At 46.7% G+C, this 282,431-nt stretch overlaps 8 protein-coding genes across 17 annotated transcripts; 6 read left to right on the top strand and 2 right to left on the bottom strand.

Moving 5' to 3' along the window:
- The first annotated feature begins 10,383 nt into the window (after window positions 1-10,383).
- Window positions 10,384-23,855, top strand: ARF1 (ADP ribosylation factor 1). Its single transcript, XM_063417289.1, has 5 exons — window positions 10,384-10,541; window positions 19,706-19,885; window positions 20,521-20,631; window positions 21,189-21,313; window positions 22,241-23,855. Exons 2-5 carry the CDS (start codon window positions 19,738-19,740, stop codon window positions 22,400-22,402), a joined length of 546 nt encoding a protein of 181 aa, XP_063273359.1. The 5' UTR covers window positions 10,384-10,541; window positions 19,706-19,737; the 3' UTR covers window positions 22,403-23,855.
- Window positions 22,739-29,337, bottom strand: C1H1orf35 (chromosome 1 C1orf35 homolog). Of its 3 annotated transcripts, none has more exons than XM_063417255.1 (9): window positions 29,271-29,337; window positions 28,259-28,392; window positions 28,023-28,176; window positions 27,887-27,932; window positions 27,718-27,800; window positions 27,557-27,629; window positions 27,178-27,257; window positions 26,753-26,911; window positions 22,739-26,599 (listed from the first exon to the last, which is right to left on the bottom strand). In XM_063417255.1, exons 2-9 carry the CDS (start codon window positions 28,350-28,352, stop codon window positions 26,356-26,358), a joined length of 933 nt encoding a protein of 310 aa, XP_063273325.1. In that variant the 5' UTR covers window positions 28,353-28,392; window positions 29,271-29,337; the 3' UTR covers window positions 22,739-26,355. The 3 variants fall into 3 exon arrangements, with proteins under 3 accessions (XP_063273325.1, XP_063273318.1, XP_063273333.1); XM_063417248.1 differs by lacking the exon at window positions 29,271-29,337 and adding an exon at window positions 29,008-29,262; XM_063417263.1 differs by lacking the exon at window positions 29,271-29,337 and having other exon boundaries at window positions 28,259-28,415.
- A 78-nt stretch (window positions 29,338-29,415) lies between these two features.
- Window positions 29,416-31,671, bottom strand: MRPL55 (mitochondrial ribosomal protein L55). 2 transcript variants are annotated; one of them, XM_063417300.1, is made up of 4 exons: window positions 31,533-31,671; window positions 30,703-30,772; window positions 30,432-30,615; window positions 29,416-29,610 (listed from the first exon to the last, which is right to left on the bottom strand). In XM_063417300.1, exons 1-4 carry the CDS (start codon window positions 31,669-31,671, stop codon window positions 29,467-29,469), a joined length of 537 nt encoding a protein of 178 aa, XP_063273370.1. In that variant the 3' UTR covers window positions 29,416-29,466. The 2 variants fall into 2 exon arrangements, with proteins under 2 accessions (XP_063273370.1, XP_063273378.1); XM_063417308.1 differs by having other exon boundaries at window positions 31,481-31,543.
- On the top strand, window positions 31,552-41,775 carry GUK1 (guanylate kinase 1). The gene is made up of 8 exons (XM_063417278.1): window positions 31,552-31,682; window positions 36,804-36,917; window positions 37,639-37,680; window positions 38,433-38,529; window positions 39,400-39,538; window positions 40,711-40,795; window positions 41,103-41,188; window positions 41,598-41,775. The coding sequence occupies exons 1-8, from the start codon at window positions 31,640-31,642 to the stop codon at window positions 41,631-41,633; spliced, it is 642 nt and encodes a 213-aa protein (XP_063273348.1). The 5' UTR covers window positions 31,552-31,639; the 3' UTR covers window positions 41,634-41,775.
- Window positions 41,776-50,254: 8,479 nt separating this feature from the next.
- On the top strand, window positions 50,255-80,487 carry GJC2 (gap junction protein gamma 2). 4 transcript variants are annotated; one of them, XM_063417217.1, is made up of 2 exons: window positions 50,255-50,518; window positions 76,798-80,487. In XM_063417217.1, exon 2 carries the CDS (start codon window positions 76,818-76,820, stop codon window positions 78,063-78,065), a length of 1,248 nt encoding a protein of 415 aa, XP_063273287.1. In that variant the 5' UTR covers window positions 50,255-50,518; window positions 76,798-76,817; the 3' UTR covers window positions 78,066-80,487. The 4 variants fall into 4 exon arrangements, with proteins under 4 accessions (XP_063273287.1, XP_063273296.1, XP_063273306.1 ...); XM_063417226.1 differs by lacking the exon at window positions 50,255-50,518 and adding an exon at window positions 54,386-55,329; XM_063417236.1 differs by lacking the exon at window positions 50,255-50,518 and adding an exon at window positions 63,642-63,764.
- Window positions 80,488-87,809: 7,322 nt separating this feature from the next.
- IBA57 (iron-sulfur cluster assembly factor IBA57) lies at window positions 87,810-92,302 on the top strand. Its single transcript, XM_063417193.1, has 3 exons — window positions 87,810-88,149; window positions 88,972-89,315; window positions 90,283-92,302. Exons 1-3 carry the CDS (start codon window positions 87,899-87,901, stop codon window positions 90,666-90,668), a joined length of 981 nt encoding a protein of 326 aa, XP_063273263.1. The 5' UTR covers window positions 87,810-87,898; the 3' UTR covers window positions 90,669-92,302.
- A 2,625-nt stretch (window positions 92,303-94,927) lies between these two features.
- On the top strand, window positions 94,928-120,268 carry LOC134560798 (meiosis-specific coiled-coil domain-containing protein MEIOC-like). 4 transcript variants are annotated; one of them, XM_063417158.1, is made up of 9 exons: window positions 94,928-95,162; window positions 99,603-99,713; window positions 103,183-103,305; window positions 104,167-104,333; window positions 106,095-106,196; window positions 106,744-108,526; window positions 110,952-111,092; window positions 111,679-111,859; window positions 113,391-120,268. In XM_063417158.1, the coding sequence occupies exons 4-9, from the start codon at window positions 104,188-104,190 to the stop codon at window positions 113,642-113,644; spliced, it is 2,607 nt and encodes an 868-aa protein (XP_063273228.1). In that variant the 5' UTR covers window positions 94,928-95,162; window positions 99,603-99,713; window positions 103,183-103,305; window positions 104,167-104,187; the 3' UTR covers window positions 113,645-120,268. The 4 variants fall into 4 exon arrangements, with proteins under 4 accessions (XP_063273228.1, XP_063273253.1, XP_063273244.1 ...); XM_063417183.1 differs by lacking the exon at window positions 94,928-95,162 and adding an exon at window positions 95,173-95,277; XM_063417174.1 differs by lacking the exon at window positions 94,928-95,162 and adding an exon at window positions 95,174-95,436.
- A 17,420-nt stretch (window positions 120,269-137,688) lies between these two features.
- Window positions 137,689-276,668, top strand: OBSCN (obscurin, cytoskeletal calmodulin and titin-interacting RhoGEF). The gene is given in 90 exon segments (XM_063392377.1): window positions 137,689-138,418; window positions 138,527-138,814; window positions 144,280-144,549; window positions 147,074-147,334; window positions 149,893-150,195; window positions 151,766-152,032; window positions 152,855-153,127; window positions 157,052-157,324; window positions 160,289-160,564; window positions 161,411-161,716; window positions 162,344-162,619; window positions 166,528-166,803; window positions 167,189-167,464; window positions 167,848-168,123; window positions 169,226-169,501; window positions 169,887-170,162; window positions 171,057-171,332; window positions 172,203-172,478; window positions 173,139-173,405; window positions 173,863-174,132; window positions 174,427-174,690; window positions 176,064-176,330; window positions 176,645-176,757; window positions 177,732-177,885; window positions 179,477-179,581; window positions 180,249-180,515; window positions 181,086-181,355; window positions 182,176-182,442; window positions 183,869-184,135; window positions 185,173-185,439; window positions 186,289-186,558; window positions 187,178-187,444; window positions 188,770-189,036; window positions 190,643-190,954; window positions 191,909-192,193; window positions 194,585-194,851; window positions 195,699-195,965; window positions 196,600-196,842; window positions 197,368-197,634; window positions 197,979-198,242; window positions 199,176-199,442; window positions 200,500-200,766; window positions 201,994-202,257; window positions 204,232-204,495; window positions 207,515-207,778; window positions 208,065-208,328; window positions 208,630-208,893; window positions 209,329-209,592; window positions 210,645-210,908; window positions 212,282-212,548; window positions 213,374-213,637; window positions 214,291-214,557; window positions 215,594-215,860; window positions 216,533-216,799; window positions 218,041-218,307; window positions 219,957-220,229; window positions 224,304-224,573; window positions 235,579-235,851; window positions 237,079-237,351; window positions 239,592-240,730; window positions 240,866-240,914; window positions 241,863-242,089; window positions 242,092-242,157; window positions 243,230-244,523; window positions 245,076-245,354; window positions 246,131-246,209; window positions 246,565-246,683; window positions 247,589-247,786; window positions 248,185-248,217; window positions 248,306-248,404; window positions 248,876-249,094; window positions 249,856-249,922; window positions 250,028-250,047; window positions 250,350-250,478; window positions 251,216-251,355; window positions 252,066-252,266; window positions 252,610-252,692; window positions 253,076-253,249; window positions 254,209-254,368; window positions 254,773-254,889; window positions 256,049-256,213; window positions 257,297-257,455; window positions 258,484-258,661; window positions 259,150-259,263; window positions 259,664-259,831; window positions 260,646-260,748; window positions 261,301-261,430; window positions 262,324-262,636; window positions 268,903-268,945; window positions 272,331-276,668. Coding segments are annotated over 90 exon segments (23,736 nt in total). The 3' UTR covers window positions 273,790-276,668.
- The last annotated feature ends 5,763 nt before the right edge of the window (window positions 276,669-282,431 follow it).

Below are 282,431 nucleotides of genomic sequence, written 5' to 3'. Positions count from 1 at the left end.
TCCACACAGCTGAATTCAGCGCCAGCCCCGCCGTGAATGGGCCATCACAGCCAAAGCATCGCACGTTTATTCTTTTTGATGCACTCAAACACCGCCCTTTCCCCCTCCGGGAGGAAATACAGAGACTTTCCAATGGCACAAACCCTCCCCTGTGAGGCTGTAACTCATGGAAAGCAAAAAGAGCAGAAAAAGGTCACATTTGATGGTGTTTCTCCCTGGAGAAGAGTGGTCAAAACATTCCAAACTGCCTTTTTTTTTTCTTCTTTTTTTTTCTTTTTTTTTCTTTTTTTTTCTTTTTTCTTTTTTTTTTCCCCTGCCCATTTGCTTTACTTTTCCCCTCTTTCCCCCCCTGATATTTCCATGGTTTCCTACTTGATCTCAAGGCAGCTGGGACCAGAATGTGCCTTCTGGCATTTCAAAGAGCTGCCAGTCATTATTATTCGGCCCCAAATTTAAATTTTATCCAGAGTTTTGCTTTTGCTTTTGTTTCAGTTAAGAGGAAAGGAAAGAAGGAAAGAAGGAAAGAAGGAAAGAAGGAAAGAAGGAAAGAAGGAAAGAAGGAAAGAAGGAAAGAAGGAAAGAAGGAAAGAAGGAAAGAAGGAAAAAAGGAAAAAAGGAAAAAAGGAAAAAAGGAAAGGAAAAAAAACCACAAAAAAACCCCAAGCAACCAAAAAAATGCAAAAAAAGAAATGAAACCACAAAAAGCTTCTCAGAGAACAGCAAGTCCTGCTCTTGTCCTGCTGGAATGCAAAGAGCGGGACTTAAAAAAAGTTTTTAGGACTTAAAAAAAAATTGTGATTTCCTTAAATTGAGAGGAGCAGCCAAAAACATCCCAGCACAGCCTTCAGTTCTCTGCAAACGGGGTTTGAACTGCTGGGAGCTCAGAGCTGGATTTGGGATCTTTTTGGGCTACCAGCAGAAAAATCAGGATGACGGTTCCTGCTTTAGGAGATGTTCTGGAAGGCTCTGTAATCCAGGACCTCCTGGAGCAGCTGCTGGAGGGATTTCAAGCCAAGGAAACTCTCTGCTGTAGTTTGTTCCTTGGAAAATGAGGATTTGGGCCCAGACTCCTCCCGGGAGGTGTCGAACTGGAGTCGGTGTGAGCTGGAGCTGGAGCCAGAGGGGTGGAGGAGCCTCCAGGGTGACTCAGACACGGAGTTCAGGGCTCAACAGCTGCTCCTGGGATGGCCAGAGAGGGCTCTCAATCACCAGAAGGACAAAGGCTGTTCCAGTCCTGGCTTCTTTATCTCTGCTGAGGTCAGGATGAAAGACACAGGAAACGTAGAGTGGAGTACAGACCTGCTTGTTTACCATACCTTACCTATTTACAGGATTTACAGGTGTCAGCTTCAATTGCAAGCTAGATAAATGAGGTAAAATGGCCAATTTCTAACTCTTTCTAAGGCTATTTAAGAGAAAATTACCCAATAACGAGGTGACACCTATATTATTTATGTTTTTGACCCAATAATGACCATCCAAGGCCTGCAATACAAACCTTCTTCACCCAATTACAGAAAACCACACAAACCACAAAGAAGAAGGAAGAAGAAGGTGAAGAAGAAGGGCAAAGACAACATCCAAAATCCTCCATCTTAACTCACGTGTATCATCATACACTAAAACCCCAAATCCTAAGTTTCTAGGACCCCAACAAAAGGCCTTTCAGGGAACTAGAGGTGGGGATTGAGCATTTTAGGGCTACAGAAATTCAGGTGGCACATCCCAAACCCACACCTTCCCCTCTGCTGAGGCCACCAAACCAGGGGGAAAACATCCCCAGAAGAAAACCTGTCCCCAGCTGAGCTTCACCTCCACGCAGCAGCCAAGGCCCCATCCCACAGCCACGTCCCCACCACCCTCACACCATGCCCAAGGGCCAAGCCCAGGATCCACAGGATCCACCTGGAAATTGTGTTTGCTTTACCTGCTTCTAATGACAGGTTTCACTCCTCCAGAAATCCGTGGCTTCAGGTCCTGGCTGCCAGTGGATTACAGAATTCACAGAGTCACAGAATCACCAGGAAGAGACCTCCAAGGTCATCGAGTCCAATCCAGCCCCAACACCTCAACTAATCCACGGCACTAGTGCCACATCCAGTCTTTGTTTAAACACACCCAGGGATGGTGACTCCACCACCTCCCCAGGCAGGGCCATTCCAGTCCTTTATTTCTCTTTCTGTAAAAGGCTTTTCCCTAATATCTAACCTATATTTCCTCTGGTGCAGCTTTGGACTGAGTCCTCTCCTTCTGTCAGTGCTGCCTGGAGAAAGAGCCCAACCCCACCTGAGCACAGGCACCTTTCAGGGAGCTGTGAGAGTGATGAGGTCACCCCTGAGTCTCCTTTTCTCCAGGTTAAAACCCCCAGTTCCCTAGGGAGAGCTGCTCTCCCATTCAGGGTCTCAAATCTCCATTTATTCCCCATTTTCCCATGCCTGCCTCTCACACACTGATGGGAAGAGGGGTTGGTCCCCTCCAGCCTCTCCATCCCACTTCACCAGCACCTGACCCCGTGGTGAGCTCACATCCACCCCCACAGAATAAAACAGGGAACCAGCCTCTGTTTTGGCTGCAGAGAGAAGTTTATTGTCACATCCACTTCAATTAGTGAGCAGCACGTGCTCCTCAGAGCCTGGATCAGGGCAAGGTGGAGCTGTTTTGGCAGCTCTGGAATCAGTGATAGCATTTCTGGTGTGTGCCCAGCTCCCACCAGGGTGAGGTCATCATTAAAAACCTGATTCATTATATTGCCTTTGTAGCTGCATCATGGGCACAGGCTGAAATGTTAATTGCAATCTATTGCTCGAGGATAAATCCCAGCTGTTTCCTTAGAGATGAGTGTGGCACAAGCCCTGAAAATATAAAGAAAATGAGTGTTTTTCCAAGGGATGGCAGAAACCCAGGGGATGGATTTTAGTTTTTATCCTGCTTCCCTGAGGTGGGAGAAAAAAGACACCCCAGGATCTCGACCACAAGGTTTTCCCTTGTCCTTGCTGAGGATCAAGTCCTTGCCCTCTGCCCTGTGGTTTTGGGCAAGGAGAAGTCCTGGCAGGTGATTCCTGAGCTACAGAGACCTCCCAAGGTCCTCATTTGTGATGTTTGTAGGAGTCACATGGAGCTATTGATAAATGTCACGGCCAGCCCACGGCAGATCCCTCCCAGGGCTGCTCAGAGCCAGTCCTTGAGGGCTTTTTCCTCCTGGGAATTCTGATGGATCTCTCTGAACTTTCAACACTGGCAGATTCCACCCTCACCTGCAGTAAATGGGAGGGTGCCCAGGCACTAGTGCACCATGCAAGCCACGAGCCTGGGTTATTTCACACCTGAATTTGCCTTTGACTTCAGCAGATTTACCTTTGGTCCGACAAAAACCTCCTGGTCCAGCCCAGGAGCAAAATCTGCTGAGCTCCAAGCAGGTGCTGGAGGCTGCTGAGTGAGCCCACCACGCCCCTGCCACCCAGGCAGGTCCTTTGCCCAGGGAAAGAAGGGAAAAATGTCCTCAGCTCCGTGTTTGTGGGAAGGAGCAGGAACTTCAGAACAGAGAGAGGGATCTCTGCTCCTGGGGGCAGCTCTGAGACCCCTCAGATCTCACCTGAGCTCTGCATAAGGGCAAGGAGTCAGCCCAGGCCCCTCTCATCCCTCTGGACATTCTGTTTCTTCTCCTGGCACAGAGATCTGTAAAAGGAGGATGGAGATGCCCCAGCCCTGGGAACGCTCAGGATCATGTTGGGCAGGGCTCTGAGCAGCCTGGTCTGGTTGAAGGAGCCCCTGCCCACTGCAGAACTGGACTAAATGTTCTTTAAATGTCCCTTCCAACCCAAACCATTCCATTTTTCTACAATTCACAGGGGATGAACTTGTCAGGGGGCTGCTCACAGAGATACAAAACGAGATTAAATGACCCTGTCCTGCTGTAAGTTAGACACCCACCACTTTTTGACCTCCTGTCTGCACCACACCTTTCTCCTACCCCCAAACCCTTCTCGATGCCCCTTCCACCAATTCCCTCAGCCTCCCCAGCTCCTTCAGCCCTGCAAACCAACCCTTGATGCTGCCATCCCTCCCTCCTGCAGCGTGTGCATCCTCGGGCTCCCCGCGAAGCGACGCCGCCTCGACAAAGCCCTTCAAGGTGACATTTTCCCAGCCTGCAAACAGAAGCTGGACCCCAGTCACTGCCCTCTGAGTGTTTTGTTTCGTTCCTCTCTCCATCAGGCAGGTGTCCAGCGGGGGCTGTGACCTGACATTGATGTTATAATCAGGCTGGTCCCCATCTCTCCCCTCCCTGGCGGAACAATCGCCGTCATTCTCGCCGCCGGTCAGAGTTCACCCGGGGCCTGGCATGGCTGTGACAGTGATTGGCAGGTCCCAGGGTGGCCAACGTCTCCTCCTTGTCAGGTTTGGGCTTATCAATTAGTGGCTGCACAGCTTAATGAGGTTTTGATGATGGAGGGCAGGCGAGATTTCGTTCCCACCCAGGCAATCACTTTGCTCCCCCTTCTGTGATATTTTCTTCCAGAGCTCCCCAGCCAAGCGACTTCATAGGGAAAGGAGGAGCCTTTCTCATTTTTTTTTTACCAGGAATCCTGGCTGGAAAAGCATCCTGAGTGACAGGACACAACATTAAGAGTTTCTGAGGCGGCAGCTTTGCTTTGGGGTTTCAGAGCGCTCTGCTGATGGAGGGGAAATATTTCAGCTGAGCTTTAAAAATCCAGGTTTTCTGTCAGCGGTCATTAAAAGCAGGAGGATTCATGCCACGAGAAATCCCACACAGCAGCTTGATGGCCTGGTGGTGGTCAGAGAGCTTTCCCTGAGGGAGCTCTGTGAAACTGCACACAGCTCTCCAAGTGGGATGTTTGAATGCTCCCACCTTTTGTTCAAATGCTCCCACATCTTTACACTCAGAGAGATTCTCCCCTCTGGAAAACAGCTCCAGCAGTGTGTGATGGGCTGGGGGTAGGACCAGACCAGGGAATTTACTCTGGAATTGCTGCACTGCCCATCCCAGAGACCAGGCAAACTCAGCACACCCTACAGGATCATAAATCGAGCAACCCACTGCCTCCAGCCCACAGCCACCAGATGGGAGAGGCTGTGGGACGTTCTGGTGGGTCCCCAGCTGAGGGCATTTCTAAACCCCACAGCAGCTCCAGGGTTCCAGCAAACATCCTTGTGCACCAGCTTTGGGGATCCCAGGATATCCCTAAGGACCTGATCCCATCAAATCCTTCCAGGTAATCCCATGGCCCTGCCATGATGACCTTGAGGAGTGGCTGGTGTCCTTTGGGGATGCCCAAAGACAGGGGACAGTGGTGGCTGTCCATCCCCCCACCCCACGTGGACCTGAGCCCCACGGATCAGGATACCTGAGGGAGCTGCACTGCCACGTTACCTCCAACATTAAAACACTAAAAACCCAAAACTGGAGAAGGTGGAGGGAGACACCAACCATTTATGGCACCAAACATCAGCCGTGATCTGCACAACTCCCCAGCCCTGGGCTCAAACACGGACACTGCTCCTCACTCTGGTACCTTCAGTTTTCCCTTCCCTGTATCCCAGCCCCTGAGCTCACACCAGGCTCACTCAGCTCTCTGCACACAGCAGCCACACAAAACAAATCCTTCTCCTGCTGCACACCAAGGACAGCTGGCACAAGTTCTCAGGCCCCAGAGCACAACCAGCGGTGGCTGCAGGAGAAAACAAGAAGGATGGGACTGCATCACCTGCAGCTGGCATTGGACAATCCAACCCCAAAGTGCCAATGGACCCAAACTGATCCAAGGGGGAGGCCTGGGCAGCGTTTGTCCATTTGGGGCCCATTTTGGGCCCCCCTTGGGTGCAGCCCTGGCCAGGCTCTTGTGCTGCCCAAGGTGTGTCCTTCAAGGGCTTTGAATAAATCTCTTCTTTATTCTCCAGCTCTGCCCAGTCTCTGCTCCAGCTCAGCCTTCCCAAGGCACCAACTCCTGAAACACAAGCTTGGAACGTTCAAGACCTGCTGCAATTCACCTCAGCATCTCCCCACAGTGGTGAATTCAGCTCATCATCCCCTTTGAGCTGAGGTCTGGCTGTCCAAAAAGCAAATGGGTGCTCAGGGCTGTGTTTCTACAGCTGCAGATGCCCCAAACGCTGCCAGCTGTGGTTCTGGCTGATGGTGACCCCTCTGCATCTGAAGTGCTCCTTGACCACTGATGTTCAAATTACAGCAGAGGCTGAACAGGTCACAGGGTGTTTTTCAGGCAGAACATCCAGCCAGAGTACATTTTCCAACCTAAATACTGAGTAAATGAAGAGCTTGGGGTTAAAATGATGTGGGAGACAGGGCCAATCCGTGCCTGTCCTCCCAGGGTGATCCCACCAGCTGAGTGTGGTCATTTCCCTGGTGATGGAGCCTGCTGGAGGTGATGTCTGGAGCAGGATGGGGGAATCCCTCCTCTCCATCTCCACTGACACCTGAGGGTGGGGAGGCCCTGGAAGAGACTTCCCACAGAAGCTGTGGCTGCCCCTGGATCCCTGGAAGTGTCCAAGGCCAGGTTGGACAGGGCTTGGAGCAGCCTGGGATGGTGTAAGGTGTCCCTGCAGGGGTGGGGCAGGGGGTGGAACGGGGAATACTTGAAATCCCTTCAAACCCAACCCATTCTGTGATTCTATAACAGCACAAAAATCAACTTTTCCTGCCCCAGCCACCCTCCTTGGGTACCAAAAGGCATCACCAAGGCTGCCCAAACAGGGCATTCCCCCAAACCGAGGTGTCAGCAATCAGGTCAAACATCTCCTCACTGCCAGGTACCCTGCATGCCACTGAGTCATGAAGTGCAGCTGCTTCCAAATGAAGGAGGGAAAAAAAAAAGAGGTGGAGAGAGCTGAGGCAATTTTTCCACCATCCCTGGGGAGTCGGTGTTGGGATGGCAGAGCTGATCTGCTCCCTTTCTCTCCAGCTCTCAGTGCCACAGCTAAAGGGCTCTCAAAGGTGCTCCAGCTGAGTGGATCCTTCTGCCACCTAAATCAGCTCTGAGAGGAGAAACCACAGCAAAATTTGCAGCTCTGGCTGCAAATATTCTGATTTTTCTGCTTCTCCAGGCAGCTGTGTAGAGTTTTTCTTGCTTTTCTCCTCTTTCCACCTTCCTTTTTCTTCCAGGATGGAGAAATATGAGCAGCAACATTAGATCTGTCATCTTTTCAACAGCCCAAGCCCATCTAGAGGTGACCCCGGGGACCACAAATCCCAGGAATCATCGTTATTTTTGGTAGGCAACATAGCAAATCGCTGGAGGGGTGGAGGGTGGTGTAATTTCTCAGCTCCTGTGAGTAATTGCAATTCTCACCTCAAGGTGAGAGACTCAGAGGTGAGAAATCCTCACCCTGACAGCAACCAGGAGCTCCAGGGCAGCAGAGAACGGAGCAGGGATGAGCCCTGGTGTCCTTCAGCCCCTTCCACCATTTTAGGATGGGTGTCCACCCCAAAACACCCCAAAATTACATTTCCATCACCACCAGCAGGGATTTAACTGTTGGACATCGCTGCCACCTGCTCAGGGCTCTCCACCACCCCATTATACCAAACATTCTCATCAAGACTCTTCTCAATAAAGACAATTTGCTGTCACACGGGAGGGAAAAGATTATTTTGGGGGACCCTGAAGCAAGACCAAATCCAGCCTGTGGTATTTTTCCCTGGGGGCAGATGCAGAGGGAAAAGCACGGCTTGAGAAGCGCTTTATGGTTCTGGGTGATATTTTTATAACCTCAGAAATCGCCTTGCACAAACACTTTTTTTTTTTTTTTTTTTTTTTTTTTTTTTTCCTGAAAGGGCAGCGAGAACAGGGTGTAGTTCAGCTGCAGATTTGTCATCAGAGGCTCCCAGTGGGGAGGAAAACTCTCCAGCTCCAAAGGGGCCATCCAGGAAAAGCAAAAGGGGTTTTCTGGAACCCTGGGAGCGCCCAGAAAATGAGCAGAGCTGCCCTGAGGGATCCCTTTCTGTTTTGTCCTTCTCCCACTTGGGTTTTTATAAGGATGGAGAAAGCAAGGGAATGCTGCTCCCTCAGCTGAAAAAGAAACTGAAGCCTCTTTTTCTTCCTTCCACGAATGCCGTGAGTCATGGGGCAAAGGGTTCCAGCTGCAGCACAGCAGCCTCGGGAGTGAATCAGATGGACCTCGAGCTCGGCGTCCACCCGGGTCTCCACAGGGTGATAATGATGAAATCAGCCCTCACCGTGATGTGTCACAGAGCATAATAATGAAATAACCTCCTCTGACTGGCTCTGCACCGCTGCCACCTGGATTTTCACCCCCATGGGGGGCTGGGGTTGAGCATCTGCTCCCCTGAGGGAGTTAAAATGAGGAGCTGTTCTGGGTTAAAAATAAAGGAAAAAAAATAGAGAGAGAGAGAGAGAGAGGGAGAGAAAGGTTATTTTTAACTCAGAGCAGCCCTGATCTGGTTCACCGCCTGGGCAGGGAGACAGGGCTGTGACACAAGGGCTGCTCAGCTCAGCTGCGGCCAGGAGGGGATTTGGGGAGAATTTCATTAATTTTGGTTTTGCTGTTGGACTGGAAGCAGCTTCCTCCTATCACGCACACACAGAGCCTCCCAGCTCAGCTCCTGCCCCAGGGCTCACCCGAAATATCCAGCAAGGACACAGGGAAATACTGCCCAGAAGCCCTGGGCAAGTGCAAAGTCTCCTTATTCTCCTTAAATCTCACTTGGTGTTTTTGGTTCAGCTCGGTGTCTCTTGAAGCTCCTGGAGGCTGCTGTGTCCCAAACAGGTCACAAAGGCAGGGCTGAAGGGACAGGGACATCTGTGATCCCAGTGGTAGCTGTCCATGCCTGGGCATCGAGGAGGGCAACAATCTGTCCCCTGGAACAGTTTTCCTCTCCTAAAACCCCCCATTTCAGCCAGGTCATCTTCCACAGCACAGAAAAACAGGATTAATTTGATTTCTCAGCGTGTTTGTGCCATCACTTTCTTAGCCCATCAGTGCTGCTGCTGCTGAGTGACCGGCTGGAGAGATTTAATGCAATTTAGGCGCTTTCTTAAGCAAAATAATAATGCTAATTTATACCTGCTCTGCAAGGGGGTGGTGCCTGCCTGGAAGAAGCACAGGGCTGATCTTGCCTTCTGCCCAGGCTCCCTCCTGGCACTGCTCAGCCCCGTTGCTGCCATCTCTCTTGCGTGTGACCCAATTTTTTTAGGAAAAGAAGCTTTTGGGCTCACGCCCATCTGCCTGTCTGCCTTCTCTGAGTAATGCTGGGTGATTTCAGCTCCTTTTGACAGGGGATGGAGGTCTTCGAGGTATTCATTGCCTATGAGCATCAGGGGGAAATCTGGAAATAAGCAGTTTTGGTGGCTTCCTGCTGTGTTTCAAAACTTCTCGTCCTGTCTTTAACAAAGGAAGTGTTTAGTATTTAGCCTGGGACAGCACATGACCTCGATTTATCTCAAAGTTAACCCAAAACAGAAAGGAGATAAGCCCAAGTTTATTGCCCACAGTTGTTTCTACACTGGCCTCTTGAGCTTTGGAACCATGTGAATGATTCTCTTTCCACGTGGAGATACTGCTGTGCTGACCTGTTCCCTCTGTCCTGCGTAAGGTAAAACGAGTTAACGCTAGTTTAAATAATGAAAAAAATAATTGCTTATGTAAAAAAAAAAAAAAAGGATTTTTTCCTTGTATGGGGAAACTGAGGCACGGAGAGGCTGGAGCAGCAGCCAGGGTGTGAGAGCTCAGAGCGGATCGCTGGCTGCTTTGGGAATGGTGCAGGAAAAGGGGGAATGGTGCAGGAAGAGGGGAAGGATTGGTAGAGAGACGAAGGAACGGTGCAGGGAAAGAGGAATGATGCAGGAAAAGAGGAATGGTGTAGAGTAAGGGGAATGATGCAGGGAAAGAGGGAACGATGAAGGAAACGGGGGAAACAGCGCAGGGAAGAGGGGAGGATTGGTGCAAAGAAGAGGAGGGAATGGTGCAGGGAATGATGCGGGCAAAGGGGGAGCGATGCAGGGAAGGGGAGGGCACGGTGCAGTGAAAAGGGGAGCTGTGCAGGAAGGGCAGGCACGGTGCCCCAGAGCTCCATTCCCATTCTATCCCATTCTATTCCCATTCTATTCCCATTCCATCCCATCCCATTCCATTCCCGCAATCCCGAGGGATCGCGGCCCCGCGCGCGCGGCGCTGACGAGTGGGCGGGGCCAACCCCACAGGCCACGCCCCCGAGCCCTCCCACGCCCCACACCCTCTCCCTCCAGGCCACGCCCCCGTCCTCATCCAGCTGTCACTCACACTGTGGCCACGCCCACTGCGTCTCTACGCCACGCCCCCGCGCGTCCCGGCCCTGCGGCAGCCGGGCATGGCCACGCCCCCCAGGCGCAGGCCACGCCCCCCGCTCCCTCCTCGCTTCCCCGTGGTGCCTCGCGCGGGGCGGGCACTGACGTGGCCGCATCGCGCCGCCATCTTGTGCTCCAGGGCGGATCGCGGCCGGGGCGAGCGGGCTCCGAGCGGGACCCTCCGAACGCAGCCAGACCCACGGCCCGCGCCTCCCGACGACGCCGGTGGGTTTGCCGACACCTTCTTCTCCCTTCCTTTCGAGCCTTTTTTCCCCACCCGGCCCGCCGCGCCGCGCGCCCGCCCGCATCCCGCGGCCTTGGCGCTAAGGGGAGGCGGCGGCGGGCGCTGAGGAAGCGGGGCCGGGCTGTTCTTTCCCTCCTCTTTCTTTCTCATTCCTTTTAATTCCTTCTCGCTCCATCTTATCCTTACTCATTCCTTTTCCCCCGCAGAACCAGAGGCCTCCGGGAGCGGCGCTGCCCCATCCTTCGTCTGTGGGGCGGACTGGCGGGGGGGGGCGGTCGGGCCTTTCTCTTCCCTGCTGTGGATGGGATGGGGTGGGATAGGCAGCGGTGGGAAAGGGGAATCGCTCCAGCTCGCCAGCAGCTGCACAAGGCCCCTCTCCGCTCCCTCTAGCGATGGGATTAGACGGGATGGGTTTGTCCTCCCTTCCCCAAACTCGCTCATTCCGGCCTCTGCCCCGCCCGTGGACGGCTCCGAGGAAGGAGAGGCATTTCCTCCTTCTCCTCTCCCCCCGAAAACCCTCGTCTGGTGGGGGAAGCGAGGCCAGGATGAGCCTCGTGGGGCAGAGGTTGTTTCTCCGTAAGCCCTTGGCTGCTGAGTTGGTATTTTTCGCTGGGCTGAGGAGTTGAGCTTTATCCAGGAGCAAACAACTCTTGTTTGCCGTCCATCGCCTTGGGTTTGGTGGCGTGGGAGATCAGCTTTCCTTGGAGGAGCGGCTCCCGGTGGGAGGATATTATATTCTGTCTGAAAATACTCCATCCTGTCTCTGTGAGAGGTGAACGTGATACCCCGGGGCTGATAAACCTCGGGGTGATGAAGTGATAGCCCTGCTCTGCCTCAGCAGACCAAAACTCTGCCGGGGCAGAAAACTGCCCCAAATGTTGTCGTGTTTGACATTGACCTTGTGGCTTTGCCGCTCTGCTCCTGCCAAAGCAAATTCCACAGGTTGATTAGAGTCGTGACCAGAGGTCTGGTGTTGAAATTGTAGCTTTGTCAATAAATAAAATTCCAGGTATTTGTTTAATACTTGGAGCTTTGTCTTGCGAGGCTCGCAGCACCCCTTTGCAGGGTATTCCATTAACCTTATTTTCCAGGCGGAGAAACCGAGGCAAAGTGGATTTTTCCAAGGTCATTCAGCAATATCTTTATTGCTATTTTTGCTGCTGATTTGGAGCACTTCTGGAGGAATAAAAAAAAAAAAAAAAAAAGGAAGTGTGGCTGAAGTGGAGGATTGCTATTTTGCTTTTATTCATGGAGTTTATAATGGAATAAAACAGGAGTACAATCTTATGGATAAAGGGATTCTCTGAAAGGGAGGTTTTTGGGGTTGGTTTGATGCCACTGATCTCCCTGCTACAAATATTGTAGCAGTGCTGGAGAGCCCTGTTGGGCTGCTTTCCCTCCGGGAATAATTGCATTGGGTGAAAGGGCGAGGAAACTCACCTCGATTGAACCTCCACCACTCAAAACTCCACGGCTTTGCCAAGTTTGTTGGTGCTTCCCGTGGTGGAGCATCAGGAATTAAAATTAAATTAAAGCAGAGCTGGAGCCCTCCCCTCAGAGCAGCTTCGCGTTTGTGATGTAAATCCTGTGAAAAGTCAAACCCCTCCGGTGTAAATGGTCTGAGGAGCTCGGATGGGTTTCTCCGACCATTTCCTAGGTTGTGAAATAGCTGGAATGTGGAAGGGCCTGGCAGGAGCTGTGCACCGAGCTCCCTGTGAGCGTTAGTCATGCTGACCAAGTGGGGGGAGGACCAGGCACAGCTTTTCAAGGCAAACCAAGCGTGTGTGGGAGTAGGGGCTGGATTCTGCTCCTGGGAATTCACCAAAGTGCGCTGTGCTCCCCCTGCTTCGAGCATTTATACAGATAATTATCAGCTAAGCCGTTGATAACATGAGTTGGTGGAAGAGGGAAAAGCTCAAAACCCAGGGTTCCAGCTGAAATGGCAGTGGTGGAGTTTAAAGAACCACCTTTACACATCCCAGAGGCTTTTATTGCTAAAACAACCTTTCTTTCAAAGGTGGCTTTCAAGCAGGAATTCTTACGGATTTCAACAGCCTTCCCAAGCATCCAGCTTGTTTTACAGTGGGTAAATTTGGTGAACATGAGCTAACTTTATCTGAAAAGGAACAGTTCTGCTTCTTTTTTTAGGAATCTCTTGGAAGTTCTGCTCCTGGAATGCTCCAGAGCTTGTGTTAGAGCTGGTCCCATCCTCAGCCATTTTCCCTTTCTTTAACTGATGAGTGAAGAAGTTCAGAATCAGCTTCCTACTACAGCAGCTGTTTTTTCTGTGTAATTCAGCATTTTTTTCTTTCTGCTTGCGAGTATCCGATTTTATTCCTTATTTTTAACACACGCAAACGTCTGAGGGGCTGTGGTGGAGCTTCTGCTGATGTTTCAGTTCTGGTAAAACTCGTGTCTAACACAGCTCTTGTTCACCACTGCTCTGGTACCTCACAACTCCGAGGCTCTGCCTTGACATTTCCCCCAAACCAAAAGCCAATTTCACTGCTGGATGGAGCTGTCGTGTGAGTTGTTGTCATTTCTACCAGGAGTGTAAATGTTGACTTAGTGCCCAGTTCCTGGGAATGAATAACAGGATATTTGGCTTAAAATTGAAGATTTTGAACTCGGGAACAATTCAGCCTCAAAACCAAAAAAACACCTCAGCTGTGCACCGCTTATCTGGAAAGAAATTCTTTGTACCCACCAGTTCCCACACCAGTGTACCCAGTGCTGAACTGGTGAGCAGAAAAGCAGAGGCCATTCTTGGGGTTCACAGCTGCATTATTGCCAGCACAGGATTTCCTGAGCAGGGAGGGCCTGGATGCAGCTCCCTCGGTGCTTTTCACCCATCTATGCTTTAAACAAGATATTTTTCAGACCAGATACTTATTTCTCCTTATTTCTCCTCAGGGTTGGTTTGTGTGCTCTCCAGTTATGGTAGTGTATAAATCTTTGAAATAGTTGGAGGTTTTGTTGTGAAACAGCAGCAGTTTTGCTTTCCCTGCTTGAAGGTGAAAATGAGGGAGTAATTCTGATTTGGGATTTGAGTATCAAGTCAAGCAACCCACTGTCTTTGATACTGACTCTTTTTATTCTGACCATTATTTTAGGAGTGAGCTGTTCTCATAGGCATGACCCCAAAGGAAATTTTTCCCTCTTTTGTCCTTGTTTTGATCTTGTAAGTGAAACTATTTTCTGTTTTCTGCCGCTTCAAGCCCAGTGCTCTCAAGAGACCATTCCAGCCTGTGGGAAATGTCCTGTCTGGGTAAGGTGTGCAGACAGTGGGGTGTTCAAACCTCCTGGGGTTTAACAAAGTGATTTAACAGGGAGATTTCCTTTCACCTGGCATCTCCCCTGTGCTTGGCTTGTCCTCCAGCTGCCTTGGACATGCACAGGGCTTTTGGACCCTTTTGAGTTGAGCCCTGCAAGCCTTTGGTGGCCAAATCCAGCAGTTCCTATTGCCATCAACATTCCTAGATGCCAGCACAGTTATATACCTTAAACTTTGATTTCAGTGCTACTACCCTCAAAAAAACATGTTCTGATCCTTCCCTCCCAAGCTTGGCAGAAGCACTGAGTGGTTGCAGTGGTCAGTGTAGATCTCCACACAGTTAACACTCCTGGTTCTAATGGCTAAAATGATAAAGGAATTAAGAGTTAATATTAATGAAGAGCTCTGGAAGATGTTGTTGCCATGGCCTTTTCACAGAGCTGTTGTGCAGGACAATGAATCACCTGGTGAACAAAGGGCCTGGCCTGCTTCTGGGCTGCTCCTACATTTCACATGTAATCCATGCCAATCCTGATATTGATATGCTCCAAAGGAACTCAAATCAAAATGACCTGAGCTGAATTTCAGTGTTAAAGCTCCAAAGTTGAAGGATTTGGGTTGATAAATTGTCATCTCTCAGGTTAGCAGATGTGGAAGGCCAGTAAACAGTTTCTAAAAATAGTTGAATGAACTGCCCTGGAATAGTGTATTGGGCCACCCTGGCTATATATAAAGAGGTGTTTCCAAAATTTGCTGTAACAGAACACTTTAATCTGTAAAGAAATTATTTCAAGTTCAAGAGAACACATCAGTACTGTTCCCTGCTGAGTGGGGGTGTGAAACACTGGGGCTGTGGATTAATGCTGAATTTTAGCAGTGTTCTATTCTTGTTGGATCTCTTTCTCTTCTCACACTCTCCTTTAAATCACACTCTGTATTGTTAAGAACAAACTGTCGGGTTAGATTTGCACTTTCAATTATTTGCCAGTTGTTCTTGCATGTTACACCAGTAACAGCTGTTGGAGCTGCATGGGTTTTTTAAAAAATGCTTTCTCACCTCTTATTTGCACATTGGTTTGGTGATCTCTTGTGTGAATATTTGCTTATCTTGATAATTTAATTTAAAACATTTTAGAATGCTATAAATGAGAAAGAATGGTCCAGGCCAACTAGTGATAACTGGCTGAATTTCAAATCAATATTTCTAGTAAATAGCAAATTGATCCACTTTTGTTCCCCTGAGACTGATAGAACCAGTATGTGAATACCAGGTTATGAATTATGGATTTGGGGGTTTTCTAATTGCTTTAGACATGGAGTTAAAGCTTAGGCCAATGTCAGGCAGATTTTCCTTTAAATGGAGATGGAATTTCGGTAGTGAATCCATTGCCTTTGTAAACAGGCCACTTTTACTTGCCAAACAAATGGAACCAGGTGCAGGAAGCAGCTTTTTGGTAAACCTGCAGCTCTTGGGGGTTTTACCTGTGCTTTAATGTTTTGTCTGATTGTGGCTTTTAAAACAGGATAGGAACATCCCAGGGACACAACAAATGCCCTCTGTACCTCCATCCCAGGCTGCTGTGCAGGGGAGGGACAGAGGCTTGAACTTTCCTTGACTGATCTTATCACAGAGCCATAAAATCCTCGAATGGTTTGGGTTGGAAGGGGCCTTAAAGCTCCTCTGGTTCCAACTCCCTGCCATATTCATGGCTGCTGGGATTTTCAGATTGCCAAAATGACAGGCCCAGCAAGCTTGATTGTAACACTTGTAAAGTTTGGAGCTTATTTTTTTACTCTGGGAGCCTTATATGGTAAATGCTGATCCACAGAAGTGAAATAAATGTATTTCTGTATTGCAGTATAGTTTGACTAAACGTGCATTACGGCATCCTCAGCCTTGGCCTCTCATTTTGTCCCTGGTATGTTTAAAGAAATGGTGAAAACCTAAATTAAACACAGTTCCTGTCTCAGGGAAGTTTAATCTCTTCAAAAAGAACTTTTCCAGAGGTGTAAAACTGAGGTTCTGTGGGAATTTCGAAGTGTGTTGTGCTCTCTGCTCACCCTTCTGGGGCTGCTAACCAGGCTCACCCAAGGAGTTTGGAGGCCAAGCAGCAGATTGGGCTGCTCATGACAAGCAGCCAGAATGAAATGACGTTCAAATGCATTAATGTGCGTTTGAATATAAAATGCTGCAGGATGATTAAGTGTTCAGTGCTCTTTGGCCTTGAGATATTCCTCAGAGCTCTTATTCCAACCACCTACAATTAATAAAAGCAGATTCTGCTCTTCCTCGTGGGCCGTATCACTGTAACAACCACCGGGCTCTGCCATTGCACACACTCATTCATTTTTAACTCCTCACTCCGAGCCTCTCTGCAAAAGGCTGCCTGTTCTCCTAATGGCTTATCTGAATGTATCCCTTACTAGAAACCAGGCAGCTGAAAATGCTTTTGTTTCATGAAACGAAACTGCAGCTTCCCCCTGGAACAGCGCTGCTGTTTCCCAATGGCTCATTGCGCCTCGGCCGGACCTGCCTGACGGGTTCTCAGCGCTGCCCAGGTGGAGTGCAGCGAGTTAAAAAAGTGCTCCAGGGCTCCCATGGGCAGGACAGACAGACAGACACCTTCGTGCTGGGCTGATCTGGCTCTGGTCAGGGGTGCCGAGCCGCCCATTCCAGGAGCTGGAGTTGCGCTGAGGGAAAATACACACTGAGCTCTGTGAAAATAGTCTGTGCTGTTTATTCAAATCGTTCCCTTTCATACTCAAATCTTCCCACTTAGCCTGATGGATCCCTCTTTTGAAGGTGTGCTCAAGCACTACAAGCAGCTCACAAGCCGTAGTCTTTTATGTTTTCAGGAATTTTATCCAACCTGTGCTCCTAAAACGATTGGAGTAGCAATTACTGACAACATTTAGGTGGAGGGGAGGGAGGAAGTTAAACTTCAGATATTGGTGAGTCAGGATATACATTTCAAGGGGTGAAATAACAGGGGTTATTGAAAAATAACCCCTGTTAAATACCTGAAAAATAACAGGGGTTTTTGCTTAACTTAATATACGAGGAAATGGAAGCCTTTTCAAACTGTGCCCGCTCTGGTGGTGCAGGAATGGGCCGGGCTGGGGATTGCAGCTCAGTCCCGTGACCCCTCAGCTGAGCTGTATTAACACAGCCGGGGCTGGGGAGCAGCTCGGGCCCATGGGGCAGTGCAGGGAGAGGAGTGTGGAGCACAAACCATGAGATCCTTCCCTGTGGGGAGAGGTGGATGTGAGGAACTCCCGGTCAGGGATTGTCCCACCCACGGGGAGCACAGGGACCCTGCCCCAGCCCCATCCAACAAAACCCCGATGAGAACCAAAACAGTTTGTGGGAGCTCTGCAGATGGATTTCTCCTTTTTTTTTTTTCCTTTTAGACAGCAAGGATTCAGCTACTTTTTAGTCAACTTGTAAACACACTTTTCTTGCAGGAGTGGGCTGTAAAGTATACTGTGCTGCCATTATAAAAATAAATGTGACTTTTAGTAATGCCACCTACCCTGAAGTACCAAATAAAGTTACAGAATCGGTTCGGATAGGAGGGATGTGGAAGAGAACAAGAGGGAAATGGAAAGCAAGTGCTTAAATGGATCTTAACCTCTTCACAGAAAGTAAAAATAGGGAGGATGGGTGCTATAAAAGCAGCTTCAATGGTGAAGGGCAGGCTTGACCTGGAAATAGCTGCCAGGAAAACAAGGATCTAACGGGATTCAGTGCTGTCAGTGCCAAGTACAAGCAACTTGTTCAGCAGCCTGCGACTCCCCTGTGTGTGGAAAGATGCCGTGGATGTAAATGATAGGATTTTGCTCTTTTACCTAATGACTGTGATCAGTCCAAGCATTTGATAACCTATTACGCTTTGAAATGTGTGCAAACCAAAGAAAGGCAGTCTTTGTGCAGGCTTCTGAGGTTCTCCTGCTTCAAAAGTTCTTGCAGTGCCTTTGATGAAAGGTCACGGTTCAGCCGTGGCTGCTGCTTTCCAGATGAAGCAGGAGATAGAGGTGGCATGAGCAGGCAGACAAAGGAGAGCTTTACAGCCTCCCTGCCCTCCGGCCCGGTGAGAGCCCTGCTGTGGGCAGGGATGGGAGATTTCTTGCTGTGGAGAAATGGGGACTGCAGCAAAACTGTGTTCTCTGCTTCCTAATTAACCTTCCTGTTTATACAGCCTTCATATATTCCAGTGGCAGGGAATATCCATGGTCATGCTGCAGAAACACAAAAGGAAATGGTGGGATAATAGAACTTTTAAACCTGGCCTTTGGTTTTAATCCCAGGCTGCCCAGTCTGGTTTGTAGGGGAGTTCAGTTTTAAAGCTTTAGCCACATGAAATGAATGAATCTTTGACTCGAGTTGCTTCAGCAAGTTGGTGTTTGGGGATTGACATCCTCCAGGAGCACTGGAGCGGACTCTGAACTTCCCTGTGAGCTGCAGGGCTCAGACACGTGACGTGGTTAATGTTACCGAGTTTAACTTTTGGGTTAGAAATTGTACCCAGCAAAGCTTCCTGAAAGGACAGGACTGCTCAGCCCTTTCCCGGTGCAGAGTGAGGAAGGAAGGCTTCAGACATGACTGGGACATCACTGAACAGAGTGGGAAAGGGTTTATGTGTTGTGGTGTGCTTTTCAATCCAAATCTTGCTTTAATGTTCTTAATTAGATATTCTGTGAAGTCTCTTTCTAGGGAGAGTTTTGCTTCAAGTGCAATCATTGTGAAATACAGAATATTTCCAGAGATGACTCAAACTTCATGTTGTGCTTTAAATTTGATTTGGCTTACAGGAAACTCATGCTTTGAATGTATTGGCTGTTTGTGCATCTCGTCTGAAACTTGAATTTTCAGTTGGCCTCTATCTCTTTTAAACTGACATCTGAGATCTTTTAGAGCCAGCAGCAGGCAGGGTGTGAATTGTCCCTGTCACCCTGTAAGGTGCCTGTGAAGCCTCCAGGCTGCTTCTCCTGCCTTGTATGAGCAGAGCAAGAGTTCTCCCAGGGGTTCAAACCCTGCTGTAAACTGCAGGAGAGAGTTTGGAAAGGGGGGAGGTTGGGATGGGTCAGGTCCCAAGGGCACAGGGAAGTGTCTGAGGCTGCAGTGCAGGAGCAGCTTCTGCAGGTCCTAAACAGGAAGCTCCTGCTGACATTGAGTTAATCACTTTAATCACCCAGGCAGGAGTGTTGGCTGTGAAGGAAGTGCTCATCTCTGAACCGGCTCGTTTAATGTGGCTGTTAATTCTCCGTAGTTAAGTTTGATTAAATGTGGATTTGTTTCCTACAGAAGGTCTCCCTCCTCTGCTAATGAAAGCAACTGCTCTGTGTTTATGTGCTGTTCACTGCCCATTTCCTCGGGGATGGAGAGGAAGGAAACTGTTCTGAGTAGGAGAAAATCCAAGCTGTGTTCAGAGTTTCCTTCCCAAAAGAAGGACCAGCTATTGCTGTGCTAAGCAAAAACTTGTTATCTGCAGGGCAGTTGGGAAGAGTTAGTTTAATGGTGAAACTTCTGCAGATATATGATCCTGTAACAATGGGGAGCAAATACCTGAAGTGGTCAGCTGTGTGAATTTTACAAGCTAAAGTTCAAGAACAGCAATTAATGCTAAAATCTTTGAAAGAATATTTGCAGCATTTCAAGCACTTAAAGCTAAGTCATTTAATGAGCACTGAGTTTTGGTACATCTGTTCATTTTCGTGTTGCTTCAGTGGGGGGAAATGTTCAGTGGTGGCTGGGGTGTCTATAAATAATTCACATTATCTCCTACTTTGGTTTTTTTGTGGTTTTTGTGTCGTGCTCAGAACACAACTGTCAGTAACTCCTGAGTGATACTCTCATCTTTTTTCCTTCAGACTTCACTGGCCAGTGAGAACATATCTCAACCATGGGAAATATTTTTGCTAACCTCTTCAAAGGCCTTTTTGGCAAAAAAGAAATGCGTATTCTAATGGTTGGCCTGGATGCTGCAGGAAAGACAACTATTTTGTACAAACTTAAACTTGGTGAAATAGTAACTACTATTCCTACTATAGGTAAGAGTTTTCTGTTTCTCTAACTGATGGCTTGGAGGTTTGGGTCTCAGCTGATTGAAGTGACTTGTCTGTCAGAACAAACGCTTGCTAAAGCCGTGGTGTGAAGGTGGCACAGCCAAATGTTCTGCCATGGGAGGAGATTGGGACTCTTTTCTCACTCCATCCCTCTCATCAGTCTCTTGTGGGATGAGCCTTTGTGGGCCACAGAAATTCAGTTTGTCTCCCAGGCTGCTGTGGCATCACCTCAATCACACTGAGTAGCAGAGGGTTCACGTTCTTTATTTTTTTTTTTAATTGGAAGGTTTTGAGGTTTGCAGTTCTTAAAACCCAGGGGAGGTTGGGTGTGGGGGTTTTTTTTGTTGGATTTTTTTTTGGTTGGTTTTTTGGGGTTTTTTTTTTAGTTTGTTTTTGTAGCTTTTCAGGTAGCAATTAGATTTGTTCTTTGGGGTGATGATGGGAGCAGGACAACCCCTGTTTGTCTGCTTCAAGAGCTTCAGCACAGGATTCTGCTGCTTTAAAGTAATCCCAACTTTAAGTGAATTTTTTTAATGACAGTCTGAGTGTGCCTTGCTAAATACAGGAGGCCAGGTACGTTTAAGTGAGATTTGAGCCACAATCTCTTTTGGTTTTTTTAGGTTTCAATGTGGAAACAGTAGAATACAAGAACATCAGCTTCACAGTGTGGGACGTGGGCGGTCAGGACAAGATCAGACCACTGTGGCGCCACTACTTCCAGAACACACAAGGTGAGTGTGTTCTCCACACCTCACTCCCAGCTCTCCAGAGGGTTTGTTGACTGTCTTCACTCAGTTAATTCTGCGAGTTTCTTGGAGGGGAGTGGAAATGTTTATTCTTGTAAAAGGGTGTGTTTGTGTGCTGCTCTGGCTCTTCTCTGAAGCCACTGCAGGTTCAAAGAGGGATGGGAGGAATTCCAGAAACCAGTCTTCCTTGTCCTTCTGACTCACAGCAAGTTCAGGAGTTTGTTTTTCTTCTGTCAGCATCACAGCTCTGCCCTCACTTCAAAGCAGAGTCTTCCCTGCAAGCTCTGCAGCCCCATGAACTGAGAGTTTGTCACTTCTGTCACTGCTGGGCCTTTTTCATGTGCCTTTTTCTTTGAGTCCCAGCACAGCATTTCAGGAGCTGCTGCTCCCTGGAAAATGCCAAGTGGTTATGAAGAAAGAGTACCCAAGCTGGGAAAACAAATGCAAACCAACACTGGTTTTCACCATCTTTAAGCAAGAACAGACTTTCTCTCAGATGTGAGACTTCAAGTTTATGTTTATTCTTGTTTGCTTATTTCTAGGTCTGATTTTTGTGGTTGACAGCAATGACAGAGAACGCGTGAACGAGGCCAGAGAAGAGCTTATGAGAATGTTGGCAGAAGATGAGCTCAGAGATGCTGTTTTATTAGTGTTTGCTAACAAACAGGTATGCCCAAGAAAGGTGTCTGTCAGAACCCTTGAGAACTCCCAACGTCCTTGCGAGTGCCAGATCTTGACCTTGATTTTCATATTTTCAGTGTAGTGATAAATAAACTCAGAGTAAATGGCCGTTCAAGGGAAATGTTGAGGGGAGAAAACCATGGATTAAATTCTCATCTAAAAGGAGCATCCTTCTAAACAGTCTTGGCTAAGAGATTTTCAGTTTAGTCACAACCAGTTTGATTTTTAAGGTTGACATGGCTCAGTTACAGCCCAAACTTCCTCCAGAGAGGAATGCTGGAATGCCAGAACCTCCCTGAATTCCTCACCCAGGGTGTTTGAGGGCTGTGCTGGTGTTGCTGGGAGCACTGGAGTTTTCATGTGCTGGTGTTGAGCTGGGCTCTCCCAGCCTCAGAGTGAGCTGAGTTCTTCCTTTCATTGCTTGTGAAGCAGCTTAACCCCAAATGTCAAGGGCCTGAGGTGTGACCAGGGAATGGAAAGAGGGCACAGCCTCAGCTGGGAAGGGTGAGGGTGCCCAGGGCATGTCCAGGAGCAGGAAAGGCGGGCTCTGAAGAAGCTCTGCTCAGCAGAGTAGTACTGGGTGATCAGAGCTGATCTTAAATCATAACTGCAGTCACAGAAAGGATATTCCTGAGTGGAAACAGACTGGGAATTGGGAGCAGTATCAGCACTGGGGGAGTGACTGCATCCAGGCATCAGCTGTCTCACTTCCCTATGAAATACTCTATAAAGTTGCTTTAGATTGGGTTGTTAAACCTTTGAGGCTTTTGTCAGTGTTGGGGAGATAGTTTAAATATCAAAGTAATCCACTGGGGTTTTCTGAAAGAGAAGTTCTGAGACCTCTTAACTTTCTGTGATGCCTTTAGAGCTGGTGATGGAAAGGGTGGGGAATGACTGTTGTTGCTTCCCCCAGGACCTGCCGAACGCCATGAATGCAGCAGAAATCACAGACAAACTTGGACTGCATTCTCTTCGTCACAGGAACTGGTACATCCAGGCAACCTGTGCCACTAGCGGAGACGGTCTCTATGAAGGACTGGACTGGTTGTCCAATCAGCTCCGAAACCAGAAATGAAACCATAAACCTTCCTCTTCCCTCTTTTTCCACCCCTCCCTCTTATTTCCTCCTCTTCGCCCTTCGCTTTACTCTAATGTGGCAAACTGTGCTACTTTGTGGTATTGAGTGCCGGAAGCTGTTTTCATTTCTTTTTTGTCACAGTATATATTGCATCATGCTGTAAATGTGGCAAATACAAGCCTGAAAACAGTTAGGTTTCTTATTTAATGTAAATAGTTTTTGTTTCCAATGAGGCAGTTTCTGGTACTCCTATGCAATATTACTCAGCTTTTTTATTGTAAAGAATCAAGTCACTGTTTAGTACCTGGAAGGGAATTAAGTGGGTTAATAACGTAAGGGTTGCCAGTGGTCCTTGTGCAGTAGAGCTGGATTCGATCTTGGTTGGGTTGTGAGATCTGTGAGATCCATTTTGGTGGTTGGTTTTTAACCTGAATTCTGTATTTTTTTAAATAGACAAGGAAAAGTAAAAACACTTAAAAAAACCACAAACGTTTGACATCGCTTCTGCTGCTCCAGCTCAAACGTGGTGACTCTTGATTCTTTTGAAAGGGTGAAGCAATGACTGACACCCAATTAGCTTCATCTGCTTAACGAACAGATCACAAGTGGTAGATCTCTGGCTCTTTCTGTAGCTCGTAGTCTGTGCTCATCTTCGTTCACAACCGTTCCAAGATTTGCTGGGCCTGGTTTAGATGAGCTTTGCAGACTCATGCTAAACATCTGACTTTTGGTTCAGGTGAGATTTCTTGTTTCCATTGAACTCAAATCATTTCCAGCAGTCGACATTTTTAGCCTGTCATATTTGTCAAGAAGTGTTTTGTACTTTTCTTGTGCGTAAACCACTCCAGAAGGCAAAACCTTTCCACAGGAAGCACAGCCTGTCCTAGTCCTAAGCTCTATAGGCAGAAAGTACTGTACTTAACGTAAGAATTGCCATGAAAAACACCAAACATCTATGTATAGTGTCTAGGGAAAAAAAAACAAACAAACAAAAAAGCATGAGAGTTTGGAGAGTCATTCCACTCTGCAAGTATTCAATCCCATTTTGGAACAATCCCATATCTGTATATGTGTGAAAACCCTTGGCATCCCTCATACTGCAAGGTTCAGATTTGCCATCAGAAAAATAAAAAAAAGACCTCTTTACTTTTCTTTTGTATTTTGATAAACACTGAAGAAGCTGGAGCTGTTAAACTTTAACTCGAGGAACTATCAGAACTGGTTTATTTAGTGTTGTGGAAACCTTTATTGCTTTCAATACACGACTAGTAATCAACTGTTTTGTATACTTGTTTTCAGTTTTCATTTCGACAAACAAGCACTGTAATTAAAGCTATTAGAATAAAATCTCTTAACTATTTCATGTTTTTTATGCCTTGCTGTTCATTTGATCATCTTGGCAGAATCATAATTAAATACTTGTTGAATAAAAAGTTTCATGAAACTTGCACTGTGTTGGTTTGTATCGTCTTTGTGCAGGGGATATCTCCCGTATTTTCCAAGGAATGTATCAATGATGTGGCAGGGTTTTGCCACATCATGATTTGCATGAAAATTTGATGATATCTCCTGTATTTTCCAAGGAATGCATCATTCCTGATTGAAACCCTGCAGGTGCAATGAGAGTGATGCTTGTAGGTTCTGCTGGAGCCACTTTGTTGCCTCTGGGGCAACAGCACAGCTTGAGCTTCGTGGGCAGCCCCATCCCTTCCCCAACAGGTTGCTCCTCCTGCTGATCCCAGTTAATTACAGGATCTGTCAATTAGCAGTTTTGTGGGGCAAAAATGGGAATTGTGCCTTCCTGAGTGCTTTGTTTTGCATTTTTCCTTTCTGCAGTCCCCTCTGGATCTGGGACAGAGCTCCTCCTCTGGATGATCTCCTGCCTTCCCTGTCAGCTGCAGCCTCTCCCCGTGCTCCTGCTCCTGGCTATTTCCCTGGCTGGAGCTGCAGCAATTCCTCATTCCCCAGGCTGGAACGCTGCAGGATGGAAGGTCTGTCCTGCAGGTTAGAGAGCAAATTCCCTGTGGGGAACTGGGACTCTGGGTGGGTAACAGGGGCTGCAGTGAAGGGTAAACAACACTGGGCAAACTGGGATCACAAACCTGCAAGTCAAATCCACCTTGGAATTTCAACCTCTGTATCAGGATCTTTGCATCCTTAATAGGGCAGGACAGCTCTTTATTCCTGTTCTGGGAGGGAATGGGAGGGCCAGCTGCGTTAGGATGCTGCTCCTGTGCATACAGAATCTGCTGTGGAAAACAGGGAATGTGGTGATGTTATCAGAGCTGGGGGAGCTGTGCTCTGCCCTCTGCTCTGGGCAGCACAGCCTGTGCTCTGTTCCAGGCTCTCAAGCCCAGTACAAAGGATCCTGCCCAGTGCCCCAGGAACTTTGCAGCAGCTGGACATGGATGGGGCTGGGCTCCTTTACCCTCCTCAGTTTTGGCTTCCCGTGTTTCTCAAACTGATTTCCTCAGATCTTGGTTTTGAGAGTGAAACAGAAAGGAGGGAGAGCAGGAGAAAGCCCGGGAGAGCTGAACTGAGCTGGGCCAGCAGTGCCCAGGCCCCTGCCACGGTGCTGGGCAGATGAATACCTCTGCCTTGGCTGAGGAGCTGTGGGTGCAGATCATCCTGCCCCAGCATCCATCCCAAGGCTTGGGAGGTGAAGATGGGAGGTGGGAGCTCAGGGAGGGAGCAGGACACCAGGATTTGTGGTCATTTTTCTCTTCTTGCTGTGCTGTTTCCACTCTCCCACAGCTCCATTTTCAGCCTGCTGCCCAGCTCCCATTAGGGACACTCCTGCTCTGGGATGTTCCCAGCAGGCTCCAGCCACAATTTGGACCCCAAAATCCCGTGAAGGTGACCCCGAGCTCAGCCTGGTGAGCACCAGCAGGGCGTGCAGGGGGATCCCTGGATGGCTCTGGAGCTGCCCTCGTGCCGGAGGCTGTCACCCCAAAAATCGCGTTGGGGTGGGGATCACCGAGGGCTGTGCCAGCCCTGCAGCATCTCCCACTGCTCGGGCCGAGCACCTCGGGACAGAAGGGCTTTGTCAGCTCCTGAGCACGGCCCCACTGGGCTTTTGTCCACCCAGGCACACAAACCCTGCCTGTCTTCAGTGATTGCATCATTAATTACACAAATGAGGCCCTTGTGCTTGGCACGGCCGCGCCGCAGCCGGCGATGCTCCGGAGCTGCTCGGGACACCCCCTTTCCATTTGGATCAATATTTCCATTTATTGGTGTAACATTCCCCTTTGAGTATGCCAACAACATAAATAATCACGTGCTGAGGGTTTAAATCCTGGGGGGAATGGAGTTTGCTGCTCCCTGGGGTGGTGCATGTGGCCAGGGCAAAAACCTATGGAAAACACCTGGTCCAATCCCTTTCTCCCCATAATCTGAGTAATTATTTAGGTGTCCAAGGCCAGGCTGGACAGGGCTTGGAGCAGCCTGGCCCAGGGAAAGGTGTCCCTGACAATTGGAACTAGATGAGCTTTAAACTCCCATCCATGTAACTGATGAACGTAGGGTGATTTTAAAGAAAGAAACTCTTCAGCCACTGCACTCGAGGGCAGGGAAAGAAGACAAAACCCCGTAATAATAACAATCATCTCTTCCAAAGTCTCTATACATGAACACGAGGTATCCACAGCATTTTCAGCACCACAGCTGGAACCACCCCAGCACCAGCCCCCACCCACAGCATCCTCCGTGCTCAGTCCTGCCTGGATGGATTTTGGGGAGTGAGGAGAAGGGTGCCAGGCCCTGCTGCCCCCCACACCCGCCGGCGCTGCCCCTGGGCGGGCAGGGAAGGGACTGCCGGCACCGCGGCCTTAATGCCCTTTGCCAGACTCCGCCCCGGCACCCGCGGGGCTGCGGCGTTCTGAATTCAATCACCTTAAAAAATAGAAATCTCTGCAAGATCTCCCTGAAACAACCCCACGCTCCCTCTCTCAGTCCTCCGAGTCGGTGTCGTGGCGCTGCCGGACGCCGCGGGCCGGCGGGGAGCGGGACCGGCTCCTCTTCCTGCCCTTCCTCCGCGGGGACGGGTGGCGGCCGCGGCCGTCCCTGCTGCGGCTGCGGCGGCGGGCGGGGCTCCGGGAGCGGCCGCTGCTGGCAGAGGAGTCGGAGCCGCGCCGCCGGCGGCTGCCGTGCCGCGGAGCCTCCGGGGGCTGCTGCGCCTTCCTGCCCTGGGGCCTGCGGGGACAGCGGGACAGTGACAAGGTGATTCTGGGGATGAAAAAGGGGTTTGGAAAGCCAGGAGAAGCCAACGGGGCATCCCGGTGCCAGCCATGACCACGGGGCTCTCCTGGATCCTTCCTCCCGTTTGGCCCATCCCAACCCGGCTACCTCTTATCCCGATCTGGAGAAGAGTCAGAGGACGATGGGGCTGCATCCTTCTTGGAATGCTTGTCCTTGTCCTTCTTCTTCTCCTTCTTATGTTTCTTCCTTTTCTTGTTCTTTTTCTCCTTCTTTTTCTCCTTTTTGGATTTTTTGCTGCTCTCAGGTCTGCAGGGAAGAGATCAAGCAATAAGAATCCCTGCACCGTGCACCCCCTCTGGCTCCCAACACTCATCCCCATCCCTTTTCTCAGGCACATCCCACCACAGCCCTCCTTTGCCAAAGAGAAGCCCACAGAAGCTTTTGGGGGTGATTCAGAGAGATGCAAAACAAGCCCAGTGCCAAACAGAGCCATGGAAACATTTTGTAAAATACTTCCCACAAAAGCCAGGGCATTTCTGGTGGTTTCCCACCAAAGTGGGAAAAATCCTCACCGTTTCTCCTCCACCTTCTCCTCCTTTTCCTGCTTTTTCTTGGAGACAGATGTCTCAGGGCTGCTGGAGACTTTATGGTGCTAGAGTTGGAGAGAGGGAAAAATGCAGAGTGAACCCATAGCTTGCAATTAAAAGACAAAGGGTATTTTTCCCTTTAAAAGTTAAACTTTGAAAAATTAGAATACCCTTAAGAGCTGCTTCTGAATTAAAGCCCCACATATGAACTCCATGCCACCAGGACGCAGGAAACTCCTGCAGGTCTCTGTGCTACAATACCCAGGCGGGTTTTTAAATAAAATATTCCAAGTGTGGGGCGCTGCTTTGTGCCTTTTTCCATCCATTTTTGACCCTTCCCAGGACAATGTGACTGGCACCGTACCGTGAAGACCGAGAGCCCCATCTTGGCTGCCTCTTTGTCCTCCTTGGACAGCATCACCCGGCCAGCGCTGCCACTGCGGAGAGACCACGCAGAAAAGCATAAAAACACTAAAATGGAACAAATCATTCTGGAATTGGTACGGGACCCTTCCCTCTCCTTACCTGGAGCTGCCCAAGCCCACCACCCGATCCACGTCCTTCTCGTCCCGCTCGGCGCCCTCCCTCTTGCACACCTCAGCCAGGTCCTGTGGGGAGGGGGGACAGTGTCCTGTGTGTGACCCCAAAATCTGAGCCACGGGGACACCGAGGGGACATGTGGTGCCCCTGTTACCTCTTTGCTGAGGCCCGTGGGCTGCCTCTTTAAGGTCTTGTAGCCCCTATAAAAACAAGAAGAGGCAGTATGTATGGGGACACACAGCTCCTGCTTTGTGGGGTTTTTGTGGGGTTTTTGTGGGGTGTGGACTCACAGTGCTGCCATCATGGCCTCCTGCTCGGCCAGGCGGACTGCAGCCAGCTCTTCCTCCCGGGATAACTGGGGAGCCGTGTCCTTCTTGCCCTTGGCATACCAGGTCAGGTCCTTGCCCTTCTGCCACCGCCCCACCGGTGCCATCAGGGAGTTCCCTGTGGGGAACAGCGACCCCCCCTCAGCATCACCGCACCCCAAAACCACAGCACAGGGGACTGGAGCAGGATCAGCCCTTACCCAGGTAATTCTCACGCTGTTTGTCCGTCTTGACATCCTCCCAGCTGAACTGGTCCTGGCCCCCCCGGACCCCGCCACGGGAGGAGCCGAACATTGCGCCACACCCGCAGCAGATCCGGGGGGATTCTGGTGACCTGCACGGAGATCAGCCCTGGGTTTGCCCGCTTCAGATCCTCCCTGCAGCTCTGGGGGCGCTCCTGAGGGTGCAGGGAAGCAAAACTGGCCCCCCAGAGGTCAGTGGAGTAACCAAAGGCCTTTGTGGGGGTGTTACAGGCTGGGAGGGGCGATTATAACCCGGAGGTGGGAGGGAGGCACGGCTTGGGGAGGGTCCCAGCATGGGGGGAGGCTGCTGGGCGAGGAGGGGGCTTAGGGCAGCCCCGAGGGGGTTTATGGCCTTGGGGAGTTCAGAGCCTCAGGCAGGGCTTAGGGCAGCAGTGGGGCAGTCACAGGGTCCAGGAAGGGGTTGCAGAGCAAGGGGAATTCAGTGGGGGGGGAGTTCAGGACTAGAAGTGGGAAGGGACTGAGAGGAGACTGCGGGGTTGATAGAGGGGTTTAATGCCCGCATGGGGGTTCTGGGTTTCAAGGGGGAGGGTTCATGGCCTGGGGTTTCAGGGTCTAGGAGGCCCTGGATGGGATGAGAGCTGGAAGAAGCGATCATGGCCTGGCGGGCTGGTGGGGAGGCATTACACGGCCTGCAGGGGAGGTTATACAGCCGAGAAGAGGCTGCATGGCCCGGGCTGGGACATTACCTGAGGGAAAGTTTCAGGGTCTGGGAAGGGGGTCAGGGCCGGAGGAAGCTGCAGGACCCGGACGCTGCAGGGCCTGAGGAGGGAATGTGCCCGTCCCGAAGGCGCGTGAAAGCAGCTCGGGGCGGCTCCCTGCACCCCGGGCCCCGCCAGGTTGGGGAGTGCGAGGACCGGGCGGGCTCGACCCGGGGGATCACACCCGGAGCCCCCAAATCCCGAAATCCCAAATCCCGAATCCCAAACCCGCCCCCGCGCCCCTCACGCACCTCCGGCCGCCGAGCGCGCGCCCGCCCCGCCGCTACCACCGCGGGCACCGCCGGAGGGGGGAGAGACGGGCGGTACCACCGCGCCGCCCAGAGCGGGGGGAGCCCCGCGGAGCGCACCGCCCGCACACGGCTTTACTCATCTATATAGAGATATATTTATTTATTTATAGATTTATACATTTCTGGTTTCAGCGCTTCACTTCTTCCAGAACTTCTTGTAGGTGTCCAGGTCGATGCCCTCGAAGGTTTCCTCCTGCTTGGCCTTAGGCTTGCTGGGGAAGTGCCGGCGCAGACGAGCCTTGCGCTCGGCCTCGGGCAGAGTGCTGCTGTCCAAGGGCATCTGGGGACACGGGGGACACGGGGATGAGACCGTGGGGACAGGGTGACACCCCTGGGACACGGCATGAGACCCCTGGGACATGGTGTGAGACCACCCAGGGACAGGCATGAGCTCCCAAGACATGGCGTGAGACCCCTGGGACATGGTGTGAGACCACCAAGGGACAGGCATGGGCTCCCAGGATGTGGTGTGAGACCCTTGGGACATGGTGTGAAATCCTAGGGACATGGTGTGAGTTCCCAGCAAGCAGGGTGAGATCCCAAGGACACAGTGTGAGCTCCCAGCAAGCAGGGTGAGATCCCAGGGACAGTGTGAGCTCCCAGCAAGCAGGGTGAGATCCCAGGGACAGGGTATGAAATCCCTGGGACACGGTGTGAGCCCCCCAGCACGCAGGGTGAGATCCCAGGGACACGGTGTGAGCTCCCAGCACACAGGGTGAGATCCCAGGGACACGATATGAAATCTCCGGGACACAGTGTGAGCTCCCAGCACGCATCACCACAGCCTGGGGCAGGGTATGAGACCCCAGGGGACACGGCATGAGCCCTTGGGATATGGTGTGAGATCCCAGGGACACGGTGTGAGCCCCCCAGCACACAGAGTGAGATCCCAGAGACATGGTATGAAATCTCCGGGACACAGTGTGAGCTCCCAGCACACAGGGTGAGACCTCAGGGAGACGGTATGAAATCTCTGGGACACAATGTGAGCTCCCAGCACACATCACCACAGCCCAGGGCAGGGTGTGAGACCCCAGGTGACACAGCGAGAGCCCTTGGGACAGCACACGAGATTCCCTGGGCCTCTCGCTGTCCCCGTACCATGAGGATCCTCTTGGGCTCGCTGTAGTGCAGGCGCACGGTGGAGCCGTCGGTGTTGACCAGCAGCACGGGGTAGAGGCGCCCGTAGAGCTGCCGGTGCAGGTGCGAGATGGCGGCGCGGTTGGAGTTGCTGCGGGCACAGGCCACGAGCGGCGGCCGGGACGTGGCCTGGAGGCGCAGGGCGCTGTGGGGAGAAGGGAGGGAGAGGGGCAATGTCACCGTGGGGTGACACGAACTCCGCCAGGCTGGGTCACAGGGACACCGCGCTCACCTCAGTGCCTGCATCGCCGCCATCTCAGCCCGGCTGGCAGACGGGGCAGATGACGCAGCCTGGGCACACCCTGAGGACAAGGAAAGGTGCTGGTGTGGCTGTGGGGTGACCCCGCCGTGTCCCCATCACTGTGAAGCTTCCACAGCCCCTCAGCAGCACGGGGCAGCCCCATGACAGCTCCTGACACGGTTTGGCTCCATAATGACCCCCCGCCCCGGCAATGGTTCAGCCCCACTAATGTTTTTTTCCCCCCATCCTCACAATGGTTCAGCCCCAGTAATTTTTTTCCCCCCATTCTCACAATGGTTCAGCCCCACTAATGGTTTTTTCCCCCATTCTCACAATGGTTCAGCCCCACTAATGGTTTTTTCCCCCATTCTCACAATGGTTCAGCCCCACTAATGGTTTTCCCTCCATTCCCGCAATGGTTCAGCCCAACCACGTCTCCCCCTGCCCAGGCATGGGTCAGTGCCATGACAGCTCCCCCCCTCTCCCCGTCATGGTTCAGCCCACCCCGCCCCACCATGGTTCAGTCCCATAATGCCTCCCCCCACACGCACTTTGGTTCAGCCCTCCCACCTCTCTCCAGCCATGGTTCAACCCCACTATGGCTCCCGCCACCATCGTGGTTAGGCCCAACACCGCTCCCCCTCCGCCCCGCCGTGCTTCAGGCCATGTCGCCCCCTCCGTTCTCCCCCAACTCCCCCCCGGTCACGGCCCTGTCGGTGCTGCCCCCCCCCCATCATGGTTCATCCCCAGGCGCCCCAGCCGCGCTCACCCCCCCGCCCGTCCCTCCTCGTGGTCCGTCCCGCCGCCCCGCGCGCACTCACGTGACCGCGCGCTCCTCAGGGCCCCGCCCCGCGGTGACGTCACGGCGCGGCGGCGGCGGCGGGCGCGCGCGGGGGCTGCCGGGACCGCCCCCCCCCCCCATCCCCTCATGATCCTCGGGCGGATGCGCGGGGCGGGCATCGCCCGGGCGGGTGAGCGGGGATGGGGCCGGGGCTCGCACCCTCACCGGGACCGCGGGCCACAGCCGGCCACGGGGTGCCGAGACCCTCGCAAGGGACAGAGGGGGTCCAGCCAGCCCGAGGAGCTCGCTCACTCACAGGGGTCCTCGGCTGAGTGGGCTCGGGGCGCTCAGCCCCTCACGGGGGGCCTGGAATGAGCGGTCCTGGCCGGCTCCGGGGCTCTGAGCCCCTCCCCTTGGCTGAGGGGGCCCAGCCTGCCCTAGAGTGCCGAGCTCCTCAGGGTTCCTCTGCCGAGGGGTCCCGGGGAGCTCAGCCCCTCTTGGGGCTCTGCATTGAGGAGTTCTGGCTGGCCGTGGGCTGCTCAGCCCCTCACGAAGGCCTTGGGCTGAGGATCCGGCAGGGCCCAGGATGCTCAGCTGGTCACTGGGTTCTGGTGTGAGGGCCCTCAGCCCCTGATGGGAGCCCCGAGCTGAGGGGTCATGGCTGGCCCCAGGCTGCTGAGTCCCTCACGGGGGTCCTGTCCCTCGGCCGGAGGGTCCCGGGACACAGGTACCGACCTGGGGGAGCTCATCCCCCACAGCACCCCCGGCTGAGAGTGGGCTGAGCTCCCCCCTTGCCCTCTGAGCCCTGCATGTCCTTGTTATTATCCATGTGGGGTGGCTGAGGGGGGTGGCACAGGTCACAGCCCCACAGGGCTGTCCCCGGGCAGGCTGTGTGCCCTTCCCACATCCACACCGGGTCCCCGTGGCTGAGCTGCTCCAGGGTGGCTCCAAGGTGTCCCTGGTTGGATCAGGCACACAGGGATGTGCTCGTGGGATCAGGTGGGGTTTGTGGGCACTGTGGGGTACGGTGTGGTAAGAGGGGTTAGGGATAAGCATCCCTCAGGTATCCTAAAACAAACACGTGTGGGGAAGTGGGTGGTGAAACCACAGCTGTGTGAGCTTCACCTCTGTAGAGGTTTTCCCAGATGGGTGAACTGGTTTCATCCTACTGGAGGGTTAAACTGGTCTGGCTTATGGTCTGGGAATAACTGGTTTGGACCTCCCTGACTTCTGCAGTGACCTTGAGCACGTGCTTTGTGTTCTGTCTGCAGCATCACTGCTCCCTGCAAGCCAGGAGTGCAGCCAGTGCAGAGGCTAATTAGTGCTTTTTAGGTAATTATTTCCAGGAAAGAGGTGGCTGAGTTCCAGCTCTATACTGCTGAGGGATGCTCAGCTCCTCACAGAGGTTGGGTAAAGTTGGGAGGCTGGAACCTCCCTGCTCCTGTGCTGCAGATAATTCTCTGTCTGTCACAGCAGGAGCTCTCTCTCTCTTTTTGGAACCTGTCCCAAACCTTAGAAAGGAGGGGGTGGCACCCCTGCTAAAAATAGGGAGTGGGATTATAATCCTAATCCAGGAGACCTTTCTCAAGGCTCCAGGGAAACTGCTTTAATCTTCTTTCCTTCTTCATAATGGGGCTTTGCCTTCCCTGTAAAGCCTCTCTGCTAATCAGTTTTAATTTGTTTAACTCTGGTGATGTCTGTCCTTTGCTTCCCTGCTGCCACCTATGAGGTAAAATCCAGGGTGAATTTAGCAGCACAAGCAGACCAGGAACCATTCCTTGTTTTAGGGACCACCTCGTCTTTTTGCAGCCCAGAGGGGTTTATGTGGCTGTTTGTCCTCAGTCCCAGGCGTGGGAGATAATTAATATTGTCAATTAATTGGGCTGCTCTCTTGCTGATCGACTTTGCAGTGGTTTTGGTGTATCGGGCTGGATCCCAACCCACTTTTAGGAAACTCTCTGTGCTGGGTATTCGCAGATTGGCTGCTCTGAAAATGCCAAAATCTGATAAAAGAGGGGAAAAAATTGAGCTTCTACCTAAAATAAATCCATCTTTGTGACATCCCTGCTGCAGCCAGCTGGGAAATGTCACCCATGCATTCCTGGAGCCAAACAGGAGAGAGAGGAGAGCCCCATATCCACCAGATGTGGGGTTTAGGGGTTTGTTTGTGCTTTACTTGTGGGTTTTGAGGGTGGTGGAGGGAGGAGCTGTTTGGCAGGGATGGGGGAGCAGGGAAGGAGGGCAGGGACATCGTGGGATTGCCTTGGGAAGTTCTGGATGCTCCATCCCTGGAAGGTCAGGCTGGACAGGGCTTGGAGCAGCCTGGGACACTGGGAGGTGTCCCTGCCATGGCAGGGGTGGAATGGGATGAGCTTTAAGGTTACGTCCAACCAAACCCTTCTGGAATTCCGTGACATTCCCAGTTTGCCATCATTCCCAGCCCCATAATCTGGGAGTGCAAGTGGCTTTTGTTCCCCCTGGGTTTCCAGCAAGAGAAGGGATTCACGAGGGAGGCAGGAGGAAACACCTGCAAGTCTTCAGGTTTATTTTTAGCTGTTTTGAAAGAAGTGAGATGTGATCACAACCCAGCTGGCTTTTCTCTTAGTTGTGAGTATTTTGGGGGGAAAAAAGGGAGTAAAGTGAAGGAGAGACTCCCCCTGTGGAAGAGGTTTGGATCTGTGAGCAGGAGAAGTTTTCTGGCCGCCTTTGTGCTTGTGGAGCCGAGGTGAAGCTGTGTGGATTTGGTGCAGAGGAAGAGGATCGTTCCTGCAGAGGGAAAGTGCCTGGAAGTGTTCCAGGCTGGGAGGAGCCTTGAGCAGCCTGCTCTGGTGGAAGTTATCCTTGCCCATGGCAGGGGTTTGGAATTGGATGGTCTGGAAGGTTCCTTCCCACACAAACCATTCCAGGATTCTCCTCAGACCAAACCCCTGTGCCCTGGGTGACTGCAGGGACAGGGACAGCTCTGCTGTTCTCCCCAGTCCCACACCAGCAGGGGCTGGCACCCCTCAGCCTTTCGGGAGTGTTGGATGCAGCTCTGCCAGCCAGGAGAGCAGGCACTGGAGGAGGAACCTCGAGGGGAGATTAAAGCTCAGCAGGATTGTTCTCATTGGCCATCTTCAAATTGCAGCTCATTAATTAAGGCTTTAGGAGGTCACAAATAGCCCAGCTCTGTCCCCAGGAGCCTGTGCTGCTGCCAGGGGCTGCACTGCTTTCCTTGGCTGGGAGGGAGCCCCAGGAAAAGGTAAGGATGTGTTGGAGCCTGCTCCCAGCCCATTCCTCTGCCCCCTCCCAGTTTGTCTGGAGCTGAACAAAACGATGGGAAATGATTTGGGCAGCTTCAAATCTCTGCTGGTGTTTGCTAAGGGGCAGCTGAAATGTTGAGGGAGAAGAGGGCAAAGCTCTTTTCCTTCAGGCTGGAATTTGGGATTTGTGCATCCAGCACAGTTCCTGTGGCACAGCTGGATCCCAGGAGGGAATTTAGAATGCCTGGAGATCCATGTGGGCATCCCAGTGTCACCTGTGGGGTTTTGGGGTGCTTGTGGAAGCTGGGTGTGGTGCAGGAGCTTTGTGTGGGGGCAGACGTGTGGTGAAGCACCTCGGGATGTCTGAAGGGCACGAGTTGGTGTGGAGAGTTTTCCAAGGAATGCTTAGGGCTGGAATGGAATCGTGGGAGAAAGATCTGTGAGGAACAGGAGAGAGGGAATGCTTTGGGTATCTCCTGAGGGTAGCCCTGTTCCCTTGCTGCAAGCACTGAGCAGCATTTCCCTGGTGCTTTCCTCTGGTATTGAACATTTAGGCAAAACCTGTGTTTTTTGCAAATTAAGAAAGTTTAAGGACCAAGGGTCTCCAAAGGATTTCCTAGAGTTTGCTCACCCTTCTGTTTTTGGGATGATGGAGCCTAATCCAATGTGGTGACCAGATTGGTCCTCCCAAAATTTCATCTGCTGGATCCCCGAGGCTGCAGCACTGAGGGCACCAAGCAGAAAAAGAGAAGGAATAAAGGAATTTCCTTATGGACGATCATGGCCCGTGGGTGTTTTCACCTCCCACGTTGCCGCTGCTGGCACCTCCTCAGCCTGTGCGCGTTAATACCGCGTCCCCTGGGATGAACCGCGGGCAGACGAGTGACATCCCCCGGGAGCAGAGGGAAAAGTTGTGTAATTCTGCGGCTGTCGTGCCGCCCGGGGGAGGAGGATTGAGGGCTCAGGAGGCGGCCCCGCACGCAGGCGGGGTCAGGGAGAGGCACCCGGCGGGATCAGCTCCGGTGAGACAGCATTCGGCTTAAGGCTCTTTGGAAAGTGATGTGTAAGGTCAGGGTGACATTGCTATGAGCTCATTGGAAATGGAAAGGCATTATCTGCCTCTTGGCCACACCCAGCCCAGGAGGCTGAAAAATGCTTTAAAGGGGATTTTACTGCCTGCTCAAAGCACCTGGTTTTAAACAGGAAGAACTCCTCTGATTTGTCCCACTCTCAGCATCGCTTTGGTTTGAAGCTGCTGATGGATGGGGGTCCCCAGTGGTACCCCCTGCACCTGCACACAGCATTTCTTCTTTTCCCCACGTGGATAATTAAACTTTCCTGTCTCCAGAGACACAGGAACATGAAACACATTTTCTTCTTTCTGGCTGAAGAAACGATGACACCAAGTTCTGTGTGGCCTCAGGCCGCCTTTTTTTTGACTGTACCATGAACTGATCTCTGGGATCTCTCTCTTTCTTGCCATGAAACACCTGCAGATGGAGTTGGTGCTTCAGGAAATGCGGGCATAAACCCCTGAGCGTGTTCATGGCAGTGATTGCACCCGAGTTCAGATGCTGTTGCAGGGGTTTGGGGCTTGGAGATGCAAAGTCTTATCTGCAAACTCTCCTTGAAGCTCCTCTCTCCCTGTGAGAGGGAAGGGGCTGGGACTGTACCTCTGTCCCATGATTCCAATGCCACCAGGCACAAATAGGATTTTGTTCCTTTTAGAGAGAGCTTTCCTTAGGATTTTGGCCCCAGTGAGAGCCAGCAGTGATGGAAAACAGCTGGCTTGGATCATCCCAGTTTCATGGCAGCTAAATCCCAGTTTCCTTCTCCTTTGGGTTACATCCTATGAGTTTAACCTCAGTCTCTTGAGAAGTGTTTCTGCACTCCCAGTACTTTTTATCAGCTCTAGGCTTGTGATTTTGCATCACTTCAGATTTCCCTGGAGGAATTTGTACCCAAGGGTGAAGGATTGGTGCTGTTTGAGGGGCTGAGCACTCCTGGGCATGCAGGGCTCTGTTCCCATGGGTGTTCCTAACCAGACACATTTTTCTGTCTCTCCCCAGTCATGCAGGGACCAAGGCCAGTGGTTCTGAGTGGCCCCTCAGGCGCAGGGAAAAGCACTTTGTTAAAGAAATTGTTCAAAGATTATGAGAACGTCTTCGGCTTCAGCGTCTCCCGTGAGTATCCGGGGTGGGCTGGAGCTCAGGAGTGCCAGCTCAGAGCCTGCCTCTGTTCATACCCCAGATAATGGTTTGTCATGGTCTGGCTGTGTCCCAGTCTGTCTGTGAGCTCTTGGGGATGTTTAAGTAGTTCACCTTTTACTCCTGATATTAAATCTAGGATTGGTGTGGAGTAGCACCTTTCCAGGTCTGGTGACTCCCCACACCTCTAAAGACAACTCAGAGAGAAGACAGGAACCTTCTGAGTGATTCTTGGCTCTGAAAGTAACAACCCCCCCCATTTCTGCTTCAAAAGCCATCTGACTTTTCCATGGAGCTTTGTAAGGTGTTTTTAGTCCATTACCAAAACGTGTTTTAATGTCCCAACACTTTGCATACTGCAAGTAAAATCTGTGCTTTGAGATCTGGATTCACTCCACCATGAAAGAACAAATACTGGCTGTTTAAAAATTTAATGCTGTGGGAGGAGAAAAAAACTTGCAGTTATCTATTCTGTGTGTGTGTGTGTCATCCTGTGCTCCTGATTCAACTGGATCTCTCATCTCACTCCAAACTAAACCTTATTTTTCCCAAATTGCCTCTTGATAGAGATTTTTTTCCTAGAGATCCATGTGCCACTTAGACCTTGGGATTTCTTTGATCCTGCAACACCCATGGGTGATGTACACAATTTAAAAGGCTGATTTTTCTTCTTCTTTCTCTTTTTTTTCCCCTGCAGACACCACAAGGCAGCCGAGGCCTGGAGAAGTGAATGGCAAAGGTGAGCCTGTTGCAGTCAGGTTTATCTCACTGGACTCTGCAAATAATTCAGGTTTTCAGAGCTGGGCTCTCATTTTAGGTACTGGCTCTGCACTTGGGCTTTGGGGGATTTGATTTTCCAAAGTTCCAGGTAGTTCTGGGGAGACATCTCCAATGGCCACTGCTTTGGGAAGTGCAGCTGCTTAATGAGATGGTTTGAGCTGCATTAATAGCTTGTGCCCAGCTGTTTTCTCACGTATTTGCATATTTAAGAAACAATCAAATGAGGTTTGTTCCTCATTTCCAATGGCAGTTTTCCCTCTGATGTGAAAGGAAGGAGTTTCAACAGAAGACAGAGAAATATTCCTTTTTAGTTAGTTTGGTTTTGATGTTCCCTTTTATCTTCTCTCTCTTATCTCATTCTGGTCCTTCATTAGAAATCCTTTCAAATGAAAAGCCTTACCACTCCTGCTGTAATGTGTCCCACACCTGTAGGCAAGGGGGGAGGAGTTCCCACTGCACCAGGAAGGGGAAGGGATGTGAAAAATGGGGTAAAGCAGCATTTTTGGCCACTCAGAAAACCCCAGAATGTTTTGAGCAGGTGTTTGGATAACAGGTGTGGAAGTAGGAAGGGAATCTCTGCAGTCTGCCAGCATTGTCTAAAGCAGATTTTAGGTGTCTTCTCCCCCAAAAACCCATGGGTGTCATTTTGACCATGAACTTTACCTTCAAACTGTTAATTTCTGTCCATTTTTCCCATTTTCCCTTCTGCAGATTATCACTTTGTGACCAGAGAGGAAATGCAAAAAGAAATTGATGCTGGTGAATTTATCGAGCACGCTGAGTTCTCCGGGAATATGTACGGGACAAGGTAGGTCAGGTGTCCCTGCCTGTGCCAGAGGGGCTGGAATCAGATGCTCTGGAAGACCCTTTCCAATCCAAACTGTTCTGGGATTCTAGAAAATAAATACAGAATCTCTCTAGGGCTGTTTGCTCTCCAAGCCCCCTGAGGATGATCCTCAGATGTGGGGTAAAATGGAGGAGTTGAGGTTCTCACCAACCCTTTCTGCTCCCTAAGTCTCATCAGTATATAATAATAAATCTCATCAGTGAATAATAATAAATCTCATCAGTGAATAATAATAAATGCTTGAAAAGCTTGAGGCAATTCCCCGTGTTGGGGAAGAGAAATTGTCTTTACAGCATATAAAAGCCACCACTTGGAAAATTAAGTGGAGAATTAAGTGACCCAGCTGGAGCATCCCTGTCCATGCAGCATCCTTCAGGAGAGCGTGTGGAGTCAGTGGCTCTCTGGAGAAGGGGAGTTCTCAGAGGTTTTGCTCTTTGGTGAAGGCTGTTCTGTGTTTGTCACAGAATCCCAGGATGGGTTGGCTTGGAAGGGACCTAAGAGATCATCGAGTTCCAACCCCCTGCCATGAGCAGGGAATTCCCCTCTGGGTGGGGAAGCTCTGCCAAGGCAGGAGTCTATGGACATCCCAGCCACCCTGTGGGATAGTCACAAACGATCCATTCCCACACCTTCCAGCATGGCTTTGCCAGCCTCTCTCAGGAGACAGCAGCTCCCTGCTCCCCCAGAGCAGCGACACTTGGAGAAACTCCTTATCAAGAGCAGAGCAGGCCCTGTCCCCTCCTGCCACTGTTTGGGCACAGGGGACCCCGCTGGAGGGGGACACCCCAAACCCCGGGTGCTCTGACCCTTCCCTGTGTGCTGTGCCCCCAGCAAAGGCGCCGTGCAGGCCGTGCAGGCACAGAACCAGATCTGTGTGCTCGACATCGACATCCAGGGCGTGAAGAACATCAAGAAGACCGAGCTGAAGCCCATCTACATCTCAGTGCAGCCGCCCTCCATCGAGATCCTGGTGAGTGCCCGTAGAGGGAATCAGCTCTGCAGCCGCGGGGCTCCTCAGGAAGGAGCACACTCCCAGGGGTGTCTCACGAGGATGGAGAGGGCCTTAGAGCACAGGCCCTGTGAGGAACGGCTGAGGGAGCTGGGAGTGTTCAGCCTGGAGAAAAAGAGACCTCATCACTCTCACAACTCCCTGAGAGGTGCCTGTGTCAGGTGGGGTTGGTCTCTTTCTCCAGGCAGTACTGACAGAAGGAGAGGATTCAGTCCTAAGCTGCACCAAGAGCAATATAGGTTGGATATTAGGGAAAAGTTTTTCACACAAATATTAATAAAGTACTAGAATGGTCTGCCCGAGGAAGTGGTGGAGTCACCATCCCTGGGTGTGTTTAAGGAAAGCCTGGATGTGGCACTAGTGCCATGGATTAGTTGAGGTGTTAGGGCTGGGTTGGACTTGATGATCTTGGAGGTCTCTTCCAGCCTGGTGGTTCTGTGTGTGTGATCTCTGCCCAGCCCAGCTTCTGGCTGTCAGGGATAAATCTTCCTGTGTTTTGTTTTTTCAGTCCTTCCTCAAACGCTTTCCACACCTTGGTTATGGACTCCATTGCAGCATAGCCAGTCTTTAAATGCATTAATTGTGCTTTGTGCTGTGCTGACATTTGCCTCCACAGTTAAAATTAAACACAGGGAGGCTGGTTCTGTGCAGCACATTAAATCCTATGCTCCTCTGGGCATGCCCTATGTGAGTGATTGCAGCGGGACTCTTGCAGAAATGGAATCACTGTCATGGTTCAGAGAGGGATGAGGACACATGAGGACAACTCCTGACTCTCCCCTCTTGCTCTCAGTACATCAGGCAGGCTCTGTTTCTCGTTGAGGTTGTGGAGGAGGAAGCCAGCAGCACCAGATGCCAGAGCCCAGCAGAGGGATCTCATTTCCAGCAGTACCTGGAAAAATAAATAAATGAGAGGGAGGTAAAAGAAACCTGGGACCCTGAACTCTAGGTAGGAGATGCCAAGCCCAGTTTGGCCACTGGTTTGCACTGGGCTGTGAGTGAGGCCCCTCACCCTTTGCAGGGTGTTCCCACGTGTCCGTGATCACAGACAGCACCGGCCTGAGGGTGGGGGTGGTTTCTGCCTGCAGCTTCCAGAGCATCAATTTCTTTCCTGTCTTTGTCCTTGGCTTTAGGAGAAACGACTACGGGACCGCAAGACCGAGACAGAGGAGAGTTTACAGAAGCGTTTGAGTGCAGCCCGCGTGGACCTGGAGCTCAGTGAGTGCCTGGGGCCGTGTGTGCAGGAGAGGGGGTGCCTGGCTGCTCTGGGAGCTGGGTTACAAGGGAACAGCTCCTTTGTGCTCTCTGCAGTGCTGGCAGGGCTTGCCACGAGCTGAGCTGGATCACTGCTGCATTTCCCTCTGCAGTTCCTTGGGGGTGGTTAGCAGAGCAGTTCATTAGTGGCAGCTGAAATAATAATAATAATACTAAAAAATAATATTAAAATGCCACAGGACTTCATGCATGAGAGCTGATGCAGGGAAGAAGAGTTCTCCTCTAACTCTGTCCTCATCTTCTTCCCCAGGTAAAGAGCCCGGGCTGTTCGACCTGGTCATCATTAATGATGATTTAGAAAAGGCCTATTCCGAATTGAAGGAGGTGCTGCTGGAGGTGAGTCCTGGGGGGTTTTTCTGCCCCATTCCTGGGTCAGGCAGGTGAGGGTGTGCTCAGAAATGTCTGTGCCACAGAAATGTCACCTCACCCCACGCTTGGTCTGCTTTGAGCTGCTGAGGGACAGAGTACAAGTGATGGTGGATCAGTGGCTTAAGAGTGGGAGATGAATCCAACACAGTCCTGAGTTGGGGCAAAAGAATCATCCCTGGGTAGCAGAGAGGGGAATTCCTGTTCCTGGAGCCTCCAAGCCAAACCTTGCCTTGTCCCTGAAGGTGAACTCAGGCCTGGCTCCTGTGATGTTGGGGAACTGGTCTGGGCTGTCGCTCCTGGTCTCCTAAGCTGTGCAACCTGGAGTTGTTTCCCAAGGAGTGGCAGATTCTCAGTCTCTCTCCTGATCTCCTTGCAGGAAATCAAGAAGACCCAGGAATCCAGGAAGTCCTGAGCTGACCCTGCTTGGGCGTTTCAATTTTGCACATCATTCCCGAAGCATGTCACACGGTTTTATTCCAGAAGACATTCCCTGTAGGCTGCTCCTACCCCCAACTTACTCTAGGATGTTTATATTAAAAGGAAAGAAAAGGAAACCTGCTCGTGCTCGTGTTTCTGTTGGCTGCATGCTCCCCCAGGTTTGTCCTGTGGATTCTTTGGGAGCTGCCAGAGGGCTGAGCCCTTCTGGAAGGCTGTGGAGGAGCTGTTGGGCTGATGTGCTTGAAGGCAGCAATAAATCCTTTTTCCTAGGGGGAATCCACTGCATCCAGGAACTGCTGCTTGTACAGGTCTCTGTTCTGAGACTTCATTTCCCAAGTTTTCTTCAGCCTTAGCATTGATGTCTTCATGAGACTTCCAGGCCCTCCAGCAGGACATACCCTGAGTGTCCTTGGGCTGGGTTCTCTGTAAAAACTGGGGACAAGCTGGGAGAGCTGGGAATGTTCCCCTGGAGAGGAGAAGGCTCCAGGGAGAGCTCAGAGCCCCTGGCAAGGCCTGAAGGGGCTCCAGGAGAGCTGCAGAGGGACTGGGGACAAGGGCTGGAGGGACAGGACACAGGGAATGGCTCCCACTGCCAGAGGGCAGGGCTGGGTGGGAGATTGGGAAGGGATTCCTGGCTGGGAGGGTGGGGAGGGGCTGGCACAGGGTGCCCAGAGAAGCTGTGGATCCCTGGAAGTGCCCAAGGCCAGGCTGGACAGGGCTTGGAGCAGCCTGGGACAGTGGGAAGAGTCCCTGCCATGGCAGAGGATTGGAACAGGATGGGCTTTAAGATCCCTTCCAACCCAAAGCCCTGTGGGATTCCATTCTGTGGAATGACCAAGCTCCCATCCTGCAGGTGGGGACTTGAGCTGCTTCCCCCCAAACCACACAGCCACGAGCAGCTGGGCCCTGCACTGCCAGCCTGGGATGTTTTCTCATCCAAACCACGTTTACCAGAGCAGGTTTGTACCTGAACACTCCTATTTTTGGGTTTCATCCTCAACACATCCCATCCCTCATCCTCTACACATCCCATCCCTCTGGTTTATCCAGCTGCTCTGCAGTACCTCGTGGTCCAGGTCATCTCCAAACCTTCATCCTCCACCTTATGGAGACAACAAGCAGAAACCCCCCCTTGGGCCACCCTTTTAGTACCTTGCATTCACAGCCACGATTTGATGATTATTTTGATAATTTACCTTTTTTGGGCTGGTTTGATACATCTTTCCCAGACTTCCTAAAAAATATCACTTCCCGTTGTCGTGGGTTTCCCCCTGCTTGGTTCTGGAATTGGCTGAACAAGCAGGAAGATCCCGTGTGGATCCGTGGTGTCAGCGCTGCGCCATCGAATGACGGGTGTGATTATTTTTCCTCCTGAACCGCGGGATTTTGTTCCAGTTTGAGGGACGCGTTTGCAGTGGGGAAAGGTCTCCTCTAGATGGCAGGAACGGCAGCGGGAAGGCGCTGGAGCCGCGGAAAAGCAGAGCAGGAGGTGCAGGACACGGCGCCCGCCTCAGCCCGCGGCTCTGCGGCCACCGCGTGGCACCTGCGGGGCTGTCACCACATGGAAGTGTCCCCCGGCTCCCTGCGGATCCCTCCTGCCAGCGGCCCCGGCTCAGCCCCGCGGCACAGGTGAGTGCGCCGGGAACGATGCTCCAGCCGCGTGGAAAACGCGACAAACAAATCCTTTGGATGGTTTGTGTCCCCTTTCCCCGGTGAAGGGGAGGGAGAGGGAGGTCCCGAATGTCCCGGCCTGGTGCGGTGCCCTGCTGGCGCTGCTGTGTGTGACGGAGCGGGCGGGGAGCGCCTGGAACGCGAGGTGACGGGATGGCCGTCGGGATGGCGATGGGAACAGAGTGAGCAGGAGTGAGTGGTGGAGCCAGGCTGGTCCCCAGGCTGTGGAGCACGTCCAGGAGTCACTTTGGGTGCTGTCAGCAGTGCCCCTCTCCAGGTTTGGTGTTTTGGCGGGGCCGTACCTTGCATCGAATCCCAAAGGTGTGTGGGTGAAGGCACTTGTTGAAGTTGAATTCCTGCACCCTCAGAAATGGGATGTCTGTGTTGCTAATCGTGTTTGCAGCCATAAATCCCTTCCTGCATCCATGGTTTGGTACTGGCTCATTGGGGTGTTCCATTCCCACATCCCTGGGGCAGGCAAGGGCCACGCTGAGCGTGGCAGGTGGCAAATGCTGGGTTCTCCACAGCTGCAAACATCTGCTCCCAGTGCTCCAGGGGGGGCTGGATTGAGGGATCAGACTGGGAAAGGGAGGATACAGAAGCCTTCCAGCCCAGGGGTTGTCTGTGATTGAAGATGCTCCTCCTGGAGGACCATTTTCCCACCTTGATCTTCCAGGCACGAAGGTGCTGTTCCCATCTTGGGGTACACCCAGGTAAAGGAACAGGCCTGCTCCTGGGTTGCTTCCAGAAATGTCAGAAATAGGGATTTTATGTAACTATATATTCACTGTTCTGTCAGACTGAGATAAATTTGGACAGACTTCAGCTTTTTTCAGCTGAGATGCTTTGGAAAATGTGGCAGCACCTACATCCCTGCAGGAGGAGGATGCTGGGGGAGGAAGAGGAGAGCAGGGGATGGCAAAAGCTGGGATAAAACCTGCCCTGGGAGCTCTCTTGTCTGAGGCTGAGGATATTTTGGTGCCAATGCCAAAAAAATAACAACCCCCTGTAGCACTTTTGCTTCAAAGCTGTTGCTTTGTAGTCATCGCATTGTTTTTTGCTGAATCCAGGCTGACACGCTGCTTTTGGGTCAGGAGCTGATTATTTTCCCCCCATTTTTCAATTTTCTTGCCTCCCCAAGCTCTTTGGCAACAGGAATACTCCTTCAAGGAGTGAACGTGGGGTTTGGACTCAGAGGTCACCTCTGCCTTGACCCAGCAGCACCCAGACCCTGCCTGGGAAGGAGGTTGAGCAGGGATGGAGGAGGGCAGGCAGCCCCCAAAGCCCAGATCATCCAAGAAAAGCTGGAGCCACACTCCAGGACACCTTGAAGCAGCCAACAATAGCCCAAAGCCCATTTGCCCCCGTCCTGAGGAGCCCACGGTCCAGAGACTCGTCCTTGCCGAGGTTTTCCTTGGCATCTCAGTGCCGTTGGAGGCAGCTCTGATTTTCAGGCTTCCTTCCATGCCACTGCAGAAAGGCACCGCGGGGCAGAGCCAGCCTGGGAAATAATTGGGCAGCCGGCGTAGAAAATGAGCAACGAGGGGAAGAAGGAGCAGGAATAACCCTGATTTTCCTGCTTGTCCGTCAGTGTCCGGCTCGCTCCGCGCGCTCCCCACGGCAGCGCCGGGACTGAGCATCCCAGGTATGGAAGTGGGAGGGGATGTGCTCGTGTTGGGGCACGGGGAGGGGGTGTCAGGGGTGTCCTGGGTGCTGCCAGAAGTTATCCTGTGAGGAAAAACTCCTGGGATCTTCTGGAGAGGCTGTTCAATGGGGCAGGTCACCAATTCCCACTTTTGTGGCAAAGACAGCTTTCCTGCTCTATCCATGATGGAAACATCTTCCAGGAAATCCTCCAGCAGCCTGCATGGCTGCAGACAGGAGAGCAGGGAATTGGGGGTCTCATTCTCATCCCTCCACAGTGGAGCCACCTGCCCTTGTTCCCCAATCCCCCAGGGTGCAAAATCCTCTGGCAGCTCCCAGCTGCTCCAAAATGGATAAAGAGCACTGGGAGCAGTGGGAGCAGGGGGAGGTGAGCTGGGGATGAATTTCCCCAGCCATGGGGATCCTGGCCTTTTCTCAGGGGGTTGCAGCTGGGCTGGGTGGTGTGATCCATGCCGGGGTGTCCTGATGTCCCTTGTGCTCTCCCACAGGACAGGGCGGTGACCACCACGCTCCAGCTGCTGCCACCTCACGCTGAGACTTGGACCAGCACCACCAACGCTGACCACAGGTAGGTCCCATTCTCCTGCACCAGCCAAAACCCTCCCTGGGATAACTGATCCAGGTGGGACTCAGATGGATCCGTGCCAGCATCCCTTGGCCACAGCAGTGCTCCTCCAGGGCTTTTCTCTGCCTGGTGGGAAGGAAGCTGAGTGGGAGGATGGAATTTTCTGCCGAGCGTCCCGCGGCTCTGGACGCTCCGGGTGCTCGTAGGAGTTCTGCCGTGCCCATCAGCTCCACGAGGCTCAGAGTGGCCCTGGCAGCTGGCTCAGGGGCTGGGCCGTGCCTGCCTTGCTGGGAGCTGTATTTGGGTCAGCCACATCGACTGGATATGCAACTGTGTCATCCCTGGAGAGCGCGGGACGCCGATCCATAACCGTGGCCGGCTCCGGCCGGGGCGGCACGCACGGCCCGGCACCCTCACCCTGCTCAGCCCTGCTCAGCCCTGCTCAGCCCTGCTCAGCCCTGCTCAGCCCTGCCCCAGCCTCCAAAACTCAGCAATCCACTGCAGGCTCCACTTTTTCCAGCAGCAGCAGCTGTGACTCTGCTTGTCCGGGCCATGACTCCAGCCCTGTGAATGACCAGAAGCCATCTGCAATTCCCATTGTGCCGTGGCAACTGGTACGGCCACCGCCACTACCGGATGCTCGTGGAATCGGGGGTGCATCCCCCTCCTGATTCATGATTCCTCTCTGTCTGGCCACAAACAGGAGGGAGAACAGGAACAGGATGTTTTTCTGGATTTTATTTTCCCCATCTCCGGAGATGCAAGGAGGGGATAAAAAAAAGGAGGCAGAAAAGGCAAAATTCTAGTATCCAGGTGGAGCTGGGAAAAAAAAAAATATATATATATATTTTCCTCAATTTCCACACAGAGGAGTTTATTTTATTGATTCTTATTCCCAGGGGAATAAGACCCCTGGGATCTGAGTCCAGTGGCTACAGGGAAGGTGCCCAAGTCATCAGCCCAGCATTAATTTGCAGATATTCCCTGAAGGATCAGGGGTTGCTGCTCCTGTTTGTGTCAAGTCTGGATGGAAAATAAAGTGTGTAGTGGGCACTGAACTTTAGGGATGGCCTGGCTCCCTAATGTGGAGGTGATGGGAAAAACTCAAAAAGCCAAGAGCAATGCTGCAGTCACCAGCAATGTGCTGCCCTGGATATGCTGGGTACAGGATGAGAGAATAGAGGAGATTTATTATTTTTTTTCTTAGTTGGAAGTGCAGGATGTGTGAGCTCCATCCCTTGCTTTGACCATGGTTGGAATCTTGTGATGCCTCCTGGATATGGGAGTGTAGATTAGAGGGAGAAAACAGCACCCCAGTTTGGGTGGAGAGAGGAAACTGGTGCCACAGCAGAGGGGTTTCTCTGTCCCTGGGGTGGGCTGAGGGCCTGTCAGGCTGTCCCCTGAGTGGGGAGGGGGATCTCACACCTCCCATCCCTTTGGGCTCCCTCCTGCTGCAGCCTGACCAGCCCAGCGAGCCCCACGGCCACCCCTGCCTTGGAGCTGGGAACATCCCTCTGCTCCCTCCTGCAAGGGCTGCCTGCCCCTGCCAGCGTCCCCAGCAGCAGCCTGCCTCCATCACAGCAGCCTTTCTATGTTTAATTTGCCTTTTCATATCATTTTTTTTAATACATAACATTTTATTCACCCCGTCTGCCTTCCCAAGCATGGATGCTGCTGCTCCTTGGGGTCGCCCCACTGCAGCTTCACCTCACAGTGTTGCTGTGGTGGCATCTCTGTATCTTTACCGTGGTGGGGTGGTTTTTTTGTTTGTTTTTTGGGTTTTTTGTTTGTTTGTTTTGGTTTCTGGTTTTTTGTTTGTTTGTTTTTTTCCCTGAAATCCAGCCTGATCCCCTTTGTCCCACTGCAGCCTCACCTCACAGCGTTGCTGTGGTGGCATCTCTGGGATCTTTACTGTGGTGGTTTTTTTTTTGTTTTATTTTGGGTTTTTTGTTTGTTTGGTTTTGTTTGTTTGTTTATTTTTTTGTTTTGTTTTTTGGGTTTTTTCCTGAAATCCAGCCTGATCCCCTTTGTCCCATGGGGAAGACTTTTCACTGGTGTTCCTGCAGCAGCTCCTGCTGTTTCAAAGGCAGGCAGGATCTTTTTCCCTTGTGCATTCCCCCTGCTGTGGCTGCTGCAGATGTGCTGCCTCTCTGGGCCTTGGGTGCTCTGAGAACATTTTGGCTCTGTTTTCTCACCGCTTTCCCATTTAAGGGTTGTATTTATTACTGAAATCTCCCTGCTGAGCCTCCCCTTGTGCATCCTCCAGCCCTGACCGTGCTCCCTGCATTTCCCACAGAAGCTGTGGCTGCCCCTGGATCCCTGGCAGTGCCCAAGGCCAGGCTGGATGGGGCTTGGAACACCCTGGGATAGTGGAAGGTGTCCCTGCCCTTCTGCAGGGGGTGCAGCTGGATGAGCTCTAAGGTCACTTCCAGACCATTCTGGGATTTCTCCAGCTCCTCAGTGTGCTCCTCCCCTGGAAGCAGCATCCAGATGCAAACTCCTGCAAGGATCCCAACAACCCCCCCGGGAGCATCCCTCTGTTCTACCAGTGAGCTGAGAACTCCCATTCTCAAGCCCATCCCCTTTGCACCCCAATTTATTTCACCCCAGCCCCCAGACTGCCCCCCTCTCCTGGAGGAACCTCACCCCAGTGCTGCTGTGGAGGCCAAACTGGGATCCAAACCAAAGCCTCTTCTTCAGTGGTGGCACCCAGCCCTGGAGGAGCTCCCTGAGGGGCAGGAGCCTCTCCCTGTGCCCCCACCCCCAGGAGCCGGGCTCAGGGGGGACAATGGTGCCATTGAGAGGGGACAGTGACACGCTGCCGTATTGTGCCTGGCAGAGAGATGCCCGGGGATGAATAATCACCTCCTCCTTGCCTTTGTTGCAGGGCTGTGCTGCTGCTGCTGCTGCTGCAGGGCTTCTCCCCACCCCGGGCTCCGGTTATGCGGTGAAGATCCGTGGCTCCACGGGCACCTTGTTTTTTCCTGGCTGGGAAAGGTACAGGATGGGGCTGTCTGGCAGGGAGGGGTTGTGGATTTGGGAGCAAAAATATTCCTCACCCCACGAGGCCGTGCTGCTGGTTTGTTGGTCTTTGTCATATATTGTGTATTTATTATATTTTATGTATTGCGTATATAAAGGCAAAATTATAATTTCTTCCTATGCCTGCAAAGTGGTTTGCATTAAATATTTGCATAAGGTACAGAAATCCAGCTCCACGTGGGGTCTGGACAATCCCTTCAAATTTGGATCCAGGATTTGGCTCAGAACTGTTTTATACAAGGCTGAATTAAAGTTTGCTCCGAGTCTGATACACAGCAGGGCTGAGATTTTTTTAGGAGCATAGTAAAGGTTGTTTTTGAGCTGTGTGATTACAAAAAGGATTTCCCTACACATTTTCTGGGGAGGGTAATTTCTTTTCCCAAAATTCCTTGAAATCCTTGGATTTAGGCTGAACTTTGGGCTTGGACTGCATCAAGGGTGGCAGCAGCTGCAGGAGCAAGTGCTGTGGTGGTGCCTCTCTTCTCCCTCCTCCTCCTCCTCCATCCCTGGAGCATCCTAGGATCTGATTTCCTCTGGAAAACTCCTTCTGGGAACACACAACCCCTGCACAGTCAGCCAGGCTGTTCCCAGCTTGTTCCTCCCCTGAAGCAGCTGGAGAGCAGAAACACACTTGAGAAATTAAATTAGAGGATGAAAACTTGGCTGCTCCATCCCAGCTGTTCTGAGGAGCAAGGACATCTCTTAAAACTTCCTTCAAACCAGGAAAAACAAGTTATTTTGAGGAGTTTCACATGGTGGGAGCTGCTCAAGGCATGCTGAGGGTCATGTATGTTTAAGAGATGAAGAGCCACCAGATTTCAAAGGTTTAGGGCCTTCTTCATGCCAAATTCGTTCAGTTTGGGGATTTTCTTTAATTGCAGCGAGTAAAACCTCACTGATTTGGACTCCTGAAAGCCAAATCTCCCCTCACAACACGGGGCCTTTAAGGAAAACATCAATTTTTGTGAGGTCAGCCATAAAATCATGCGAGTTGGCAATGGCAAGGAACAGATGAGGACGTGCCAAAGGTTGTGGCCTCTGCGTGGGGCAATTATTTAATCCCTGGTTGGGGGTTTGAGCCAGGGGCAACATCCCCCCCTCTCTGCAGCAGAGATGTAGAAAAATCCCCCTGGCAGAGAGCAGGAGGGGCTGGGGGAGGAGGAAAATGTCCCTCTGTCCCCTTGCAGCTGCTTCCCCTTCCAGCTGCTCTGCACAGAGCAGGGAGATGCTTCCAGCTGTTCCCCCTGCCCTGCAAAACGGGGTTGGGAAGGGAGGACAGGGATGAAGAGGGGCTGGGATAGGAGCCTCTGGTCAGTATAAAACATTAAAACACAAGATTTCAGCAACAGGCACTGCTTTGGGCATAAAAACTGGGGGGGAAATGAAGTTTTTTGGTGGTGCTGCAGCGTTTCGCTGTGGCTGTGAGGACAGGGAGAGTTTTTGGCCAACTTTCCACCAGGTCTGGAGCAGAAAGGAAAAGAAATCCCAAACAAGAAGGAAACAGTTCTTATCCTGCTGCAGCACCTCTGCTTCCCGCCTCCCCCTCCTGCTCCAAGGAGCTCTTCTTGCTATTTTTAGCCCTAAACCCTTCGACTATTTAAATAATTTGATTTTTTTTCCCATAAGCGCCACTCTCAGCTCCGGAGTTATTCACCTCACTCTCTTTTTCACGGCGATTTTTACGCGTGCAGAGAAGGAAACTCCAAAAAAAAACCCTCAAGGGAAGGCAAAGGGCTCCTTGCTGTGCCGGGGATTGTCCTGCTGGGGTTGCAGATTCGGAGCTTTCCCTTCCCCACGTCAGAGCGCGGCTTTGGCGGGGTGGGAGGGAGCACAGCGGCGCCGGGAGCGGCCGGACCGGGATCCAGGGATCCGCACTGGCCGGGATGGGACAGTGTCGACAAGGACTCAGCTTCTCCGTATGTTACTTTCGCGTTTGTTTTGGTTTTGTTCTCCCTCCTCCTCCTCCTCGTGCTGATGTTTTGCCGGTGGTTTTGAGCTCGGATCTGGCTCCCAGATTCCTTCCCTGCGCTGTAACCCCTGCTCTGCTCTCGCCCTGCTCTTCCCCGCTCCTCGTTTTCTGCTTTTTCCCAATGATTTGGGTGGGAAATGCGTTTGCTGGGACTGAGTGTTCATGCGGTGCCTTTCCTGACGGGGTAAGAGACACAACATCCCTATTTGGCATCGGCTTGTGCACACTTTGCTGGCATGAATCATCCCCTGGAATCCATCTCCAGGGCGTTTGGGATTAAACCAGTGGTGGTTTAGGTTTTTCCTCATGGAAAAAGGAAGGAATTTTTCCCTATGGAGGTGGGGAGGGCCTGGCACAGGGTGCCCAGAGCAGCTGTGGCTGCCCCTGGATCCCTGGAAGTGCCCAAGGCCAGGTTGGAGAGGGCTTGGAGCACCCTGGGACAGTGGAGGGTGTCCCTGCCATGGCAGGGCTGGGATGGGGAGATCCTTAAGGTCTCTTCCAACCCAAACCATTCTGGGATTCTGGGAAACCCCTCTGTGCTCTGGGACCTCCTGGCCAGTCCCTACCCCAAAGCTCCTCTCACCTCAGCCCACCTGAGCTGGGGGGAGGAACACCAATTCTGATTTTCCTGCTGATCCTGTGTGATATTCCCGAGGTTTCTGCAAATTTGGGGATCTGCATCCTCCTGGCTTTGGGATCATCAGCTCAGATCCCCCTGCTCCTGCATGGGCTGGGCTTTGAGGCCAGGCACAGCTGGAGAGCAGCACCCAAGGGGCTCATCCCAGCAGATGTGGATTTGCAGCTGGTGTCTCTAACCCATGAGAAGTTTATCTTCTCTGTAAGGTGCTTTTGGCTTGTTTTTAAAATAAGATCCAAGGCTGGGAGTACATTCTCATCTCCACATCCCAAACACCTTGCAAAGGCTGTGCTCCCTCCTGTGCAGCTGGGGAAACTGAGGCAGGGCACCACCACCAGTGGGAGCTGAACCTGCTCCTTGGTGAGCTCATCTTCTTGGCTAGCCTTCCTTGAGAGAAAACTCTCCTCTGCCTACCAAACACCCAGGATGCTCCTCTGGGATGGGATCTCCAGCTTGGATCCCTCATCCCCACCTCGGGGTCCTGAGATGAACCTCATGTGGAGATGCTGCTGCATTTCCACAGCTTTTAATTGTCCCATCCTTTAAAATCCTAAAGATCTTCCCCGTGGCTGATGGGTGACCCTCAGTTATGTCCCTTCTGCCTCCAGATCTCTGCAGATTGAGTTGCAACCGGTGTTTGTCCAAAGGATTTCCTGGAGAGGGGGGCTGGAAGGAGCTCCTAATTCTCCTTATTCCTGAGGTGGCTGGTGGGCATTCCTCTCTCCATCTCCTCCCACCCCAAAAAGCCCTTCCCATCTACCCCTAGCACAGGAGCTTGGCTTAATGAATTTATTTAAGCTCTGCCTGATGGCAGAGGGCTGTGTCCTCTCCTGGTGGGAGATGAGCAAACATTCCCATATCCCAAAGGGAAAAGAGCCCCATAAATCCTGGGAGGCCACAGGCACCTTCTTCCACCCAGATTTCCTTGGAATGCCACAGGAGGGCAACCTGCCCTGCGTGCAGAGCTTCCTTAGAAAGTCAGAGGGAGGAAATCCCAACTTAACCCAGCCCCAGACAATGGGAGCAGGAAAAGAGCCATGAGGCAGACGGGGAATCTGCACCTCGTGCTCCTCCTGCAAGCTGGGAGAGCCATTTCCGAGACAATCCTTGGGTTTTGTCCAAGATCAAAACACCAGCAGGGTTTTTTTTTATGTGTGTGTGTCATAAGGAAACCCCTCCTTCCCCAGCAATGTGAGTTGGTGTGCACCATATTCCTGAAGGATCCCAGTGCTGAGGAAAACTCTTTTCTCCTGTAATCTATGGCCTGGTTGGAGTTCTCCCACCCAGTGTCCATCCCAGCCTCCCAAGGGCAGTTTTAAGGCTGCACAGCTCCCTTTGACCCGCTCTGTCCCTTGGAGGTTGTGCTGCCCAGCCATGGAAATCCACGTGGTTTCTGCTCCTCCCTGCCAGGAGAAGGGAAAATAAAGGAGGTTTTGTGGGGTTTCTGCACCTCATTGTTGCAACCTGGGGCTGCAGCAGCAGAAAACAGGGAAAATGGATAGGAAAGGAGGAGCCCCAGCCTATTAATTAATTCAGGCACATGAGAATAAATGTATCTCCCTCCCTCTCCCATTTTTTGGTGCTGGGGGTTGTCCCACTGTTTCTCTGGCTGCATCCTCAGGAGGTGAGATCCCATGTCCCACCCTCAGGAGTCCTGAGCTGTCCCCAAGGAATGAAGTGACTTTTTAAGGACAAGCCAAGCCCTCTAGCAGGTCAGAATTGCTCCTCTAAGAGCTGCACCCTCTCTTCTGCAGTTTTTGCTCCTTCTCCATCCTCTGGGGAGGATGGCAACTTTTCCTGGTCACCAGTGGGTGTGGAGGTGTGGGAAATGCTGAGCAAGGTGGGGATCTGAGGGTGAGCTGTGCAATCACAGGGCAGCAGAGGCTGAAGGTCCCTCAGGAGGTCCAGATGCCACCAGCTCCCCATGGCAGTGTTTGCCAGGGAGACTTTTATTTGCCATCCAGCTGAAACTCTTCTGGCTGCATCTTGTCCTTCCGTGGTGTATTTTTGGGGTGTCTGTGAGGACCCCAAACTCTCAGGTCCCATCACCCTGATCATTAATGACACTCCCCAGCCTCATCCCAGCTCGTCATCCACGGGAGGTGCCACCACCAGCTGGCACCTGTCAGCACCAGGAGGTGACAGGGTGGCACCAGCTGCTCCACAGGAGGTGCTGAGGACACAAGACCCTTTTTTCTGAGGGGTTTACACCCAGCGTCCCCATTTCCCCAGAGATCAGGTCTGTTTTGGCAGAGCAGGGATTGAGGGAGCTCAGCACCTCCCAAGGCTGCCTTTGTGTTTGGCTTTGCTATTTCTGACCCTTTTTAACACCCTCTTAAACTGCCCGGAGCTGTGCAAGAGTCTGCTTGGTGTGAAGCACCTCTCAAACACAGGGCGGGTGCCCTGGTGGCACCACCGGTGGGATGGAAATGGCAAAATCACGGGAAAGCAGCCCAGAAATGGGGCTCATCCTCCGCTGGGGCTCGGCATCGCTTCCAGCCCAGCCCTGAGCATCCCTGGGGGCTTCCAGCCCTTCCCCGTGTCACCCTCTGGATGAGGGCAGGGTTAATCCACCCCACGACCCCAAATGCTGTTCCCTACCCCTTCCACCCTACAGAACACCCGCCGTGCATCCGGCAGCCTCAGCTTCGGAAACCTGAAGCCGCTTCAAACGCGAACCCGAGCCAAATTCCTCCAGGCACGTTTTTATCCTTTTTTTTTTTTTTTTTTTTTCCCTTTTGGTGTGTGTGTGGTTTGTAGTCTTTTTTTTTCTTTCTTTCTTTTTATTTTTTTCTTTTTCTCTTTTTTCCTTTTTTTTTCCTTTTTCTTTTTTTCTTTTTTCTTTTTTCTTTTTCTCTTTTTCTCTTTTTACCTTTTTTCTTTTTCCCTTTTTTCTTTTTTCTTTTCTCTTTTTCTCTTTTTCTCTTTTTTTCTTTTTTCTTTTTTCTTTTTTCCTTTTTTTCTTTATTTCTTTTTCTTTTTCTCTTTTTCTCTTTTTTCCTTTTTCTTTTCTCTTTTTCTTTTTCTTTCTCTTTATTTCTTTTTCTTTTTTCTTTTTCTTTTTTCTTTTTTCTCCTTTTTTTTCTTTTTTTATTTCTTTTACTTTTTTTTCTTTTACTTTTTTTTTCTTTTACTTTTTTTTCTTTTTTTTCCTTTTCTTTTTTTTTTTTTCCTGCCGCTGACAATAGCTTTGCTCAGGGCTCTGCCCAGCCCTTTCCCCTGCTCTGCCAGACAGAAACAGAGAACCAGGCTGGCTAAGAAATGAATGTCCTCCTTTCCCTTGCCGGGCAGGCGGCTCCGCTCGGAGCCGCGGGGAGGAGCCGCGATGTGTGCGATATCTGCGATGTGTGCGATGGTGTCGGTGTGACCCGGTGATGTCGCTGTGACCCGGTGATGTCGCTGTGACCCGGTGCCCTGTGCCAGCCCTGCCCGGTGCCCGGGGCTCGCTCCCTGCTCGCTCCGCTGCCATCGCTGCAGCACCCCGGGGCTCCGGGCAGGGCGAGCCAGCGCCGGCTCCGCGGTCCCAGTCAGAACAGATCAAGCTGATGATAAAAAAGCGGTGCTGGAGAAGAGGAGGGAGGGAGAGAGAAGAGATTGATGCCACGGGCATCGCGATCCCTCCTGTAGACACGACCTCGGCTGATAGCGTGGCTTCTCCTGGGAGTTGTGCTTGGATCCCCCAGGAGAGGAGAGCCCACCAGGGCCTGTGCTGACCTCAGAGACCACGGGCTGTGTCAGGGCTGCTTTGGGTGGGTGTTTAGGGTCATCCCAGATGCCACAGCCCCTTAGTTCTGTCTGGGCTCCGGGGAGATGCTCGGGAGGAGCCGCCCGCCGCTCCTGCATCCTCTTCTCCGAGGGCATCCAGAGCCAAGCTGCCTCTCCCGGGGCTTTGTTGCATGCTTGGCTGGCCTTGGCGGGAGGTGGTCGCTCTCGGGCTGGCAGAATCCCCGGACAAAGCCTTTTCCGTGCGGCGGGGCCGCGGGGAGACAGGGTGAGATCAGCCGTGGCTTCAGCGCCTGCCTGGATGGAGCCGGAGGTGTGCAGAGGATGGAGGAGGAGCGGGAGACATCCCTGCCATCCCTGCCCGGGGCACGGAGAGCTGCCCGGCATCCCGGTGAGAGGTGAGCAGCTCCAGGGCAGCACAGCCGTGCCGGGAATCCCCGGCGCCGGGAGATGGACCCGGGATTTGGGGAGATGGGAGGAGATTTCTGTGCCCTCTCCTTCATTCCCCACCTGGGGGATGACCTGGGGCTGGTCTTTCTATGGGTGGGAGCCACGGCAAAATGAGCAGGGCTGGGGGCTGCTCCAGGCCTGCCCCTGCTCGGCTCCTGGGGCTGCCGTAGGGTTTGGCCAAGGCTGTTTTCTGAAAACCAGGGAAAACTCTGGGGGCAAATGCAGGGTTTGAGCTCCTGTGCCCGTCCTCAAGGTCAGCGTGAGCTGTGGGGTCTCCTGAAGCTGCTGTGTTGTTACAGCACAGAGGGACACCCTGGAAAACAGGAGGAGAGGGATGTGGCCAGCTCAGAGGAGCAGCTTTCTGCAGGAAATTCTGTTTATAAGGGCAAACACATGCGAGGTTTCGTGCTCCACGTGTGGGCGTGGAGCTCCTTTATTCATTCCTCCATCAGCAGCGCTCTCCCGGAGATGCCGAGGTGGGAGGATGAGGAGGAAGCTCAGCTCTGGGCAGCTGCTTTCTCGCAAGCTTTCACCCTGCTGCTGTCCCTGCCTCCCGGATCTGGCGGCTGCAGAGCCTCCTGGCAGCCCCCGGCGCCTTTTTAGCCATTCCAGAGAATGTGAACGGTGCGAGCGAGGGCGGGCTCTGATTTATAGGGAGTGTTTTTATGGTGTTTATGTTGGCAGGCTGGAGTTTATGTTCGGTTTGAAAGGTTCGCTGAAGCCTTTTATCGCCGAAGCTGAAAAACAGCAGAGCGCTGATGAAAAGCCCTGTGCTAAATGGGGAGGGGTTGATTTAGGGCTGGGGCTGCAGAATGCCTGCTCCTGCTTGGCTCCGAGGGGCTGCTGCTGCTGCCTGCAGTCCCCGTGGGGGAAGAGAGACGATTTTATCCATCAGCAGGGTGGGATATTCCCATTCTGCCAGTGGAGGTCACATCTGGCACTGAGAGGGGCAGAGCGTGGTGCCTCGGGCTCCTGTCCCTGCTCACAGCCTGGCAGAACAGGATGATCAGCAGATGCAAGAGGCTTCAGCTTGGGAAAGAAAAAGGAAAAAACAAAACAAAACAGCTGCTTAAATGTGGGGTTTTTTATAACTCAGACCACACTCAGATGTGGGGCAACACCTTGTGGTGGTGTTGGAAACGCAGCTCATTTCCATCCCATCACTCCTCTCCCCGTGTCTTTGTAGGATCTCAGTGTCCCAGCTCGGGTTTTGGTGAAATCAGTGTCTTGGTGAGATCCCATCATCGTCTGTGGGGTTTGGAGTGACTGAACCTCACGAGCCCCTCACAAGAAACAACTTCTTGCTCCTTATTTGCCACTGGATTAACCCTCTCCCATTAGTCCTGCAGAATTAGTCTGAGAGTAAGAAACATTTTCAAGTGCCAGGAATGGATCGTCTTGGAGCATTGGGAAGGAATTTATCCATCTGCTGTGAGAAACCTGTTTTTAAATCAGCTCCTGTTCCCTCCAGTCCTGTCCACCTTCCCTTCTCCAGCATCACAGGTGCTGAGGAGAAGTGGGTGATCCACGGGGTGTGAGCAGCACCTTGGTGTGGGATGGGGAACCCTTAGGGGCAGTTTAAAATGTGGAATAGCAGGAAAGGCCTTGGTGTGGGATGGGGAACCCTTAGGGGCAGTTTAAAATGTGGAATAGCAGGAAAGGCCTTGGTGTGGGATGGGGAACCCTTAGGGGCAGTTTAAAATGTGGAATAGCAGAAAAGGCCTTGGTGTGGGATGGGGAACCCTTAGGGGCAGTTTAAAATGTGGAATAGCAGAAAAGGCCTTGGTGTGGGATGGGGAACCCTTAGGGGCAGTTTAAAATGTGGAATAGCAGGAAAGAGTTGCAGGGGGATAGCACATCCTGGGCAGGGTGTGCTTTGGGTCTCACCTGGGAGCACGTGGTGAAATCCAGAGGAGTGGAGAGAAGAGCTGGGAACTGGGATGAGTCCCAGTCCTTGGATTCCAGGCAGGCCACAGAATCCCAGAATGGTTTGGGTTGGAAGGGCCCTTGTTTTTCCTTCCACAGGGACACCTTCCACTGTCCCAGGTTGCTCCAAGCCCGGTCCAACCTGGCCTTGGACACTTCCAGGGGTGGAGCAGCCCCAGCTCCTCTGAGCACCCTGTGTCAGCTCCAAGGAGGGTTGAACACCCAACTTTAGACAATGAAACCCCACCCAAGTGCCTTAAAAGCAGACTGGGAGGATGCCACAGAGATTTTATCCTCTTGAGGAGGCCGTGGCACACGGTCCTGCCTCCACATCACCCCACAGTTGCTCCACACTCCTGCAACCCTTTTCCCAGAAACATCTACTGGGACTCCCCTGCCAGGCAAAAGGGCACTTTATTCCAGGCCAGTTGTTTAGAAAAGGTCCTGGCTGGCATGAGGCACCTCAGTGGATGTGTCCTGCTGGATGGATCCTCACAAGAAGGGAGGGAATGAAAGGCACAGCGTTACAAGCACATCTACGTGCCTCTGGTCAAGTCTCACAGACAAGAAAATTTAAGGAATTTGGTTCAAAGTGTTTCAGCGAAGCAGAGAACTTTCTATTTTGAGAGGTTTCTGATATCTCTCAGCCTGCACTGAACCACACAGATTGTAAAAGAGAAAAAAAAAAAAGACACAAAACCAACAAATCCCCCAGTTCTGCTACTGGCAGTAAAATTTTGGCTGACACATGTGAGCCTCTATTAACCCATGGCCCTGTGAACGTGCTGCTCAGGGACAAACCTTACAGTAGGAGAGCCCATCCTGCTGTTATTCCTTGTAATGGGAAGCTTCCAGAAAACCATCCAAAACAAATATTTGGAGGAAAGGCAGGGGCTGCCTGGAGGGAGCGCCTGGGGCAGGAATGCTCCTGCCACCGGGCAGGAGGTGACATCATCCAGATTCCTTCACTGAGGAATGCAGGATTTGGTCTTCCCTGCCAGTAATTGCTTTTCAAAAACAGACCTGCCCAGGGAAGCAGATTTCACCCAGCCCCTTCCACTGCACGACAGAGAGGCTGAATGTTCCCAAATTCTTGTCCCTAACTTAACGGGGACATTGTACGGACAGGCAGGGTCTGTCCCAAAATTGCTCATCTCTCAGACTGCAAGTGAAAGCACCCAAAATCCCAAACGTGGGGGCTGGACAGAAATCTGGGCAGGGGGAGCTGGTGGGGCAGCAGTGATTTCTTGGGGCTGGCCAGGATGGGGCAGGAGATGGGCTGGGGGTGTGCGTGGACCTCTGTGCTGGGCAGGCTCTGCTGAGAGCTGCAGGAGGAGCCCAGGGTGATCTCCAGGGTCACCTCTGTGGTGACCTCCGTGGTGACCCCATTTCTCAGTCCTGTGAAGCCCAGTGACCACGTCAGGTGTTTTTGAGTGTGGAATTTCAGTGGTGACTGGGAGTGTTGGCCTTGGTGGTCCTTGTAGATCCCTTCCAGGCTGGATGTTCTCTGTTCTGTCCATGGCTGGGACAGGTGCTGATGTGCAGAGTATTCTGACCAACCTGGCTTGATGCAGAGCAGGGATTGTCCCCCTGTGGGACACCTGGAATTCTGTGTCCATGTTTGGGCTCCTCACAACAAGAAAGACCTTGAGGATCTGGAGCACCAGGAGAGGCTGAGGGAGCTGGAAAGGGGCTCAGCCTGGAGAAAAGGAGGCTCAGGGGGACCTTGTGGCTCTGCACAGCTCCTGACAGGAGGGGACAGCCAGGGGGGTCGGGCTCTGCTCCAGGAACAGGGACAGGAGGAGAGGGAACAGCCTCAGGCTGGACCAGGTGAGATTGGATATTAGGGAAAATTTCTGCCCTTGAAGGCTGGTCAGGCACTGGAAGGGGGCTCAGGGCAGTGGTGGAGTCACCATCCCTGGAGGTGTTCAAACTCACATTGATGTGGCACCCGGGGCCAGGGTTTGAGGTGAACACTGCTGGGTTAATGGTTGGACTTGATGATCTTAGAGCTCATCTCCAGCCTTAATGACCCTTAATGATCACTCTGGCAGGGCTAATTCAGCAAGGCCGCCCCTCCATGAAGCTTTTGGCTTCTCCCTTGGGTTGAGCATCCCACATCCCACCTGCAGCCCCTTGAGCTGGCAGCTCTGGCTCCACAAACACCTCTGGAAGTGGATGTCATCGGCACTTCCAGCAGCAGCAGAGGGGTCAGTTCCTGTGGGATGGAGGCTGCTGCCGTCATTTCAATAGGTGGAACTAGGTGTAGTTCAGCTGCCCCCGTTATGAGTCCAGCAGGGTGATTTAGTGCCTGCAGAGCCCCGAAATATTTTGCTCTCAGAGCCTGACAGAGGATGGCTGACAGGAAACGAGCACGCCGCGCTCTGAGGCAGGGCAGGTTTTGCCTGTTCTCTCATTTTCCGCCAGGTTTTGGAAATTCTTGGCAATTAAATGGAGAGCAGAAGAGAAGGGCTCGGGCCAAAGGAGAAATCCCACTCGGTCAGCGGGATTTTTGGGAAGGGTGGGGTGAGGAGCTCTGAATGGGCAGCAGCAGGACAAGGGCTGGATCTGCTCTGCTGAGGCTGCCTGGATGTGGTGCCAGGCGTGCCAGGAGAAGGCCTGCTCACTTTTGGGGCCAGCAGCACAAGTAAAACAGTGGGGATGGACACAAAGAGGGGTCTGGGGCCATGGCAGGGCAGGGATGTGGAATTCTGTCACGGCAGAAGAGGCACATCCATGCAGGAGGTGATGATCCAGGTCCCACAGGGGACAGGGTGACAATGCCACGGCAGAAACCTTCTGTGGGACATCCTGGGCTTGGTTTGGATGCTGTCCCCGCCAGGGAAGTCCCTTCCCTCATCTTATCTCATCCACCCTCCACCCGAGGGCTGTGTCTGGTGCTGACAATCCAGGTTTGCAGGACTCTGACACTCAAGAGAAGACAAGAACAGGATTTCCCTTGTTCTCTCTGGGAGAGGGGGAAATCACAGAATCCTGTGGCGTGGGTTGGAAGGATGTTAGAGATCATCTGGGTCCCAAAAGGAGAATGCAGGCACCAATCCCATTACTTGGCACAAGCTGAGCAAGCACTCCACCACCAGAGCTGTGTGACACAGGGGTGGAACAGGGAGTAAAGGGGTTGAAACTGGGATCTCCTGCTCATTTCTCCCTGGAGTCACCCCAGAGGCAGCACAGAGCTGGCCAAGCAGCACTGACATGACCTCCAGAGGATTCAAGTGGAGACCCCAACTCTTTGAGCTCAGTGGGGACCAAAAAGCAGCCAGGAAAAAAGATGACAAGGATGCAGATCTGCTTTTAAATGACACAAGGAAGCTCAGAGGTTCTGTATTTATCACAGCTCAGTGAGGCAGGTGCCAGCAGCCAGGTGTGGGACTGCTCCTCTGGCTCCAGGCCCCCCAGCAGGACATGATTTGGGGGGGGTTGGTTCATGTTAAGTTGTTTCTTCAAGTTTCTCAGAAACACAGATGGTGGTGTGGTTTCTTAATTATTTCTGTCTGGAGGCTGAAGGGAGGATGACTTGGAGAGGAAGGGAGGGAAAGAACCAGACATGGAAAGAGTGAATTTTCTAGAAGAGCCTCCCACCACTTCATCTTCTTTCCTCAGCTTCTGGTAATGGCCAGAGTCAATGATTGCAGCTTTTCGCTCCAGAAAATTCTCAGGGGGTTTCCTGGAATATTGAAATATGGTGGGCTGGGTTCCCAGCCAGTGACCACCACAGCAAAGAGGATGGACCTCAGCTGAGCAGCAACAAACTGAGACGTGTCCCAAAAGCTGCCTGGAGGTCAGAGACTCTGGCTTGGCACTTTTAAGGTCTATTTATCACTAAGTGAAGCAGAATCAGGGGGTTTTGTGGTTTTTTTTTCTTAAATACCCTCTTTCCACAGCATTTTCTGTGCTGTTTGCCTCTTTAAGCTTAGCAGAGGGGGCCGAACTGGCCCTGGGCTGGCAGAAAGTGTGGAAGAAATGTGAGCACCAGACTGGGAGCCTGGGAAGGGGCTCACTGCTCTTCATGGAGGGATTTTGGCATTATTGTGAATTAAACCATGACTGCAACATCCTCTGTGTCCCATCCCCAGCCTCGCAGTGGAGCTTCAGGCATCCCTCCCTGGGAACCAGAAAAACACACCAGGAGCTCCCCTCTTCCCAGGGGTGTGGAGGGTTTGGTGTGAGCAGGGCAGGGCTCACCTGAGCTGCTCATTTCTCTAGGAAAACCTGCCCCCATGGGCTTGGTGCTCTCTCAGGAAGATCTCTGCACTCAGGACCAGCCTGAAAACAAAGACAGAACCCTCATCTCACTGCGCCCTTGTCTCAGCATCAGCCCCGAGCACGGGAGCGCTCCCGGCTCAGGCCCACAGCACGAGCTGCAGTTTCCCCTGTGTGACAGGCATGGAAGGGCTGTCCACCTCCTCCTCCTCCTCCTCCATCTTCCTGCCCTCCCCTTCCGCCCCAACGTGCTCATTCATGAAAAATTCCCAGTTGGATGGACGTGGGGAGAGGAATTGATGTTGGCGCGTTTCTTCCCACGCGTCGGCCAAGGGAGGTCGGAGGCTCAGAGGGATTTGATCTTTGTTTTCGCAGCTGGGTTCCATATTATCCTTTCTTCTCTGCAGCTTTTTATTGCTGCTCATTCCCTGCAGCAGCCTGTTGGGAAGCAGAGTGTGGAGCCCAACCTGCTGTGGCTGCCCGAGGGGCAGCGAGTGGGGCTGTCCCCACCAGGACAGGATGGGCAGCAATGGCCATAAACAAAACCACAACAAGTTCCACCTCAATGTGAGGAAAAACTTCTTCCCTTGGGGGGTGGCAGAGCTCTGGAACAGGGAGGGCGTGGAGTCTCCCTCTCTGGAGACATCCCAAACCCACCTGGACGAGTTCCTGTGTCACCTGCTCCAGGTGACCCTGCCTTGTCAGGGGGGTTGGACTGGGTGATCTCCAGAGGTCCTTTCCAACTACAACAGTCCTATGATTCTGTGATTTCCTGACCTGCACATCCCCATGTGTTCATTCAGGATTGAGGCTGGGAGGGATTCTGTGCTCCTGCAGTGGGGCCATGCAGCGGATCCTGTCTGGGAGGGAGGAAGGTGCCATCCCATAATGATCCCCGGAGGATCTGCAGCCCAGATCTCCTGGCTCCTTTTATCCTGGCACAGTGTGGGGTGAAGGCAACTTCAGGAACCAAAGCTGGGAGCATCTGCCTTGGCCTGGAGAATGAATGATGGGATCACGGCAAACCCTTGGGATCGTGGTCCCAACCTGGGCACTCCATGGCTTTGGGGAATGCCCTAGGCTTTGGTGAAGGTGGGGTATGGATTGGTGGGATGGTGCAGGGTTTGGTAGTGTTGGTGTAGGTTTTGGGGTGTTGGGCAGTTTTTCATGGTGCTGGTGCAGGTTTGGTGGTGCTGGTTTAGGGTTAGGGGTGCCACTGTAGGTTTGGTGGTGTGGTGTAGGTTTGGTGCTGGTGTAGGGTTTGGTGCTGCTGGTGTAGGTTTGGTGGTGTGGTGTGGGTTTGGAGGTGTCAGTGTAGGTTTTTGTGGCGCTGGTGTAGGGTTTGGTGCTGCTGGTGCAGTATTTGGTGCTGTGGTGTAGATTTTGGGGTGCCAGTGTAGGTTTTTGTGGTGCTAATGTAGGTTTGGTGCTGCTGCTGCAGGGTTTGGTGCTGCTGGTGCAGGGTTTGGTGCTGTGGTGTAGATTTGGGTGTGCCAGTGTAGGTTTTTGTGGTGCTGATGTAGATTTAGTGCTGCTGGTGCAGGGTTTGGTGCTGTGGTGTAGATTTGGGTGTGCCAGTGCAGGTTTTTGTGGTGCTGATGTAGGTTTTTGTGCTGCTGGTGCAGCGTTTGGTGCTGCTGGTGCAGCGTTTGGTGCTGTGTGAAGGCTTTGGCCAGCAGGCAGTGTGGGCTCATGCCCATTGTGGCAGAGGGTGCTGCTGGATGCCCAAAGCACTCCGGCACTGCAGACCTCAGGCTCAGCCTTTGCTCCAGCAGCAGCGTGGCCCAGGGCCAGCTGGCACTGGCTGCATCCCCACCTGCATGCCAGCCTGGGGACACCTTCCCTGTGCCACCACCCACTCCTGAGAGTAGAGAGGGACCCTGACCCAACCCCCAGTGCTGGGGACAGACAGACAGACAGACAGACAGACAGACACGCCGTGTCCCTCCTTGGCACGGGGCACCCGGAGCTGTCCAGAGGTGAGGCGGGAGCCGCTGACCTCTGCGGCGTCAGCGGGCGGGGGCCACCTATGTAAACACCTCCAGGAAGGTCCTGTCCCTGTCCCTGTCCCTGTCCCTGTCCCTGTCCCTGTCCCTGTCCCTGTCCCTGTCCCTGTCCCTGTCCCTGTCCCTGTCCCTGTCCCTGTCCCTGTCCCAGCCCCGCTGGCCTCTGGAGCAGAGCCTCACCGGAGCGGCACCGGCAGCGCTCGCCGATGCTCTGGAGCCCTGGGCAGGTACTGTGCTGCTCGCCCAGCCTGGGCTCCCTCCGGGCTTTTCTCTCTCATCCTCCCCTCTGCATGCAAACCTGGCCGTGTAATTTGGGTAATTACCCAAGGGGTTGTTAAATATTTGCTGGTGGTACTGGTGTGATGAGATGCCTCGGTGGGCAGAGTAGGAACCTGCCCTGGTCACGCTGGGAACCTGGCCAGAAGGGTAGGAAAGCACTTGTGGAAATAATGTTTCCTTTTCTTCCTCATTTTCTGTTTTGTCTGTTATCTAAGAACAGTTGGCAAGAGCACATCCAACCCATTTGCTGCCTTATTCTTCATGCTTGAGTCTCTGTCTTCCCTTTTAACTCTGTTTAACTCTGATTAGTAATGGGGAAATGGGCCACAAAGTCACATCCAAGTGTCTTGGGCTATTGCTTTGGCATTTTCCTTCTTGTCTTCATGGAATCCCAGAATGGTTTGGGTTGGAAGAGACCTTAAAGACCATCTCATTCCAACCCCCTCCCAGGGACACCTTCCAATACCCCAGGTTGCTCCAAGCCCCATCCAGCTTGGTCTGGAGCAGCTCCAGGGATGGATGGGGAGGGCAGAGCCTCTCTGGGCAACTTCTTGTTGTCTTCAATATAATTTTAAAGTTGGTGTTGAGTTTCTTTGCCATAAAGTTTTTGTTACCATAAAGAAAATCTGGTGTCCGGGTGTCCAGGGCTCAGCTCAGGAGGACATTTTGGTGATTTGGGGTGGCAAATCTGCAGCAGATTTATTTGGGGAGGGCACAGGGATGGGTTTATATGGTGGAAGGAAAGGTTTTGACAGCTGTTCCCAGCCCTTTTCCCCATTTACACAACACTTGGATCATGGAGCAGCCTCAGTGTTACAGCTCTGTCTGACCTGGCAAGTCAGAGGCTTCTCCAAAGCCAAAAGATTGGGAAATAGATAAAATTGATATCCCAGGAACGAGTGTTGGAATCTGCAGGAAGGTTTGGTATTTCAAATATTATGGTTTGGTAAGATTTTGTGTTATCTCACAAGTCCTGTTGCCTGAGCTCCTGCCAGCAGAACCCTTGTGGTGGGTGATGGGTTTGGGTCACCAGAGGGATGGAGAACCTCTCCTGTGGGGAAAGGCTGGGAGAATTGGGATTGTTCAGCCTGGACAAGAGAAGGCTTCAAGGTGACCTTGGAGCCCTTCCTTGTGGCTAAAGGGGCTCCAAGAGAGCTGGAGGGAGATTTTGGACAAGGGATGGAGGGACAGGATAAGGGGGAATGGCTTTATATTGATAGAGAGTAGCTTTAGATGGGATATTAGGAATAAATTTTTCCCTGTGATGGTGGGGAGGCCCCACCTGTGGCTGTGGCTGCCCCTGGATCCCTGGCAGTGCCCAAGGCCAGGCTGGACAGGGCTTGGAGCAGCCTGGGACAGTGGAAGGTGTCCCTGCCCATGGCAGGGGGTTGGAACAAGACGGGCTTTAAGATCCCTTCCATCCCAAACCCTGCTGGGATTCTGGGGTTCCATTCCTGGCAGAGCAGAGTGCAGAGTGTGGCCCAGCCCCCTGAGAAGGTGACACCCAAGCAGGAGCTTGAAGCTGCTCTCAAGCACAGCAGCTGCTCCAAAGGACCCCCAGATGGTTTTTAACCCCCTCAGAGGTGTTAAGGCTGTTTGGAGCAGCACAACACGAGCTCTGCCCCAAGGGTGATGTGGGACAGGGCAGTCCCCAGTGGTCCCAGGGTTTGGCCAGGGCAACATCCTGAGAACCAGGCAGAGCATGGACCTGATACAAAAACCTGGGCTGGGTCCTGTGGTTGCTGTTCCTGGACAAATTTATGGGGCACTTGCTCACTGCAAGCTCCTGGCCCTGTTGGAATTGAGAGGTTTCTTTAATGTCAACTTTGGTTGCTAAATTACAGATATTTTTGAATTTGTAAAAAATTAGAATCATAGAATTGTTGAAGATCATCACCAATCAACCCAGCACCATCATAACCACCCCAAACCGTGTCCCCAGGTGCCACATCCACACAGCTTTGAACACTTCCAGTGATGGGGACACCACCACTGCCCTGGCCAGTCTGTTCTAGTATTTTACAACTCTCTCTGTGAAGAATTTTCCCCTAATATCCAATCTAAACCTTCCCTGGTGCAACTTGAGGCCATTTATTCTTGTCCTGTCACTTGTTATCCAAGAGAAGGTAAAAACATTGAATAACTTTGGAGCATTTCTCATGGCTGGGTGTGAACAGGTCGGGCCATCTGCTGCGGTGGCTGTCCCTGTGTTTGACATGGATGAGGTGTGTGATGACAGAAATGACACCATCACCTTTTCCACTGGAACTCCTGGGAAAAAAAAAAAATAAAAGTCAAACTCTCAGGGTCAGCAGCCTGGCTGTGACATTGCAAAGCATTTTCCACACACAAAACCACCCCAAACCTGGGAGTGTTGCAGGTGTTTGCAAGAGGAGGTTGGTGAGGAAAGCTGGAGGAGGTGTTGAGCACGTCCTGCTTTCACAAAACCCTGGAATCATGGAATGGTTTGGGTTGGAAGGGACCTTAAAACCCATCCAGTGCCACCCCCTGCCATGGCAGGGACACCTTCCACTGTCCCAGGGTGTTCCAAGCCCTGATGTCCAGCCTGGCCTTGGACACTTCCAGGGATCCAGGGGCAGCCACAGCTGCCCTGGGAATTCCATCCCAGCCCCTCCCCACCCTCCCAGCCAGGAATCCCTTCCCAATCTCCCACCCAGCCCTGCCCTCTGGCAGTGGGAGCCATTCCCTGTGTCCTGTCCCTCCAGGCCTTGTCCCCAGTCCCTCTGCAGCTCTCCTGGAGCCCCTTCAGGCCCTGGCAGGGGCTCTGAGCTCTCCCTGGAGCCTTCTCCTCTCCAGGGAAACATTCCCAGCTCTCCCAGCTCTAGAGCAGAGGGGCTCCAGCCCTGGAGCATCTCTGGTGCCTCCTCTGGATCTCTGCAGCAGCTCCCTGCCTTTCTTGTGCTTTGCCTGTGGGTCCCAAGGACAGAACTGCTCCCCCTGCACTTTGGGGGTGCTGTCTTTATGCTCAGGCTGTCCTTAAGGCGTTGCTGCTCCCATCCCCTTCCCCCCTCCCTCACTGACACTGGGAATGTGGCTTTGGTGCAGCTGAAAATCGGGAAAATGTTCCTTTCCTGCACTTGGCACGCTCAGGGACCTCACCCAGCAGCTCTTGAACGCAGCTCAGAGGCCGTGCCTGAGCTTCCAACCTCTCCTGACCCCTGTTCCTGGGGCTCTTCCAAGCCCCCTCCTAACACTCCATCTCTGCCCATCCACAGGTGTTAGGAAAAAAAAACCTAAAAAACCCACACCTTTCTGAAGCAGCCAAAAATGTGTCCATTTCCCTTTTATTTTTCCAGCACTCCCCAACCTCTCCCATACACCCTGACCCTTTTCCTGTGCCCCCACCTGCATTAAGGCACTGCTGTGGGGTGAACTGTGGATGGAGGAACATCCACATGGACAACAGCGGGAGGAGGAGACGAGCCTGAACTTTTGCACAGCCCGGGGATGGATTTCCTCCGATTTTAATTGAATTGTTTTAATTTTTAAATTTTTTTTTTCGCACTCTTTTGTACAAGTTCAGGAAGGTCTAGAGCAAGTCAAGCCTGGCTGGGCTTCACAGGGCTGGCAACACCAAGTGGAAATTTTATTGCTTCCTGTTATGAGAGCTGAGGGAGCCACGGTGGGATTTCGGGAGAACACGGGCAGCTCCAGCTCCAGGGGTGACCCTGGCGGGTGGGGTTGGAGATGGCCTTTCATTCCCACTGCTCCTCCAGCCTCCCCAGGAAAGGGAAGCGAATAGAGGACGGAATAATGGCTCGATTTCACCTCTGGCTATCGAGGCAGATGTTTGCTTTGGAGCAGGAATAGATGCCGGGGGAAAAATGCTGTAAAAGGGCTTTGCTGAGCCACGTCCTGGGGCTCCACCTGAGGCGCTTCTTGCCACCTCTCAGTGCATCCCCTGTGTCATCTCACCACCTCAGCAGAAAGGTTCCCCTCAGAAAAATGAATGTGTTTTTTTTTTTTTCCTCAACACTGAAATTTATCTCAAGAATGCAGCGAAATTTTCAGCTGGGAAGGGCTGGAATAAATTGCTTCTGCTCTCCAGCGTGGGTTTAAACATTTCCTTTGGGCTTTTGTACTTTAGAATTTAAATCTTATAGTTATTTAACCATATCAGGTAAGTTTTTAGGTAATTTTCAAAGTGTAGTGCTTTTACCTTTCCGCAGTCATCAGCCAGCAATATCTGAAGGAAACTTTCCCCTGTTTTTCAGCAGAAATGTTATTTATTCTGCTAACAGCATTGGCTTTCAGCTCCAGGCACAAACCAATGCAAACTTCACAGAAATTCCACTTTCTGACCTATCTTTGTGCTAACTGAGGCATAACTGTGGTCCAAATGTCATGGCAGCTCAGAGCCAGAGTTTACATTTTCAGAGTGCATGAAGGAAAACATCCCTCACCTCGCTTTCAAACACTCTTACATTATTCAGCCAAAATCCCCACGGGCTCTGGAAAAATGTGTAAGACCAGATTTTCTCTGTTTCACCCTTGCAAAGAGCCAGAGACCAACCACATAATTCTTTTCCAGATCAAAACCTTCTTGGGTTCATCCAACAAGCAGAGCTGGGTGCAGCATAAAAATCGACCTGATGATGAATGAGTAGAGATTTTTGTCTTTGTGTCCTTCAAATGACACCTTTGCATTGGGGTTGTTGTCACCACTGCCCTGAAAAGTCCCCCCAGAGTTTTGTGATGAAGCAGATTTTATCAACAGACCCTGGCACAGCTTTTTCTGCTGCTTGTAAAATTTTTTTTAAGGGAGTTGAGGTTCTGGCTGAATTCTTGGGATGTGAGCCCTGATTAGTCCCAAACCTTGGAGAGCACCCAAAGCTCTGTGAAGGAGGGAAGAAGTTTGCACAACTGGGATGGTTTTGGTGTTAAGTCAGGGAGTGTGGTGGGACTGACAGGGAGCCTGGAGACCCTGGGCTGGCAGGGCTGGGTCCAGCAGGGGCCATCCCCACCTGCTCCCTCCTGCCCCTGCCTCCCAAATCCTGAACGGCTCCCTGGGACTGCCACGCTTGTCCTTGATCCTGCACTCCTGGAATTGTTTTTGGGCTTCTGTCTCATGAGGAAATGGGCTGGTTCTGCCCCAGGCATGGCCTCTCTGCCCATTAACCCAAGTTCTCTCCCAGTATGGCTCTTCCATCCCTGCTGGGAGGTGCTGGCCTGTCCCAAAGCACGCGGGAGATGTGGCCCAGACATGTCACCGAGGCAGTGACACAGCTTGGGTCCTTGGGGACACAACTTGGGTCCTGGTGCTGCTGAAGGCTCTGGAGACTCCAGGCATGAAGAAGGGGCTCCCATGGCCTCTTTCCCACCAGGAAATGCAAATGGAGATGTCCCAGTGGGGCACACATTGGACCTCTGGTCCAAGGAACCTGCTCCAGTGGGAGGTGTCCCCACCCACGGCAAGGGGGTGGAACTGGAGGACTTTAAAGGCCCCTTCCAATCCAAACCATTCTGGGATTCTCCACAGTGCTCCACTCACCTCGTCCTGTCAGCCAGGCACGTGCCACTAGAAATGTCAGATTTGCCCTCTGGCTTGAACCAAACTGGTTGAAAATGAGCCCGAATCCTCTTCCAAAACCCATGGATCCCCCACAGCTGTGTGCTCATGGGACAGCAGCTCTGAAAGCAGAGGAGGGGGTGGAGGAAAGGAGGACACACTGAGGGAGAGGTGTCAATCCCTGGAGCCCATCTGCAAGGGGATAAAACCTCAGCATGCCTCCCTTGTCACTGACTGACCACGCTGGAAGCCTCCAGATCCCTTTTTCCTCATAACTGCCACCAAATTACTGGCAAAAAAAGAATAATAACACAGTTCTGTGGGTTTTTAGTCTATGCAAAAGGGGAAAGAATATTTTCCAAGTCCAAATATTCCTTTTTAGCAGTGTTTTTGCCACGCTTTCCATCACAAATCCCTTTCAAAGTGGACAGCACCCACAGCCACCAAAGGTGAGGATGAGTCCTGCATCCCACATCCAAAAGTCAGGGAAAAAGGTGTAGTGAAGTTAATCCAAGAGAAAAAGGATAAGAACTAAAACTGCTGCTTCACATTTTGCTCTCACTTGTGGTGTTCAAACATTTTTGCTTCTCAGATGGGAAATTCCACCATCTCAAAAGCCCAAATCCAACAATAATCAGTAAGAGACATTTATCTCAACACAGTGGGCCTTGTTTTAAAAACAGGCTTATCTTTTGCACAAAGATGCATACCTTCATTGCACTGAGTTTAAACACTGAACAGCCAGAAGAGGAAAATTAGAGATGAAAATGACCTGTCAGCACAATCCTGCACAGAGCTCTGTAGGTTTGTGCTCAGAGTGGGTAATTATGGTCACCCCTCGCCCCTGACGTAGCACGGAGATGTTACACCAGGTCTCATTATCATTGGTGACACCACTTATTTATTTCAGCAGCACATTTTAAATAAATATGTATAGATCACTGCTCCAAAACACAAACAGTGCCTGGGGGAGAGGTGGCTTGGAGAGGTGACTCCCAGCAGCAGCCAGAATTATACAAAGCTCCATCACATCCTTTCCCCTCTGTCTCCTCTCTTTTATTCCCATTTCTCACAGCCAGGCACCGAGCTGAGGACACGGGATGCTGCAGGGGTGGGTTTTTCCCTGTGCACTCGTTTATGGCTCTGCCTCCTGCCTCCTTCCCTGGGTGATGGGGAGCCCCCAGCCCCTGCCTGTGCGATGGCTGGAGCAGGAGCAGATGCTGCCTGGCCTGCCTGAAGCACAGATGCCCCAAAAAACTTTGCCCAGGCGTGAGTGCTGAGTGTATAAATAACCCTCATGGTTAGAAAGCAAAGAGCCTGGAAAATCTGCCTGACCCACGGGACTGGGACCACGCTGAGCTGCCTTTTATCTCTGAGCTGCTGCAGAGCCTGGGAGTTGTTCTCAGCTGGTTATTTTTAAATAAGCAATAACACTTCCCTGCAGCTCTGTCCTGCAGCAGGGGCAGCAGGTGGGACTTTCCCCACAGGTCCTTGGTGGGAACGAGCTCTTGGACATCCCTCAGCTCTGCTGGATGTCACAGGGGGTGGCTTTCAGAAGGTGTGGCATGTGCTGGAGGGACCCTGCTTGCAGGGGATGCACCCAAAGAACGTTCAGTGGCCCCTGTGGAGTGACCACAAGGTGACCCAGTGCTGTCTCCAGAGCTGAAGGACCTCCAGGGGAAGGAGGTCACTGCCCCAGCGTGCTGGAGGCCAATCCCTGCCCCAGGAAAAGGCAGGGATAAGGTGGGCTCAGCCTGCTGCATGGTCACTCCCTCAGTGGGAAATCTCCAGGGAGGCTGGGCTGGGTTTGGAGATCTCCAGCCCTGGTGCTCTCCTCTGGAACCTCCCTGTGTCCTTTGGAAGAGCAAGCTGACAGTGTGCCATGAGCTGAAGGTGAAACATGAAGCCAGGGTTGTGGTAATTTAACTTTTCCAGAGGTTTATCCCCAAAAATGCCTCCCAAACCCTGGTTTTCCTGGTGTGGCATATTCCCACAAAGGTGTGTTCATCCCCACACCTCACTCAGGTGATGGGGCTTTTCCTGCCTATCTCAGGGGACTAATTCCAAACAGGGAATTAACTTATCAGTAATGATAAGTGAGTAATTAGTTTATAACAGAAAACCTCGAGGAACGTTACTGCAATAAAACAATAAAGCAGCACACATGCTGCTCCTTGCCAGAGCATCCAGGCAACAAGTTCCAACCAGCAGGAATTGCCCTTCCAGGTCCACTCAGGCTTTTTGGGAAACCAGGGCTCTGAATATCCTGCTTTGTCAGCACCAGGGATGAAAGCTCCTGATAAACCAAATGGTTTCCAACAGCCCCCTTCATCCCAGTGCAGATCTCCCCGTGCTTTCTCCCCTCAGAGATCCTTTCCACAACCTGGCTGCTGCTTCTGCCTACTTCTCTTCCTCGCTGGCCTTGGGGGGACTTTTTGCCTTGACTCTCCATTTCCACCTCAGCAGACACCCAAGCCCTGACACTGCTGGAATGGCAATGCCAAAGCTCCTCATGGATGGAGCAGGAGATCCTTGGACCATCAGGGTGGAAGTTTTCTTGAAAACCCCTTGCCTTGGGCTTCCTGTGCATCCCTATCCTGGCTATTCCTGCAGCTGCAGAGAAACCAGGAAAGTCTCTGTTGGTGCTCAAAACCCCTTTCCCATCCTTCATCTGCTCTCTGCTCCCTCCACCAGCTTGGAGAGAAGGGAACCACCTCCTTCAGGGACAGCTTTTCCTGGGAGTGCAGCAAAGCAGGAGCTTCAGGGCAGTTTTTTTCCCACTAGCGAGTTTTCCCTCCTTTTTTTAATTTTTTTTTTAATATATTTTTTCACCCCCAACAGCCAAGGAACTTTTGCCAGAATGTGTTTTCCACATGTTCCCCATTAGTCACGCTCTCAGTCCTCACAAATCTGTTACCAGTGCCACGAGCTGATGCTATTAATTTACTCCCAGCCGACGCAAGGGTTCTGCAGCCAAATTCCAGGCAGCGCTCCTAAAAAACCAGACCCGGCGGCTTGTTTGGATTTAAAACCAATGCCCTCCTCTCTTCTGGCGTGTCTGTGGAGCACCTTCCCAGCTTCTCCCGAGGCTCAGCGAGGGGCAGGAGGGTCGGCACGGGCGGTGGGACCGGCAGGGGCTGCCGGCAAAGGCGGGGTCTGGCAGCGCCTTAAATACTCCCCGCTGGAGCTGCGCTTCCCAAGCGCCGGAGCACGGCTGGACCGAGCCGGCGGGGCTTTATCTAGGGCAAGGCGGAGGGGTTGGAGGCACAGGAATGTCGGTGGAGGAGGGAAAGCCACCGCGACAAGCATCATGTCTCTGTAAGTAGATTTTTTTTCACCCTCACCCCGTTGTTTTCCCTGCAGTTCAGGCAGCGGAGCGAGAAGCGTGCAGAAAGGAAGGACATCCAGCTAGCACTGATTTTTATATATATATATATATTATTTTTTTTTCGTTCTTTGGCGTATTTTAGACTGAGTTCTTAAAGTTTTCCCAGCTCCTACAGCTGTGCCTGAGACTGTGTGGAGGGGTCAGCGGGTTTTGGGAAGTCACTGTGGTGAGGACGTGGAGCCAACATCTCGCTCCTGTCCTGGCTGCACACAGTTCTGACTGCTTTGGGAGCTGCTGGGGGTTTGAGCAGTCCAGCCCCTCCTCTGCAGCTGTTTGGGAGTGAAGTTTGTACCCCGTGTGTGTTCCATTCGCTGTGTGTCCCCTCTGGAGGTGACATGTGATGATGGATGCCTGAAGGAATGGATTTCAAAGGGATGGGGAATCCTTTCTTGGGGAGATAACTGAGCTGAATGAACCCCCTTATCGAATCCATCTACCTGCTGCAGATCCACCAGCAGCTGAGTCTCTGAAAAAGCAACATCCACCTGCACAGGGTTGGGTTTTTTTTACCCAGACTGCATAACTTTCATGCTGCATAGAGGAACTGGAATAGAGGAATCTGCAGCAGGTGGAAAGATGCAAAAATTCCATGTTCTGTGCTTTGATGGTTGGGATTGTGTGAGGAGAGGAGACACAGCCTTTTCCTAGTGCCATCTATTCACCAGCACTGTGAACAAGTCTTTCCTTGGAAGCTTGTTTTATCTATAATTGATTCCAAAACACCACAGCGCACTAAGCCCTCACCCAAGCAATTAAAAGCATTGAAACCCCACAGTTTAGTGTTTGTAGCCAGTGAGTCCTAAAACCCACTGCAAGTTTGACCAAACTGGTTTGTAGGGAGGGGTTTTTGCCTCGTTTCCTTCGGCTCCTGCTCTCAGATAGGATGCCAGGAGGACAGGTGGACACACAGGGCTGCAATTCCAAGGTGTGACCCCACGCAGCGGGGTCCCAGGGGCGCAGGAACAGCCCAGGGCTGTTTCCTGCAGATGTTCCTGCAGATCCAGATGTGCACAGGGGCAGTGGCAGGACCTGCAGCTCAGCGTGGCTGCTGGTAGCCAGGGATGGTCTTCTCAAAGCAACAACGCGTCACTTCTGGTGTTTTACAAATTCTTTCCTTTTCCTTGGCTCAGGACATTGGGGAGCACTTCACTGGGTTCTCCTTTCTAAAATGTGTCTCCTAGAGGGGACAGGGGATGCTTTGCTAACAGCTCTGACAAATACCAGTTCAAAACTTGAATATTTACTCCAAAAGCTGTCACAGCCTTGGTCAGACCCTCCCTGCTCCAGCAAATGTCTCCTGGGTGTGCATTGGAGCTTTGGGAATTGTGTCCATGAGTAACATTTGCAAAATGGTAAATTATCCTTGGTGTAGGCTTCAGAAACCCTTTAGGGGAGCACTGAATTTTGGATGAACTGCTCTACAGGACATTCAAAGTGCATTTTTAAGAACATTTTGGGGCTTGCAGCTAATTTGGGGTGCAGATGGGAGCTGGTGGGGGGCTGGACACCTGCACGGGGCCAGCCAAGGTGGGGCTGCATCCAACCCTGCCTCATCCAGACCCGGATGCTCCACAGACAGATGCACCATGCCCCACACCCAGCAGGGTCTTCCCTTCCCAGCTCCCCTCAGCTGGAGCTTGGCCGAGTGCCTGGATTAATTCTGCAAATCATTTAACACCACAATTTGCCCATATCTGAATGTGAGCACAACAGAGGAAGAGGTGAAGGCCCCTTAGGGTGTACCCACTGTAAGGAAGCAAAAAAAGGCACTCAAAGAGGGAACTTCCCTATTCCACCCCTGAATAAACCAAATTTCCTCTGTAAATGAAGAATATCTCAGTGAGCATCACTTTCCATGTCCTGCAGTCCTGAATTGTCCCACCTGCACAGTCGTACTGACCACAGCATCACTTTTGGGGCAGGAGAGGGGGATTCTGGTCCCAGTAGCTTTGAGGGTTGAGGGCAGAGAGGAGAATCTCCCCACCCCTCCTTCTGGTTTATGACCCAGCTGTTTCCCCCCTCCCTGCCTCAGTTTCCCCAGGAACAAGATCAGCACCACCCGCAGGGCGCTCTCGCAGGCTCGGGCCGGCGTGTGAAGGCTCGGGGCTCTGCGTTCGCAGGGGATTTGTTTGATCTGGAAATAGCAGGGTTAGGAAATAGCAGGGTTAGGAAATTCCACCCTCTCTCGAGAGCCCTCAAGGGGGGCAGTGCTGGGAAGCAGCGGGAGCAGAACGGTGTCCCAGGATGGGGGGCACGGAGAGGGGCAGGGCTCCCTTCCTGCCCCCGTGTGGGGCCAAACCCCACACCAAACACAACTCTGTGTCTCCAGAGGTGCAAAGCCAAGTTTGGGCCAGGCTCGGGTCTCGCCAAGCCAGGTTGGACGGGATTTGGGGCAACCTGGTCTAGTGGAAGGGGGCCCTGCCCAGGTGGGCAAGGTGATATTTAAGGTCCCTTCCAACCACCAAAAATTACAGGATTCTGGGATTTTGTGATAATTTTCCCCCCTGGATCTTCACTCCCTCTCAGCCATGATCTCCCAGTGTTGTTTTTTATCTTCTTTTCTACCACAAAAGAGTTGGGATTAAATGCTCAAGATGGTATTTCATGTTTGTACTTAGATGTTTATTAATTCTTATCTACATTACAGTCTTACAGACTATGATTTCTAGCTAACAAATTAAAAAATGGCTCCTATCTCTTTCTCTACAAGGCTTCTTGAGAATAAACTGTCCAATTAAGAAATAACACCTAAATTATTTTTACTTTTAACTCAATAACCAAACACCTGTGGTCCACAGTGTGGACTTTTTTATCTAATTACAAAATACCACTTAAACTTATGAAAAAGAATGTGAAAAAGAAGGACTAGCTTACACATTAAAACTTCTATCTCGCTTTAAATATATTACTATATTCTAAAACTTTAAACTCTAAGTTTTCCACTATGTGATATTACACACCTATCCAAACTACACACCTATAATTCCAGTTCTATCATTCAATTTTGGAAGCCTTTTCCACGGCCTCAGGTCAAATGCAGTGTTTGCCTGGGAGTCAGTGCCTGTCAGCACAGAAAGTCTAAAATTCTCAGTGCCCAGGGCTCCAACATCCCAGCATGTAGAGTTGGGGTTGATGTCCCTACTCCTTCCACACAGGAAAACAGCTCCTTTCTCTTCTCGTTTCTCTTCCTCCACTGTTCTTTTGGGTGCAGGTGCTTTCCCTACTGCTCTCATCTCTCAGTATCTGTGCGAGTCATGCAGTGAAATTCCCTCCTGTCTTCAGTGCTGCTTGAGGTCACCCAAGAAATTCAGGCTGCAAGTTAAGCTAAACACAAAATGCTTATTACAAGCTCTTCCTCCCCAGCTGTTCCAGGTCTCCTAATAAATGCATGGTTTTCTCTTGAAAGCTTCTCAAGGTTTATTTTTGAAACAGTCTGTATTTGATTAAAGTTTTGTTTTGTTTTGCTTTGTTTCAAGAGGAACTTAAAAGGGCCATCAGCCTGTAAACATAAATATTCCCATTCCTTTGCTGATTCTTTGCATTTTTCTGGGTTTGCTAATGAAAGACGTTTCAGCACGGCAAGTCTCTGTGATGTGGGAGCATCCACTGCTCCAGCCCTGACCACTCTTTAAGGGGAGAAATTTTCCCTAATATCCAACCTAAACCTCCCCTGGTGCCAATTGAGGCCATTCCCTCTCCTCCTGTCCCTGTTTGTGGGAGCACAGCCCGACCCCCCCGGCTGCCCCCTCCTGTCAGGAGCTGTGCAGAGCCACAAGGTCCCCCCTGAGCCTCCTTTTCTCCAGGCTGAGCCCCTTTCCAGCTCACTCAGCCTCCCCTGGGGCTCCAGCCCCTTCCCCAGCTCCGTTCCCTTCTCTGGACATGCTCCAGCCCCTCCATGTCCTTCTTGTCATGAGGAGCCCAAAACTGACCCCAGGACTGGAGGTCAGTGGGGGATCTGTAGCCTCTGCAGTGCCAGCACAGGGGACAATCACTGCTCTGCTCCTCCTGCTGTCACAAGATGTGACCTCACCGCCGTGTTCTTTATCTCCCCCTCTCCCCACAGGTTATAACTGAGTAGCCCTTATGACCAACATGAGCTGGAGCTTCCTCACCCGCCTGCTAGAAGAGATTCACAATCACTCCACCTTCGTGGGGAAGGTCTGGCTCACCGTGCTCATCGTCTTCCGCATCGTCCTCACGGCGGTGGGGGGCGAGTCCATCTACTCCGATGAGCAGAGCAAGTTCACCTGCAACACCAAGCAGCCGGGCTGCGACAACGTCTGCTACGACGCCTTCGCGCCGCTCTCACACGTCCGCTTCTGGGTCTTCCAGATCATCATGATCTCCACGCCCTCCGTCATGTACCTGGGCTACGCCATCCACAGGATCGCCCGCTCGGCCGAGGAGGAGAAGAAGTTCAAGGGCTTCAAGAAGAAGAAGCAGTTTGCCCTGAACTGGCAGGCCGTGCGCAACATGGAGGACGCCATGGAGGCCGACGAGGAGGAGCCCATGATCTCCGACGACGCGGCCGAGCACGAGAAGGCCAAGGCCAGGCCCAAGTGCAAGGAGCAGCAGAAGCACGATGGGAGGAGGCGCATCCAGCAGGAGGGGCTGATGAAGATCTACGTCTTCCAGCTCCTCACCCGGGCCTCCTTCGAGGTTTGCTTTTTGATAGGGCAGTATTTGCTCTACGGCTTCGAGGTGGAAGCTTATTACGTCTGCAACAGGGTCCCTTGTCCGCACACCGTGGACTGCTTTGTGTCCCGGCCCACGGAGAAGACCATCTTCCTCCTGGTGATGTACGTGGTGAGCTGCCTGTGCCTGCTGCTGAACATGTGCGAGATGTTCCACCTGGGATTCGGCACCATCCGCGACGCCATCCGCAACCGCAAGATCAACAGCTTCCGGCAGCCCCCCTACAACTACGCCTACCCCAAGAACATCTCCTGCCCTCCCGAGTACAACCTGGTCGTCAAATCCGAGAAGTCCACCAAGATCCCCAACAGCCTGATGGCCCACGAGCAGAACTTGGCCAACGTGGCTCAGGAGCAGCAGTGCACCAGCCCAGATGAGAACCTGCCGGCGGATCTGTCCACGCTGCACAAGCACCTGCGGGTGGCCCAGGAGCAGCTGGACATCGCCTTCCAGAGCTACAGCAGCACCCAGGCCAACACGCAGCCCTCTCGGACCAGCAGCCCCGCCTCGGGGGGCACCGTGGTGGAGCAGAACAGGGCCAACACCGCCCAGGAGAAACAAGGTGCTAAACCCAAGGCCTCCTTGGAGAAAGGCAGCTCCAGCAGCAAGGACGGGAAGACGTCTGTGTGGATATAACTCTGTCGGTGCACGAGCTGGGTTTTTTGTTTTGGTTTGTTTCTGGTTTTCGGTGTTATCTGTTTCGCAGGGCACGATTTTTGTGTGAAGTCAAGAGAGTAAAAAACAGGAGTTTCGGACCTGTTTAGTGCTGTCTTCCAGAGCGTTAACAAAAGACGTTTCTTCCCTGTCTCCAACGTGTTCTCCAGCTGGGAACCTGCGGTGAGTGACAGGAACCTCCAGTGAGTAACAGCAAACCCCCCACACCTCCCAGCCCCTGGGACACCACCGGAGCCCCCAGCAGAGACTGGACAATGTGCTGTGGTGGGAAGAGGAGCTGCTGGTGGCTCAGCAGGGAAGCAAGGCTGACAGGGATCAGCCACCCTCCTGCACGGCAAGGCTCGAGTGCTGCAGGCCAGGCAGTGTTTAATTACTAAATACCCTTAATCGAATTAATTTCCGACCCTTTGGTAAGAAAAGCACTGACATATTGCACAGACCTTGGTGGCAGGCTCACAGCTGATGGCCTGCCCAGGCTGGCAGATGCTGTCGAGGGCCTCGTTGGATGCTGTGAGCCAGAGCTGGCTCCCATGTCAGGTCTGGAGCAGGAACACAGTGACTGCCTCAGACACGGAGACCTAAAACCAGCACAGGGCTGAAGGTTTCATCTTGTCTTCCTCTGCATCAAAGCAAAAAGCAAATCTGCTCCAAACCCTCCGGAGCAGGAGCGAGCAGTGACTTTGCATCCTACCGGTGCCTGTGTAGCACTTGCTACAGATGTGATGGGAATTGTTGCAGTTACAGAGTCTTTAACAAACTGCTGCTTCACATCATCAGAAAGTGCCTTTATGCAACCAGGAAAACAAAAGTGTAAAGGGGTTAGGCTCCTTTACTCGCTGAATTTCAGACGGCCGGCATCAGCAAATTTGTTTTTCTGATTAATTGAGGAAAAGCACTGTTGGCAAATTTGTTTTTCTGATTAATCAAACCCTTATAAATAGCGGCAGGTGGCAGATCTATGCATAGTGTGTCTCTGGTGTGTGTGTGTGTGTCCATGTGTAGATACAGACACGTATGAATACGTGCGTGTGAACGTAGACATAGAGAGATCGGTGTAAATGTAATATCAACCCTCTGCTCCTTCCTCAGCCTTCCTCCTCCCCGAGAAAACCCAGCTGCTCCAGGAGTGGGGCTGATCTCATCCTGGGTTCCCACACCTGGGGGGGCTTTGCAGAAGGTCTGGCTTGAGTGGGGACAGGACCAGGGCAACAGCAGGAAGTTTTTCTTCAGTGTATGAGATTTTTTTTCAGCTGGGCTTGGCTTTAGGGTGGTTTCCATGCACTTACAGTACTTTGGGAGCGTGTTAAAATCAAGCTGCTGAGCTGCTGCTGTTCTTTGTCAGAGGATGGTTCCATCACCACCACAGGGAGCCCAGGTAGGCAGAGCCTTCAAGATCAAACCTAGTGCAAAAGAAGTAAAATCTCCCTGAACACTGCGCTGTCCCTGTGCCAGGCTGCTCCCTCAGGCTGTGCCAGGATTTCTTATCCATGGGGTATTCCTGACTTCTCACTGGACATCACTCTCCTGTCCTTGAGATCAGTCCCTAAAAGCCCTGAAGGTGCCTGTTCCCCAAGTGTCCAGCCCTTTGGCCATTCTTGGGAACAGGCAGAGAATCTGGATATGCCCCTCATCTCCTGGGAACTTTGGCTGAGCTGTGGGATGCGTTAGAGAACAGTCCTGGAGGCAAAAAAAAAAAAGCAGAATTAAAAGGAAAGCAGAGAAACACCCTACGAGGTATCCAGCAGCAAATGTTCAGCTTTGTGGCTTTGTGTAGCTGTCTGGGGATTGCTTCCAGGCTTGCTCCTGGTCCTGCTGAAGGCATTGGTAAAATGCCTGGAATGCTGTTTGCTCTTGCAGCTTGAGATCTTCCCCTCACAAATGGGATCCAGGAAGGGGATCAGCACAGCAGCAGTCAGCAGTGACATCCATCCACCCCCTTCTGCTGGGAATTCTGCAGGAAAGGCTCAGAAAGGCCACACCACGGTGCTGGGGAGACAAACATATCCGACTGCTCTGTTTGTCCTTGTCCCATGTGTGGGGATGTGCTCTCTGCTGGCTGGGGATGTGCTGGGCACAGCAGGAGAGGCTGGGTGCTCCCAGGGCTGCTGTCACCTGGAAAAATGCCTGCAGGGCCACAGCCCAAGCTGTCTGGGAGGACAGAGAGGTGATCCTGGCTGGAAATTCGTCCCCTCGTCGCTGCAGCTGTCCAGGACATGAGCTTGTCCTCTACATCAGTGTGACTTCTCTTTTATTCCCAGCCCTGTGTCCCATGGGAAACTGTGTGTGTTTAAAGTCGTGATCCCAAGGGAAGGATGGAAACTCTGAGGGTAACCATGGCTGGATGCTGCCTGGGTTCTTCTGATTCCTTTTCCATGAGCAACAACACCCCAGCCCAGATAAACCTGAGCTTCCCACACGATGATGGAAGGCACCGCCCCGTGCAGGCGTTGGGATTTTGGATTTCTCCTGCCCCTACCAGCGACGTCTCCCTCAGCACCATTCATGGCCTGAGCACTTCCTGGTGACTCAGATCTGCCCCTCAGCTCCTGCTGACCTGCAGATCCCCCCCCAGTGAGTCACCACACCAGGACAGGAATGTGACTCCCTTCCAATCCCTCCAGGAAAAATCTTGACAAACGTCTCACCATGGGGAAAGCAGGGGGCAGATTTTAAGCCAGAATCCCCCAGACCTGGTCACAGAGACCTGATTTACTCATTAAACCCAGTCGATACAGCAGGGCTGTACAGCAGCAATACCCCAGCAGTGTCCATGGGAGGGGATTCCAGGTTCAGAGCAGGAGGTGGGAAAAGCCCATGGATCTTCTTGCCAACTTGCCACCATCAAATGACTCCCTAAAGGGTGAAATGAATCCCCTCCCTGCAACCCCACGGAGACATGGAGAAGACTCATGCCTTTAACCTCTGCACATTTTGGCTGTTTGGAGACTGTTTCCACCCTCAAATCTGCTTTAAGCTGAACACCTCCAGTCTCATCGACCTTTCTCCAAGGGCTGCTTTTGTGGCGTGGTTTTCCCTGCTGTCTTTGGGCCAACATCAGCCACCTCACATCCTCCCAGCAGTGTGGCAGTGCTGGTCCTTGTGCCACCTTCCCTCCCTCCTCCTCTTCCTGCCCTCTGCTCCTCCCCAAAGCCCCATCTGGGGATTGCTCCCCTCTCCAGATGTGTGGCCGTACAGTCAGAACCTCCCTGCCCTCCTCCAAAGCCCCTCTTTTGCTGTCACACAGCCAGCCAAGGGGGCTCTGAGTGACCCCAGGGTGCTGCAGAGGGTTTGGAGCCTCCTCCCAGCCGGTGTCACCCTCACATCTCATACGCACACGCTGCTTTCCGCAGGGAGAGTCAATAGCTGCAATATTGACGAGTGTCAGGGCCAGGGCAGACTCCCGGGGGATCAATAACCCCCTCATCGGGCAGGGACACGGGGTAACCACCCCCAGCCCTGCTCATCCCTCAGGCCTGGAGTGTTTCCCTGCACAACCTCCCTTCCCAATGGGAGCTGGTCCTGCTTTCCCATGTTTTCCAAGCGTTTTGACAGGGACTGAAGCACAGGGGTGCATTGCCAGCAGGAATACTCTGGTGTCGGGGTGCTTGGGAGGGATGCAAAGTTGCCTGTGAGGTCCCAGCCAGCCTGGAGGACACTGCTGATCCTCTGAGCCTGGGGAGGAGGGATCCCAGTTCTCCCAGATCCCATCTGGGCCACACACAGGAGCCAGCACGGGTCAGACAGCCCTAGGAACAGAAAAGATTATTATTATTATTATTATTATTATTATTGCTATAGATACTGATTTGCTCACTTGCCCTCTTCCTCCTCCACTCTGTGAGCTACAAACCCTTTAAAATGTTGTTTTTATCCACTGAGTCACTGCCACAAAGGTGACCAAAAGCAAAGATGACTCTGCAGGAATGACTCCTTTCAGGCCAGGAGCAACAGTCCCTTCTTTCATCCTGTCAGCTGGGGCAGGAAAAGGATGGAGCAGCAAAATATTCACAGCCACAAGCAAAATCCCCACCACAATTTTTCCTAACTCAACCAGCAGCTCGAGGAAATTCATTTAGGGGGCGGAGCATCAGCCACGGGAGAAATGTCAATGGTATAATTAATGCTTTGCTTTCATTTTTTCTCCAGGCAGCAGTTTTGTCCACACACGAGACAGGTTTAGCTTTGTGGCTGAACTAATCACAAACGTTGACTCTCTCGCTAAACTTGGTCAGATAAAGTGCCCACACTTAGAGTTCTCTTCTTACTATTCAGGGCCAGGAATGTCCCACAAAAGCCAGATTACCTTCTTGCTTGCATTGCATTCCACTGGGAAATACTTGAACTTAACTCAAGGCCATAACCAGTCTGTGCTGTTACAAAGTATCTGGGATTGGTGGGGTTTTTTCTTTTTTCTTTTTTTTTTCTTTTTTTTTTGTGGGTTTTTTTGTTTTGTTGGTTTTTTTTGGGGGGGGGGGTTGTTTTTGTTTTTTTTTTAATGTACTAACTGTATTTGTACTAGAAATTTTTGGAGGATGAGGTTGAACCTGTAAGTATTTTTCAGTGTAAATGTTACATCTGGGCTGTAGTTAGAATAATAAACACTGGTCAAAAGGGAAAGGGACATCAGTCCAACTCAACTGTGGCTATTCCACATCCATTACTAATAATATGGAATAAAACTTACATTTTGTTATAGTATGTAAAGCGTGTGGTGCTTGCTTGAGAAGGGCTCTGAGAGACGAGAAGAAATCCTTCTCCATCTGTGATTTGCCTGTTTCGGCCACGCAGGAGCTCTATTTTCCCTGATATGGCTGCAAATCATCACAAAATAGCTTTGCCTTAAGAAGCGTTTGACCTTGGCGTTGTTTGGGATGCGTTGTCTCCCTGATGAATCACTGCCTCAGATCCCTCAGGCACAGAGCTCAAACCGCTGAGGGAGGCCTGGGCTTTCAAAGGCAAGAAAACTTTGGGAAATCTGGGAGAAAATGATGATTCAGGCTGAGCAAACGGTGGGAAAGCACTCTGTGAGAGAGCCTGGCTTTCCAGCCACCTCGGTCTCCGCTCCTCCCGTTAAATCACAGACGCTGCTCACTCACAACCCCCCTCCAAATGAACTCAGGAAAAGAATTCTGGACCCAAACATGCAATTTTTTTCTGTTTCTCTGGAAGCTGAGCTAAGCTGACAACTTCTGTGGCAAGGGCAGGACGTGGTCCCACCAAGAGACAGAGAATAGCCAAGGCCAGGCTGGAGGGGGCTGGGAGCAGCCTGGGCTGGTGGGAGGTGTCCCTGCCCTGGGGGTTGATCCTGACTCACAGAAGGAAAAATGGCAAAAGCAGCCCCCATCCAGCAGTTCCATTTTGGGAACAGGCAGAGCACTTTCAACCCCTCCCATTTCTTTGGAAAGCCAGACTAAAATTGCCAGTGACTTTTCAGTTCTCTCCAGAATCACAACACCCATCATTTTCACCCGCTGCTCCTCGCTGCAGAGGAAATTCCAGTCACAGCATCCCGCTGGCTCCTAATCCCTCCTCCCAGGAAATTAAATACTCAGGGGATGGTTTGGTCCCTTCTCCTCAGTCCCACCAGCAGGAATCACAGAGCCCTTAAGGTTGGCAAAGCCCTCTAATTTCATTGAGTCCAACCATTAACCCAGCACCACAGCCACTAATCCCTGTCCCCAGGGGCCACATCCACACGGTTTTCAAACATTTCCAGGGGTTGTGATCCCACCACTTCCCTGGCCAGCCTGTTCCAATGTCTGGCCACTCTTTCAGTGAAGAATTTTTCCCTAATATCCAATCTAAACCTCATCCAGTGCAACTTCAGGCCGTTTCCTGTCACTTGTTCCCTGGGAGAAAAGACTGACGCCCACCCTCCTTTCAGAACAGCTTTTTCATGCACAAACTCATTCTCTCCAAGCTCCAAACTTCCACTTTGCTCTGTTTCTGCGCCTGCCTGTTGTATTTGCAATTTCCCTCTCTCATCACTGATTTTGCATTGCCCAGGCCTGCCACAATCCACATTTTCCTCTCCAAGGTTGTGGGATGTTGTCCCAGAAGTGCTGCTGTGCCTTACCACAGCCCCGTGTCCCAGCTGCCTGTGGCTGACCTCCCAGGGCACAGCTCGGGGAATATTTCATGCACAGGGTTAGGGAGGAATAGCTGCAGCTCAAGTGGGTTTGTGGATGAGGGTTTGTGCTTAAAACCCCGAGAAAAAAGCTGGAGAAAGAGAGTTTATTCTGCCAGCATTAACCTGCAGGGCTCTGCAGAGGTTACCCCTGGTGAGGATGAGTTATTGACAAATAAATGCCAAAGATGAGCCCTCACAAGGGCGAGCCTCGGGCTGTCCAGGGTTTCAGGCAGTGGGAGAGCAGAGAGCAGAAGGCTGCTGGAGCAGGAGGCTGCTGGCAGCTTGTGCAACCACCCAGGGGCTGCTGAGGGACAGGGAGGGAATTTCTGTCCTTTGTCACCACCTGCTGAGCTGTGGGAAGGGATTTGAGCCACCCTGACACACCTCACTGGATGAGAGGTGTTCCACCGAGGAGGGAATTAGTGTCTTGTCACCCTGTGCCACCAGCTCTCCTTCCAAAATCACCCCTAGAAATGACAAAGCTGGCAAGGGATGATCCAGCAGTGGCAGTATCAGAACCCCAGAAGGGTTTGGGTTGGAGGAGACCATTAAGATCATTCCCACCCTCTGCCACAGGCAGGGACAGCCCCCACAAGAATTCCACACCTTCCACTAGAATTAATGTCATTGGAGCTCTGGGAATTGTGTCACCCCTCCCAGCAGGCTTCAGGTGCCCCATTTTCAGTGAAGACAGGCACACCCTCACTGAGGGCTGGCACAAACCCTCCCAGGGCTCTCGGCGCTGCAGGTCTCAGTCACACTATGGATTGTCTCAAACCATCTCCTGAGCTGATTAATGCACCAAACTGGCAGAGCTGCAGTTTCTGACACTGAAATACTTCGATATGACTTTACTGGCTGCATAGCTCCATGAGAAAAGAAATGAAAACCCAGAGGGAAGGGAAGGGAAGGGAAGGGAAGGGAAGGGAAGGGAAGGGAAGGGAAGGGAAGGGAAGGGAAGGGAAGGGAAGGGAAGGGAAGGGAAGGGAAGGGAAGGGAAGGGAAGGGAAGGGAAGGGAAGGGAAGGGAAGGGAAGGGAAGGGAAGGGAAGGGAAGGGAAGGGAAGGGAAGGGAAGGGAAGGGAAGGGAAGGGAAGGGAAGGGAAGGGAAGGGAAGGGAAGGGAAGGGAAGGGAAGGGAAGGGAAGGGAAGGGAAGGGAAGGGAAGGGAAGGGAAGGGAAGGGAAGGGAAGGGAAGGGAAGGGAAGGGAAGGGAAGGGAAGGGAAGGGAAGGGAAGGGAAGGGAAGGGAAGGGAAGGGAAGGGAAGGGAAGGGAAGGGAAGGGAAGGGAAGGGAAGGGAAGGGAAGGGAAGGGAAGGGAAGGGAAGGGAATAAAAGCAGTAGGAAGTGGTAAAAGAAAGAAAGGCTCGAACTGGCTGCCTGATTGTTTTCCATTTTCACTTTTATCTCCCTTGCTGCCCATTCAAATATCTCCGTGGGGTTTGATAAAACAGCTCTGGTGGTTGGCAGTGCTGAGAGCTGCAAAGGGCTGCCTGTGGGATGGCCACTGATGATCCCCACAGCTCGGTGGGTGAAGGAGGGATGTGGAACAGGCAAAAAAACCCCACAAAGTTGGACCCAGATGTGGGTCCATGGTGCCTGTAGACTCTGGAGTTCCAGCCCAGCTGTTCTTCAAAATACCTAATTTTCCCACCTTCTCCATGCCCTTCAAAAAGCAAATCCAGCTCCTGCTCTGGGCACATTCCCACTTCCAGACAGAGAAAAGAACCACTCTGGGTACCAGCCCTGTGCCCCTCCAGCTGCCCCAGCCCCATTTTTGACGCACAGCTCGTGCCAGCAGGAGGGCAGAGCACTCCCCGTGCCAAGGCCACCTTGAGCCACCTCCGTGCACATCTTTATTTCTCCACCTGCAGGGCCAGCCCCCCGTTCCAGGGTGAACTCCCCACATCTCTCAGCACTGCCGGGACACGGGGATGTGTGATAAGGTTATCACTGCCAGGGCACAAGGCAGAGCCCAGCCCTGCCCAGGGCCAGAACACTTCCAGCTGCAGGGGGAACTGCACAACTGAAGAACAGAACCAACACGATTTCAACAGAAACCATTTATTGTTTGCAAACATATACCAGTTATAGATTCTAAAATCTCCAGCCCACATGGGCACACTTCTCTCGGTTGGCCAAGTCTCTGGTTCAAGAGGCAGCTTCATCTCCTTCAGGATGTCCAACTGGTCAAATCCATTCTCACGCTGCACCTCCTGTATCCAGGATTTCCATTCTTTGTGGACAGTTTCTCAGGCTCTCTGTTCTTATTTTCACCCTGTTGTTTTCCCAGTAACCCTGATGAATTCCTGAGACCTGTGCAAAACAAGACTGCAGGTGTCTTGTTATCTACAACGATTTTGGCTGGTGTGCAGAATGACCTGAGTTGTGCAGATACACTGCTACATCCAGCTCCTGGAAAACGAGTCTCCCTTCACTCAGGGTTTTGGGATGGGTGGGACTGTGCTGGTGCTGCCTGCCCTGGAGGTTTCAGCGGGGTCATTCGGGGCCAGGCGGCTCCTCCTGCCCGGAGGGATGCTCGTGTGCCGGTGCTGGCAGCGGGAATGGCCTCAAAGCGAAATCGCGAATGACAGGGGTGACTCACGGCCATTCCTTGGATTGTAGGATGAATTCCAGCGGAACGAGACGCAGCCAGACCCGGGGCTATCCGGGCCCTTCAGACGCCACTTCCCAGAGAGCCGGTGAACATTCCAGAGGGAGGGAAACAGCGCTTCAGCTCCATGATTTTAACTGGGGGGGTTCAACACAGGGATTCCCCGTCCCTGGAAATATTCAAGATCAGGTTGGACTGAGGCTCTGAGCAACCTGATGGATTGACCATGTCCCTGCTCAAATGACCTTTAAAGCAATTCCATGATTTTATTTCCATGCAATTCGTAGCAGAAATTCCTCATGCCAAACATTGTAATTTACTCCAATACGGCGCTGCTGACAATTTCTCCAAGGGTGTTAGGAGAGGATGGAGGGCAGCTGGTGAGTCCTGTGGAAACAAAACAGGAACCTTTGGAGTCTCTTTTCCACCCTGATAGCCAAAATGCACCTAGAGGGCGAGGATGGCTCCGTACCCTCTGTATCACCCAGGGATGTTTGCAGCATCCAGCGGATTTTAGGCTCGGCAGGGGCAGGAATGGACGTGCTTAAGGAAAGACTGGACGAGGCATGTAGTGCCATGGTCTAGATGACATGGATGGACTCGATGACCTCGGAGGTCCTTTCCAGCCTGACTGACTCTCTAATTAAATGGGGAGCAGCCGGGACAGGGAGAATTGGGCTGACCAGCCCCCGACTGCGCCCACAACCAAACCAAGGGACGTGGCAGCGCTTTGAGCTGTTCTCTCGCTCGCTCCATGGCTGGAGAACCCGGGAAAGGCCGGGAAAGGCAAGAGAGATTCCCAAATTCCTCATTCGGGATCGTGGGGAACACCCGGTCCCGGGGGCGTGGCCAAACATAGGGGGCGTGGCCGAAAGGACATGGGCGTGGCCTGAGCAGTAACTGCTTCCAATGAGGGGGCGTGGCCTGAGGAAGGGGGCGGTCCCCGCGCGTGCCGGCCCCGCCAGCAGGTGTCGCCCTCCCGGCGGACACACACAAGATGGCGGCGGCGGCGGCGGGCGGCGGTGGCGGGGGGAGTCTCTGACGGCGCCGCCATGTTGGTGAGGGCAATAACGGCGCCCGGGCTGCGCCGGTGGTGCCGGAGCCAGCGGGGCGCGGCCGCCGCCTGTTTCCCGCTGGGCCGGGCGCTGCTGGGCCTGCGGGGCGCCGATGCCGCCGTGTTCCTGCAAGGGCTGCTCACCAATGACGTCACGCAGCTGGTGGCGGCGGGCGACGCCCCCCCCGCGCTCTACGCGCACGCGCTGAACGTGCAGGGCCGCTGCCTGTATGACGTCATCCTGTACAGGTGAGACCAAGCGGCGCGGCTGGTGGGGGGAGCTGGGAGAGACCATTGCGGGGTGGCGGGGGGTGGCTGCTGTCACCGCCGAGTGACATTTCCGGCTTGAATTTCTACATTAATGTGGAAAAAAGCGCTTCCTCCGTGTGTGTTTGCCATCACTTGATGGTGCCTCTGCGGATCACCGCGGCAGAGAAGTGTGATGGGGGTAACATCCCCACGTGTGGATATTGCCTCTGCTCTGGAGCCAGGCTGGCAGAGCTGGGGGTGCTCACCCGGAGAAGGGCTCAGGAAGCCCTCAGAGCCCCTTCCAAGGGGATATTTGGGATAAATCCTTCCCTGTGAGGGTGGGGAGGCCCTGGCACAGGTGCCCAGAGAAGCTGTGGCTGCCCCTGGATCCCTGGCAGTGTCCAAGGCCAGGCTGGAGCAGCCTGGGATGGTGGAAGGTGTCCCTGCCATGGCAGGGGGTGACACTGGGTGAGCTTTAAGGTCTCTTCTAATCCAAATCCCTTCTGGGGTTCTGTGACAGCAGAAGGCACAGCAGAACGAAGCTTCTCCCTCAGCTGAAATTCCCTTCACTGTAGGATGGAGAATTCCCAGACCTGTTTATTCCCCTGGGAGAAGTGAGGGCAGTGTTTGCTAGGACAGAGTACAGCAGGGGCTGAAACAGTTCTGGTATTTCACAGAGGGGACGTGGGTGCTGCTCCCTGTGCGCCACAAAAACTCCCCAGATTCCTGCATTTGCACCAGGATCCAAATAAAAAATCCAGCTTTGGCTCCTGCTGCTGTGGGGGTTTATTTTCCTTACCTTGGGGGTGTGACTCTTTTTAGACTCCACGGAAGCACAGCAGAGGAGCCTCACATCCTGCTGGAGTGCGACAGCAGCGTGCTGGATTCTGTCCAGAAACACCTGAAACTCTACAAGATCCGCAGGAAAGTCACCATTTCTCCCTGCCCTGACCTGTCCCTGTGGGCTGTCATCCCTGGGGAGCAGCCTGGGGACTCCAGTTCCCTCCCAAAATGTGCAGACCAGGCTCTGCTCTTAACTCCTGACCCCAGGGCAGAAGTCATGGGCTGGAGACTGATTGCAAAGAAAGGAGCAAACCTGTCAGAGATTATCCCTGGGAGTCACGTTGGAGACGTTCAGGATTACCACAGGCACAGGTATAAACAAGGTAAAGCCAAGCCCTGTTTTGCACTATGGATTTGGGGAGTTCACATGCTGATATAAGGCAGGAATAAGTTATAAACCCTTCATTCTTATGTTTTAATGCGTTGAGTTTGTTAATTAATACATGCATTAATTGCTACTTCGAGTATTGAAGTGACCTGGTGGTTCTAATTCTGTCTGGTGGCAATGTTTGGGTATAATTTTCTATTACTCAGATTATGGGGATTGGTTAGGAATGCTAAAAGAAAGCCAGGATTATTAATTTTCTTAAGAGAGAAGCTTCTGTGAATTGAGTAATTTTGATTATTTTGGGATGACAAAGCACAGCCCAGGAGGAAACACCCAGACTTGGTTTCCTAAAAATGTTGTGGCTGGATTTGCTGAGTTAACGCCGAGGCCAAGGAAACAGGACAGGGATCTCAGTCCTGGAAGCCCCATCGCCTTTGATTTTAGTGTGTCCATGCTGAAAAAGGATTAAATTAAATGGCAGAGGGCAAGGTGCTGAAACTGGGATCCGTTTGTATTGGCAATTGATTGAAAGACAGGAAGACTGATTTGGTGATCAGAATTTGATTTTACTCAGGTTCCCCAAAAGCTTATATACTATTTCAAACAGGTTAATAATTTCTACTACAATAATCAAGTTAAAAATCACACAGACAACTCATGCATTTTACAACAATTCTTTGCTTGCAGAAGTTGATTGAATCTTCTCTCTGAATCTAAGCAGGTTTAATCCCATCTCCTGTAATTTTCACAGTTCTGTTTGTTCTTGCCATGGCATCTTGTTTATCAAAGATAATATCAAAGATAACCAAGATAATCAGCTGTGCTAATCCAAACTGTTTGACTCTCTGTTTTATGCATTCCCACACGTTTGGGTTGGAAAAACCAAACCGAGAACGCATCAAACACTTGATAGCACAAACCTGACCAGCGGCGTTTCCCTGCCGGCTTTGTTCTCACCCTAGGAATCCCCGAAGGGGTGAAGGATCTCCCCCCTGGCGTGGCCCTGCCTCTGGAATCCAACCTGGCCTTCATGAACGGCATCAGCTTCACCAAAGGCTGCTACATCGGGCAGGAGCTGACGGCCCGCACGCACCACATGGGCGTGATCCGCAAGCGCCTGCTGCCCGTGCGCTTCCCGGCGCCGCTGCCCTCCGCTCCCGAGGGGGCAGAGATCCTCACCCGGGCCGGGAAAAGGGCCGGGAAGCTCCGTGCAGGGGCGGGAGAGCTCGGCATAGCCCTGCTGAGGCTGGCTCACCTCAACGAGCCGCTCTGCATCGAGCTGGGAGGGGACAGAGTGGAGCTCCGCGCCACCACGCCCGAGTGGTGGCCCAAAGCTGCTGCTAAGTAGAGGAGGGAGCACTGTTTGCCTTAAGGAGAGGCTGGGTTCTGTGGGAATTTGGGAATGTGTTTGGTGGTGGTGGGGGATCTTACAGGATTCCTCAGATCGGGAGTGAACAGCAGGAACCCAAAGCTGTGGAAGATCGCTGGGTTGGATCTTCCACTGAGGGCCCTGGAGAGGCAAATCCAGGGAATGGCACCTCCTCCTGAGGGTGATCCCCCTGTTTTAGGGGTGCTGGGAGTTGTTGGGTTGGTCCCGGTGTATTTAGGGGGTGCCCTGGGCTGTTGGGTTGGACTCTGGATGGATCTCCAGGCTGACACTCCCTCCCTGTGCTCCCTGTGTGTTCCAGCTGAAGCACTGGGATCAGGAGCTCCCCTCTTCCCTGCACTCATTTTTTCACTTCAGAATAACCATTCTGTGGTATTATAATTTTATTCTTTTGGTGTTTTTTTGAGTGGAGATCATGCTGCTCTTATTAAGATGTATTCTCAGGCTGAAGTTTTTTTGCTGCAAATTCCTCTTTGCATTGAGCTTCTGAAACTTGCAGATGGGGCTGGCGTTTCTCCCCACCACCGGAATTGTGTTCAGGAAGAAGAACACCTTATGCTTCACGTGTCACACCTTGATTTTCACTCAGCTGGGAAAGAAAGGTCTCAAACCTGCTCCTGTCTCCTGCTTTGGTGCCAGTGGAGGGAGCACAGCCAGTTCCCCTGACTCCCTTCACTCCATTTTTTTGGGAGAGGAAAGGGATATTTTCAATGTGCTGGCTTAGCCTGGCTGTCCTGAGGGAGGATTTTCTGGCTCTGCACCTCCACACTCTCTGTACTCCTCACACCCTGACCCTGCTGCCACCTGCAGCTGAGGTTTTTTCCACCCGAGGGTTTTCAGAACAGCCCAATGCTTTTGGCATTTCTTCATTTCTTTCCTGGCTGCCAACACTGCTGTGCTTCCCCAATTTTTCTTCTTGCTGCAACTTATTCCTCTCTTCTTCCAAAGCCAACCAGCTCCATGTCTCCTGCCTCTGTCAACCTGCAGTGATGTATAGGAACCCTTTTTATTTTTGTATTGCAATAAATCCATTACACAATGAGAAATCTGCCCAGGTGAGATCCCATTTTGCCCCCCCCCAAAAAAAAATAAAGGAAAAGAAAAAAGAAAAAGCCTTTGCATGAATATTTGTAACAAAAGTGCGTCCAAAATCACATTCTGCCTCTGTTTCAGTGTTACTGTGAAAGAAATTTGTCTGTTAAAAAATGCTTATATTGATTAAAACTCTATGATTGCTGTAAAATGATTGTGTGGAATATTTTGTTAATTGTTGCCTCTGATTGAAATGTGACTCATCTGAAAGAGAAGATGCCTTTTTTTTTTTTTTTTTTTTTTTTGGAGTGAAGACATACAACAATAAATGTATTTTCAGGTTGCTTGCTGACAAGAGCCATGCCTTCGACTGTTGGTCAGGTGTGGCATTGGTAACAGATTCTTCCTGCTGGGAAAATAAAAGAACCTGGATCCTCCAGAGGTGCCAAAGGCCTGAAGCAGCTTTTCCTCTCTGCCACCCATTGTGCAAAGGCTGCTCAGAATGGTTTTATTGTCCTGGGGTGAGCAGAGCCTGAACAAACACTGAATAAACTCTGTCTGGGGAAGCCCTGAATCTCTTCTCGGACGCACTTTTCTTGTTTTCCTCACAGTGTTTGAAAGGCTTTTGTTGCTGCAGGTGCCACAAGGTTAGACAGGAGAAGGTGGTGCTGGGATGAAAAGGTGTTTGATGGCTTCTGGGGGAAAAAAAAGAGGTAGAAATGGAAGGGAGCAGCCCAAATCCATTTTTTATTCTCAATTTTTTACTCTCCCTCACAGCCTTCTCCACCATTAATGATTTTATCCTGGTGGATTTGGGGCTGCAGCGTGCAAGAGTTGATTTTGCAGGGATTTTACCTCTTTGAGAGCCATAGAATTATTAAAGCTGGAAAAGACCTTTTGGATCATCAACTCCAACCATTAACAGCACATCCCAATCCACCACTGATCCCTGTCCCCAGGTGCCACATCCACCACAGCTGGAAAATCTGGGGCCTTTCCTGAGCCCCTTTTCCGTGTGCTCCCCATTGCTGCCTCAGTTTCCCTTCCTCTGCCCCAGTGATGCTTTCTGAGGGAAAAGAGTGAGAAAAACTCTTGGAATAACCTGAAATCTCAATGGGATAAGACAGGAGTCACTGCAGAGACTGCAGAGGGAAATTGAAATGGCTGCTTTCAGGAAAAGGAAGTTCCCATTTTTTTTTCTGCCTTAATTTTATTTTTTTCATTTTCTAGGAGCACTGCTAGTCTTCATTGTTACATTTTTTTACCTTCCCTGTCATAGAAAAATGCAAAAAAAAAATAATTGTCTTGGTATGGTGAGGAGTCCAGAAAAATGACTGTTTATACTTCAGTCTACTCTATTTTATATAAATATAAATATATATAAATATATACAAAAATATATATTTATATATATTATATATATTATATATATTTTATATATTAAATATAAATATAAATATAAATATAAATATAAATATAAATATAAATATAAATATAAATACATATAATATGTCATATATAAAAGATGTCATATATATTATATGCCATATATATAATATGCCATATATATATAGTACTGCAGGTTATTAAAACAATTGCTATTCCCTATTAAAAACATAATTCCTCCTAGGGATTCACCCTGCTGTGGCCAGGTTTTGTGTGAGCCTCTTCACTCTGGATTGCTTTAAAAACCCTCACCAATATTTGTAGCATAATATCAGGATTTTGAGTGGCTTTTCCTGCCGCTGAGACTGTGCTGAAGCCTTTCAGCCCTTCATATATTAATATATCCACGTATATATGGACTTTATACACTTTATATATATACTACTGTTATTCTTTTATATATATAGATTTTCACACATATATAGTTTAAATATATATATACACACACACTTTGATATATATGCTTCTATAGTTATATAATTTTATATAAATGCACTTTTACATATATATATACACTTGAAATATATGTATACATATATACGCATTTTTATATAACTATTTACACTTATATACTTTCATATATGTACATATACACACACACAGATATATTTTTATGATATGTATTTATTATTTAAATATGTATGTACGTATATAAACGTAGTACATATACACGAATATATCTACTGATAAATATGTACTTTATATACTTGATACATATACTTTTATAGTGATACTTTTTATATATCTACACTTTCACGCATATATATAGTTTAAATATGTATACATATATATATACATGCTTTGATATATATACTTTTATAGTGATATAATTTTATATCTATGTATATACATATATACATATATACATATATACATATATATACACACACTTTGATAATATGCTTCTTTAGTTATATAGTTTTTATATATACACTTTTGCACACATATATACTTTATATCTATTCACATACACACACACTTTGATATATATACTGTTATAATTATGTGATTTTATATATACACCTTTAAATATATATACACATATACAAACATGCTTTGATATCTCTATGATATATCTATCTATCTATCTATATCTATACACGCTTACACTTATACATACTTTAAATATATACTTTTATATGTGTAGTTTCACATATACATATACATATACATATACATATACATATACATATACATATACATATACATATACATATACATATACATATACATATACATACTTATATTTATACTTTATGATATGTATTTATTATATTATTTAAATATGTATGCAAGTATATAATATAGTATACATATATTAATATATCCACTTATATATCGACTTTAATTTATACACTTTAGATATATACTACTGTTATTCTATTATATATATACATTTTCACACATACATAGTTTAAATATATATACACACACACTTTGATATATATGCTTCTATAGTGATATAATTTTATATATATGCACTTTTACACATATATATACACTTGAAATATATGTATACATATACACGCATTTTTATATAGCTGTTTACACTCATACTTATATATATATATATTTCACATACATATACATATACATATACATATACATATACATATACATATACATATACATATACATATACATATACATACACATACACATATACATACACATATACATATACATACACGCTTTTATAGATAGATATATTTATATATAAACATATAATGGTGATCACCTGAGCATAATTACTCGGGAATTACTTGTGCTAATTGGGGAGGAGGAGCTGGTGCTGCTCTCCCCGGGCAGCGTTTCCCATCCCACGCTCAGCGCAGCCTGGCCCCGGGCAGTGCCCGTGAGCTCCGGGAAGGGCACGGAGGGAAGGGACTGCAATTCCCAGAGTCCTCCCGCATCCCGGCCTGCCGTGACATCAGAACCCCATGGCCGGGACCGCCGGGGCAGCGACAGCACCGAAATGTGAGCTCGGTTCTGCCTCCTCCCGCGGGGCCTTTCTGCAGCCGCTCCCGCTGCCCGGGCACGGCTCCGGCCCCGCCGAGCCCTCGGGAGGGTGCGCGGTCCCACCGGGGCGGAGGTGACACCGCGGGGACAGCGGGGACCGCAGCTCCGCCCGGCGGGGCCGTTCCCTGCCCGCAGCCCCGTCCCGCTTCCCGCCGCTTCCCGCCGCTCTCTCGCCGCTTTCCCCTTCGCTCCCGCGGGTGCAGGAGACGCTTTAGCACAGCCTGGCAACCGAGTGCGTGTAGAGACCGCGGGGAGAGCGGGGATCCCCGCCCGGGGCACGGCCACGGGTCCTGCTCCAGCCGCTCCTTTCCCGCCGGGGACAGGGATGGATGGGGGGAAGCGATAATGCGCGGCTGGGGCTCGCTGGAAGGCGGCACTGGCTGCGGGGTGAGGTTTCTGTGCCTCCAGGAGGGATAACTCGGGGCGGGGGGAGTGTCCGGAGGGATAACTCGGGGAGGGGAGATGTCCGGAGGGATAACCCGGGGAGGGGGAGATGTCCGGAGGGATAACTCGGGGAGGGGGAGATGTCCGGAGGGATAACTCGGGGAGGGGGAGATGTCCGGAGGGATAACTCGGGGCGGGGGGAGTGTCCGGAGGGATAACTCGGGGAGGGGGAGATGTCCGGAGGGATAACTCGGGGAGGGGGAGATGTCCGGAGGGATAACTCGGGGAGGGGGAGATGTCCGGAGGGATAACTCGGGGAGGGGGAGATGTCCGGAGGGATAACTCGGGGAGGGGGAGATGTCCGGAGGGATAACTCGGGGCGGGGGGAGTGTCCGGAGGGATAACTCGGGGAGGGGGAGATGTCCGGAGGGATAACTCGGGGAGGGGGAGATGTCCGGAGGGATAACTCGGGGAGGGGGAGATGTCCGGAGGGATAACTCGGGGAGGGGGAGATGTCCGGAGGGATAACTCGGGGAGGGGGAGATGTCCGGAGGGATAACTCGGAGGGGAGGTGTCCGGAGGGATGCTCGGGCTCTCCAGGGGATAAGTCGGGGAGTGTCTGGAGGGATGCTTGAGCTGCCTGAAGGGATAACCCTGGGGGTATCCAGAGGGATAACTCGAGCTGCCTGAAAGGATAACTCAGGGTGTGTCCGAAGGGATAACTCGGGGTGTCTGGGGGGATGCTGGTGGTTTGAGCTGTAAACCCATCCAGGTCAGTGATTTCTGCACTGTAGCGTTTGCTGAGGTTGTTGTAGTTCAGAGTAAAGCATGGTGAGGTTTTTTCCTGATAGCGTTCAGTGGTTTCTCAGTGCTTTCAGGTGATTTTTGTTGTAAGTGCCTGACAAAACCCGAATTTCTCCAAACGAGTGTCTCGTGGTGCTGAGCACCAGAGTCTCCAAGCAGGAGACTTTAAAAGTCTTTTTCAAAGTGAATAGGAAATCTGGGAATGCTTGCTCTCATCTCTCCCCTGAGAAGTGTAGTAACTTCACAACCAGGTGATTAAAACATGAAAAACTCATTTATTTCTCTTTAGAAATAGTTTAGGTGTTTGAAGGGATGTTGTGGCAGTGTTTTGTTTGAATCTGTAATCCCGAGGACATCTAATTAGTACTTTAATTTCACAAAGTGAGGAGGAAGTCAAGTGGCAAAAGTGGCTTTATCTCTAATTTGAGTAGTTTAATGAAGTTAATACAGGGACTTTTATATACTATTTAGTGTGTCCTGATCCTTGTCCAGCTGATTAAAAAAGTTTTATTTATTTGTCCACATGTTACACCAGTTTGTAACCTTGATAAGTGTGGGTTTTCCCCATTCAGCAGTGGGTAATTTCATTATTTTTGTGTGTTTTAAGATATGTTTGGAAAGAGTATATATAGAGAAAATATATCTATAAAGTAAATAATTCTGGAAAGAGTTTGGTTGAGTGGAATTTAAGCTGCACCGGCTAGCTCAGAATAAACCGGGAGAAATATTTTGTAACTCCCGCTGGAATTTTACATTCCTGAACAAAAAGGTTTATATTAGTACCAATAATGCAGTTTTCCAGCACAGGGCATTATCTACAAGCACTTGAGGTGCCTTTGGATTATTTGACTTTAAAGTGAGTGCAAGTCCAGTAAAAACTCGTTAGCTGTTTGTTTAATATTCCCTTGTGTTTCCCGGGACTACCAGCAGACAATGGAGTGTGACACGTGACAGGAATTGTAAGTGAAGGTGAATTACACTCCCCTAGATTTCCATGGAGCCTGCATTAAAAAAAAAAAAAAAAAAAACCTGAAACTTCAGAGTAAGAGTTTCAGTCATTTCTGCACACAAAATACTTGGGAATAGTGGGACTGGAGTGTTCGGAGTACCTGTGGCTTTGGACAACAATGAGGAGTGTGTGGAGCTATAAAATCTATCATTAAAACCAAGATAAGTAGCTTATTGAAATAGTTTAAATGAATGGCAGGGCAGGGCCTCGTTTCTAAACTATCTGCTGGCAAATTATTGGGGTTTTTTAATAAGAATTTCAGTCAGTGGAGAGGTTATGAATCAGAAGCTTTAATATAAATGCTGCAGAAATGTTCTGTGTGTTTGGGTGGGGGGTTTTGGCTCAGGAAGAGGTGCCTGACAAAGGCAGCACTGCCTTCTGTCAAGGCAGGGTTGGAATCTCTTACCCCAAAAACTTTCTGCCATGTAGTTTGTAAAGCAGATAGGCCTAAATATAAAATAAATCCAAAAAAGATGTGTTAGAGAGAAATGTGGGTCTTCAAACTTGACACCTCATTCTGGAACTTGTAGGAGGAAGTTTTCAGGCTTTCCCCATTATCTCCCTGAAATAGCAAGGTGATGTTTGACATCCCCTTTTTATTTACAGTAGTGCATCTGTTTGTAGCAACCCTTAAAGGCAGCCACAGACAGTGGGCACAGAAAATCCACTTTTCTGAAGGAGGACAGGGGCAGCACTCAGACCTGCTTGGAGCACCAGCGTCAATTTTAAGCTTCCCTTGGGCTCTTGCGTGGGTTGTGAAGCCCAAATGCAGCACCTGCAAGGGTTTGGGAGTTTCCCATGAATTCAGGTAGTTCCTGTTTAGAGAGATCAAGGGATTGTTGTTTGAGCATCGGGATTTCCACGAGTGCTTTGTGAAATCCACTTTTCATGCTTCAAATAGATGGGTTGTGTCACAGAGGTAATGATTAACCAGATCAATAATGTGGGTGGTTCGGGGTGCCTTGACAGAAAAACAGCTGATAAAAGTGTGGTAGGATCCCATTTCTGGTAGCAAATCCCAGGTGGGAGATCAGATCAGCCAAATCCTTAGTGCTGCACGTTGGGGGAGATCAGCCACAGTGGGGTGTGAGCCTGACATCATCTCCTTCCTTTAGGACAGGAGCTGCTGCTTTGTCAGGTTTTGAGAATTCATCACAACTGCTGCAAAATTTATCTTGATCATAAAAGCTGCACTGAACTTCACTCAGTCAAAGCTTTGTGGCAGTGAAGATGAAGCCTTAGGGAAAGAGAGGCTGGATGTTAGGAAAAAGTTTTTTACAGAAAGAGTTATAAAGTATTGGAATCGTCCACTTGGGAAGGTGGTGGAGTCACCATCCCTGGGTGTGTTTAAGGAAACACTGGATGTGGCACTTTGGTTGAGGTTAGGGTTGGGTTGGACTGGATGATCCTGGAGGTCTCTTCCAACCCTGTGGTTTTGTGCAGGGCATTGATTTGCCCCCCTGGGACATTGCTCTGCTGTGTCCTGAGAAGTGTCACACGTGTGGCAGGGCACAGCCACGGCTGGAGGCTCCCTTGTACCAGGGAGGTTGTGCTGTAATGGGTCAGTGTGGGTGTGCAGGGAGCACAGGGAAGGATTCTGGAATCAGAACATCCCACCTGGAGTGCTCTTGGGAACATGGAGTTGGAATGGACCTCTTAGGTTGTGAAGTCCACCCGTGTCCCCAAGTGCCACCTTCAGGTGCCTTTTGAACACTGGTGATTCCCCAGTGATGGTGGTGGTGGGTCCCACCAGTGCAGCCTGTTCCAAAGCCTGACCAGGCTTTCAGGGGAGAGATTGTCCAGAATATCCACCCTGACCTCTCCTGGCCCAGCCTGAGGCTGTTCCCTCTCCTCCTGTCCCTGTTCCTGGAGCAGAGCCCGACCCCCCCGGCTGTCCCCTCCTGTCAGGAGCTGTGCAGAGCCACAAGGTCCCCCCTGAGCCTCCTTTTCTCCAGGCTGAGCCCCTTTCCAGCTCCCTCAGCCTCTCCTGGTGCTCCAGCCCCTTCCCAGCTCTGTTCCCTTCCCTGGCAGGATGGGCTTCCCCACCTTGCCTGGGATGGGGATGGAGGAGCCCTGGGGCTGTGAGCGGGGACACGGTGGCAGCAGCAATGAGGGGAGCTGGAAATGAGTTTTTTATATAAATACAGCTTTGACAGACCTGCTAACTGCTTTTTTGGATGTTTTTAATTGCTTTTGAACAGGAGAAGTTGGTCCTTAGGAGTCTGACTGCTGCCTGCACGCAATGCTGCTCGCTCCAGAGGAGAGAACCAGGACATGGCCCGAGTGCCACCCCTGGGCACTGCCAGCCACAGGTGAGCCCAGAACTGAATTTTTGCAGGGAAGCAGAAATAAAAACTTGTATGAGGTGTTTGTTTTGTAGTGAATAACCACGTTGCATTTAGGTGCTTGTGTTAATATAAACAAATGGCCTGTGAGCCTGTGAATATTCTTAATTTTAATTGGGTAACAGAACCCATATATTGAACAAGCACCTCATATTATTTTTATTTTTTATTTTTTATTTTTATTAGTTTTAACTTTTAATTTTTTATTTTTATTAATTTTATTTATTATTTTTCCATTATTTTTATTTTTATTTTTATTTTTATTTTTATTTTTATTTTTATTTTTATTTTTATTTTTATTTTTATTTTTATTTTTATTTTTATTTTTATTTTTATTTTTATTTTTTATTTTTATTTTTTATTTTTATTTATTTTTATTTTTTATTTTTTATTTTTTATTTTTTTATTTTATTTTTTAATTTTATTTTAAAATTATTTTTATTGCTTTATTTTTAAAATTATTTTTATTTTTATTATTTCCTTTATTTTTATTTTAAAATTATTTTTCTTTTTATTATTTGTATTTGCTTTATTTTTTAATTTATTTAAAAATATTTTTATTCATTATTTATTTTAGATTTATTTTTATTATTTTTAATTTTTCTTTATTATTTTTATTGTTGTCATTATTATTATTATTTATTTTAATTAGTTAATATTTTATTTATTCCCACCCTAAAAGGTGCTTTTTTTAAAGTGCTTTTGACCCATCTAAGAGCAGTTCTAGCAGACTTGGGTCCTTTTCCTCAGAAAAAAATAAGTTTCCTGATTCTTTGGCTACTGAAAAGGAACATTTCCTTTTGCTGCTGCGACAAATCTTGATGTGAGTTCAGGTTTTAGAGGGAAATCTTCAGTAATCTGACATTATTGTTTTATCCCTGATATTGAGAGGTCTGAATAACTGACCTATTTTCTCCCCTAAATTTGCTTTTTTATATATCCTTGTTGCCTGTTTACTTCTGCTGGTTCATTTCCTGAGAAGCCCAAAAAAGCAATTTAGAGATTTCTGGGGTTTTTTTGTTTAACTTTTTTTTTTTTTACCCAGTGCTTTCAGAGAATCCCTGGCAGCACACCCTGCATGAGTCAGGCAGTCCCAGTGTGCTACAGATTAACATATCCATAGGTGGGAGTCATTAAAAGTCCTCAAAAAGCCCCAGAACAGCGCTTTTTTTGTGTTTGCTTTATCCTGCCAAGAAACAAACCCCAAGAAAGAAGCAGGAAATTCTTATCCAGCCCAGACATCAGAGCAGAATACCCTGGGTGTGGATGTGATAACCTGCAGTGCTGCTCTTTGCTGTTATCAGGGATGTTCTTGCAGTGCTCTGGAGCAGGGAGATCCTGCAGCCTTGGGATAACTGGCTGGAAAAAGGCTTTTGGCTGATTTTAATGCTTTTTTGGGAAATCAAGAGCTCTGTCAGGTGGGGCTTTGTGTCAGTGCAAGCTGCTCCTTCTGATGGTACAGTGGAGCAATATTTAGCTGTGATTATGTTATTTTTCAGCTTATAAAATACATTTTCAGAGAACTTTTAATCTGATATGAGCCTTCTCACCTCTAAAGAGGAAGAAATTCTTCCTAAAGGGTGGTGAGAGCCTGGCACAGATTCCCAGGGAAGCTGTGGCTGCCCCTGGATCCCTGGAAGTGTCCAAGGCCAGGTTGGACAGGGCTTGGAGCAGCCTGGTGGAAGTTGCAGGTCCTTCCCCAACCCAAATCATTCTGTTTCAGTCCCCTAGATGTTGATTACCCTGGCATCATTTAGCATTCTCCATGAAAATTCCTAAAACTCCTTCCAGGCTGCCCCAGGAGATCTTCTTGGAACCTCTGCCAGGGCCTCCCCACCCTGACAGGGAAGAACTTTCTCCTAAAATCTGATCTAAACCTCTCCTTTTTTCATGTCACAGATACCACAACAATATCCATATCTAACAACTTTGATACTACTTAATTTCATGTATTAAATGTATTTAATGTATTGCTATTTCATGTATTATTTATGCATGAAATAGCAACATTTTACTGATGAAGTCGTGCTGGTGTATTTCTCCTCAAAAGAAACTTGGGAAGAGAATCTAAGTACAAAGAATTGCTTGAGGTTTTTGGAAATAGTGAATGGTTTTGATAAATACTTTTTTTTTCCTGTGCCTTCACTGTTTGATTGAAAAAAATTAGTCCAAATGACCTGTCTGGGCTTTAGATGTGGTTTTTATCATTGTTTTTGAAGGTAATTTATTAAGACCAGTGGCTTTGCCAGGATTTGCAGGGCAATAAAGTAAAAGCCCCTCTGAAGACTCTAATTTGATTTTCCCTCCTTTTTTAAAGGCAGCATTTAATTTATTGACTTTTAACTTTGAGATTGAGTGATTCCATCCCTTTTTTTTTTTCCTGCACCTTGTTAGTGGGTCCCATGTAAACCCCAGAGGAGAATTTGTGTTTGACTGGGTGGAAGGACAGGCTCCAAAGTGTTTTGGAAGCACTGAGCCTTATCTAGGGTACATAAAGTCCCTCTTCTCCTGGGCTTTTGACACATTGTCCTGCACATCTCACATCAGCAGTGATTAATGGCTCTGAAAATAAAACATAAATCCATTTGTTACAGATCCTATTTTTAATCTGCGCACGAGTATTTTATACTCAGGCCCAGGAGCAGGAATTTCTCTCTCTCTGCTGCTTCCTGGTAGCCCAAAGAGGACCAGGGGCTGGGCACTGCCGTGGGTTTGGGGCTGGATTCTGGTGGAATTCTGGCCTTGGATCCGAAGGGATGCTTGGTTTGCTCAGGAGTCAGAGTGTGGCTCACACCCTCCTGCTCCCTGCAGGGTCAGAATGGCCCTTTGGGGGCTCTTCTTGTGCCTGGTCTGATGACATAAATACTGCCAGAGTGTTCATCTGGAACTTTACAGGGTATTTGTGTGGCCTCCACTGGGTCCTAGTACCTCTAATTCTGTTACTTAATAGGGATTGGTTTGGATGTGCAAAATCAGTTTACAGCAAGTGATAAACTCTCAGTATAAAGTTGTTTTTTTTTCTTCTTTTGTCATTTAAACATTCACTGCAGGGTTGTTCTGTTCTGCTCTTGGTAGGAACACACCTGACCAGAGAATATTTCTGTCCCACCTTTCCAGAAAATACCCAGGAGGGGAGATCTGAGTCACTGCCAGCTTTCATTAGGCCAAGGATTAATAGTAAGGAAGATAAATTCAGAGAATTTCACGTTGGAAGAGGCTTCAAATGTCATCTGCTGCAGTCTTTCTTTGCATAAATAACCTCTGAATAAATGATTTATTTGTAATATTCCTTTCTGCAGCAGTACTTGGGTTACTTTTCTTACCCACATTTTGCTCTGTGGAGTTTCCAGATGCTCCTCCCTCCTTCCCAGGGGCTCTCCACTGGAATGTTTTGTGGTTTTGGGGTATAATAGGGATGATGGCTCTTGTTTTCCAGAGGGGATGTGCTTGCCTGGGACAGGTGCATTCCCAGTCTCCCAGAGCAGGAGATGCTGAGCTGTGACCATGCCGTGCCAGCACCTAAAATGTGAAACCCGTGAAGAGCTCCTCTTCCTGTGCAGTAAGTCAACTCTGTTATTTGCATATTTATTTTTAGGAGATAGATTTGGGTTAATTTAAGGCAAGGGAGGGAACATGATTTAGACTTGATCCTTTTGTCATGGCTACGTTACACATCCCTGAAAAATTCATGTAGTTTAGGAAATAAAAGCAAAGCTTTGCTTTGCTGCCTTTACTGCTGTGCTGTTTTGAAAGCAAAACCAGTGAGACTCCAAGTCAGAAATACAATTTAGTAGAGAGAGAACAAACAACAAGAAAGATAAAAATAAAATAAAAATAAAATAAGACAAATGCAACAGTACAAAGGAGCACTGACAGTCAGAATGCAAACCTGACACCCTGTTGGGCAGGGTGTTGGAAGCAGCCCGCAGTGAGTCCTCCCACAGTGACAGATGTGGCTCTGTTGGAGCAGAGATGATCCTCAAGAAAGGATCCAGTCATCCTCTGGGAATCCAGTGGGAACAGCTCCCTTGGGGTTTGGGATTGCTGTTTTATCCCATGGAAAGGCTTTGGCTCCTCCCGCTGGGTGGAGCATCTCCCAATGGGATGAGGTGATGTTATCAGTCCTGTGAGAGCCTTAAATGGCCCATTCACAGGGGATGTCCCTGGGAGGAGGATGGGTGCAGGAAGAGATAAGGAGGCCCTGCCTTATCTGGTGTTATCAGGTGTCCATTAACAGAAGGGATCTGCCCTCTTTCCACCCCTAGAGTTACAAGAGATAAAGAACAATATCTCCCAACCAACTTCAACAGATGAAAATAGAATACACATTTTTGGTTACATATCTCAACCCAAGACAACTGCTCACTAGATGAACATCTAATATTAAAAAAAAATACATTTATTTCTCTGTTCAATGCAGGTAAATAGCTGGAAGCAAACCATGGACACTCAGTTTTTCTCCCCGTTACTGGGAGCAGTCCCCAGTGCCCCCACGCCTCCGGAACCGTCCCGGCTGTGCAGCGACTGGCTGGGATGTGCCGAGGATTTTGGATCCCAAACTGCCTTCCAGGAGTGCCCAAAGAAAAGGTATCAGCGTTCCTGCTGTGGCCTTAGGGCTTCTGGATCTCTGGAATTCTCAAGTGAAAGAACAAATGGGGGTTCTGGATGGGTTTGGTGAGAGTTTCTGGTGTCTCTGGGAACTCAGCAGATTTTCTTTGCGCTGTAATGGTTATTTCTGAGGTGGTGGGGAAAAAAAAAGGTGTGTGAGGGTTTTCTTTTTTCCATCTTAAAGCCAAATGATGGTGACAGAATATTGCCTTTTTTTGGAGGGAATAGAGACTGACACAGCAGCTTTTGAGGAGACAATGCTCCTTTAATGAGCATTTCTAATACCTCACTGCATTTCCTTTATCGTTTGCTTAATGAGGAAGACAAAATCTGAGGTGGGGAGAAAGTGGAGTCCACTGGCTCACAAGGTGCTGAAAGGTAACAGTTAGGGAAGATACATGGATTCCAAAAAACCTGATTTTTTTTTTAATGGTTTTCAGTGGGAAGTGTCAGAGTAATGTTTGTTTTTTAATAAAAGATCACACAGCTTTGGTGTCAGCTGTAAGAGTTAATTTTAAGCAAGGAGTGGCAATTTGCTAATTAAAATATACAGTATTTTCTTAAAGCAGCCTTTAGATTATTGCAAGGTAGCTTTAAAAATAAAAAACATTATGGAATTAGAGTTAATCCATGTCTACACCCATTCTGAGCCTGCAGATATTCAGAATTCCTTGAGGTCTCCTTAAAAAAAAATAGGAAAAGCAAAAAACTTTGCTACTTGACCAAGACACAGGGAAGATCTGGTTATCAAATATCAGTTCTGCATTCACAAAACATTTTCAAGAGTCTTTGCACTTCTGTGCATCCTAAATTAACTCCAGATCCCTTAGAGAGGAAACTGAGCAGTTGTGCAGTAAATCAGGGGCTGAGTTCGAAGTGGAGCTGTGGTGAGGCCTTAAAAGCCAGCAGGGTGTAATTTTCACTGATTTTTCACAGTGGCAAGAGATTAAAAAGGTGATTTTTATAAGAGTTTGTCCCACATTTTATGGTCTCTGGTAATCAGTGGGATTTATGTGGCACTGGGGAAAACTCAGAGACCCTCAGGGACACTGAAAGGAATGAGAGCAAGGTGGGGAGGGAAGTTTATTGGAGCAAAACAATGAGGATAGGGGGAAGGAGATCTTTATTAGCACTGTTTTAATTAGCTTGTGAGGAAGAGTCAGGAGTCATTACAAACAACTATAAAAATCAAATCTTGCACCTGAAGTTGAGTTTGTTTAAAAATTGGTGATAATTTTGGGTGTTTACCAGAAATATTTACTAAAATTTTGATCTGCCCGAAAGGGGATTAAAAAGTGGTTCAACTGAAGTATCTCTAACTTACATATAAATTATTTTTTGAGATTAACGTGATAGGTTTTGAATTATTTGGCAGTGGATAAATTAGAATGCTCCAGACTTTGAGAAGATTGATCCTGTTTATGCTCTAAAGAACACAGTCAAGGGTTGAAGGAATGTCCATGAGACAGTTTTGTTTCCTGAAAAGAGAGGAATATTTTTGCTGCTTGAAAAGTCTCTGGTGAAATAAAAAAGAAAATAATTCTACTTCACTTGGGCTATAGAATTCACAAATGCAAGAAGAGATTTCTGTAGAGGGATTGCTGAGGATACAATAAATTCAGAACAACTAGAAAATGCTGCTAAAATAAAGGTTTGATCCTCTTCTTTTTGCCTGTTTTGTTTAGGAGAAAAATACTTATTTAAAACTTTTACTTTGATTTCTTTTTTTTTTTTTTTCAGGGCACCAATAAATCTTTCTTACTCTGGCAATGGCCCTGATATGTTTGGGTTGGTGTCCAGCATTTTAGAGGAGCCAAACAAGCCAGAACCAGCCACAGATTGGTAAGTTTGTTCTGAGAGTTCTTCTCATTTGTCTGCTGTGTTTTATGCCCATTGTCACACAGATATGATACACATTTTTAATTATTTCAGAGTCGAGTAATGACATTGAAATCCCCTTAAAATGTGGAAGTGTCTTTACCTCATTTGCCAGTAAAAAAAAACCCGAAAAAACCCCCCAAAACTGAACTGTTAAAAATGCAAAATTTTAAAAATTTTCCATCAGCTTTACAGCATTTGAAGAGGAAAAAAAAAAAAGATGATAATTAATTTTAACCAGTAGGGAGTTGACTGAATACAGTGGAATCTGAGCTATTTAAATAAATCCAAATAAACCCTGCATTTCTGAACATGCAGAATAAACAGTGTGGGTGATGAGATTTCACAGAGCATTTGCTCAGCTGCAGTGGGAATATCCCTCCTACTTTTGAGGAGAGCTGTGCATGCTTGGCCAATAATGTAACACTGGGGAATAACCGTGATGTGTGAATTATTTGAAAGTAAGAAACGTTTTAAATCCTGACGGGAGGTTTGTTCAACTCCCTTACAGGAATCCTCTGTCCAGATTGTTTCCCCCTGTGTGGGCGCCTGATCTGGGCAGCAACGGGGAGTTCCCAGGGCTCCCAGCTCAGCACGGTGTCCAAAACAAGGATTTTCCCAACCTGCTGGGCACCAGCTGCCATCAGGAACCGCTGCAGGAACCTCCTGACGTGGAGATGCTGCACAGAGGCTTGGGAGACCTTCATCTCCTCGAGTCCTGGCTCTCTCCCTGTGCTCTGAGGAACGCCTGCCCTGAGAATTCCTCTTTGCAGAACTGCACCACAGCTCCCCAGGAAGGGTTTTCCTTCCCAAATGGGAGCTGGAGCCAGCATCTCTGTGCTTACGACCACGGGAGGTTAAACGGAGGCTACGAAAAATGTGGGTCCAGTTTCAGCCCTTTTTCTGCTCAGAACAAGATGAAAGAAAGCCCCGGCGTCCTGAAGGAGTTCTGGAAAAATGAAAGAGCAAGAGGAAAAGCCCTGAAAAATTACGCTCAAGGACAAACGAAGTATTCCCCTGATCTTTCCAATCAGCCTGGTGATAACTCCTGGGACAAAGTGCCCCAGGACAGCCAGCTGTTCCCTAAAATATATGAAAGCTTCACAGCTGCTCACAAACTGCAGTCACCTGTCCTTCCATCACTTCATTTTTTCAATCAACCCCCTAAGGAAAGTAATTTTTCTGGAGGAACAGGCAGAAAACCCCAGGAAAGCCATGTGCAAAATGGCCATTGTGGCTTTACTCTGGGGGATGCTTTTAATAATAATAATAATAATGAGTGTAAGGTGAATATGGGCCCTAAGGAAAGCTCTCCTCAAGCAGCTGAGTATGATTTATCTATGAAAAATGTGCAAAATGGGAATTATTCCTCATACCAGGGGTGTTCCTGGCTGGATGGGAAAAGCCTGGCAGCTGCATCTGAAATTCCATATGGAAAACAAATGGCCACAAGCCCCCAGTCATCTTCAGGGGTTTCCACCATGTCTGGGGGCTCTCCCACCCACCAGCCTTTCACACAGCCCTCCTACTACTCCCAGCTCCTTCCCGCCCTCCCTCCCAGGAAAGATGGGAGGTTGCAAACACCAAATGGAGTTTCCAGTCATTTGGGGGTTCCTCGTTTCCTCCCAGAGAGCCAGAGGCAGGTGAGACCCGTGGGAAGGTCACAGGAGGATGCCACGATGGACAAGGAGGGGCGGCGCCGCAAATTCCCCGCTCGTTTTTCACCCGACTGGTTGGCACAGCAGAGAGCTGCAGGTGAAGACCCAGCCCAGAAATTCCACAGGTTCCCAAAAAGGCAGAGCCAGGAAGGTGGCAATAAAGATGACAGAAGAGGTAGAAGGAACTGGATCCCTCCTTTGGGTTCCACAGCCCCAAGCCGCCAGCCCTTCAACGCGTTTCTGAAAAAGCACGAGCAGAACGGTGGCAGCTTGTCAGATTTCATCAATCCTTCTCTGCTTCCTTCTTTCCCACTCGTGTCTGATTTTAAGCAAAATCCCAGCTTCCCTCCATTTAATCACCAACTGTTTTCATCAGCAAACAATTTTAATTTCCCTCCGCCGCCATTTCCATTCTCAGACCTTGTTGATCTTTTTCACTGCGACGACTTTAACCCCTTGAGTCCCTTCATCAGTGATCTCTTCTCTGGGGAAATCCCTGCCCCCTGCTTTGCCTTTCCAAGCCCATTTAACAAGTGCAGAGCTCCCAGGAGCCGCAGTGGCCCCGCTAACGAGCTCCACGTCCGGCTGGAGGAGTGCTACGAGCAGTGGAGAGCTTTGGAGAGGGAGAGGAAGAAGGTAAAACACAATTGGTGATGGTTCCTCATAAAGACTTGACTGGTTTGTTGGTTTTTTTTGGGTTTGGGTTGTTTTTTTTGTTGTTGTTTTATCACTTTTTTTTGGTTTTTTGTTGTTGGCTTATTTGGGGGTTTATTGTGAGTGATACAATCACAGCTTTCTCTTTTCTTTTTTTTCTTGTTGTAGTAAATCTCTGGCTTTAGTGAAAAAAAAAAATTAAGTAACTGATCCTGGGCATTCTTTGTCTGTAGAGAAAAGCTACAATATTTTTCTTGTTCCCAAAGGAAATTTCAGTGTATGCTCTTCTCATTATGGTCACTTTCCCGCCTCAGGCTCACTCCCAGAATTGTTGGCAAGGAAGGAGCACTCTGATAATGAGGGTATTGCACTTGGGAATGAAAACTCTGTGCTCTCAAGGAGCAGGAAGAGCTTTCCCAAGAGGAGTCAAATCCCTGAATTCCATGCCAAGTCTCAGAAAATCAATTGTCCATAATCCCTGGTTCTAGTTATGCACAGTGCTTGGCTGCTTCCACGTGTGGGAAGCTCCTGGTCAGTGGATAAATGGATTATCTGAGCAAACTAGACCTGGGAAACACCTTGTTCTTTCCATCATCAGCTGTGGGGCCTTGCTAATGGACTTTTGGAATTGTGAATGGAAGTGCCTGTGTTGTTCTCTCATAAATGCCTTTAAACAAGGCTCCTCTCTGCCTGTCTGGCCTTCCAGGAATCCTCTGGAAGTGAGAAAGGGATGATCCTTGCTCCAGTGTTTTTTTCCTGTTTTCAGGCAGGATTTGGGACAATTAAGTCATTTGCAAAGACAAAGTCATAGTTTTTGTCTCCTGCTTTTTATTTCATTAAAGGAGGGTTGTTTCTCCTCATAGTTATTAATCAAAGGGGCTTAACTGACCCCTTGATCTGGTCCATCCCAAGTGATCGAGTTTTACCCCAGTGAGCTGCTCTGGGTTTCTCAGGGCGTTCTGTGGTTACAGAACATAAACTGCTCTCAGTCCTCCAGGCCAGCTGCCATAGCCTGCCTCCCATTCCTGCAGCCAAACCACATTCCTCAGGAGGGGATGACTGCAAGGAGAGAGAAACTCCCTCTGGGATTTGATTCCATTCTCTCTACCTTGTCTAATCACTCAGCCCTTTCAGCTCTCTGAAACCTGTTCATTGCAGCTGCTTTGGGGTCACAGCTTACCTGTCTCCTTGCATAAAGCCCACTTTTCCAGGGATCTCACATTTAAAGCATTTCCACAAGTTAGGAATTGTCCACAATATTAAATGTGCATGTTGTTTAGTTAATTGCTTATTAACTAATTCTTAGCTACCTGGTGTCATTATATGAATCCATGACCCTTTCTCCATCCTTTTTTTTTTCTGGATGCCCTTCAGGCTCCTCAGATGATGAGTACAGGTGAAGTCAGCTCTTCTAATCCATGTCAGGCCAGGGCAGGGACTAAATAATGTGGAAGTAAAGCAAAAAGAGAAGGATTTCATTCCATACTTTCAGTCCAAATATACACAGCATTAATGTGAACTGAGCCTTGCCTTGAGCTGCAGTGCAGCACCTGACCCCTCTCTCCTACATCCGTGGTACCCTGGAGAAGGAGTGAGATAAGGAATCTACTGCTAGCTGTGTCTTTTTTGCTCCAGGTGTAAGAATTTCCTGTCCAAAAACAGGTTTGGTGATGTTTAGTCACTGTCTGTGTTAGACACTGGCTAAGCCACTCTTTCCCAGTGGAAGTTTGGCTGTTGTGTTAAAGATTTTCTCTGTTAAAGAAAAAGATTTTCTCAGTTAAGGAGCTGGTATCAGTTTAGGTTAAAGGTGGTTTCATTCTGATGTACTTGAGATGCAATTTATGCTGCTGCTATCACCTGCTTCTGTTTTTTGATGGTCTCAATAAGTGACATGTGAGAGAAGCAGCGAGAGGGGTTGAACTCTGAGGGAGAGCTGAATTAGAGAAATATTCCTGCAGGGAGGCTGGAGAGGGACTTTGGCAAGGCCCTGTAGTGATAGGTCAAGGGGAATGACTTTGAACCAAAAGAGGGCAGGGTTAGATTAGATTTGGGAAGGAATTCTTGCTGTGAGGGTGGTGAGGCTCTGGTACAGGGTGCCCAGAGAAGCTGTGGCTGCTCCATCCTTGGAAGTGTCCAAAGCCAGGCTGGACACGGCTTGGAGCAACCTGGGATAATTGAAGGTGTCCCTGCCCATGGCAGGGGGTGGAATAAAAGGAGCTTTAATGTCCCTTCCAACCCAAACCATTCTGGGATTGTGATGTTTGGGAATGTTTTTCCATCAGCGCAGTCAGAAGTTGACAGGGCGCTCACTCCTGATCCACCTGAAAATTCCAACCAGCACCAAAACCGGATTGATCACCCTGTACTAATTTCAAGCCACCACACTGACAAATTATTTCCCTTTCAGACCGAGGCTGACCTTGCAAGACACTTCCCAGGGCAGCCCATTTCCAGCTCCAGCCCCAGCCCCAGCCCTGTGTCGCGGCTCCCTGCCAACCCATCCCGCGTGGATCGCCTGATCGCCGACCAGTCCCGCCAGCGGGCCAGGGTACGCCTGGTGGAGCTGCAATTCCTGCAGCTCTTCTGGGGTTTGTTTGTTCATTAATTGACAGAATTGTTCATTAATCTGTGTGTTGTTGGCTCCACGAAGTGCGTCACCTCTGAGGGCTGCCCCGCTATTTTTATTTTATAAAAAATAGCGAGATGGCATCAGAGGGAGTGTTTGGAAAAGCGAAAGGTTTTAGTGAAAATAAGAAACCATACAGAACAAAAGAGAAATAAGCTGTTCAAGGAGAGTCTTTGCACCTGCTACAGCACCCCGAAAATGCTCTGAAAATCTCCTCTAAATATATAATGGAGGAGGGGTTTTTGCTGCCCAGTAGAAATAGCCACAGTTGCTGAGGTCCAGCTCAAATCACCCAACAAGTGCCTTTATTTTGGAACCAGGCCAATTATGGTGAGAAGAGCATGGAATTTTCTAGTTCTTTGCCTTATAAGACAAAGGGTGAAACTCAAATCCTTTCCTAAGGATTTATGGGACGATTATAAGGATTTATTAAGGATCCTATGGGAGTACCTGCTGCAGTGGGGGTGCATCACTGCAATTAATGAGTGATTTTGGCATTTTCTGCCAGGTGCTCGCACTGATGGCAAGAATGGAGAGGCTTTGTGGTGCCCCCGTGCACAGGAACATCTCCAGGACCTTGGAGCTCCACCTGGAAGCCATTCAGGTGACCCAGGCACGTCGGAGGGATGAGATTGGGAATGCTGCAAACCCCCAGGGTCACGGGGGGCCACGCTATAACAACGAGAAAGGTGATGAATGCTGCCCGCTCCTGGAGCCCTCAAAGCTGTTTCAGGGATTGAATTGTCAATATGTTCCACTTAAAAATGTAAATTTGCAATATGTAGCAATTCTTGGCACTTCAGCAAAAGGAAGTTTGCAAATACGCTCCTGTTACTTTTAAAGACTTTAAATTACTTTGAGTTCTGTTGGGGTTTTTTTTGTTTTCCTGTTAATAGTTTAAAAAATTAATTTTTTTCCTCTTGACTAGAAAACAACTGTAAAAACTCCTCATTGACATTATATAACCATAAGTGGTTGTCCTAAAAGCAAAAATGTGCTTGTTTTTAAGCAAGTAGAATTATTTCCTGGTATGGCTAAACTTTTTTCAGCTTATAAAATAATAGAAAAATTGCCAGTATTGTGCAAATCAATTGTCTCTCTACCTTACCTAAATCACAAACCCACCAGGAATGACATTCCATGTTTCCCAAATGCTGTTAAAGTGAAGCCAGAATAACCTGTAGCAGCAGTAAATGTGGCAATTTATGGTTTGGGGTTAAAGATCATACTATTTTTCTTCAGAAAATACTTGTGTCTCTGAACAAAAGAGGAATTGCCTCTCCTTACTGCTGAAGCGAAGTGGACAGTGAGGTTTGGCTGTGGAATTGCATTTCTTGAGAGGCAAAGATAAGCTGGAAGGAGAATCAAAATGTTTTCCTTTTGCAATTCAGGTGTCAAAAATTCAAATATGAATATAAAATGTCATGCCCTTAAAACAATTGTTCTATATGCAAACTGGCTTCTAAATGACTCCTAAAACTTTCATGTGACTTCTAACTCCAAGTGTGAGTCAGGAGTAGTAGAAGGAAAGTTCTTGGCTAGACAGAAGTAGGACACAGTGGTTAATTGGATGATTATGATTAGATTTAATGCCAATACAGCATTTAAATACTGCCAATGCTGTAAATAACAGCTTTATCATCTGGTACAATGAGTTATGGCATCATCATATGGTCCCTCCTGTTGAGTCCCTCCCTTCCTGAACTCCCAGGGAAGAGTAGGAGCAGCTTGGTCCACTTAGTCCCAGATTCCATCAACAGCCTCTGTCTGAAAGGCTGCAATATCAGCAGTTTTGGCTGCAAATGTGCAGGTTTGCAATCCCTGGCCTTGCAGGATTCACTGCTGCAAACAAATCCCCTATGGAGCTGCTTTAAGATTTCATCTCTGTGTTTGACCAGATCTTTGTGCCTTTACCCACCCATCCAAAAATCAGTGTGCTCCCTTCTTCCTGCAAAATCAAAAAACTGCCTGCAGCCTCAGCAGACCAGTTTGCCCAGTGTCCACCAGCATTTTTGAACCCTTTTGCAGCATTTTTGGACCCTTTTTGCACAGACAATTCACGTGGGATGTCGCAGCTGTCGTTACCGCTGCAGCTCAGCTGCTCCTTGAGCACAGTTGCCTTGAGGCTGCGAGTTGACCAAATTTCTGCCATGAAAAAATTGAATTAATTAATTAATAACATTTCCAGGCTTGTTCACTGAGGTATCTCTCCTGTTGCAGGTGTGCTGGCCCTGGCAGCTGCCCTGCGAGCCCTGGCGGGTGCCACGCGCAGGGCTCGCACCGCGCTCTGGTGCGCGCTGCAGGCGGCTCTGCCAAAACCTCCTCCTGCCAGACCCCAAAATCAACAGCTTCTCCTTCAAGGACCACTGCAAGAGCTTTGTTCTCCAAGCACAAGCAGCCAGGAAAAAAGCAGCGTGGAGCAGGAAAGCAGAGGAAGTGGAAAAGCTGAGGAAGCGACGAAGGTTTTGGAATAATCGCGGAGGATGAAAGGAAAGCGAGGATGGGGAGGGAAGGGCTCAGGTCCTGCCCAGCACCGTGAGAGGTGGATTTCATGGGATGCCAGGAAGCAAAAAAGGTTGATTCAGGTGCCTGGTCAGTGCTGCAGTTGAGGTACTGGGATTCTGGTGTGGAGAGACACAGCTTGGGTTGGTGTTCATGGAGTTTTAACATTGCTGGTGAATAATGCTGCTGAGAATTTCCATGTTCAGAGGAGCTGAACAAGAGCTGAGCATTTCCTCCTGTGCTTACCCAAAGCTCTGAGTCCAGCCAGGAGCACCTGAGCAACCAGAGTGTGGCAGAACATAACTCTCCTTTTTTAAAATTTTTTTTGGTTAATGACACAATTTAGCATATTTAAAGGTACTCAACAATCGTTCAGGGTTTGTTTTATTTTGATTTTTTGCACCGTGTATGATTCTTTCCAGAGCCAAAGTGAACACCGAGTAGTTTGCAGCCCATCACTGTGTCAGGAGCTGCCGTGGTGGTGGTTTTTGTGCCAGATTCTCTCTCAGTTTGACAGGAATAATCAGTGTTCAGTGCTGGCTGTGTGAGAGGCTTCAGCTTCAGTGCTGTCAGTTTGGTTTCCAGCAAAACCGGTGTAAACTGAGATTTTTCCATAGTTTTTTCTCTTTGGTTTTCCCACTGAAAAAGTGGATTTTGTAGCTCTGCAGTGTGAACTGCATGGAAGTGCACATTAGCAGGTGATAGAAAACTCACTCAGGATTAGAAATTAGATTTATTGATTCCTCAGTGGGTTTAAAACCAGTAACAATATAACATAGTATGCACTTAATTAAAAAAACCCCAACTATTATTAATAATATATGTTCACGGTACTATAATTTTTTTCAGAGACATTCCATATTTATTTTAATGTCTTCATTGAATGTTTATTTAAAAATCTATTTTAGTAATACCAAGTTAAATATTTTGCCAAATCTTCCAAATAATCAGACTTAATGATTTACTCAGGAACTCTGTATATTATTAAATAAATATACACGTGGTATATAGGGATTTTTTGGGAAAGGGATGTTTGCAAAATATTTACACAAAGCTAACTATGTACTAGGCTACCAAAGCTGTTTCACTGATGATTTTTTTGGTGTGGAAGGTTTAATATATTTAATTGCTGTTAATTAGTCTCCATTTTGTGGCTTAGACAATCAGAGTGTGGTTGTTCAGGGTGAAAATTATTAAAGAATAACAAATTCAAGGTGTGATTGTAGGGCATTTAGGAATATTGTAATGCTTTAACAACCATCTTACACAACCTCCTAACATGTATTAATAATTAAGGTTCTTGAGTATCAGGATATTAAGATCAGTATTATTAGTATCAGGATATTAATATTAATCAGAACAGCTTTGGAGAGCAGTTCTTGTGTCACAAGTGAATTAAGTTGGGGATATAAGCAAAATCTGAAGGACAAAAATGAAGATTTTTATGTCAAGTTGGGGTTCAGTGTCGAATTTGACATTTTGGGGGTAATTCTAGAGCTGTTCCCATAGATATTTGTACTTGCAAAATTGTTCCAAATGCAGTTGTGTAGTTCTGGATCCGTGGGTGTTTCTAGAGCAGATTTTGTCTCAGTAGTGCCATCCTTAACTCTATTGAGGCGTGGAAATTTGTAGCTAAAATTTACCCAGGCCTCATTGTAATCACTGAGTAAAGTTTAAAAGCAAAAGTAGATAAGAATCAGATTCTTAGTGTAGCAAAATTAGGGGTTTTTTTCCCCTAAAGAAAGTGAACTAAACTTAAAAGATTCTTTTCAGCCTTAGCCTAAATAACAGGTACCAGAGTTATTTTAGTGTGTTTTCCCCATGTGTACATGCAATTTATTTGCACAAACTAATTGAAGAAGGTTCAGTCTGCATTTGTGAAACTGATTGTGCTCCACAGCTTAAAAGTGGAGTCTGCAATATTTCAGTTCATAGGTGATTTGGGAGTTTAATTACCCAAATTAAAATCAATTTACTACTATTGCTGTGTTGACAGGAAAGCAGAATTTGGAGTTTGTGGGGTTTTTTTTTTCAGTTTACAGAATGAGAGTTGTTTTTTAGTGGTGAACGTTTAGGGTGTAATTGGTTCTTATTGTACTGCTCATGTGTTAATTAATGATCTTAATTAGTTCATAGTGAATGTGCCTTTAACAGTCTCACTTTTGCAGAGTGGTAAAAAGCTGCGTGGTCACTTCTGGTTCCAATTTCAGTTCAAAAATGCATTTTGAAAGGGTTACACGTGGCTGCATGTGACTGCAATCAAGGCGTGCTGTTAATTATGTTAATTGCACTCCCAAAATTATGCAGGTTGGGATTCTTTAAGGAGCTCTGTGGCTCTGGAATGTCCCCCTGGCTCATGTGCCTGGGTCAGGTGCTCCTTGTCATGCCCTACAAATGCTCGAGTTTCACTTTGCCTTGCAAAAACAAAAACTCCAGGTCATCAAACAAAAATTATTCTTTTCTTTTTCAGTGCCCCTTTCTTTAAAAGAGTTGGTTATGGACAGCATCAGACCCAGAATGAGTTTTGTCTTCAGTTCTTAATTTCAGAGTGCTCCACTTCTGTTTTATTGCAAATCCTTTTGCATTTTAAGGGGGAAAAAACCCCCCCCAAAATTCACTTTGCTTTGTAAAATAGCACCTGGACTTGCAGCAGCTCTGTCAGTCAGGACATATTTTTTTGCTGCCTCGTGTTTAATTTGGCAACAAGGTACAAATTCTGCAAGCCTTGCACTGAATTTTGGGTGTGAATAAGCTCAAGTGTAATGCTTGTGGCCTTAGGGACTAATTGTATTGATGTTTTATTGATTTCAGGGAAAGCAGAATTGAGGTTTTAGGTCACATTTAAGCCAAAGAGGTGGTTTTGGTTTGAAGTTAGGCTTGACTTTCAGAGAGAGAGAAAAGAAAATTCCCTTTCCCTCTCCATTTTGAGAAGCAATCTGGTAAAATTCAATTTATTCCCTTTTTTTCCAGTTCCACCCCTCCACTCAGCTTTCTTGAGGTTTAATTGTTTGGGGTTTTTCCCCTGCTTTGATTTATACTTTTTAAATTTTGGGGATGAGATGAAGAAGGTGGAAGAGCTGTAGCCAGTCCTGGGGGCAGGGATACTGGGTTGCTCCAGTTTAATAAATTGAATAATCAGTTGTCCCTTTTTGAGTCAGGATTATTATCAGGGTGCTTTTTGATGGTTGGTAATGAATCTTTAATGCTTTAAAATCCCAAATTGATAGTTCAGTACAATACAGACATAAGAATTATAATTATTTCTTTATTCTGTGTAAATAACTGGAGGTTTTTGGTGATTCAACCTTCTTCATTCCCAGAAGGGAGGCCAGCAGCAGAGGAAGAACTCTTTATTTTTATTTTTTTCTGGTTATAGGTTTTGTATCTCTGTTTTTCCATATCCACAGGGTCCCTCTGGCAGTTAAGTTGCTCTGATGCTATTTATATAAACTAAAACTCAGAAATTGGTATTAATTTGTTATTTCCATTAGAGCAGCATACAGGGAGGTTATTTAAGTTCGTGGTGCTTGTCTTGCTGTGGCCTTTTCAGGAGTGGGTGACATTTAATTCCCAAACTGCTGCTGTTGGATTTTACCCTTTCCAACCTGAATATTTTTCTTTGCTGCTGGGTTTTACCACCACTACCAATATTTTCTGTCTGTACCTGGGTATGTGAAATTTGGGAATTATTTGCCTTAGTCAGAACTGCTGCTCCAGTTCACAATAAGTCTGTTGTGGTTATTCCTGGTTATTTCTCTTGGAAGGAATTGAATGGTTTAAGGTGGGGATTATGTGAGTGAGAGGCTTTCTTGAGGGATTTCTGTTTTCAGAGAAGTGTGGAGATATCCAAGGTTTTTGTGGGAAGCTCCTTGGCTTTCCTGGCTGCTTTTCCAGAGGTGACCACGAGCACAACTTCCTGGGATTGTCTTAGATCTGCAACCCTTTTTCTGGGGGGGATATAAAGGAGAAAAAGGGAGCTTCAGGAAGGAAGGAGCTGCAGGGAGCCCAAATTCCAGTGGAGAGGATCTCTTTTCTTCTGGCTTCCGTGGCCTGGAGGGCTTGAGTGACCAGGAATCTTTGCTTGAACCAAGGTTCTTTTCCCCACTGGGGGCTGTCAGGGTGCAGCTGCTGAGATTTTGGGCAGGGTTGGCTTCTCCCTGCCCTGCTCTGGTGGCCAGCCTTCCTCCCAGATGTGTTTTCATCAAGCTGGACAGAACTTGGGGACACAGCTGGGCCAAGCCCAGGGTCAGCATCATCTCCTCTCCTGGCTGCTGGCAGGGAAGGGCTGAGGCAGGGTTTAAACTCAGCTTTTCTACACTTGGGAAATGACAAAGAGCAGGGAGAAAGGAGCACAAAATGGGTTTGGTTTGTGGTTTGTTTCTGTTCTTCCTCCAAAGGCAGAATCCAGCTTGGCTCTGTGGGATATTCACACACACACAATTTACTAAGTCACAGCTCTGATTCTGCAGGAAGCTGGATTTTTGCTTTGTTTAAATACTGTAAAACTGATGCAACAAACAGACCTTAAGCCTATATGTTCTATTAATTCTATTTTTACCTGCTCTGGAAGCTGGGTATTAGAATTTTCTTTTGGTTTTTGGGCCATTCTTTGGTTGAGAGCTGCAATTTTGATAAATGCTGCATGGTGGCACAGCCCAAAGCCGTGGTCTTTGTGGATTTTGTTCTTGGTATCTTTATTTCTGTGGCAGAGTATGTGATCTTAGCTGCAAAACTAAATGTTAAATTCTTCATGGCCACAGCCTGCTGCAGATTTATTTATTTTTCCTAATGGAGTCGTTAAAGTGGAAGAACTTTGAGTTATTGATTCTTTAGTGTTTGCAGATTGAACAGGAGCAGGGAGCACTTCCCATCAGTCAATATGAGGGTAGTTGACTGTGGAATATGTATTTTAATTATTATTTGTGAATAATTGGGCTGCTGAAGAACTGAGTGTGGTCCTGCTTCCATTGAAGCCAGAGCTTTTAAGAGATTTCTGTCTTGATTTGGCTTTGTTGCTTTACCTTGAGCTCAGGTGCTCATTAAACACAAGCTCAGTAGTTCACCTTGAACATTTCTCAAGGAACTCTGAGTTCCCAGCCTCTTTTGTAAGGATTCTTGGAATTAGCTGAGATAATTTTGCTTTCTCTTGAAGCTGAGGAATGTACCTGCTGCAGAAACTGGGGCTGAACTGGGGGGGGGTTCTGGGAAATTTTGCACCTTGTTTTTCTCCTGTTCTGCTTCGAGGGAAATAGAGCCTTAACCATGCTGAGACCTTGATTTATTCCCTGTGCAGTTTATCCATGGCAGTCACCAGCACTTTTGATTTTTGTTTGGTTTGTAGCACTTGAGATGTCTGATTTTTATCAATTATTTTTTTGGTATAGAGCTGCTTTGTAATTTTCTAAAATAAAATAGTAACTTTGCCAAGCAAGTTTATCAGTGATATAGAATGGAAGGTCCTTATTTTTCTTCATTAGCAATACTGTAATCAAAGGTGCAAAATAATGTGTTTAATGTACGTCTGTGCTGTTAGAGATTGAAAATATATTGAGTTAGGAGCAACTTATAAACAAACTGAGGAGCTGGAGTTCTAAATCCTCTTTGCTTGTTGCCAAATGAGCTTTAAAAAGGAAAATATTTATATATAGTGTATTAAAAAAAAGAGCACTGGTTAGAGAGAGACTAAATCAGAGTAAAAATCATTGCCAGACAAAGATTGCTTTATGTTTTTTACTGAATAAAAACACAACTTGTTTATGCACAGTAGTAACTTAATGAGCAAATTTTTTTCACAGTTAGGCTGTTTCCAATCTATAGATGGGAAAAATAAGTTTCCTTTTATTTTTTATGACAGATATACAAAGATGAACAGTGTCTATATTTTAATATTACTGTTTGGTGTCTGAAGTGTATCATTTATGTGTGTGTTGGTCAAACTCATTTCCTTAAAATATCCCATTTTACATTGCTAATGAAATATTACTGAAAATGATTTTGATTGGGGCCCAACAGAAATACATGAAATTATAACAGCTTAAAACTCAATTGCTGATTATGCAAGATTTTAATCACTCATCAATTTAAGCTTATTTAAGTCTTTCTGTAGAACAACTGTGGATGTTTGAACGCTGCAAAAATCTTACTTCTACCTCTTGTGTAACATCCTTAAAATTCCCCTTCACTGATGTACTCTGATGCCACAGGGTGTTGGTGCACCTTAACTTGGGAATTTCATCTGCTTTTCCTTTTATTTATTTTTTTTTTTTAAATTGTGGAACACCAGGATGCCTTGTTATGTCCACCTGTGTTGAACTGACCGGGTTTGTGTTAAATGTGTGAGAGTCTTCAGAAATAGGAGAATTCTGTAATAAATCATGGCCAATGTGATTTTCTGGTATTTTCTATGTACGTGGTTTGATTCCTTTTATTTAAATAATCACCTGTGGTTGTGTGGATGTCCCTAATAAATAGTGTCAGCTTGTTTAGATGGACTCACACTGTTTCTCAGCTGCTGAATTTCAGTTTGGTAATTCTGCCTTGAAAAGACCTGTTATGTGTTCATGACAGAAATTAAAGTCCTTCGTGTTTTTTGTGAATTGGTTTTATTGCCTTAATTCTGTGGAGGAATGGGAAGTTTGGGCAGTTGTTGAACTTGGGGCTGAGGGATCTCTTGGATCACACAGAAAATTCAGATTTGCATCAAGTAATAATTCTCAGTTGAGAATAAAAGGCTTTAGTAAGGACTTCAAGGGATGTTGAGGGGGAATGAGGACGAATTTGGCACTTTTCTCAAAATAAATTGACAAGTGTCCCAGATCTGGTTTTGTTGGCAGAGATCAGAAGCACAAGTCAGAAATTGCACAGGTAACAACAGAATTTGTCTGGTTTGCCCTGTGGAGTTGAGTGTGATGTTCTAAACCTTCACAGGGAAGAGTTCCTTGCTTTAGAGTTTAAAATTTAAAAGCTTTTTTTCTTTTCTGGTGACAGGCAGAAAAAACAATTGATACGATTGCTTTTCATTGGTGGAGAAGTTATAAAAATGTCCACAGTGCTGTGGATAATTTAAAGATGTAATTTTGGGGCGTTTCTATCTTCAGCCGACCTGTACCTGTCAAATATCCCAAATCATCCCTTCTGAGCAGGCTTCTGTTGTTGTTGCTGTTTGGACACGTGTTTTAGAAATGAGTTTTGGGGACACTGCCAAGAATCCTCCTCTTTTTTCTTCCTTTTCCAGAGAGAGGGGGATTTCCAGAGCAGATCATGAGAGAAACATCCCCTCCTTGATGGACATCTCTGCTTTTATCTGACTGCAGCTTGGTTGCTTTGATACTTGTTCCAAAACACCTGCAATGGAATAAATGCAACTATTTTTGTGCTGGCAGCTGGCCAGTGGAGACACTTTTGAAAACAGGCACATGGAAATGCGTTCTTCCCAAATCAGTCTGATAACATTCAGTGTGTTGATTTTTAAATAATATTAATCAAAAGTGCTTTAAATGCACATTTGTGTCATAGGCTGGGCTTTGTGAAGCTGTGAAATTCAGTTATGCTGTTCTGATCTGAATAATAGTGCCCTATTAAAATTAAAAACTGTGTTTCCACAGTACCATCTCCCTCCACTTACTGAGGAGGCCTTTCATTTGGAGCTGATAAATCAGATTGCTTAGATAAATATTTAATTTAAGAGTGTTGGGTTGCAAAATCAGCGGATTAAGATAAATGGAAAAAAAGAAAGTCGTTTTAGCTGTTGCTTGTGGTGCAGAATTCCCAGATCCTTGTGCCTTGGGTAGGTTGTGACTGAAGGAGCTGTGGGAGCATTCTGACTTGCAGAAAGAATTTATGATAACACAGATCTTTAACTTTGCTGAGAAATGTTGGTTTGAGAGATGGGGATGGGTTTCAGAGCTATGGGAAGTCACTTGGGTTATATCCCAGAATGGTTTGGGTTGGAAAGGACCATGGGCAGGGACACCTTCCACTATCCCAGGTTTCTCCAAGCCCTGTCCAGCCTGGCCTGGAATAATCTCCCATCAATAATTACAAGATACAGGTCCTCTGCTGAGTTTTGAATCTCAGGCTTTGCAGCATTCACAGTTCTTCAGCTCATCCTCTTTAAATCCACAGCTTCCTCCCTCTCAGGAGCTGTTCCTGATCTCTCCTCTTGCTTTTCTACAGAACCTGTTGAAGGACAGGGTTCTTCTGTTCTTCATGGATTTGAGGGTGGCTTGTCAATTCTTGAATCAACCAGGGAAGAACTGCTTGAGTTTAATCAGTATAATTGTACCAGCCTGATCCTGGAAGCTCGAGGATTAGTCCCAAAACAGGAGGGACTGTAATCACCTAGATTTAAAGTAAGATAAAAATAAGATGGGTGAAGATGTATCACAAGTTTAAACAAAAGTGAGTGGGTTTAGAGGATTGGCTGAATTGGTGGGGTATTTCTTTCTTAATTCTGGAATCCATAAATCCAGAACAGGCATCTGACTGGTTGTAAAGGAGATTTTAATGGAAAAGATGGGTTTGTCATCCTGCTAGAGCCCTGGCATAGCAAAGGCTACAGGCAATTCTGTTAAAAATCAATGTCCAGAAGAACAAATAGCTCTTTAAGAGGGATTAAACAGAGGAAGTCACAGCTATTAATGGGGGAAATAAAATCTGTCTGGCTCGTGTCAAGGTTTTTTATCAGGGTGCTCAAATGAATGGTGTCACCAGGAAGAAACAGGGATGGAGGCGTGTCTGGAATTCACTCATGGGTGTTCATTCAGCCTTCACAAACCTTCACAGAGTAAGTTACTCCACTCTTCTTGCAGATCATGGAATCCAAGAATGGTTTGGGTTGGAAGGGACATTAAGGATCATCCCATTCCACCCCTGCCATGGCAGGGACACCTTCCACTATCCCAGGGTGCTCCAAGCCCTGTCCAACCTGACCTTGGACACTGCCAGGGATCCAGGGGCAGCCACAGCTTCTCTGGGAACCTGTGCTAGGGCCTCCCCACCCTCCCAGGGAAGGATTCCTCCCCAATATCCCATCTAAACCTGCCCCCTTTCCATCTGAAGCTCTTCCCCCTTTTTCTACCAGAAGAAGTCCTCACCCCGAGTCCCTCTCTCAGACCTCACCCTGGTGTTTATCCAGTGTGGGGCACGAACAGCCCTTGGTGATGATGTTCATGATGTTCTTGTCCTGTTTGTGCAGCTCTTTCTGTCCCAGGGTTGGTGCAGCTCAGCTGAGACCACTGCCAGGCTGAGAGAACTCTCTTTCCTCTGTTCAGCAGAAGCATCATTTGTCATGAGCAAAGCTACATTTTGCTTTAATCAGAATCACTTCCAAATTCAGACCAAGCATCCAAGATAGATTTTAAAGACAACTGGTGGCAGCAGTTGTGAAGCAAAGCTGTTCTGGGATGTAAATGTGTGTGAGTGAAAGCTTTCCTGGGTGCTTAATCATCTTGTGAGTGATTGATTTGTGTTCGAGCTGAGGAACATTTAAGGGCTGAATTCTGTTGTGATGTGGAAAGAAATTGGCTTTCTAGGATTATAAATCTATTGTGCAGGCACTTTGTATTTTTCAAGTGTGGATGTGCATCCTGTTGGGACATAATCACACTAAAGATCTGTAAGTGACACTGACTACAGCCAATAGTTGTATAAATAATGATATAAATATCCATCATTAGATGAATGGGGCCCTTTGAGGAGAGCACACTTGAATAAAATCCTTGGTGCTTGCTCCTTCTGTCTTTCCTGAGGGATTTTTGTCTGCCTTCCAGAAGGTAATGAAAAAAACCCTGAAGTATTTATATATGTTCAAATAATGTAAAAAATAATTCAAGGTCATTTTCACACAAGTAAAATACTTAGGTTAGTTTTATTAATAAAAATAACCTGATAGTCACCTTTTTATCCAAATTTTCCTTTATGTATCAAGTCTTCATAGCCACTTTGCTGAGAATGTCACATCCGACAGATTCAGCTTTTCACAGAGGCACTGATGGTGGTTGGATTGTACTGGGATTGATCCCTGAGGAATGTTGGAAGAATTTAGAGATGAAACATCTCTGTTGGCTTCTCCAGCATGTCCAAGGTGAGTCCCAAATAGGATCACCCAGTTTGGAATTCCCTGGAAAGCAGAACTCACCTCACCCAATAACAATGTGGCCATGAAAGCTTTATTTTTGAGTAAAGCTGTCACTGCCACTGATTGTGGGGTGGGGACAAAGGGAAATGGGGTCACTGGTGATGATGGGTGAGCTGGAGAGGCAGAAAGAGTGGCATGAGCTGAGTCACTGGGGAATGCTTGGGATGAGGGAATGAGACCGTTTTATCCATGCTGAAACCAGGGAAGAAAAGAGATGGATGAGTGTGACCACGTGTCCTGGTTTAGGGAAATTTTGGGAGGAAATGGGGTCCCTCTGGAAAGCAAACCCAAACAGCCCCTTCCCCAACTGGTCTGGGAAAAAAATCTCTGTGCCCACAAGCATAAAAAATGAATCCTATGAAACAATGAAACCTCTTGCTGTTCTGAAAAGAGGTGGCAAAATTGAGAGAGCCCTTGCTGTGGGTGCAGCTCGGCTTGCTCAGTCTCTTATCAGTCCCTCCGGTGCTGGAAAAGGCCCAGGCCCCGGTGGGCCGCAGGCCTGAGGTCCTGGTGTTTTTCTGGGTTTTTCAGTCCAGGACAGGTTTAAACAGTCCCCAGAAAAAGAAAAAAAAAAAAAGAAAAAAAGTCCAGGGAGCATCTCTGCCTCAGCTAGCTAAAATAAAAGCCCAGGAGATCTCTGTCCTGCTGTCTGTCTGTGCTGCAGATGACACAATCCAGGAGGAGAACGCAGTGGAGTGAGAGAAGTTTCTGAAAACAAACTGGGCACTTCTTCTTTCCCCCCTTTGCTCTCAGAACCTGTCTGAAAGGTACAAAAAACAATATCCAACATAAACAGAACACAGAGTTGGGCATACAAGCATCACAAAGTCACCCTAGGACACCACAGAGTGTCAGCCTCATCCTGGTGGCATCCCTGGTGCTGCTTAAACATCTAAAAATGGACTTCCAGTGCAGGAAACTTTCTGAAAGGGATGAAGTTTCTTGAGTAAAAGACATTTCAACAGGTAAATCAGATTCAGACTCCTGGTGTCCTGCTGTTGGCTGAGTGGGGGTTTTTTTTGGGTTTTTTGGGGTTTTTTTTCATATGGAATAGGTTGGATGGGGGTTAGAGCAACCTGGGGTAGGGGAACATGCAAAGAGGGGGTGGAAAAAGATGTTTTTAGGGTCCTTTCCAACCCAAAACACTCTGGGATTCTCTGTTTGGGTTTTTTGTTTGGTGTTTTGTTTTGGGTTGGTTGGTTGTTTTGGGGGGTTTTTGGTTTAGGGGTGGGTTTTTTGGAGTTTTCTTTTGTTTTTTCATATGTTTGTTTTGGGGTGGTCTTTTTGTTTTCTTTTTTGTTTCTTTGTGGGGTTTTGTTTGCTTTGTGCTGTGGTTCTGTATTTGTTTAGTTTTTTAATAGAACTATTTCTCAGGTTGCTCAGAGACCAACCCAACCTGGCCTCAAACCCTTCCAGGGATGAGGAGTCCACATCTTCTGTGGGGAAAAAACACTTTTTTTTATGCTGAGTGTGGTGTCTTTCTACAATTGCACTGCCCTCAGTGCAAAAAAAAAATTGTAAAATGTGTATTTCCACCAGTGTAATTATTTTTCCTTCCTGTAGGAAATAAACTCGGCACTCTCTTCTGTGAGAGACCTGTGGACAGTTTTGAATTGTGGTGTAGAGCAGGGGCGGATCTTTATTCACTGTGGAGTTATTGAAGGTTTAATGTCAAAATGGCAGGACTGGCCCAACAGAACTAAAGAATTTTTGCCATCACAGCCACATTTTTACTGCAAATCTAATTTTGGCAGAGTCTCTTGAGGCTTCAGTCAGGCTTAAGAGTTCCACCATCCCAAAAGTCAGGAAATGTTTTTTTAACCTTTCATTTAATGGTTTTTTTTGGTTGGTGGTGGTTTTTTGTTTTGTTTTTCAGTCTAGTTCTTAATGCCAGGAAAATGCTGCTTAGATGCAGCTCTGTGAAGATTTGGGGATTACTGGGAAGCACAGGTGGATTTGGGATCAGCAACTCCTCAGTAGTTTTGAAACAGGCAAAAATCCATAATGGGATGCACAAATGTATCCACTCTTCAAACACCTCCAGGCATCCTGACAAAATGTTTGGGATATACAGGGTTAAATCACAGCAGAAATTTTAAAATTAAGGTATTTTATTAGCAATATAGAAAAAGGTTTAATGTTAAGAGCAGAGAAACTCAGAAAAGTATAAAATAAAAAGGAACACTTGTAAAGATGTGTCACTTCAGCCTTGTAGTTTGTTCAAAAATTTTTTGTCCTGAAATTCTAAAAAAATGCATTTTAAGAAAAATTAATCCAATTAGGAGTTGAAGAAAAAATAACTCAGTGCCTCTGTACTTTTCAAAATCAATGTGATACTTAATTTGCCTGCATATATTAATTTTCTGTGTCCTCCATATGACTTTCTCAATTAACATTGTCAGGTATAAGTAAACTTTTTAGGGAAATGTGTTCCCTCATGATAGAAGTGCCTTAGGGAACAGCTTGTGAGGTTTAACTCAGAGTTGGGTGCTCTTCCCCATCAGAATTAGATGTGGTAGGAAAAAATATCTCATTTTCTGTAAGTTGGTTCTGTGTGAAGTTTTTATTAGCACTGATTTTTATTTAATTTTATTTTTCTGACAGTGTTAGATTGGGAGACAAAGCATCAGGATTTTTTAGTTGTAAAAAACTGAGTAAACATACTGAGGAGAAATAAATGATGTCAGCTTTTAAATTCTTGTGCAGTACCACTTGGGGAAAAAAATCAAATTAGATTCTCCCACAGAGTGAAGCAGGAGTAATTTTTTTTTTTTTTTTTACAAAAACCTGCCTTTTTATGCAAAGAATCTCATAATAAAGAGGAATATTGAAATAAGATGTAATGCCTCAGGCCTTGCTAGTTATTATAATTTAAATAATTTAAATTGGTTTCTTGGAGAAAACCCAAACACAGCTTGTTTTGGTGCCTGTAAACTCTGGTTAATTCCTTTTGGCATCCTTTTACTTCCAACTGAAGTGTTCAGATGAGCAGATTTGGAACTCAAAAATATGGTTTTCAAGTGCAAGGGAAGATTTTTCTGTTTTAGAACTGCAAGAGTTTCTGTTTCAAGCACATCTTCCTGATGTTTGTTGTGGGGAGAAAACACACTAATGGAAACGGTCTCAGTTTTTATTTCAAAGAGGAAGGGACTAGTGTTGTCCTGATGCCATTTTATGTCTTCATCCAAATTCAGGGTTTTATTCAAGCCTTTCACCGTTCTCTCTGTAAACTGGAACTTTTATTAGCTCATCATTTTAATGTGCCCCTTTATTTTAAACCCATGACAAGTTTTAGTTCCTGAATAGGTTAATAACTCATTGGTCCTGGAGATATTTTTATTTTTATTTTTGTGACTTTTAGGGGTAGCTCAGACAATCCAGCTCATGTCAGGAGAATTAGGGCAAAAAAAAGGAGGAGAAAAAGAAGGTTCAGGGGGGATCTAGCTCTCCACAGCTCCCTGACAGGAGGGGACAGCCAGGGGGCTCGGGAGAGAGAGGGAATGGCCTCAGGCTGGACCAGGGGAGGTTTAGTTTGAATACTGGAGGAAAGTTCCTCCCTGAAAGTGTTGCTAAGCCCTGCCACAGGCTGCCCAGGGCATTGGTGGAGTCACTTTGCAATTCTGGTACGTACAGGTGCTCCCATACCAAAACCCCAAAAAAACCGCCAGAGTGGAGATCATAAAGTCTCTGAGGTCTTCATCCAAGTCACCAAGGTGTTAAAGGAAAGGCACTAGTCTTTTAAAAAAAAAATCCATAAAAATCTACCTCGTGCTTCTGGCAACTGCACAGGGCAGGGAAACGCAAGCACAGTGGTGTCAGGGCGGGCTGGGGAACAGTAAATTCACTTTGGTTTGCTCCAGATGGGCACTGGTTTATTCCAAATTACCAGCTGGGGAGAGACCTTGAAGTCTGTTGGTGTCCAGTTTGGGGAGCAGCGCAAATGATGCTGCTCAGAAATCAAATCCTGCCTGTTGGTGTGCCTGGAGATGGGGGGCTTAGCAGGGGCATGACACAACTTCTATATTTACAAGTAAAATTTCCAATTTTTAAAAGCGATTTCCTGAAAATGGACTCCGCACCAATTCTTATAGGCAATCACAGTATTTTAAATTTAAAACTAATTTCCCCCGGGGCCCCGAGGATCCCAAGCAGTCGCCACAGGATTGATGTAGAAAGGAGCAAAGTGGGCTTCGTGTGCCAGTCTGAGGAATCGTTTATTAGAGCAACACAAATCCTGACACAGCTCAAAGGAAGAGCAGAGGTGAGGACCAGAACAAGAGGATTGCAGTGGGTTTGAAGGGACAGAACGAGGGAGGGATTTTAGGGTAGAGGGACACAAGGTGGAGTTTACAGAGCACAAACCAATGAGGAGGCTAAATGTGAGGAGACTGATCCAGACAAACCAATGGGACCTCAAAGAATAGGGGATTTCCAAAGGGGGCGGTCCAGGCAGGGGCTGGCACAGGGGAGGATTGACACAGAACCTTCTGGAACAAGGGGCAGATGTCATGGAAGAATGGCAGCCCAATGGGTGGATACAATTTAGGCTAAACCAACAACTTGGGAGGGGAAAGGAACAAAACATTGTGGATTAAAACACAAAAACACACATCCCCACACCTGCCGATTCAAAAGTGTGCTGAGAGCTGTTGGTAACACACCCTGAGCACGTTCCTGTGTCTTTGTAGGTCAGACAGCTAAAACTTTAAACCACCTTCACAAGGGAGGGAAGAACGAGCACTGTGGGCACTGTCCTTAAGAGGGGATAAGTTTTTCACAGAGCTAAGCATTGGATGAAGTCCCTCAGCGAATGTACAGGGAGTTCAGGTAGCACCTGGAATCTTTTTCTCCTCAATCCTGTAATTCTATTATTAATTTAAACAGAATCACAGAATGGTTTGGGCTGTGAGGAACCTTAAACCTCAAGTTATTCCACCCCTTGCTGTGGGCAAGGACTCCTCCAACTATCCCAGGTTGCTCCAAGTCCTGTCCAACCTGGCCTTGGAAAATTCCTGGGGAATGAAACAAGATCATCTTTAAAGTCCCTTCCAACCCAAACCATTCTGGAATTCTGTGATTCTCTTCAAGCTCTGCTTCCAAAATCCCAGCTAAAACTCCTTTTTGCTGCCTTGGTGGTGGTTTTGTGCCCTGAAAAATCATTTAACACAACCTATCACTGTGTCTTCAGAGCCTTGGACTATACAGAGCCTTATCTGCTTTGTTTACTGCCAAAAATAAGCCTATCTTGCAGTTCACTCCTGATATTTGCACAGAGCTGAAGTGGTTGTGGGGGAGCCTGCTGGGCTCTGTTGTAGCTCTTCGACCATTAGCAGAAATCAGTTTTAAATTTAAAATACTGTGATTGCCTATAAGAATTGGCGTGGAGTCCGTTTTCAGGAAATTGCTTTTAAAAATTGGAAATTTTACTTGCAAATATAGAAGTTATGAGCCTCTGAGATGTGGTGGATTGACAGCTCAGGTGATTTTTGCACACAGTTCATATTCAGGAGGCAGAAAGCTGGGCAAATGTATAACCTGTGTATACACAAGGTGAGGGGGTAGAGACACTTTTAGGATTATTAACTTGCTGTTGATTTGCCATTGTAACAGCTCCTGCCTGCGAGGTTATAAATAAACCTACTATTGATCTGATGCCTTTGGGAAAGAATTCCTGTCCAGTGTGCCACGCTGATAAGTCGGCAGCAGCCCGCTCCCGCGTCCCCACATCACATTTAGCACTTGGCTGTGGGATGGACCCTCGAGGAATGGTTCTGACCCACCTTGTCCCCACAGCCTATACCCCCAACCACCCAAACACCCACTTCTGATGGGGCTTTTGCCCCCTCCTGTTGCTGGGCTGTCCCAGTGAGTCCCTACAACGCTGCCCTTTCGCCTCTGTCCTGCAGGAAATTTAATCTCCCCGGTAAATGACACCCAGAGCTATTTTGGAGCTGGGCTGCCGAGGGAAAGCGAAGCACGTCAGCGATTTGACTGGAGGAGGACAACCCAGAGGAGGGTTGGAGGGGGTGGCACAGCCTAACCCTGGGCAGCAGAGCCACTGCCAGGGGACTTGGGGGGACCTTCTGCTGCACTGTGTCCCTGCCATCGCTGGGGTTTCTGTTTTATTTTCCTGGAGGGGAAAGAGGGGGGGAACCCAAGCCAACATGGTCTCCCCATGTCCTCTGTTCCCCTCGTCCCTCTTCCCCCTCCTTTCATCTCAGTAGGAATCGGCTCTTTCTTCCTCTGCCCTTGTCCTCCTCAGACTCAGACAAGACTCCAGGTAAGACCTGCAGCTCTAAGGAGAGGTGGATTTGGGGATGCTGATGCCCAGCAGGAATTGGAGAAGGTTGTTGGTAGCTGAGGGAGGGGTGAGGTTGTTTTTGTGCCATGCTGGAGGATATTTTGCTTTATGAAACATATCTGGTGATGGAGCTGAAGGTGCAGGTAGTAAACCCATCCTTCCTTTGCTCTGAGCCAAATGTAGATTGTTCTGCTTAATTACTTCTGAGTGAAGATCAGCCTCCAGAGGAGAAAAGTGACAAAAGTCAGGTTTAGACCTGCAGACTCAACTTGATACACTTTGTCCCCAAATCTGAGACAGCACTGGGCATGGAGAGCCTGGAAAACATATGGAGAGGTGGCAGAAAGGAACGTTTCTAAAAGTTTTATTTCCAGGGCATAACCTCAGTGCAGATTTTCTCTTCAGCCAGGACTTTTTTCCCTCTGAGCTCCTCTCTGGTGTCAATACAGATTCACTCTGCAACCCCCCACCCTCCTCCCATTTCTCCAAATGGCTCTGAGGGGAGATGGGCAGAGATGGAGCTCGACAGCTGAGGCTATTTTGGGCCCTCCAGCTCAATGGGGTGGAGTGACTGTAATGACAATGACGTCCACTTGTTAAAATACAAGGGCTTGGGTCAGAGCCGTGGCTGATTGTCACCAAGGGAATTCTTTGTCCATAGGGGAGCCGTGATCCTGCAACTCCCTGGTGTAGGAAATCACATGGGCTAAAACAGGAGCATTTCTAGCTTTGCAAGTCTTTTTTTTTTTTTTTTTCTGGGGATTCTGCCACAGCTGCTTCTTTCTAGGGCTGTGTGTAAAGCAAAATGCAGTTGGGTGAAATTCATGATGACGTTTCTTGATTTACGTGGCTCCTTTTCTGTCTCTTGAGTGGAAACCCCAGGATTTTTGTCTTTTCTCTCCACTTGTCTCCTTTATTGTCAGCCCCACAGAACAGGAGTGAGCATCACAGTGTGCTCAGACCTCCCTGGTGCTTTGGCCTTTTGCTATTGTCAGAGCAGCCTTAGGAGGCTCAGAAAAATAGAAGGAAAAGTGGCTGCTGTGGAAACTTGAGGGGCTGCTCTGTGCAGTTTTAGGCCTCTGAAGTTTCAGGGGTGGTTTTGTAGCTGCATCAAGGGTGGAAAGTGAAGTGAAATTCCCATGTTACAGTAAAAGCCAAGGAGGATGAAATCCCTTCCCTGCATGGAGTTTCTTGGAGCTGCTAGTGCATTGATGGAAATGGTTTCTGGCTAGGTAGTTAAAAGTGGGATTGTTGTTAATAGGATAGGTCTATCTCTGTAGAGAAGAAAGATAATACGTGTTTTAACCATATAAATCATCTAAGTGGCTTGAATCTCTCATGGTTTTTATGAAGTGTGTGCTGCTGAAGTGGCTGGAAGGTATCTGACCCTCTTGGCCAGTGACGTGCACAGACCACGTGATTTGTTCTTGCTCCTCGTTGGAATTTTCTAAATGGTTGAACCCTTGTTTGCTGCCAATCATTGGGAACATCCAGGCTATTGATAAGGGATTAACAGGGGGAATATGAGGGGATGCAGGTCCCTCTTGAGGCACTTGGTGCATGTTTCCTTTCCATGAAGGTCAGAATTGTCTCAAGCGTCTCCTTTTCTCTGAGGGCTTCTCACCAAGTTTAACACCATGTCAGCCCCTGACCTGCCATGAACTTTTCCCTCCACATCTCTCATGGATTTTGGCTTAGGATGGAGGCTGTGGATGGGGGGGAATGCAGACAAGCCTTACTCTGAGTTGAGTTAGAAGCTCCTGCAAAAGGCTTCGTGTGCTGTGGCTTCTCTGTGTCCAATATCCCCAGTGACTGATCCACCACAGAAACCTCTCCCATCTGCTCATCCAGTGACCTTTGGACATGCCAAAATCGGTTCTCCCTCACTGAAGTGGAATTCAGAGTAGCCCAAGCTAAGCCCTGAGCCCAGCTCCTCAGCCGCAGATACTGTTCCTGCTCCAGTGGAACGGGATAAATCCTGCCTCCCTGGATTAGAGCGCTGGCGCAAATCCGCGCTAGCCCTGATTTAGGGGTGTCATGGGCAGGGAGCACTGGGTGTGCTGGTGTGCATTTCACCCCCAGAGCTCCCTGTCTGGTGTGACGGCCCTCAGGCACCCACCAGAGCCCGGCTGATGTCACCCAGCCTGCAGCTGACACCCAACACTTGTGCTATTCCAAAGTTGTCCATTCCCTGGGAGGCTGCTGGAAGCAAGAGGGCAGCCGGGTTACTGCTGCTTTCCCTCAGCAGAAATTTAAACATCAAAGGAAACTCAAACTTCCCATTTGACAACTCATCGACTTCCCTTCCCACCCACAGATTCCATTTCCTGATGTTTTTACATGGAACAATACGAGCAGATAAGTCATGTAAACTACAGTAATACCAGTGCTGCCTTGATTTTTATCTGGAGCTTCTGTTTCAGTGATGTTCTTTGAAAGCCCAGGATTCAGAGACAGGAGGTTCCCTGTAAATCCTGCCTTTCCTGGCAGGAAAAGGAGTTCAGAGGATTAGAATTTAGTATTGCAGAGGAAGTTCAGGAAACATTAACTCCAAAGGCAGGAAAAATACCTCAAATTAACATATTTTTGACTTGGGCAAAGAAGGAGTAAAAGAGGATTGAGGAAATGAGCAAACAGGGACATGATGGACCTTAATGTGGTGTTGAGAGAAATTCTGTGTTTCTGATCTGTGTGTGGACCTTGGTGATCCCTTTGGTTTACCTATGTCCCCAAAGTGTCTGATTTTGGTACTCGTGGCCACCTCTGTCTCAGGAATATTTTGTGAGATGGATTGCACAGTGCTTTTTGCTCTTCTCCCTGAGTCTTGGTAGACAGGATTATCTTCGTAATCCTTGTATGGAAAGGCTTGGACAGAGAATAACCTTTTACCCCCATCCTCTCTACACAAAGAGCTTCATCACAGGCTGCTGACAGCCTGGGGGACAGTTCACCATGGGGGAGACCTCTGCCTTCTCAGAGGTTCTTGAAGGTTTTCCAGGTGCAGATCAGCATTAATGAAGCAACGTGAAACCAACCCAATCAGCCAGCACTGCCCAGTGAATCCCAGCAGGATGGGATGGAGCCAGGCTGGGAGAGCTGAGGGTGTTTCTGGAGGAGAAAATGATCCAGGGAGAGCTCAGAGCCCCTTTCAGGGCCTTGGGGGGCTCCAGAAGAGCTGGAGAGGGACTGGAGACGAGGGATAGAGGGACAGGATAATGAGGAATGGCTTCACACTGCCAGAAGACAGGGTTGGGTTGACTGTTAGGAAGAAATTCTTCCCTGTGAGGGTGGGCAGGCCCTGGCACAGGTGCCCAGAGCAGCTGTGGCTGCCCCTGGATCCCTGGCAGTGTCCAAGGCCAGGCTGGGCAGGGCTTGGAGCAGTCTGGGACAGTGGAAGATGTCCCTGCCTATGGAACAAGATGATCTTTAAGGTCCCTTCCAACCCCAACCCTGCTGGGATTTGGTGGCACCACCCTCAGGGCTCTCCACCTCCTGGTGAGTTCCACTTCCGAGTACTCCAGCAGGAGTTGGACAGCTCTGGTTGTTCCCACTCCAAGGCTCTCATTCCCTTGTCCATGGGGAGCAGGTGCTGGGCAGACACTGCCCGTGGTGGGACAGGAGTGGGCAGGAGGCCTGCACCAGCTGCATGTTGGCTCCAGGGCAGTGATTTATTTGCATTATCTGACAGCTCGGTTCTGTGTCTTTCCTCAAACACAAACCAGGGACAATCTGAATGAATAAAGACATAACCAAAATTATGAGTGCCGCCAGTTTGCCTTTGGCGTGCTCAGAAATACCCCAGATGGGAATGTGATCTCTGCTGCAAATGATTAATCACAGAGGGATTACATGGGGAAATATGACACTGGCAAACATCTGAGATTTATTGGAAAGGGCATTTGCATTGACTAGGTTTATTCATGCTTTGTTGCTGGTCCTGTCGCTTCCAAGGGAGCTGTCCTGGCACTTGCAGAGAGTTACTATTTTTTTTTTAAAGTTTCGGAGTTATGAAGCTTTTTTGAAGTTTGAATGAACATGTAAATAATTGAAATCAGAGTAATTATCAAATAAGTTGATTGACAAGTTACACAGTAGAAATATTAAATCTTGTCCTTCCAGTATATTCACCAGTCTGTCCTCTCCTGGCTCCTAAATCTATTTACCATCACAATCCAGTGTGAGGTGTTTTATCCCATTTGAATTAAAAAATATAATTTATCTTGTGCAGCCTGTCTACCTTGTGAGATATGTTAGATACATCCACAGCCTCATCCTTGCCGTAGGTTAAAATTTCATGCCTCTTGCTGGATTTCATGCTCTCCACACCCATAAAACAAGTTTTCCCCCCACTTTTTCAGATGGGGATTAAAGATACAAGAACTGGAGTGTATTTCTCATAGTTATGAAAGCAAGCCAGCAGCAGAGCAAGGAATAAACCCTGTTTTTCTTTCCATGTTATGAAAATACCTAAAATAACAATGAGTACACACAGTTTTCACTGATCCCTGGATTTTCTTCTGGCATCCTGGCCATTCATAATGATGTAAAAACCTTAGAGTGTGAGGGCACGTGGTGAAAGCTGCTGGAGATCTGGGTAAGAGCAGAGGATGTGGGTTTTCACCACACATTAGGAGGTCTGTGAACACAGGATCTTGTATTGGATGGGGAGAAGTGAGTTGCAAACACCAGATGAGATTTTGGGAGCCATGGAAGAGAGAGCCTGGACCTTGAGCCCACTGGAAAGAAGTGTCTTGGATGGATTTGCTGCACCACTTTGGTTCAGGAGCAAAACCAACACGCATCTGGTGCAGGAGCTTGTTTTTTGACTGTTCCTGACTATCAGAGGTACCAGGGAACAGCTGGGCCGTGTTTGTTTGGGCACAGCTTAGCACTGAAGGGCAGGGAGAGAAGGATGCACTTTAGGGAGTGAGCAGCATTCCTGCTCCTGTAAGAGCCAGGCTTTGGGAGCCCTCACCCTGCTCCAACAGAGCAGAGCTCTCCTGCAGGCATGGAAAGGTGTCCTGGGGCTCAGATGATGGAAACAGCACACAGGTGGGTTGAGGGAAGCCCTTGGTTGCTGAGAGGTCCCTAAGCAGCTCCTCTCGTGCCTCTGTAGCCACCTCAGTGCTCCAAACACTTGTCCATGTTATGCAGAGCCCAGTTTGATGGAGAAGTGAAGCAACTCTATTTTTCAGCTCTTTTTGACTCTACGAAGCTGGAAATAAGTCAGAGTGGTGCATCTATGAGACACAACAGGAACCTGGGTAGGGTGAGACGTGGCAGTGTCTTCTGAAGGTGATTCCAAGTGCTTTGATGGCACAGTGCAGCCTGAAATTCAAGCTGGTGGCTGGGAAATATTAGGACATGAGCTCCGAGTCTGTGTTTTGATTGTTAACTCTTAGTGCAGTGAATGGTTCTGCTGGGCTGTCCAGAGTTGAGCTGAACATGTTCTGAACATTGAAATGGTTTTTCCCCAGATGAGCAGAAGACTCTGATTGTCAATCAGTTGGCTTCAGTGGAAATTTCCACTGCCTTCAGTGTACTTTGGCTCAAGCCTCAGGGTCCTCTCTTCCCCTTCTAACCATCCATGCAGCTTCTCTGCTTCCAGCTGCACAAGTGTTTCTGGAAAATGCATTTTAAAGCTCAGCTGAGGGCCAACGTTTGAGGTAGTGAGAGGGTCCAGAGAAGTTTAAACTAATTCACAGATTTTTAGACCAGTTTGAGACCAAGAGAAAAAAAAACCTTTGTATTGAAGATGGCCACTTAACAGAAAGTCAATTTATCTTTGCACTGATGACTGCAAGTCAATCATTCTTCACCCTCTTAGCATTTGCTAAAAGTAAATTTTTCCCATTATTTTTTCCCCTCCCTGATTTAATGTTTGAAACCTGTTACTTTATTTTCTAAAGATTTGTGGCAGAATAATGAAATTTGCTCAACACCAGGAAACAAAAGCAACCAGAATTGAATCAGTTTAGAAGGGATTAGTCTCATCTCAAAGGAACAGTCTTTGCTTCTTGTTGTTTTGTATGTTCTTTGGAGTGGGAGACACAGGATAGGACAGGACAGGGTTTATAGTCTCTGTTAAATGTAGAAAGATTACATTTGGTTTTGCCCTAGATCTGTGACACAGATGAAGTTTGAAGTTTGGCTTAGTGATACCATCTTGAATGATAATAATGATCAAAAAATCATAGAATATCCTGGAAGGGACCCACAAAGACCATTGAGTCCAACTCCTGGTCTTGCTCAGGACAACCCCAAGAATCCCACATTCTGCCTGAGGCATTTTTCCAAAAGTTTCTTGGGCTCTCATAACAAATACCATTATGTATTTTTATGCCACCCCTTTCCCAGTATATGGATTTAATGGTAACTTGTGTTTTTCAATCCCCAGCAGCATAAATGGAATGAAATTTGTAATCTGCTATTAATTTTCATGCACAATTTGTCATTTACCTCAGCAAGTACATTGCTGATATATATACAGTGTGAACATAATTATTTGTGAGACCATCCCTGTCTTGATGTGAAAAGTGTGAAGGGAGACAAGAAATTGGGAAAATAAGTCATTTTTCCCAAGGTCATGCAGCAAGTCGATCCAACCCTCACTCCCTGATGCCATCAGTGATTTGTGCATTAACATAAATACACTAACAGGAGCTAGAGGAGGATGGAGAAATGGGGATTTAAGAAATTAAAGCAGGGTTTTGGCCTGCTCCTATTGATTTCTGCTGAAGCAGGGGGGGAATGGTGAGAGCACCTGCCATTGGGTGAGAGAGTGGGTGGATGTGTGGCCAGCAGGGAAGCCAAACTGCTGTAGGATTAAGAAGGATATTTCTGTCTCACCGACTGGGTTTTATTTCCTTTCTGAGTTACAGCACCCACAGCCCTGGTCCTGCTGTGTGCAGCACTTTGAAGGTGAAAAAGCAGGGATGTGCTCACCTGGAGCAGGACCATTCCTTTGGCTCAGACAGAAGCTGCCAGGACAGAGGGGTCTGGCATCATGAGGCCAAAGAGTTTAAGCAGCTTGAAGAGAAATGGTGCACTCAAATCTCCTTAGAAAACCTTGTCCAGGGGGTGACATCCCTGCCCATGGGCAGGGGGTTGGAATGAGATGATCTTCAAGGTCCCTTCCAACCCAAACCGTTCTGTGACGGAGGCAGTATCTTGATGGACAGACACATCTCTCAGAATGTAGTGTCCAGTTTATTCCTTGTGGTTGCAGAACCAGCCCATCTGTCACACAGCTTTAGTGCAGGTCACTTTCTGAGTGCCACAGATGAAAGGCATCATCACGTTCCTCCAGTAGGAACAGCTCAAAGAGTTCTGTTTTGAACTACCTAGTTCTAATGAGCTACCTTATGTAGCAGTTTGTTAACCTCAAATATAAGAAATCCTCAAGACCAAAAACATTCCAAGGCCTTCTCACCCGTATTGAGAAGGTCATTGAAAACATGGGGGTTCCAGGTGACAGACACCCTGATACCACAGGAGTGCAGCCTTTCTTGGGCTGCACCCTCTGCCCTGCTCTCTCCTGATGCTTTTCTCTGTCCCCCTTTAGGAAGGAAGCCAGGATGGATTACAGCTCCCTCAGCGGGGTCCCGCGCTTCCTGACCCGGCCCAAGGCGTTCATGGTGTCTGTAGGGAAAGATGCCACCCTGAGCTGCCAGATCATTGGAAACCCCATCCCTGTGGTGAGCTGGGAAAAGGATAAACTTCCAGTCCAGTCTGGGGGAAGGTTTAAAACCACGGAGGATGGGGATCTGTATCGCCTGACCATCTACGACCTGAGCCTGGAGGACAGCGGCCAGTACATCTGCCGGGCCAAGAACACCATCGGGGAGGCTTTTGCTGCTGTCAGCATCCAAGTGGGACAGGAGACCACCGTCACAGAGTCAGCTCCTTACTTCATCCAGAAACCCACCAACATCAAAGTAACCTTGGGAGAAGACGCCCTGTTCAAATGCAAAGTCCAGGGCAGCCCTCCCCTCTCGGTGAACTGGGAGAAGGATGGGAGATACCTGCGGAACAAAGCAGACGCCGGACGCTTCCAGATCGAGTCTGCCGGCGAGTCCAACGCCCTCACCATCCAGTGTGCCCAGCTGGGGGACAGCGGCACCTACACGTGCCGGGCGGAGAACCTCATCGGCTCCGCCAGCGCCTCGGCCGCGCTGCTGGTGGAAACGCACGGCTCCTCCAACCCGGGCAGCAGCAGCCTCGACAGCGGCTGCGGCAAGACGGCCTCCCTGCTGTCCCACCTGCAGAAGAGGCGGGAGGAGATCAGGAAGATGGACATCTCCCATGGCGCTCTGGACGCGGCCTCTGCCCAGAATTTCTCGGCGGTGGAGGGGCTGTCGGGCATCGGCTACAGCCTGTCCCGGGACTACGAGCGGGCGGCGGGGCTGACCAAAGGCGCCCGCAACGCCACTTTCGGGGCCCTGACACGCACCTGCAGCGTGACGGAGGGCAAGCACGCCAAGCTGAGCTGCTACGTGACGGGCGAGCCCAAGCCCGTGATCGTGTGGAAGAAGGACAACGAGGTCATTGTGGAAGGTCGGCGGCACGTCATCTACGAGGACGACCAGGAGAACTTTGTGCTGAAGATCCTCTTCTGCAAGCAGACGGACAACGGGCTGTACACCTGCACGGCCTCCAACCTGGCGGGGCAGACCTACAGCTCCGTGCTCGTCACCGTCAAAGGTGGGTGGTGGTGGTTCTTACCAGGGTGGATGAGCCTGCAAGGACACACCCTTGAGTTGGGGTGGGGGTTTGACAAAACTCCTGCCTCCAGACTCCTGTGGGGGAGTGTGTTTAGGTGTGGATAAAGCCCTCCTGGTGGAAAGGGCTTGTGCACTTGAATAGATGACCTGGGGAGAGAGTCCCATTGCTGGTGGTCTTTTGGAAGGGCAGTAAAGAGGTGCCAGGCAGGGGTGGATGATGTAGAAGTGGCTGCTTGTGGGGCAGCTGGGATGCACCAGGTCCCTAAGGCTCCCATCTAAGTCTTGGTTTTACAGTGATGTAAGAGATCCATTCCTGTGCTCTGGGTCAGTGACTGCCAATGCCCCTCTCACCCTCCAGGCTTTAGTCACATCTGGGTTTGTGTTCATCATGGGGTTTACTCAGATGTGCCACTTGCAGTAATAGTGGAAACCCCTCCCTACAAGATGAGCACGTCAGGCTGCCTTGGATCCCCTGGGGGACCTACTCCAACTCTAATTACAGTCCAGCTCAGTTTTCCTGTACAGTGACCCACCAGCAGCCTTGTTCTTGCCAGGCTCTTCAGCCTTCTCCCAGCTTGAGTTGCTGGAGAGTCTGTGTTCCTTGAATGCTCCCAGGAAACCTCCCAGGTCCAGGATGCCTTTGTTTGCTGTAGTCAGTGGTGAAGAACTTGCCTTCAGAGGGTCACTCCACCCTTGTGAAGATCAGACCAAGCTCTTCAGAATGGCAACAAAAGTGTGACACACAGTTTTTACAGAATCCTAGAATGGTTTGAATTAGAAGAGATCTTCAAAATCATCTCATTCCAACCTCCTGCCATGGGCAGGGACAGCTTCCACCCTTCCACCCAACCAGGCAGCTCCAACCTGGCCTAGAACAATCCAGGAAGCTCTAAATTTTCCAGCTGCTCTCTCATTTGGCAAGGGAACAGCAGGCAGTTTGCAACCCAGGCAGCACCTGTAAATGAGCTGTCAAATGAGACAAAGGATTTTAAAACTGGTGATTTTTCACTGGCAGCAAAATAATTAGAACTCCAAATAAGCAGGAATTATCTGTTTCATACTCATCTTTAAGACTCTCAGGTGTTATTTGATTTTCTGTTTTCCCTTTTTTGGTCTTCTCCTTTTACATTCAGAGTCTTTCCCATCAGTGATTCAGTCCCTGTGCCCATCAGTGACACCTGATCCCTGGAACTCACAGGCACTTGTCCCACCCCTTGCTGTCCCTTGGAGGTGCTGAGTGGCGTGGGGAAGGGCGTTTGTCCTGTTGCAGAAAGCTGTGATTAACTCATGAGTTGGGACTCAGAGCTGAAGATCAGTCCTGGCCCTTGGGTGGGTGATCACTTTGAGGATGGATCAAGCTCAGTCCCTGCCTAACACCCTGCAAAAACAAACACTCCCTCCTCTGCCTGTGCCTATCTTGTTGCTCTCGTGGCTGCAACCTGTTCCAAAGGAGGTGGGGAAAGCAAGGGAAGCAGCCAGTCTGGGAGCCAGCACCATGAGAAAAGGTTATTGATCCTTGCCTGTTGTCCAGAGCTGCCTGTGAGTCAGGAGGCTGAAGTGGAAATGTTTATGGATTGTTTCTTTTTTACACTGTACCACGTTTGGCTCCCTGTCCAGGCCAAGGCTGCCATGGAAAATCTACGTGTGTTGGCTATAATTAGGCCCTGATAAATGACTCTCCTTTGTGTCACCAGGAGTTCTTCTCAGCCCTCCCAAGACAGGTTAGAGTGATGCAGCAGTGAAAAAAGCTTTTAATTCTGTTGTTTGTGTTACTGGTGATGATGTTGGTTCATCTGCTACAAGGCTTAGGGAGGGAGACCATCTTGCCATGCAAACTTCTCTTTGCTCAGCCATGTAGGAGAGGTTGAATTCTCCAAGCAGCCACCCTTAGAATCCTGGAATCAGAATGGTTTGGGCTGGGAGGGACCTTAAAGGTTCCAACCTCTCTGGTTCCAAGGCCCTGCCATGGGTAAGGATGCCACTCACTAGATCAGGTTGCTCAGGGCCCTGTTCAAACTGGCCTTGAACACTTCCATGGATGGGAAAGCCTCCTATATTCAGTCAATCTAGATCCTAGGGACCCAGGAATCCAACATTTGTGAACACTTTGCTGAGCCTGTGCCTTAAAGATCACTGAGCTGGGAAAAAAAAAAAGAGGGGCGGATTTTTGAGCTATTCCTAAATGAGGTTTAGTGAATCAGACTTCAATCTCAAAGAAAGGCTACAGGGTAGAGCATCACCCTCCTAAATAAAGAAAACTGAAGTTTGATTAGATTCAGAAATGTGTCTGGAATGGAGATAAAATCACAATTCATACACTGAGATGTGAGCTGTAAAAGGATTTAGGGAAATTCTTCCCAAGAATGAACCTTTAACAAATCAAGGAGTGGGGAGGATGGGAGGAACATAAATAACCAGCTTGGGTTTCCTGAAGGCTTTGGAGATTTCCCTAGGCCATGTGTAAAGTTGGTGAGAATACAATTCAGGTCTCCATCCTGGGCCAAGCCCTGTTCACTGGAGTCCCTGAATAAAGTAACCAGATACTGGATGAGAAGGTTAAAGGTTGCAAGCCAAACAGGGTGGAGATGGGAAAAACACCCTGGTGCTGAGGCCACTTTATTCTCCCTCTGATCAGATGTGGTTTTGGATGGTCACTGTCACGACAGTCACACTGGAGATCTGAAAGAGAATTGCAACTTGAGAAATGAGGAGGTAGAAAGGAAAATTGGAAAGCACAGTAATTAGGAAGATCAAAGGCTCAAGGTGGTGGAAGCTTGTCACTCCACCTTTAGCCAGCTCTTAATGGGAGGATTTTCTCTATTCTTACTATTCCTGCATCATTTTCATTTTTCTGGAATACTAAATGTAAGAATTCCAGCAATAAGAAAAAGGAAATGTAGGCAAGTGAAAAAGTGAGGTCAAGAGGACAGATGTGCCTTGATAAGGTTAAGAAAACATTGGACTTGTTTGCAGGCTGCACCTATTATTAGCAAAATATGTGTTAGCAGGACTTGCTTTTTAAAAATAACATCATCTCATTGCCAGTTTGCTTGCTATGGACCAAACAAAAAGCCTATGACAGACTGGAGAAATATCTCCTCAGGATAAGCAGCAAAATTAATCTCTGATCTAAGTTCTGGCAGTTTCCTGCTAATTCCATGAGCTGCTCTTGCTCTGTGCCCCCTCAGTGTTTTCTCTGCTGTGCCTCACATTTTTCCCAGTGGGCAGGTTTTGGCAGCTCTCCTGTTTTCTCTCTGATTTGCACTTCTCTGACCTGGGTGTGGTGCTGGTTATGGGCCAGATGATTTGGGATGCCTGCTCTCAGGAGACCTGTGGTTCTCCTGTAGTCCCCTGATCCAAATCAAACCCCCTCTGCTTGACCAGGCACATTCCAGCTCTTGTAAAAAGAATGAGGATGTGCTCAGGAGGAGAAGGAGGCTGGTGGGTTTTGAAACCACTCTCACATCTCCAAAAGCCCTGGGCTGGGTTCCTCCCAGGCTCAAATTCAGTTTATCAGCTGCTGTTGCTCCGAAGCTCCATTCAGAGGCAGATAAAACCTGTGTGCACATGTCAGCAGGATGAAAACAGAGTTGTTTTCAGAGGGTATCTGTGACCCCAAGCTGCCAAAGATACCCTTACACTGCCTTTCCCTGTCTGGGACAGCAGTGCTGTTACTGCAACAGCAGCTCCTGAGAGTCAACCAACCCTTCTGTGCTTGAACGTTTAAGAGATTTTTCCTGGAATTGCTTTTTTTTTTTTTCTCTTTTTCTCTTTTTTTTTTTTTTTTTTCACTTTAGGTACTTCTTAGTGACTGTAAAGGGAGAGGGGTTAGTGATATGGCCAGCTGCTCCAAGTATGGCAGTACACTTGTGTGCTTTTTAGGTGCAGCTTGTGTTTCCTTCTGGCCCTTGTGCAGGTCTGCGTGTTCCCGGTGTCAGCACCTGCCAGAGGGCTGCATCCTTCTGATCAAAGCTTGCTTGGCCTCCCAGAATGGTTTGGCTTGGAGGAAACCTTAAACCTCATCTCCTTCCAACCCTTGCCATGGGCAGAGACACCTTCTGCTATCCCAGGCTGCTCAAAGCCTCAACCTGGGCTTGGACATTTCCAGGGATCCAGGGGCAGCCACAGCTGTTCTGGCCAGGGCCTCCCTCAAAACAAAGAATTTCATCATAATATCTTATCTAACCCTGAAAAAAAATCAGGAAAAAAAAGAAAAAAGGGATAATCACCATCCGGAGTGTGGGCAGAGCAGATCTGTGTAACCGTAGCTGAAGGCTTTTCAAGGCAAGACTTTGACTTGCCTTAAACTGAGGTGTATTTAGGCATAACTTTTTTTAAAAAAAATGACTAAGCTGATGTAGTGTGTTAGTGTCACCTTCCCGTTCCTGCACATATTGTATGGGTTCCCAGTCAGGTTTTAGCCTCAGGATAACAACCAAGGTAGTCCACAGCACTGCTCCCTCCAGGTGTCCTGTCAAGCCTTTAGAGTCTGGTGCCTTATTTAAACTGAAAGAGGGGAGGTTTATATCAGGTATCAGGAAGAAATTCCTTACTGTGAGGGTGGTGGGGCAGGATGGAGTCACAAAAACCAGCTGGGAGCTGGCAGAGCTGTTATTGGAAGGTGAAGGTACATATCAAGGCATGATCTCTCATGAAGCATGAGTCATAATGTATCAGCACTGGCTAATCCAAGCGTGTGACATGACTGTGGCCACTGTCCCATGGCCCTGACAGCCGGCTGTCCTCTTCAGTCCAGCTCCCCTTTCTCCACTTTAGGGCTGGGTTATCAGGGTGATGTCACGGCGCAGCTGTCGCTGGAATTCAGCATTGTTCAGCTCATAAAATGACTTCCCTCACTGTCATGCAGCTGCTTTGTGTGTTTGATCTCTGCTTGGGTTTGGCCCTCAGCCAGAGCACTGCAGCCCCTCTGCTGGAGCAGGGCTGAGGCAGTTGGGAGCCCGGGGCTCATTCTCTGTTTCTTTTATTGTCGTTGACAAAAGCTGATGCAGAGCCTTTGGTGCTGGTGGGGGGAACAGAAAACTCCTCCTTTTGTGCTTTCTCCCACATCTGACTGTGCACAGCCACTTCACAGCTCTCTGTGCCCTTTCAGGTCACTAAGTTGAAGACTCTTAGGCCCTGTCAGACCCTTAAAACATTGGCTCTTGCACCAGCTCAGCTGCTCACTCTCACCTGGAATTTCTGCCCTGTGCTCTGCCCCATGACCAGCTTGTTTGTCATTAAACCAATTCTAGAAGGATTCGTTTTAGAGCCTTTCACTCCAACCTGACCTTGACCATTTCCAGGGACGGGGCAGCCACAGCTTCTCTGGGCAATTTGTGTGAGGGTCTCACCACCCTCACAGAGAAGAATTTCTCCCTAAATTCCCATCTAAACCTACCCTCATCGTAAACTCTTATTTCTCCTTTCTGTTTTGACCCTCTTAAGAACCCACCATACCCTTCAAGGCAAAACTGAAGGATCTTGAAGTGAGGGAGAAGGAATCTGCCACCTTCCAGTGCGAGGTGCCCGTTCCTGGGACAGAGACAGCTTGGTTCAAGGAGGAGACCAAGCTCCAGCAGAGCAAGAAGTACAACATCGAGGAGGAGGGCACCTACCGCCGGCTTACTGTGCAGAACGTCACCACGGACGACGATGCTGTTTACATCTGTGAGATGAAGGAAGGCAGCAGGACCATTGCAGAGCTGTCTGTCCAAGGTAAGAAAGGCTCTTGGTGTTTCAGACTGGCCAAACGCGTGGGATTCACACGTGAGGCTCCAGAGTTGACCTTGTGAGCAGAATTTACCCCGTCCATGTGGGCACTGAAGAGGAGCAGAGTCGTGTATGGTGTGAAAATGTGGTCAGTGGGTCCCTGGGGCTCCTGCCAGGGTGTTTCTGGACACAGGGCCATAATGCAGGGACAGGTTCTGTTGTATGAGATGTGACCCAGTGGGAACCCATGCTGAAAAAAGCTTCCTTCAGCTGTAGCCTGTCCCTGTAGACTTCTCTTTGATGCCTTGGAGTGGTGACCCAAAGCAGAGGCTAGACAACATTAAGAGAATAAAAGTGGGTATTTATTAAAGGCCTTCAATAGGTGCACCTTGGGCAGTCAGGAGCCTCCAAGGGGCAACACTCAAGATGGACAATGGTCACGAGTTTTTCATACAGTTACAAGTTTGGTGCATTTACATACCAGGGGTTAATCATCCAATTACAGTTTCAGGTGATGAAGTAATTTACTCCAACTTTTCTCCCCCCAGTTCACTGCTGTTTACATCCCTCGAGGCCTGGGATAGTTCGATGCCCTTGAGTTTCAGGCCCAGAGAGGAATTGTTTTGTCTGAATAAAATGGGAGAACAGCATCTGACAGGCTATGGAGTTTTAGAGTTCTACACTAAAGCAGGATCTGAAAAGACTACACTAAAGCACAGGATCTGAAAAACATCAAAGCTAAAGCCTTAGGCATTACCTTAACATGACCCCCAGCATCAGATGTGTCCCTGGCACTGTCACACACATCTTGTCCAGTGAACAGAGTGGTGACTCTTGTCCAGGAGTGGTGCTGACCACAGTGGAGAGGGGGTTTGGCAGCTGTGCTTTGTGGCCAGATGCAAAGATGTGCTTTGTGTGGTGCAGGCTGCAGTCAACACCAGCATGGTCTAGACTGGAAAACACATCCATGCCCCAGATCCCTGGTGGCTGGAGCTGTCCTCTGGGTTTGGAAAGGGGACAAGGAAAGGATGAAGTGGGGTGGCCATGTCCAAGTGTCCTGAGCCTGGTGGTTCAGACTGAAGTGGGAGTAGGTGTTGTTGGGTTTGGTGTGGGTGTCTCTCAGTGAGTAGACACAAACCCCAGAGCTGCAGGCACTGGAGACTGCCACAGCTACAGGATTAATCTTGTCCTGACTCATTTGAAGCTCTGGTTTCCCAGTGAAACCAGATGGAGCTCTTCGTATATAAATTGCTACAAGACAGATACGTGATGTGCATCTTTGTGCAAATTCCATTTTGTACCACCAGTAAAGAGCTGGAAGTGCACAGAGGTGGATGCAGAAGGGAAAATTTAGTCCAGAGACCTGAGAGAGTTCAGACTGACATCTTTTTATTGCACCTTCCATTAGGTCTGGACCAGCCCACCCCGTAAGTGTGTTTGGTCCCAGTAGAACAGCAGGTATTTTTTTCACTTGTGTGTGCTATAGTGATGTGTTCCATCCAAAAGAGAGTGACTGAGCCAGGTGGAGCTCTCTGGAGGGAAGGGAGGCAGAGCCTTCCTGTGGGAGCCTTGCCCCCGTCCTGGGAGGGGATTGGAGAGAGCAATGTGGGGTTGGGACAATGTGAGAGCTTGGCTGGAGGCAAAGGGCTGTGGGATGAGGACGGTGCTGAGGGCAGAGAGGTCAAGGAGGAGGATAAACAGAGAATTAGGTCTTGAATCTTGTGGTGAAACCTGTGCCTGAGCTGTTGCTTCATGAGGGAGTTCAGCATTGCTGTTGATTAAACAGCTCTGGGTGATCTGCCTGGGTGAAGCCTCTTTCACCTCTCAGGGACAGCTCTGGAGCTGGAGCAAGTCACTGTTGGTCTTTTGGGGTGGTCTCCTCATCGTTTGTTCAGTCTTTAATGCAAATAGTCACATCTTTATAGCTTTGAGGTTATTATAGTAAGTAATGATAATCACAGTCACTTAGAAAGGACATAAGTTCATTCAGTGTGAATTTCTGTGTTGACACAAAGAAGAAACCTGAGATTTTCAGTGTCTTTCTCATTAATTCAGGTAACTTCTGTGTCTGCCATGTTGGTTATGTAGCTTACCTTGATGGAGGTGAAATCCCAAAGGCAGAGGAGAGACCTGTCTGGCTTAAGACTGACCTACTGCTGCAAGGATTTAATTTGAATTCCCAGCATATGTGGGCAATGAAAGCTGTCAAATCCATTCCTGTGCAAGGCCATGTGTATTTTGTGTTTACCCAGCAACTGACTCTGCTTGGTAGACAAGAAACCTGAAAGACTGCAGTCAAAAAAAATTTGCTTTTCTCTTTTTGAAGGCCAAAATGAGTCCTTGAGGTCATCTGTTCTGTGTGACTCAGAGCCTTGGAATTTATTGAAAAAGAAAAATTATTTATTTCTGCATGGTGTCTGTAATGTTTTGATTGGGTGTGGACTAGCCCTGTTTCAGCCAGGATGGTCTGGTATTGCCAAAGCTTTTAATATCCGCCTTGTGATGACTGCGATTATTTTGTTATTTGAAGGGAACATCATTAAAAAACTTCCACGGAAAACTGCTGTCTTCATCAACGACACAGCCACCTTCTGCGTGGAGCTGGACAGCGACTGCCAGAATGTCCGGTGGCTGAAAAACAAGGAGGAGGTGAAGCCCAGCGACCGCGTCTCCATCACGCGCTCTGGCAAACAGCACACCATGACCATCCGAGAGTGCAGGGTGGAAGATGCTGGGGAGATTGCCTTCCTGGCCGATGAAAGCAGGACTTCTACCCAGTTCACTGTGACCAGTAAGCTTCTCTTTTGTTTGCCCTTGGTGTTGTGTCTTCCCACAGTAGCGTTGTTGTTGCAAGTGCCACTGTGATAATTTTGGAGTCCAAAAGCAGCTGAAGGTTTGATGCCTGCCACAAAAAGCCAACAGCCTGACTGTGTGTGTTATGAGAGGTTTGGAGGGATCAAAACAGAGAGAATATCTGTAGAGTCACGGGGTGGATTGGGTTGGATGGGATCATCTCATTCCACTCCATGCTGTGGGCAGGGACACTTTCCATTAGACCAAGATTCCTGATCAATTCTTGATTGACCTGAGAATCTGGGTCCAATCGAAAGTGTCCTTAGAATCTTGGTCTAATAGAAAGTGTCCTTCTTGACAAAGGACACTTTCCATTGTGTCCAGCCTGGCCTTGAACACTTCCAGGGATGGAGCATCCACAGTTTCCCTGGGTAAAAGCAATGCTGGGGAAAGAGCATGGCACAAACATCTCTTACTTGACAGAGCAGTAGCACTAGGTGCAACATTGTCAAGACTTGACCTGAAATGAAATTTTGGTGAAGTTGCCTAATTTTGTTTGGCATTATTTTGATGCCACTGCATTTCCCAGGCAAAATCTACTTTATTTAAGACAAAATGACACATGATTTCTGGCTCTGTTGCAGTTCTGGTTCATATATGAACAAATCATCCACTCCAGTCAAAATTTGGGAGGAGTAGTAATTCTTTTCTCCCACCACTGTAATTGGTCAGTGGAAAAAAAAGAATCTTTTATTTAAAAGATATGTAGCTGCTGTCTTAACTAAACTTGGTTTGGCATTCTGATGCCATTGAACTAAAATGAGGAAAGTGTCACATTTGGCTTTGTGACAGTTTCCAAGGTATTTGTAAAGCTGTAACATCCAAACAAGCACCTCTGCAGTGGGAACAATAAAGTTCAGTTTGATTTCAGACTCTGCTGTTTAAATTATGAAGAAAATGTTGATTCATGGAATAGAAATTATAAGAAGCTGCCTTCCCACAAACAGGTATTGCTGGAGAAAATATTGCATTACCATTTCTGATGGCAAGGTCAAGAGATCTCATTCCAGGGCTTAGTGTTCAGCTTAATGTTACTCTGACGGGACCTTTGACATCTATCTGTGACCAGCAGTTACTGACAGGCTGGTAACTGTGCACCCCAAAACACTTCTGTGTCTATTTATGTAAGGAAGGAAAAGCAGATCGCGTTGAGATTTCCTATTTTTACACTTTGTGCATATCGCATTTACTGCTTGGAGAATCCTGTGTACTATGCCCACATCTTTTTCAATTAGCTGGGTGAGATCGGTGGTGGCTGTTCTGATATCTTTTATAATGTACAGGCAATCTTTGTGTATTATTTGTTGTCTTGCATTGTTACCATGCCTATTTTAAAGATGGGGAAACTGAGGCAGAAAGGAGATCAGTTGTCCCAAACCTCAGTTTTTAATTTATGCTCATCAACACGCTCCATCTGCAGTCAGGAATTCTTGAGTATGTCCACTGTGTGATTGTTTCACCCACCTCCCACAGCTTCGTTAAGCTGGTTTAATTGCTCCTGAGTGTGCTGTTCATGGGATCACAGCTGGAGTCTGGTTGACTGGCTTAACCCAGACACCTTTCAGATAGCCAAAATTAAATGAAATGAATCCTGTGCCATGTCAGCAGAGGTGAAACTAGAGCACATCAGATAATTCCTCTTGACCATATCAGTGGCAGCATGTAGTGAATAATCCTGATGGGACTTGAGCCTTCTCTAAAGGGTTCAAGAGGAATGAAGGGGTGAAAATAAATATTCATTATGCAAATACCTGCAGGAATATGTTTGTAGCCTCAGGTACCATAAAATAAGCACATCTCCTCAATAGTAGGTTCTCATGGTGGGGACATGTCCTGGTGTCATTTCCTTTTGAAATTGATTCCCCAATCCCAAAAGCTGGTTCTGTGCAAATTAGTAAAACAAAGATCCCAAACAATTTCACTCTTGGGAGACAAAGTTATAGCTTCTGAGTGGGGGTAGCATAAAATTCAAGAGCAGGACAGATACCTAGATGAAAGAGACTGCAGGGAATATCCAAACCTGTGTGACAAGCTGAGCTCTCCATAACTCATAAAGAATTTGAACAATTTTGGTGATGTTTTTACCCTTCTTCCGGGTGAAAATAAGAAGCTGTGTGTTAGTCTTCATTGTCCAGGAGCTGTGAAGGGCAGAAGTGTGGGTTTGTATCCAGCACTGAAGATTTAAGCCTACAAAATGTTTGTTGAAGACTCTCTGGTTGTGTTGACAGTTTTAATCTTGTGTAGAAATCACGTCTGTTCAGCTGTGCAAGTATTGGACATCAAAGTTTGGACTTGATCTGGGATGATAAAGATTCTGTGATCTTTGTATAGAGCAGCCTCAAAGCATCTTCCCTCCATTCTCTTGCTTTTCCATCTCTCATCAATGTTTTATGGAGGTTTATTAAGCAAGTTGAATTTTTAGTCCAGCGTAAGCTGTTTTGGCCTTTCCACCCTGCTGTAACTTACTACTCTGGTTTGTTTCCTTCCCTTGCACAGCTCCCAAAAAACCTCCCACCCAACCCCCAGGTGACCCTGTGGTGAAAAATAAAACAGAAACCTCAGTGACACTGGCATGGTCCCCTCCGAGGATGGACCGGCCCGTTCCCCTCGACGGATACATCGTGGAGCGCAAGAAACTCACCGGCTTCACCTGGGTGAGGTGCCACGAGTCCCACGTCCCCGGCCCCGAGCTCACCGTCAGCAACCTGTCAGAGGAGGCCGACTACCAGTTCAGAGTGTCTGCAGTCAATGCCTACGGACAGAGCCCCTTCCTGGAATTCCCTGGGAGCCTGCACCTCGGTGAGCACGAAACCGCCACAGAATGGGGTGGTCGGGCACGCGGGTGCCTGGAAAACGTTTCCCGTGGCTTTGAGGATGGAGCAATAGCCCAGCAAATCCTCTTTGCTTTCACTGCTGGTTCTCCTGCCTCACATCAACCGCTGACCTTCTATTGAATTTCTCAAAGAGCCAGATGTGAGGGTTCAATAGTTTTGAGGGTGTCCAGCACCTGACAGAAAATGGCTTCAATAATGAGTGAGGTGGCATGGTCGAGTGTGGCTTGAAAAGGCAAAAAAGTTTTAATAAAATAAGAAAGTAATACAAAACAAAGTAACAAAGCCATTCACAGTGTAGGGACAGGTCCCACACACCTGCTACTACACCCCAAAAATGCACTGAGAAACCTTGTGCTCTCCCTTAAGTAGTGAAAAATTTAGGTGGGTTTTTCTGGCAATCAGCCCAATAGAGAATATCTACATTTCTCAGGAACAGGTAAAGAGACCTATCAGTGTTTTTGTCTTGGCATTGAGCCAATTACTGTCAGGACAGCAAAGAAGTTTTTGGTTTCTTTACCTTGTAAGAACAGCAAAGGCTGAGTCTTAAACCTTTCCCTGTATGGAAACCCCTGCAGGGGTGTGGGGTGCACTCCTACAACCTTCAGCAAAGGGAGGAAGGAAAAAGTCCAGAACCACCCCAGTGGTGGTGGTTGGGTTTCTGTGGTAGAGCTGTGGGTGTGTTTATGTTCCAATATCCCACATCAGGCTGTGGGAGAGGCAGAGCTCCCTGCTGTGGACCTTAAACCTGTAAATGTTCCTTCTGCACCTGCAATGAAAAGAAAAATTGAGATGGCCTTCTAGTACAATATTCAGTATATAGACACGAGATATCAATATTGCACCTAGAGAATATTTATGGGTGATTATCCCATCATGAAAATCAAATTCCAGCCAGTCTCTCTTTAATCTAAGAGTTTCTAGGAGAAATCCAGGGGGTTTTGCTCTATTTCGAGGGTGCCAATGTGCCCGTAGAATCATTGAGTGCAATGGGATTGCCTCTTCCTTTGAATCATTGCACTAGAAAATATCTGTACAGATACTGAAGACCCACACAAACTTTGATCATACTGTGTCTTGTGATTGTGTCATCCTTGTCCCTCACTGTCTGAACATGCCTGTATTGTCCTAGAATATCTAAAACTGACTCGTAGGGATCTCTAGAAGTCCTTACTTCTGAAATCTAAGAATAATATTGGTTATTCAATAAGCAACACACTTGTAGGGGACTTAGGTGTTTCTGGCTTATGCCTTTGTACATTTTAGGGATAAAAAAAATCAGTAAAATACGCCTGTTTTTCTCGACCTGCAAAAACAGGACTCTAGAGTTCAGATACCTGGAGATAAAGGAAACAAATCCTTTAGACCAACCATGCTTTTCCTTCAGTGCATGAGAGTTGTGTAAGGCTGCAATAATTTATTCTCACCTCTTGTTTACCCTGACAATTTGGTTCCTAAGATGAGGTATCCTCCAGCATGGCAGCCTTGTTCTCAGAGGTGTTGTTCTATTGTGTTTTGTTCTTTCTTGTGTGTTGTAGAACCCATCCTGGCTGTGAAAAACCCCCTGACAACAGCTGAAGTCGCACCTGGAGGGGATGCCCTGTTCACTGTTGATCTGACCAAGACGTGTTCTGGCACTTGGTACCTGAATGGCAAAGTCTTACAGGAGAGTGAGACCTACATCATTAACAGAACCCAAACCACTCACACCCTGCTCATAAAAAATGTCACCAAGAAAGATGATGGGGCAGAAGTGAAATTTGTTGCCAATGACGTTGAGACCAGCACCAAGATGAGAGTGAGAGGTATTTATTGTCATTGCTGCTCATTCTTCTCCCAGTCAAGGGCTGGTTGGTGAGACTTGAGGATTAAAACTGGGGCTGGAGGCTTTCCTTGGTCTGTGGGTCTGAAATTGTGTCATGTCATTAATGTGTGTCCTGGTAATGACCTCACATGACAGCTCAGAGTGAGTTGGTCTGGCCAGCTGGTTGTATCTGAACTGGATTGCTTCACATCAGCTCACAAATTTCTGTCAAATTTCTGTCATTCACAGCCATCTGTCACTGGATTCTGTCATCAAATCTGTCACTAATTCACCTTAAAGTTGTAATTTCTGCTCTAGGTTTGACCAGTCTCTTTGACTGTAATAATCTTTCAAAAGTAAAAGAGCTTTCATTACTAACAAAGCTTTGCTTGTAGGTTTTTTAGTCTGCCATGTGTGGGATATACAAGTTAGGATGCTGGAACTTAATTTAGGATCAAGGTTTCCTCTATAAAATGTCAGTAATATCTGTACCTACCACATTGCTAGGCAAAACATAAAGAATTCGTAATGAATCCTTTATTCTGTAAAGATGTGTTTGGTTTGGGAGAAGATCTCTGCAGAAGCATGTTTAGAGTATTTTATCAGTAGGAAAAAAAAGTGTTTTTTTTCTTCTTGGTGATTCTGGCAATAAAAACAAATCAAGTTTTCTGAACTGGGGAAGAATGCACAGTATTGACGTGAGTGTGAGGGCAGCAACAGGATCTAATACCTTCAGAGATCTCACAGTCTACAGCAGACCTGTGTCAGGGATAAATTATCATGATATAACTCAGAATAACAAAGCCTCTTGTCCTGGCAGGAGCTGCAGTGAGATTCACCAACAAGAGCAAAGACGTAGAAAAAGTCTCAGCTCGGCTGCGGGAGGAAGCCAAGCTCCAGGCTGAGCTTTCAGACACAGAGGCCACCGTGAAGTGGATGAAAGATGGGAAGGAGCTCAAGGCCAGTGAAAAATACGAGTTCCAGACTGTGGGGAAGAGGCGCGTCCTGAAAATCCGCAGCGCTGCCGAGGAGGACGCGGGAGTCTACGAGTGTGTCTGTGAGGGGGATAAAATGATTTATCAGCTCTCAGTGAAAGGTAAGGGACTGCTCTGCACTGATGGTGCTCGCCCTGAACCCATGGAGCCATCAAGGCACACCAAGGGAGTGCTCCAGAGGGAGCCTGGTAACTGCCCATTGACATCCAGCCTTGATAGTGGGGTCCCAGGGCAGAACTGGGGAGCAAATACAGCCACTGGCAAGGTGGTAAGAGCTGTGCTTTCACTCCAGCTGGCATCTTGATATTCCAGGGAATTTGGTGGGATTTCGTGAGGGTGAGTGGTGGGTAGGGGAAATGCTCTTGAGGTGAAGAGATCCAGCCCCAGGGGCAGGACGTGACACAGCATCCCATGTCTGTCCCACACTCGTTGTGTTACATCAGACAAGCACTGAAGAGAGTCTTCAGCTCTGATTAAGGTTCTGATTGTACAAGATCATCTTGGCATTGTGTGATGTGATTTGGGGTTTTTTGGTTGGTTTTTTTGGGGTTTTTTTTGTTGTTGTTTTTCATTTGGGGGGATTGTTTTTTGGGGTTTTTTGGGTTTTTTTTGGTTGTTTTGGTTTTGGTTTTTTGTTTGTTTTTTTTGGTTTTTGTTTTTTTGGTTTTTGTTTTTTGGTTTTTGGTTTTTGGGTTTTGGGTTTTTTTTGTTGTTTTGTTTTTGGGGTTTTGTTTGTTTGTTTTTTTGTTTTTTGTTTTGTTGGGTTTTTTTAAATTATTATCTGTTTGAGGATTATTTTGTTCCTTTCTGTCAATACTGTGGTGCATAAGAGTCAACCTTTCCAGGGTACACCAGATGGCTTAACCCCTTCCTGTTTACAAGGCCTTCAGATGTGCAGAAAAACAGCAAATTGACACTTTATTTTGATATTTCTTGAACCAGCACTGTTTCACAGCTGCCCTATATATATAATTTTTTTTCTTTTTTGCTGTTCTTTCTTTCATTGCAGTCTCCACTTTTACCCTGAAACCAATATCATTAAACCTCCTTCTTGCAAACCTTCCCATCTGTGCAAGATTGTATGAACTAGAGCAGAGCTGTCTCTGCCTTGAAGGGAACCAGGTTTTGCCTAAACCCCCAGTCTATCCCCAGACTGTTCCTCACATGGATCATCAGATGTCTGCTGAGGTTCAGAGCACACAGCCTTGCTCCAGGCCAGTCCAGCCTGTTGTCAGACTGTCACCAAAAGTGAGGGAACAACAAAAACCCTCCAACAACACTTTTTAGTGTTAGAGAATCAATGCAGCACTTTATTTCTGGCCAGGATGTGCAACAGAAATAATTTCATCCACACATTGCCCGGGTCGTGCAGAGAAAATCATTCCATCACACATGATGTGTACTAGATTTTTCACATACTTATACAGTCAAAACCCAGAGAAATTATTTGGCTCAATGTTCATTGGTCCCAAATTATGCAGTTCTTAATATTTGGATTCCTATTAGTTATTTATCCCTTTGCCTTCAATGCTAATTAGATTCTCATTCTTTGTTATTGATCTTTCCTGAGACCAGGTGTCTCCCACCATGCCAGGGGTGATGTCTGGACTTGATTTTCATTAATGGTCATTAATAGTTGTTATCTTTTTTATATCTTTTATGCTATCCCCAGTCTGTTGAGATGTTAAGCTTATCAGGCCTTGAGTGGTGATACAGTCCTTTGAGAATAATGTTCAATTCCTTTCCCCCTGGGCAAAGGAGAACAAAACGCCTGACTAAAGTTATAAAAAAAAAAAATAAACTTTGTATCCTTTCCAAAAATACTGAGGGGATTTCAGCACCTGTTATTCTTTGAACTGGCAAGTTCACTCTGTAAAGCCATTTGATTTCCATGTTTCATCCCACAGCTCACCCTCACCTTCCTCCCATCCATGATCACATTGTTTCTGCATGGAGTAAGTCTGAGGTGTTTCACCATCATGTTCTGCTGGCACCTCACCCTCCTTGGTTTCTGTAGAAACAACAAAGCCTGAGAATATCATGGGGTTTTTTTCCATTTGACAACTTGTTTGGTTGTTTCAAAGAGCAAACATGACACAGCTGAAAAAAATTTAAAATGTGACTAAATATATATATATATAGGAATTTCTGTCTACAATTGGTACCTGCTCTTAATTTTGATTTTTTTCTGTCTTGCTCTGCCTCTTTAGCATCATTTTTTATGCTGACAGTTCTACCCACATTTAATTGAATTACTTGATGGATGTCCACCTATATTTTTCATTGTGGTTAGACTATCACATGAGTAATCAGTGTTATTATTTTAAAACCTGCATTGCCAAGCTGTGACTTTGTAGCATTTCCAGCAATTTAAATATCTGCTGTTTACAGCTTGGTTCCTGGAGGATCTCCTTTGGTACCCTCACATCCTTGTGGCATGAGCTTCCAAAACTCTGTATCAACATTTCACCTCCTGTCATCCACACCTTTTATCAGCCACGGGGAGCTGGGGAACCATTTGAGGAGCAGGTCAGCTGTAAATGGCACGTGGGCATCATGTGGCTGCCAGGGGCCACTGAGCCAGGCCATGGCCACTGTGTCACTGCCAGGGCCTCCTGCCCACACCAGCCAGAAATGCACTTGTCATTTGTCACCGCAGTCCCTGCACTGCCCTGAGCTCCATGTGCCAGGCACCCTCTGACACATGACCTCCCGTGGTGACAAGGGACATCTGAGACGTCTCTTTCGGGCTGCTCTGGTGGTATTTTTCACTCTGGTTTTCTGAGGAAGGGAAAGGTGAATGAATGAACTCATTTCCCTCTTCTTCCTTCCACAACTCTGAACCTTTGGACTGAGTTTCAGTCATGATGGAGAAGGAATGTCTTAGCAGTGCTTTCCCCTTTTCCCCTTTTCCCCTTTTCCCCTTTTCCCCTTTTCCCCTTTTCCCCTTTTCCCCTTTTCCCCTTTTCCCCTTTTCCCCTTTTCCCCTTTCCCCCTTTCCCCTTTTCCCCTTTTCCCCTTTTCCCCTTTTCCCCTTTTCCCCTTTTCCCCTTTTCCCCTTTTCCCCTTTCCCCTTTTCCCCTTTTCCCCTTTTCCCCTTTTCCCCTTTTCCCCTTTCCCCCTTTTCCCCTTTTCCCCTTTTCCCCTTTTCCCCTTTTCCCCTTTTCTCCTTTCCCCATTCTCCTTTCCCCATTCCCCATTCCCCTTTCCCCATTCCCCATTCCCCATTCCCCATTCCCCATTCCCCATTCCCCATTCCCCATTCCCCATTCCCCTTTCCCCTTTCCCCTTTCCCCTTTCCCCATTCCCCTTTCCCCATTCCCCTTTCCCCTTTCCCCTTTCCCCTTTCCCCTTTCCCCTTTCCCCTTTCCCATTTCTCCTTTCCCCTTTCCCCTTTCCCCCAGAGGTCAATGGGACTGTGGTTTCAGTTTGGATATTGGTGGGGGTCTGAATATTTTGCTTCGAGGCAATTGGTGACTCAATTATTTCACTCCATGTTAAAATGATGCCAGATTTATTGTTCATTTTCTATGCTCCAGTTAATTTCCAGGAATAAATTTCTTTTCATTTTGGTCCTGGGAGATATCCATATAGATTATTAATTTTATGTAATTTAATTTATCTAGGTTATATTTTAATCTCTTCTAGAGTCAATTTATTTGACAGGTTGTTACAATATAATGATTCCTTATATCATTATATATATGATATATATATATATCCTTCCTGGCTTTACCTCCAGTTTATTTCTTTCCTCACCTCTCTTTAAAATATTTTTAAAAAGCTCTGTTTCCTGGGGCTTCTTCTCCTTATCTCAGCCTCTTGTGCTGTCTATGTCCTCTGCTTTTTGGACACAGGATAATCAGATATAGTTGGAAATTTATCTGCTTCTGCTTTGGAATCTAGTAATTAGATCCATAATTAAATAAATGGATTTGGTGTTACAATAAATGAGTGCCTCCTGTAGATGTCAAAGTGTTGTGCACAGAGTTCTTTACCTGAGCTGTGTCCATGTTTTGTTTCAGCACTTGCAAACTTTGTAAACAAAGAGAGAACTGGAGGAGTTGTCAAGGCCATCGCTGGGAAACAGGCAGAGTTTGTGTCCGAGACCTCCGAGGCCAACATCATGGTGAAGTGGTACAAAGATGGGAAGGAACTCACAGCCAGCAAGAAATTCACCGTGGAAGACAAAGGAAAACTGCACAAGCTTGTGGCTTTGGCTGTGACAAAGGAAGATGAGGGAACTTACACCTGCAAAATCGGGGATGACACCCTTACCTTTGATTTAAAAGTCTCAGGTAAGTTTGTGCTGCAAGCACGGGATCAGAGTCTGTGTGAGAACACAGGATTTTGTTCTCTAGACTTGTCCTACCTTCAAATTTGACATATTTTTGGGCCAATTTACTCAACACTTTCAAAGATTCTGACCCTTGCTCTGAGTAACCCTTGTTGTGATCCTGATCAAGGTATGGACAAATAATATAATGATGCTGTGATTGATTTGAGTCAGCTCAAGCTTTTTCTGGGGCTGGAGCACAACCCAAACATGATGCTGGCTAAACAGCTGGCAGCCACATCTGGCCTTTAATCTTTTAGTTTAGTGTGCACGTCATCTCGGGACCACCTCTGTCAGGGGTTCAAAGTCTTGCTCTGTGCCCTCCTCTGACAAGTTTAACTCCTGATTTTGTGAGTTGAACATCTCCTGCTGTTCCCAAAGGACGCTGTGGTGTCAGAGGTCACTCCCTGTGGTACTGTAAGCCACTCCATCAGTCTGTGCCACGTGCCCATCACACAGAGCACGTGGTTGTCAGGCCAAGCCCAGAGGAGAAATGCTTGTCACCACTGCATTCCAGCCCAGGATGGAGCCAGAGTGTAAAATGACACAAGAATTCATCGGTGAAACTCAATATCTGTGAAATTCAGCTGATTCCAGTTGCATGTTTGTGGGAACTTTTCTTCCAAATGGGGTTTTCTGGCTTGTGCCCAGAGTCTAATTTTTAACCTGGTCCTAAATTTAAGATTGAAGCTCTCTTGAAAGCTTCTCTTGGCATGTCTGCAATACAATACAATTCAAGAGAAGTCACCACTAAGTGCTTGTGACCTGTAACAGAATATCCAGGTTACTGTGATGCTGTCCATGAGCTAACTAAGGACTCAGCAAAGCTGATTAATTTAGGACAGCTCTTGTCTTGAGGGATTCCTGCAGGATTTAGTGAGCTGGAGGGAGTGCTTCCAGCTGGTGTTTGCTCAGGCATTCCCTCTGCATCTCACCTCCAGTTCTCTTCTGAGAATCCAACGTCATGCAATTTCTCTTGGAGTGTAATTTCCAGTCCCTGATTTTACCCATTGAAAAACTGGTATGAAAGAGCCAACCAGGCTCTGCCCAAACCAACACTTGAAAAAGCAGTTTGTGCAGTCTGATTTATACTGCCTGATTGGAGCTGTCTCAGATGGATTTTAGAAGTGTCCTGGTTGTGCCTTTGTCTGAACATCAGGTACAGAGGATTGCCTGAGCTTGGTATGAAGTTTTTGCTGGCCATGGGCGGGTTGGGTGAACCTCACCTGTGACCTCTGAGACAAAACATCACATGGCTGAGGCAGAGAAAACTGCTAAATCATAGAATCACAGAAAGGTTTGGGTTGGAAGGGCCCTTAAAGCCCATCCAGTGCCACCCTTGCCATGGGCAGGGACATCTTCCACTGTCCCAGGTTCCTCCAAGCCCTGTCCAGCCTGGCCTTGGACACTTCCAGGGATCCAGGGGCAGCCACAGCTTCTCTGGGCACCCTGTGCCAGGGCCTGCCCACCCTCGCAGGCAAGAATTTATTCTTAATATCCCATTTAACCCTGCCCTCTGGCAGTTTGAAGCTCTCATCCCTTGTCCCATCCCCACAAACATTTTGGTGAGCAAGGATTGAGTTACAACCTGTTAACAACACCTTAGCCAGGGCAGCTTCCTCCTTGTTTCGTGTGTCACCATAAAGATTTTCCAGAGTGCTGGGAAGCAGCACTGCACAGTCAGGGGGTGGTCTCAGGGCAGGGAATCAATCTGCCTTGAGGATAATGAGTTACCCAACAGCCCTGAACAGCAGGATTCTGGAGGGACTCTCCTCCTTTGGTCAGCTAATTGTTGAACAGCAGGTGAGTCCTAACAAATTTTAATTAAGTGCTAGCCTGACATGGCAATTGTCAGTGGTGTACGCAGTGACTGAAAGCAACAGTTGCTGCTGAAAGAAATGCAATACTGAGCTGAGGGTGGCTGTGAGTGACAGCCCTCAGCCTGCTCTTCAGGCCAGGGCTGCCCTGGTGGAAGGAAGGCTCTGAAATACCTGACATGCCCATCAAATATTGCTCCTTAGCTTAGGGACAGGGTGTGTCGAGGAGATTTGCTCACATTTTATGCCTACGTCTCTCAGTCACTTAATTGGCTTCACTTTTACCTTTACAAAGACGCTTGCAAAGACTGCTAGTTGATAAAAATATTGTATTATTGCTGCCTACATGACAAACACCCTGTGTTTGCACAGCTCCTATCTGTGCTGTCAGCAGGGTTTGAGCTGAGCTATCCATGCAGGAACCTCAGCTGAGTTGTGTGAGCAGTTCTGAGTCCTCTATGGGGGAGATCAGTTTCAGCCAAAAGATATAAGATTATTGACTCCTATAGTCATAGAAACAAGGAATGGTTTGGATTGGAAAGGGCCTTAAAAAACATTTCCTTCCAACCCCCTGCCATGGGCAGGGATGCCTTCCACTAGACCAGGTTGCTCAGAGCTTTTTCCTAACTTGAAATTGGAGAATATTTTGTCAATGAGATTCTCCCATGGAGAAGAATTAATCCAGTAGGACTGATACCATGAACAAAGAGCTGCAGGAATGGGCTCAGAAACATTTATAAAAGGCTTCTCATCACCTCTAACTAGATTTTCTGAGACTTCCCAGGTCTTTTCAAGCTGTTTCTTCCCTCAGACATCAACACATATCCCCCAGAGCTTGCTAGACATGGGAATCAAGGAGTGGTAAATGAAGTGTGAGCAACTTAAGGGCGTCTCAGTTTGATTTGAAACTTCCAGGAGGATGTAGGGCAGATGAAGGGGATTCCACTGTAATCGAGAGCAATTATCTGAAGCTCAGAGGGGTTTGCACCATCTGTCAGAGAAGCTTCAATTGTGTGTGACAATGGAACAGCAATCAATAATCCCTGTATCCTAAATTTGTGCAGATAAATATGCACCAAGGATAAGCTCTTTTCTCTTCTCCACTCCAGATGAAGCTGTTACTTTTGTCAACAAGCCCAAAACGACTCCAGAAGTGTCAGTGAGTCCTTCTGAAAGCCTGGAGCTGGTGTGTGAGGTGTCAGCTGCGGGCGGGGCCGTGGTGTGGAGGAAGGATCAGGCTGAGCTGAAGCAGGACCAGAGGACAACAATTGTCAGCCAGGGGACACAACGCAAGCTCATCATCAAGAAGGTGACACAGCAAGACCAAGGAAGCTACACCTGTGAAACGAAGGACGACAAAGCAACATTCCAAGTCAAAGTCAGAGGTGAGAAAACGCCAGGAATTCCAAATGCAAAGGCAGAGCCCGTTTTGAGTGGTGTCTTCCATCCAGAGGATCATCTCACAAGCTCCCCAGGGTGAAAGATCTTAGCCATTGTACTCAATTTTTCTGAGCAGCTTTCATAATATTTTATACATGGTTCTGCCTCCATGACTGGTTGTGATGACAAAAAAAAAAACAAAAACAAAAACAAACCATAGGAGAGGATGGAAATTCCTTCTCCTCTCACAATTAGCTGACATGTCCGCAGAAAAACTCCCATGGGAAATAGTGTGAGGCCGTAGCAGAGGGATGGATAAAGGAGAAGGGGAAGTGTTTGAAGAGCTCTGATTAGATCCCATCCCTTAAATGTTGGATGGCCCTTGGAGCAACGTGGTCTAGTTGAAGGTGTCCCTGCCCACAGCAGTTGGGGTTTTGTGATGATCTTTAGGGTCCCTTCCAACAAACTATTCCATGATTCCATGATTAGATGGAGAACATTGGAATTGTCCCAAATAGGCAGAAAAAGAGCAATGGTTCCTGGACATGAGGATACAGGTGCTGTTCCCTTCTGATTCACTGAAATCTTGGAGAGACAAAGAGAGAAGAGGGAGGAGGGTTCAGGCCATGCAAGTTAGTGCTGCAAGTCCTACAGTTAAATATCTCAAAACTGTGAGTTTTTAACATTACCCCAGATTCCCATAAAGTTCCCATTCCTGTTCACCTCATAGTAAGACAGGGATGAAGGTGCTTTCTTGCACTAATGGCCCATCATGATATATTACCTGTTGGGGCAAGTACAGTGAAATAGGAGGAACTTGATTAAACACCAGAGACAACGACTGCAAAAAGCCGTGTGTGACTGTTGGGCTTTCCTTACAGAGACAGAGGTTGTGTTTACAAACAAGGAGAAGGTGCAGAAAGAGGTGAAGGCTGCACTGTCACAAAATGCCACGCTGAGCTGCGAGGTGGCCCAGGAGAAAACAGAGGTGAAGTGGTACAAGGATGGGAAACTCATCACCTCCAGCAAGAAGTTCAAGGTGGAGTCGCAGGGCAAATCGCGTCGCCTGGTGGTGGGTGAGGTGGAGAAGAAGGATGCAGGGGAGTACACCTGTGAGGCTGCTGGCCAAAAACTCACCTTCAGGATGGTCGTTACAGGTGGGAGATTGTTCATTCTCATCACAGAAAGGTCCCTTACTACCAAAAAATGTACCACACTTTGGGCTCCAGTGTCTTTAGGTGCAACCTAAAACTTCATTGAGTAGTGATGGAGATCAGCCACCCATCCACTGTCACACTGATGCTGGCAGCTGGACATGTTCATCCATGGGATGAATCCCCTTCAGTGCCCCTTGGTGTTTTCTGATTTCCCAGTAATGAAAAGATAGACAAGTCTCCATTCCATTGTCATTTATAGGGATAAATGACAGATATGTAGGAAAAACAAGTCTGGAAGAAGTAGGGAAACAGGTCTCCTAGAATGAGCAGGGCTTCCATATAGGTCCCAGTGGCAAATGAGGTCTGGAATTTATTTGTCCATTACATTACGGGACAAAGCACTGGATTTCTTGTAGAGGTGGGAATAAGCTGAAATCCTGAGGCACTGGATCATTTTTCTCAGACATGGCTGATGTGTTGTCCTCAGGCATGACAAAGGCCCACATCCTATCTGAGTATTAAAAAATATCAGAAATATGGAAGTTACTGTGTTTATTATTTGCATTTGATCACTTTGGGTAGCATCAACTTATGTGTGATTTTAAAATTGCTTCTCCCACTCCACAGAAGCAGAGGATGCATTTGTCAACAAGGAGAAGGTGCAGAAAGAGGTGAAGGCTGCACTGTCAGAAAATGCCACGCTGAGCTGTGAGGTGGCCCAGGAGAAAACAGAGGTGAAGTGGTACAAGGATGGGAAACTCATCACCTCCAGCAAGAAGTTCAAGGTGGAGTCCCAGGGCAGATCTCGTCGCCTGGTGGTGGGTGAGGTGGAGAAGAAGGATGCAGGGGAGTACACCTGTGAGGCTGCTGGCCAAAAACTCACCTTCAGGATCGATGTCACAGGTGAGAGACAGATTTTGGGTTGCATTTCATTGGCTTTTCTTTGTATCTGGGTGTTTCCCCCCATTTTCTCTGACACAGTATTAGAAATGCTGTTAAAGTACTTTCTGGTGCTGGTCTGAGCTGCTGTTTCAATGAGGTTGTGTAGGGACTGGGCAGATCTGCAGTTGACCTGTGGATATCCTGATGTCAGCTCCTCACCTCCCTGTGTGTCTCCTTCAGCTGAGGAAGTGAACAAGACTTCTCAATAGCAGACACTGTGATAAAAAATCTCTTCCAGTTTGATCACCAGTGCTGGTATTCCTCCTCCTGTTACGGGTATTCTTCCATGAAAATCACTGTTTTCCTTCCTCGTTTTTTCAAGTGTTAGGACAAGAGTGAATGGTCTCAAGTTGCACCAGAGGTTTAGGTTGGATATCAGAAAGAAATTCTTAACCCCAAAGGTTGTCAGATATTGGAACGGGCTGTCCAGGGAAGTGGTGGAGTCCCCATCCCTGGAAGGATTTAAAAGCTGCATGGATGTGGCACTTGGGGACATGGTCAGTAAAGGACCTGGTAGTGCTCGGGAGACAGTTGGACTCAATGATCTTCCAAGTTTTTTCCAGCCTAAATAATTCTGTGATTTCTTTGGTCTCCGTATATTTTACAAAATATTTGTTGAATTTTGTCTCAGGCTCCAGCTACGTTCTGAGTGGTCATTTCTGAATTGGATGTTATGTTTGGTTGTTTGTTTTAATATTCATAGCACTCCACTGTCTTTACAGCCAAATCCTTCTTTTTTAATCTTAAAATTCTTGTCTCATATGCAGAGATGATCAGAACAGGGAAGCAATTTTCACCTCTGTTTTCTTATAGCACCAAAGAGAGGTTTGGCATTTTATCAGATTTGTAGAGGAACAACTGGGTTGGGAATCTATTGACTCAGCTCTGTGGGGTACCCAGGTTGTGAGCTGGGGCATTTTGGCTCTTTTTCATTCTTTGTGTAGCTCATTCTTTGGCTGAGGGAGCCGCCAGTTTCAGAGGAGGATGGATAAGGAATAGATTTGAGAGGTGTCTTCCAGAGAAAATAAAATGTGGACATTGATAGACCATCATAAACACATAATAAATTCAGTTGGAAGGGACCTTAAATATCACCTTATTCCCACCCCTGCCATGGGCAGGGAGACCTCCCACCATCCCAGGTTGCTCCAAGCCCCATCCAGCCTGGCTTGGAACACTGCCAGGGATGGGGCAGCCACAGCTTCTCCGGGCAAAATTGTAATAAACCAAATTCATTGTTCGCTGCTGACATTGGTTCATACATTACAGAGGTGTAATTACAGAAAACAGAAATGTAGTGGTTTACACGTGAATTTCTCTCTCTGAGGGAGCTGTCTGCCTCAGAAAGCAAAGATTTCCAGCTCTCCTTCCAGCAGGGTGACCTCATGGTGGCACAGGGTAATGTGACCCCATGCCCTGTGCTCTCAGCCTGCCTTAGCTACCGTTGCTGTATTTCTCAGGGGAACAACTGTAACACAACGTGCAAGTCCAGCACTGGCTGGAAAATGATCCAGTGTGAAAGTCAGGGGGGATTATGCGTACTCAGAGTGGTTGGCTCTTCTGCAGAAGAAATCCTTCTCTTACTAGTTTATCCCAAAGTGCAGCGGATTTCTGGGTCTTAATTTACCCTGGTGCCATGGCACTTGGAAAGCTTTTCAGGGTTCCTGTGCTCCAGGGCTCCACTGGCACACAAAGCCTTCCCTGTTTAAGGACAGGTTGAAGGTTAGATGCTCAGTGCTGGGTTTTGGGATGCCACTGTAGTTTTTGGCTTAATATAAAAAATCAGCTGCTGCACACCTCGGGACTGAGTTGGACATGTAGAAAAAAGCTGATTGTGAAACCTCAGTATTTCAGGATTCAGGGTATGCAGTGAAATCCATATTTTAAATCAGTGAAAGTTTTGTGTCCTGAAAATATTCTTCCTCATTTTCACTGAAACTTCAATAACCACTTTAATTTAAGGTTGGAAATGTCATCTTCACTGAATACTTGCTTAAATTTAAAACAAGTTTCTAAGAGAAATTATCAACTGGTGTTAATCACTTTGGAAGCTGATTAAAAGTTTTAGTCACACTTCCTATCAGTATAAAAATGGTTTTTATAAAAGGTCAAGAATGAAAAAGACGAGTGAGATGGGTCTGGAATATTCCTGCCCTGCTAACCTGACATTTTAAATACAGCCCTCATCGACACAGACTTGTTTTAATACCTATTGAATACACTCTGCATAATCACACTCAAAGTTGTAAATGGGAGTGTGTATAAAAACATTTATATTTTTGCAATCAGTTTTGAATGCAAAGCTTGGTGTGTTACAAGCTCTTTCAGATGTCAAAATGCTGCTGGCATGGTCCCTTTGAGGACCTTTGCATCAGCCAGCATAGACCAAGGGCCTCCTAAATGACAATGGCATCTCCTCACACCCCTTCTACAGCCAACATAAACAGAGGAGCTCAAATTCCGAGCCCTTAAGCTGGATTCCTGCTCCGTGTTACTCACTGCAGGACACCTCTCTTTCCATGGACTGTGCAGTATTCATAGCAAGGCTGTGACGTGGCCCAGGACCACGTGTGGTGCCGCTGTCAGCAGTGGAGGAACTCGACCTGACTTACCCCTTCTCCTCACCCTGCCAGGCAGCTGCTGCCACTCAGAGCTCAGCCGTGATGGAGACAGGAGAAAGTCACCCAGGAGGAGCCCAGGATGGCGCCAGGAGGCTGCAGGGAGGGACTGGGGAGAGGAAGGCAGTAGCACAGGGCATGGAAGCAGGTCAGCATCCCCAACAGCCTCCCAGGTCACGGAATCACTGAGGTTGGAAAAGTCCTCCCAGGCCATTGAGTCCAAGCTGTGCCTAACTTTGTCACCCAGCCCAGAGCCCTGAGTGCCACCTCCAGGTGTTCCTTGGACACCTCCAGGGATGGGGGCTCCAAACCTCCCTGGGCAGCTCCTTCCAGTGCCTGACCACCCTTTCCATGGGGAAATCCCTCCTGATGTCCAACCTGAGCCTTCCCTGGCACAGCCTGAGGCTGTTTCCTCTCATCCTGTCTGTTGTTCTCTGGGAGCAGAGCCTGACTTCCCCAGGGCTGCACCCTCCTGGCAGGAGACCAGTTTGCTGGAAAACCACTGATTTTTTAGGAAATGAAAATGCATTTCAAATTTTATATGCTAGTTCCATGGGTAATGTTCGTGAAGTACTTTTTCATATTGAGAACTGTGTCATTGTCCTCTCTTAAGGATTGGGTTACAGGGTATTTTCTGAACAACCAATTTCGATCCAAAATACCTGGTAAAATCTTCTAAATATTGTGATAGTGGAGCTGGCAACTCTCCACTGTGCTATATTTGGCTCATTCTAAATGTGGAGAGTAGAAATATAAAGACACAAGAGAAAATTCTATCTTTATATTAATGATAAGAAATTAGAAAATGCGGTGGTTGAGCTGCTCATGAGGACAAGTGAGAGAGGGAGGATAATTACATGGACTATATTTTGAGGGCACATTGCTTTATTTATGGGATAAAAAGAAATGAGAGAGAGATGATAATTACATGGACTATATTTTGAGGGCACATTGCTTTATTTATGGGATAAATGGAAATGAGAGAGGGATGATAATTACATGGACCATATTTTGAGGGTACGTTGCTTTATTTATGTGATAAGTAGAACTGCAAAGCTGTGTTGCTTACAAGCATTTAATATTGAATTATTTATGTTGGAAAAGACCTTTAAGATCATCTTGTCCAATGGTGAAACCAACTCTGCCAAGTCCAAGATCCTGGAGAGCATCTACACCTCACGCAAGCAAGGACATCTTGATACAAGATATTTATACCTTATATATTTTTCCCCTTATGTTTCCCTATTTCAGAGGCAGAAGATGCCTTTGTCCACAAAGAGAAGGTGCAGAAAGAGGTGAAGGCTGCACTGTCCCAAAATGCCACGCTGAGCTGCGAGGTGGCCCAGGAGAAAACAGAGGTGAAGTGGTACAAGGATGGGAAACTCATCACCTCCAGCAAGAAGTTCAAGGTGGAGTCGCAGGGCAAATCGCGTCGCCTGGTGGTGGGTGAGGTGGAGAAGAAGGATGCAGGGGAGTACACCTGTGAGGCTGCTGGCCAAAAACTCACCTTCAGGATCGACGTCCCAGGTAGGGACCGTTATTTAGCCCAGCTTTCCTATTTCTAAAATATTTGGAAATATTACTATTATTCTATATATTCTATGTAAAACATTAGAATATCTTTAAGACACAGAATTCAATCCTTGAAAACCTTTAGGAGGCTACCCATCTGTGTAGGAACAGGCCCATAGAAAGGAAAGTATTGATTGCACTTCTCCATCCCTATGTTAATGAAATTAAAAGAACTCTGCAATGCAGCTGATTTTCAGTGAATTTCAAAGCAGGGTCATGATGCAGAATTACAGGAAATCTGGCCAGTGTCTTTACTCACCAAAATAAAACAGAGAAAAACTCACCAAAAAATCCAGTTTGAACAGTGCTACTAATACTCTGGATTTCTCTCTCTTTCCAGAGCCAGAGGTTGTGTTTACCAACAAGGAGAAGGTGCAGAAAGAGGTGAAGGCTGCACTGTCAGAAAATGCCACACTGAGCTGCGAGGTGGCCCAGGAGAAAACAGAGGTGAAGTGGTACAAGGATGGGAAACTCATCACCTCCAGCAAGAAGTTCAAGGTGGAGTCGCAGGGCAAATGCCGTCGCCTGGTGGTGGGTGAGGTGGAGAAGAAGGATGCAGGGGAGTACACCTGTGAGGCTGCTGGCCAAAAACTCACCTTCAGGATCGATGTCACAGGTAGGGACCGTTATTTAGCCCAGCTTTCCTATTTCTAAAATATTTGGAAATATTACTATTATTCTAAATATTCTATGTAAAACTTTAGAATATCTTTAAGACACAGAATTCAATCCTTGAAAACCTTTAGGGGGCTACCCATCTGTGTAGGAACAGGCCCATAGAAAGGAAAGTATTGATTGCACTTCTCCATCCCCATGTTAATGAAATAAAAAGAACTCTGCAATACAGCTGATTTTCAGTGAATTTCAAAGTAGGGTCATGATGCAGAACTATAGGAAATCTGGCCAGTGTCTACTCACCAAAATAAAACAGATAAAAACTCACCAAAAAATCCAGTTTGAACAGTGCTACTAATACTCTGGATTTCTCTCTCTTTCCAGAGCCAGAGGTTGTGTTTACAAACAAGGAGAAGGTGCAGAAAGAGGTGAAGGCTGCACTGTCACAAAATGCCACGCTGAGCTGCGAGGTGGCCCAGGAGAAAACAGAGGTGAAGTGGTACAAGGATGGGAAACTCATCACCTCCAGCAAGAAGTTCAAGGTGGAGTCGCAGGGCAAATCGCGTCGCCTGGTGGTGGGTGAGGTGGAGAAGAAGGATGCAGGGGAGTACACCTGTGAGGCTGCTGGCCAAAAACTCACCTTCAGGATCGATGTCACAGGTAGGAGAAGGTTCTTTGGCCCATCAGTCTTATTTCTAGTATCTTTTGAAAAATTACCATTATTTTGCAAGTCTTCTTCATATTACGCTTCCAATTTTTGGAGTACATCATTGGCATGGCCTAGGATGGGTACAAATACAAGACCAATTTTCTTCATATATTCTTTGTAAAAAATTTAAAATTCTTAAAGTGGGGGACTGAATCCCTTGAAAATTTTGGAAGATACACATCACGGGAGGGAAAGAGCTGTAAAAAAGAAGGTACTGATTGTGAATGTCCTTATTTCTGTCTTGGTGCAACGAGAACAAATCTGCACCAGAGCTCCTTCTCAGTGCAGGGTCATGGTGGAGAGCCTGCCCAATGTCCATAATCCTTTTCTTTCCCTTGGAAGTGCCCATTTCAGCCTGAAGGGAGTCATGGAAGTCAGGCTTGATATATATTAAGGTGTCAAGAAAATGGCAAGTAAGGAAAGAAGGTGTCATGGAGACTCATTCCAGTTGCATTTCCTTACTGGGGATGTAGAGAGGTAGAATGGATTCAGCTTCCCAACTCCCTCAGCTTCCCAGTCCACTTGTAAGTGGTGTGACTGATGTGTCTTGTGGAGAACAAGGGGATTTCACCGTTTGGATGTGAGATGAGCTGAGCTTTTCCCAAGGTTGCCCTGAGAACAAATAACAAGGTTCTGAACATGTCATTACTGGTCTAGCACCTTTCTCATTTAACAAAATCATCTAAGAAGGAGCAGAAGGAGCTGCTGAGGATCAAAAAAATCAATTTTATGGGACTATAATGAAGCACAGCTCCTTCCTCTAAAAATTTGATAGTTTGCAATTAACTTCAACCAAAACATGTCCTGCCTTGATTGGATCCTCCCAGACAAAGTTTTTATGAACCATCAAGAGATTAGTGCTGTCAAAAACCCCAAAGTAGGCAAAAACCCACCACAAAACCCCCACCATAAGTCCTTTGCATGTTCTTCTGATTAACTTAGATATGCACTGTCATGTCAGAGGGTTTTTTCCCAGTGTTACCTGTAAGCAACGATAAGGAGATTAAGCAACATCGTATTTTGGAGAAACTCTGGATTTTTCTCTCTTTCCAGAGCCAGAAGTTGTGTTTACAAACAAGGAGAAGGTGCAGAAAGAGGTGAAGGCTGCACTGTCACAAAATGCCACGCTGAGCTGCGAGGTGGCCCAGGAGAAAACGGAGGTGAAGTGGTACAAGGATGGGAAACTCATCACCTCCAGCAAGAAGTTCAAGGTGGAGTCGCAGGGCAAATGCCGTCGCCTGGTGGTGGGTGAGGTGGAGAAGAAGGATGCAGGGGAGTACACCTGTGAGGCTGCTGGCCAAAAACTCACCTTCAGGATCGATGTCACAGGTAGGGACCGTTATTTAGCCCAGCTTTCCTATTTCTAAAATATTTAGAAATATTACTATTATTCTAAATATTCTATGTAAAACTTTAGAATATCTTTAAGACACAGAATTCAATCCTTGAAAACCTTTAGGGGGCAACCCATCTGTCTAGGAACAGGCCCATAGAAAGGAGAGTATTGATTACACTTCTCCATCCCCGTGTTGATGAAATAAAAAGAACTCTGCAATGCAGCTGATTTTCAGTGAATTTCAAAGCAGGGTCATGATGCAGAATTACAGAAAATCTGGCCAGTGTCTTTACTCACCAAAATGAAACAGATAAAAACTCACCAAAAAATCCAGTTTGAACAGTGCTACTAATACTCTGGATTTCTCTCTCTTTGCAGAGCCAGAGGTTGTGTTTACCAACAAGGAGAAGGTGCAGAAAGAGGTGAAGGCTGCACTGTCACAAAATGCCACGCTGAGCTGCGAGGTGGCCCAGGAGAAAACAGAGGTGAAGTGGTACAAGGATGGGAAACTCATCACCTCCAGCAAGAAGTTCAAGGTGGAGTCGCAGGGCAAATCGCGTCGCCTGGTGGTGGGTGAGGTGGAGAAGAAGGATGCAGGGGAGTACACCTGTGAGGCTGCTGGCCAAAAACTCACCTTCAGGATCGATGTCACAGGTAGGACAAGGTTCTTAGTGAAAATTCAGTAGAGGCCAATAAAGAAATAATTGAAATAATTATTCCACCATGACTCTCTTGCAATAGTCTGGGGTTTGATGCAGCCTGCAGGGTTCACCTGGTTTTCTGTACTTGGTTGCCTGGATTTGTAGAAATGGGAGTATTTGGCTTTGGCATGGTACAAGTTCTGTCTCATTCTTAGTGGGTCTAATAGTTGCAGTTATAGATACAATAGAAATAAATCATGTTCAGATCCCTTCCATTTCTGGAATCCCAAAGGGTGATTCTTGTACACTGAGCTTCTTGAAAGGGAAGAGACATTAGAGAATCCCTTCTTTGTTAATCTTGCAATCCAATTTTGGAAGAGTTAAAGGCTGGAATATGTTTTGCCATTTGCAGTATCAGCAGCAGCACATATCAAGATGTATTGTAGACATCACTTTTTCTGAATTTGGGTGGTTGTGTGATTGAGACCTCATATTTTTGAGATGTCTTACTATTCCTGCCAGGTGCTAAATGCCCCTTTGCTGTGTAATATTCCAAGAAAATGCTTTATTTTGTCTGAGATCTTAAGTAAAAGGAATTTGTGAGCTTAAAATGATATGCAGGACAGATATTTTTTTAGGAAGTTTGAATGAAATATACTCTTACCTGGTGACTTGCAACTGTAGGGTTGATGTCAAGGCTCCTCTTGGCCCTTTCCATTCCTAGGCTCTTAGTTCCCAATTTTCCAAGTGGAAACTCCATCCCACAGAATGGTAGGAACTGCTCAGTGGTGGCAGTTGGTTTTGGCAAGTGACAACCTAAATATTTTCCAAACTCCTCCGCAGAAATCTGTAAGTTTAATCTCACTTTAACCCCTCAACAATTATTTTCTTCTTTTTCTGTGCCCAGAGCCCAAACCTGCATTTATAAACCAGGAAAAGGTCCAGAAGGAGGTGAAGGCTGTCCTGACAGAAAGTGCCACCCTCATGTGTGAGGTAGCACAGGATGCAACTGAAGTGAAGTGGTACAAGGATGGAAAACTGCTCGTTTCCTCTCGGAAATTCAAGATAGAGACCGTGGGCAAATCCCGGCGCCTGGTGGTAGAGCAGCTGGAGAAGAAGGATGCTGGGGAATACATCTGTGAGGCTGCAGGCCAGAAGCTGACCTTCAAACTGGAACCAACTGGTGAGTGCTCACTTGGTGGTGTGAAGAACCAACCCCTGGGGCTTAGAGGAAAAGTGGATATTCCCCACACAGCGGCAGTGGTGCAGCCACTCTTTCCCCTGCAGCAACCCCAGAGAACCACACAACACATTAATTCTTAAACTAACAGTCTAGAGGTGGGAAATTTGGGCTTTTTGGGGGGTCTGGAAATGCTACATAACTTTTTGTTTATCTCTTTCACACACCATATCATCCGACCTCTTTCAGTGGTGGGGAGCTGAAAGTAGATGTGGGAAGTTTGCAGAGCAGCAGTGGAGCTATGAGAAAGGTGACTCAGCAAACCTGGTCTGCTGCTTGTGCATGCCCCAAAAATGCCTCATTTTGTGGCAAAGGTTGTACAGAATAGAAAGAAGGCCAAGAAGAAAGAACCAGTATCACCAAATGGTTTGGATTGGAAGGAATCTTAATGATTGAGTTCCAGCCCTCCTGCCAGTGAAGCAAATAGAAAACAGGCCAGAAATTCAGTTTATTAATATTTCTTATTAATTTTATCTAAAATCCTAAAAACGGGAAGGGAAATAAAATGATATAGGCATTTTTACTTCTAAGAAACAAGCTTTTTATGGGCAGCAGATACAATATAAATATTTGCATTTCCTTTCCTCTGCTTCTTTTCTGAGCAGAAGCACTGGATTGCCTGAGAGACCATTTTCTTTCTTCCCACTCAGGAAAAGATTATACCAGCCACAAATATTCAGCCATATTCCCTGGATTATTACATGTTTTGGATGAGCTGGTGGTGTGAGTCCTGAAGAGACCACAATGTAAAACTGCTGTGTCAAGGGTTTGAGCATAACGTTTTAAATTTTCCTGATTTATTGTCCTTTCTAGAACCAGAGGCCAAATTTGAAAATAAAGTTGTCCAGAAAGAGCCTCTCATTGTTCAAGAACACGAAAGCATCACACTGACAACCTCAGTCACTCCTGAAACCGCTGCAGTGAGGTGGTTCAAGGATGGCACAGAGATCAAAGCCAGCAAGAAGTGTGTGATCAGGAGCGAGGGGGCCACCAGGACACTGACGGTGAACGCGGCCGAGAGCACAGACTCTGCCCTCTACACCTGCCAGACAAAGGATGACAAGCAGGAATTCAGAGTCCAGGTGAAAGGTGAGCAGTGCCCAGGTCATGGCCCAGCCCAGCAGCTGCGCTTCCCTCCTGGTGGGATGGAGGTGAAATCCAAACTCTTCTAAAAACTGTTCCGACCCCAAGGCTTGTTGCACTTTCTCTGGGTGCCCCACCATGGGCCAGCAAAGTTCTCCAGCTTCCAAATTCCCACTTTCTGTCTTTTGCTGGCCATTTTGGATCATGGAAGCCTATGATGGGTACTTCTGGTGTTCGCTCCCCTTCTGTTTCTGTATCCTTGTATAGAATGACAGGGATCTGAAAGTACCATGTTAAAGGAATCTGCCTGAGTTTCCACATTCCTGGTTAGATTTTGTCTCCCCCAAGCCCCAAATACTTAGGGTCATTTTATTTTTTCTTTAATTCTTTTGTTCTTTAGTTCTTTCATTCTTTCTTTCTTTCGTTCTTTCTTTTGTTCTTACTTTCGTTCTTTCTTTCTTTCATTCTTCTTTTGTTCTTCTTTCATTCTTCTTTTGTTCTTCTTTCGTTCTTCTTTCATTCTTTCTTTCATTCTTTTTTTCGTTCTTTCTTTTGTTCTTTCTTTCATTCTTTGTTCTTTCTTTCCAAAGCTGGGCAGAACAAGTTTCCTAGAACAGGTTTCTTCTTTTTCTCTCCCTCACGATTTCCCCTCTCCCTGGATCTCAGAAATCCCAGTGAAGTTTGCCAAGAAGCTGGAGGCTGTGAAAGCCGAGATTGGTGGCAGCGTGTCCCTGAGCTGTGAGCTGAGCCACGCCAAAGGGAAGGTGACGTGGAGCAGGAATGGTGTGGAGATCAAGCCCAGCAAACGTTTCCAGATCCGTGAGGAGGGAATCAAACGAACCCTGACCATAACGGGGATCCGGGCTGAGGACGAGGGAGAATATTCCTGCGAGTCCAGGGATGACAAGAGCAGCGTCACCATCGTCCCCAAACGTATGTGTCTGCTGGTGGCAATGTGGAGGGATCCCTGGGTTTTGTCCTCAGCTGTTACAACCCTGCAAAGCTGAGTTTGTTCATGTGTCTGAGCTGCCTCCTGTGTTGAGAACAAAATACAGAACTCCCCTCTCAGTGTCAGTAGAACCTCTATTTGTGAAAAAAATAGTAAGACCTATTGAGCTCAGGTCTCTTAATATTGACCTTCATATTGCATTTGAGGCTGGAATTTAATTTCCCAGATAAAAGATGGGATATTTTTCCCCTCTTTTGTTGCTTCTCTTTGTACACAAAATTTGCTCAGACATGGAAAATATGTTGATCCACTATTGTGATCACTTACTGTAAGTAATCAAATTGTTGCTTCCAATAAAATCATGGAAGCTTTTGGCTGTTTGAAGGTGCTCATGCCATGCCTCAAGGACATGCTCCTGAATGTCTTACTCCTATCCACCAGCTCCCAGAGTGGTGAAATTCGTCACAAGTCTCAACAGTGTAGTGTCTGAGGAAGGAAAAGAGGCCGTGTTCAAGTGCACCATCTCCCCCAGTGATGCTGTGGTCACCTGGCTCAGGAATGGTGCCAAGATTGAAGCCAGCAAGAAATATGTGATCTCTCAGAAGGACACCAACCACAGCCTCACCATCACTGACCTCACACTGGAAGACGCAGCTGAAATCACTGCCAGTGCTGAGGGTGTGGAAAGCACAGGCAGCCTCAGAGTCCGAGGTAAGAGGACTTTGAGAGCTGGAAATGGCACTCTGCCCATGGCAGGGGCCTGGAATTAAATGGTCTTTAAGGTCCTTTCCAACCCATTCTATGATGATGATTCTATGATGTTATCTTATGTGACTTTCTCTCTAATTAATTATGTTAGCCTCAGGGATTTTTTGCTTTTGCATCATTAAATAGGGGTGCCCAGAATGTTTTGGGTTTGGAGATACATGAGCCCCTGGTTTAATTTTCTTTCAAAGCCTATTTTCTGGGTGTTCTGCATTCCTACTAATATTTCCTCTCTTGCAGAGGCCTCGATCTCCTTCAAGAAGAAGCTGGAGCCCAAAACAGTTGAAGAGAGGGAGACAGTGACCTTGGAGGTGGAGCTGACCAAGCCTGCAGAGGTGAAGTGGATGAGGAACAGCATCGTGCTGAAGCCCAGTGACAAAGTGGAGATCAAAGCTGAGGGGACAAAGCACACCTTGGTGGTCAAGGACATCTCCTTCGCAGACCGGGGCTTCTACTGCTGCGAGAGCCCCGACGACAAGACCCAAGCCAAGATCAATGTGGAAAGTGAGTTCAGTGAGCCTCAGTTCTGTAAATACCCCAGGCAGGGTTTGGAGGTGGATTCTGGTCTCTGCATTGTCATGGGGACACAGGGACAAAACCATGGGCTTGGCCAGCAGTCAAATGACCGAGAGGAGGTGAAAGCTAAGCAGTGACCAGAGAATGTCTCACTGATTCCTGTTGCCTCCATCTCATTCCACCAGCTTTGACCATCAGGATTCTTGAAAGATTGTTCTCTTTACTCTCCTTCTCACTCCCTGATATACTCTGTGTTTTTCCTTGGTATGATTTTTTAGGAAAAAAAAAATCCCTCTTTAGCCATCCATTGCCCTGATTTTTCTCTGCAAACCACCTCATTCAGAATGTCTCTTTATATGCAGTCAGAGTCTGAAAATCTACAAAAGCAATTTGTCTCTCTGAGGGTGTTTCCCTCTTGGGTAAATTAATGGTGCCTCATCCATAGCCCTGTACTTTTGTCCCTTTCCTGCATCTTTTTGTCACAGTTGTCACAGGATAGGTGAAGATAGGATTTAATCACTCAAGGGCTGTCTAATTTTGTCCATAAAGCCCTTGCCACCAACTGGTGCTGGGCTGGTCCTAAACAGTAGGTGAGGAAGGACTAGAAAACAGTCTTTGGGTACTTGACATCTTGCAAAGTGGAAGGGAACAATGTCTATGATGCCAGGAAATAATGGACTTCAGGTGCAGTGAGAAAGATCCAGGTTATAGTCTAAAAAAGCTTTCTAATGGTCAGATGACTGAACAGATTTTCTGAAGAGGTCTTGGAGCCATCCTCATATTTTTGTTGTTTTTTTTTTTAATTGACAACTTAATTACTTTTAGTGGTGATACATGTTTAAACACTAAATCCATTTTACAGGATGATAGGGCATGGATGTCTTGTCACAGGATGAGGTAATATCCAAACAAGCCATGGATGTTTTGGCCACCAACCTGTGAGGTGTCAGCACTTCTTGCACCATGTCACAGATCTTTTTTTTTTCCTTTTACTGTAGCTTTTTCCTCCCATCCTTGTTTTATCCTAATTGAAGAACTGCACAGTATTTCCATGAACTAATTTGTCTTTCTTTTACTAAAAACTGATAGACCTTGCTAGAAAGTGGGGCCAGTGATGTTTTCTGTGATATTTGGTTGACCTCTTTGCCTCATGAAAGCATCCATTTAAAAAATAGCAGCTACATTAGCAGGGTTTCATGGACAAGTTTTATTTCCTTTAAAAGTGGTTGCTTAATGGGCAAATACCAACTAATTGGCAGGGAAATTGCATGAGTAATAGGGAAATAATCAGTTTTGGAAGTCCTCAGGCTATTTCACAGCTGCCTGTGTAAGACCTCCAATTTTTCCATGTTGTTTTCCAGTGAGGCAGATCAAGTTGGTGAAAGGCCTTCAGGCGCTGGAGGTGGCTGAGAAAGGGACTGTCACCTTCGAGGTGGAGGTGTCCCACGAGGACGTGGAGGGGACGTGGCAGAAGGACGGCGTTCGTCTGAAACCTGCCCCCAATGTCAGCTTTGGTGTCCTGGGCAAGAAACACTCCCTGACCCTCTCCTCGGTGGCTCTGGAAGATGCAGGGCTCATCTCCTTCAAGGCAGAAGGCATTAACTCGTCGGGGAGGCTCACTGTGACAGGTACACAGGCACAGAAGGCTCCAGCCCGGCTTGTGGGGGATGCAGTTTTCTCCTCCTGATCTGGAGAGTGAACTTGAGAGGGCAACAAATTTTCCTTGTAGCTGCAAGGGATGTAAAGCACGGTAATGTTTCCTTCTAATGCCAGCAAGATTGTTGTGGCATCACTGTCCACAGAGCAGTGATGAAGTGGGAGGGAATGATAAAGTGCCCAAACCAATACAAATTTTATTTATCATGAAAGCCAGGCTCTGCCTACCCATCAGTGCTTTTGTGACCCCATTCCCCATTCACTGGACTTTCTCTTTCCTTCCCAGAATTGCCTGTGAGGATCAGCAAACCTTTGGCAGATGTCAGTGTAACTCAGAAGCTCAAGGCCACGTTCGAGTGTGAGCTGTCCAAACCCAATGCCAATGTGAAGTGGTTCAAGGTACAGCACTTAATAGATGTTGATATTTTAATTTCTGACTTCTCTGGAAGGGAATGGGAACCTTTAATTCTACTTCCAGGGAATATGACCCTGAGCCTTTGCAGTAAAGCTCTTAGCATTGCTCTTGTCCTTTTGTTCATTTACTCTCCCAGTTCATCACTCTCAGGTTTTTATTTACTGTATTTGTATATTGGATTGAAAGTTAAACTTTTCTACTCTTGCACAGAATGTGGTCACTGCTATTACAGATTTGCAGTCTTGTGCTTCACACCAAGCAGTATTCACCCAGGATTTACAGCCTTTTTGGGAAATGTGATGTAAAGGGAAACCTCAATTTCCTTTGCCAGTGACAATCCAGTTCCCTCTCCCTAGACAGTCATTTTGGGGAACACCTCTGGCATTTCATGTACCTCCATTGGGCCTCAGCTGATACCTTCCTTAATTTGGGGTAGCAGCAACTTTTCAAGGTGGAGTTTGGGCTGGAAGGGTCATCTAATTTCAAACCTCCTGCCACGAGCAGGGACACCTTCAACCAGAACAAGTTGCTCAGAGCCCTGTTCAACCTGCTCTTGAATGTTTCCAGGGATGGGGCATCCACCACCTCTCTGGGCTGTCTGGGCCAGTGTTTTGCCACCCTTATTGTGAAAAACTTCTTTCTTATTTCCTGTCTAAATCTGACCCTCTTGTAGTTTAAAACCATTTATGCCTGAAGGGTCTGACTGCCAACCCTGCGTGGTGTTTAAAGCCTTCTAAAAGGTGTCTGAGATGACCCAAAATTTCTGTGTGTTCTTCAGCCATTCTAACTTCCTGAAATCTTTGTTCTGTGATGAATATTCAACACGTGTTCCTTTAAATAAAATCTTCCATTCAGTCCAACAAGAAGGATGAAATAAGCCCAGATCTGAATGCCTGTTTTGCTCACTGCAGATGTACATGAGTTGAGGGTGATCTGCTTTGACCTCTTCCCCTTCTAGGATGGGAAGGAGATCCGGCAAAGTAAAAACATTGGGATTATCTCCCAAGGAAATAAGAGAAGCCTCATTATTCACAAGTGTGAATATGAAGACCAGGGAACCTATACATGCCAAGCAGCTGAAGACAAGACATCAGCTACTCTAAAGGTTCATGGTATGTTTGGCTGAAGTAGGAAAATACATTTGCTGCAGCATTTTTGGCTACACAGCAAGAAATTCTTTGTGGAGTGTTTGTTTTTCACAATTGCTCATTTTGGTTACGTTTCTCTTCCTGGTGAGAAAATGCTGGCAAAGCTGTCCTGTGCTTGCTCTATCCTTGCAGTATGTTTGGAGGAGGTCCTAACTCAGTTTTCCATTTATCATAAGTGATTTCTGTTCTCTGGAATCCAAATGGTGTCTGTGGATTGGCACATCAGGAAATACTGGACAGCCTGGCCCTAAGCAGGGATTCACTGGCTGGTGCTGATGGGTTTGGTGACACCTTTGTCACAGGGGGACTTTGCCTGAATAGGGACTGCACAAGCCTTGGGTATGAGCTCAAGAAGTGCCCTAATTTTCAGGTTGTAAATGCCAAGAAAAGGGTCATTATTTCTGCCTGCACCTCCCCTTTATGCTCGAGGCAGTTTTTCCATCTGTGTGTTGCACTGAGAAACTGATGACACACCAGGTGTGTTTTGTCACCAGGCTCTGAAACACCTGAGATAAGCTCTGAGATAAGGGCAAGTTACTCAACAGACAGCTCTGCTGTGCCCTGGCAGATGTTATTTTCTGAAGGGGCATCTGAAAAACAGATCAGCTCTTCCTTAGTTAAAGACAGAGCATCTTCCTCATTGCTTACTAGATGCTGTCCTCATGTGGCCGCTTGGGTTCAGCAGTGTCTGATGAACTCCCCCTTTTCTCCCTGGTTTTGGGGTTGGGATGGGTTGTTGTTTGCATTTCAGCTCTGCTCCTGAGGCTGATCCAAGGTGTATCAAGGCCTTCTTTTTTAAAAAGAAAGGGCTGCAGTAGCACAGATAAATAGATCAGTTCTGAGAAAAGGATCGCCAAGGTGCAGAGTTAAAGAGGATTATACTCAGTTCAGGAGACTCTGAAAAAAGATATCTCCTATGCAAAACAGAGGAGAGCATGCAGAGAAGCATGAATGAGGCAAGCTTATAATAATCCAAGATTTTAGACTTATGTTTAGTTTCTCTTGGCAAATTTGCTTTCATTAATGTGTGTATTTCTTTGATTAATACCTGTGTGAAGTTCCAGCATCCATAAAATCCTCTTGCAATAAGCTTCAGCCATAAAAAGAATTCACTGTATTAAAGAGAGAAACTACCCAGGAAGAAAGACTGGTCTAGAATAAAACACAATCCCATTTTTTTCTGTGTAATTGTGCAGAAAGTAAACACACCATACTCACTTATGGAGAAGCCCCCAAATAAATATTTGTCTTTGTGATTTCACAGCCCGGGATGTCAAGATTGTAAAGCCACTGGAAGATGTGGAAGTGAACGAATATGAGAGTGCATCTTTCACCTGTGAGATCTCACACGACGAGGTGGAAACCCAGTGGTACAAAAATGACAACAAGCTGAAGACTTCCGACAACATCAAAATGCGTCAGGATGGTAGGAAGAAAAAAAAAAGGGGGATTTTGTTCTGGAATGGGGATGGATTGGAGGAGGGGATGGCAGAGGAGACTAGAAAATAGGGGTTTTGCTCTGGGATAGCTGAGCTGTGTCTGTTTGTGTCCCCAGGAAAGACCTATTCCCTGACTTACACACGTGTCCACGTCGAGGATGCGGCCGAGATCAAATTCGTAGCAGAAAAGGCAGAATCTCGTGCTCAGCTGACTGTAAAAGGTAATTCTGCTCTTCGTGCCAGCACTGCTTCTGCTCTCTCACGTTACAAACCAATTCACTTCCCTCACTTTGGATGTGAACGTTAAAAAAAGTGCTACAGTGTTCAGGGAAAGGAAAAACTACCTAGTTTACTGCCTGGTAAATATCAGCTGGGAGTTTATTTTGGCTTAATTCCAGTTAATTTTCTCAGGAGGCTGGATTTACACCTTTAGACATTTAAAGTTGTGTGTGAAATTTGAGGGGCCAAAAAGCTGTAGCTTGACTTTTTCTTGCATTTTCATTTTCCGGTGTATGTTATTACAAAACCCAGCATTTTTAGGTGTGTTTAACTAAAACAATGTGATAGAAGGAGGGAAAAGGAAGACGTTTGGGTTAACACACTGCTGAGGAGCTCAGGAAGCTGGAGATCAGTCCTCTGGTTTTGCCTTAGCTCTGCTATGAGGTGTTGAGGAAACCACCTGTTACTTCTGCAGTTCAGCCACCCTAGTTATCAAATACGGAGGAGAAGTTTCCCTTTAATTAGCTCTTACTAATTAAAATTGATAATTGAGTGCTCAGCATAGCGGGGATTCCCATCATCCTCCAAATTACTGGGCATAGAAGAAACACAGCTGATGAGTTTTTACGGAGACCGCTGTGATTTCTCCGTTTTCCTTTGCTCTCGCAGAGCTGCCCGTAAAAATCGTGAAGCCCCTGCGGGATAAGATCGCGCTGTGGAAGCACCGGGGGTTCCTGGAGTGCCAGGTGTCCCGGGCCAACGCCAAGGTCCGCTGGTTCAAAAAGGACCTGGAGATCCACCCCGGCGACAAGTACGAGATCGTCAGCGAGGGCGTCTATCGGAAACTCATCATCAACGACGCCGACTACGAGGATGAGGACACCTACACCTGTGATGCCTTCGATGACAGGACCAGCGCTAATTTCTTTGTTGAAGGTAGAAAATCCCATTTTTTCCACCCCCAGGATGCACTGGGAGGAAGGTGGGCCGATTCACTTGTCGTTTGGTTTGGAAACACCATTGAGCTTTAAAAGGATTTTTGTTTCATGTCTTTTATTCTCAAGTCCATTGGTGTTGAATCCTTTTGCACACAGGAGCATCCTGAAAAATTAATATATGGCATATTCTCCTAAGGAAAATGAGGGAATTCCCATTCCAGAGACATTTATCAAATGTTTGGGATAAAGTCTGTTTTTCAGATAAACATTGCAGCTCCTTTTATCAATATCTGCATTCCAGTGAATCTTCTTGTCCATTTTATAGCACTACACATTTGGTATCAGGATAGGAAAGTGACTTTGGGTTTAGGACTAGGAATCAAGAGATACAGAGTCACTTTTGGCCTTTGACCAGCAATATCTGTTTGTTTTTATACAGAAAAAAAAGAAAAAAGATGTTTTAAGGCCTTTTTGAGTTCATAAGTGCAGAAAAGATGTCATGAGCGTTCAGGCTGATAATGGAAAAGATTTCATGACTCCTAAATCCCTGCTCTCTTGTTCCATCCAGAGCAAGCCATTAATATTGTAAAAGAGTTGTGTGATGAGGACGTGACTGAGCCCGAAGAAGCCAATTTTGAATGTGAGACATCCATTCCATCTGTGAAACCTGCCAAGTGGTTCCTGAAGGGAGCAGCCTTGCAGGCTGGCAGGAACATCATCATGCAGCAGGAAGGCACCATCCACAGGCTGACAATAATAAAAACAAGTGTTGATATGACAGGCACCATCCAGTTCTCCATTGGCAAATCCAAATCCACGGCAAACCTGCTCGTCAGAGGTAATGTGATTTTTAATATATATCTCGTGAATCAGAACAAAGATCTTCCCTCTCACAGCAGCTGGAAAGTAATTTGTCATAAATATTCTCTGTTATGGGCTGGGTTCTAGGAAATGCTTGTGTACCTTGAAGTTCTGTTTAGTTTCCAGCTGCAAGTTGTTGGGAGCAATGCTGGATGCACCAACCGAGCCGGAAATGTCTTAAGAAGGATCTGATTAAATGACTTTGGTGTCCCTGGTATTCAAATCTGTCAAGCTAAAACTGGTTTTTGGTTTATTTTTATTCTCTTGACTTTACCAAGGAGGACAAAACAGATGAAATTTGCCAGGAGAGTTTATTTTGTCCCATTTCTGAACTAGACAAGTTTGATAGCTCATTTACTTAATTCATTTTGTCATTGACTTGATCTAGGACAAAGCCTCAAGGCTTTTTATCTTCTGCTGTCACCATGGCAAATCTCTCCAATCACATCCTGAAGTCCTTGTTTTGTCTTTCATTTGCACTTACTTGAATGAAAACCTCAATTAGAGAGCAATTGAGCAAGCACTGAGACTGAAGTGTACCATGAATTTTGGTGGTTAATATGCAGTATTATCTTACAGAAATCAGCTTTGCTTAGAGATCATCGTGCTGTTGTAACTTCAAAGCACATGAGCTCTGTTAGAGACACTTGTGGTAGGATATGAGCAGTTCACAAAACAGTTGTGAAAGTCATATATGAAATTAATGAAATACATGAAATACAGGGCATGAAATACAGATTAAAACCTTCCTCTTCTTTAGATTGATCCATTCTTCTTCTCCCACCCCTGCTTTGCAGATTACCACATCCAGATCACCAGGAAGCTGGAGGACAAGACCGTCCTGGAGCGACACTCGGTCATCCTGTCCTGTGACTTCAGGCCTTCCCCAAAGCACGTGAGGTGGTTCAAGGGCCAAGTGCTCATTGAGCCCTCGGAGAAGTACAAGATCAAGAGGGATCAGTACTCAGCAGAGCTCAAGATCATGAAGGTAAAGCCCGAGGATGCCGGCGTGTACAAGTGCAAGGCTGGGATCGCTGAGACCGAAGCCACGCTGAGCGTTGAAGGTACGAGAGGTTTGCAGCAGCAGGGCTGGCCTGGTGCTGGTATTTATGATTCTCTGTTTCACTCGAGGTTCTTCCTCCTGAGGAGAGGTAGAATCCCACAGTTACCTTCTAATTTTGTGTAAGTGCAGTGTCACAAGCAAACTGCTGATTCCACGATCCTAAAATCCATCTCTTGCTGTGGAGTTGGGAATGCGTGTGGGAGGGCACCATCTGGGTAAGGGGCAAATTAACATTTGTCAAGACACATTATTGTCCATTTCATACAAGGAATTAGACCTCTGGTGCTTTTAACTAAAAATATCCTTCATGTTAAAGTGCCACAGGCCTCCGATTCTGGTGATCTGGGCTGTGGTTTTCATTTCCTGACTGCTGTGTCAGCTTGTCTATCTGATATACATTTGTCTACCTGCTATATATCCATTTCATAGCTACTATTATATATGTGAATAAAATCCTTATTCATAGTGATGTTCTACCCCATCTGGGCATGGAACATTTTTTAGCCTGTTCTTCCCCTCAGGTGTCACTGCAAGGAAAGATGTTCACTGTGTCACTTCCAGCAAAACTTGGAGCTGAGCCACAGAATCATTTCCAAAAGTCCAGGGAGCAGCTCTTGGTAGTAGTTTGGCTTTGCAGAGGTTCTTCACTGAATGTGTGGTTAAACATTGAAATGAGCTACTCAGGGCAGTGGTGATGTCACCATTCCTAGAGGGATTGAAAGGTTTTGGGGATGTGGTTTCATGGTGACCTTGGCAGTGCTGGGGGAATGGTTGGATTCAATCTTAGGGGTCTTTTCCAACCTAAATGATTCTGTGACTCCATTTTATCCAAACAAATATGTATATTAAAAAAAAAAAATCAAGTAATAGTCCCAAACCCTCTTCTGAGTTCTCACCCTTGAAAACAGCATTCCATGAGCGGAGGAGCTGCAAGGAGAAATCTCTGACCAAGGACTGGGAAAGAAAAGAATCAAAATCCTCTTGCTCACTAAACCTGAGCAAGTTGCTTAATCTCTGTACTTTGCCTTTGTGGCCAAATCATTGTCTTCATCTCATCCTCTGTGTCACAATTTCCCTGGAAATGAAGGACAATTTAGTAAAAATGTGTTTGTGTCTGCAGTGACAAGCACACAGGGATTGGAGGTCTGTGGGATGCTTAGGGTCACTGTAGCATCATTTTAGAAAAAAATTACTTGTTTTTGAATAAAATACAAACAAACAAAACATCCAATCTGATTTATATATAAAAAGAGAACTGAGTGTTCAAGACAATTTTAATTAGTCTTTTTAACAGATTTTTTTTCCTGTTGGAGCAAATGCAGAAGCAAAATGTGGTGACCAAAGGGTGTGCAGGAGACCAGAATAAATCATCTAATAAACTCCATGAAATGGTTTTTGATAAGGACTGCCCCTTGGTTTCCCTCCAGCCCGCAATGTGGAGGTCCTCAAGCACCTGCAGGACGTGGAGGTGGAGGAGGACAGCTCTGCTGTGTTCTCCTGCGAGCTGTCCCACGACGACGAGGACGTGGAGTGGCTCCTCAATGGCACCCTCCTCTACACCAACAACTTCAACGACATCAAGAGCGTTGGCAAGTGCTACACGCTGACCATGAAGCAGGTGAAGCCTGAGGATGCTGGCACGGTGACCATGAAGTCAGACAAGGTGTCAGAGACCGTGCGGCTCAAGGTGATAGGTGGGTCCAGATCACGCTCCTGAATGAGCCATTATTTACCAAATGCACGGGGAAATCCTGCTTAGTAGATAAAAAACTTTGAGCCTACCATGAGGATGGTGAAGGGTCTGGAGGGGGAAGCCTTGAGAGGAGCAGCTGAGGTCACTTGGTTTGGTCAGGTGGAGAAGAGAAGGCTGAAGGGAGACCTTGCTGTGGGCTTCAACATTTTCATGTGAGGGGAAGTGAAAGGGCAGGTCCTGATCTCTTCACTCTGCTGGCCAGTGTCAGGACTGGAGGAAACAGCTGGGCCTGAGTCACGGGAGGTTTAGGTTGGATGTCAGGAAAATGTTCTTCCCCCAGAGGGTGGTGGGCACTGAAGAGGCTCCTCAGGACATGATTATGGCCCCAATACTGCCAGAGCTCTAGGAATGTGGACAACACTCTCAGGGACAGTGTGGGATTGTTGGGGTGTCTGTGCAGGGACAGGTGTTGGACTGGATGATCCTTGTGTGTCCCTTCCAGCTCAAGATATTCTATGATTTTTAATACATCCATTCTGGAGCTGGACTCAATCAGCCATGAGAAGACAGTTTCCTGCTGTCCTTCATACCTCTTAAAGTTCAGTCACACAACTGAGTTTCTGTGGTTTAAATCGTTCTTGGGCATCCTGAGCAAGTGTGCAGGTGACACCCAGGGAGTCACTGAGTGGGGTAAGTGACATGCCAGAGGGTTGAGGTGCCACCCAGAGTACATGGACACGCTCAAGAAGTGAGACCACCTGAACCTCTTGAGGTTCAACAAGGCCAATGCAAGGTGCTGCACCTGGGTCAGGGCAGCCCCAGGTGTCAACACAATTTTTGGATGAAGAGATTTGGAGCAGGATGAAGAATTGAGAGCAGGATGAAGGACTGGGGGGTGCTGGAGGGTGACACTGGTTTAGGTTCTGCATCAATATCAGCAATATTGCCAAGGGTTTATTGATGTCTCTAAATATTTGATGGCAACTGAAAGCGTCCCAAACATCCTGGTTGTTCTCTGTTTTGCCTCTTGACCTTCAGAGAAACCTGCTGTCTTCATGAAATCCTTGGATGACATTTTCGGTGAGGAGCGAGGAGTGATCAAACTGGAATGTGAAGTGTCCAAAGAGAAGGTCAAACCTGTTTGGAAGAAGGATGGAGTGAAGATCACTTCTAGCAAGAAGTATGAGGAGATACAGACTGGGAAGACCCTGTGCCTCCTTATCCATGACCTTGAAAAGACAGATGCAGGGTTATACACCTGTGACATCGGCACTGATGTGGCCAAATCAAAGGTCAGCGTTCAGGGTAAGTGTTGTAGACAGTGGCCTCTCAAGGCGTGTTAAAAATAAGGGTGGGCTTGGTCCCTTAGGCTCTCACCTGTTCCTGAACAAATCTCACATAATACTGTGATGTCTGAACAATCCCTGTTAATTTTGGTGTAAGTATATTTGAGGTTTCTAAGTGAAAATCAGGTGTCAGGAATGCAGTGACAATATTTTCTTCCTGAACATCCCTAAAGTACAGAAATCCTCCCAGAAAAGCAAAAATTTCTCCAAAAAATCCCAACAAACAACAGAAAATCCCCCAGGCAGCCTGTTTCATATTTTGAGCTATTGACTCAGAGTGCATTGTAGGTACACAAAAGCAAGACAACAATATCTGCTGAGGAACCCAGCTGTTCAGCCTGTCCTCTTATTCTTGTGTCAGCCTGAAGGACAAAGAATTGTTCAGGGTTTCCAAACTCATAATGTTAATGAGAAAAATTTTGATTTTCCCTGGTTTGAACACCAGGAGTAACAAGTCAAAAAATTCAGACATCCTATTTCTCCTATCAGCGTGGAGAAGAACCTCACCCATTGTCCCAGAGGTATCTTTTCTGACAGCTTTTCTCTTCTCTAACACGTTGAATCTTGAAACTTCCCTACTGAGCTGTTCCTCATTCAGTCCTTCCTGAGCACAGCCAGGAGATTCACATTTCTCTTTTTCTACAACTTTGAGATGATTCTGAGTCTAAAAAATCCTCTCCATGTCACAGCCATCTATGGTGTCCTGCCAGTCTAGCAGATAAACCCCTCTTATGAGTTAAAAACACCATTACTCATGTCTATCATAAAAGCATTTTTAACTTTTATTCGTGTAATTTTTATCCTCCAGAACTGAACATTGGCATCACCAAACGGCTCAAGAACACTGAAATCCAGGAGGGAGAAGATTGCACTTTTGAGTGCATTTTGTCCCATGAAAGCATTGACGACTTCAGCTGGACTCTGAAGGGGAGGAGAGTGGAAAGTGGGGGAAGATTCAGAGCCTCCAACGCGGGTCGGAAATACACACTGAGCATCAAAAATGTCATTCCTGATGACTCTGGGGAAGTCACCTTCACTGCCCGTGGTCTCACCTCCAAGGCTTCCCTGGTTGTGAAAGGTAACGGGATCAGAAAAGTCCTGGGTGTATTTTCATAAGGTTTCAAACACTTGTTGTGATCTGAGTTGACAGCAACCTCCCCTGTGAGCCTTGAAGAGCTGAGATTTTTCCTTAAAAACAAGTGAAATGCTGAAACTTTTAATAAATAATTGAGAACTGACTACGCTAGGTAGTGTGTACAGATAATTACAGTCCAGACTGTGTATCAGAGATAATCACCCCAGGCTCCTGGGTGGTCAGTGGAGAGAAAAAATTAGGAATTTTCAGATGTAGTTCATAATCTGCAGTTAGTCCTTTTCCATAGAATCAGGAAGTTCCAGAATGGTTCGAGTTGGAAGGAACCTTCCATCATCTTGTTCCAACCTTGCACAGGTTCCCAGAGCAGCTGTGGCTGCCCCCGGATCCCTGGAAATGTCCAAGGCCAGGTTGGACAGGGCTTGGAGCAACCTGGGATAGTGGAAGGTGTCCCTGCCCATGGCAGGGCGTGGAATTGGGTGATCTTTGAGATCCCTTCCAATCCAAACAATTCTGGAATTCTGTCATTTGAATTGTAAAACCCCCAACCACACGGAGATAATTTCCATTCAGAAATCCTTTTCTTTCTTTTTAATCTCTGCAGAAAAACCCACTGAGGTTACAAAACGGCTGGAGGATAAAACATCACCAGCAGGGCAGGACATCAGCCTGAGCTGCGAATTGTCCAAAGCTGATGTGAACATCAGGTGGTACAAGGATGGCAAAGCCATCCGGAAAAGCCAGAAATACGACCTGCAGCAGGAGGGAACACGGGCCACGCTCATCATCCGTGACTCCACGGTCAAGGACAGTGGGGAGTACACCTGTGAGACAGAGACATCCAAAACAACAGCCAGGATCACTGTGCAAGGTCAGTTGAGGGGTGCAGAGGAGGTGGCAGGTTCACAGGTTGGATGTAAATATCTACAACCACGGGTGATTTCTTCTCCTCCATCTCTCTGGGCAGGATCAATTTTTAGTTAAAAAAAATCATTGATTAAAAGCTTAAAAAAATTAAAAATTAAAAAAACCCACCTTTTGGATGTTGAACAATCTTATGGGCTCTGTAACAAGCCAATCAAAACTGGCAATTTGAATTACTCTGTTTTGAATATGAGTGATGAAAACTAACTGCAAGGGGAGGCCTCACCAGTACATGGACCATGGCATTAAACTTTCCTGTTTATGGAGATATTTCACCTGATGTGTCCTGTGACAGGAGGGGAGCCTGGTGATCTTAGGTGCATTCCATCTGTTAGGATGGGAGGAAATGGCCTCAAGGTTTAGATTGGATGTTAGGAGAAATTTCTTCATGGAGGGCGTGGTCAGGCGTCGGAACAGGATGCCCAAAGAAGTGGTGGAGTCACCACCACTGGGTGGTGACATTAAAAGATGTGTAGATGTGGTTACTGGGGGCACGGTTTAATTAAGTTAAGAGTTGGACTTGGTGATCTTTTTCAGCCTAAATGATTCTATGATGAATTTTTTGATGGTTCTGTGAGTTTGGGCAGAGGGGATCCAAGATGCCTCTGGATGCTCGGGATTAGTTTGGGTAACAACTCTTGTTGGAACCTTGGTCACTGAGAATTTTAGACTTTCTGTGCTAACAAGCACTAACCCCCAAGAAAACACTGCATTTAACCTGAGGCCTTAGAAAAAAACTTCCAAAATTAAATTATAGAACTAAGATTTGAAGTATGTAGTTTGAATAGAAGTGTGTACTATCACATAACAGAAAACCTAGAGTTTAAGGTTTTAAAATATAATAATATATATATAAAGCAAGATAGAAATTTTAAGGCAAAAGCTAGTCCTTCTTTTTCACCTTCTTCTCCAAAGTCTATGTAATATTTTGTAATTAGATTAAAAAGTCCACATTACAAGCCACAAGTTGTTAGTTATTGAATTAAAAGTAAAAATAGTTAGATGTCACTTTTTAATTAGACAGCTTATCCTTAAAAGGCCTTGTAAAGAAAGAGATATAACTCCATTTTTTGGTTTATTAGCTAGAAGTGCTGTGGAACGCACAGTTTGTGAGGTTGTAATAGAGATAAGAATTAATAAACATCTGAGCCCAAACACGAAATACTGTCTCGCACATTAAATCCTGACTCTGGCAAAAGGAAGATAGAACGCAACAAAATCTGTCTCTCTTTTTTTTTTTTTTTTTTTTTTAATTCCTTTTTTTCCTTCCAGAAAAGCCCAATTACTTCGTGAAGGAGCTCTCAGACCTGAAAGCCGACGAGAGCGGAACCGCGGTTTTTGTGTGCCAGAGTGAGAGAGCTGCGTCCTCTGTGGTCTGGAGGAAAGGCATTGCTGAGCTCAGGGCTGGCAGGAAGTACGAGATGACACAGAAGGGACAAGTCCTCCAGCTGACCATAAAGAACCTGGAGAAGAGTGACAGTGACACTTACAGCTGTGACATTGGGGACGCCCAGTCCAGAGCCAAGCTGACCGTTCAAGGTATGAATGGGAGGAATGTGACTGTACACCCCTTTTCTGCCATGGGAAATGTGCACAGGCAGAGCTGTATCCCAGCTGTATCCCAGAGCCTGAGCAGAGCTGGTCTCTGGTTCTGTCCCTCTCATGGTGGCAGAAACACGTGGCCAAAAATAGAGGAATGTAGAGCTGGACGTGCAGAGCAGTTTGGAGCAATTACACCTGGAGTGTTTTGGGTGTGATTTAAATCCCCCAAAGGCTCATGTGAGGGGAGAGAACATAACATGGATGTGATTCACAGTGCCTGCTGTTGGATGAGGGAAAATTATCCTGCCTTCAGGCTTTTCTCCATACCTGTTGATTCTTCTTCTCAGCATTGGTTTCTAAGAGGTGGAGGATAAATAGAATGGCCCATAAAATCATGGAAAGGGTTGGGTTGGGTTGGAAGGGACCTTAAAGATCATCCAGTCCCACCCCCTGCCACGTGCAGGGACACCTTCCACTATCCCAGGCTGCTCCAAGCCCTGTCCAGCCTGGCCTTGGGCACTGCCAGGGATCCAGGGGCAGCCACAGATTCTGTGGGCACTCTGCCCAACTCTCCACTCTGCCCAACCTCACAGGGGAGAATTCCTTCCCAATGCCCTCTCTAACCCTGCCCTCTGGAGAAATGATTCCAGAATAGTCAGATGGAGGTGCAGAAGCAGCATCCACTTGCTAATTATTATAGTTTTTAAAGACCAGAGGGTGAAGTCAGACTCCTCCTCTGATCATCTGCTGCAGCATCCTCGAGAAGCAAAGAAATGTGTTTAATCCCCATCATAACCTCAGGGTCTGAGCTGTCTGAATTCACTCTGAGGTTTTTAACACCAGCTTTTCTGAGTGGAAAAAATACTTTTCTGTCCTGAACATCAAAGTAAATCATCCCTGTGCTGGTTTTATAAATGGGAAGAACATCAGAGATATTTTTGTATACAGTGATAATCCTTTTATATATATATTTATAGTAAGGTTTATCTTTGTATGTGTTTTTATATATTTATTTGTACTTAGGGATGTATCTATCTACACAGGGAGGTTTTCAGGGCAGATGTTTTGGGGTTTTTCTACCAAAGCCACAGTCAGACATTTTCTGCATTTCCTACTGTGTTTATGGTTGGACTGAACTCAAAAAAGGTGTGGGATCAGAAAGGAAGTTATTTTTGCTATAGAAAACCAGGCAGGTTGTCAAGGGAGAGATCATCTCTTGGTGATGTTTAGAGCCCAATAATACTGCCAGAGTATTAATAATATGACAGTAATAACCCTGTCAGAGACTCATCCTTCCAGCCTTTCCAGGGATTAGGAGAAAATTTACAGCCCTGGATTTGCATTGTACTGGCTCCTTGTTCTGCTTTATGTTTCCTGGTGCTTTAAGTTGTCTTCACCCTATTTTGGTGTGTGTCCTGTATATATTATCTTCCTCTGAGTGGGTTTTGTGGTCAATATCGGGGTAATTCTGTTTCAGTCTTCTCTGTCACGAATGTATTTCTTACTTGAAATGCTCTTGTGGGAAATCTTGGGCGTCTTCCATGTCGATTTTCATGCCAGAAACTGAAGATTCCAGTAATTGATGTATTTGTGTTCCTTTCAGGCCAGAAAGTGCTAATAACAGAAGACCTGGAGGATGTCACTGTGTTAGAAGGAGGATCTGCCATGTGCAAGTGCAGAATCTCTCCCGTAGACTATAGCAGAGTGCAGTGGTTTTTGGATAAAACCCCACTCCATACCAATGAACTTAATGAGATCCAGTCCCAGCCTGGTGGATATCACCTGCTAACGCTGAAAAAGCTCTCACTGAAGGACTCGGGGGTCATTACATTTGAAGCTGGTGATAAGAAAACATCTGCCAGTTTGGTTGTTAAAGGTAAATCCATCATCACAACTGCAGGAGAGGAAATGATGAGTAGAAAAAATAAGTGGGGTTAATGTGGGTAGGTGGAAAAAAATAAAAGAATAAAAATGCTACAAATTTAGCACCATCAATGTATATCTGTACATATTCAAGAATAATATTATATAATGAAATTATGGCTGGAGAATGAACTCTTTGTAATCCTGGACAACTCTTGTAGTGTTTATTGGATTTGGATGGGAATGATATAATGCAGTGATGATGCAGTGGATGCCTCGTTCAGTTATTCCTCAGACTGATAAGGTGACGATGATTAATGAGGAGAAATCAATTAATTCAATGAAAAGAAAAAAAAAAGGGCAGCCAGTAAGTTTTAAATTCAGCTTTCATTGTTTGAAAGGCAACATTGCATGTGTTCCCTGCTGTTCATTGTTGACAATGGATTGTTTTCTCTGGAGAAGTTAAATTGAGGTGAAACTGCAGTGTTTGGTAGCAAAGACATAAAATGAATGCCAGACAGCCCAAGAATGTGGGATTAGAGAGATGTTTCCTTACTGGAAATATAAATACTTCTTGTTGCCTAGAGATGTAAAACACACAGTCTCCACTGTGTCAGATCATAATCTCATTTTTTTCAGAATAACCACATTTATTTCGAAGAACTTTTCTTTTTATAAAAGTTGAAAATTTGCCCAGATTTTGCTAAGCTGCAGAAATGAAAATGGATTTCTTTTTCTGGAGCGAAAAGGAAAGGTTGTATTTGCAAAAGGCTAAATATTTATGTTCTTCAGCAGGAATTTTTTCTTCTTAGTTTCTCCCAGATATAATTTGATAGTTAAACAACAATTTACAGTATCACTGGTGCCTTCCTGAAGGCTTTATAGTCACGAATACCAAATTATTTGTTACTAACCCTGCCTGTAGCTTTGATACAAGCAATCCTGGATCCAAATCTCACAGATTACTTGTGATATGAGAATTCACACCTCTTCTGACCCATGTCAGATGGTTTTTATATGAATCTGGAGAAGCCCTGTGTCTTCCCAAAGGAGCTGGTTGTCACTGAAGTCACTGAGGCAGAGGATGTGAGCCTTCAGTGTGACACCTCCAGATCAGACAGCCCTGAGAAGTGCAAAGATGGGAAGAGCCTTAGGAATTCTTCCAAATATAACATCAGGCAGTCAGGGTTTGAAGCCAAGCTTGTCATTCACAGGGCAGAAGAAGGAGACAGTGACAGATGTGAGTGTGAGGCTGGAGCAGCCCAAAGTAGTGCAGCTATTGCTGTCAGGGGTAGGAACTTCTGGAGTGATGGTTTGGGTCCTAGCACCGAGCTCAGAGTAATTAATTGAAATGATAAAAACATGAAACTACACTGAAAAGGGACCTTGTGGTGTGCAGTGAGGTGTTCTCATCAAGTCACCTGAAACAGCAGCCAGAGGGGTGACAGAATGTGAAACAGGAGAATCCTCCTGTGACCTGGCTCTGACTCTGAGGAACTTCAGTGCCTCTGAGAGTCATGGAATTCTGGAATGGTTTGGGTTGGAAGGGACATGAAAAATCACCTCATTCCAAACCCCAAAAAGAGAGCAGTAGGAGAACACCCCAGCTAAGAGGTAATCCACAGAAAGGATGGATCACCTCCTGGAGCTGTCTGCAGTGATGGCTCTCTCCAAGGAGGGAACTCACAGCCCCACATCTGTCTGTGCAATTGCTTTAGGCAGACAGATTTATTCAGAGCAATGCACCCAAAGAGCATCACTGGGCAGGAGGTGCTCTCCTGCTTGATAGGACTTGGGGAAATGGTTTAAAGTAAAAGAGGGTTAATTTAATAAGGTGTAAGGAAGAAGTTTTTTACAGTGAGGGTGGTAAAACACTGTAGGAGGTTGCCCAGAGAGGTGGTGGATGCTCCATCCCTGGAAACACTTCAAGGTTGGGTTGGGTGGGGTTCTGAGTGCCTGGTCTGGTTGGAGATGTCTGGGGTCATGGCAGGGGGGTTGGACTGGATGAGCTTTAAAAGGCCCTCTAACACAAAGTGTTCCGTGATTCTGTGGTCTAAAGGGCTGTTGTCTGACCTGAGGCAGTAATTCTCATCTTAGATGGGTCTTTCATCTCTGAGTTAGGCATGAGTTTGGTCTCATCCAGGTCAGAACCAGGCTCACCAAATATCACCTTACAATTGCTCCTGCCTGTCCCGAGGCACTGTCCCAGCCCCAGGTTTAGGAGGAGCTGTCTCTGAGTTAAATCACTCCCCTGGGCAGGTTTAAGCAGGTACAGGGAGGATTTTACAGGCACAGGCTGTGTCTATCCAGACCAGAGGATGTCCTGTGTGCAGCTGGTGTTGCACATTTGGGACGGACTGATCAGAAGCTGCATCTGGATTAGGGAAATGAGCGTGAACAAAAAGAGCATTTGGGTTGCTGGGATGGTCAACCCGAACCCCAGAGCACTGAGTGGAAGGACAAAGCTGCTCAAAGGATTTTTCCAGAGCACAAAGAACCGACTTGAGGCTGTGCAAGAAAGAGAAGACCTCGATGATGCAATGAAGAGGAGCCGGTTGTTAATGATCCCGATTTTCTGTCTCTCTGTAGCACGAGGACATTTTCCCCATATCCATTGCACACAAAACAAAGACGTGTGTAGACTCCAGTAGGACCTGGATGAACAAATTTCTGTTGGAAAAGACCCACTTTTGTAATGTTCCCACAACAGCCCCATTCTTCCCCTCACAGAGAAGGGTGTAGATGGATGTAGGATTTAAACACATGAATTCAGGTCAAGGAATCAAGTCATAAGGATGTCTATAAGAAATTGTGCTGTTGGAAACTTTCCTTGATCTATCAGAGTCACATCAGAACAGCAGAATGCAAAAATAGAAAATAGAAACTCAGTAGTTGCGTGACACTGAGTGTCCCAGCCTAGAGGTAAAAGGGAGCAGGACAATAGGGTGTAGATTTCCAACAGCCACAGTTAAGTGCAGCACGGGTCAGTAGCTGACTTGCATATTCTTAAGACAGCATAATTCAAGAAGAATTTATATTTTCCTTATCTGAAAGTGCCTTCCCTGCCCTAGGATCAGCTTAAAGCCTTGAATTCCAGGCTGTGACAGAGGCTGCAGGGGAATCTCCACGGGGACCCTGTCACGTTCAGCTGTGCTTCCCTCTCTGTGTTTGCTCTGTGCTGGTTTTAAGTCTGTGTTCATGCTGGGTAAAAAAAATACAAAGGGGTTTTTCACAATAAGAAATCAGTCCCACTGTTCACGACAGAAAGTGCTTTGCCATTCCTCTGTGTCCTCTGTGTTGTGTGTGAGTTGACCTCGATGAAGTTTTACGTTTTTTGTGCTGGTGGTCCAGCTCTGAGCAGCATCTGCAGCACAGTTTGTGTCATTAACTGCAGTGCAGCATCTGCCACTGATGTTAATAATGAAAGCAGTAAGAGCAGCACTGCAGATAGTAGTGAAAAAGAAAAAAAAGGCATCTGGCCTTTTTCTTTTTTTTTTTTTTTTTTTTTTTTTCTGTAAAGTGCTGGCAGCCAGATGTGAGATGTCAGAATCTGTTTACTCTTTGCTAGTGCTTTTTCATTCCTGCGGTTTTCTGTCTCAAAAATGAAGCCTGCCACTAAAAGAGAAAAGTCATTTCCAGCCTCACGTGTTCCTTTTAACATTTGTGTTCTTCCTTTTCTCAGAAACACCAGTGCTTTTCAAGCAAGAGCTCCAAAACGAAGAAGCCAAAGAAGGAAAGCAGGTCAGGCTGACCTGTGAGCTCAGCAAACCTGGCACCCCGGTGAAGTGGATGAAGGGAGACACTGTTCTCTATGCCAGTGAGAAATATGAGTTTAAGCAGCATGGGACTGTGGCAGAGCTCATAATTAAAGATGTGAAATCCGTGGATGCTGGGGACTACACCTGCAGTGCTGGGGAGCTGAAAACCACTGCTCAGGTCAAAGTGAATGGTGGGTACAAATTGAGACTTGGCACACTTAATCAAGTGCTTAATAGAGCTATTAAACAAAAAATAAATCACATAACACTTAATTTTTTTTGTGGTGGTGCCATCTTTAATAAGTAAAATTTAGAGGTAATATTGCACCCTTGTAGGCACCAGTATCTATTTCATTCATGTGCTCTCATATTCTGTGTCTGGGGTTTTCAATCTGTAACTGTCCACTAGGGGGGAAAAAGAAGAATTAGGTGCAGAGGGTTAATTTTCTCTGTGCTGTAGTTCCTGCCCTATCAGCTGCTTTACATGGCTGTGATTAAAACTGGAGTGAGAGGTGGGGACCAGTAGTATTGAGCATAAGGATGTGAAAACATAAATCCAGTGCCTGGAAAATTGAAGGTGATCAAGTAATTAATAGACTCCAGACTCCCCAAAACATCCTTTCAAAGATCCTTAGATGTCATCTCCACTCTCCACTGCCCTTAAACAAGTACACTGCCTTTAGTAGTATGTGCTGGAGCAGAAAGTAGGAGAAATATAGGATATGAATGTTATTCCAGAGCCCTGCAGGAGCAGGGAATTCATTAGGTGATGGTGCCCAGAGGAATCTGAAATGTCCTTTTAAAAAGAAACTTCCCCCACATTTCTAGGAATCCACAGTGAGAGGGTAGCATCAGAGGGAGAGATTTATTCCTGCTCCCAGGCTGAGTCTCCTTGATGCCACACAGCCCCTGGAGGGCTTAGGGCTGCTCTGCTCACTTGGAAAAGGCCTGGATTTAAGAGGTGGCAGCTCTCATGATGGGGACTGGCTGTAGAGCAGATCAAGAGGGCCTGTCCTAACCCCTGGCTCTGTGTTCCAGCTGTGCCTGTCCTTTTCAAACAAGCCCTGCAGAACACGGATATGGAAGAGGGGAAATCCGTCTCCTTGCGCTGTGAACTCACAAAAGCTGATGCCACCGTGGTGTGGAAGAAGGGAGAAGCCACGCTCCAGGCAAGTGCCAAATATGAAATGAAGCAGAAGGGGACAGTGGCAGAGCTGGTGATTCATAATGCAGAGCCAGAAGATGCGGGAAGATACACCTGTGACACTGGAGACCAGCAGACCACAGCCCAAGTGAAAATCCATGGTAGGAATGAGACACCTGCTTGTGACCATTTGTTGTTGTTCTTGCCATGGTCCTGCTACCCCTGGACACTTCAGAGAGTGTTCAGGAGAACGGGGATCAGCACAAACACAAGGCAGCTCTGGCTGGGTCCGTAATGTTCTTTGTTTTTTGGGATGATAACTTTGTGCTAAAATATATCAGTCAAAGGTACCTGATGAAATAATATCTTTTCTTCCCTATGAAATGTCTCTTATGCTTTGGACAGAGGTGACTGTGCAAGCTATAAGCCAAGAGGTAAGAAGGATCTCAGCTACACTTTTTATTAAAGAATATTCCATTCTTCCTTCCATTTTCTCAACAAGTTTTTACATGTCTGTGACCAACAACTTTCAGCAGCACAAGGGTAATTGTTTTTGTGTTCTAATTATTGGAAAATAATCGTTCTTTTTTCATCTGGTCCAAAACTCTTGTTGCCACTTTAAATAGCAGCCAACTCCTGGTGGTGCAGGTGGGTCAGAGCTTCTTTGCTGTGTGTGCCAAGAGAGATTGAACTTGTTTTGGCTTTGAGTCCCGTGTGAGGTCACCAGGTGGTGACGATGCGCCTCAAGTAAACTGAGAATGCTTCACTCCTCAGCTGTGTCTGTGCCCTTCAAAGAAGAGCTGAAGCCCGTGGAAGCTGTGGAAGGTGGGGCAGCCACCCTGCGGTGCCAGCTGGGCGCAGAGGCCCCCGTGGAGTGGAGGAAGGGGCAAACTCTTCTCCGGGCCAGTAACAAGTACAAGATGAGGCAGGAGGGCACCGTGGCTGAGCTGCTGATCCACGACCTGGAGCCAAAGGATGCTGGAGACTACTCTTGTCTAGTGGGGAACCAAAAAACCACAGCAGCCTTGTCAGTGAATGGTAAAAAGGCTGTGAAACTCTGGAGTGTTTTTGTCCACCTCTTTCCTCCTCCTCTCTGTGCATTCCCTCACAACATCTTCCTCCATTTCCTGCTTCCACTGCTTTCTTCCATCCACTTGCTTGTGTCACTCCTGTCCCCAGTTTTTATTTCTGTGTACCCCATGTTGGATGTGTGTTGTGTTGTTGTCTCACTTTCCCTTGAGTGAAGGATGTGATCCTGCATGTGTGTTTTCCTGAATTAGCATGGAAACATAAGATTCCTTAGGATTTTCTGTTTCAGAGGGTTCGTCATGTATAATGATGAGAACAAGTTTATCTCTCTTGATGCATGATCTCAGCCAAGATCATGGTTTTGTTGATTCCCACAGAACAATTTACTGAATAATTTCTTTCACCATCCATGCACAAAACCAGGATGCGCTTAAGGATAAGGGTGTGGAGTGAGGCTTAGGTAGATGATAAATCACGACTCAGCCTCCCAGCGGGGCGTAGGGTGGCAACCCTTTTCCCTTCTGCATCTCCCAGCACTGCCAGTCCGTTTCAAGCAAGAGCTGAGGAATGAGGAGGCCACGGAGAGCGGGACAGCGACGCTGCAGTGCGAGCTGAGCCGACCGGGCGGCCCCGTGCACTGGAGGAAGGATGGGCAAGCGCTGGTCCCAAACGGGAAGTACAGGATGAGGCAGGAAGGGCGCTTCGTCGAGCTGGTCATCCAAGACCTGGAGCTGGCGGATGCTGGGAGCTACACCTGCGTGTGTGGGGAGCAGGAGAGCACGGCTGCTTTGAGAGTGAATGGTAATCCTCTGAGCCACGTTTCTCTTTAAACCCCAAACGCAGCGGTTTTGGCAGCGTTTCCTGCTCAGTTGATGTGATTTCTTAGAGGTTTCGTGTTCTTGGCTCTGTAGTGCCAAAGAAACACCCTGTTAGAGAATATTCTCTTACATTTTTTTGCCTCGAGACAGCACCCATATGTTATATATAGTTTAATTTATCTCTCTCTCCTCTATGAGGTTTTACCCCCTTTTTCAATTGTACCCACCTAGAAACAGAGCATTTTTGATTGAGTGTACACACTGCAGCCCAGTAACTCCATTTCATTCTGGTGGTGATTCCTTCTCTGTTGGTATTGCATCCTTCAGCCTTGCCTATCCTCTTCCAAGAAGAATTGATGAACAAGGAGGCTACAGAGGGGGAGGCAGTGACTTTGCACTGCAAACTGAGCAAATCAGCCCCAGTTGAGTGGAAAAAGGGGAATACGGTGCTCAAGCCGAGTGAAAAGTACAAAATAGAGCAGGAAGGTCCCTTTGTGGAGCTGACGATCCAGGATTTGGATTTGGCAGACGCTGGGGATTACAGCTGTGTGTGTGGAGACCGACAGACTACGGCTGCTCTGGCAGTAAATGGTAAAAACGAAATTCTCAGTGCGTGTTCCAAGTCAACCTGTGTGATTCCAAGATCTCTTCCTCTCTTACTTCTGCTTCCTCTGAGCCCTGTGTACTTCCAGTCCTCCTTTCTGCTGATTAATTTTCCTATCCTTTCTTCCCTCTCTGTTTTTCTCCTTTCACCTGATGCCCTCCTGACGTGCTTCCAAGGTGCTTTAGTCAAAAGACAAGTGGAGAACAGGTTCCCAAGTCAACACAACCTCCCTAGTCCAGAATAGCTTCTTGTTTAGGAGTTTCCCCATAGGAACTGACCCAAAAGTGGGAATAATGTTTATTTTTTTGTGACTTACACCGTGGCACTTGTTGCTCCTAAGAGGAAGAAATTTTCAGCAATGTATGATGCTACACAAAGACAATCTTAATGAAAAACAGGCTTTTTGTGCTCCTGCTATTCCCAGCTCTTTTTTACCTATTTGGGCTTAATACTTCCCAAGCAAATATTTATTTATGCAAAAAAACTGACAGCATGTTTGCAACTGCTCTGCTTTGAGGAACTCTTATTTATAAAAATTCAGACAGTGCCATGAATCAGGCCCTTCTGTAGAACTCCTGCTTTTCTCAAGGGAAGCAAAATGCTCTGGGTCTCATACTGAAATACAGCCTTTAATTTTATTTCTTTGATTTTGTGGTGTATAAAGTAAAAGGTAGTTGTCTTGTCAACTAATTTGCAGATAGACTTGATTTTAAAGGAAGTTTTAAAGTGTGAGGACAGAAAAAAAAGAAAAATTAGACTGAATTATCTTTTGAAGGGTTAGAGGTTGGAGAAAAATAGTGGAGGAACTAAGTCCTGGAGGAGACCAAGAAGGTCTGGTGGCTGCAGGGAGATAAGAGAGGGATTAGGTCAGGGATTCAGGCTTTCCCAGGGTTGATGCCATGTCCGTGTTTGCTCTGCAGTCCTGCCTGCTCTTTTCACCAAGGGACTCACGGACAAAGAAGCCACCGAGGGTAAAAGTGTCTCCCTGCACTGTGAGCTGAACAAGGCTGCTGCTAACGTGGAGTGGAAGAAGGGGTTCAAGACCCTCAAGCCGAGTGACAAATACAGAATGAAGAGGGAAGGTGTCGTGGCTGAGCTTATAGTCCAAAATCTAGACACGGCGGATGCTGGGAATTACTCCTGTGTGTGTGGAGACCAGCAGACCACGGCAGTTCTAACTGTTCATGGTAAAACAAACACAGCAAGGCACATCCTGAGAGTAACTACCCTGATTTCTCTGCTCCTTTGGACAGACCCCTGGCTACACTCCCATCTCCTTCTTCAGCCAGACCTTTATCCACAGCTCGCTGATGCCAGTGAGATGCATCCATTGGCATCCGTGCAGCTGGAATTTGTGGCACGAGGGGGATATCGGTGTCCAAGCTCAGAGTAGGGCAACCAGGGTTGCTGCCACTCTTTTAATTAGGAGCCATCATTTTGCTTTTCCCTTGAAAGATCCTTTATTAGACTATCCATTATGCTCAAGACAAAAATGGGTTGCTTCAAAGGGATTATTTCTTGGGGATTTTAAGGTGTCATGAAATTCCAAAAGGTTAGGTTATTCCATGGAATCTTATGCCCATATTCCATTCCTGAGACAACAAAGTGCTTTGATACTTACAGCCCAGTTGTCATGGAATTCAGTTGGTGTTCTGTGTAAAATAGAACTTCTAAAGGACAACCATTCTCAGGGAGAACTTTGATTTTTACTGAACCTGACATCTTTGAAAGGGTATGTCAGTTCAGGTGAAAATGCTTGTTGTCCCACCATGTATTGAAATGAACAATTTCATTTCAAACTGACATTTAAAATGAAACTCCAGTGTTTCATTTTTTTTAAATGTAAAATGTCTCTTTGTTTGCTTAAGTATGTGGAAACACAGCAAACATCCTCCCATTGTGGTTTAAAATGCCATAAGAGAAAACCATTTTCTTTCCAGAAATTTCAAATCAGTGTCTGTTCTTTTTGATTGAAATTTCACAGGGGAAAAAAATGGTGTTTTGACCTCTATTTGTATTGATTTGTGACTCTAAGTACATGTAAAATACCTCTGTGGATTACCGCAAGCATTAAATCCTCTCCTGGTGATGACATTTCTTTCCCAACTCTGATTCATGGAGACCCATGAGACTCTCTGTTCTTGTGTTGATAAATCAGTTCAAGATAAGAGGGAAAAATAAACATAAACATAATGTTAACTCCTTGGAGCACTACGTCTCACTGCTGATATTGCTGTCCTTCAGCTTTGCCTGCATTTTTCAAGGAAGGGCTGAAGAACAGGGAAGCCATGGATGGTGGAACAGCCACTCTGCACTGCGAGCTGAGCAAGGTCGGCGTCCCGGTGGAGTGGAAAAAAGGGGACAAGGCACTCAAACCAGGTGAAAAGTACAGGATGAGACAGGAAGGTCCAGCTGCAGAGCTGCTGATCCGAGATCTGGAGGTGGAAGATACAGGAGAATACACCTGTGTGTGTGGAGATCAGAAGACCTCGGCTGTCTTGACAGTGCATGGTAAAAAAGCCGTTCTCCGTTGGGATAGCAGTACCTCAAGGACATCCCTTTTCTCTCTCTCCCTCCCACCTGCTTTGGTGTTTTGATTCTGCAGCCTTTTCTTGGCTTGCTGGTGCTGTTTCACCCCATCTCCCACTGTCTGTCAGTTTGAAACTGGTGGCTTTATATCAGAGTAGAGAATAGTTGTGAGAGTTTCTCATCTCAAAGAACAAGAGTGAGCAGACCTCCAGCAGAAGATCATTCTCAGGGGGTTTCTCATTCTGTCTCCTTGACATCAGTGGATTTTCATGCTTAACCTGAAGGAGAGTTCTTTAAATCTGCTGAGCTCAGTCAGTGAGAGGTTTTTCCAATCAGGGATGAGTGACCACCCTCCTCTTCTGCAGGATTGTGGCATATTCTGCTGAGTAAAGGGTACTTAAATAAATCCTCACCCCTCAGCATTATTCTGCAGATCCTGACTTAGGGAATAACGGGGGGAAATCTGTTCCTGGCTCTGCCATGGTGAATGGTGATGAGCTCTGATTGCCCCTCCAGAAGGAGCACTTCATTTATTGCTCCCACAGATGGAAGAACGGCTTTTATTTAAGATAAGTCTTCTGGATAAAAAGCTTCCAAGGACAGCGGGAAATTGAGGAGGCAAAACTATTCTCCTAGATTTTCTGCACACTTTTTCTTCATCTTCATTCTCCCAGCTGGAGGAATTCCTGTTCCTCCCCTCTTTTGACCTATCGTTTTCACCCCTATGTCACTTGCATTTTATTTTAGTAGCACATCATAAGACAACTTTCTGGATGCTGCTAAAAATCCCTGTAATCCTGATATTAGTGTCATTATATCTTTTGAAATCTTGGGTTAAAGGTGCACCTATGACTATATTACTGGGGTTTTTTTTCCCTGAACCAGAAATTTAAATTATGATGTTAGTAAGGCAGAGTTCTCTAGCTTTCTGTCACCCTGGCTGATGACTTTTAATCAAAATTCAGGTCATTAATGTTCAAGATAGGTTGTTTCAGAGTGAAATAGGTAGAGAGGAGAATTGGAATCAGCTGTGAAGTGGTGAATGTGAACAAGTTAATGCTAGAAGCAGTAGTTTTCTATTAGAGGCAGCTTTCCAGACTGATTTATTTTCCTGTAATGGTGGAGGACTGGCCACAGACCCCATCCCTGAGTTCCCCAAGGTCTGGTGAAGGGTTTTGACGTCCTCTCTGTTTATATTACACCCCATAGCTCTGCCTGCACTGTTCAAGAGAGATCTTGTCAATGTGGAAGGCACAGAAAACAGGACGGCTGTTCTGCAGTGTGAGCTGAGCAAATCTGCCCCCGTGGAGTGGAGGAGGGGGCAGGAGGTGCTCAGACCTAGTGAGAAATACAAAATGAGGCTGAAGGACACCACTGCTGAGCTGACAATCCACAGCCTGGAGGAAGGAGATGCAGGAGATTACACCTGTGTGTGTGGAGACAAGACAACCACTGCCTCCCTGACAGTGCATGGTAAAATATCTGGGCTAACAGGAATTTTCTGCATTGTCATCTGTGATCCTCCTGTGGGATCACAATGTGCTCTTGATCCCTTCTGTTATTTTAAAATGTTATGGCAGCTGTTCCAGCCACTGGGAATATCTTCCACTGAAAGCCCTTCCTTTGGGACTGATTAACAGCATCGCAGAGTCTTTTCAGTCCCTGCTCTTTCTTGTTGATGGAATTTGGAAGTGGAAAATGAAAAGCTTGATGAAGTCAGAAATAGCACTTTGGAATATTTTCACTCATTAATTTCTTTAGGGTATATCACTGACATTCCACTTGTTTTTCTTGGATGAAATTGAAAAGCGATGAAATTTTAATTTTAAACAACATGGTGTTCATTTTAATTCTTAATCTGGTTTTGAGCAAGAGCTGTGCATAGTTCCTTGAAATCTTGAGCTCAGCTTTCTGTTGTTGTATCTTAAAATGCCTTTAAAACATACCTGCCAGGACTGATATGATAATTCTGTAGATTTCCAAATCAGTGGGAATTTAGGTGTTGAGACTGGTGTGGTTCTCCACATCATGCTGTATCTTATATCATTAAAAACACCCTCTGATTTATGAATGAGGTGTTTTGCAGCTGTCCAAACTCACTCTTTGATGGTTCTCAGAGTTGTTATAAGTCAGCACTGATTTCCAAGTCATTGTGAGATGTGAATGTGGTGTCTTGCAAAGCACAAGTCAGGGACGCCCCTGAAATCATCCTTTGCTCTCAGGTTCTGCACATTCTAAAACATTTTACAGTGTTTTAATCCAGTGGGGCAGTCAGGACACGGTATTGACCCAGTTTTAAAGCACTCTCTTTCACCTGTGATCTTCAGCCCTCCCTCCTCACTTTAAGAAAGAGCTGAAGAACGTGGAAGGCACAGAAAAAGGCACGGCCGCTTTCTGCTGCGAGCTGAGCAAAGCTGGAGCTGCCGTGGCGTGGAGGAAAGGAGACCAAACCCTGGGGACAAGTGACAAATTCACCATGAAGTGCCAGGGCACGGTGGCTGAGCTGGTGATCCGTGATTTAGTGCTGGCAGATGCTGGAGATTACACGTGCTCTTGTGGGGAGCAGGAAACCACGGCTGCTCTCAAAGTGAACGGTAAAAATCAGAAATGCAAATACGTAATAAATTAAAGAGATGGTTTCCAAACAGCTTTTTATTTTTTAAGAATGTAGGAGTATCATCTTTGAAAGTGCAGCCCTCTTTCTGATGAGTTTAGCAATATCTGGTTGGATGTGGGAATTTTGGTCAGTGTCAGGTGCAGGTTGGATGTTCATGGCAAAAATTGCAGATATTCATCCTGGTGCTAACTCATTCTTTTTTTTTTTTTTTTTTTGATGCTTATATTCTGCAGTAGGTACTGAGAAATGGAAAATCACATTATTGTGATGTTGATTGTAAAGATGTCAGAACCTTAAAGTTGAGAAGATCTGTTGATGAGATATTTTTGAGGCAGTTATCAGTGTTTCAGTATAATTTGATGGTCAAGCTGTGCTAGACCACTGAATGAGGTGAAACTAAAGAATAGTTTGGGATGGAGAGGACCTTTAAAGGTCCCTCATGGAAAAGGGAAACTGATGCCTCAGATACAGGTTCATTTATGCACTTTTTCAGTATCAATTTGAATTTCCATAGAATTTAGATGCTCTGCTTAGGCTTTATTTTCCATTCTAGCAGGCAGTATCCAAGGTAGATCTTGGTCATGCAGGTCTGAAGTTGAGATTGATGTGATTCTTCACTTCATACTGTGGACTTCACCATAAAAAACCCTCTCTGACTTAGGAATGAGGAGTTTTCCAGCTTCCCAAAGCCACTCTCTCAGAGTGGTCATCAGTCCTGATGGATTTGATTAGGAAAGGCTTTGCTTGTCACTTGTGGCTGTCAGACCACATGAAATGGTCTCTGGAGTTGCTGCCATGGTCCCACATTCTGCTCCTTTTGAACCCCCCAGCCCTGCCCGTGCACTTCCAGAAGGAGATGAGGGATGAAGAAGCCACAGAAGGTGACACAGCCACTCTGCAGTGTGAGCTGTCCAGGGCTGCACCCGTGGAGTGGAGAAAGAAACACAAAGTGCTCAAGCAGAGTGAAAAATACACCCTGAGGCAGGAGGGCACCACAGCCCAGCTGCTGATCCGTGCTCTGGAGGTCAGGGATGCTGGGGAATACACCTGTGTGTGTGGAGAGGAGAAGACAACAGCAGCACTGACAGTGCACGGTAAAGAGAGCAGAAATGGGACATTTTGGGGTGGGGTTTGTCCCTCCTCCTCTGGCAGCCTCAGTACTGACACACAGCGAGTTCTTTCTCTAATCTTGCCATCATTAATTCTGTTCATAGCAGACTTTCTTCTTTTTATTGTGGTTTTTGGCTAATTCTCACCATGATTGTAGTTCCATTGATTTTACTAACATTTTCCCTATTTATTCTCCTTGCTCTCGTTGGTGCAGGGCTGTATTTTTTGTACCACACCAAAGGCTGAAGGATGTCACAGATTTGCTTTTTTATTCTGTTTTCCTCACTTTTGACTTGAACCTAGACAGGTTGAGCAGGAGAAACATTCACAGCTCTTAAAAGAGCCATTTTATTTCAAGTTGCATCAGGATTTGACGAGTAGTTTTAAATAATAAAAAGAAAACCTGGTTAAGTATAATTTTCTTTGTAACTCTGACCAAGAATAATGTTGATTTTTATTCAGGTACCACAGAATACTCAGCATTAGAGTTGGAGAATAGTTCACAGTCCTCAGCCAAATTTATCTGCAAACTTCCCATGGAAGAGGGAAACTTTATTTTCACGATTAATGCAGGACAGTCAGAAGTAGTTTCAGCCTCTTTCTCACCTGGAAATCTAGTAGGTCTGAATTCAGGGAATTGATTTCTTTGCTCTTCTGCCCATCTTTGTATTTGCCAATAAAACAAGGATTGCTTCAGTCTTGAACTTCCAATTTAATCATGAAAAATAGAATTGAAATGGAGTTGTACAGGTCAGTCCATCCTTGAGCTCCAAGTCACCATCATCAGTGCCAGAAAGTTGTTCTTTATTTCAACAAAAGTCTTTCTTGAACTGGCTTAAGTAATTGCTTCTTATAGAAACAGAAATATTTGTAATAAACTTAAACCTATAAGTAATGTGACTCCAAGTTGCATATCTCAATTATGAGGATTTATTTCTATCAGGCTTGAACTTTTTGACTTGACTTTTCCCCACAAACTGTTGTAACTCCAAATCCCTCATTTCAGATCTGCTTCTTCTTGTATTTGGGTTGTTGACTTTTACTAAATATTTTCCATTTGACCTTGCTAAATTGCAGCCTATTTTATCACCACTACTTCATACAAATCTTCTATACCTTAATCCAGTTTAAAGAACTGTTTTTACTCTTTCTCCCCTCCCACATTGCAATCATCTTCAAATTTAATGAAACTTTGCATTTCATTTTCCAAATCACTACAGAAAATGCTGAATAATCATGAACCCAGAGAAGTGAGAAACTGCTCAACTCATTCTTTCACTGTGAGTGTAAACCCCAGTTCAATATCCTGTAAGTGTGGTTTTCAGATTAGTAACACTTTTCCTTCTGTAATTCTACCCCTACCTAAATTAAAAATTGACTAAAATAATAATATAGAACATATAATGTGTCTTTCCGTAAATGAAGCTTAATCTACACCAAGAAAAAATTACCCATGTCCACTCCTTCATGAAGAGAAAAGCTCCTGGCAGTTCTGAGTTTTTCAAAGAATTAGGTTGAGAGGGCCCTTATTCCTTGGATCCTCTTTCTCTCTTTTTTTATGACAAACATTATGAATGGGATTCAGCTTCAAGACTGAAGAGCATTCCAAAATTCCCGTTTTTGTCAGTGGATATCTATCAAACTCAGACCATGGGAATCAGGGAGATCTGCAGCTCATTTAAGGCAGACATTTACATTTGGAGTTCTAATGGCTCCACTGACTTTACAGAAGTGATTTTTCTTTCTTTACTCTCTGGGATTTTAGAATCTCGGTTTACACAGCAAGAACTAAATATGTATTTCAAATACATTTCAATAAATATTTCAATCTGAGGTATATTTTTCACCTCTTAGTTTCTGTTTTTTCCAAACTTGAGGAACATCAACCACTCTTTTTGATTTCTCCAGTGTCACTGTCAGTGTCTGAAATTGGTTGTGCCTGCACCTTAAGAATTCCAGGACAAATTTCATCACACCATACTGCTTTGAGAATATTTATTTAAATATTGTCTAATATTTTTTTTCTTCCAAGCCAGATTTTCTGTCATTTCCTTAATTAAAACTAACATTTAATAATAATGAAGAAGAATGAATTAAACATTTCAGGTTTCCCCATGTCCATTCACCATCAACTTACACTCCTGGAAGAGAGGCAGACCAACATCTCCCTTGTTGTTTTCCTTCCTTCTGATCTATTTATGTTAATATCTGCACAATTATCCTCCACAACCTTATTCTCAATTATTTCTTTCTTGCTGGTCAGGGTCAGGAATTGGAGATCATCCTCTCAAGCTTTTGCTTAGCTATTTTATATCCAATTGTGTTCCCACCCCATTCCAAAGACTTAGTGGGTGTCATCCCATCCTACTGCTTCCACATATTGCCACATTTCCATCTAGTTTTACAGTCTGAATAATTCTGTTATTGTTCCAAAAGGGATGAGGTGTCAGGAAGCCCCTTAACTTTCTGGGGTGAGGGATTTATGACAGATTTCTGCAGTGGCCACATCTTCTCTTCCTTTCCTTTTACACCCTTCTCTTTCCTTTTTATTCCTGCCCAAGCACTTTCAGGATCTCTCTCTGATTCTACTCTTCAGTCTTATCTTAACTCTGGGCTAGGTCTGAAGGCATCCTTAAAATGTAAATTAAAAGGTTATTTTTTTTCCTTTAGCTTTTTTCCTGATCAAGGTGTAACCTGTTGTAATAATTTTCTAGGCTGGGTTATACTGAGAAAGTTCAGTTTTGACCATCATGTCAAGTTGAAGTTCAAGTTTCCCCATTTCTGCTGTTTATTTTCCATATGTCTCTAAACCAATCAGCAAATTTATTTAATATTGAATGATGAGAAATGATGAGACCCTTTTTGTCTATGATACAAATCAGCATCTTCCTTCTGTGAGATCCTCATGTCAGTAACCAGGAAGGGATAAATATTGGTGAACATCGTTTATTTTGGTGCTCAAGAGCTGCCTGTCATGAAAACCTTTGCTGCTCTGTTTCTCAGCCCTTCCTGCTCTGTTCAAAGAAGAGTTAAGAGATGAGGAGGCTGAGGAGGGTGAAGCAGTCACTCTGCACTGCGAGCTGACCAAACCTGCCCCAGTGGAGTGGAAGAAGGGACACACAGCCCTCAAACCTAGCGAGAAATACAGGATGAGGCAGAAGGATGTCACTGCCGAGCTGGTGATCCACAGTGTGACCGAGAGTGATGCTGGGGATTACACCTGTGTGTGTGGGGAGCAGCAGAGCACAGCCTCCCTGGCAGTACATGGTAATGACCAACTCCTTTGGATCCATCATTGTTGAGGTTGTGGTTTGAATTGCTTTTATTGTTATCTGTGCACGGCTCCTCTGAGTCTGACCTCGCGTGCCGTAACCACGAGGATGAGTTTTGTAGGGGTAAAACCTTTCCCCAGTTCTGTGCACAAAGCGGTTTTAGGACCTAATCCCTGAAGCAGATGTGAGGTCAAGCCTGAAGACACCTCCCCACCTTCCCTTCCCCTCACTGCAGGCTGTGTTTGCTGCTCCCTGTAACCCTGCTCCCCTTGCATCCTCAGTGCTGCCTGCAGGCATCCAGGAGAGCCTGAAGGACGAGGAGGTGACCGAGGGTCAAGCGGCCACTCTGAGGTGTGAGCTGACCAAAGCTGCCCCCGTGGAGTGGAGGAAGGGCAGCACTTTGCTCCAAGCCAGTGACAAGTACAAAATGAGGCAGGAGGGCACGCTCAGGAAGCTGCTTATCCAGGATGTGGAACTGAGGGATGCTGGAGAGTACACGTGTGTGTGTGGAGAGCAGGAGACAACAGCGACCTTGATAGTGCATGGTAAAAATAATATACAGATATCTCTATTATTGTGGATTTCTATGCCAGCTCGTTGCTGTTGGTTGTGTGTTCACCTGTGGCTGAATTGTTTCTTTAAATCTGTAAACTCTCAGTGAAAGTTGGTTGTATCCAGGCTGCTTTTCTCTTTCTGTCTTTTGGTTTGTCCAATGTCCCAGAATTATGAGGAAAACACCCTGTTTCCACCCCAAAGTGTTCTCTGCCTCTGTACCACCCCACCCCTCCTGTCACCTGTGTGCCACATGTCATTTTTAATGTCCTTTGTGCATTTTGTGACCTTCAGCCCTGCCAGCCCTTTTCAAGGAAGACCTGAAGGACCTGCAAGGCACGGAAAGCCAAACAGCCACGCTGCGCTGTGAGCTGAGCAAGGCTGCAGCTGTGGCCTGGAGAAAAGGGAGCAAAATGCTCAGGGCAAGTGACAAATACATCATGAGGCAGGAGGGTGCCCTGGCAGAGCTGGAAATCCGTGACCTAGAGCTGCAGGATGCAGGAGAATACACCTGTGTGTGTGGGGACCAGCACAGCACGGCCTCTCTGACAGTGAAGGGTAAATGCAGATATTGTCCATTTTCTGTTGCTCTGAAACCCCCATGAGGTGTCCACCTGTTGTTCACTTGTGTCCAGTTCTTGTTCAGGTGTTTATTTTCTGTCTGGTGTTGCTGAAAAGGGAGCTGAGGATGGGACTGTCTCTCCCTGCAGACACGCTGCTGTGTTGTAGGTTTAAGGGAGTTGCACCCAGGAAATGTTAGACCAGCTGAGATGTTCTGTCCTGTGAAAAATCCTTTAAATTCTACCTTAAATCTTGTACTTTGGCCTGTCATCTCAGCACTCCTTGTCCTACTGCTGGGTTCAGTTTTCCAGATCTTCACAGTGATAGCTTCAACCTCAAACCCCTGATTTGGCCAGACTTGAACTTCAGCTGAAAATTCAGGATGCTGATCATTTTGTTTAAATACACTTTCTATTGGCTTTCCATTCCCAGCCCTGCCAGTGCTTTTCAAGGAAGGGCTGAAGGATGAAGAAGCCCAAGAAGGAGCATCAGTCACTCTGAGATGTGAATTAACCAAAGGAGCTCCCGTGCAGTGGAAAATAGGGCCCAGAGTGCTCAAAGAAAATGGCAAATATCAAATGAGACAGGCTGGCACCACTGCAGAGCTGCTCATTTGTGACCTAGAAGTAGAAGATGCTGGAGATTACACTTGTGTGTGTGGTGACCAGAAGACAACAGCAACCTTAACAGTTCATGGTAAAAAGAACTTACTAAAATTGATAAATATCTTTTGAGATAGACTGAATTCTGAAATGTTGTTGTTTCTTCCCTAGGTCAGTAGCTTCTCTTCGTTTTTATCCCTTCCTCTTCATTCATTCTATTTATAACTCATTTCTTCCTGAGAGTTGCTCATGGTGAATTTTTGGGTTGTTATTAATCCGTCCTTTAAAAGGAGAAAATGAGGAATTTCCTTCTGTGCAAGTCTCCTCTTCTTGGATATTTGCCTTTTCCAGCTCCAACCCTCTAGGTCACTTCAGTCCACCACAGTTTCTCCAAAACACCCAGCTGTGGGCTGTCAGGTCCTTCTTCTCCAGGAACTGGAAAAGAATAAGTGAGGGTTGGGGGAGCAAAAAGAGGAGGAAATTCTCTGGCCATGGTTTTTTCTGAAGGTTCCAGATTCTTTAAAGAAGTCAGATACGCAGAGTGAGATAAGTTTTATCATTCCAGAGCTTAATTCCCGTAGGTTGTTTTGTCTTTGAGTTATGATTTCCAAGATGAGGACTAATAAGAATATAAAATTCTTGGTAAATAAAAGAAAATTGGTAAATAAGAAAATAAATTGGTAAATAAGAAAATAAAATTCTTGGCCCTTCAAACTTCAGTTTAAAACTAGGAGTAGTTTTCTTTTGAAATCTGTCTGCTTTCATGTAAATGGGGCTGTAACAGTTTAGTAAAAACCAACCAAAAACTAACAACAGTAGCCTCCAAAAAATGACATTTGTGTGGGTAAAATAATTCTGTACCCAGCAGTGTTATTTGTGAGTGCTGTTGATCTGAGGTCTGGGTCTTTCTGTTTTGCTCTTTCAATAAAAATAACAACAAAACTCCAGGGAACTGATCCCTCAGAGTGACTGAAATCACATTACACTCGAAGAAAGACACTTTCAGAGTTTCTGAACCTGCTTATGGCTAAGAATATCAAAAACAGCCTGGAAAAAAAAAAGGCAAGAGGGAAATAATCTCAAAACAGACATGAGGGGTTTAATTCTGGTTTTCTGCTATCCCTTTGTCCATGTTGCATCCTCCAGCTCTGCCACCACTCTTTAAGGAAGGGCTGCAGGACAAGGAAGCAGAAGAAGGTGGAGAAGTGTCCCTGCTCTGTGAGCTCTCCAAGGCTGCTCCGGTGGAGTGGAGGAAGGACCAGAGGATCCTCAGACCCAGTGGGAAATACACAATGAGGCAGGAGGGGCTCAAGGCAGAGCTGGTGATCCATGAAATAGCTGAGGAGGATGCAGGAGACTACACCTGTGTGTGTGGAGAGCACCAGACCACAGCTGTCCTGACAGTACAGGGTAAAGCCATCCCTGACCTCCTGTTTCCTGACTGGAAACCTCTGTCCTCTGCTCCAAGCTGTTCAATTTTCCACCTCTGTCTGTTCATCCTTATTAACTGAACTTCCATTAAGCTGAAAAATGTTCCCTGCCCCTCCCCACCTGCAGGCTGTGGAAACTGGGAAATACCTGTCTGCATTTCTCTGTGCCATCCTTTTGCCCTTTCCTTTCCTTAAACACAAGCCTGCTCTCCTTTCTTCTTTCCCTTCTGCCATTCCTTTTCTACCACGTAACCTCACTGTTCTTTGGTCTTTACTTTCCTGCATTTATTCTCTAAACCATAAATCTGTTTATTCTTTGCCATTCCGTTCTGGAATTCCCAATGCCAACCATTCAATTCTCAATACAGGGAATAAGGAGTATCCAGAATAAGGCTCTGTTAGTTATAATTTCCTCTGCATTAAGTTATGTCCATTCTGAGCTTTGTGCCCATAATCTCTGTCCTGATGCCCAAAGATAGATTCTCATTGGGAGACTGATTTTTCTAAGGAAAGAAGAAATTCTTTCTGTGACCTCCTTCTGGTCTTCCTTTGTTGGAAGAACAATTTGCTGCACTAACAAGTCTGGTGTTTCAGCTTAACACTGCTGGAATGGGAAATGTGCCAAATCAGGGCTAAGCCTGTTTTCTAGCCTGGATATTTTAACTAAGTCTCTAATACTGGACATTACTTTTGAGATCTGAGATATCCAACCTTTGCTAAACAGATGAAATATCCCATTATCCCACCTATGTGGGATATATCTGAAAGTCACCACATTTATTTCAAGGATGTAAGTTGTAATGGGTACAAGAATTATGTTAAATGGGAAAAATGCATTCTGAGATGAGAACCCAGGCTGGAATTCAGCAGCTGGGGATTTACTTTGGGGTCAAGAAGAGTCTCTGAGTTCCAGATGTGCCTCTTCAAGGAGATCTCAAGGAAGGAGTGAGGATGAGTAAGGAGCTGTGTCAACAGTCAGAGCACAGCAGGGCAGCTCTGTGAGTAGGAAAAGAGAGTGCAAAGCCATGAAGTTTGTGGAAGACACCAATGGATGTGAATTAAGGAGCTCAGAGCTGGTTTTCTGCTTTTTTCTGAGGAGGAAACTGGTAGAAAGCAGGGATAAATCTGTTGAGGACTGTGCAGTTTTGCTGTAGGAAGCCAGGATAAATCCAAAAGGCTTAGGATGTCTATTCCCATTAGGAAATTTTCATTTCTCTTTCCTCTCTTTGTGGCTGATGCTCACCCATCCTTGACAACTTTCCTCTGTCACAACCTTCACAACTTTCCCCCGTCAATTCCTCACCCCTCCCTGTAGACACTCTCAGTTTTTAACATTTTTCCTGCATCCTTCAGCTGTGCCTCCGTTCTTCCAAGAGGAAATGACCAGCCAGGAAGGGGTAGAGGGTGGAACAGCCACTTTGCACTGCCAGCTGAGCAAGGCCCCTGCCCGTGTGCAGTGGAAGAAGGGCCAGCACGTCCTCACCTCGGGCACCAAGTACAGCATGAGGCAGGAGGGACGTGCTGTGGAGCTGGTGGTCCATGGCTTGGACCTGAGTGACAGTGGGGATTATTCCTGTGTGTGTGGAGACAAGACCAGCACGGCTGCCCTGACAGTTCATGGTAATGTAATCCTTGGAGTGAAGGTCCTGCAAACCTGCCCAAATCTCTATTGCCATGTCCCTGTCCCTTTCTGTTTGCTTGGCCTTTTGGTTCCTTTGGACTCTTTGTGCCTCCTCCTTTTGTAGAATTGGGAAAAACAGTCCCTATTGGTGTTTGTCCCCCTCAGCTGTGATGTTCTGATGCCTCACTGTCCCAGCTGGGTCACCAGAAAGTGATGCCTTGGGAGGGCTGAGCTGGAGCAGAGACTGGGCAGAGCTGGAGAATAAAGCAGAGATTTATTCAAAGCCCTTGAAGGACACACCTTGGGCAGCACCTGGTCAGGGCTAGACCCAAGGTGGGCCCAAAATGGTCACAAAATAGACAAACAGTCACAAGGTCTCACACTTTGATAAGTTTGGGTCCATTGGCACTTTGGGGTTTAATTGTCCAGTTCCAGTTCCAGATTGTGAAGTCCCATCCATCTTGTTTTCCTTCTTTAGTCCACTGGTTTTTGTGCTTTTGGGCTTGAAAGTTGTCCTTGGTCCTGAGCAGGAAAAGGATTTGTTTTTTCTGCCTACTCTGTGACAAGAGCCTACCAGCATTTAATATGAGGCTCAGAACTGCACACCTAGGCAACACAGAATCTGAAAAACAGGAAAACTAAAACTTAAGGCATCATTTCCTTTCACTTTCCTTGCCTTGATCCAGTGTGCAGGGAAGCTGGAAAAGATTTTCCATTGTGTTCCACTGACCTGGATCAGGACTTGGTATTCCCCATGAAACCTCTCACTAAGCTGCATTTTAAGGAAAATTCACCTTCTCTGTGGTAACTCTTTTACTCTTCAGTGCTGCCTCCAGAATTCAAGGGAGAGCTGAAGGACCTGGAAGCTGTGGAAAATGGCACAGCTGCTCTGCAGTGTGAGCTGACAAAGCCTGCTGAGGTGGAGTGGAAGAAAGGGCAGGAGGTGCTCAAAGAGAGCAGCAAATATGAAATGAGTCAGGACGGTGCTGTTGCAAAGCTGATTATCCATGAGCTGGAGGAGGAGGATGCTGGAGTTTACACCTGTGTGTGTGGAGATCAGCAGACAAGTGCCACACTGACAGTCAATGGTAAAAAACTAAAGGGAAAAGGCATTTTCTGAAAAGAAAAATAACAACTGTGGTTTAGCGTTGCTTAAGGAAAAGAATGTAAATTGTAAGGTGTGCAGAATGGCCCAGTCTGTGCAGCTCATGGAGTGGCCAGGCAGAAAATGGAAATTGCAATGCAGAACTAAGTGCATCCTTTCTGTATTTTGCTGTCAGAATAATCAAAATCTGTCCTGCAAGTGGCCTGCCTTAAGAGGAAAACTGAACCCTTGAAACTCACTCCCTTAAGAGGGAGTATGAACTCTTGCAAGTCTCTGTATTACGAGGGACTCTGAACTCTGAAAATTCCCTGCTGATCTTCAGAACACTTCTTCAGTGGTCAGGGCAGCACATAGTCTACTTTTATAGTAAGAAAACTGTTTTTCCATTTTTAGATGGTAGATTAGGTTCTATGTATTTCATGCCAAATGTAACTTCTTGAAATCCATTTCTTCTTGCTCTGCAGATATTCCTATTACATCTCTGGGGAAATAGCTTCATAGTTTGAATCCAGAGCACTGAGGTCTAGAGACATCTGGGAAAAAAAATCCCTCTCTTTTAGTGCTTTCATTTTCCCTCTACTTCCTTTTTCCCAAGCCCCAGCTGCAGCAGGTCCAAGTCCTATTTCTGTTTTATAGCCCTGCCAGCCCTTTTTAAACAAGTGCTTCAGGACACCGAGGCAGAAGAAGGCGGCACGGCGACCCTGAGGTGCGAGCTCACCAAACCCAAGGCCCCTGTGGAGTGGAGGAAAGGGGATGTCACACTCTACCCTGGCCTGAAGTACGAGATGAGGCAGCAGGGCTGTGCTGCTGAGTTGGTCATTTATGACCTGGAGCTGGAGGATTCAGGGATTTACAGCTGTGACTGTGGACACCAGCGGACAGCGGCGGCGGTGGCCGTGCATGGTAGGCAGTGGTGACCCTGTAGGAGTGGAGTGAAAGGAGCTTTTCCTGGTGTTCTTTACAGCCATTGATTTGTTCTGATGAATGTTCCTCATGGGCATGGCACACAGCAAGGTAGAAAGGTTCTTCTTGCAGTATCTGAAGTGTGAAAGCAGTTAAATTGTAAAATCCCAGAATAGTTTGGGTTGGGAAGGACTTTAAAGCTCATCTCATTCCACCCCTGCCGTGGGCAGGGACAGTTTCCACTGTCTCAGGTTGCTCATAGCCTGAACCAAGCTGGCCTCAGATGTTTTAATGATGTGAAAATACACTGAGCCCTCCTGCCCTGAGTGCAGGGAGTGTGGCTGGATATGGGAACGGGATCAGGGATCCCTAACTGGGTGTAATGCCTGCCTGGGATGGTAAGAGATGCACCAACTGGGGGATAAGGGATTTCTGTGACATATGAATGTGCTGTGTTGTTACTGGAGGCTTTGAACTTCAGGTGCAAATGCTGACTGCAGACAACTTGAATCCACAGCTGTGTTCCTTCACTCCTTCAACCATCCAGAGCAAGGCCTTAACTGAAATCTGGATTTCCCTTCCCATTTATGACTTCACTGTGATCTCTCACCAAGAGATCAATACTAACTTGATCTTTTGTACATTGATAGAAGCCTTATTTGGGGAAGAAATTCTCTTAATGTTCCAAACTCACAGACCTCTATTGAGGAACAGGGATCTGTGTGAGAGAAGCCATTCCCAGTGATCGTTGCCTGAAGTATCCATAGCTGGCATGGAAACACTTCCATAGGAAAGTCTGACTCCTTCAGACCCCAAACCAGGCTGTTCTGTTGACCACTAGGACCAGATCTTTCCTAACTTTGCCTGTCCTCAGCGCTTGGTTCCCTTAGTGGTTCAAGGAAGATTTTGCCGAGAGAGAGTTGCATCCCCAGGATTATGGAATCATTAGAATAAACCATGCCTGAAGGATGATGGTGGGACTGGATCCTTCTTGCACTAAAACACTCTTGAAACGTTTTCCTCTCAAATTTTACAGCGCTGCCCATCACGTTTAAGCAACCTTTGCAAAGTAAGGAATTTGAGGAAGGAAGCACAGCCACGCTCTGCTGTGAGCTGTCGAAACCCAGCGCTGCAGTGGAATGGAGGAAAGGAGATGTGGGGCTGCAGCCCAGCCAGAAATATGAAATGAGGCAGAGAGGATGCCTGGTAGAGCTCTTGATACACAATCTCAGATTAGAAGACACAGGAGAATACAGCTGTGACACGGGGGATCAGGAAACCAGGGCCGCTCTGAACGTGAAAGGTACGTGGTGTGAGCTGGCTCCTAAAGGAACAGGTTCCTCCAACAGGCAAAACAACCACTTCAATCTGAATAATTTAAAGTGCATTATTCTTATTCTCTATTAATATCTTCCTTTTCATCTGATGCATTAGGAATTTTTTTTATTTTTAATGAGAATGGAAGAGGATGATACTTTGTTTTACCAGCACTCCTTTTGAGTTTTGGGTTCTAATAGAAAATACTTTCAAGCTCTGTGCCTGAGGAGAAATTAAAGAAAAAGCAGTGATTTAATGTAACATCTGGAAATTTCACATGACATGTTGTTTGAATACTTTAATATTTTCTTTCAAATCCTGTAAGAAGACAGACAACGACATCCCTGACCTCTCAAGGCTGTCCACGGAGTTTTGAAGTCCTTTGCTCTTGAGATCATTGTTAGATCAACTGAGGGATAAAATCATTCAATGAATTCACCACTGGGAAGGATTTGAGTCAAGGAGCAAAGGAAATAAATGTTATGGGTGCAGACTCCTCCTTGTGATGCTCCAGGAAAATTAGCAAACATGGATCCAACCTAGGAATATCACAGCGAAACGCAGAGCATCTTGTTCTCCAAGAATCACTCTGTGTTAACCAGGACTTCACCCAGGCTTCACTAAAAGATCATGTTGATCCTTCTCTTTTCTCTTTTAGCTCTGCCAGTTCTTTTCCAAAAGCAGCTCAAGGACGAGGAGGCAGAAGAAGGAGCCACGGTGAAATTCCAGTGTGAGCTGACAAAGGATAACGCGGCCGTGGAGTGGAGGAAAGGCACCATGGAGCTCTTCCCGTGTGCCAAATATGAAATTAAATTAACTGGGCGCACAGCTGAGCTTGTGATCCACAATGTAGAGCCAGAGGATGCCTCTGACTACACTTGTGACACGGGAGACCAGCAGAGCACTGCTGCCCTCAGAGTGAATGGTTAGCATTGCACCCATGGATGGAGGAGAGGTGTTGGTGGAGCTGTGTGAACGATGCTATTTAATCCAAAAGTTAAGACAGTGAGGAAAAGAGCTGCTCAGTCATAAAGCAGAGCACAGGGAAGTGGATCTGGTGAGACAGGGCTCCTATCTAAGCCTGTAAAGCACAGAGTGCAGTGCACTGACCCCTTTCTCTGATATGATAAAAGCAAGAAATTCTATGTCAGGGGGATTTTGAAATACCAGCAAAACCTTTTTGTGGCACGTTGCAATTTTTCGGCTCGCTTGAATCAATAGCAAAATCACACATCATTTAAAAAAGGCATTTTGAGGTTGCTATTTTTAATCTTCCTGTGAAGATCCTGAGAATGCTGTGTTTAACCAAACCAGGAATAATGTCTGTGACTGATCACAGAATCACAGAACGGGTCACAGGTCCAACCTCCCTGCTCAAACAGGGCCATCCCAGCACCATCTATGAAATGTTTGTGATTGTCTCAAAGCTGGGTGGGATTTGTGGCTTTGATCTAAGCCATAACTTTTCAAACAACATATCTTTTCTGACTCTGACTCAAAAAGCAGCCACAGGGTCAACTATGGGTGGAAGAGCCCGGTGATTGCTTTACCTGTCTCACAGTAGTGTTTTTTGTGGAATTCCTGGCACTGAGATTCCTGTTTTTCCAACTGCTCACACACCCCCCATGGATATCCCCTTCTTGTTTCCATCAGTGACAAGCTGTTGTCTGAGCTGCTCCATGCTCTACTTGAATAAATGTCCATTTGTGCATCATCTGGAAGGACTCACCAGTTATGATCTGGGTGTTGAAAAGACAGCTGAGAAATCAGATATTACTTTAAAGCTTTACATTATTTAGCTGTTGAAAATCAGGAGTATTTTTTGTAAAAGTGAACAGATTAGCACTGGTTTAAACAGAAAGTGCCAGGTTTTGCTTAGTCAAAACCTTTGTGTGTTGGAGTTTCCAATATGCTGAGCAGATGCATAAAAGGTGTGATGTGGATGCCCTGGACTTTATGGGATATAAAGATATTTGGGGACCTTTCTGATCCTCTGGATGTACACAATATAGTTCTGTTTATAGGGGAAAAATCTGGTTTTATTATCATATCACCATTTAATGCAAAATTGTTCTGCATCATCAGAGCCCAGGTGCCTTGTGCTGAGCTGTGCAGACCTGGCACTCGAGCAGACAGCTCATGTATTATTTATTTCTCATTTTGCAGCCACCAAACCCCAGCTGAAGCAGCAGCTGAGGAACGAGGAAGTGGAAGTGGGAGGAACAGCCAGGATGCGCTGCGAGATTTCCATCAGCAAGGCAGAAGTGGAGTGGAGGAAGGATGGAGTCCTCCTGCACGCCAGCTCCAAGTATGAGATGTGGCAGGATGGGACCCTCCGGGAGCTCCGTGTTCACCGCCTGGAGCCTGGGGATGCTGGAGAATATTCCTGCAGGGTTGGAGACCAGACAAGCTCTGCCAGACTCACTGTGAAAGGCAAGACCTGTTTGTCTTTGGAGCAAGGAGTTTTTCCCTTTAGGAAACTGAGATTTCACGACATGATTGAGTTTTATACACGTGCATTGCATAAAATAAATTATTGTGATCAGCAGGGAGCATAGGAAGGGTATCATAAAAAATATCTTATGGTCAGTGGATGCACCAAAGCAAAGATTGACGTGGTGGACAGGAGAGGATAAGGCAGCTGTAATCTGTGACTCATGGCTTGGAATATCTGCTTGGCATCACGTGCCTGGGACTGAACAGATGGTCCAGCCCCAGCTTCCAGTCACATGGCAGCTGCATCTGGCCTCAATATCATTGCAGACCTTAGGCTGGACCACTGGTGTGGAACAAACACCCCCAGCATCTCCACAGGCTGCTCCACGTCGTAGATCCCCTGCACATCACACACAGCTGCACCACTTTTCGTGCAGATGGTGACCTCAGTTGTAGGAATATCCACTGTGCTTGCTCAGAGGGAGGCTGAGCTGCTTTTTGAATGGTTTGACTCGATGATTTTGGAGGTCTTTTCCAACCTTAGTGATTTTATGATTCTTTTGGCACTCCCCAGTGGGTTTGGGGTATTTACAGCTTCTGCCTGCTGGGAGTTGTCTGTGTGATCCTTGCATGGGTGCCCAGCTGTCCTAGAAGCAGGACTGGGGCAAACTGCAGTGCAGAACCCTGTGCTCACATTAATCCAGTGAGTCCTGCTGAGGACAAAGCCAGCCAGGGCCTCAGCCAGTCTGGGGCATCAGCATGGAGTAAATGCAAATCTGTGCACAGAAATACAATAGAGAGAACCAGGCTTTAACTTTATCCTGTGAAGATGTCAAAGTGTAAATGGAACAAATTTCAAACTTTTGATTTTGGCATCCAGCATCCATGCCTTTTTCACCCAATCAAGCATAATTAAAAAAAAACCCCAATATGCAATATGTCTCTTAACAAGGCCATTTGGTAAAGCCACTATGCAAAATCATTTGTCCTGTTGCCAAGGGCACTGAGAGCAGAGTTTGAAATGTGGTTTGAGAATCTGTGCTCTCTCCACCCTTGGAGGTCCCTGAAGGTGCTGAGAAACCTGGGCCAGCTTTGAGCAGTGCTTGCAGCAGGTGATATCCAAAAGTCCACTGCAGCCTGCATTGTTCATGGTTCTGATGCCTTTGGGAGGGCTGAGCTGGAGAATAAAGCAGAGATTTATTCAAAGCCCTTCAAGGACACACCTTGGGCAGCACAAGAGCCTGGCCAGGGCTGCACCCAAGGTGGGCCCAAAATGGGCCCCAAATGGACAAACGCTGCCCAGGCCTCCCCCTTGGATCAGTTTGGGTCCATTGGCACTTTGGGGTGGGATTGTCCAATGCCAGCTGCAGGTGATGCAGTCCCATCCTTCTTGTTTTCTCCTGCAGCCACCGCTGGTTGTGCTCTGGGGCCTGAGAACTTGTGCCAGCTGTCCTTGGTGTGCAGCAGGAGAAGGATTTGTTTTGTGTGGCTGCTGTGTGCAGAGAGCTGAGTGAGCCTGGTGTGAGCTCAGAGCTGCGCCCTGGGCAGCGCAGGGGCTGGGATACATGAAAGCTGAAACTGAAGGCATCAGTTCCATGATTTGATCCATGTTTTCCCTTTCATATCCTGTTTCTGCCTCCTTGCAGAGCCTGATGTGACCATTGTGAGCGGCCTCAAGGACGCGGTGGTGTCGGAAGGGGACGATGTCACCTTTCGGTGCCAGGTTTCCCACGAGAACGCCAGGGATGTGGAATGGAAGCTGCAGGATGTGGCCCTGCAGAACAACGAGATGAACGAGATCTCAGTGGAAAAGGGGAAGATCCACACCCTGACCCTGAGGAAGGTGACTGAGCAGGACATTGGCACTGTCACTTTCCGGGTGGGACCCCACACGTCGACAGCAGAGCTCACGGTGAAAGGTGAGGGCTGCCTGTGGTGTGGAACAGGATCAGTGGGAACAGGGGGTGCTTTGCCTCTGCTGGCAACAAATTCCAGGCCAGAATTCACCTCCTGTGTCTTGGGGGTGCTTGTGCTTTAAAGCATCTGTGACTGCAATCACCAGGGGACATTTCACCATCTTCCCTAAGCTCACTGATTCCCAGAGGAGTTACCAGCTTGGCTTCACTACTTGGACAGATAGACCTGGAATTTTCATTGTTTTTACTACCCCTTTTAGAATTACAGAATAATTTGGGTTTGGAGAGACCTTTAAAAGCCGTCTGGTCCAATCTCTCTACATCTTCAACTAGATCAGATTGCTCGGATCTATCTTTCCCTTTCCCTTTCCCTTTCCCTTTCCCTTTCCCTTTCCCTTTCCCTTTCCCTTTCCCTTTCCCTTTCCCTTTCCCTTTCCCTTTCCCTTTCCCTTTCCCTTTCCCTTTTCCTTTCCCTTTCCCTTCTCCCTTTCCCTTTCCCTTTCCCTTTCCCTTTCCCTTTCCCTTTCCCTTTCCCTTTCCCTTTCCCTTTCCCTTTCCCTTTCCCTTTCCCTTTCCCTTTCCCTTTCCCTTTCCCTTTCCCTTTCCCTTTCCCTTTCCCTTTCCCTTTCCCTTTTCCTTTCCCTTTCCCTTCTCCCTTTCCCTTTCCCTTTCCCTTTCCCTTTCCCTTTCCCTTTCCCTTTCCCTTTCCCTTTCCCTTTCCCTTTCCCTTTCCCTTTCCCTTTCCCTTTCCCTTTCCCTTTCCCTTTCCCTTTCCCTTTCCCTTTCCCTTTCCCTTTCCCTTTCCCTTTCCCTTTCCCTTTCCCTTTTCCTTTTCCTTTCCCTTTCCCTTCTCCCTTTCCCTTTCCCTTTCCCTTCTCCCTTCTCCCTTCCTCCCTCCCTTCCATTAAATTCTCCATCCAAAATTCTTCTCCTTCCCTTTTAGAAGCTTCTTTTAACCCACAAATAAGTAACACAGAAGTCAGAGAAATTTTTTTAATACTCATCCTATTGAGTGTTCAGCTGTAGCTTTAACACCGCAGGAAAAAAAGACAAAGGTGCCTGGAAAACAAAGAAAACAAAGCAAACAAAGCAAAGCAAACAAATCCTTTGCTTTGTAATTTCAGTGCCACCTCCAGTCTTTAAGGAGAAACTGCAGAGCAGGGAAGTGCAGCAGGAGGACACAGCTGTCCTCTGCTGCCAGCTCTCCCAGCCCAGCGCTGAGGTGAAATGGAAAAAGGCCCTTGGGTGATCTCCCCAAGCTCCAAGTATGAAATCAGGCAGGAGGAACAGGCCCTGCTTTAAAGGTTTATCACTTAAAACCAGAAGACTCTGTCAAATAGACCTGATAATGGAATTGAACAAACAACAGCTACTTTGACTGTTAAAGGTGGGGTGTGTTGGTGTTTATTTAAGATGAGAAACTTGCTCCACTCCCTTAGTCAGGGTCTGCCAAGAGGATTTTTTCTACTATCTTTGATTTCAGACAAGCTGTTCTGTCAAAAGCAGCCAAGTCCTTTTGCCTTTGGAAGTTGTGTGGTGTCTTAAGCAAAGAAAATGCAGGGATCCAAGTGCAGAAATTACTTTTGCATTTTGAGACCCTGTGGCCTCTCCCTGGTCGCTCATACAACCAGGACTGGACCTGAAATCAAGATAAGACTATTTTTGATGCTTAATCATCCTTTGAGCAGTAGTTCTGCCTGGAAAATGGTGATCCAGGTGAAATTTTTCAAACTTGGACACAACTCCAGCTAATGAGCAAAGCACTTAAATGCTTCTAATGCCAAAGATCTTTAAAAGATGTGTAATGTGACAATATATCTTTTTTTTCAAATCTGATCTGATACAAATACAATATTAAGGTGATTTTTTCTGAGACACAGGATCAGGAAAAACAAAGATGAGTCAGGATATGGTTACATCCAACCTTCTGAAATATCCCTGAGGGCTCCCCCATGAAGGGCATGCAGCTGCCTGCAGTCACACTGACTCCACAACTCAAGGATATCAGAATATGGGTGCTGTAAGCAGGTCCTCTGATGGTGTTGGCCAATTTGTGTCTCTCTGTGTGTGGTCTCAGCCCCTCCAGCACTCCTTGAAAAAAATTCCAAACCCAGGAAGCTGAGGAAGCCTGTGCAGTCACACTGTAAATACCAATTCAGCCAATTGGCTGAACAAAAAATTATAAATAAATAAATAAAAACAGTATACGATATATTATTTATTTATTTATATTTTCAAATAAATATAGATATAATTTATATCATGTATAATAAATATATTATACTTTATTTATTTATTTATTTTTTAATTTTTCCAACCAATTGGCTGAAATTATGTACATAAATATAAATACCAATAAGTGTGGAACCACTGAGGTTGTTCCAGGAAACTGGACTCAAAGAGCTGAGCTTCTACATGTGGCACTTCATAAATCCACCTCTCAAAACTCCACCTTGACCCACCAGTGATACCATCAGCACAGAGACTGCCAGGGTTCCTTTCTCTGCTGGTCCAGTTTTCAAATAAGGAATACTGTAGAAAGATGGTTCTCCATGCCCTCTCCCAAGTACACAAGAACTCGGATATCAGGAGTAGCTTTTGAGGTCTGGTTTTGGTATCCATTTGGAGATACATGCACTGAGATGTTCAGAACTCTCTACCTGTGAGCATTCCTGTGCAAGGAGGAGCATAATCCTTGAGGTGCTCAGTGTACGCAGTGTCCAATGATTCTTCAGGAGTGCAGAGTGCTTAGAGCTCCTGGAAATCCAGCACTTTCTGTCATTCCTTGTTCTGCTTTTAAACTACCTTTGGAATTGAGTTTGAACCAAATTTGGGACGGCACCATCAAACACAAGGCTCAGTTACACAGTCAACAATGATTTTTTCCTCTGTGATTTTTCATGATTTAGCTTCCCCAGTCACCTTCACACAGCCACTCGAGAGCCAGCAGGCTGAGGAAGGTGGCAGTGTCACTTTGAGCTGTGAGGTCTCCAAATCCAGCTCCACCGTGCAGTGGAAGAAGGCGGGGACAGTACTGCGCCCCAGTGACAAATACAGGATGCGCCAGGAGGGCTCCGTGGCTGAGCTGACAATTCTCAACCTGGGCCAAGCCGATGCTGGGGAGTACACCTGTGACACAGGGGACCAGCAAACCACGGCAGCAGTGCACCTGAAAGGTGGGGCTTTGCATGGGGAAGAGCTGGGCACAGCCTGGCACCATGGCGGGGGCACAGGAGTGAGTGATTTGGCAGCTGAACCTTGTCCTGTGCCCAAGGAGAGCCACAGGCATTTCAGAGATGGGAGAGGTTTCAGAGGGCTGAGAACTGGGGCAGTTACCTGTAGAAATGGGTCTTTAGTCACTGATTCTGTGGTTTAATGATAATTAATTTCTACCCGTGGGAATCTGTTGATGAATTTTTCACAACACACAGGCTATGATTATACACATATTAAATATTTATTATACACACAACACAGTATCACTTGCAGGCTTTTTAGACTATCATATATGTGTGCATAACACACATGTAGACACGAATCATGCATCTGTAACACTGTAATATGTTGCTACGTGCCTGTGTACCCACATTTCCATGAGTTTAGAATCACAGAATCATGGAATGGCTTGAGTTGGAGGGGACCTTCAAGATAATTTAGTTCCTTCCTGCCATGGACAGGGACACCTTCCACTATCCCAGGGTGCTCCAAGCCCCGTCCAGCCTGGCCTTGGACATTTCCAGGAATGGTTTAGCTACAGCTTCTCTGGCCACCAGTGCCAGGGCCTCACCATCCTCAAAGGGAACAATTTCTTTCTAACATCTCAGCTAACCCTGTCCTCTTTAAGTTTGAAGCCATTCCCCTTTTTTCTGTCACTATCTACCCCTATAAAAAGCCCTTCTTCTTCTTCCTTTTAATAAGCCCCCATAAACCTTCTCTTCCAAGCTGAACACCCCCAGATTTATTATTTGGTGCCTCAGATAACAACATAGTGCTGCCAAGAAAGAACCTAACGACATGTTTAACCCAGGAAGCATCACTTGAAAGTAGATCTCAAACTCTGTTGCCCTTTCCATGAAGAACCAGCAGCCACCATCGTGGAGAGGCTGAAGGACGTTTCCACCTACGAGGGAGAGGACGCGGTGTTCGAGTGCAGGCTGTCCCGGGAAGCAGCTCAGGATGCCCAGTGGTTCCTGGGGGATGTTCCCCTGCAATCCAACGAAATGAACGAGATCAGAGTGCAGGGGACACGGCACAGTTTGGTCTTGAGGAAGGTGACCCTGGAAGACTGTGGGTCCATCAGTTTCAAAGTGGGGGAGCTGTCGTCAGCAGCACAGCTGAAGGTGGAAGGTGAGCAGCCTCCCAGGACGAGGGGTGGAGCAGGTACAGGCAGGCTTTGACTTCTGGAGAGGTGTATTTGGGATTAGGGAGCCTTGGAAATTTTGGGAGATTCTGCTAATCTAATTTAGCGACTTAGAGAGGTACTTCGGAGCCAGTCGTTTCTATTGTACATGGAACAAAGATTAATATTAGCATCCATCAGTGTTATTTGATATAATAATTAATATTAACATCCTTTGATGTTATTTGATATAATAATTAACATTAACATCCTTTGAAGACCATCCAACTAAGCAGCTGATGGTATGTCAGAATCAATGCTGAAGAGTGTCAAGAATATGCTCTGGATTAATCTCCTACTTGTGAAATTTAGATCATATTTGCAAAAGAAGTCTGAAACCTCTGAAAACCCTTTCTTTTAAGATACACAGAATGATTTTTGAAAGATAGCCCATGCCAATGCCTTCTGTGGTTTGTTCCTCTTGGATCTGGTTCCGAGTGTAACCCCAGACCCCCAGCTCTGCCCCGGGGGTGCTGCTGGCTGAGGATGCTGCAGCAGTGCTGCTCCCCTCTCCCCACAGCTGCCCCGGCCGCCTTCGTGAAGGCGCTGCACAACCTGGAGCTGCAGGAGGGTGGCACTGCCCACCTGTCCTGCGAGGTGTCCAAGCCTGATGTCCCCGTGGAGTGGAAGAAGGGCTCGTCCGTGATCCACCCCAGCCACAAGTGCAGCATCCAGCGGGAGGGGAAGGTGCACACGCTGGTCATCCGCAACCTGAGCCGCGACGACTCCGGGGAGTACAGCTGCCACACGGCTGCTGGCAAGACCACGGCCACACTGGAGGTCAAAGGTAGGGTTTCCTCTCTGCCCAGCAGTGGTGAGAGGAAGGAACATCAATTTTTAGAGCTCTCCACTACAAGAGAGGCACTGATCAGTGGAGGAAGTGCAGCAGAATTCGCCAAGTTTGTCAGGGGGCTGGAGCACATGAAGTACATGGATGAACTCTGTTGTGATAGGATAAGGGGTGATGGTTTTAAACCAGAAGGGGACAATTTAGATTAGGTATAAGAAAGCTATTTTTCACAATGAGGATGGTGAGGCCTTGGCACAGGCTGCCTGGAGAAGCTGTGGTTGCCTCTGGATCCCTGGAAGTGTCCAAGGCCGGGTTGGACAGGGCTTGGAGCAGCCTGGGACAGTGGAAGGTGACCCTGACAGTGACAGGTTTTGGAAAAAGATGATGGTACCTTCTAATTTAAACCATTCTGGGATCTAAGTATAAACAGAGGCAAGGGCAGCTGTGTTTGATAACTGGAGAAGAGAAAGTGGAAGGGAGACCTCGTTGCTCTCTGCAGCTTCCTAGTGGAGATCTACACAGGAGAGAGACACAGAACTTTCTTGGAGGGCTCAGTAAAGAGATGACAGGCAACAAGTGCAAGCTGCAGTGAGAGAAACTCAGATTAGAAAAAACCCAACTTTTAGCATGAAGGTGTGGTCAGACATTGGAACTGAGATCCAGAGGAGTGGAGGAATCTCCATGGACTCCTCCAGAGGTCCCTTCAAGCCTTAATTATTCTGTAATTGATCTCTGGCTGCAAGATCTGAAGCCTTGGATTGTAACGCCAGATTTATGTATTCTCTATATATTCTAATATAATCTACATGAATTATTCCCTATATTAATAATATTTGATGCAATATATTATATATTATTCTGTTTTGTGTATTACTCCATTATACTAGTCTACATATTCTATATATTCTATGCTCTAATATATTCTGTATGTTCTAATTTTCTGATATGTTCTATATATTTTAATATTATAGATTAATATATTTATTATATATATATACATGGATGTATATTTTATATTTTTATATATATTTGTATGTTCTTTGGGTGATTTTATCCCATTCTATGATTTTATTTCCAGGATGGAGAGCTATCTGGCCTTCAGTAATAATTACTGCACTTAGATGGGAATTCTTTGTGAAAAGAAGTCTGGGATGTGGGAAGAGAAATGTAGATCAAGTAGAAATCCAATTTTTCTTGCTGATTAACTCCCCTTCCTCCTCCTCCTCCTCCTCCTCCTCCTCCTCCTCCTCCTCCTTCTCCTCCTCCTCCTCCTCTATCTAGGTTTGACTTTGGCATCCCTGGAAGCTCTCCTTAGGGAAACCCAGCCGGAACGGCCCACGAACTTCACAAACAGCTCTACCCACCCCTTAACAATAAAACATTCCTTTCTTTTTGCCTCACCTGTAACATTTTTTTCTCCTCCCTGTGTCACCCCCGTTTTGCAGGCCCGCCTGTGCTGTTCAAGCAGTGGCTGAGGAACGAGGAGGTGGAGGAAGGGCGCACGGCCGTGCTGCGCTGCGAGCTCACGCGGCCCCACGCGCGCCTGGAGTGGCGCAAAGGGGACGCGGTCCTGCAGCCTGGGGACAAGTACGAGATGCGCCAGGAGGGGACACGGGCAGAGCTCCTCATCTACGAGGCTGAGGCTCAGGATGCTGGAGAATACACCTGTGACTCGGGGGATCAGCAAACCACGGCTTCGCTGCAGGTCAAAGGTAGGACGAGGTGTTTTTGGGGGGTGGAGAAGGCCTGGCTGTGTCCATCCTTCACAGAGGGGGATCCTGGAATCATCCAGGCCAGGCTGGGTGGGGCTCTGAGAGACCTGGTCTAGTGGAAGGTTTCCTGCTCATGGCAGGGGGTTGGAACTGGGTCTTTAAGACCCCTTCCAACCCAAACCATTCTCAAATTTAGTTTGAAAAAGAGCTCCGAGATCACTGAGTCCAACCAATAGCACAACACTGCCAAGTCCACCACTAAACCATGTCCCCAAGTGCCACATCCACATGGAAATCTTGTTTCTGAGTTGTCATTAACACTCTGTGAAATCAAACTGGAGTATTTCACCATACGTAGGACAAATCCATTCTAAATTGATCCATTGTATCTTTTAATACCTGAACAGCCCATGAGTTGTGGCCCTTTACCTTTCTTAGCAGCTGTGATTTTGGATTTTATAGTTTTAATAATTTTGTATTAAGAATTCTATGGCTTGGGATTTTACACTTTTATTCATTTGATACTTAGAACTCTATGGTTTGGGATTTTAGTTTTATTCATTTTGTACTAAGAGCTCTATTGGTTTCGGATTTTACAGTTTTATTCATTTTGTGCTAAGAAATCTATGTCTTTTGGATGAGATCACACTTGTAGCTTGTGGGTTTAGTCACCATAATCAACTCCTGCTCAGAGCATGTGGTTGCAGAGATTAAACATCCAAAATCTCATGTGCCAGCTGAAGGAACTGGGCTCTTTTAACCTGGAGAAAAGTAGGCTTGGGGGAGATGTTATCACTCTCTGCAACTACTGACAGGAGGTTCTAGTGAGGTAAAGGTTGGTCTATTTTCACAAGTAACAAGCAATAGGATGAGAGGAAATGGCCTCAAGTTGCGCTAGTGGGGATTTGGATTGGGTATTAAGAAATCATTCTTCACTGAAAGGGTGGTCAAGCATTGGCACAGACTGCCCAGAGAAGCAGAGGAGTCTCCGTTCCTGGAGATATTTCAAAGATGTGCAGATGTGACACTCGGGGATGTGATCTAGTGGTGGATTTGGCAGTGCTGGGTTAATGGCTGGACTTGATCTTAAAGCTCTTTTCCAACCCAAAGGGTTCTGACTCTCAGTGTCGTGACTGGTGGTGTTGTGCTCTGTGTTCTTACACCGAGAATGGTGAGTGTGGCCACGTGAAGACCTTCAGAGGCCCTGTGACCTCTGGCAGCCCTTTATGGATTAGCACTGGACACCTTTGCACTATCAGCTGATTCCATGAGCAAACTGTGGTTCAGAAAGAGGGGGAACTGCCCAGCTGGAGAAGTTACAAGCAGGTTTCTCACCTCTGAGCACTGTCACTGATGCAGTTGCTTCTCCACCGCAGTACTGCCAGTGCTGTTTAACAAAGAGCTGAAAAACGTAGAGGCTGAAGAAGGGGGAACGGCTGTTTTGCACTGTGAGATCTCCAAGCCGGACGCTCCCGTTGAGTGGAGGAAAGGAGGGGTGGTCATTCAGCCCAGTGACAAGTACGAGGTGAAGCTGAAGGGCAGCGTAGCTGAGCTGATCATCCATGGTGTAGAGCCTGATGACTGTGGGGACTATACCTGCAGCACTGGATACGAGATCACCACAGGGTCTGTGTACGTGCAAGGTAAGGTGGTGAAACATGGTGGAAATGCTCCAGTTTTCCGCCTGGGTTTCTTACTCCAAAGTCTTTGACAGTAACCGCCCAAACGACAGAAAGTCCATGAATTTCTTTCCTGGTTCCAGTAAAGATACAAACTCTGACTTCCAGGCTGGGGTTTGACCCATCTTTTTAAGTTAAACTCATTTGACCATACTGTGTTTCAGAACAGATGGTGGTACTGCTGAAAAACTTGGAGCAGTGGTCGTAAAAATACTGAAATTCTTGCTACAACTCATTGCAACTTCTATAATTGTTGGTAATCTTATTAGTACTTTAAAGCACCCAAGAGAATATTTTAAGTCTTTGAGAAGCTCTCTGCCTCATACAACTTCTCCAGATGGTTGCAACACACAGGAGAGCCAGGCACGACCTGGGCAAGGAGTGGCATTTCCTCCCAGTGCAAGGATGTTTGCAGACACACACACTGCTCCTGCAAGCAGCTGGAGGGCTGGAAGGTGGCTTCTAACCCTCTTCAAGAAAATTTTTTCCCTTGGAAAAGCACTACCAGTTTAACTCTCCTGGAGTTGCACTTGGGCTTGGGTTAGTTCCGCAGGGAGCGACTCGTGCGCGCTTTTTTTTGTGTTTTCCTCTGGCACCTTCTCTTGCTCTGTCACGCAGAAGAAACAGCAGTGGTAGTGTCTGGTTTAAGGAACACAGACGTCTTTGTGGGCGAGTCAGCCACCTTCACCTGCGAGCTCTCGCACCCGGGGGTGAGGAACGTGCAGTGGTGGCTGGATGGGACCCCCCTCCACAACAACCTGGTGACCGAAATCTCTGAGCGGGACGGCAGGATCCACACTCTGACCCTAAACGACGTGGCGTGCCACGACTCGGGCACGGTCACCTTCAGAGCTGGGTCCCTTATATCTACAGCTAAATTATTAGTCAAAGGTATTTCCCTGTGAGCAAGAAACACGTGGCCACCTCTGGAGCTGCTCCATGTGCTGGCGCTTCTGCCTTCCAGGCTACCCTTACTAAATCCCTTCATGGTTCTCCTGGGCCTTGCAACCCTCCCACTCTGGAAGTCTCCCCCTCTCACCCCAGAACTCTTCTGGGTACAACCACACTGATTTTTGCAGTGGTTTGGGTGAGGGAGGGTTGCAGGGTCAGGGCTGCTGCTTTCAGCTGACGTCAAAGAAGAGCTGAACCTAAACACCTGTGGTAGCATCCCCGCTTCAGCTTTTTTTTTCATAATACCACAAAATCTTGCCGAGGTGGTAATTCCCAAACCTGCCACTGTGCTGCTCCACAGCTGGGTTACTGGTGCTGAGCTCAGCGTGTTCCCAGGACAGGATTTGGGGCTGTTTCTGGAAACCAATGGGGGTGTGACATTCCAGGAACACAGAGACAAAATGTGCTTCATTTTTGAAAGCTCATCCCTGCACTGGCAAAGCTTTCTGGTCTGTTGAGTAAATTTTTTTTTTCATTTGGTAAGGGTAGCCAAAAGCTGCAAATAACACTGAGCTCCAGACTTGATAAAGCAAGCTCCTTCCCACCCAGTCCTTTTATAGCCATGGGGAAGATCTGTCATTTTTCAGGCAAAATTAAGGCTTATTCCCTGCTTAGAAAAGAGATAGATACACAGATTATAAAGGGTTAAAACATCTTTATTCAAATCTACTCCTGTGCTATAACTGGGCCATAACAGAAATGATCCAAAATATAAATTGTAGTCAGTGGTTGATGTCTCCTTCTCTGCATCATGTGTCTCTTGTACGTTCAGGAATTTGGTTTTCTGCGAAGATAAAATGCAAAATCACTTCTTCATGATACAGAATGATGCAGTGACAACACAGTGTGCAGACCCTGCGAGTCCTATGTCAGTTTGCACCCATTTTCAGAGACAGAACCTGGTTCTGAGCTTTCCAGACAAGGAAGTCCAGTGGGCCTAAAACATAAATTAAAATTAAATGCATCATTAGGTATTCTGCTCAGTGAATTAAAGGGCTCCTGAAAAATTTCCATTTCATGGAATCACAGCATCATTGATTTCGGAAGAAAGCTCTGGAGATCATCCAGTCCAACCCCACAGCTCATGCAGGTACACTCATGTATGTGGATATTTTGTGCTTCCATGAAGCCAAGACTCCTGAATTGCAAACCTGAATCACAGTAGCAATGTTTTATAACTGGATTGGGATAACCCCAGTTACACTGTGCTCAGTAATTCTTGATTTCATAGGAAAGTGAAACTTGTAAAATTCCAACCATCTTTGTATTGACAATTTTGTACGCTTTATTTTGTCCAGAAATTTAAACATAAATCTTTGTTTGAAATATATTTCAGTTGATCAAGCTATCCATGGCTTGCTCTTCATCAAGGAGCAAGTTGACTTTGTTCCATGAGCCTCATTCTCCTGGTTTAAGGCATGTTGGTAACTGGATTTATTCTGTAACAAGGCAGATCTCAGCTTTTCCTGCTGGGCCTTCACAACATCATTGCCCTGCAGCTGCATTCATTCCACGACCCAGAGTGATGGTTCACAGGTGATGGGGAGGATGGAAAAGGGTGAAGGAGCTGCTGCTGTTTTCTAGCTCCTCTGGGCAGGTGAATTGCAGGTTCCAGGGTACACATTGGCTCCTAGGTGCCAAAGAGCTCCTGCAGAGATGAACAGGGCCACCAAGGTCCTTTCCCTGGCCACCAGCAAGGGGACAGTGGAACCAGCACCTTCTCCAGCACCCCAGGTGATAATTGCTGTGAGAAACATCTTTCTACATCGTGTGGAAGAGGAGGGGTTTGTTCTCCCCAGCTGCACAGACACCTGCTTGTCTCTTCAGCCAGCAAAACATCTCCAAGATCTTCCATGGAGGCCTCCTCTCCACGGACACATGTGGCAGAGGGAACCTCAGTGAGCAGGATCAAGCCTTGCAACAAGTTTCCAAATGATGTTTGCAAAGCTCTCTTTGCTCCCCAAGGTCTGCCAGGAGCATCCCAAACCCCCAGCCTGCTGCAGCAGTTTCAAGAGGAGCATTCCAGACAGAGATCCTGTGGGGTTTATTCCAGCTGGCTTGTGAGCAGAACAATTTTTTGAAGAATAAGGACATCACACAATCACAGAATGTCCAGAGCTGGAAGGGGTCCTCAAGGATCATCGTGTCCAGCTCCTGATGATACCTCAGCTTTCTCTGAGTGTCATCTTCTTATGTCCTTTTGTAGCCCTCTCATTTTATTTTTAAAGCTGACATAATTCTACTGAGAATGATGTTTTAGAGAAAGTTCCATTTTCAGGCTGCACTGAGATTTTTCCTTTTGACCTGCTTATTGCATTGTACATGGATAGTCCAGTCTGACATCTCAGGAGGGACTCTTGGCTGCTTTGGAAGCTCACAGTATTTTAGGTCAGATATATCTACTTTGCCTTACAGCTGCCTCACAAGCAGCAGAACCTAGCAGAACTTGGGTTTTTAAAGTGCTTAAATGCAGCCTCGTGAATCTCACCATCTGCAGAGGCCCTGCATATCTAGCTGATCTTTGCATTTTAGGGTCTCTCAGTCTGAGATGTCAATGGTTTATGATCTCTCAGTGATCTCTAGATAAAATACTGTAAAGGAAATCCTACTGTTTTTATCCAACAATGTGTCTGGTGCAGAGGAACACACGAATAATCAAAGCAATATTCATCTGCTCCTGTGGAGAACCCATTTTTGTCACAGTTGTCCTGGATATTTGCTTCTCACATGACTTCTGACAGCCGAGACCACTCCAGGACAGAAATGGGAGCCTGCATTTGAGGAGTGTGTTCCTTTCTGATGAGTAGTTATATTTGAGTCACACAAGGAGCTTCCAGTAGAGTTTGTGGTGTTTTCCTATTGCTCTGTGAGGTTGAGAGTTGCAGGGAACCACTCACTGCAATCCTCTGCATCCCACCTGGTAACCAAACCTTCCACATTTGGGAAGCAGAAGAGTTTCACATCCAGCGCTTTGCAGCCTGGAATATCTCAGAAACACTAAGCCAACAGTCCAAACTCAGGACTGTTCCAGCACAAGCCTTAATTCCTGGTGGCCCATTTCCCATTGTAATGGTTGTGTTCTAATGCACCAGCCTGGCTTCCATCCTGCTCGATGCTGACACAGGCACAGACTAAACTGCTAATCCCCAGCGTGCCCAGCCACCCCCCTGCTTGCACTGCCACTCTGCTTGCTCCCCACGGGCTCTGTGCTTGGCAAAAAACCCTCCAAGGGGTGACTTCCATGGGGATCCACTAATGCATGTCCTTCCTGACGTGTTGGTTAACAGATCCCACCATTGAAGTGGTCAGTCCCATGCAGGACATGACTGTTGATGAAGATGGCCCAGCAGAGTTCATATGCCAATATTCTAGGCCAGTGCACGCCATCTGGAAGAAAAACGATCAGGAAATACATGCAGATGGGCAGCGAGTGATTATCGATCAGGACTGGAATGTGAGCATGCTAAAAATTAACCCCACGGTCCCAGAAGACACTGGCATCTATTCTTGTGAAGCTGAAGGCATTAAAGTGATGGCTACACTTGATGTTCAAGGTGAGGTCTTCCAGCCAGAGAGGAAGACTACCGTGGGTTCCAAATGAAAGAGGTAGAAAAATCATGGCAAGGCTTTGCAATAAGGGACACATCAGATACCTGCTCTTGGTGTTCACTCCAGTACTGAAAATGAGGATAAAAATAGTTGGGGGATGATGGGAATTGAATGTGAAACTGCAGCATTTCCTTATTTCTAATTAAAACTCACCCATTACACCACTCAGCCATCCCACCTCTTCTGCAATGAGCTGGAATGTCAGTGTGATGGGATGTGTCCTGCTGAACTGTTGTAAAAATCACAGGTGTATTGTTAGTCCAAAGGAATAATACAAGTATTTTTTTGCTTTTAAAGAGCATTTTTTACAGTGTGACTTAAAAACAGTAACTAATGGATAGCATGGAATTCCATTTTATTTTGCTGAGTAAAGGAGCTTGGTAATTTGCCTATTTCAAATAGTGATCCCTCAGGAATCACATCCCCACTCAGCACTCACATTTGTGGAGACCCTGAGGAACAATATATACAAAAATTAACAAAAGTTAGGATATTATTGTGGAAATTTTTTATTTTTTTCTGCTGCATATGGAATTCCTGGGTTTGGTTAAGTGAATTGGTGTGATCAGCAACAGCAGGTTCTGATTTCTGAATATTTGTGGCTATTTTGCCTTCTTGCTTAACTAGAGTGGGTTGTTAGTGAAGAAGAACAGGGTGTTATTTATTATAATGTTTTCTAAATTGATAAGCATTTTCCATTGTAGGGATTTAAAAAGAATTTAATGAACATAATCCAAAAGCATCCCAGAGGAGGTAGGGTTAGCAATTGGCTGCTTTCCATAGTTAGGGAAACCAGCTCTTCCAAAGAACACAGATAAACAATTTGGGTTGTTCTGACAAAAATTATGAACTTCTCCGAGAAGAGTTTGCAACCTCCTCATTGTTCTCCATAAGTATGAATCTTATAAAATACAGATTTATTTTTTTTTCAGTATTATAGAAGCCCAGAATAGTTTGGGTTGGAAAAGACCTTAAAGGTCATGTAGTTCCAACCCCCTTCCATGGGCAGGGACACCTTCCACTATCCCAGGTTGCTCCAAGCCCTCTCAAACTTGGCCTTGGACACTGCCAGGGATGAGGAGTTCACACAAATCATCTCTAGGCATCTTTTAATTAGTAATAAGTTAATAAATATCTGGTAGCTTGTGCTTTTTGGGTATGTTTGTTTGCTTTTACCATTAAATAAATTGCTCAGTTTAGGAGTTTTCTAACATTTTGTTAATTTTTACTAATTTATTTGCTGGTGTTTTTGCTGAGCACAGTACCAGATGATCCGTAGAGATGTAAACAGGGATGTCTCAGGGTCTTGGTTTATAACAGAAATCATGCTGTGACCATTTTGTGGCATTTGTGTAAACTGCATTTACTCAACCGTGTGTCCCCACCCTTGTGCATGTCATTTGTCCCTGTAGCAACATGAATTATACCCACATTTAATTTGGCATCGAGCTAATTGTGTCTGTGCAGGTGCCAGCTGATGCATGACTGCAGTGTGGGGGTTTGTGCATGTTTCTGACCCCACAACTCACCTCACAGCATGGGAAAATAAACCTAAATGTCACAGAGCTTTTATGGTAATTCAGAAATTTACTATTCAAAGTAATCTTGATAGAGATTTGGACTTCCTGTGTGTTTCCTAGAGGCAGAATTATCTCAGATAATCGTCACTGTAGCTTTGCTAGCCATAATATTCTCTTACATTTACTTTGCAAGGAAAGTAAAAGGATTTTATCGTGAGCTGTCAGTGGATTCACATCTCCTCAATCATGGTGATAATTGTGCTGTCTGGGAGATCTTTGGGAAACATTTCTTGTCATAGGACAAAAGGAATTTGGTTGAACTTAATCTTCCTCAGCTAGGCCTTCCTATTGAATATTGGCCTGAATCATAGAAATATGACTATATTTTCCTTTATTTATAAAAACAGTCAGTTTTTTGGAGGAAATCCCTGTGAAGTGCTAGAGGTTCTAGATGAAATGCTGAAGATTCTGGAGGTTTATAATTATTTTTAAACTGTCTTTAAATCTTTTTATTGTAATATTTTGTTTGGGCGCGGTTGCAATCAACGATTAAACCTACAAGCACAGTTTATCACATCCACATTTTTCCATCAGCTCTGCAGCAGTGGGAGTCATCCAGTGCTCCGAGGCTTGCTAATATCCAGAGATGTATGGCCAAATAATTAATAATGTTAATTTTCCTTCTTTTCTAGCCAAGAACAGCATTGTCCAGGGCTTGGAGAACGTGGAGGCCGTGGAAGGAGGGGAAGCCCTGTTCGAGTGTTACCTCTCCAAGCCTGAGACCTACAATTACAACTGGCTCATTGATGATGAACCTGCCAAAACCACAGAAAACACCGAGATGGTTTACTTCGAAAATGGGCTCAGGCATATCCTGCTGCTGAAGAATTTAACTCCCCAGGACAGCTGCAGGGTGACTTTCATGTGCAGTGATGCGGTGACCTCAGCCTTCCTCACAGTGAAAGGTAACTCAAGTGCTTGGGCAGGGGAAGTCTTTAATTTCTGGTTGGAAAGGGGATAGAAACCAGGAAAACATGATGAGTAGCAGCAAGGAAAAGTTGCGTTTTTTGTTTGTCTCTTACCTAAATGTTCTTCCCACACAATAAATCATAGAATCATTCAGGTTGGGAAAGATCTCTAAGATCATCAAGTCCAACCTTTAACCTAACTCTGCCAAGCCCACCACTAAACCCACAGAATCACAGAATGGTTTGGGTTGGAGGGGACCTTAAAAATAATCCAGTGCCACCCCTGCTGTGGGCAGGGACACCTTCCACTATCCCAGGGTGCTCCAAGCCCTGTCCAGCCTGTTCTTGAACACTCCCAGGGATCCAGGGGCAGCCACAGCTTCTCTGGGCAAGCTGTGCTAGGGCCTCACCACCCTCACAGGGAAGAATTTCTTCCTAATATCTTATATAAACCAATTCTCTCTCCATCTGAACCCATTCCCCCTTGTCCTGTCATTCCATGCTCTTGCAAAAAGTCTCTCTCCATCTTTCTTGTTGGCTCCCTTCACATACCAAAAGGTACAAATTAGATCATCCCAAAAATTAGATCATGTTTCAGATTTTTGTTTTTCCCTGAAAAACAAAAATCTGAAACAAATCCAATTCTCTCACCCCTAAATGGATAATGCTTTACAACTTCCTTATTTTCTTGTTCTGTAGGATGTGACATGGTTTATAAGCAGCACCAGCTGGCACTGAGTTAGCAGCAAATGACTGTCTCAGAGTTGTCATGATTCTGATGAGCTTGGTTGTGTTTATGGGCACTTCAGGGCTTCATAGAAGAGGGTTTTATCAGCAACAATATTATCTCTGTACCCTTCTACTTTATGCTGTTACTGGAGACCCCAGTGGGGACCAGAACCCCTTTCTATACAAGAAAGTAGAAGTACAAAAGCAGAGATCAGTCCCCATTTACGGATTAGATAGGGCTTGGAGCAACCTGGTCTGGTGGAAGGAGTCCCTGCCCAAGGCAGCAACAAGATGAGCTTTAAAGTCCCTCCCAAAACAAACCACACCACACCAAACCAAACCATTCTGTGATTCTAAACCTTCTGGCAATATACATAAACCTTTTAACAATCTCGGTCTCCAAGGCCAGGCTGTTCAGAGCTTCACCACAAATATTCACAAAATCTCTTGATTGTTTCTGTAACTGAGGGCTTGATCACTGATTTTAACCTACAGGGTGGCGCCTGCAGTTCTTGCAGCCCCTCAAGGATGTGGAAGTGCCTCTGGGGGAAAAAGCAACATTCAGCTGTGTCCTGAGTGAAGCTGTGCCAGTGAATGAGGTGGCCTGGTACAGCAATGGCACAGAGATCCAGTCGGGTGAGGACTGGGAGGTGCAAGCAGATGGAAACAAATACAAACTTACTCTGAAAAAAGCCCAACTGCATCACTCTGGAGAGGTGACCTTTGCTTCCAGGGAGGCCATTTCATCAGCCAAGCTGTCTGTGATAGGTGAGTGGTGTTCCAGCCCAGGGGCACTCAAAATCTCAAGCTTTGGTATTGAGCTACAACATTGAATTTTCCAGTCTTTGTGCTGATTCTTTCCATTTTGCCTCATATATCCCAAAGTAGTGTTCTTATGAGAAGATATTACTGGCAACTTGTTCTTTGACCAGAAGTAATCCACCTCATCAGAAGAAAAATGTATCAGGCTAGTGATGATAGAGATGGTCCCCAACTTTCTTTAGCTGCAGTCTTTTGTAAAATGGAACATAAACTCTAGCAAAAATCAGTATTCTCAGAGTTCAGCTTCGCTCTTGGCAAACGTGGGCACAGGAGGGAGCTGAGTTACAGTCCATGTGGAAAAATGATCCAGGACAGCAGAGGAATCTTTGAGCTCTGCTAATCAGCTCAGGTGCAGGGCAACCAGTGTTCCAGATTAATGAGAGGCACACTAAAACCTTCAAGTAGGGGACACCTGTGAAGCACACACCTCCTGCTTCAGAGACACGAGAGTTAATAGTTAAGTAGGGAAGGTGTTGATTGCCTAATTCTCTTGTGGAGCAGGTTGGATTATGACATGTCAGTGTCCATTTCAGCATGCAGGGTCTGGCTCCTTCCCACGGTGGGACAAGTGGGTCACCCAGCAGTGGTCACCCAGCACCATCCCAGTGATGGTTACGAGATAATTAAATGTATTTTAGCTGTAGCTGCAATGTTAAAGAGTCACTGATGGATTATTTGTACTTTAAATGACTACAGGCAGTCTCTGTCTAATGATTTCTGAGACTTAAGGGATCTCTGTTACATATTCCAGTCATTTCCATCACAATTAAAAAAAAAAAGATGGATTTAAATCAGCTTTTTCTAATTTTGAGTACTTCTGTTTAATGAACTTCAAAATAAGGCAATACTCTTCCTGTTGACAGATTTTTCTGTATGAAATTTGGCTGACAACAGAGAAAAGACTTTATGTTGTTCTTGTGGTGTCCAGAGTTAAAGAACTGGCTGTTGACCATGTTTGGCTTTAATTCTTTGCGTTGGTATATCATGGCAGGTCATTTACATCATAAATATCTTGAACTCAAGTCTGAGAGAATTATTTCTGGCTTTAAGGCCAAAATGTAATGTAAGCAAGGAACATTTTCCAGTGTACTGAGTGTAGGGATTGGGGTTAGATGGTCTTCAATGTCCCAGCCCAAACTATTCTGTGATCACAGGCAGTAGGACACCAGATCATTCCCATCACATATTTATTTGTTATTGCCTGATGCTGTGACATATGCTGCAATTACACAGAAGTGGAGTGACTCGTTATTAAAATAATTGAGTTATTCTTTAGTCCCATAATAACTTGATTTCAATTAAGGCCAGACCTAAAATAAACACAATCAAGGTTCAAACATGCTTGTGATTTTCAGTTAAATTCCTTGATAGTACAGACTGTGTGGGGTTGTCTTTATTTTGAGCTTGGTGGGACAAAGGCAATACGAGACGTTAATTCTGTGAGATGAGAGTTGGAAAATGAATGTTTGTCACTGGCAGCACAGATCAGGGCAGACAGGGGTAAATCAGTGGTGCTCAGGTACTCATGGCCGTGACTTTATGATGAATTTACACTCAACTTTACAAAAGGAGAATACTCAGTCCATTGTGCTTCCCTCCTCATGGCTTGTAGAAGGCTCTTGGGTGTTTCAGGGTGAAGTGTTACTCCTCACATCGTGCATCACTGCTGAATTTCTTGAAGAGCCAGATGTATTCAGCTCTGTGAGGGTTCAATAGCTCTGAGGGTGTCCAGCACCTCACAGAAAATGGCTTCAATAACGAGCGAGACAGCATGGTTGAGTGTGTCTTGAAAAAGTAAAAAGGTGTTAAATAAGAAGAAAATAATACAAAACAAAATAACAAAGCCATTCACAGTGTAGGGACAGATTCCACACACCTGCTACAAAACCTCGAAAATGCACTGAGGAGCCTCGTGTTTTCCTTTAAGTATTGGATGATTTAGGTGGTTTTTTTGGCAAACAGCCCAATAGAGAATATCTACATTTCTGAGGAACAGGTAAAGAGACCTATCAGTGTTTTTGTCTTGGCACTGAGCCAATTACTGTCAGCACAGCAAAGAAGTTTCTGTGTCCTTTACCATACACAAACAGCAAGGGGATGAATCTTAAACCTTTCCCTATGTGGAAACCCCTGCAGGGGTGTGGGGTGCATTCCCACACCTCACGGGACCTCTGTTGTGCCCCCAGCCCTCCCCGAGCCACCCGAAGAGCCACAAGTCCTCAGTCAGAGCGGCCACTCCGTCACCCTGTCCTGGCACGAGCCGCCGGGCGAGGGCGGCCGGGACGTCCTGGGCTACAAGGTGGAGAGGAAGATCCCGGGTGTTGGCTGGCAGTCCTGCAGCGAGGAACTGATCCAGACCACGGAGCTCACGGTGCACGGCCTGGCCCCGGGGGAGCCCCACAGGTTCCGGGTGTCGGCCGTGAACAGAGCCGGGGCCGGCGAGGCAGTGCACTTCCCCCAGATGGTGCGGCTAGGTGAGGATGGACACAGCCCCAGGGAGGGCTGCAAGCTCCTGCAGACCCCCATCTTGCATGGCATGCCTGCTTCACCCATTCCAGGCATCTCCCAGTGCAACATCTTTCAGTGCTTGGCAGCCAGCACAATAGAGGAGGAAGAGCTTGGGATGAAGGAGTCGTTCTGGGCTGCTGTGAACAAAACCTGCTGCATTTTTAGCACTCGGCACTGGTTTCCTCCAAGCTGCATCCAGCTGTCTTGCAGCCTGCACTGCATCATCCATGTGCTGGCCCCTCTCCATGGGTTTCTTGCACTGCATCATCCACGTACTGGCCCCTCTCCATGGGTTTCTTGCACTGCATCATCCATGTCCTGGCCCCTCTCCATGGGTTTCTTGCACTGCATCATCCACGTGCTGGCCCCTCTCCATGGGTTTCTTGCACTGCATCATCCATGTGCTGGCCCCTCTCCATGGGTTTCTTGCACTGCATCATCCATGTGCTGGTCCCTCTCCATGGGTTTCTTGCACTGCATCATCCGTGTGCTGGTCCCTCTCCATGGGTTTCTTGCACTGCATCATCCACGTGCTGGCCCCTCTCCATGGGTTTCTTGCACTGCATCATCCATGTGCTGGCCCCTCTCCATGGGTTTCTTGCACTGCATCATCCATGTGCTGGCCCCTCTCCATGGGTTTCTTGCACTGCATCATCCGTGTGCTGGCCCCTCTCCATGGGTTTCTTGCACTGCATCATCCATGTGCTGGCCCCTCTCCATGGGTTTCTTGCACTGCATCATCCATGTGCTGGCCCCTCACCATGGGTTTCTTGCACTGCACCCATGGCTGGTCACCATGAGTGTCTTTTCTGGTGGAGTTAGGACGGAATGAGTGAAAAAGGGCATGCTGGAATGTGTTGGGGGTAACCACGACCATGGCTGTGGGCAGGCAGTGTTGTCTTCTTCACCCATCTTTCTCCTTTTTTATGTTTTTTTATGCGTCTTTTTTGAGAATCCCTGCAAAGAAATGCTGGAGGATGCAGTTCTTTTGCTGTCTGATGGTGAAACTTTGGAAACTACAGTGGGATGGGGAGTCTCTCAGTCATTCTTTTCTTCCAACTCTTTCTCTGGTATCACTCCTCTAAATTCCTCAAAATTAGTATAACAGTAAAAAAATACTCTTTTGCTTAAGGTTCAGGCACACAATGACTTTTTTTGCAACAATAAGGGCTGCCAATGCTGGACCCTGATGACTCTGCACATGCTGATTTTGTCAACAACAAACCCAAGGCATTTTGGGCAGCCATCCCCTCATCCTGGTGAAATGTGCAGAGAGGAAGGTAACCTTGAAGGATGTGCTGTTTTTGGGAACCCAGCGCTGTCTTTTGCATCCCAGTCAACATCTCTGAGTTTAATGTGATTTTCTTTGAGTTATCATGGTTGTACAAACAGCATTCTGTTGGTAGACCTCCTTCCAAAGTAAAGAAGATGCAGAGAATTTTTGATTTTAAATTATTTATGCTTTTTGATAATTTTTACTCTTCCTAAGATAGCATAAATATATATTTTTTGTATTTCAAGGCTGAGATGAATGCCACTTTGAATAATCTCTTTTCATTCTATTTATTGTTTCTTTTTTGTCTCACATCACAACTCCTTCACTTCAAAACATTTAGGATCTAGAAGTCTGCAGAACTTCTTTTATACAGGTGATGGGTAAATGAAGACCAGCAAACAAACACAGGATTGTGGAAAATGCAACCACTTTTGCATGTGTATGTTTAGATGGAGCTGGTTTAAGCACTGGGAGAGCTTGAAAAATTGTCTTGATGCTATCTTTGGACATGCACACTGGATGCTGCCAGTCTTTTCATTTTTTTTCCTTTGGTTGTCTACAACAGCTGAAAAATCTGTAAATGATGGATGGGATGCTTTTATGGGGTGGGGTGTCTTAAAGCTAGATCATAATTTATTGTTTGTGTTAATTCACTTTATTTTTGTAATTGCAGAACCTCCAGTTACAGTCACACAGCCTTTGGTGGGAGGATCTGTCTCGGAAGGAGGTGTGGCTCGCCTGGAGTGCACATTGTCAAGTAAAACTGAGGAGAAAGTGACTTGGTTCAAGGGCAAAGAACAAATAAAAGCTGGAGGGAGGTACGAGATCCTTTCTGATGGAGCTAAGCAGATCCTCATTATCCGTGGATTTAAACCTGAGGATCAGGACAGCTACACCTGCATGGCTTCTCCAGAAGTCAAATCTGTTGCCAGCCTGTGTCTCGAAGGTACAAAGTGTGCATTGCTGGGGTGTTAAATCAGGTCTGGTATGGACATCCAGGGGCATCTCCACAGCTTGGACTGGAGTTAATGTTCTTTTAGAAGCTATGATAACAATCCACAAGGAATTGTTATTTTCCTGTTTGGCATTGCCCAGTATGTTCCTGTGTTCCAAATGGTTTTGAGTTACTCAGATTAGAGTTTCTGGAGACAGATATTTAAGGTGTGACATTATTGTCTCTATACGAATTTTTGGTGCCTTTTGAGATGCTTTAAGGTATTCTGTGGATGTCCCAGACAACCTGGAGCATCTCAAAAGGGACAGGGCAACATGTAGAGGCATTTGAATGTGTCCCAGACACCTTCAGACTTGGGCACATCCAACCAAGCAGGTGTGTCTGTGTGAGGTGGGAGTCTCAGCTCCCAGCACAGCCACTGGAGATCTGTTCAGGACAGACAGGGAAGCTCTGTATATCTGGGAGACAGGATGAGCCAGGATAGCTTTCCAAGCTCCACTGGCAGTCCTAACAACCAGTTCATCAACTGCAACATTAAAAAGGGCAGATGTATTTTTGGGTTCACATGTCCAAGGAATTAAAAAAAAAAAAAAAAAAAGTCGTTTGATAATGTTTTAAGAGCATGCATAGAATCACAGGATTGTTGAGGTTGGACAGACCTTCTGAAGATGGTGTGGTCCATCCTCCTCCTCAAAGCGTGGTCAGCTAGGACGAGTTCACCAGGACCAGAATTAGTTATATCAACTTCCCAGAGAGGGTGTGAAGTCTCCTTCTCTGGAGATATTCAAAATCCAGCTGTACGCAGAATAATGTGATCTAGGGGACTGTGCTTGAGCAGGGAGGTGGGGCTAGATGATATCCAGTGGTCCCTTCCAACCTTCCCCACCCTGTGATTCAGTAAATTCCCATTTTGTTCTCAGTATGATGCTTAGTTAAATGCCAGTGAGACTCCTGCAGGACATTTCCATGTGCTTTCTCAAAACTCACAGATATTTAACTTCTCCTCTGTTTGATTCCCTGCAGTTCCCACAGTGTCGATGCTGAAGGAGATTGCCAGGGAAGCTCCCACTGCCAGCCGGGCTGAGGAGCTGGTGGATGGGCACACCCAGCCCAGCCTGCCCCCCGAAGCTGCCCAGGAGGGAGATCTTCACCTCCTCTGGGAAGCCCTGGCCAAGAAACGCCGCATGAGCCGGGAGCCCACCTTGGATTCCATCAGCGAGGTGCCCGAGGAAGATGAGAAGCTTCAGAAGCTGAGGAAGGAGGAAGCAGAGATGTCTCACTATTACTCAGAGGAGTACTCCACGTGTGACGAGCTGGCCAGGACAGGAGAGGCAGATTTCTCTTTCACGAGCTCTGATGATGAGTCGAGAGCTGGGACTCCTTCCCTAGTAAACTACCTCAAGAAAGCTGGGAAGAAGACCATCAGTGTGACCAGCAAGGCTCAGTCCTCCTCCACAGGAAAATTATGGAAACAGTGGGAGACATCCACTGTGGAGACCACAGCAGCCACCACAACTGCTCAGCCAGCTGAACCAGAGCTGCCAGATTTAGACGACCCCTCCATGAACAAGGCGGCCGTGAAGATCCAAGCTGCCTTCAAAGGCTACAAAGTCAGGAAAGAGATCAAGCAACAGGAGTGCCCGGTGTTCACGGAGACCTTCAAAGACTTCTCCGGGGAGCCTGGGAGCACCCTGCACCTGGAGTGCGTGGCGCAGAGCAAAAGCGACATGAGCGTGTGCTGGCTGAAGGACGGCAAGGAGCTCTCGGACGGGCGCTACTACCACATAGACAACTACAGCGACGGCACCTGCTCCCTGATCATCGCCGGCCTGGACAGGAAGGACGCGGGCAAATACACCTGCCAGGTGTCCAATAAGTTTGGCAAGGTCTCCCACAGCGCTGAGGTGGTGGTGGGGACTCAGGAACCTCCGGTTCTTCCCAAGGAGAAGCGGAGTAAGCAGAGCACTGACAGCGAGACTGAGAGCTCATCCGGCAGCGAGCTGGATGATGCTTTCAGAAAAGCAGGAAGGAGACTCCACAGACTATTCCGGGCCAAGATCTCCACGGAGATCTCTGATGTGGAGGAGGAGCTCTTTGTCAGCGCTGATGAAGGGGATGTAGAGGTGGTTGACCACCAGACGTACCGTGAGGACGACCAGTACATCTACATCAAGTTTGAAGTCATGTCTGAGGCCAAAACAGCTGTCACGAGGTTCAGGGAGATGTTTGGTGCTCTGGGAATTCCTGTGGAGATCAACATCCTGGAACAAGGCCCGAAAAAAATCGAATTGCGCATTGGGAAGGCATCACCTCCCACCTTTGGGAAGTTTGCACTTCCAGCAGCGAGACCTCCACCACCTTTGCTGACTTCTGACACAGGTAGGGGAAGCAAACCTTGTTTATTCCTTGGAAAAGACAGTAGGAACAGGTCACAATATAATAATATAATTTTTTGACTTTCAGGCATTTTTTTTTTTAATTTGGTGCAGATATTTTTATGAAAGCTTTGCACTTTAAAAAAAAAAAAATTTATTCTTTTTCATTTTAAGGGAGAGGAGGCACATTGGTGAGGGTGTTGCAATGTTTTAACTTACCTATGAAGCTCCTTTCTGTGCTAGGAATATCACCTACTACAACATGACCATAAATACTACGATTATTGTACTTAAATGAATTATGTAGGGTTTAGAATGGTTCTGAGGGAGACAAGATGTTTTGTCAAGGAGAGGACCATATACAATTGGCAACTGTGGGGTTTCTGTGCTGATGGAATATCTTCATAGTACTATGTAGTTTCTTGACTCTTTTCTAGAGAAAAGATATTACTCTACATCTAAAAAATTGGAACCCAGAAATCTGGGCAGAAGGGTAAAATATACCTTTAGACAAAACCAAACTTTCCTTCCTTCTCCCCAACCACCCCAACTTTAGCCCCCATGTTCATGACCGAGCTCCAAAACCAAGAGGTGCAGGATGGGTACCCAGTGAGCTTCGACTGCGTCGTCGTCGGCAAACCCCTGCCCACGGTCCGCTGGTTCAAGGACGGCAAAGCTCTCGAGGAGAACGACCACTACATGATCAACGAGGACCAGGAGGGCTGCCACCAGCTGATCATCACCGCCGTGGTCCCCACGGACATGGGCGTCTACCGCTGCCTCGCTGAGAACAGCATGGGCGTGGCTTCCACCAAGGCTGAGCTTCGTGTGGACTGTAAGTTGTTGGATGGCACACAAAGCAACAACACGGAGGCAGGAGGTCTGCAGTGAGAAGCTGCTCCCCAAAAAGAGGGCCAGCCTGTTTATTTCTTCCATTTTTATACATTTGTGGGTCTGGTTGTGGATTGGCTTCTGGGGTTGCTACCCCTTCACCCCACTGGCCAGACCAGCTGTCCACCAACATTATTTTCAGGCTAGAAATACGTAAACAAAGGACAGTGAACAAAACCAAGAAAGGTTGTTTATGTTCCAAAGTGTGAGAAAGTGAAAAACTGACCCTTAATATTGCTCAGAAACTAAAGAACTGACTCCATCTTATGAACAAGTAGAAGGCTTTAAAAAAACTCAGAAAAAACAGAGCAACAGTAAGTCTCAAAAACAAGGAAAAGAGTTCTGCTGAGACCTGGTTGATTTTTTTTTTTTTTAATTTTTTTTTTAATTTTTTTTTTTTAATTTTTTTTATCCCCCCAGAGAAAGCACTGTTTACATTTTAAAAAAAAATGTTTTGGCCACAAAATTTTCGCTCACGAACCTCTTGGGTCCAGCTGGGTTTTGCCGAGTCCAAGGAGAGGTTCAGAGCAAATCTTTTGGGATGAACAGAGGTGTTCTCCATAATCCAGGGATGAGGGGATCCTGCAGCAGTACAATATAAAATCCACCTGCCAGTCACTCAAATTAGTGAGGGAACTAAAATCAGTAAGAACTATTTAAAGCAGGAAAAATAGTTTCAAAGCTCAGATTATTCAGGACCTGTCCTTTTCCATTTAACAGTGACCAGCACGGACTATGAGACAGCAGCAGATGCAACAGAGACATCCTCTTACTACAGTGCCAAGGAATATATTTCAAGGTAAAACATAGAACTCTGGCTCTAGCCTCTGGCTCGGTGAGATCAATCTGTGTATTTATGTCAGGGCTGGGTTTGCCACGGTTGTGTTCATGCCATAAAGGAGCATCCAGCCCAGCTGAGATGCAGTAAATGCAACAGCTGCACATTTATCATGGGCAGACTTGCTCTGGAGCCTTCAGGCAAGCCGGGGTATTTCCTCAAGGAATCACTCTGCTGCTTTTAATGTCAGATGGTGCTGAGTCTGTTCTCAGGATGCCAAAACCCACAGACTGAATTTAGCCAAACCGGTCATTCTGATTCCTAACTCTTACCTGGCATCCTGATTTTCTGCTTTTTAATTCCAATTGCTGCTTAGCCGAGAACAGGAGGAATCCACCACTGAGGAGGAGCAGTTGCCCCAGATCTTTGATGAGCTTCATGATATTCATGTGGCACCTGGAGCATCACTGGCTAAATTTCACCTGAAGGTGAAAGGTGAGTGGGTCCCATGGGGTTGTCAGTTTTCCAGGTCTGATATCAGGTTGAAGTGCTGGACTTTTCCAAGGTGTTCTTCTGCAGCTGTGACTCCAGGCTGAGCACCTTGCACCACTTTTGCACAAACCAGCTGGGGAATGTGTTCATGCTGCTGAACAGGGACTGTTGGAGCAGACTCAGGCAGATTAAGTGCCTCATTTTGTGTCCATATGCCCAGGCATAATGACAGGCACGTGCTTCTGAAAACTGAATTCTGGATTTCTCTGAGCACAGGAGCAATAAGGAATAATAATCTCGACATTATTATTATCACTATTAATAACCATAATTATATATTACATATATTTATATAACATAAATAACTATATCCAGTATAACGTATTAATAATAATCATAATGATATGATCATATTAATGAAAATGAAGTCAGTCTTCTTCATTCTCTTCAAAAAACGAAGCAGTTGTGGACTTGCCTTCCTCCATTAAGGGGTTGCTCTTACAGTGTAAAAACTGCAAAAACATCCCTCTGGTGTTGACTCTGGTAGGGAGAGGTAGGGATTTTCCTGTTTTCTCCTGTTGCTGTCTGTAAAAATTATGAGAGTGCATTTGGCTTCAACATTTCCCCTTGTGAACCCTTAAAATCAGACCTAAGTGTTGATTTTTCAACCTCCGAGGTGTTTGCACATGCAGACAATATGGGGAGTGCCTGAAACTGAGGAGACAGGAAAGAACTTTAACAGATAAATCAAATTTAATGCATTTTTAAGCATTCCTAATTGGTTAAACCCTTGAAACAGGAGCCCTGTTAAACCCTTGAAACAGGAGAGGACCTGGCAGTTTGGAGATGCTCCCAAATCAGTGTTGCAAATGAACTTTGCTCTCTGTGTCTGTAACTACTCCTCACAGGGTACCCTCAGCCTCGTCTCTATTGGTTCAAAAATGGGCAGCCCCTGAAGGCCTCGGATCGAATCCTCAAGACTGACAGGCAGGAATTCCACTCCCTGGAAATCCGAGATGTCACCAAGGCAGACGCCGGCCAGTACTTGATATTTGTCATCAACTCTGCTGGCTCTGCGTATTCCTCAGCCAGGCTGGTAGTCAAAGGTGGGTACTGCTCCATTTTGGCCTGTTCCATGGGCTCTCACCATTTTGTGCAGTTATTTTTTACTGAGGAAACCTCCCAAGGTAGCTCAGGTGAGGCGGGGAAGTCTGTAGGTAAAAGATGACGTGTTTTACTCTTGGTTCACTCACAAATTTACTGTTTAAGAAGATGTTGATGCCACTTCTCTGTGGTCTGACTGCTGTTTCATAAACAGGTATTTTATTCTTGCCCATCCTCATTAACCTTAAATTTCATTTCATTAAAACTTAGGGACTCCTACAAATCACACCAATATTTCTGTGTAGTATTGACTGGAGTCACTTTGGGAGCTCTTTTTCTGCAACTCCTTGATTGACACTTATTTGTATTTGTCATGTTTTTTTTTTTCCTTCTGTTCCAGATCCTTATGAGAAAGAAGAGCCATCCAAAACAGGTGAGAGAAGCCACAGCAGGTGGCAACAGAAGCCCCAGGAATTTTTCAGTCTGAACTCACTGTGCTTCATCAATAATATCATTTCCAGATTCCCATGAGCAGCTGATACCACCAAGGTTCCTTGAAAGATTTACAAATAAGAAGGTGAAAAAGGGTGCAAGCATCACATTATCTGTGAAAGTTGAAGGTAAGTGAGCAGATACCTCCTCTCTTTGAATAACACTTGAAATGTGGAACTTCACGACGTATTCTTCTCTCTCTGCCCCCAAGTCATTGTAACCTCGTTTCCTATATCTGAAGTCTGGGTTCTGCTCCCAGCTTACACTTCTTACAAAGACACTTCACAGTTAAGCATCCTATTTTTCTTCACCTCCACTTTTCTGTACATAAAAATGGGGGATAATGACATTTGTAGTATGATGCACGTTGACCATTAATTGTATGGTGATTGACAATTTTCGTTTTACAAAAAGATTTAACATCTTTATGAGCGTGCTGTAAAAATGGTTTATCCTCCTTTATTGCATATTATGACTGTTATTGTTGGGAAAGTATCAGAAAATGGATCAAAAGAGCATTTTTTCACTGCAAGGCTCATATTTTTAGGGGAGGAATGCAAATAGGAAGGCTAAAGCTTACTGCACCGATTTTCCTTCAGGACATCCACCGCCAACAATCACTTGGATGAAAGAGGAGTCTCGGGAAGACATCCTGTGGATCAAACCAGACACTCCTGGCTATAAACTGGCCAGTTCCAACATGCACCACAGCCTGATCCTGCTGGATGTCAAGAAGAAGTACAGTGGAGCTTACACCTGCATTGCCACCAACAAGGCTGGCCAGTCCATCTGCACCGCCAACCTGGAAGTTGCAGATGGTAAATCTTTGTCACAACATAAACACTTTCTCTGTATTTCCCTCTTATGCAGTGCCTAAGGGAAAAAAACAAGCGTGACTCTTAAGGAAATTACCAATTCACACCCCAAAAAATACATTTTCTCAAGGGCAGCCTTGATTTTGCTTGTCTTGCAGATGGTTACACTCTTTACTTCTATAATATTTTAGGTTTCTGACTCTGTCTTGCATCAACAGCAGCTTCTTTTCTGTATAAACAGAAGGCAAGTCTAAGGAAAAACCAAATTAAGCACAGATTTAAAAAAATGAAAGAAAGGCAATGTAAAGTAACTGGGAAAAACCACCCTTTGAAAAATTATTTAGAGCGCTTCACTCTGCTGAGGTATTTTGGATTGCATTAGAGTTATTTGATTTTTGTAGAGCTTCCCAAGGCCTCTTTTAACACAATAAGATGGGAGAAAAACAAATATATACTGGGAATAGGGGCAGAGCTGTGAAGGATTCCATTTTTCTGTCATCCTGCCTTGCATCCCACTTTTTTATTGCACCAAGAGCTGCAGGAGCATAACTTGAGCAGTGTGGAGAAATGGGGCAATGATATACTTTCCATGAGCAGGGAGAGGAGGAAACCATTGCCATCACAGGACTGGGAATATAAATCCCAGGTCAGAAGCTGCTGCAGTGCTCCCAGTAATCCATGTGTAGAAAATGTGCCTGCATTAAATACCTGCAAAAGGACATTCTGTGCCTTCTGTCCTCTAATGACAAACCCCAATCTTGCAGTGAAAGAGGCAGAAGTCCTGACCCAGGAGCGTGTGATGGTGTCAGAAGCCATCATGACCACGCTGGGGTAAGTGGTTGGATGTGCTGGAGAAGGGGGGACGTGTTCCTCATTTAGCTCTCCTTACTACCCATCTTATTGTGACTTTTAACTCTGCTTTGTTTTCTTTTTCAGAACTATTCAGTCCTCTGAAGGTAAGAGAAGTTGTTTTCTCTCTCTTATTCCTGTCCTCTGTATCTACAGAGGACTGTCAATGTATTTCATATGTCCACTTATTTTTGTCCAGTTTTCTTGAAATTGCCTGAAATGTTGGAACCTTTCAGGACTGCTTGTTGTTCAAGGGTGAATTATTTGGATGAACTGAGAGCAAGCACAGTTTTAAAAACAGGAGAAGGGAAGAAAATTAAACTTCCCTTCCACAGCAGCTTTTATTACTCAAAAAGAGATGAATTTTCAATGACACTGCCACCTTAATAACAAATTCCCTTTTATCCAGGAGATCTTGAAGCTGGCAGAGAAGGTGTGCCCAAAAGCCCTATTTCACTAGCTGATGTTGGCTCAGAAGAGTTCTTCCAGAAACTCACCTCACGTATCTCAGAAATGGTATCTGCAAAAATAACTCAGGGTAAGGAATCTGGAAAACAGAGTTTAGTTATGGTGGGGAAAAAAAAAAAGCAATCTCTTTTTTTAGGTGCTGTTTAATTATAAGTGAGATTTATGCAACTGATTTTGAGACAATCATTCTATATAAGCAAATGAGCTTTTGTCAATGCTTAGGGGTAAGAAATTTTAGTAAGGATACATCCAACCTGCACATCTCAGTCTAGAATTTTGAACTAGAAAAAAAGCTACTACAGTAAATTATAATAATAGGAATGTATTTTGCATATTTTAGGTATTTTGAGTTCTTCAGATATTCATCACTTCTAAATCAGAAAGCAATCCTGTTTTCTGTACTCCTCACATCTTCAAATTTTATCTTACAGTGGAATTTAGAAATCAAATTAAGGCTGAAACTGTGTGCACAGCTGTGCAGTAATCCAGTGATTTGTCGAGTTGAATGAGAAACTCCAGTTTGTGTCTGCCCTGATTATCTTGTAGAAAAAGTTTAACTTTGAACAAAAATAGAGGCATGAACTCTCCAACAAATATTCTTACAGTGCAGCAGCAATACATGCAGTAGGCTTGGAACACCATGTATTTAAAACATCCAAATTACTCATTTAATCCTAAATAGCAATAGGAAATCACACTAAATATAACTGTGAATGCTCTTCTTAGGGAGAAGAAAAATTATGATAGATTTGGTTCATGTTGAAATTGGGGATATTTATTTAACACTGCTGCTGCTCTGCTTTTCAGCTAAACTTCGAGTACCGGGTGCAGAAAGTGATGATGAGTCAAGAACTCCCTCTGCATCTCCTCGCCACGGACGATCCAGACCTTCCTCCATTGCCCAGGAATCCTCCTCTGAATCTGAAGATGGGGATTCCAGAGGGGAGGTAGGATAACTTTTATGGACCAGTTGGACACAAGGAGAAAACCAAACTTAGAATGACCAACCTATAGGAATGATCCCTACTATGGTGTAGGGATCTCCATCCTCTTTCGTGATGTAATTCAATTTTGTAGGTGTATTTTTAGTAGTTAGATGTTGTGCCTGTGATACAGAGAATCAAATTCTGATCCTCACCCTGTGATCCTGTGTCACAGTGGACACGGAAAAAACCACACGAGAACACGCTGGTGAGCAAAGCAGGAAAAAAGGGATGAGTTTATTTACAAAACTCAGTTTTATACATTTCCTATGGGGCCTATGGATGGAATTCCACCTCTCAAACCACATTGGTCAAGCCAACTGTCAATCAACTTTCTCATCCCACCTAGAAATATGTAAACAATGAAAGACAGTTAGCAAAACATGCCATTGTTTATAGTAGAAAGTGTGAGAAAGTAAAAATTCTGACTCCAATATGAAGAACATTACAGAAGGCTTAGAAAAGTCTTCAAAACCAGGGTGACAATCCTAAGCAAGCCATTCAAGTCAACATGGTCAAAACATACCCATGACTTGGCACCTCTCGCTTTCACGGCTGAATTTCACAAAGTCAGAACTTGATTTTTGGTGGCCTTGGATAGAGTTGGCCAGAGGAATCTTGTGTCATGAGGGAAATGAAGAGCACCAAGTGACCGTAGTTTTGTGCTTCTGCAGATCTTTGATGTCTACATGGTCACTGCTGACTACGTGCCCACGGCGCCGGACAAGGAGACCATCACCCTGAAGGAAGGACAATATGTGGAAGTCCTGGATTCAGCTCATCCTCTGAAATGGCTGGTCAGGACTAAACCCACGAAATCCAGTCCCTCTCGACAGGGTTGGGTGTCTCCAGCTTATCTGGACAAGAAATTAAAGGTGATTGATCATGTTTGTTCATTTCTTATTTAAAATTTGTTCCTGTTGCAGCTTAGAGCCACCCCTTTTGCAAGGAGTGATGGAGGAGGAGGTTGTTGAAGGGGTCTGGAACAAGGTTGTACTTTTTCATGTTTTTGTTAGACAAAAATTCTGGTGTGGGCAGGGGTTTCTGAGTTGGAAACACCCAAAAACTCTCCAGTATAAAAGAAATTTCACACTGGTTTAGTAATTGTTGAAATAAACAGGACATAAATATGTGAACATATGAGAGATATTCCTCAGTATGTATAGATAAAAGCACTGTTCACTTCCAAGAATTATTTTAATTTTTTTCCTAATGTAGCTGTCACCAGAGTGGGGAACAATGGAAATTCCAGAGTTTCCTGGAGAGTTTGTTTCCGAAGATGAATACAAAAGGAAGCTAAGGTGAGCTCATGTCATTTGGAATTTGCACCTTTGAATTTTCCTGCTGTTTAAACCACTTGTATTTTGTGATTGATCTCAGCCTAGGAAAATTCCAGGTAATGGAGATCACAGGATCCTGGAATGGTTTGGGTTGGAAGGGACCTCAAATACCATAGTGTCAACGAGTCCCATGGGCAGGGGCACCTTCCACTGGCCATCATCCATCCATCCCTCCATCCATCCTTCCATCCATCCCTCCATCCATCCCCACAGGGGATCTTTCAACACACCCCAGGAGTCAGTTCCTCTGATCATAAATCTTTACTTTACAGCCTAACAGCCTCTCAAGGACAATTTTGATGATTTTTCTGCAATTTCTTTCTGCTTCTCTGTCTCCCCTTCAGTGTTCTCATTCAGGAGCTGTTGATCTCAGAGGAAGATTACATTCAAGATTTACAGTTCCTCCAGACTCATCACCTTAGGTACACTGAGACCTGTCCCACTGTGCCAGGAGCTGTTGCCAGTCAGAAATCCACCATCTTCAGGAATATTGATGACATTGGTCGCTTCCATTCCAGGTGGGCATTCACAAGTGTCTTCATTGGAGACCAAGGAGTGGCATTATTATTATTATTATTATTATTATTATTATTATTATTATTATTATTATTATTATTATTATTATTATTATCATTATTATTATCATTATTATTATCATTATCATTATTATTATCATTATTATTATTGTTGTTGTTGTTGTTGTTGTTACTTCTACTACTACTTCTACTGCTACTTCTATTATTATTACTTCTATCATTATTACTACTATTTTTACTATTATTCCTGATGTGGAGCACTGGCAGTGCTGAGGTGCAAGGGAATTGATCCTCCTTTCAGGAGGGTAAATGATGCCATGGCTTAAATCATAGCACAGGGTTAGGACTTCCATAATCCCCTTCAGAGCTTCAGGGTCTCCTGTGTCCAGCTTATTTCCTACTCTTTTAAGTGAATTTAACTGAGAAACAGTGAATTATGTTAAAAAGGCAGCAGGATCTCACAGGCACTTCAGTGGTGTCTTCATAGAGACATTCATTCACATAAAACTGATGTCAGCATCCATGAATTTCAGGACACCTTCCACTATCCCAGGATGCTCCAAGCCCCATCCAACCTGGCCTTGGACACTTCCAGGGATCCAGGGACGGCCACAGCTTCTCTGGGAAATCTGTGCCAGGGCCTCACCACTGTCACAAGGAAGAATTTCTTCCTAATATCCCACCTAACCCTGCCCTCTGCCAGTTTAAACCATTCCCCCTTGTCCTGTCCTCCAGGCCCTTGTCCAAAGTCCCATCCCAGCTAAGAGCAGTGGCACTCTGCTGGGTGGAGGCAATGAGAAATTTAATGCTGATGTGACAACATCCCTCCTTTCCCTTAACCTGTGTTACCATGACATCTCCTGGTTCACAGGAGATGCTGTGAAATGCAGCTGGGGCTGTGTTTTAGCCCCATTCCAGCCCCTTTTCTGCTGTCCCCACAGCGTCTTCCTCCGGAGCTTGCAGAGCTGTGACACCGACGATGACGTGGCCATGTGCTTCATCAAGCACGAGGCAGAGTTCAACAGGTACATCCAGTACCTGGTGGGAAGGGTCCAGGCTGAGTCAATTGTTGTCAGCAAAGCTGTCCAGGATTTCTACAAGGTAAGGCAGGAGCCAAAGCGCCTGTGGGAAATTCATCCTGCAACCCACTGCGTTGAGAAATGTAGTTATTCATCATAAATGCGAACCTCAAATGGATTTTTATTTATCTTTTTGCTAAATGTAATAATTTTTAGTTCATTTTCTAGCTTTTTCTGGTAAGTATGGCCAATATGGGAACATATTTACATATTCTTACGCATTTATTAATATTTTAAAGATTATGCACGTATGAATGTTGTGCTTATGTAATTGTAATTAAGGTCTTTTTAAAGGTCACCACATTGTAAGACCAAATAAATCATAAATATAGATAAGCAAATGTTGTTTCTCTGCTCCAGCTACTCAGGGCTTTTACTACTGCTCTTTACAACAACTTTTCCTTGTTATTCCATGTATTTTTCCAGAGATACACAGATGAATTTGTAACTAATGAAGATCCCTCACAGCCACTTATCCCACCACTGCAGCACTACCTGGAAAAGCCCATAAACAGGATCCAGCAGTACCAGACAATAATTAAGGTAAAGAGATGTTGTCACAGGTTTATGTTCTGCTCTGTGCAGCTTGTGAAGAAAAAGATTTTAATTTTATTTTCTATTTCTTGGCTTCTTTCTGATGCAACTACAATTGAAAACTGCTTCAGTAAATAAGAGAGAAAACAATACCAGTGGTGGTGTTCTCTAAATAGTTTTGTATTTACATCTAGGTGGAGATTCACAGAATCCAGTCCCATAAAGTTCAGTGCCCTTGATCTTTAAATATATGTAAAAATACATTATATGTATAATATAATATATGACTACATGGATGACAGGTATGAATTTGCTTCAGACTCAGCAACATTTATGTTATAAAAATAAACAATTTCCATGTCTAAGATAATGACTTACCACTTCTTTTCTTTATGTTTTGTGCTGATTTTATAGCAAGATGAAAGTCTTGTTTTCTGACAAGCTTTGACCCTTTCTACCACCCTGTGTCTGTCCTACTGTCTTAGACCATAAGCAAACATTTCAGAGCAGCAATTTAAACAGTATTTTCATAGGAAATAGCACTAGAATACTCAGGAAAAAAATAATGATGGGAAAATATTTATGTATTTTAGTGCTGTAGAAATGAGCAGTTTGAATATTTGGAAGAATTTTCTACTACTGGACACATTGCACACAAACATCAACATTTTTAAGGGTCTCCTGGAGGAGCAAAGGCATTTTCCATGCCTTCATTGCTGAAAGAGAGGAACAGGAACAAATGTGGAAGGGAAAATGCCATTTCACATTTTTCCAACTGCTCTTTTATTAATCTGATGTTGACTCAGCATGGCCACATGAATTCCTTGTTCTATGGCACTGTGAGGATAAGCAGAAGAGAAATGCAGTGGCTCCATTTAGGATCACTTTGGAATTTTTGGTTTTCAACCACCAAAGCACATCTGGTGTTTGCTTCAACTTTATCTTTGCTTAATATCAACTGATGTAAGGAAAAGCCAGACTGGTTAGTCTTTAAGACTGCAGAATAGGTAGAAAAGAAAAAACTTTGTTATTTGAGAAGCACATGGTGAAAAATTGGATAAAAGTTGCTCTGGTGAAAGAGCCAGAGCAGATATTGAGAAATTCTTTTGCTCTTAGGAACTGCATTTTTTTCTCTCTGTCCACTGATGTTTTCTTCATTCACCTACAGGAATTAATCCGAAACAAAGCCAGAAACAGCCAGAACTGCACCCTGCTGGAGCAGGCCTATGCCATTGTGTCTGCCCTCACCCGAAGAGCAGAGAACAACCTCCACGTCTCCCTCATTGAGAATTATCCAGGGACCTTGGAGAGCCTTGGGGAGCCCATCCGGCAGGTAACTGGAATTTCCCAGCCCTGTTGGTTCCCTCTGTGCCTTCACCAGTTTCTAAGGAGCCGTAATTCTTAGAATAAAATCCTTTGGAAATGATGTCTGGAGGAGATGATTTGCTTGTTTCACTTACTGCTGTCCAAAAATGGGAGTTTTGGCTCCACTAAGGATTGAAACCCCACAGCATGGCTGCTGATGGAGTAATTCACACATAATGCAGTTATTTGCCTTTGTGACCTGCTCATCAAACAGGAATAAAATTGTTCTGGGCCCTTACATGCTCTAAAAGGGTTTTAACTCATCCTCTCATTATTGGGAAGCAACATGGGGCAGCTCCTGGCGTTACTGGCATTAACAGACCCATGTGCTCCCCCAGGTTTATCCCATGAACCAGGGGTGGCTTTTCAGATGACCCAGCTGTTAGGACACTTCAGTCTGGGATTTCCAACACCCTCACTCAAATTCCTGTTCCTTTATAGATTTACTGTGTTATTCCAGATGAGTAATTTATTCTGTATCCAACGTTTTCCATGGGAATCACTGTGTATTGCTGAGTGGAGGGGTAAGGGTAAATCCCAGTGACACTGTGGTGGGCACTCATCTCTCCACATCTAAGCATCCAAAAAGTGTCCAGTCACACCCCTTGAGTGTTTACTTCTCCCTAGAGATGCCAGGGGAAATACATGTCACTAATTAAGCTGTCTGTGTTTGAAGCCATCTGAAATGAATACTTCCTGCTCTGGTGAAGGTGACCAAATCATCATATAAAGTGTCTGTATAATACACAAAATACAATTTTCCTTTTAATATTTCTGAGAGTGTTTCTGCCTGACACAGGTTCTCTACTTTTCTGGCACAAAATAATGCCATTTAAATGAAGATGTAATGACAACCACTGGCTGTGCCCATGACTGATGAGTCACCTTTAGCACTAGAAACCATCTGCTGTGCTTTAAAAAACCAGAAATAAATCAAGGAATGATGCAAAAGGAAACATTTGTTATCTGGGCACTGAAAAATGATGGTGAGACAACTGTGGCAATTATTCCAGATGTATCACTATGTGCTCTTCCTTCTTTTTCCTATCAGGGCCACTTCATTGTGTGGGAAGGAGCACCAGGAGCAAGAATGGCATGGAAAGGACACAAAAGACATGTTTTCCTCTTCAAAAATTATATTGTGATCTGCAAGCCAAAGCGAGACACAAAGACAGACACCTACAGCTACATCTTCAAGAACATCATGAAGGTCTGTTCACTTTATCCTCACACAAAACATTTCTCTGTCAACTAGAGTTTCACTTTTATATCCAGCTTGGACATTCTTCTAATCCTTCTGAGCTATTCCTTTGCTTCAAAAAGTCTTTGCAGCACAAGTAGAATCTGTATTTATCCCAAAGTATCTTTTTTAAACCTCTCAGAAACATGTCAGAAACCATCAGGGTGGACTTTTACCATGCAGCAAGGAGATTACAAGTACAAGCATTTATTTATCTCTGTTACCTCATTTAATTAGCAGAATAAATATACCGATGTGGATTTTGCTACCTACAATATTTTCTTGCATTTGTAAATCTCTGGTTTGAGCCATCTGTAATATTGAGAGTAAATTAGAAGGAATCTTATGTGCTAAATTCCGTCAGGTTCTCTCTGCTGGTTATGTCCTTTCCAGACACCAATTCCTGTTTAGAAATGGAAAACCTCAGAGGATTTAACCCACTCATCTTCAGACATTCAGGGTTAAAAGTGCCAGAAATTTAGGAAAGAGTTTTCACAAGGGAGGAGATGCTCAACTCCAATAAAAACCAGCCAACCAACCAAAAAAAACCATGACCAAGCCCAGCCAGGACCTTCTGAAAGTCCTTACCTCTGTCCTCATCAATATTCATAGGCAGATTTTATTTTCCAAGAAAAACAAAATGGAAACATTTCCATGCTTTGTCCAGAGACTGCCTGTTGTCTATTTTTTTTCCGTGTTGCCTGGGCCCAACCCTTCAGGGACAGTGTGTTCCACCCTTGGGATAACTTTTAATACTGGACATTGTTTTCCTGAAAAATTAATCCCAGGAAAATGTCAGTTTGGTAACCAAAAAGTAAAATGTAGCAGGGAAAATAACTCTCAGAGTAGCTCTGATTGTTCTTCAGCCAAAGCCCTGCTGCACTTCTCACGCAACCTGAAAAATCTCCGAAGGAAGTACAAATTACCCCATTTTGCTGTTGGGGATTCCTAAAAACCACAGGATTTGTGGTGACTTTCTTGCCCTTTCTGTCGCTCAGCTGAACAACATCGATGTGAATGACCTGGTGGAAGGGGACGACCGCGCCTTTGAGATCTGGCACGAGCGGGAGGACCTGGTGCGCAAGTACCTGCTGCAGGCACGGACTGTGAACATCAAAAACTCCTGGGTGAAGGAGATCCTGGGCATCCAGCAGAGGATCAGCGAGCCCGTCTGGAGTAAGTGTGGCAGGGGTTGGAATGCAATGATCTTTAACATCTCTTCCAGTCCAAGCCACTCTATGACTCTGTGATTCAATGAAAGCATAGATTTTATTGTAAGGACACCAGCAGGATGCTAGGTTGGGTATCCGGGCTGCATTTTATTTGAGAAATAATCTTAACTGTGACAGATGTGTGATGTCTGAATAACAGATGTGCTTATTAAAATCATGGTCTAAGAGAATTCCAGATCAGCAACAAATCCTTCTTTTTTCATATGGTCTGACTTTATAGCCAACAACCAGACATGTCACAGACTGAATTTAGTCTCAGACCAGCAGGGAGAGCATGTCACCTATAATGTCTTGAGCTGCTAAAATGTCCTGTTCAGTTTTCCATTCTGAACCTCACAGATTTGCAGAAATTGTTCTTATCTCACTTAGCAGCTGCCATGCCATGGACAGAGCCCCCTCCTCCAGACTAACACTCTTCCTTTGATGTTCCAGTCCCTCCAGACTTTGAGGAAGAGCTGGCAGACTGCACAGCTGAGCTGGGAGAGACAGTCAAGCTGGCCTGCAAGGTGACAGGAGCTCCCAAGCCATCCGTCAGCTGGTACAAAGGTACGAGCAGCAGGGCATGAAATGCACCCTCCACGTGTGCTCCCTGCCCAGATTGCTGTGATAATTGGTCAGGGGGTAAACCAAGAGCTGATCCCCTAGAGATAGTCAAGTCTAGAGACTGTGTTTTTGGGGATTTTGGGTGAGCTCCTTTGGCTGGAAAAGCAGAATTATGACTGCACAGAGTGTACTCTGGATAATTACACTTTTAAATGAGGAGTGGTGATGTATCCTTCAACAGTACTTTGCCCTGGATGATGTTTTATAGAGAGCTGATTCCTCAGCTACCAACATCAGCTGCACTAGTACAGCTCTCAGCCCTCTCAGGACAAAAAAGCTGGATGAAATTCCTAAGGAGGAAACTCTTAGTAAGATATTTGAAAAGAAACAATTTCTCTTTCAGATGGAAAGCCCGTGGATGTGGATCCCCATCACATTATAATAGAAGATCCTGATGGTTCCTGCACGCTGATCTTGGACAACCTGACAGGGGCTGACACAGGACAGTACATGTGCTTTGCCTCCAGTCCTGCTGGGAATGCCAGTACCCTGGGAAAGATCCTTGTTCAAGGTAAACTCCTGCACAGATGCAGTATTTTAAAGGGATCTGCTGTGTAATACCTGAAACTTGTACCAGCCGTGGTGTGAGCAGCAGCACCAGGGCAGTGCCTGTCCCCTGTGCTGGCACTGCTGGGGCACCTCCAGTCTTGGGACAGTTTTGAGGCTACCATGGCAAGAAGGACATGGAGGGGCTGGAGGTGTCCAGGGGAGGGAATGGAGCTGGGAAGGGGCTGGAGGACAAGAAGGGGGCTGTGAAAGGGGCTGAGCCTGGAGAAAAGGAGGCTCAGGGGGGACCTTGTGGCTCTGCACAGCTCCTGACAGGAGGGGACAGCCGGGGGGATCGGGCTGTGCTCCCAGGGACAGGGACAGGAGGAGAGGGAACGGCCTCAGGCTGGACCAGAGGAGGCTCAGGATGGGTATTATGAAAAATGTCTTCACCAAAAGTGTTGTCAACCACCAGAACAAACTTCTCAAGGAACTGGTGGAGCTCAAAATCATTTCAATGTGGCACCCGTGGACATGGTTTATTGCTGGCCTTAGCACTGTTAATGGTCGGATTCCATGACCTCAGAGGTCTTTTTCAACCTAAATGATTCTGTTTCTATGATGTTACAAATATTAAGGCATTCCAGAGGTTGTATACAACATATACTGGATAATATAAAAAAAAAAATTGATGTACAGGTGCAGGCAACTCTTTTTAGGTCAAAAAAAATCATCTTTCGTAACCTTTAGATTCAGTGAGAATTATGTGGTCAGGGACATGCCCTTCCTATCTGTTCATATTTCCAGCTGCCAGACACATTGACCTTTGCTTTTTGCAGTGCCCCCACGGTTTGTGAACAAGGTCAGAAATGCTTATCTTGTCGAGGGTGAGGATGTCCAGTTCACCTGCACAGTGGAAGGAGCACCCAGGCCTCAGATCAGGTCAGTCCTACAACTCACATGGGAACAAACCCTGGTTTCCCATTTTGCATAGTCAGAAAAGTCATTTTGGGTTTATGACCCTTTCTTTACTGTGTCTTCCACCTTAACCTCATCCCAATGCTGCCTCTTCATGATCCCAACATTCCTGAGATTCTCAGCAATTAATTCTAGCTAGAATTTGACAAGAAGTATCTACAGATAGACCCTGAGGAGGACTCTGTCCAATCTGAAGCCCTGGAAAACATTTTATCATTGTTTATCCTCCCTGCCTGAGACCTGACTTGATTTTATCAGGTATTCAGACAAAAAGCTCAGCAAATCTTGTCTTGTCACCATTTAAAGCCCTTTTCCTGCACTGACTGTGGAGATCTCTTGGGGAGAATCTCATAAACCTGTGCAGTTTAATACCCACCTGCAGCTCTCCCTTCCAGGACCCAAATGTTTGTCTGAGGATTAACTCCTGAGTCTTTTGACAAATTGATCAGTGATCCTGGGGGACCTCTTGATTCTCCATAATTTTTCCTGTCTTACATTCCATGTTTTCCCACTCAGATGGTACAAAGATGGGGTGCTGCTGAAGGACACCAGCAAATACCAGATTTTCAGTGAACCACGGAGTGGCATCGCAGTCCTGGTGGTCAAGAACCCTTCCAATGAAGACATGGGGCACTACGAATGTGAGGTAAGTTCGGAGAGATTTAAACATCTGTCACCTGAAATGATACAGGCAGGAGAATTCATTTCACTGGGAGAGACCCGTGGCTGAGCAATGGCTCATAAAAATATTAGAGAAAGTCAGGCTGAACTAGACTGTGAATGTCCAAAAGCTCCAGAATATTCTGATCTGACAGTTTGTTGGTACAAGTAAAAATTGATGGAGCTTGTTCTGGAGCTTATACTCAGATCCAGGTCTCTAGAGGAAAGTCTTAAAAAATTTTGGAGTGTTCTGATGTGATATTTTGTTTCTGGACTGTCTTTAAATTATGAGTAAGAAACCCTTCAGAGATGAAAGAAATTAAATCTAAATAGAGGAATAAAGCACTGAAATTCCTGTTTTGTTTAGCAAGCATACACGGAAGTAGCTGATAAATTTTTAAATATGTAAGATATTTTATGAAAAGTAGAGATTGTCTATTCATTCATTGCAATGAATCAGTAAAAAGTTCTGAGGGCTTGGCAATAAAAGAAATTGGTCTTGATTTAGGAAATTAGCATGGGTCAGCTGCTTCACGGTAAATGAAAATATTTAACATATTTGATATACTTTAAAGAATTCTACTGGAATTTTAGCAAAACCTTGCTAAAATTATTACCTTGCCTATTTTAGACTACCTTGCATTTGCCATTGACTAAGATCCTAAGGTCCAGTATTCCCTTGGTTGAGTAAACCTCAGTAATAATTGGATAATAAACAATAAACAAAAAAATCCTCCTTAAAGGCCACCTAAGTGTGTGTGCAGCAGGAATCTGGGCCTGTGGGTAGAGACAGAATTACCCCAGGAGGAAGTCCCAGGCTGCAGAGCAAGCACCCAATAATTAAGTAAATAAGTTTGCTGATGTGCTGTAACTTGTCTGAGTAATTTTTTGGAAAAAGACCATAAACTCCACCGAGCAGCAGTGTGTCCCTTCAAACTCCAGCTTGGGGCCACACCTTCAGCTGTTTCTGTCAGCATTGAATTTCCTATGATAGCACAGGCAGTGTTTTACTGTGACAAAAAAAAAAAAAAAAACAAAAAACCAAACCATCCTGTGTTTCATTTGGCACTGCACAATTCTCCTCAGCTGGTGAACAGATTAGGGTCTGCCAAAAGTGGAGCAGAGCTTTACCACCACAGCGCCGCTGCCCTGACCCAGGAGAGGAGAGGAGACCAAGCCATCACCATTGAAGGTACGACCCTTGCCCAGCTCCGTACGTACCCCAGCCAATTCCCCTAAAAAAAATGAGGATCCAGTCCTTTTTGCCACCTTATCCATGTTGGTTGTTGGTGTCCGTGTATCCGTGCGTCTTCTGGAGATGTGCATGGGCAGAGGGCAGCTCGGCTCTGTGCCCATCATCATCTGTTGATTTCCAAGCCTGGCAAATCAACTTCATATAATGCTGGTGGAATGCATTATATGAAAACGAGGAGGAGCAAATGAAGGGTTTGTCACACCACTGCTAGAGCAGAAAAGAAATGTTACACGTTGTTGGAATACTTGGAAATGTGTGTCAGCCCGGCAGAAATGTTACAGGGGCCACCACATAGAGGTGGAGGCATATTGTGATTATTCTTAAAATACCACTGAAGGGAGAGCAGAACTGACAGCAGGCTGTCCTGAGCAGTGATTAGTCCATCCATTATTTAGGACTGTCCAGGGTCATAGTCAGAGAGTCTGTTCCTTTTTTTTTTCTGCCTGTTTCATCGGGATTGGTAGGGCGATAAGAATTGATTTTACACCCATCCAAAAACGCATCTTTCTTCACAACTTTTAGCCATCACTTCCTAAAGTTCCCTGCTTTTCCCAGGGATTTCCACACGGAGTGTGTTAGTGCTTGCTGTAAACCCACCACAGCCCAGTTTAAATCCCTGGCTCCATCTCCCTGGGGAGCATTTCCTGGCGTAGGGAATTGGTTCTCTGTGCACCTTACAAGTGTTCTTGTGTGGCTGGGAGTGAACCAGCCAGTCTTGTCTCTCTTAAACACTTCCCAGTGGCAGCCCAGGGGATGGTACAGCCAGGGGACCACCTTTAAGAGATCAGGGACAGATTTGGAGGGCAAGAGAGAGGACTGGGATAGGCACAGGCCTTTCCATGCCAGCAAACCTTGGTGTCACAGGCTTCTCCCAGATGTGGGTGGTGGAGACATGGTCAACAAAAGCCAGAGTTTTGCCAACAGCTCTAGGACTTTCTCTCTTCAACTTTGGTGTTTCCACAGTGTCTTGTGACAGTAACAGGAGTTCAAGTGCGTGTTTGAAAGGGCATAATTGACATTATCAATGTCCACTAAGAGTCAATGTTCTGACTTGTGAAGCTGCTGGGCAGAAAATGCTGGAGGTTGGAAAAATACTCAGGGATAAATGATCCTCTAATCATATTTTTTCATAATTTTCTACAGTCCTCTGCTGTTGGCCCTGTTTGAGACAGGACCCTGGTCTGGCTGGACCTTTGGGACAGCCCTCTGAAGACACAAATGTGCTGTTAGGTTAAGAGGATTCATCCATAATAAATTACTAAGATTAGCATCTTGATCTATGAACTTTCTTGACCTCATTTTAAACATGTTTTCCTTTTAGTTCTTTCCCAGAGCCCCATCAAAAAGCATTACAGGGAGGATAGTGTAGAAACACTATCATTTTTTCAGCCAAATAAACCTTGAAGTACTTGAATTCTTTGTCTTTTCGATTTCCCAAAGAGAGAAAAATAAGTTGAGTGCAGGATATAGAGGAACACAAATAAATCCCTGTCAGGGTGGTGTATCTTGATGAAGTTCCCTTTAGGCAGATGTTATAAAAGCAAACAAGGGTTGTATGAAATGTTAGGAGCATTTCCAGCTCTGGGGATTGCAAATGAGTATGTTCAGCCCCAGATTTCTCATCTGCTGTTAATCCTGTAATCATAAAAAAAACCCCAAAATTGTGAGCTTGGTTACAGAAATATAATTGGAGTTTTACTAGAAGCTTCAGAAATGTCACGAAGTAGGTTTGTTCTGGGATGTGCCATTCCTTGAACTCGGTGATAGGGAAGTAAATAGATCCCTGAGTCATTTTCAGGGAGAAACAGAGGGAAAGCTGCTTCAGGCCAGTGGAGAAAATAGGCTCATCCATGGAGCAAGAGGATTGTTGGGAGCAGAATCGCACCAGGGATGAATTTGGCACAATGCACTTGACCAAGGAGGGAATTCGTTGCTTTCTTGAGCATCAATAACCAGCCTTGATCTGCCTGGGGAAAAAAATCAGGTTCATCTGGCAAAGAACTGGAGGACAGGTGGATCTCATGAAGGCCATCTCTTTCCATCCTCACAATCCTTCCTATCTGTGAAAATGGGATTGCTCGTAACTTCACCAAGAGGACAACATTACTGCTGTCACATCAGGAGATAGATACCGTGTCTGCTTCCTGGCTCACCTGCACCCTGGGTCTGAGTTTTACCTGATTTATCTCTGTTCCTGTGAAATGACCATTGTCTGAGTCTCGTGAGACAGCCAAGGGGCAATTATTTTAGTTTTTATCCTCCTGCCTTTCTGTACTGTTTATTCTGCTGAACCAAACCCACAGTTTGGGATATCGTTAGTCCAGTGGTTTATGAGCCCTGACCCACAGCTGGTGATGGTCCACAGTCCAAGACCATGGGTATCAAAACCAAAATTCTTTGGTTTAAATTCACACTATGGGAGTTTGCAGGTCCCTTGGATGGACCAAATCCAAAAAAAGGATGGAAACCACTGGACTAAGGGATCCCGTGTGAGCTGAATCTGCCTTCAGCCACACCTGGTCGCTGCACTGAAGTCAATGGAGGGTTGCTTTAAAAAATCCTCTTTCTGTGGCTATTGGAAGAATTTGAGACACTTTAAAAAAAGCTGAAAGAAGATCCTTCTCTTTGACTTCCAGTTGACTGTGTCTGCTTTGCACCTTGCTGCTTAACCCGCACATGGCACACCTGGGCTGGTGTGCTCTGGCATGTTCAGGTGTGATTTATCCATCCAGGCTCACTAACTTGATCATTTGTTACAAAAAGCAAAGCCCAGTGCCTTGGAAAGGTGTTGCATTTCCATATGGGTGGCCAGGTCAGGACCTAGAAACAAGACAAGGGGTGGAGTGAGGTACAGTAGTGGAGATAAAGCCATAAATAAAAATTCCCAAAGCAGCTGCAGCCAGGCAACGACAATTCCTTCACAGCTTTGCCTCAGATTTCATGCAGAGCCTTGGGAAGGCTCTCCAGTTGCCTTGTAGCAGCCACCTTGTTAAAAATCCGCAAAATACTTTGAAGTTCTTATAAGGAAGATTTAAAACACAGAGGAGCATTAGATCTCTTAGTGTTACTGAAGAAATAGGGCACAGGAGTTTGTCTCCCAACTATTTAGGTGTTCTCTGGTTAGGGTGATGATTAGGGTATTTACCTCATTATTTTTATTCTCTTATCACCACGGTTTAGTCTCATTTTTGGCCAGGCCACAGGGTTTTCAGTGCAAATTCAGGACAGCCCCAGCCATATCAGCCACTGCAGGAGTGGAATCTTCTGCTTGTTTGGGTGTGAGGGTTTTTGTTTGTTTGTTTGTTTAGGTTTTGGTGGGGTATTTTTGAGAGAGATCCCAAAACACTTGTATTCCATTCATAAAATTAAAAACCCCTCATATTTATGAATTGAGCCACCAGCCCTGGAGGGATTTCAAAGCCCTGTGGATGTGGCACTTAGGGACAGGGTTTAGTGGTGAAGGTGGCAGTGCTGGTTTAGCAGCTGGATTTAATGATCTTAAGGGTATTTTCCAACCTCAGTGATTGCATGAATTGCTCATTTTAGGATTAGTTTCAGCAGTTTTTGTCAGGTTTTGAAGATTAGTCTCCAAAGTGTAGCAGAAGGAGGAGAAAACAGAACAGTTCTCCTCTGGTTCATGTCAGCAGCGTGAACTGGACAGCAAAAATAGGAATAAGCTTCTGTGAGTGGAGAAAAGAGACTTAAAAATTGTAATAAAGGCCATAAAAAACCTTCCATCCATTCACTTATCCTCAGTGTCCCATCACTTGTAAGCCAATGTTTTAATCTATTAACCAAAGAGATGTCTGGTCCTCTAAAAGCACTGGCTGTCCCTAATGCTTACAGCTTTTAACCTGCTTATCAGGGGCTCCTGCTTTGCAAAGCTGTTTGCCTAAAATGCTCTTGAAAAGTTGAAATGATAAATCCGGTGCTAAAAATGGATGCAGAATATTTTCCTCTCGGGGAAAAAAAAAAAAACCACCAGAAAAAAAAGAAAAGAAAAAGAAAAAAACCAGGAAAAAAAAAAAAAAGAAAAAAAGAAAAGAAACCCAAATTCTCTCATCCTACTTTCATGTGGTTCTATCCTTCAGTATATGATTGCTCAAATCCTCCCTCACACCTTGGACAGCACATATACAGTTTATTAAATGCCATTTTCAGCTTTTTCATCCCAGGCCTGCTGAACTTTTGAATATTGAATTCTTTGACATCCACTACAAATAGAAATATCACAGTTGGTGTCATTTGGGAGGACTGCAAGAGCAGACATTAATAGAGCAACCATTAAAGAGACTTTTCTTACAGACATTGTGAGATTTCATTACATTTATTCAACTATTCAGTTTATATTACTTAATTCTCATCTAAATACACTTGCAGCTGAAATAATTGTAGAAAACACCTATTTTCAAGTGTATAATCCAAATAATTAAAACATTTCCATCAGAACATCAGTATTTTTACTCATATACTCACTGCATATGGATTAATCTCATAGTATTATTTAATGAGATGTTCTAAAAAGTTATTTGAAAATTAGAGACTAGTGATTTAAAAATTCAGTGAAAGTCTCTAACCTGAGTGTAGTAAATTCCTTGAGCACTCAGTTTATTTGCCATCACTGTATTATTATCATTCCACCATTTAAAACAAGGCTTGAGTTATTTAAAAAAAAATTAATTCAGGATAGGTAAATGCTTTTATTATAATTGGGTCCAGGGATAAATATTTGAAAATAATTTTGCTCTTTACTTACCCAGTTAGTGTAAACACAAATTGCCAAATAGATTTTCTTTAAACTCACTCAGTTCTGCAGTAACTCCTTTGAATCTCTGGGAAATTATTCCAGATTTTTACAGGCATAAACAAGACAAAGCTCTGCAAAAGAAACATGAGCTCTAGGTCAGATATTAACATCAATAATTGCACAAAATTCTTTTTTATTATGGTCAAATTCATGTTTTTACCTGAGGCAGGGAAGAGTTCTTGGAAGTGGAGTGGAAGGAAAATTAGGTTAAAGTATTCCATTTAATATTGTAAATGTATTTTTAATTTTCAGTCAGTGCAGGTTTGGGGGCACCATTGAGAGCATCAGCACTAATCATCAGTTATTTAACAAATAACACAGACACTCCAGATTCCCTGGGCAAGAACTGCTTGTGATTTTATAGATATTTTTAAGCAGTTCACTTAAATTGCACTGACTGAAAATTACAAGAGCTAATTTATTATAGGCTGGCTGGAAATTTGAAAACCAATTGCTGGAGATTAAATTATGGGGGTTTTTTAGATATTTTGCTAGTTTATTAAATAAAAAGCCTGGCTTGCTGATGGGTTTTTTTTCTAGATCTCAAATACGTTCAGCAGTTCAGAGTGTGCTCAAAGCAGTGAGGTTCAAAGAGTGCCTTAATTTTATTCCAGTGGACAGGGTGGGAAACCTGCTGAAAATCTCAGTTAGTTCTTCAAATGGTATTTCTCTACTTTTTAAAAATGTCAATTTTAAGAAATATTTGTAGCATCATGAAATCATAACTTTTGATCTTGATGTGATATCAACAGTTTCCAGTTGGTTATGGGAGAAGGGTCAGGAAAAATGGAAAACTACAGCAAGAAAAAGAGATGGAGCAGACACAGGGCTTGACTGAGTTTCCTAGGATTTGGGGTTTTTTTGATGCAGATTCTCTCTACTGATGGTAATATTAATTTTCATATTTATCAGCTTGGATTTTGCATCCAGTCCACAAAAGCTTGGCCACAATCCAGTGTTTGGGTGAACTCTTTTTTCTAGGAAGTGAAATCACAGTTTAAAGAATTTCAGTTCTCCAGGATTTTCCAGATTGAGGCATTTTCAGGTTTCTGACACCATCACTACCTTATCATAGGGTAAAGAAAATTTAAATAAGGATCTTGTTTTCTAGCTTTGACCTACCAAACAAAAATGGTAGAATAAACAGATTTTGCCAAATTGTTCTCCACAAAATATTTAATTTCAAAGCTAAATGCTCCGAGAGCATTCTGGATTCTCATTCCTGGTCAGAAACACTAAAGATGATGCTGGAAATAACCACAGAAAGCACGGATGGGATGGTACAGTTGGTTATTTTTCACTCCAGTTTATGTTCATGAACTGAGCAAAGATAATTTAATCATTTCAGCTTTTGCCTTTCTTTAACCCCATGCTGTTCATACTGTTCTCTTTGTAGTCACTGAACAAGAGACTAAAGTGCCCAAGAAAACCATCATCATGTAAGTGCTGATTTTTTTTTTTTTTGGGTAACATTTGTGGGTTTTTTTGCCTTGCTGCTTCTGCATGATGCAATAACAAGCTTGTGTTCACTGGCCGTGCAAGTGTGTTCATTCCCAGCCCACCAGATCCCAAGGAATTCTGTGCCATGTGAGGCAATCACCTTCAAAAAAAGTCCTTTTGTTCTCTTCCAAAAATAGCAGCACTGGTGTTAGACGCAGCCCGGGGCAGTTATTTTATGATATTACACAGGAAAAACATTTCTCTGAATGTTGGTGGAGTTGCACAGGAGTTCTGGAAGGCAGAGCCTGGCTCTCAGTGTTGAATGAAACCAGCTTTGAAAACTGTCTACCTGGAAATATCTACAAATTTAGCAAATATCTCAGAGCTTAGAGTGATTTCTTCTGGCTTTATTTTAAATTTTTCAGGAAAGCCTTGTATGATGAAGCAGAAGGCAGATGAATATTTTTATCCCCTTCTATCACTGTATTTCAAATATAAATAATTATCCTGATGACTTGGTCTTTTTAGATACTTTGAGCCTGGTTTATACTAGATACTTATAAAGTACCAAGATTAATTACTGCAAAAAGCAGTGTTTTCTCAGTCACATGTAGCCTAGAAGCCAAGCAGCCATTAAAATCTTAATTTATCTTCTTAAGTACTGTAGAGAAATACATAATAAAATTATTCCATGTGCTGGAAGGGGGGCACTGGTCTGTGACAGGATTTCAGAGCAGCTCCAAGCCACCCCAACCATGCCCTGAGGACAGGAAGTAGTTATGCAATGGATATTTTGGGGAAATGCCTTCCCTCAGTAGCTGCACTATTGCTAAAATCAGCCCTTGACTTGGATATGAGGCTTAAGTGGATATATTTTATTTTTATTAGACATAAAGTTGCAATTAAAGGATGATTATGAGTTTATTACCTTTTATGCCTTTTACTTTTTTTTTTTTTCTGTGAGGATTATTCCTTTAGATCCATGCACTTGGCCCTTTTGGAGGCAGTGGTTTATAAGCTGTACCCCCTCCCAAAAGTTGCACATAGGCTCAGTTAAATTTCCAGCCGTGAGACCCTTTTCATCCTGAAGAAAACAGAAAATAAAGTGGTTTTACCTGTACTGCCTCAAGGACCAGGATTCAGATTGGGGCAACTGAACAGAGAGTTATTTTTTTATACCTTGTTCAGAAATATCCTGAGAAAATTGTGAACAGGAGGGAATCTCAGAGCCAGACCACATCTGAAACTTGATAAATCTCATTTATCCACATCTCTGTGCCTGTATCTGGAGCAGCAGCATTAATACTGGTGGATTAAATAAGATCCATTAATACAAAATACCATCAGTTAAGCTGATTTCTAAATTTCTGAGATCTAAATTCCATAGGACAGCTCCAGAGGGGATTCCTAAATAGAGGGCTGCAGCCTCTAAGGAATTTGGTAAATTTAGGAGTGGGATCTCAGGCAGAAGTTCCCCTTCTTTTGTGGTCATGAACTTTAAATTAGAATGGATCTTAACTGAGATTGGGAATAATTCTGTAAGGGCAGATTCCAACTCTTAATCTGTAGCAAGGTGATGAACAGGAGCAGCTTTAAAATTACTGGCAGAAAGTAACAGGTAATTGAGAGATGAGATTGTTCAATGTCCATATATACAAATCCCAGACCCCCAAAAACCCATTTTAATTTTGCAACATAGATTAAAGTCTGCTGCAAGCACCCAAGGATTCATTCTCATCTAAAATGATTTAGTTTTGTGTAATTCAGAAGGGAAGGCTCTGCACAGACTGCAGAAAACTTAGGGAAAAGAGTAAAGCAGTGGAAATGAGCAGTAGAAGAGAGGGTGCTCTGCAAAGAAATAAATCTCCCTGTAGCTGATCCAGTCCTGGACTCCAACACGTCCTCAAAGGGAGAGGTTGATGCTGGAAACAAATCCAACCTCCAGAGAAGGACGTACAGGTTTTCAAAAATACGACCAGAAGATGAGAAAGGCTGCAATAAACCCAAGAGGTTTAGTCTCCCATGGTGGCTGTAAAAAGGTTCTCCATTCTCAAGGGCAAAAGTCAGAGCAGAGATGCCTGAAGGGCAGAGGAGGTGACCTGAAGTGGCTGGAGAATGGTGAGGAAGAAGAGAGGAATTAAAAAGCTGCTGTCTCCATTCTTAATCTCAGTTCAGGCCACTGTTTGACCCTTCAATAATTCTTTGTTTTTAACTCCAGTCCTTGTAGGTTGGGATAGAATCTCAACACAGGTTAAAAAAAAAGAGCTTTTCCTGTGATTTCCACTGGAGCAGATGTGGAGCATTGACTTCCTTGTGCTTGCCAGGAAAACGCTGGCAGAAATGTATTTACCTGAAAGGTTTTCCCTGTAAGAAACACCACAAAAAAACCTGCAGGAAAAATGGCATGCTAAGTACATAAATGCAGAGCACTGAAGGGACCTTTAAAGATAATCTAGTCCAACCCCTTGCTGTGAGCAGGGAAAATTTCACCTCCATCAGGCTACTCAGAGCCCTGTCCAGTCTGACCTTGAATATTTCCAGGAATGAGGCATCTACCACCAGCCCAACTTCAGTCAAAAAAATCTAAAGTACAGCCAGCAGAAATATGCTGAGAAATCATCATTATGCATCCTAATTTGGCTTGGTATTCCTGTGTCTGTTTGATGCAGTAGGATCAGGCTGTGTCTGCACTAATGAAGAGTATTATGAAGAGTAAAGAAAATTTGCTTTGGCGTAGATGACTTCTAACTTTCTTTTCCTGGTCATCTCCACATTTTAAGGGTTAATCACTTTCAGTGTAACTGTTCTGCATGTAAAAATGCAAATCTCTGGTCTAAAATGAGGCTGTAATTAAAAAAAAAAAAAAAAAAAAAGAGAGAGAGATGTTACATTAATTAAAAATCATTAAGAAGATGTTGACCCTTCTGCAATAAAGGGCATTTAGCCATTCAGGTGGATGGATTTAGGATTTTAGCCAAGGATACTCAGGAAAAGGTTAAAGTCTTTGAGTGTTTAAAATTTTTTGGGGTCCAAAGTAGCACAGTAAGTGATCACCATGAGCACATGAAATACAACAGCACCCAGCAGAGCATCTCCCAGCTGGGCGTGCTCGTTGTGTGTTCATTAACACGAGGAGGTTAATGGAGCTGGGATTTTCCCTGGGGAAAAGGGCTCTGGGGTTTTCCCAGGATCAGGAAGCGGAGATGGAGATGTGGGCGTGTGTGTGCTGCGTGTGTGCCCCTCCCAAAATGCTTCCCCAAAAGCTGGAATGCTCACCCAGACTAACCCCTCGTGGCGCCTTGGCCGACCGCGGCATGCGCTGGTGGAGTGTGGCTCCGCGAAAAGTCTCGTCCTCCCGCCAACCCCGCCCCTTTCTGCCGTCAGAGAGGAGACCATAACCACGGTGGTGAAGAGCCCAAGACAAAGGGGAAGGGTTTCTCCTGCACGTTCTCCTTCAGGTCACTCTCCTTCCCGCTCCTCACGGGCGGAGCCGGCTCCGGAGCCGGTTTATGTGTCCAAGATCAGGCAGCCTGTCCACAGACACGAGCAGGAGGCAGCACCCAAGTCTGCTGCTGTTCCCAGGCTTTATGTCACAGAACACGAGGAGATGCAAGGGGCAGCGGCGAGAGACGTCGTTGTGGAGAGAACAGTGGAAGAAAAGAAGCCCAAGTGGGTCGAAGTGGAAGAAATAATTGAGTTCAAGGTGAAAAAATCACCAAAGCCCACAAGGAAAAGAGGTTCTTCCCCAGCAAAACAAGAAAAAGATGACCCAGGGGTGTTAACGTTCACATTTCCCAGCTCAAGGCCGAAGCACTCGCCAGAAGATGACCCAAACACAAACAACTCCAACAATAAATTGGTGGAACAGTCAAAATCTCTGCCCAATGAGGGTCTCTCTGAAAGTGACATCCAGCCTCTGGTGTATACGACCGAGCAGGAAGGACCTCAAGTCAGCGGCGAAGAGAGAAACTCCCCGTGTGGGTCCGAACAATTAGGAAGTGATTCATTCACGGATTGTGGAACTGAAGGAAGGAGCTGCCCACAGGAACCCCGCGCTGACTGCGGGTCAGACGCCGCCTCCCCTCTGCTTGCCTGCGGGGGTGAACCTTTGGTTTTCAGTTTTGGGACAGCTGCCGGACACCCACACGAAGTTCTTTTCTCCCCGGTGAGTCCAGAGGATAAGGAAGGGGTCGATGAAGTGGATGTGTCTTGGCCTGTTGGAGAGGAGGTGCCTGAGGTAATACAGGACATCCCATCCGAAGAGGACAGCGCCATAGTGGATGAGCCAGAGGAGCTGCACACGGATGACATCAGCACCCGGGACCGCAAGATTTTAACCCACAATGGCAAACTCCTCACTCTGGAGGACCTGGAGGATTACATCCCTCAAGAAGGCGAGACCTACAGGTGCGAGGATCAGAAGCACGCGGCAGAGAAGCCCTGCGAGATCTCCGTGCTGCAGACGGAGATCAACGAGCCGACCATCGGCAAGCCGGTGCTGCTGAACCTGGTCCGGCCCGTGGTGCCCCAGCCAGGGCAGAGGTTCTTCAGCCGGTACGAGGAGCACGTCCCCAGGGGCGTGTTCGTGTCAGCCTCCAGGGTGGCCGGCGTGCAGCCCACGGGCCCCTCCAGCATCTCCTTCCGCGTGAGCGGCGATCGCCGCGCGGCTCCTCCCGGCCCGTCCTTCACGGCGAAGCCCTCGTTCTGCACCGAGGTGCAGCGCTCCGCTGACAGCGGGCACTCCAGCTTCAAAACAGAGGTGTCCACCAGGACCCTCAGCTACGGGACTGTTGGCGAGCCTGTCACCTTGCACATCAGCACGGAAGACCTCTCCCAGAGCTGAGCAGACACCAGCGTAATTTTTAACACCGAAGAAAGCAGCTTCGTTAAAAAAAAAAAATAAAAATAGTAATCAAAATTGTTGTAGGCGAGGGGAGTTGGTGGCAAAGATTACAAGGTAACAAGGGAATACCTTAGAGGGAAGTGTATTTAAATATGATGTGTCAAGCTTTTCCAGTCTTAAAGGGAACAGTCTGTCAGAACAGTTTGTAACTTAAGAAGCTTTGATCTAGGTGAACATGTATCATTCCATAGCAGAGCAGGGATGGGAGGTTTAGGAAAAGCCTGATTCTTCTACCTATGACAGAAATGTAGATGAAGAAGTGTGGTTTTTGTCCATGAACTTAATAATTGTTTCATGTGCCAGTTTATGGGGTGGCAAGGAGGTGAAAGTATCTAAGCTTTTCAGCATTCTTCAGTAGCCCAGGACAGGGGGTGTCTCCTGTGTGGGCCCAAAGGTCATGAAGCTTCACTCTGCTTTGACTCTGCTCTACATCTGTGACACCAATTAGCTCTACCAAAATTTCCTCATAAACCTTTCAACGTGCACAGTCTGGTTGCATTATTTTAACCTTCTGCCATATAATGAGATATATATATATTAAATATTACATGTACCAGGGATTCAAAGGGCTGCTCAGGCCTTTTGGTTGAAATCCCAGTTTGACTCCAGTCAGTGGTGAGAGTCCCACTGTCGTGAGAAAGCAAGAGTTTTGATGTTGTCTTCTGCTTTTAAGTGAAAAAGACTATCTTTTCTAAATGACTGATATTTTCAAATCCGCTCCTAGTTGTATGATAATGTAGGTTTCATTATTCTGCATTCTAGTGTGGTGGATTTATAAACCATATCTTTGGAAATATAATTTAGTTAACATGCAGTGAAAGAATAAAGTGCTGCACAAAATAATTTCTGCATCTGCAATCAAACATTAACAGGTACAAAGAACCACAAATGTGGTCTTTGCCAATAAATATGACTGGATGAGTGTTTGTTCTCCTGAATGAATGTGCCAGTGGTGCAACATTCCTGCTAACAGATTGATCCATGATGTCCTTTGTATGTGATAAGAGGAATTTACCACTGAGCTACAGCAAAGTGGCAGGAGCACAAAAAAAATTAAAAAAAAAAAAGGAAAAAAAGCGCTTTACCATAATTATTCAGTTGAAACATAGATCTGTTCCAAATGTATTGGGCTGCCAGTTGCAATTGCATCGTATTACTGTAACCAGGAAGGTCGAGATGCCTTGAGGAGGAACTGACTGGGGAGTTCCTCTGGAGCTTTGCAGAGGGAATGCTGCGTGAGGGGGAGGCTGAGGTGCACTGAGCACAGCCCATCCCTGTTGGCTTCGCCAAAAATTCATCTTGCCCAGACCTCCAACAAGCTGCTCTGAAAAGAGATGAGCTCCCAGCCCCAAAGCTGGGGGCCAGCTGGAGTCAGATGGAGCTCACTGATCTCAGCAGGACCCTGCACTGGCCCTCCCTGGTGACAGATGTGGGGTGAAAAGTCCCCATTCCCCATCCCAGTTGAGGTCTGTAGAAATGTTCAGTAGAGACTGTTTTGATTTATGGGTTAGGGAAGCCAGAGAGGTTCATACACTAAATTTCTAAGCAGTGTGAGGAGAGAGGGTGGAGTGAGTTTCTGCCTTGGGAACGAATGGGTGATGTTGGCTCAGTGTTTCCCAGGCAGGTGATATTGAGGAGCTTGTTATGGAGTTTTGGGGCAATATTCCTGCCAACAGGGACTGAATTCACCAAAGGTGCTTGTAGAAAAGTTATTTTTTTTTCCTTCTGCAGCTGCACCTTGTGCTGACTAAAATGAACATATTAATTTCACAGCCTTTCACTTTCAACATCCACTCAGGATGTCATGTGCACTACCTTCATGATATAGGATGCTTTTCCAGTGGTGAAGGAAATCAAGCTTCCTTTATGGTACTATCCCATTTTTTATAACATCTCCTTGGTTTATACTGCTTGTTTTATAATGAAGCAATACGATGGATATATATATTAGTGCTTTTTTCATATAGTGCACTGTACATTGGAAAGTAACAGACACACAGCAGGGAAATGCTTTCAAAGCTAAAAATATTTCTTTTATTTTGAGCCTGATTCTGGTCACAGTTATTCCAGTGTCAATCTAGAATAATTCCACAGAAAGAAGTGGATTTGATTCAGATTTACAAAGATACTGCTGAGAAAAGAATTTGCCCTGTGATAGCCTTCAAAAAATGTAATATTCAAACAAAGGATAATGAGGATGTGTAAAGGAACGTGGAGGTTTCCTCCTGTTGTGGTCGACACTCAGGTTTTTCTAAAGAAGATCCAAGGCTGCACTTCAGATGGTCATAGAAGAAATAATTATACTTTGATTCATTAGCTCAAAGCAATTAACATCTGTTTACATTTTGTTTTGAAATTTAAGCAAAAGAGAATCAATTGAAGGGAATTTTTTAAATCCTATGCAGGGCTCCGTTCAAAAAGTGAAAGGTTTATGACAAGTTCCTTACATATACTTTCAAAATATTTTCCTAGAGGTTAAAAATTATGCTTGTAAGTGATTAAACTGTGTAGATAACTAATGAGATGTGTGGGGATTTATTTCCTGTAGATGAAAAGATACAGCTGTATGAAAGATTTTAATGCAACGAATGTTTTACTGAAATTCCTGGAGGTAAATGGGTATTAATAAAATGGAAACTTCAGTTTGCTTGAGATACAAAAAGAGAAAAAAAAAAAACCCACACAAAAAAAGTCAAGTGCAAGATATGCTGTTAGATGCTGAGTTTAAATTAATAAATGTCTTGCATCAGCTGTCACTGAACTCGTTGGGTTTGTGTTCTTTGTTACAGCACTTGATATTCCATCAGCTCATCCTCTTGTCCTAGGCAGGAGCTAGGTTGCAATCCAAGAATATTAATGCAGCTGGGCTCTGGCTTCTTTTTTCTGGACAGTTTCCAGAGTGTTGAAGTGAAAAAAAAACTGGTGTTAGGGATATTTCCAAGTCAGGAATCTTGAATGACTCACATCCTTTCGGGTCCTTCTCTGAGACCCAACTGGAGCTTCAAAACGTGTGTCAGTCTTGAGTTCCTGGGCATGGGCTGAAGCTGTGGGGTGGAAAGGCTCAAGGCTGAGATTTCAGAGCTGGGAAAGAATTTGTCCACCACAGGATGTCATCACTGTGGTGTTTTTAGTTCTGTGTGTCTTGGGGGATATTTAAGTTCCTCAGCCTGAATCTAGTGTCCAAAAGAAGGAAGTGGTGTAATGACCCCTAGGCAGGGAGGAAAGTGGTGGTATTAGAGCATGGGGGAGATCAGTGATTATGTATAACCTCTATATCTATATTTATACACCTGTGAATATATTTCCTAACTGTTTCATGCCTTTCCAATCATCTCACTCATTGGCAGCTGCCCAGTTCACAGGACAGCGCCAGCTGGCAGAAATCACAGCAGGAACACCAGACAATCCAGGTATTTCTCCAGGAAAATATTAAATGTCTTCCAGCCAGCCCAGGGCTGAGAACACTGACGGGCAGTCTGGGACATCATGTGAGCAAATCTTGCTTTTTTCCATCAACAAATTCAGGAAAGAAATATTTTGTCACTGTCATGATAATTGGAAGCAAAAATCAAGCAAGATGTCTTCACCCACACTTAGCCTTCAACTCTATTTTCTCAGGTCTATCATGGGAATCAATGTTCTTGAGGCCAGGAAAGGAGCAGAATCAAAATCCCTATGGGACATGCTCATTAGTGTCAATGACATTAAACAAGCCAGGGCTGTTTATTCCAAATACTCTTTTTTTTTTTTTTTTTTTTTTTTTTTTTTTTTTTTTTTTTTTTTTTTTTTTTTTTTTCCCTCAAACCATGTGATGATTTGAGTCTTCTGTCTTGCTTGGTGAGCAATCCCATGATGAACGTGATCATTGTCTTAACCTGAGCTGCACTTTCTCTGTCTTCATGATTGCATGGGGGCTTCCCGAGGTACCATGCATCTCTTTGTTGTGCCTCTTCAGGATTTGTGGAGGGTTTATCAGGCAGGAAATGGGATGAGATGAGTTTCTTCAGTCTGTGATCCCATCCCATCCTGCTACATCCAAACCCATCAGAAATATTCAGATATTGTGAAGTAGGACAAACACATCACCCTAGAGCAAGGAGTGGCTTTTCTGCCAGACTTTGATGAAAAAGAACAACCCCCCCTTCATTCCCCTGCCCTTCTGCAGAGTCACTGATGAGGCTGATTCCTGTTCACTCCTTTTCCTCCCCTGTGAGATAATGTCTTCCTTGCCCGTGGGGCCTGTATCAGTGCAATGGGTTCAGTTCACTGGTCTCATCCAGTGGTTGGTTCTTCCCCAGAGGGTGCTGGGCACTGCCCAGGCTCCCCAGGGAATGGGCACAGCCCCAGAGCTGCCAGAGCTCCAGAAGAGTTTGGATAACACTCCCAGGAACAGGGTGGGATTGTTGGGGTGACTGCAGGGCCAGGAGCTGGACACTGATCTTTGTGGGTCCTTTCCCACTGAGGATATTCTGTGGTTCTATGATTAATAAAGGTGTTTTTGACAGACCAACCAATGTCGGGTTGAGCTGGGAGATGGATCCTTTGTTCCACTGTCTGGGAACAGGCCAGGTGTTGACACAGGTGGCACAGTGTCCCCAGCCTGCTGAGGTACAACTTTCCAAAGGTTTTCGTGCCAACCTTCTTATTTTAGCTCTCAGCTACATTCCCTTTTGCTGGAATAAGCATTTCTACATCGACTCTCTTCTCTAGGAAGGGAAAATTATTCTGTTGCAGATATTTCCATGGGTTTGATTATGGGTTTTTTTAATTTCTTTTCTCCTGTTGGAGATGGGATTAAATGCTCAAGTGATGGTGTTCGTATATGGGCTCAGATGTTTATCAATTCTTATCTATAGTACAGTCTCACAAGTTGTGAGTTTTAGCTAGCAAAGTAGAAAATGGCATTGTCTCTCTCTATTTAGAAGGCCTTTTAAGAAAAAACTGTCCAATTATGAAATTACACCTCAATTATTTTTACTTTTCACCCAATACCCAGCCACCCCTGGCCCGCAATGCGGATTTTTCTACCCAATCACAAAACCCCACCCAGAGCCGTGGAGAAGAAGGTGAAAAAGCAGGACTGGCCTCTGCCCTAAACCCTCCACCTTGCTTTATATCCATTCCTGTATCCTAAACCCTCAAACTCTGAGTTTCCCACCCTGTGATGTCACACACTGCTACCCAAACTCCACACCCACAATCCCAGCGCTGTCACTCCATTTTGGAAGGCCCCAGGTCAAACGCAGTTTTCTTGAGGGTCAGTGCCTGTCAGCACAGAAAGTCTAAAATTTTCAGTGCCCAGGGCTCCCGCACTGGATGGTGCTGCTGTCCTCCCTCTTGCCCTGAAGAGAGAAAAGCTGTTGTTTTGTCTGTAGGAATGCCCTCCGCGCAGCCAGAGGCGGAGGCGTCTGTGCAGGCGTCGCTGCAGCGCGCCGACCGGGAGATCAGGACGGCGCTGAGGAAGCTGATGGACTCGGCGTCGCTGCTGGTGACCCTTCCCCCGGGCATGCGAGCAGGGGGTGGCCTTGGCCTTGTCCCTGCTGCCTCTGTCCCTCCGGAGCACCCAGGGGCAGCAGCCGGGCCCTCTGTGCCGTTCCATGAAGCCAGTACCCAAACCCAGGCTGACGGAGGCCACGGTAGGTTTGGCGTGAGGGTTTCCTTGAGCTGAGAGGCAGGAAAATATTGAACGTGCCAGCAGTGATGGTTTTGACCTCATTCTCCTGTGTTGCTGTGTTTTGAGCGGACAAAGATTAAGAGAGGGCGTTCAAACCCAAAGGAGCGTGGAGGGTGGGCTGAGGTTAGGTTGGATCTAAGTTTGGGGCAGATCTTTCTGGAAGCAAGAGGTGTTTGAAGGCCATGTCTGAAATAGAGTTTGGGGCATCACCTGCCCAAAATTAAGGGATAGGGGATTTTTTTCCACCTTTGGGCTTTTCCTCTGGTCTTGCTTCAAGTACTTTTGGGGGAGAAGGTGGGGTGAGATCCCTCCTTTACATTCAGAGAAGTCATTTGGGTCTTGATTTGGTGGGGTGGGTAAGGGTGGTTGCTTTTATTTCCTTGTTTGCTGTAAACAAGCTGGAAATGTCTTTAGTATCCTGGACCCACTGTCAGAGACTCTCCAGGCCTTGGGTGCCTCAAGTTCACCTGCATTTCACTGGCCCTGGAGCCTGGACAGACTCCTTTGCAGCTTCTGTGTGACTAAAACGGACCATGTATGTGGCTGTGTCTTGCCAGGAGAAGAATTCCTTTGTCTTCCTGTTGTTTTTAAAAAATCATGGATGAGCGACAACCCTTCCACTCTTCCTCTGCTTCTGCCATCACTTGTCTAAGCTGTCTCTGTGTCAAGCCAGAATAACTCTTCTCCACCACTGTTAACTTAAAGGACAATGCCAAGTAACCTTCAGCCCTCAAACTCCACATAATTCCTTAAAAAATGAGTGTTCTTACTTAAAACTTAGCAAGAATAAAAGATGTTCATGGAATCAGACCCAAAATAACAGCATTAAAAAATGTTTGGGCTTTAAAACCTCTTTTTCCTTTCTAGTAGGACATCATCTTTGGAAATAATCCTCTGGTGGAGTGGGATGACACAAAAATCCTAAGTAAAATGTCAGATGGCAGATTATTTCCTCAGTCACAGCTGAAGAGAAAATACAATAATGAATGAGATGGTTTGGCAGATCTTTCATCTGAGCAAAACTAAACATGTTATGGGAATTATTTTAATCAGATGGAGACTTGACACCTCTCTCCATGATCACATGCCTTAAATAAAAAGGGGGTAAATATTTCAGTAGTGCTGGTGATAGGGAAGCACAATCCCACAACCTGGGATCTCTGATCCAGTAATGCCTTGAATGACCCGTGTTTTCCACCCCAATGGAGCTGTTTTATGGGATTTCTGGGAACAGCTGCTCTTTTCCCAAAACCAGCCAGCACCAAACATCCATTGGAGCGCTCCCTAAAATATTCCTACCTGCTGGGTGGAATTCTCCTCTGGATTTAGCATTTTTCTCCTTAAATGAAAAAGGAGATGATGCACTTTGTCCTACAGTGCAATTCCAATGGTCAATATCAAAAGACAATCATGTACTCTTGGAATGTGAGATCAAACCAGATTTTGAAGCTATATCTGATAAAATAATTAATAATAAAAGAAGAAAAATAACTGAAACATCCATCAAGGTGCACCATCTTTTGGTTTCATCAATTCCCAGCTGCCAAACCTTGTTCTGCTGTAACTTAGAGCTGTACAAGGACATTTTCCATTGGAGGTGCAGCAATGTTGATGCTAACACATCACCAGGTCCTCTGTAAGAGTCCATATCACCTCCACATCAATCACATCCCCAGCCAGGACCTGCTTTGACCACCAATTTACATCTATATGAGCTCACTCATGTCCCTCATGCTGTCTGTGGTCACAGCAGTGAGTCAGGAACTGTTCTAAAGCAAAGCTGAATGGAATAATTTGGGTGGACAAAGCTAACACTGGCTTTCCCTGGAATGCAGTTCAGCGGTGGACTTGGCAGTGCTGGCTTGGTGGCTGGACTTGTTTTTAAAGGTCTTTTTTAACCTGAATGATTCTGAGATTCTATGATTTTCTCACAGGCACAAGCTGGAACTCAAACACAGCTAATTTACCTCTTGTGAAGTCTGTGTGAACCCACGCAATCCTTCCAGCTGACCTGTATTTCCCTGCCCCTTCCAGCTGCCTTTCCCACCTTTGTCTGTGTGTATTTCCTTACAGAACAGTCACTTTAGCCCAGTCAGCCCAGTGCCACCACTCTGGTGTTGTCCAGCCCCTTTGCTCTGTGTGCTCTTTGCAGAAGTGCCAAATTCTCCTCTAACCTTCAGTGGCTGCTCCCAGCTGAGGTCAGGTGGGCTCAGTTCTGGCACCAGGCACACCAGGGATGGCTCCAAAGGTCAGCTCTGAGTTTTGGGCATGGTCTCATGGGTGACGTGTCTAACTTGCCCAATTTCTGCTGCCAGCCAAAGCACAGGGGCAGGTCCCAGCTGAAGAACCAGGGGTGCCAAAGCCCAGCCCTGCTCCTTCACGGGAAGAGGAGGCTGCTGGAGGCGAAAGCGCTCGGGAACGCACAGTTCCCATCGACAGGTAAACACCCACCTCCCCTTTTCCAGGTAGTACACGTGGATTTCTGAATGGGGCAGACTTTGATGCAAGGAAAGCCAGTCCTCTGTGGTGGACCTGAACAGCTTCTTGTAGGTTTGTCATTATTTTCAGGATCCTGGTGACAACGTGTTGCTGTTGGACACGAAATAAAAATGCTTGACTCCAGTCCGCAAGCAGAAGAGAATCAGAAGGCTTTATTTACAATTTATTTACAATTCATTCAGCCTTTTTATAACATGCTGTGCTAAAAAGGCACATTATTGGTCCATAGGGTGGACACCCCTCTCCATTGGTTAAGTACCACGGACAACACCTGGGAGAGAGGTTGTTATGGGACAGAAATATTGTTAACTTAGAAGTGTTATGGGAAGAAAAGTTATTTACACAAAGTTGCCTGGAAAAGGAAAAACTGTTGAAAAGCCTCCCTTGGAAAAACCAGCAATTCCCAGGC

The sequence above is a fragment of the Prinia subflava genome, chromosome 1 (assembly GCF_021018805.1).
Source record: "Prinia subflava isolate CZ2003 ecotype Zambia chromosome 1, Cam_Psub_1.2, whole genome shotgun sequence".
Classification (NCBI taxonomy): domain Eukaryota; kingdom Metazoa; phylum Chordata; class Aves; order Passeriformes; family Cisticolidae; genus Prinia; species Prinia subflava.
The sequence above is the reverse complement of the archived record's forward strand: the minus strand, read 5'-3'. Positions and strand labels throughout refer to the sequence as shown.

Coding starts and splice junctions, on each gene's coding strand:
- ARF1 (XM_063417289.1), top strand. CDS start 19,738: ATGGGAAATATTTTTGCTAACCTCTTCAAAGGCCTTTTTGGCAAAAAA. Junction 20,632..21,188: donor CTACTTCCAGAACACACAAG/GTGAGTGTGTTC, acceptor GCTTATTTCTAG/GTCTGATTTTTGTGGTTGAC. Junction 21,314..22,240: donor TAGTGTTTGCTAACAAACAG/GTATGCCCAAGA, acceptor TGCTTCCCCCAG/GACCTGCCGAACGCCATGAA.
- C1H1orf35 (XM_063417255.1), bottom strand. CDS start 28,352: ATGTTCGGCTCCTCCCGTGGCGGGGTCCGGGGGGGCCAGGACCAGTTC. Junction 28,177..28,258: donor ACAGCGTGAGAATTACCTGG/GTAAGGGCTGAT, acceptor TGTTCCCCACAG/GGAACTCCCTGATGGCACCG. Junction 27,801..27,886: donor CCACGGGCCTCAGCAAAGAG/GTAACAGGGGCA, acceptor CCCTCCCCACAG/GACCTGGCTGAGGTGTGCAA.
- GUK1 (XM_063417278.1), top strand. CDS start 31,640: ATGATCCTCGGGCGGATGCGCGGGGCGGGCATCGCCCGGGCGG. Junction 31,683..36,803: donor GGCGGGCATCGCCCGGGCGG/GTGAGCGGGGAT, acceptor GTCTCTCCCCAG/TCATGCAGGGACCAAGGCCA. Junction 39,539..40,710: donor CGCCCTCCATCGAGATCCTG/GTGAGTGCCCGT, acceptor CCTTGGCTTTAG/GAGAAACGACTACGGGACCG.
- MRPL55 (XM_063417300.1), bottom strand. CDS start 31,671: ATGCCCGCCCCGCGCATCCGCCCGAGGATCATGAGGGGATGGGGGGGG. Junction 30,616..30,702: donor GCGGCGATGCAGGCACTGAG/GTGAGCGCGGTG, acceptor TTCTCCCCACAG/CGCCCTGCGCCTCCAGGCCA. Junction 29,611..30,431: donor AGCCCAAGAGGATCCTCATG/GTACGGGGACAG, acceptor CCGTGTCCCCAG/ATGCCCTTGGACAGCAGCAC.
- GJC2 (XM_063417217.1), top strand. CDS start 76,818: ATGACCAACATGAGCTGGAGCTTCCTCACCCGCCTGCTAGAAGAGATT.
- IBA57 (XM_063417193.1), top strand. CDS start 87,899: ATGTTGGTGAGGGCAATAACGGCGCCCGGGCTGCGCCGGTGGTGCCGG. Junction 88,150..88,971: donor TATGACGTCATCCTGTACAG/GTGAGACCAAGC, acceptor GACTCTTTTTAG/ACTCCACGGAAGCACAGCAG. Junction 89,316..90,282: donor CAGGCACAGGTATAAACAAG/GTAAAGCCAAGC, acceptor TTCTCACCCTAG/GAATCCCCGAAGGGGTGAAG.
- LOC134560798 (XM_063417158.1), top strand. CDS start 104,188: ATGGACACTCAGTTTTTCTCCCCGTTACTGGGAGCAGTCCCCAGTGCC. Junction 108,527..110,951: donor TGGAGAGGGAGAGGAAGAAG/GTAAAACACAAT, acceptor TTTCCCTTTCAG/ACCGAGGCTGACCTTGCAAG. Junction 111,860..113,390: donor ACGCTATAACAACGAGAAAG/GTGATGAATGCT, acceptor CTCCTGTTGCAG/GTGTGCTGGCCCTGGCAGCT.